The sequence below is a fragment of the Xenopus laevis genome, chromosome 4S (assembly GCF_017654675.1).
Source record: "Xenopus laevis strain J_2021 chromosome 4S, Xenopus_laevis_v10.1, whole genome shotgun sequence".
In the NCBI taxonomy this organism is placed as follows: domain Eukaryota; kingdom Metazoa; phylum Chordata; class Amphibia; order Anura; family Pipidae; genus Xenopus; species Xenopus laevis.
The window spans coordinates 66,067,889-66,311,681 of record NC_054378.1 but is presented as its reverse complement, the minus strand read 5'-3'; the positions used below and the strand labels follow the sequence as shown (position 1 = coordinate 66,311,681).

At 38.0% G+C, this 243,793-nt stretch overlaps 1 protein-coding gene and 1 pseudogene across 3 annotated transcripts; one reads left to right on the top strand and one right to left on the bottom strand.

Moving 5' to 3' along the window:
• Window positions 1–3,546: 3,546 nt before the first annotated feature.
• On the top strand, window positions 3,547–146,627 carry LOC108714983 (annotated as a pseudogene).
• A 10,087-nt stretch (window positions 146,628–156,714) lies between these two features.
• Window positions 156,715–233,441, bottom strand: kank4.S (KN motif and ankyrin repeat domains 4 S homeolog). 3 transcript variants are annotated; one of them, XM_018260769.2, is made up of 10 exons: window positions 233,250–233,441; window positions 197,761–197,847; window positions 192,237–193,877; window positions 186,971–187,091; window positions 175,385–175,588; window positions 173,482–173,569; window positions 171,709–171,928; window positions 170,167–170,309; window positions 163,336–163,536; window positions 156,715–158,582 (listed from the first exon to the last, which is right to left on the bottom strand). In XM_018260769.2, the coding sequence occupies exons 2-10, from the start codon at window positions 197,774–197,776 to the stop codon at window positions 158,454–158,456; spliced, it is 2,763 nt and encodes a 920-aa protein (XP_018116258.1). In that variant the 5' UTR covers window positions 197,777–197,847; window positions 233,250–233,441; the 3' UTR covers window positions 156,715–158,453. The 3 variants fall into 3 exon arrangements, with proteins under 3 accessions (XP_018116258.1, XP_041417317.1, XP_041417316.1); XM_041561383.1 differs by having other exon boundaries at window positions 175,385–175,508; window positions 186,975–187,091; XM_041561382.1 differs by having other exon boundaries at window positions 186,971–187,088.
• Between the last annotated feature and the right edge of the window lie 10,352 nt (window positions 233,442–243,793).

Below are 243,793 nucleotides of genomic sequence, written 5' to 3'. Positions count from 1 at the left end.
AAAACTGCAGGTTATCAGCTGTATGGCAGTCATAACGATACCTTCAGTCAGTTTGCTTAGAAGAGCTTTCTATGGATTCCTCGCTGGTGACCCCAAGTACGCTGTCTATCATTGCATACACTCTATACCACAAGTGTCTAACCTTAGGACAGTTCCACCAAATTTGTCATAGTGCCTTAATCCAGACAGCCCCATTAAGTGGTTTGAATTGCAGAGTTTTTAATATTTAAAAAGTTTAGTCATTTGTTTTTGTCATAGTGATTCAAATTATTGAAAAAAACTTTACTTGAAAAAACCCCAGGCCCTAATTTTTCTGGATAAAAGATTATACTGATCATTATACTGTACAATACAGTTATAAACAATGCTGACATGAAAAGCAGCAAGTTGAATGTTTGAACTTTGTTTAACACATGGTGGTTTCAGTTGTATTTAGCAGAAAGCAATGTTAGACTTTTGTGCTGTGTCTATTTAGGTACTTGACTACAGAATAGTTTTAACCTACATTGAAGATGGTTACACACGCACAAAAGAAGACATACTGTTACAGTAGGCACTCTCATTCCAGTGAAATGCATTTAAAGTGGAAGAAAATGTTTCTGTGTGCAGGGTACCCAGTGCTGAATGACAGCTGTGCAATTCACATTTGCTAAATTTGGGAAATTTCACTTGATAGCCACTTACTGCTTATTTGGTGGATCCAGTTCATTTATATAAACATAAGTTCTCTGCAGTGAGTGGGGATGTTTGTCTCATTTTATGTATCATTTTATTTATAGAAAACTACATGAATACACAGCAGTGTACAGTTACACAGCACTCTTCACTCTCTGCATTCAGTCTACCCTCTTTCCCAGCACACAATCGCAAATCTGCAGCACAGATCCACCCTTCCTGTACAAGCCACACCCCTTTTTCTGAGACAGCCCCCTCTAGTTCACCAAATAAGTCTTTACTGAGCACGCCTTCAAAGTCCTGCTGCTTGGAAAGGTTCCAGTGAGCATATGCCATTTTTTATAATGTTTGAAAGCACAAGCCTGTCAGTAATGCAGAGGCAAATTTGCCTGGTGATGTCACACATTGGGAGAAGAATACAGATGCCCTGCTCTGTCAGGGAATCAGTTGCGGGTGAGATACTCAGGCAGTATATTAAGTAGGTTAAATACACGAAATCTTAGGTATGCATCCTAGAGTGAAGAGCTTTGAATGTTAGCAGAAGGATTTTGTATGCTATCCTTTTCAGGCAGCCATGGTAGGGATGTTACCAGTGGATGTGATTGCCTTTTAGGAGAGAGCAGTAGGTCTGGGAGAATGATTAGTTTGAGAGTGCAGTAGCAGTGGCGTAACTACCAGGTGTGCAGAGGGTGCAATGGCACCTGGGTCCACACCCTCTTGGGGCCCACCAGAGCCACGATAATGGATATCATGGGTGGTTGGGCAGGGGGAGATTTTACAGCACACGTGATTCATAGGGGGGAATGCCCGACAGGGGGCCCCAGGTGCTCATCCTATACCAGGGCCTGCCGGTGAGTAGTTACGCCACTGTGCAGTAGTCTAAACAAGATAGGATAAGGGTTAGGGATAAGTGTTTTAGCAGTTGTGAAAGAAAGGGATCATGGCAATATTACGTAGGAAAAAGCGCCAGGGTTTGGCAATGGCATTAATATGGTTAGAAAAGAAAAGAGACTGGTCCAAGATAACCCTCAGATAATGTAGCCAATTAACAGGTTAATAGTCATGCCATCAATAGTAATGATAAAAGAAGGCGAAGGGCTAGTTTGGATAGGAAGACTTTATGTAAAGTTACGTCCCATCACCTCCCCCCTGCGTTCTGTAACTGGCGAGCTTGCCCTTTTATGTTTGGAGCTCCTTTTGTCATTGCCCAACGTTGGTCTGTTCCACATAGTTCTTGTGTGCGATTCCTGTGTGATTTGCTGTTCCTTGCCTGTCCTTGACCACTGCTGTATTGTTGCCTGAACCAACCTTTGCACTTTTTCTAACTACGCTTCTGGATCCTGATTCTGCACCATGCTGACTGTTGGTTATTAACTATGTTCTCCATTATTCTTGTTATATATTCCAGTTCCCATTGCTTGCCCAGGGCCCTTGCCTAGGTTTTCTCACTTTAAAACCTGGTAGCATTCGAGTAGCAGAAGCATAAGCCGTGATCAGAACCTTGGTGTCTGTTCTGGGGTTTGGGATACAGAATGTGACACATGAGATCTGTTTAGCTCTGTTGAAAGCTATTTTTTAGTGTGGCTGCTGACTGACAAGGCATGAACACCATCCTGGCAGGCTTATTGTGCTCTACAGCTTTTATTGGTAAAAGGAACAATAATACGTTTAATATCATTTCTGATCTGCCTACTCAGCCAGGCCATTTGCTGGAAAAGTTATGTTTTATATTGCAAACCACATACAAGTTTCACCTTAAAGGACAAGGAAAGTCTAAAATAAAGTCTAAAGTCTAAAAGGCTAGAAATGCTGCATTTTGTATACTAAACATAAACATGAATTTACTGCACAAAAAGCCTAATTAAACAAAATTCAAAGCTGGCCACAGGGGGTCACCATCTTGTAACTTTGTTAAACATTGTTGCAAGACAAAGACTTTGCACATGCTCAGTGTGGTCTGGGCTGCTGCTTAGGGATTGTCATAAATGATCAAAACAGCACAAGTCAAATAATATCTGCCAGAAGCCAATACAGCAAGACTGATTAATAATCAGAATAGGCAGACTGCACTGGCTCCTGTGTTGTCATGTAATCTAATGTGTATTTTATAGTTTTTGTATTCTTTAATACAAACTTTCCCCAACTCTGCAGAACCAGTGGCTGCAGCAAAATAATCCTCCAAATAGAATCCCAGTTTATCTGTTTAAATCTGGCTCCATGATCTTTGTACCTGCAGCTCGAGTTGGAAACAGTAAAGGGGATGTAAAGGCAAAAATCAAATCAAATACAAATCTCTACATAGTCGCCGACTGCTCTACAGGGAAATAAAGCAGCAAGTTCTGAAAGGTTGAGAAGTAAGGTGGGGGCTCCCCCTGTTGTTCATAAGTATGATTGTTTCCCTGCAGAGCAGTTAGGGACCTTCTGAGAATTCCTATCCACAGCAGTAAATGAAGGGGAATTCCACTGCATACAGTCAGGTTTCTTATAAAAACGGTACACATTTTTTAATTAAAGTATATTGGAGATAGGTTTCTTTTTCATTAAAGAAAGTAAAAATGGGATTTTATTTTTTTGCCTTTACATGCCCTTTAAGATCTAAACCCCAGCTTCTCTATATCTGTGTTAATGCCACTATGCAAATTTCTCTTTTGGTATGGTGAAAGGTCAAGCTGCATTTTGGTCAACGTCCATTGTACTGTAGTTTATAACTATATTTTAAAAAAATATATATTTTTTCTCTTTTATGTATCATCTAGATTCTGGAATTGTTATGGTGGATATTTCTCCTAGAAATGTTCTGTTCTTGTGTATTTTGGTGAGTTGTGCAAAATGGTTTTTAATTAACTTTGGCAACTTGGATCAATTTTATTTCCTCAACTCAACCGAATACCAGCTGACCGCGCTGCAGAATTTGATTTCACAAAGAAAGGTTTATTGGTATGTGAAGCTGACTCTTCCTCAAACATTGGAAACAAGAACAACTCTTTGTCCTTTGACAATTTTGTTTCAGCTGGATTGCCTCTTGTTAGTCCTTAATCAAAAGCAGGTGAGCTTAACAGTAAACTTCAACAGATGGCAGAGGTAAGGGCAAGAAGTATCCCCACAATCAAGGGAAGATGCATTTTTTAAAATAGGCAATAAAAATGAAATTAAAATCATTAGAAATACTACTCACTTTAGCAGCAATATTGTTAAATATAGCTGTTACACAGTAAACCCTTTCTGTAGATTCGGTGAATGAATGTGTTGGAGGACTTGAACCTTCTTTCCAAACCTAAATTTGTTTTACATTATTGTAACCAACTTCAGGTTAATGTAGCATGTGTAAAGGGACAGTATACTTGTTCAACATAAGGGTAATAAAAATGGCTTGTGTGAACATACTTTTCATCACAATAGTATATGAATTGTTATTTCTTGTGCTAAATAGGCAGATTGAACTACTGTATTACATGTTTGGTCTTGCTATGTAGAGAATTAGTTTACCCGTGCAAAGACCATTCCCCCCAGGCAAAATAATCCCAATGAAGAAGGGAAAAGAATAGATTGTATATTTGAAATCTAACTCTGTATATTGCAAGGACCAGATACAGGGTACCTTCATTCTCCCTATTTGCCCTGTTTAGCTCATGACATAACAAAACAAAATACATCATTTTTGGTTTTCTTGTCTATAAGTGGCTTCCCTATATAGCAAGGGAACTGCAATACTAAATCGATACACAAATGACCATGTAGTTCCACCCTTTTTCAGAAATTGTGAAGCCCAGAACAATAGGCAGAAAGTGTGTATAGCACAAGCCCTACTCATTGAACTCAAGTAGCCTATGTACTGTCCCTTTAAGTGATTTTTAATGGGGAACTATAAACTTCATCAAACTGAAATAAGAAACTTTGTAAATACAATCAATTAAATATTCTGCATTGTTCCTGAAATAATCAAGTTTATGTTCACTGTCCCTCTGTCAGCATCTGTTTCTCTTTATTCTGTCTTCATGCAGCAGTTGGGTGTCAGATATTCATTATCCATGGAAAATTGCAGCACTCCCAGGTAGCGATAAAACCGCCTTTATTTCTGGCACAGCAACGTTTCGGACCACCCGGTCCTTGTTCAAGCTGACGAAGTATACATTCACAGGTTCACAACTTCCTTAAATATCCACTTTTGCAATGCCCTCTAGTGGTAACAATATAGCAAGATACTTTATATTAAAAATACATCAATCTCAGTTCCACAATATACAAAATGTTGCAATACATTTATTTGTAGCATAGAAGCTAACTTAGCTTGTGTTGCTTCACGTGCACATTCTTTGGTGGTCACTAGAAGATAAAACAAAGTAAACACACATTTAAAACAGATCTGTACTAAAATCACAATTTGCTGGTTTTAAGAGGATAGTATCTGAAGGTGACACTTTGTGGCAAATAGGCTGGATGAAATGGAAAATAAACTAGCCAACAGGGGTTACCCGAGGAAAGCTCTGGAGAGGTACAAAGGGGAAGTAATGTCTCAGACAGAAAGAATAAGACCAAAAAAAGTGAAAGATTAGCTTTTGTGAGCAGTTACAATATTTTGTCCAAAGAAGTTGTTACGCCTTGGTACATTATGTGATGTGAAAAATGGCACCTTTCCTTGTCTACCTTGCAGGCATTGCAATAGTTGCAATAATATAATAAAATAATAGGTGACAGGGTAAAACAATTATTGAAATATGAGGCGGGTTGGATCAGAAAGTTGGGAACCCTTATGCTTGGAGATCTGAATAAAGAATACAAATTAAACATTTTTATATACAGTAAGTATGGCAATAGCCAGAACAGGAAGCTTATTAATTAATAAACTTAAATTTTGAATTGAAAAGTTGTTTATAACAGGGACATCTATAACATACAGTACTGAAACTTAAAGGTGAAAAAAGTAGAAACTATGCAACTGACTGGACAAAGTTGTTGAAATCCATTTTCTTGTTGCCTCAAGAGCTTGGGTATGGCCACTTTGATAACCACAAGAAAATGTTGCATATGAATCAATATCCTCTGTAACATTTTGGGTGTGTGGGAAAACACCCACCTTTTACTGTGTGCCAATTTAAGACCTTTTCTTTTTTTTTTTTTTGTAAAAAATAAGATCACTACGATTTTTGTTTAATATTTTTGTGTTTGGCTAATGGAAATAATAAAAGATACAGTTGAACTATTTGAGAATAAAGTGGGCTTTTATATGATATCAAAATGTGTAATGTTACCCTTGGTTAAAATAAAGAATCATCAGATTTGATATAAGAATAATTATAAATATAATATTATAATTCTGAAGAACGGGAGCATGATTATCGGAATTGCACTTTTTGTTTCTCATGTAATAGTTAGACCTCAACTTTTTGGAAACTAAGGTTTACTTAAATGTTTGATTTTTTTCTGTGCATGAAAGAAAATTGTTCTTTGTATCATTTTGGAATATTCAAATTGGAAAAAATGCATTGCTAAACAGCAGTTAATTTAGTCTTCATCCAACCAGGAACCAATCCTACAATTTATTTAGCTGGAGAATGAAGTGTGAAAATAGTTCTTAAATTCCCTGAGGTTTTAATGCACGGAGTTGAGGCATGTGGTGTTTTTCGTTCTAGTGAAAGCAATGAAGTGAAATCCTCCACAGAATTAATTTATTATCAAAGTGCTGAGTTTGTTCTATCTAACACAAAATAAAAAAATTTTGAGTTCACCAGGCTCAGATTAGAGATTAAACATGTTGGCAAAGATGTAAACTCAACAAATTAAATTTCTATTTGTTTTGTTTTTCATTAGGGCAGACAAATTGAGTATATAGATATAGACCTTCTGTAGGAGCCCTTGGATTTAGTGTGGTAGCACTCAAGAATCCCACTGTGGGAGAGGCTGAAGTATTTATCAGCGAAGTTCAACCAGAAAGCATCGCCTACAAGTAGGATTTACATGTTTTTTGCCTTTTAAATTTTTTTTTTAACTTTATCTGTTTCTCTGTGACGATAGTCTTGGTTAAGTAAAAGCAAACTATCACATGTCCGCATTATAAAACATGTATTGGAGGCAAATTGTCTTGAAAATTTACTGTGACCTTGTATTTTAGTGCAATAGATGCTGTTGTAATGAATGGTAATATTTTCCTAGGTCAACAAAGGCTAGATCTTTTCACACTGATCTACCGGATGATATAACATTGATTTCACTGTTCAGCAAAAATTGTGAATAATATGTAGTGTATTTTTGTGCATAATATAAATTAAATACCTCCACTAGAGCTATTGAGCTAGAGTCATTAAAGGGCCAGTATTACAGGAAAGGAGTGGTGTAAATGTGTATATATATATATATATATATATATATATATATATATATATATATATATATATATATATATATATATATATATAAATATATATATATATATATATAAATATATATATATATATATACATAGAGAAGACATCCTCGGCCTTGGCTCATTCTACAGTGGTCTGGCGGAGCATACTTCAGACTGCATCCCTCTTTGTATCTGGGAAACGCTAGTCATGTCCAAATTCAAAGTATAGGGTTAACCACCCTCCATGGCCCCTCTTGGTTCTTTTTCTAATGTTGGCTAGTCACTCCATTATGTTTTTATCGGGTATTACACATTGTCCGTTACCCTGTGTGGGGCCTTTTCACCTTCAGAGCCGAATTCCGCCTCCTGGCAGGTAAAATGCTCCTGAAACGCAGGAAAAGAAAGGAAAAAAAAATACACTTATCTATCTTATTGATAAAAGCAACGATCTCAGCACCTATTTTTAGGCTTCATCATATTTTATATCGGTCAGAAGATTTCACCGACAAACATCAAAGGAAACAAAAGTGTCCACATAGTATAAACTATTTTATAGCATATTAAATTTTGTAACATTTGTTCCAAAAAGTTCAGTCACTTCTTTCAAGGAATATGTATCAATTATATCCTCTGTATTGTAACCTGTAAGCTTGAAGTTGATATAGCCAATCCTATCCTCTATAGTATGAACTCTGAGCATAAAATTGGCACCAACAGAATAACCTCACTAATTGAACTCCACACTGCTATTATTTGGAGCAAGCTATTTTGACCCAATTAAAGATTCAGTTACACAGAATCAGCAGCATGCATGTCATGACTGTTGGGTCTGCTGGTTTTTTTTTTTTACTCTTCTACACCTACTAGTAAATGATTTGGCATGTAGAAAAAAAATCAAAAAAAAAAATATATATAAAAAAAATATCCCTCAGAAGTTTCCGAGGGACGCAGAGGACTACACGAGTGGACGCATATACCGGTGGACCCCGGGACGCCCTCACGCGACGACAACTTACTTCCGGGGACGTAGGACGCAGACGCAAGCACCACGTGGTACACGCCGCGAGGGACGACAGGAGGCCATTAGGAGTAGCTCCGGTGAAACTGCTTCACGGCGACCAACAGATTCATCTGGGTCATCTTTTTTAGGAGAGGACAGCGCTCCTTCCAGCAGCGGGGAGCGCGAGGTCAACGCTCCAGAAGCAGGCGGTGCAGCAGCTATCCAGACAAGACAAGCACGCAAAATCAGCAAAGCGGCGCCCAAGAAGGCACATCGCCTGTGATCAACATCTCTAAAAAGGTACTGTCACCCTTGGAATTAAGTGTTTTACAAAAGGGTTTGTCGTTTTGTCCATCTGCAAAATTAGATACGTTTTCCCTGGATATAGACTTGCAACGATTCTATAGATTGCTGCGCCTTAAAGTGCAGTTTAAAGATAAAGATAAGGATTTGGCAGACATGCGGTCCCAGATGGAGGGGTTAACTCCACAACGGTTTAACCTACACAAAAAGAGTAAATACCTTCCTCCTACTTCCTTTCATCCCGTGGAAACGGTGATAAACTTTATTTCTAGAGACATTAATCAATTTGTAAATGACTCAAAGGGACTAAGGCATATGCGCTATAATAACAATTTGTCTAAGATTGAACGTGAATCACTTAATGCATTGATGAGTGATAAGAGTGTGATTTACAAACCTGCTGACAAAGGGGGAGCCCTAGTAATCCTGGATAAGGATTACTATGTTCAGGAGATCTTGGGTCAATTACACAATTGTAACACATATGTTCCACTTGACAGGGACTCTACCAATGAAATTGCAGGCCTGATATTAGGAGTGTTGACTCAGGGGCAGGGGTGTCATCACGGATGGTTTGAAGGATTATCTCATACAGGAATTTCCGTGTATACCTGTGTTCTACACCCTGCCCAAGGTACATAAAAATCTCCAGTTTCCCCCAGGACGACCAATTGTGGCAGGGGTTAACTCTGTTCTATCTCCTTTATCAATTTTTCTTGATAAGGTACTAGCTCCCTTTGTAACATCAGGAGCCTCATACATTAGGGATACTTCCCATTTCCTACATTCCATTCAAGGTCTAGATGTGGGCCACGACAGGGTACTGTTGGCGGCTTTTGATGTTAACAGCTTGTATACCTCTATACCCCATGATCTGGAAATGGCAGCAGTACGGCTGACCCTGGAGGAATCAAACTATGATTCAGCACAGACTGATTTCTTTATGGAATTGCTATATCTAATTTTGCATAAGAACTATTTCTTATTCCAGGATAGGTATTTCCTCCAGGTGCAGGGGACTGCCATGGGGTCCAACGTCGCCCCCACCTATGCCAACATCTTCATGAATTTTTTCGAGAACATGTATGTATATGGCCATGTACTATACAAACAAAATTGCCTAAAATGGTGGCGGTATATCGATGACTTGTTGGTTTTGTGGAGGGGTGACGTTGGATCCTTGCTGGAATTCAAAGCATACTTGGACTCTTGTGTTCCCACTATTGGGTTTACTCTTACACATAGTGAGGAATCAGTTACATTTCTAGACACCACTGTGTACCGTAGAGATAGATTCCTATATACGGATTTGTTTGTTAAATCTTCTGACCGCAATAACCTGTTGCGGTTTGACAGTGCACACCCAAGGGCTAATATTTCCTCTCTCCCTAGATCACAGATGCTACGTGTTAGACGAATAGTCACGGAGGAGGAACAGCTCTCTACACGTTTGACAGAAATGTCCATTAAATTTATACAAAGAGGGTACCCCCAACAGATGCTTACACAGGAGGTGACACGTGTGAAAGGGCTGGACCGTGAGTCAACTATACAGGAAAGATTGCCTGATAGGACAAAAAGTTCTCGTATACCCTTTGTACATTCTTACCATCCCTGTACTCGGAAAATTCACCATGTAATTTACAAACACTGGCCCTTACTACGTAGAGCATACCCAGACATCCCAGAATTTCAGGAACCGCCATTACTGTCTTACAAACGTCCACGAAACCTTAGGGACAGGCTTGTAAAAGCCCATCTGGGTACCCAACGGGTCAACACACAAAGGGTCTTGGCACCCTTAACAAATGGCATGTTTCCCTGTGGTAGGTGTAATCAATGTTCCAGTGTTATTCGCACTAATGCTTTCACCCATCCACATACAGGGAGGAAATTTGAGCTACGAGGTCACTTTAAATGTGATACGGAATATGTTGTTTATATGCTTAAGTGGCCGTGTGGACTGGCGTATGTTGGGGAAACTGTCCAACCGATACGGGATCGTATCAGTCAGCATAAATCCACAATCAGAAAGGAGGTGTTGAAATTACCTGTACCAGCCCATTTCCATTCAGCACGACATTCCGTAGCAACCCTCAGATTTCTTGTGTTGGAGTCTATTGCCCCCCCCCATGTCGGGGGGGGGCAATAGACTTCTACAACTCCAGAAAAGAGAGAAATTTTGGATACATACATTGCAAACACTGTCCCCAAAAGGGCTTAACAGAGAGTATGATCTATATGCTTTCATGTGATTTGAAAAATTTATGATACCTGTACACTGGGTTGTGGTTGGGACGTTTTAAATATGACATTCTACACATTCCTTATTTTTACTTTTTTTTTCATTTATTATACTGTTAATTTTGACCAATATATTCTGCTTATAATTGTGGAATAGTACTAATATGCTCGGTGGACACAGGTGTGTTATACTGTTTAAGCCTATGTACGTTGGTCTATATATATCGTATGATGAACCACATCCCACTTATGGGTGTGGTTTGAACTTATGGCTTTAAAAGGATGTGATGCATTCAATACTTCATTGCTTGATAAAGAAGCGGGACCTTCGAAACATTGTACTTATTACTTGCTTGATAAAAGTTTTTTCTTGATGAACAAGCAAGTTGTCTGGACTTTTTTGGTTGATATATATATGTGTATATATATATATATATATATATATATATATATATATATATATATATATATATATATTATACTGTGTGTATGTGTGTGTGTGTATAGCAGAAACGTTGAATTAAACACTTTTTGCTTTGCATTCAAAGTCCTATGAGTGCGTTTTTTTGCTGTTATATATATATATATATATATATATATATATATATATATATATATATACGACAAAAAAGCTGAAGCACACCAGGATTTTCTTCAAGAAATATAAAAGTATTTATTCCATCAACGTTTCGGCCCTCAAGTGGAGCCTTTATATACATACATATACATACACACATAAATACATATATATATATATTTTCTGCTACAAACTCCGATCAAATACACTCAGGTTTTTTATGCTTATTTATTTTATTACATTTTCATGAAAATTTGCTTTGCAGGGAAAAATCAGATTTTCACAAATTTTTTGGATTTTTTTAGCCAGTTTTCACGGATTTCACAAATTTTTGGAATTTTTACCCAAAAACCTTGAAAACTTTGGGGTTTTGCACGAAACCCAGCGCACATCAAAAAATCATTGAGTCTTCTCCCATTGACTTAACTGCAACCTCGACAGGTCTGAGATGCCGGATTTTCAGATTTAGACTTTTCCATCCTCAGGGTTTAATAAATTCTGAAAAATGTGTGTTTTTTTTAAAAGTCTGATTTTATAAAAAATAAATCACGATTTTTGCATTCGGAGTTTAGTAAATAACCCCCTAAGAGTAGTCAAGACCTGGGTGCTCATGAAGATAGTTAACAAGGTGTAGATTGATTGCACTAACAGGATTTAAACAACAACAGACAAAAAATGTAAAAAAAAAGAAAAAAAGTCAGACATTTCGGTCCCACACAGGAACCTTTTTCAAATCCTATACACAGCCAACTGATGACTGCAGGTAACCCAATGTTTGATTACTTGCTATTTACTGCATATAATTATTCTACACAATAAAAGATGCTTTAAGATATGTGAGTTGTACTTTGACCATAATGTTACATGCATTTTAGTAGAAACAATATTAAATGTATTGTCTGCACATTCAACTGATAACAAATAAAAATACTGCATCCAGGACTTTAAATAACTTTAAATAAGACATTTCCTGGTACAGTATAAGTCCAACCCACTCAGAAGCCATGTTCCAATATCTTGCACTAATGAGATCTAACAAGATAGAAACAGCTGTCTGAATAGCTCTGAACTATTAGGCTGTATCTGTGCTATGAAACCAGCGGTACTGGATGCATAGTTGGCCAAAGAGTCATAAAGGAGATTTGCATGTTTCCGCCATAATGCCTTATGTGAGCGTTAAATTCTCATTTTGGGTATTGAGGCAGTGCTTAGAGTGCTATGTATATAGCGTGAGGCAAGTAAATACCTTCTGTTTTCAGAAGACTTAACACTGCATGTTTTGCACGTGAAGGGCTTTTTGGGTACTTTTAGCCCATCTCACCCTAACCAGGTTAGGTTCTCTGCTTTGGTATAGGATAGAAATAGCATGTCAAAAGTAATTGATCATTTTGGTGTTAAAGGAATTGTTCAGTGTAAAAATAAAAACTGGGTAAATAGATAGGCTGTGCAAAATAAAAAATGTTTCTAATATAGTTAGTTAGCCAAAAATGTAATGTATAAAGGCTGGAGTGATTTGATGTATAACATGTTAGTCAGAACACTACTTCCTGCTTTTCAGCTCTCTTGGTTTACACTGACTGGTTACCCTGGTTACCAGGCAGTAACCAATCAGAGACTTGAGGGGGGGCCACATGGGTCATATCTGTTGCTTTTCAATCTGAGCTGAATGCTGAGGGTCAATTACAAACTCACTGAACAGAAATGTACCATGTGGCCCCCCTTCAAGTCGCTGACTAACTCAGAGTTATAGAGCTGAAAAGCAGGAAGTTGGATTCTGGCTGTTTTATTAGACATCTGTTCACTCCAGCCTTTATATATTACATTTTTGGCTAACTAACTATAATAGAAACATTTTTTATTTTGCACAGCCTATCTATTTACCCAGTTTTTATTTTCACACTGAACTATTCCTTTAATGGTCCTTTAAAGGCTGTATTGTAGTATTTTTAGAATCTGTATCTGAAAATGCTTTATGTTTGCAGGGGCCTGGTTTCTTTTTTAGGGCTCTTACACATGAGCGTTTTTACCTGCGCTCCCCTGCATTCCGTTTTTCGGTGTTCAGCCGCAGGGGAGCGCAGGAATAGACACATTTCATTATTTCAAATGGGGCTGTACTCACACAGGTGCGTGTAGGCGCCGAACGCAGGAAAAATGCAGCATGTTGCGTCTCAACCTGCGTTCGGCGCCTACATGCGCCTGTGTGAGTACAGCCCCATTTGAAATAATGAAATGTGTCTATTCCTGCGCTCCCCTGCGGCTGAACGCCGAAAAACGGAACGCAGGGGAGCGCAGGTAAAAACGCTCATGTGTAAGAGCCCTAAGTCACAGGATACCCCCAAATGAATAGAATTTGTGCTGAAGATACTTTGAAAAAAAATGTTTTTTATTACTACTTGAGTTACATAAGGCAAACAAGGACAACGAAGCCTCTCAATGCTTGGTTCTTGCTTGCTAGATAATAATATTACCAGTGCAGAAGTATGTTGTGTAGATGGGATTATCTGTACCCTGGTAATCTAATTGCCTGTTTTGCAAGAACCTTACATGGAGTAGTTTTTTTTTTCAAATAAAGCTAATCCACTGGTAATTTACTTGCATTAAAAACCTCTCCACCTACATTTAACTTATCAAGATAATGTAAATTCTCTAAAAAGTAGACATTCATGCAGCACCTAGGCACATGTTGCACAACAAAGTTCTGAGAAGTTTAGGGGGCACATTTACTATTGGTCGAATATCGAGGGTTAATTAACTCTCTAAGTTAAATCCTTCGACTTCGAATCATAGCTCAGGATGTCCTAAATTCAATTATGATGTGGAGAAACCTTCACAGTTCTGGAAACTGTGATTAGAAATTGGCTAGAAAGCCTATGGGGACCTTCCCCATAGGCTAACATTGATGTTTAGTAGGTTTTAGGTGGCGAAGTAGGTGGTCGAAGTTTTTTCTAAAGAGACAGTACTTCGACTATGGAATGGTCGAATAGTCGAACGATTTTTTAGTTTGAATCGTTCGATTCGTAGTCAAAGTCAAAGGTCGAAGTAGCCAAAAAAATACTTCGAAATTCAAAGTATTTTTTATTCTACTCCTTCACTCGTGCTAAGTAAATGTGCCCCCAAGTGTCATCTAATCACTTCCTTTCTTTCAGACACATTGCTTAATGGCAGCAGCAGCCGGCAGACCTAGATATGTTTAATTGCAGCAATAGTTGACTTTACTAGGCATCAACATATTTCAACTAAAAATAATACAGCTGAGACAGAAGTAACATTAAAAATGATTCAGTATATTCGCTGTGCTGTGTGCTCTTCAAGAGCTACTACCGGGGAAAGAAACCAACCCACGTAGCTGTTGGTGCTTTTGACAGCAGCCATTTCTCAACCCACTATAGATTTAATAGACAACAAAACAGACAGCCCCAATCTATTAAATCTTGGTGGTAGTATGACGATGGATTAAAAGTGTGCACTTGTAGCAATTTGTTCTCAATTGAAGAACCAACACTTTAGTGAAGGAATGAATTATCAAAGCTTTAGAGATAAAATGCCTTATTCTAGATAGATAAACCATATCTAGAAGAAGGCATTTTCACAGAATCATAGCTCAGGATGTCCTAAATTCAATTATGATGTGGAGAAACCTTCACAGTTCTGGAAACAATAAGCACCTCCCATTCATCTGAATTAATGTTTGTAACTAGAATATGAATATTATGCTTTGGTAAACCTGTAGATGAAATTTAAACTATAACTATACCTGAATTCAACCAGGGTTCTAAACATTAGTTGCAACGTGTAAGCAAATTAGGATGGCCTTCAAAATGGTTTCTCTTTAACCTTTATTTGTCTTAATAAAACTGATAAGAAATAATTAGATTTACCAACTGTTAAATATACAGGGAATAACCAATGGATAGACTAAACCCTAGTGCAGGACCCTCTGCTGCCTTGTTGAACTGGCATCCACCTTAACCTATTTGATCTCTGGAGGGGGAAAACAGAAGGTATAAAGATTTGTGTTTCTCAGAAAAGTTTCAATTATATCAAAAAGCTGATTTTTCAACTGGTGATGAAATTGGCAAACTACTAGCCTACTAGCCTATATCTAACCTTAGTTTATGTTAGTTGTGTATGTGTGAAGTGTTTATGTGGGCTAAATGCACAGCACAATGGTCACAGTTTAAGAGCATCAATGAAACGTTGGACAACAGGCAAGATGATTAGTAATATGATACTTTTTCAAGTAAAGAGTCACCAGCCAATACTTACAGGTGCCAAGAAAGCTGGGACATGTCAGATTTTTGGGGTTTTTGTTGGTCTTTAAACAAAGAACTTTAATTGATTTGTTTTTCTCTTTAAAGGGACCCTGACACCTGAAATTTATAAATGGACCATTATATATACCATATATATACCATTTAGGAGTATAATAAAAACGACACCTTCAGGTGACTTTGGAAGACAGAATCAATACTTAGGTGTTACCATTGGTTATTGGCAAAATGCATTTTCGGTGAATTTGTTTGCCGTAGTCATGCAATTTTTATCATAGGCGACAAATCTCCTTATCAACCATGGCCCTTAGAGTTTAAAAAATTCCTGTTCAGTGTCATAGAAGCTGTTCCTTGTGTATCAACTTTGTAGTAGTGTTAATTGAGGTAAATCTGACGTCCAAGGCTAAGTTGAATGCTTACATTATACAAATAAAAACAACAAACCACCCAACTTTATTTTGTTAGGTTTTGTAGCATCTCTTAGGATCCTGTATTTTTTCATGACAAGATCTTGTGGATCAAGTAAATCCTATTGTTAAAAAAACAACCAAGTACATGAATATGCATGTGCATATGATACATTCTGTACAGTTTATTGAATAATTTACACATTCTGTATATTATACAGGGATGGAAGGCTTAAAGAGAACGAGCAGATATTAATTATACACCACTAGATATGAGTGTATCCCACCAAGAATCTATAGCAATCCTTCAGCAGTCATCTGGATGCATACAATTAGTTGTTGCAAAAGCACCTGTTCTGAACAACAAACAAGTAGTAATCTTAATAACCAGGTAGGATTTAGTGTACTTCAGTGAACACCTGACAAGTTGCAGACTGTATAACCAAGATCTTTGTCTTTACTGTATATTGCATATCCCTTCAGTCATTTTCCTTTATTCTGACACTGTGCTCCTTTTGTTACTGTTACACGAAGAGATCCATATAACTTATTTTTCCTAGGTCTCTTAATATTTTATCCAGCCCATCTGTTTCATTCTGATGTTTCTACTAATCTTTCCCTTTTTCCTTTAACCAAGTACACATTTTTTTAATTTTCTTTGTCCTTTTTTCACAAGCTCTTTTCATTTGTTTGGTCCTTATTTCCAGTCCCTAATCTCTGTCTATTCTTCCCATCTGTTTCTGCTCCTTTGGGTGTTTTTTGTTCTAGTCTATTATCTTTACTTCCTATTACTCTAATTTTCCCATTTGCAATTATTTTAGTGACAAAACTGGTGCAGCATGCATGCTGGTATAATAACAAAACCGTTGAAATTTCTTCATTGGTTTGTTATTGAAGAAACTGAAGAATAGACCCAGCATGAACACTAAACTCTCTAACCTAGTTATGCATGAGCCATATCAGAACTGGGCTAATCAGATCAGCATGACGGTGATGGGAAACCTCTGTGGCCATTGCACTGTAGATGTGGAGCATATGTAGATTTCAAGAATGAGCAATTAATAAAATACAATACTGTTAATGGTACTCGCTCTAATGCAATCCATATGGAACAACCACAGGCATTGCCTCTGAGCCCTATAAGACAAAACATTCAAATAAAGCCTTTGTTTCTACTTTGCCTAAATCACAATACTGCAGTTAATGTTGTTGTATTTTGTAGGGTTGTCTTGCTTGCTGCATTGTAAGCATGAGGTAGCTGATGAATATTGTAGTTAAAATTCTTGAGAATAATTTTTATTTTTATGACTTTCAGATCCATTGGGGCCATGTGGAAGACACTGAACTAATAAATGATGGCTCAGGATTAGTCTTTGGGATCGTGGGAGGAAAATCAAGTGGTATAATTGTCAGAACAATTGTACCTGGGAGATTGGTTGATCGGGTAATTTTTTTTATTCTATAAAATATAATGTACAATAACTAATTGAGGATATATAAACACTGATTGTTGAAAATGTTCTCATCTTCATGATTTTTTGAGTTAACATAGCAGCAGCCCAACCACAGTTCTTAAATATTGCTTATTTTATAAAAAAAAATACATACAGTAGTTTATTAAAAAACTATATCAATTATATTTATTGGTTTCCATGGGAAGGATATTCTGAAATGTTATTTTCTTTCACTTAGGCTAATGGGAGTTTAATGACTGGACCATTATGGAATAATATCACAAAACTATAGAATCCATTATGAAACACAGTTTGTAGAGGAAAGCCTTGGATTAATTGTCTGGTATACCAATGGTATAGCAGTAAAGACAAAAATATTTAAAATCATATTTACTATAGTTAAAGTCATAGCATAATAATTATTTGCTTTAGCCATGTCAAGTTGGCGCAAGTCGCATTGAGTTGTTTTTGATTCATTGCAAAATGCTAAAAAGTATTTTGATTCTTTTTTAAAATTTGATTTCTAACATGATTTTACAAAAAGATAAAAGGGAAAATTAAGTTGAGTACAGAACTAAAGCAGTTAAACAACTTTGAGACTATGGGACAAATCTACTAAAGGGTGAAGTGACTAAAGCTGGCCATAGACGCAAAGATCCGATCGTACGAATCAACGTACGATCGGACTTTCCCATCTCCCGACCCTCCACTAACCATTCAGATCAAAGTCTTTACCATTCCGATCAAATAAGAACAGATCACCCAAAGTTCTGCCCCTGACAGCAATCGTACGATACTTATGTCTGACAACACTAGTGACAGTCTCCCTCTGAAAATCGTACGATCGCCAATACACGCAGAGATATTCTGGCTGCCAGGGTCCGTGACCCTCATTTGAGAGATGGAAAGAAGTAGAAGAAACAGAAAAAACCCAGTTCTTTTCAAACTTGAATATTTGAATTATCTCAATTGAATAGAAATCAGTTGGAGGTATATTTTCAGCACTATTTATTTATTTATTTTTTCAAATGTATTTTAACAGTCATAATTTGCAAAAATGAATAACAATGGGATTTTTTTGTGACTTAGTTTTTTCTCTTAAAACATTTTTCTTCTTCTTCTTAAAGAAAAATATTCAAAATCCTATTTTATCACATTATTCAAGCAAAATGAACATTAATTACACAAATTAAATTATTTGAATCTTGTTTCCTTCAGTCTGGGAATTCATAATTATAGCAAGCAGGCAAGAGCCATTTTGTGGACACTGTTATTAAGGCAAGCCTTGCATTATTTGCGATACACCAAATAGAAAAAAGAAGCATGAGCGCTCCAACCCCCTGCCGTATGTTTAGTATAATTTATTGGACGCTTTTTCTGTATAGCGGTCGGTATTCTATTCTCAAAAACTCGCTCACCGCAATTCTAAATTGGTTCGGGTGCACTTGCCCCGAACCCTCGCTTATAACACTCCAATGCAGAAAACATGGGTCACTTATCGCTCCTGTTCAGTGGCCCGGGTGCTGCGCCCCGAACCCTCAGCATAGGGGAGACATCAAGAGTTAAAACGGCAGTTTGGCACGCACTCAGCAGGACTCCAGGCAGCGGTAAAATTCACACGAAACGTGTTAGGGCGATTTATGTTTGTGTAATAAAGTAAAGTGAATTTTACGATGAAGAGAAAAGAGGAATGTGGGGAGAGCAGTGACATCTAGGAAGTGCCTAAGGCATAGAGGAGGGGCAGACACTATTTGATTAACAGCTGAGATGTTTAAATGAGCTTACAACAGCTATGAATGCTTTAAAAAAAAATAAAAACCTTTAAAATGCTGAAGATAGTTTATAGATGTAAAACGTGGAACCTCACCATACGCTGCTCCCAGTTATTTGTTATGTTGCTAGCTGAAACAGGGATTTTATTTCTTCTGTCATTGGATTCATTTCCAGGGCCTGTGTCACCTGCAAGCCCATCACCCTCACTCTGACCTTGCTGAATTTCCCCAAAACACAACCCCCTTTACTGCTACCCTTTGATACAGACCCCCTCCCCACTCATAGGGACCCTGCACTCCTCACAGCTATTCTAAACTAATGTTTAAAAAGAATCCTCTCTCTGTCTTCCTCTCTTCTTCAAAATAAGTGGGATATTTGGAATGAAATGCAAAAAAGGACATTTTTTGTAAATGTATCATGAAACAGGTTTGTTTTTAAGGCTGCAATCGCATGCTTGTGTTCATTATTCAACGTACGTTTCTCAAATCAAGCACTTTCTGAAATTTACTGTGAAATTAGGCAATATTTTCCACGTAGCTAAATCTTAAATCTTTGTTGTCAATCTATGGGAAAATTCACTTAATGAAATGCAGACAGAAAAGTCTATTTTAAGCTCAAGTTTTTTTTTATGGATCTTCTAGAAAGGAACCTAAGCATAACAAAATGTCTGTGCTGTCCATTTGCTTTAATTACATAATTACACAAACAATTTGATGTTATACACTTCTGCACAGCCTTGCATCAGGCATGCATAGTAAAAAGGTTCTACAAAATGTTTTGCAAATTTAAATCCGTATAGTTTAATGGCTAATTGCTTGTTAGACAGTGTCAACATGTATTAAGAGATTTGTGTTCATGATTCAGTTCTGAGAGCTTGCACAGATGGGTTGTGTCAACACTAATGAGCATGCTGCCAGTGCCTTGTTCATGTGACAAAAAAACAAATCTTTTCCACAGGTTTCTAAAAGGGCAGGAGAAGTGAAGCTTTTATAAGTTGAATATTACTTAAGTAGGAACACTATACCTGTACTAGGCTTCTGAGTGAGGTCAAATGAAGGACAACCAGTCATTCTATGCCATCTAGCCCCGTCAAATTGTCTTACTTATGCTACTTAGGCAGTATTACAGTCATGTAAGAAAGCTGAAAAGATATAAATGTCAAGATAGCTGAGCTCCATCGGAAGACTGGTTTAGAACTGGAGCTTATATCAGAGCTCAAGTTACTCAATGGCCTAATTAAACCAGACATGCCTTTATATCTGCCAAATGTGTAAATAATGTCTACGATTGCACTGTACTTATATGCTTTCTCAATAACAGTGATGGCTTGTCAGTCGTTTATTTCCCAAAGGGGTTAGTGCAACTGTAAAGTGGTGTTCATTTAAATCACACCAGAACATGTTTTAGGCACTCTAAAATACTGTAACTAATATGGTCTTTTTTTACTAAAGTGCTAATAGCCAAAAAAAACAGACTGTTTGGTTACCTAACAAACACTTTATTAGTTCAATTGTTTTCAGATTGTTCTCCAGAAATAAAGACTTTTTTCCATTGCTTTCCATTTTTTATTTTTTACCGTTTTTTCAAGATCTAAGTTTAAAGTTTAATGTTCCTGTCTCTGGTGTTTATGTCTGGCAGCTCTGGTAATTTAGGTGCAGATTTTGAATTGTTTAATTTTGCAATATTTAGTTGATTCATCTCTCTGGAGTATTAGCAACTATTGTATTAATTCCAACAGCTGCCTGTAATGAAACCCAGGGATTCTGCTCAGCAGGGACAAAGATAACAAATGTATCAACTAATTGTATAGATTTAGAACAGTTTACAGGGTCGGCGACCCCCTCCCCCTCAATAAATATTTATTAAACATCTTTGAATTTACAGATTATTTCTTGAGAAAAGTTACATTGATAACGTCATGATTTAAAGACATTGCTCAGATTAAGCTGTATATGCTTAAGAACTACTTGTATGTCAGGTGTGAAGATATAAGCCATTTGAATAAATTGACTATTGAATTTTTGAAACAAGCAAGGGAAAAACAATCAACCTCAATTGCTAAGTGAGAATAACAGTAAATTATCAAATTAACTAAAAATCTGAAAATAATTAAAAAAAAAAAAAGGGAATCTCGACATTACTCATTTAGGCTATTACAGTAATGTAACAGAAGCTTAAATATAACCGAGGAGTAGATTACTTTTACAATGGTAGCCATAAGGACAATGTCCAATGCTGTGGTACACGATCCCAGAGAGGAGGAAGTTGGGGCAGTTCATGCCATGCCTGTTATAGAGCCATGGTTGGCAGACTTGGAGAAATTTCTTATTAGAATACTTTTTATTTTTTCCAAAGCATAACCCAATCTGTTCTGGTGTTGAAGGGATTCCATGGAGATCTGTTTACTCTTCCATGCCTTAGAAATTGTACATGTAGTGGTTGTCATGATAACTGTGAATAGTTGTGATGGGCGAATTTATTCGACAGGCGTGAATACCTGGCGAATTCCTGTGATTCACCGTCGGCAAATAAATTTGCGAAACTGCCAAAAATTCGCCTATCACTAGTGAATAGTTGAAAATGTGAGTATGTTTGTCAGGCTTTTTGCACAATAGAACAGTAGAGGGTTCTTTTAAATAGAGATACCAAAATACAGTAAATCAGTGTGTAAACCTTGATCCAAAACCTCTGGACATTAGGGCAGGACCACCACACTTGAAACATAGTACTTTTTTGGCAACAACTGTGAAAACATCCCAGGTCAGCCAGAGAGTCAAAACTGCCAATCAGAGAAGGACATCGTTGTAATTCGTTTCCACAAGGGAGACATTTAGTGAGGACTTCTTAACAGTTAACCATATAGATTCCCACTCCTCTAGATCTACCTGACATTGCATGTCTGAGTCCCAACAAGCAACATACGTCCATTTTTCTAGAGATGCGTTATAAAGGCACTAAATAAAAATTATACTATTCTTCGAAGCTTAAGGCTTATTAAACACCAGCTTTCAAATGATGTTTCAGACCTTTCAGGAGTTTAGTTGCCATTGTGATTTAGTGAAATATTAATTGTGACAAGCAAAACTGTTCAGTACAAGGGACTGAGGCATGTTATAATTACTTTTATGTACAGCATAATATCATGATTTGACTCCTTTTGTATGTTCTTTATCATTTCCCTCTGAGAAAATCCTCCATTACTGAGCTGGGTGACTTCTCAATGTCACAATGTCCCCCTGTAGGATTGCTTTGTTAAGCATGTCCATGTGAACACTATGGTGTTTAATGTAACATAGTAACATAGTAACATAGTAAGTAAGGTTGAAAAAAGACACATGTCCATCGAGTTCAACCTTTTTTTTTTTTTTTTTTTATTAACTACCTATTTGCCAGTGTATGTGTATGTGGTGATGTCAACAACTCTTTTAAATTACAATGGCATATTACCTCTATACTATACCTGTGATGTCATTGGGGTCTCATCTTTAGCACCAATTTGACATGTAATAGTCTTCTAGATTGTGGGATTGGGGGTTTGTTTCGGATGTCTTGAGAAAGGTCCTCTTGCTGGGATTGAAATGTTGATAACCACCAATAATTAATTTCAATTCAGTCTCATGAGTGTCAACAGAATCAAATTGTACACCATTCTTTATTTAATGTTACAATTGTTTTTCACATTTTCAACAGCTTCTTCCAATTCATACCATGACCATACCATGGAACTGGACTCATTTGATGGCCATCATTATATATCATCCATTGGCCCAGAATGACCAGTTGCCAAATTGGAATTGTAAAGGCTGAAGATGAACTGTTAGAGGTAAAGCTGAAGAAAATGATCTCTCTATATATATATATAAAAAAAAAAATATATATATATATATATATATATATATATATATATATATATATATATAGTGGTGTGAAAAACTATTTGCCCCCTTCCTGATTTCTTATTCTTTTGCATGTTTGTCACACAAAATGTTTCTGATCATCAAACACATTTAACTATTAGTCAAAGATAACACAAGTAAACACAAAATGCAGTTTTTAAATGAGGGTTTTTATTATTTAGGGAGAAAAGAAATCCAAACCTGTGTGAAAAAGTAATTGCCCCCTGAACCTAATAACTGGTTGGGCCACCCTTAGCAGCAATAACTGCAATCAAGCGTTTGCGATAACTTGCAACGAGTCTTTTACAGTGCTCTGGAGGAATTTTGGCCCACTCATCTTTGCAGAATTGTTGTAATTCAGCTTTATTTGAGGGTTTTCTAGCATTCTAGTGTTCTTTCTCCAATTTGTACTTATGTGCCAATTAAGTATTATTGTTCATTTGCATTAGTATTTTCAATCGTTTCTGCTTATGCTTTATATGTTTATGCTATGTGCTTTCTTGCAAAGGTGTTAGTGTTTATTTTCCTTAAAAGTTTATTTGCTCTTAATTATTGTTTTGCAAAGGAATTATTGCTTTTTGTTGATCCATACTGCAAAAAATGCTATTCTTTATTTTCTGGATGGTTCAACTTTATGGAAAATCCCACTGGGAAGCAGTTTTATTTTTAAAAGAAGTGCCTCCTCCACTCACACTATTTATTTGTTGAAAGTTTGATATAAATTATCTGTTAAGTATTCATTTTGAGAGTATCATTTTCCTTTAACTGACTGAGAGAGATACACACAAATATGAAAGATTTACATAATACAAAGGGGCAGATTTATCAAAGGTCGAATTTGAAAGTTATGTGAATTTTTGTTGTACTCACAACTTGAGTGAGAGGTTATTTATGAAAAAAACTCAAATGTCTAATATTCAATCAAATAGGAATGACTCAAAAACTTGAATCAAATTTGAATTGAGTTTTCCTCAGGAAAAAATAAACTCGACTTTTGTGTGACAAATTTTTTTGATACGCAATATTTTTTCTCTCCCATTGGAGTCTATGGGGCATTATTTTCAAAGAGAAAATTTGACTCATCACTACTATTAACATTTTCAAATTGTTCAAGAGACCTCTGCCATTGACTTCTACATGAACTCAGCAGGTTTTAGGTGGTGAATATTCTAATTAGAACTGTTTCCAGGGTCGAGGTGTGATAAATCTCATTTTCAAATTTAAATTCGAGTTGGTAGTTTGAAATTCGAATATGAAAATGTTTAATGTTTAACGTTAAATGTAAAATTTTAATTCGAATTTACCATTCAAACCTTATTGAAATGTGCCCCTTGGTGTAATTTCTAATAATCATGTGTTTAGTGATGGCTTTTACAGTCAGGATGACATACAGCTGTGCTTCTCGACAACTTTTTAGAATTTATTTTCAGAATGCAATTCCTGTTTCAGAATATGAAGACTGAACTGTCCAGGAGAAAATATTGATTTCTCAGTTCCTTTAATTCTGAAATTGATGACTGATGAATTGATGAAATTGATGTTTAAGTAAGTCCAATTTTAGAGATGGAAACCTATTTGTCATATGCATATGCATATAATTAAGCATTTTAGGTTGATTTGTTTAAAAGGGGCACAAATGCAGAAATGCTGAGCGGATCTACCAAAGAGCAGATCTTAAAGAGGGGCCTACGGGGTCCTGTCGAACAAGGACTCAGTTTCATCACACTGTGTATAGCCAGTTTTAGAATAGCAAATGAACAGAATTTGTACGACTCACAGATGCAACTCCTAATGCAATCTTTCCCTCTTAGATGATGCAGCTTCAACAAGACTTTACCTTTACTTAATAAATGGGAAAATTTGTCTGTTCTAGTGCAGAGAGCGCAATTGCAGTTTCACTCTCTGCACTATCAATGTGCCCCCAAGACCTTCTCCAACACCAAAGAGGTAACCATGGGTGGGAAAGGGGGGGCAGCAACAACCCCTTAAATACTCCTGTTCTCCTGTTGCTCAGAATTAGGGAATATTCACATGCATTTGTACAGATTTTAGAAGATACTGAGATGTACAGAGTTTTTTTGGGTGTTATGTCATACAAAAAAAAAACATATGACAAAAGTAACTGAAATAACAAAATGTTCCTGGGTAAGTAATTTTTAAGTCTAAACACAAATCCTTTTTCCACACTCTTATGCTTTTTGAGAAACATTTGCATTGTATATACAGGTAAGGGACCTGTCATCCAGAATGCTCAGGACCTTGAGTTTTACGGATAACGGAACTTTCCGTTATTTGGGTCTTCAAGCCTTAAGTCTACTAGAAATTCATTTAAACATTAAATAAATCCTATAGGATGGTTTTGCTTCCAATAAGGATTAATTATATCTTAGTTGGGATCAAGTACAAGCTACTGTTTTATTATTACAGAGAAAAAGGAAATCATTTTTAAAAATTTGGATTATTTGGATAAAATGGAGTCTATGGGAGACAGCCATTCCATAATTTGGAGCTTTCTGGATATCAGGTTTCCGGATAAGGGATCCTATACCTGTATTTGCAAAAGAAAGTTGGATGTGCTCAAATCCTTCAACTTCACATTTTTACTTATTCATACAATCGCTCACCCTGTTACTGGGTGGGTGCAGGTGCAAATGCCCCAGACCATTCACATGCATTTTCAGGTTACTCACCGCTCAAAGTCCCTGGCCTATTTATCAAAGATAGAATTTCGATTTCATGTGAATTTTTTTATTTCGAATATTCTCACAATTTGACTGGGAGGTTATTTAAGAAAAAATCAATAAGTAAGGAGTATTGGGGAGCACCTCCCATCAAATAGAAAACAACGGATGGTGTGCAAGGTCAAGTAATTAAACCAATATAGAAAAGAAAAAGAATTGACCTATTGCTTTGCACCTTCCCATCCCTCTTAGTCCAAAAACACAGTCATATGTCTACCCCACAACATGTGTTAAAACATAACTTTTAATAAATATCATTAAGAAAGAGAAAGAAGTCCAGATTAACACCATTAAAAATACGTTAGGTACAGGGAGGCGAGATGCCACAGGATAGTGGGTTTAAAACAAATCTCTGCGTCAATATATATGCCGAACAATCCCACAAAATAATATGGTGGCTTGTTATTGTGTACTGGTATCAGCCTTATATACATAGACAATGGTAAGCCACCATGCATAGCATCTTATACATTTAATTTGATATTACCGCAGCATATAACGTCTAAAAAATTTATATCATAGCAGACTGCTGCGTTTAGACTGAAAGAGGCACTATCTAGGTGCGACTCTTAGATTTATTGCGGCGTTAGCAGAAGTAGGTTCCGTTTCCCAACTATTCCGAACCAACCCCTTCACCCACAGTATAAACCCTCCCAGGTACTGAAAGAGGTAATAAAAGAGTGCAGCTCTAAACTTGCTGCGGCGATGAACTTATGATTCCATTTACCCACTGTTGCCAAGCCAACCCCTTCTCCCGCAGTGAACAAAATACAGTGTTTTTGGACTAAGAGGGATGGGAAGGTGCAAAGCAATAGGTCAATTCTTTTTCTTTTCTTTTTTTATTCAAGAAAAAATATTCGATCGATATCCGATTTCTACGAATCAAGTTTTTCTTCCGAAGAAAAAACTTGAATGTCAGAAAGGCTATTAACATCTCCTAATGGCTCAATGGACCTCTGCCATTGAACTCGACAGGTTTTAGATGGCAAATATTAGAATTAGGACTGTTTTCCATGGTCAAGGTGTGATAAATCTCACATTCGAATTTACATTCAAATAGGGGGATTTAGATTACAAGGTGTGAATTTGTGACACTCAAGATTTTGAACTTGAATTTACTATTCGACCTTTGATAAACCTACCCCGTAGTGTTGACTTTCTAATAATTAACTGTAGTGCCTGATGGGGCATCCAAATAATTGGTTATTGTTTTTTACCCTTCTCTCTATGTATACAAAGTTACTTAGTTAATTTGGGTTGAAAAAAGACCAAAGTCTATCAAGTTCAGCCCCTCAAAATGAAACCCAGTGCATATTCATTAATTTTTGTGTTCCTCTTGGGCTTAGTTGCTGTTGTTTTGACAAACGCCCAGTCTGGGTAGCCACACACTTTCAAAGTTCCTCTGAGATGCTAATGCTCCTTTTCCTTGGACTTTGTATCAGTTGTCACACTTTCTGCCCTATGGTGCAGAGATCTAATGACACCCAGGTTGTGCTTCAGTGTGAATCGAACAACAGATATTGATCTGTATGAGTGGGTTTCCTGTATACTTCCATTTTCAAGGTACCCCCCTTTTGGGTGGATATCAAATAGTACAAAAAGACAAGTTTGTTTTCGTGGACATCTTCCCTTGTGAACTTGATTTTATTTTTCACTGAGTTAATGTGTTCTGTAAAGGCCTCCACTTCGTTGGATCTGATTTTAACCCAAGTTTCATCTACATAAATGAATCAGTGTAGTTCTCTGGAATGTAGTAAGGACCTCCTTTCCATTTCCTCCATGTACTAATTAGCTATAATAATGGGAAGTATAGTTCAACATATACCTGCATACATATTCTTCGGCACACCACTTACTTTTCCTTTTTTCTTTAGGGTGCATTCAACTCCTCCAGCTACTTCCAAGCCTGGTTTTCATACAACAATTCCCATAGGGAGGAAGCACACCAAACATATGATTTTGCCTTTTAGGACATTTATTCAGCAGTGTTGGCACAAGCTTTCGGGGTCAACCCCTTCCTCAGGTGCAATAAAAATCAAGTGAACATCATTGCATTAAATACCTTTAACACCATGTGAGCTATCATGTGATACAATTAACTGTTTAGTGCTCGATCCCATTCCTCTTTATATAATGGTTTATACATATCCCAAAATTCATGAAGGAAAGAAGAATCCTTTTAGGAAAATTCATTGCCTGCAATATAACAATAAATACTATAAATAACTCATTTAAAACATACTTGTATCAAACATTATTTGCAACAATATTAAAACTTTTACAAAAAGCAATTAATACATTATCCTTCACCGAGTAACGTTACTATTGTAGCCTAATAGAGGCTTGTTACATATTATAAAAAACATCTCATATTAAAACTTTCATTTAATCCCATAGGTGTTAGGGAATCCAATCTTTTTATCCACACTGCTTCTCGTTGCAGCAACCGTTTTCTTATATTACCTCCCCTCTCAGTAGTTACCTGTTCCAATATATTCCATCTTAATTGGGCAACCGTATGTTTATTATGGAAAAAATGTTTTGCCACCGACATTTCAGACAAATTTTCTTTCTTATTTTCCTGTTTCTCTGTATCTGGTGTAAAGTTTCGAATACTACTTTTATGTTCATTTAGTCTAGTTTTTATAGATCTACTCGTCTGTCCCACATAGGTAAGTCCGCATGGGCATTTTATCATGTAAATGACTCCTGTACTGTTACAGGTAAAATGCCCATTCAATTTTATTGGATAGCCCTTGGATGGATGTGCTATAGTGTCCCCTTTCAGGATACCATTACAATGTGCACATTCACCACATCTGAATGTGCCATTTTTTAAAGGTGCCAATAATCCCAAATTTTTATCTTTTTTTAGGATTTTTTTAGTCACTGTCTGTCCTATGGATTTTCCTCTTCTATACGAGAATAATGGCGGGTCTTTAAACAGTTTACCCATTTCTCTATCTTTTTGTAGTATCCTCCAATGTTTCAAAATTATTCGCCTAACATATGGTGTCTGGCGACCAAAAGTTGAAACAAATGGTATCTGAGAATTTTTTTGTTTCCCCTTTCTTTCTCTTCTTATTAATAACCTTTTTCGTTCCATTACTTTAAGGTCTTGTTTTACCTCATTAAGTTGGTCCCTGTCATATCCCCTTAATAAACATACGGTTGCCCAATTAAGATGGAATATATTGGAACAGGTAACTACTGAGAGGGGAGGTAATATAAGAAAACGGTTGCTGCAACGAGAAGCAGTGTGGATAAAAAGATTGGATTCCCTAACACCTATGGGATTAAATGAAAGTTTTAATATGAGATGTTTTTTATAATATGTAACAAGCCTCTATTAGGCTACAATAGTAACGTTACTCGGTGAAGGATAATGTATTAATTGCTTTTTGTAAAAGTTTTAATATTGTTGCAAATAATGTTTGATACAAGTATGTTTTAAATGAGTTATTTATAGTATTTATTGTTATATTGCAGGCAATGAATTTTCCTAAAAGGATTCTTCTTTCCTTCATGAATTTTGGGATATGTATAAACCATTATATAAAGAGGAATGGGATCGAGCACTAAACAGTTAATTGTATCACATGATAGCTCACATGGTGTTAAAGGTATTTAATGCAATGATGTTCACTTGATTTTTATTGCACCTGAGGAAGGGGTTGACCCCGAAAGCTTGTGCCAACACTGCTGAATAAATGTCCTAAAAGGCAAAATCATATGTTTGGTGTGCTTCCTCCCTATGGGAATTGTTCTATAATAATGGGAGACAGCCATGTTTCCGTCTGTAAAAATGGTCCTTGTGTTTGAAGTATGTGGTGTTAAGACACATGTTTAGCAACAAATATACTTAGTAAGGACTGAGCTTTGTTCTGCTGTTGAGGGAAGTTCTCTTGCTGCAGTCGATTTGTTACAGTCTCCACTGCCTCTGTCGTAGGTATACATGTGAACAATGAAGTGACATCATATGATACCATTGTTTCTTCTGCATCTAGTGTAACATCATGAATCTTGGTGACAAACTCCTTGGCATTCTGGATATGATACACTGTTAATGGGGCTAAGATGTTAGTCAAGTATTTTGCAATGCTGTAAGTCACTGAATTGATGCTGCTGACAATAAGCCTGAATGGGTTCCTTCTTTGTGTATCTTGGGGAGTCCACATAAACATGGTGTGGCTTATCTGGGGTACAGGCGGTGGTATAAAACTCAATTGATAGCGTCCGCCTTTTCAAGTATCATATATATATATATATATATATATATATATCATTTTTTTCTTGTAATGGCTGGTTGGGTCTTTCTTTAAAGGTTCATATGTATTGCTATCACTGAGTATTGTGGTTATCTTGCAGTGATAGTCAATCGTCATACCATGACCTGAATAAATGAAAATCTTCATAGTTGGATGGATCAGTAGTTGTATTACTAGAATTGGGAGTATTAAGAAGAAAGCCATCATTGGTAGGTTCTTCAGTTCTGTATACAGATGAAAAATAGCAATTTAGAATCTTTACTTTTTCTCTGTTCTCATCAACCAATTGCCCCCCCCCCCGACATTAATGGTCCCACACCTTCATGTTTCATTTTTTATGTATTTAAAAAATAATATTGGATTCTTTTTACTTCTCACTGCAATACCCTAATTTTGATTTTAACTTGTCTGATAGCTTTTTTGCATTTTTTATTGCCCTCCTTGTACCTGGTTAATGTTTCAGCTATCCCAGCTAACGTGAAGCCTTAAAAGAATATCTTTTCTTATCAACCTCAACACCAGCACTCATATCGAACCACATAAGTTTATACTTTGGGACAACGTTCCTTGCTTACATGGGGAAGATACGGATGTGTATTTATTAAGTAGCATTTTAATGACATCCCATTTTTATTCTTTGTTTAACCTTGTGAAATCTTTTCCCAGTTCATATTGCTCAGGACTGTCTGTACACTGGCAAAGTTTGCATGTCAAAAATGTAGTGTTTTAGTTGCTCCCTTATAGCTTCGCCTCTATACCATAATCTCATAGGAGACCATGTTATGATCGCTATTCCTAAATGCTCACCAATTTGTATTACTTTATTTCTTGGAATGCTCTTTAATTTTCATAGATGTCTTTCAGATTTATTTCAGTTATTTTAAAGATTTAATGGTGTCTGTTTTAACAGATTTTTGTCCTTGTTAAGGCAATTATTCTGGCAATTGAAAACTTCTCAAATAACCAAACACAGGTCTTAACTGTTTAAGGTTGTGAACCAAAACAACCATGTTCTCTATTCTTGCCAAATATTATATTTTTGTTCTATAAGCACATTTTATATATGATTAAGTTTGTTGTTCAAATGTACTTTTGATAGCCCTCAATCCCTCTTTATTCTTCCACAGCTCTTCAATATTATATAGTCTTTCTTGTAAAGTAATAGTGTGCAACATCTACAGTATTGAATTGCATTGTATCTGAGAAATAGAGTATCATTTACTTGCTGCACTTTTCTTGTAAATTTGTTTAAACTGTGTTCCAGACACTACCATTAGGGGACTTGGTAACTGAAGAGGATGATGGAGAGTTAGCAAAGTGGTCATCAACAGTAAAAGTTGTAGAACTGTAGAAGGACAGTATGGGGCTAGGATTCAGTATATTGGACTGCCAGGTAAATGTCCACAAAAATACAGCTTGTATAAGTTTTAATTCTTGCCTTGTGGTACACTTGTGCTGAAATATAATTTTTCATAGTAAAATTAACATTTTATAGCGTTTCTATGTAAGGACGATACATGAAAACTTCTAATAAATATATACATTACAAATATTCAGCCTTTGTACTGGCTCATTCCAGATCTTTACAGAATGGTCATGTGGCTTTAACAAGCAAACTGATGATAATTTCACATCCTTCAATAACCCCCCTGTTACTTGCCTGTATATGTGTGTCAGTGATACTGCTGTTCCTAGCACTATGTCAGCAGTGATTTTGGATTTGGAGTTGGGCAAAGACCCGATAAGTTGGAAGACAAATGTAAACAGTTTATATGACTTTTGTCTCTTCAAGATTGGCTGTGTCACTAACTAAAGCTCCCCATAGACGCGACGATTCTTCTTGCCGAACGACCGATTTTAGGGAAGCCTGACCAATCCTTCGAAATTATTGTGAAGTTAGTGGGATTCGAACGATCGTACATCTTACGATTTTTCGGCCGACATCTGTCAGGAAATTGATCAGCCAGGTCAAAAAATCTTTGTCAGTCCCAGTGCAATCTATCTATGTTTGCAGGGCCACGCAGGCAGCTCCCCTTTGTTTTCCTGGCAAATTGGTCTTTTTAGTTGATGGTAAATTCGTACGATCGTATGATCATTCTGAGAAGATCGTGGTCACACGATCAGGATCTGATCTTTTAAAAATCTCAACATCAATGGCCAGCTTAACACAGGCAAGTAACAGGTCTGGAGGAGGCAGAATGAATTAAAAGCTGAAATAAGTGTATGTTATAAAGGGGGTATTCACCAATGCCACATGTCTTCTGGCAAAATATTGTTAAGTAAGAGAATTGAAGGGGTTGTGGAACACAGAGACACCACCACAGTTTAGTGTAGTATGTTGTTGTAACTAAATTTGTTTATATGCATGTAATAAATGCTTTATATGTGAGACTGCTATATATTGTTTGTTTAGATACATATTGCATACAACTTTCACTGATATTAATAAGTTGGTGTGACTGTGTTCTGTTTGCATAGGTATAGGGTGAGTGTTTTGCACACTTTGAAATTGCTAAATAGTGTCAGATCCTGCATTGATCATTCTCAGACTATCCCACATTGTTCCCCTGTTCACATCTTGGACAGATTGTAGGAGCAGCACTGGAATTGTGTCACTGTACATAGAACAGTGGAATGGAGTGGTCCTGTTGACCCCCACCCCGGCTCTACTCTGCCTGTATGTGCCATACTCTGCCTTTGTGTGCCCTACTCTGCCTGTCTTACTCTGCCTCTCCTACTCTGTGTGCTGTGCTCTGACTGTGGGAGGTGAACCTGGTTGGGTTTTTTAAGAATTTGGAAAATCTTATTAGGAGCACCCCAAGGTGTTTAATCATGTGCTGAGGGTTGCTGCACTTCAATACTGTAGGTGTTGCACACTAGTTTTGTATTAATATGACATAAAATTTTCACATATGAGTGATGGGTAATATCCCTACAGTGAGCACCAACCATTTTGGTTTTTGGTGTTCTGCCACCATGTGGCTATCGGCTTAACGATTCTTGTGAAAACATGGGTGTGGTTTAAAGTGGATGTGGTTCTAAAAGGGGAGTGGGCAACACTATTGTTAGCCCTCCACCATGTAGGTCAGAAAAATTCCAGCCCTTGATACCACAGAAGTTGAACAGCACTACTCTAGAATACTTTTCTTACTGCTGGGTAACTAATGTCTTAATTTAGAACATTTTCTGTGGCACCAGATAGATAAAAGCAGATATTTAAAATGTTGTAGAAACAGCCAGTTGTTGTAGTATGAAGCAGCTGTCTGTGACTACCAGGAACTCTCACATTTTCCGGCTGTTAATGTAGATTAAGCCAAAATGGCAACTTGAAGGCATTCCCTTGTTGAGAAAACATTACTTTTATATGAGAGATGCTAAGTGTAACTTCACATCCTTAGCTTTTTTTTGTTGGTAATGTTATCTTTATCAATGATGGCTGTCAGCACTCATATAGATGAAAGTAGATATTCAATTAAGCCTGCACACATTAGTCTTTCCCAAAATGTTGTACCATTATAGAAAGATAAATACCTTGTATGAATAGGTGTCCCCTCTGTAATGAAATACCATTCTAAATAGTCAATAGTCAGTTGATTTGACCTCCGTGGTGGTCTCGGAGTAAACCATGGCAATCAAAACACCCCTTCTTCCTTTTAACCAATTCCCTTGCAAAAGAACATAGAACACTTCATTGCAGGTGGACATGGGGAAAAGCAGGGACCTCATAGGTACTGTGGTGGTCAAAATGCCAGATGTGCAATAGTCACTTTATCGCTACTTACTTTTTGCGATACAGTGAAATGGAAAGAGGTTCATTGTATTTCCATGACAGTTATTACTTCATTAGCATCATAACGTAAAGGTAAGTACTTATGCAATACATTTTTTAGTTATTTTGTTTCTAAATCTCTGTATATTGTTTTATTGGACTTTTTATTTTCAGATAGTTGGTTGTGATCAAGGAAAATATTACTTTATAACTGAAAGTCTCAGAAAGCAAAGCCTGAAGTCACTGTATTTTTTCGCTTTCTTAGAGGGCAGCATTTGCTTTTAAATAGATTTCTCCAGAGATCCTTTTCTGCTATGTGTGTTGTTATGTCTGGTATACATATTAAGGCTTATTGAAATCACACGCATTGTGTCACATCTACTATGGGGGTTGCATTTATGCCCAGGTGCTGCATAGAAATAGTATAGTGAAAGGGTAGGTGTCAGACAGGATGTGTACTTTCTGGGCCATCAAATCCCAGAACACTTTTCTTACTGCTGGGTAAAATCTTTTCTGTGACACCGGATAGATAAAAGCAGATAGATAGAAAAAGACAGTTGTTGTAATATGAAGCAGCTGTCTGTGTCTACCAGGGACTCTCAAATGTTCCTGCTGTTAATATAGATTAAGCTAAAATGGTAATTTGAAGGGTTTTCCTCGTTGAGAAAATGGTAGTTTTATATGAGAGTTTAACTTCACATCTATAGCTTTTTTTGTTGTTGTTGGTGATGTTATCTTTATCAATGATGGCTGTCAGCACTCATATAAATGAAAGTAGATATTCAATTAAGCCTGTACACATTAGTCTTTCCCAAAATGTTGTACCATTATACAAAGATACTTTGTATGAATAGTTGTCCCCACTGTAATGCAATACTAAAGAGTCAATAACAGAAGAAAAAGGACATGAAACAATTTTGAAAAAAAGATAAAACAAGATGTACAATTGTGTTCTAAATAATAGCAGTGTTACATCATTAACCTGATATATATAATTTAGTAGTAGGTATAGTAGAGTAATAGAAAACCAACCAACCAGCATGCTGCTGATTCTATGTAACTGAATCATTAATTGAGGCTTGTTTAAAATAATAGCAGTGTGAAGTTCAATTGGTGAGGTCATTCATTCAGTTAAAATCAGTGTCAATTACAGCCCTTATTTAAGGAAGGAAGGCAGCAAATATTGTGCATGCCGGTTGTAGAGCACTTCTCTCTGAAAATGGCTTGTTCCAGAACAGCGTACTTTGATTAAAAAGTTGATTGAAGAGAGGAAAACATATAATGGAGTGTAGAAAATGATAGACTGCTCAGCTAAAATGATCTCAAATGCTATAAAATGGAAACCAAACCTGAAAGACACGGAAGAAAATGGAAAACGACCATTTGAATGGATAGAAGAAAAGCTAAAAATAAAAAAAAACTTAGCCAATGATTAGCTCCAGAAAGGTCAAAGAAGGTCTAAAGTTACCTGTGAGTACTGTTACAAGTCAAGCTATCAACAAGAAGCCCCTGCAAAGTCCCATTGTTTAAAAAAAGACATGCTGAAGAGGTTCTATTTTGCCAAAGAATGGATTGACTGGCCTAAAGAGAAATGGTGCAACATTTTGTGGACTGTTGAAAGCCAGAGTGTTCTTTTTGGGTCTAGTGGCCACAGACAGTTTGCCAGAAGACCCCCAAACACCCAATTCAAGCCACAGTACACTGTCAAGCATAATGGCACAATCATAATTATATGGGGATATTTCTCATACTATGGTGCTGGGCCTGGTATTGCATACCAGGGATTAGTGTCAATATATCAAAATACTTGAAGAGGTCATGTTGCCATATGCCGAAGAGGCAATGCCCTTGAAATGGGTGTTTGAACAAGACAATGACCCCAAACACACCAGTAAATGAGCAACATCTTGGTTACAGACCAACAAGATTGAGGTTATGGAGTGACCATCCCAATCCCTGGACCTTAATCAAATAGAAAACTTGTTGGATGACAAATGCTGTTTCTGAACATTCAAAACCAAGAAATGCAGAAGAATTGTGTAATGTAACAGGTGCAAGAAGTTGATTGATTCCATGCAACAGAGATGTGCAGCAGTTCTCAGAAACCGTGTTTATACAACTAAATCTTCGTTCAGGAAAGCAAAATCTTGAAAAAAATTTCAGTTATACAGTGAATGTTTGAGTTTGGAAAGAACAGCCTATTATTCCATTTTCTTCACTTTCTGTAAAGGAAAAACACAAATTCGATAAACTTTTCTTCATGTTTTGATATGGAATAGAATGTGCAGTGTTCCCAATGAATTTGCGTGTATGGAAATAAAAACTATTATAAGGATTTTATTCACTTTTTTTTAAACACACTACTATTATTCTGATCATGATCACAACTGTACCTGTAGTATGATCAGGGTGTATCTTCCTTTTATTTCACAAGCTAAAAGTAAAAAGTAAATAGGTCGAATTTTCGACTAAAAACCCTTGAATCAACCACATTGCTTGAACTTTGCCTAGGGAAACTTCCACTGACTTCTACAGAACCTCAACAGCTTTTACATGACGATTTTTGGCATTCAAATTTTCTAGTTTTTTAAAAAATAATTCGAATTTAAAAAGTTTTGTGAAATAAATGTGAATTTCATAAAAAATTTGAATTCAAATGTTGATAAATTTACCCCTTAGTCATACAACCTATACAAATACATTTCTGTAAGCTTTTTGTATCTTGGTGTTATTTTAAAGACTGAGAATAGTCTTATTATTATATGGCTTGTATTTGAAGAAAAAAAGGAATAAAATGCCTTTGTTTTTTGGCTTTTTTTTGGTCATGACTTGAAAAGAAATGTGATATATTTGCTGCCAAACACTTTTTAAAGCATGGCATTCCATTTCAAAGTTATTGGCTATAAACTTGATTGCCATTCATGCAGACTGTAAAGCCTGAGGCGACAAATGGACCCTGCCTGTGATAATTCATCTTGGGGAATTGTCTGATTTGCTGATCAGTCAAATTAGTTTGTGAACTTTGTGAATATATACGTGTAATTATGCTTCACTGCAAACCAATGATAGTGTGTAATAGTAAAAGTTTTCTGCCTTACAATGAATATATTCTAACATCATTTGTTTGATATGTTGCACAGTTGTTTGAAAGAATTTGTATTATGGATGTTTTTGTGTGTGTGTGTGTGTTAAGTATAATTGTACTTCTTTTTTGTAAACGGACATCTTGACAATTTCCTTGGTAGCTGGTAGACAACATGTATCATATATAAAATATTTAAATGTATCATTCTTTCTAGAGATCTTAACTATTTTTCAATGCATAAAAAAAGTGAAAATTGTATGTATATAAATCTAGGGGTTTTCATTTCCTGAGTGGGTGAAATTTAGAGTTCACAATTTGATAAATATGGCTATGAAAATCTAGGAATGAATGGAAAGTAGGTGAATTTGCCACTAGAAATAGATTAAGTAAAAGCATGCTTCGAGCTGTTTCCATGATTTCGCCTAGTTCCTTGGGTGCAATTGAAAGCCAACATAAAGTATACAACATGCAGTGACAATCTTGACAATTCTGTGCTTCCTTCTAAGGGGCAACAACATGGAAACACCTTTGCTTATTTTAGTACAATAATGCCCCCTGCACATATTGAGGTTAGTACAAGGAGTTGGCTGAAATAGGAGTGACTTTACTGTTCAGCACAGACCCAACCTCATCCCAACTGAACGCCTTTAGGATTTGATTGCTGACTGTGAGCCAAGCCTGATCCCCCAGCATCAGTGTCCAACCTCATTTATAGTCATGTGGAAACAAATCACACCAACTATCTAGCAGCTGTTTAAATGGAAAGGAAAGATTAATTTCTTAATAATAACCTTAGGAATGAGTTGTTGGTAGGGGCGGATTACTGCACAAACTACTCTAGGTTATAGCCTAGGGGTCCAGTGTGGTCAGGGGCCCATCTAGCTTTTTTATTTCTATTTTATTTTCTTTAAATATTTATTGTAATTTGCGCTGGGTCCGGTTGGCCGCACCTGCTAGGAGAAGAAGTCATGCAAGGTGTGTCCATGCACCCGGATGTGTTCAGATCCAGTGACTTTAACTGGCATGTGCCAAACCCAACCAAGCATACATGCCTGGATCTGCACACTTCCATACCCAGCAGTAGTTTAGAATGGGGGCCTCTGTGGATGTAGCCTTGGGGCCCCACATGTAATTAATCTGCCACTGGATGTTGGACAAGCAAGTCACTACTTTTGGTTATAAAGTGTATAGCTAATGTGTGAATATTAAGTCCCTTACTATGTCTTGGACTGTTGGTAGAGTATGAGAAAAAAAGTGGACAACACAGTGGTTCAGTTAGCAGCATCTATGTTTTGCAGCAGGGATACTCATCTATCAGCAGAGACCAAGTGGAACTCATTTATCAACACTGCCCGTTTTTGCCCATATGCAGAAACCCACAGCAACCAATTAGTGACTGGCTTTCTTCAGCCAGCTGCAGGTAAAATAATAAATGCAACAATTTGAATGGTTGCCAAGGGTTACTGCCCATGTGCAAATTTGCCCAGTGTTTAGTGCCTTCTTTTTTTTTGCTACATAAATGCATCACTTACATTTCTGGCTGCAGGTCAGTATATACAGTATTCTTTCAAAATATTCCAAACTATACAAATCTTGCACATTCAACTCCTCCACTTTGCCCGCTCTTTGGATCCATCCGCATACCAGGAAAGATTATTGTAGCAATCTGTTTATTTGACTTACAATTTATAACTGCTCTAAATGCTTTGCATTCCATTCATGTTATTAATCTCTGTAAAAAAAAAATGAATTTCTAAAGAGCTTGGCCAGCTGTGCAGCAATGCAGATTTCAGTAGAGAAAGTGTTTCAACAAGTTGAACCTATGTAATTGTTTGTTCAAAAATTATCTAGCAGGATGGCTTGAAATGTTGTTCAACCTCCATAATGAAATTGAATACATCATATTTATCAGGCATACATACATACAGTGGGCTCATGTGTAGGGAATTAAAACAACTCTATTGACTTTATTAAGGTTCCCTGGACATGTCTAGTTATCAGTGTCAATGTAATGTATTCGATGCAACATGTAACATAAAGAGAAGAGGTCCATTCAACTTTAAATTTCCCGCTGTATGCAAATTAGCCTGAGCTCAAGACCTCTAATGAATTTGCGTTAGGCAGAATTGATCGCTTGCACATCTTTGCTTTGATTTGCTAGAAGTAATGCGAAATCGAAAATTCGCCAACCTCCGTCGGCCAGGACGAAACTTTGCATTCCAGTAAATTAGCGTCATCCCAGCAATTTTTCTCCTGGGATAGTTTTGCGATGGGTGCGAAGCCATCGCTGGTGAGTTTTTGCCGCTTAGTAAATTTACCCCCTAGAGTGTGTCCAAACTTTTTACAACGAGGGCCAGATTTGGTGAGGTGAAATGTGTGGGGGCCAACCATTCAGCCTGACATTCTTTGACCCATTAACATCATTTGACTCATTTAAACAAGGAATCGTGTAGCCGTAGCAATAATATTTGGTCACATTAGTGAAATGATCTGGCACTTGGTCTATACGGCTGCCTGTGTGCTGAAGATGTTGGCAATAGACATGTACTGGCATGTAGTGACACAACACTCTCACATACTTCTTTAGTTTACTGTACTGGCACTTTGGTACATCTATTGAAACCTTCAGCCGTAAAGAAGTATGCAAGTGCGGCGCATCACTACATGCCAGTACATGTCTATTGCTAACACCTTCAGCACACAGGCAGCAGTATAGACCAAGTGGCAGATCATTTCACTAATGTGCCCAATATTATTGCTACGGCTACGCGATTCCTGATCGCACTGTGCTGGTGTAAATTTGAAAACGGCCTGCAATTGGCCCCCGGGCCTGACTTTGGACCTTCCCTTCCCTAGATGGTTGTAAATGTTGCTTAGCTATGAGTAGAAATTGCTTTTTGTTTCAGTCTTGGTGGTTATATACTGCTTTGGCATTATTACTATTAGTACAATTTGTTGCAGTCTATTTAATACTTTTAATCAGTTAGGTACAAGCCTTTTATTAAATATATAGTAACATTATTTACCATAGCAATAGTCATAAATGTGTACTAGTGTCTTTGTGTCAACCAGGCAGTGGTATGAATGATTGAGAGGAACGTGGCTAGTAGAAGGTCTAAATTGTGCAGACATGGGGGAATGTAATAAGTTTTGCTAGTGCAAAACACCTACGCAAAGAGGGTTGTGAACGTTAGCGACCATGTTTACATCCTTTTTAAATGATTAAAGACCTCAACAACTTCATCGCAAAGTTTGTGAACACATAGTTTTTGCAAACGGTTGCAGTGGATGTAATGAAATTTCGCAATCGAAAAAACCTTTTTTGTGCCAGAATATTTAATCAAACTTCAGAGCAGGTGTTAATGCTAAACCTTTGCTTAGCGAAAATGCTCAATGTAATATTCACCAGCGACTGATTTTACATTGTGAGCAGTGCTAAAAATTCGTAAAGATGCCATTTTAAATAATGCTTGCGACTTACTTTTCCACCATAATGTTTTATGTTTATGGGCTTAATAGAAGGACATATAATTTACACAGATACATGGTCTTATATAAAGACTAACGTTTAAATTGCTTCCCTTACTCCTATCTACATTGTAGATGAACTTCCCCTTGAATGTGACTGATGAGGGAATACAACTGTAGCAGTACTTTTTTTAGGAGGTACCATATACATGTTGTGTTGTTTTTAAATACCTACAGTACATGGTGCAAATCTATTTTAAATGTTCTTTACTCTTCTTTTACTACCACTGATGTATTCAATTTCCTGTGATGCCACCAAAGTGGCTTAGAAAGTTACTGACATCAGAAAATAACCTTTTTTATTATCCATCTCAACATTGTCTTTGAATGCTATTTATAATTTTGCCATAAAATTATTTGCCTGATGCTTTTGCATTACCTTTATTACTACCCTGTTCCTCTATAAGGGGGCTGCCATATTTGTGCAGTAGGAGTCCGTTAGCATTAGAAACTCTAACTGGTTAAGAAGGGACAGTCAGTTTGGCAAAACAGTCAGGTGTAGAAACTTCAAGTGACAATTACTTACAAAAGCAGAACTATCAGCGGAAAATGATCAACATGACCTATAAGTAACTTTTAATGTAGATTAATATTTTGAAAATAAAATTTTTAGTGTCAGTATCACTTTAATTATCCAGAACAGCTTCGGCGACATGATTACAAGCCTTATGACTGACACAGAAGAGAGCTTTCTTCTACTGTCATTCACCTGTATAATGGCACCCAGAGGTTTTTACTTCAAACAGAAAGATTACCCCCTAGCAGGGTCAAGGCAGAGCACAACAAAAATCAGCCCTAAACGCATTAAAAGGCACATCTTTTACTCTGGAGCAGTAACCCATAACAACCAATACATTACGTTTGGGAATGTGTGCATATAGTGCATAAATGCATGTATGATTGCACGTATACCTGGCAGTTAAGAGTATTTCAGACATCTTAGCTGTACAAGTGGATCAAATGATTGCACACAGACCTATGGCTAGAAGTTCAATACAGGGAGTCCCCTAGTTACAAACATTCGAATTACATACAACTCACAGGCTGTTGCAGTAATAAATTGTGGTTTGCTTGGCCTTTATTATCATGTAGCTTTAATAAACCACATGCCCCAATCCCCTCTGGGGTGTGTTCTCTACTGCAGAACACAAAAAAAAAATTAAAAATATTAATAACCCTGGGCCTGTCTGTAGTTGTTCCTAAACTGATGAATACCAGGCCTTCCATATCTGTCAATCATGTAATTTTATACTAAGGCATACTGGCTAATGATGGGCAAATCTGTGGTTCGCTTTGCCAAATGGGGAAAAATTTGTGAAACGCATTGAAGTCAATGGGCGGCAAAATAATTTTGACGCATCAATTTTTATACGCGTGACTATTTGGTCCAAATGTATTACAGTCAATGACCATCTAAATAATTTTGATGTGCGCCCGTTTTTTTGTAATGAGGTTTCACCAACGAATTTTTGCCGCAGTTTTGCAAATTAATTCGCTTGCGGCGAAACCCAGAAATTCAGCGCAAATTAGTGTCTGATGAATTTATTCGCCCATCTCTAATAATGTATGCAAGAATGTACTCTATTAATAGATCACTTCAACAAGTCTGGCTTTTGTTCATGTATGTAAAAGATATTATTTTATATAAACTGTGCACTGGGTAGCGACAAAAAAGCTTGTGTGGTCTTAAAACAAGTAATGATTTAAAATGGATGGAGTCGGGCTTATGGTATGTCTGGAATAAATGATCAAGCTGGTGGCATTGGCCCATGAACACCCTAAGTACCTGTCAGGTGGGATCAGGGAGGACACAGAAGAGTAACTTAAGAAATACCATATGGTAACTAGACACATAACTGGATGGTGTTATGTAGAATTCCACCCCTGTGTGCATTCTGTGATTCCAGATTTAAGAACATGTTAATCTTACATTAATTATGGAAATTAATTTAGACCATTACATATAAGGTTCTAATGTCTTCTTATGCATGCAGAGATTTGGGGACAAGTTCCATAGCAAATGGTTATACCTCTGTGTAGTACTGTCAACTTACTTTAGCCTCATTTTCCATTTACATTTTGCATTTGTTCCTCCTACTGACAATAGTGAGTGACATTAGTTGCCGTCAGCTAAATACAGAAAATTTGATTCTTATTGGAAATGTGTGTGGTGTGACCTTAGAATGTAGGCTCTATCGAATGCACAAGCTCTGGAAAGCATTGTGTAAATGTGTGAGCCCTTTATCAATAAAGGATGATCAAAAAAATTCCTTACAAAGCAATAAGTATAACGAACCTTACTGTAAAAGTTTACAATATAAATTAAAAAACTCTACGTTGAAGCTGTTAATACTTTACATTGTGCTGTGTTGGAAAAGTTCAGCAGTGTGTGTACTTTAAGAATCGGTGTCCTTCAGCAGATTGTGCTGCGCACATCAAAAAATGACTGCTGCTGTAACTGCATTTGTTTGGAATTATTGATCTTTACTGCCCTCTCTTGGCCAATACACATATATCTTAGCTCTGAGAATATTTTGAAGTTCTCCTGAGTCAGCAAAGTCTCTTAAGTTCTCCATCAACCTAATGGATCAATTCAGTCTACTCCAAGGCACGTCTTTGTAAGTTTCAAAAAGGCACAGCAGCACAGTGTTTTTCAGCATTATATTAACTATTCCACTTCTGGTATCATAGTCACTGAAGAATGTCAATTAAAGGTATGTAATATGCTGCAACACTTGGCTGTGTGGCAGGAAATAAGTATGAGAAAGTAGGAATTAAAAAAAATAAAATAATAAATGGTGTAATTCATTTTGGCATTAACTGAAAATTTTGTAGGATTGCAAGCCAGTACTAAGGTGCTACACTAAGCATATAAGCACAGAGTCACACCATTCAATAAGGCAAATGTTGCACCTTTATTGGTGAGTTTGGAGAGCTACTGGAATGCATTAATGATTGCATTTAAATGAAATGCAGATAGAGTTGCATGTGTTCCCCTTTCTATTCTACACTTTTCCTAACTGAACGTTTAAATGCAGTCTGGTTGTTAGGGTTAATGACCAATGTCTTTTGAAAGCATATTTATTATAAAACTGGTTTTAATATATTTTCCCTAATTAAAGACTTTCTTGTTTTTTTTTTCTAGTGATAGCTAGGCTCCTAAGCAACCAGTTCTAAACCGGAGAACTAAAAAGTCAAACAATCCAACAACCATAAAAACAAAAAAATAGAGTTTACTTGCTGTTGTCTAATGGCTGCATGAGCCTGCTAATAAAGCACTGTTATACGCTACTCATCCTCAGCTACCAAAAGGAGCACTTTGCATATTGGGCAAATGGAACAGGGCACTACAGGCCAATGATGATGTCTGCACCTGCTATGTATTTTTCCATTAAAGAGTTACATTTTTAAAAAAAATCAAAAATGACACTGCACATAACTGACTGAGTTGCATGATAATCATTTGTATTTATTTAGCATTCATATATAAATTGCACATACAGTAGTTAAAGGGGCAATATCCCTAAGCGGCGCAAATTCGCTAGCGACTGCTTTGCCCACTTTGCAACACTTTGGCATAAATTCGCCAGGACAACGATAATTCCCTAAGATGCGAAGTTGCGCTAGCGTCACTTCGGTAAGCAAAGTGAAGTTGTGCTAGCGTTGGCTAATTTGCATATGGCAGGAAGTAAAAGTTGAATGGACGTATATGTTGCAGTAAATACATTACATTACACAAGCCCAGGGAACCTTAATAAAATAAAATAGAGTTGTTATAATACACATGAGCCCAGTGTATAGTTTATGTGCCTTATATTAGGAAATGTAGGGGGGAACCCAGGTACCCAAAAAAATTGTTATGGTCTTTTGCAGGCTATCAATCAGAAAAAAGGAAAAGACGCCAGCGTTTTTTTGGGACTTAGAAAATTTTTCAACAAAAAATTAAGGAAGTCCTATCCACTCCATTGCACTTCGCCTGGTCTGAGGTGGCAAAGGCAAATCTGCAAGAAGAGGTAACGTTCAGTAAAATCTGCATTTTAGTGAATATACGGAGTTACGTCTGTTTGCCAGAGTGCAAAGCAATGTTTGCGTCTATCTCCTTCGCTAGCGAAGTGACGCCTGCACGCACCCATTAGTACATCGGCGAAGTAACAAAATTATGTCACGCTGTCGAAACATCGGCAGCGTTAGTCACTTTGCCCTTTAGTAAATGTGCCCCATAGCTTTACTACATATTTGTATGTTACATAGTTACATAGTTACATAGTTAAATTGGGTTGAAAAAAGACAAAGTCCATCAAGTTCAACCCCTCCAAATGAAAACCCAGCATCCATACACACACCCTTCCCTACTTTTAATTAAATTCTATATACCCATACCTATACTAACTATAGAGCTTAGTATCACAATAGCCTTTGATATTATGTCTGTCCAAAAAATCATCTGAACCATTCTTAAAGGCATTAACTGAATCAGCATCACAACATCACCCAGCAGTGCATTCCACAACCTCACTGTCCTGACTGTGAAGAACCCCCTACGTTGCTTCAAATGAAAGTTCTTTTCTTCTAGTCTAAAGGGGTGGCCTCTGGTACGGTGATCCACTTTATGGGTAAAAAGGTCCCCTGCTATTTGTCTATAATGTCCTCTAATGTACTTGTAAAGTGTAATCATGTCCCCCCGCAAGTGCCTTTTTTCCAAAGAAAACAACCTCAACCTTGACAGTCTACCCTCATAATTTAAGTCTTCCATCCCTCTAACCAATTTAGTTGCACGTCTCTGCACTCTCTCCAGCTCATTTATATCCCTCTTAAGGACTGGAGTCCAAAACTGCACTGCATACTCCAGATGAGGCCTTACCAGGGACCTATAAAGAGGCATAATTATGTTTTCATCTCTTGAGTTAATGCCCTTTTTTATGCAAGACAGAACTTGTATGTGACTGAAATATCATCTTGGCATCTTTTTTTTTAAATAACCACATGACTTATTTTAACTTTCTTTATCCTACTTCTAATATAAAAGCCACTGCTGCTCCCACAGCACTGAGTTTATGCAGGAGATGGAACTAGGAAACTCTGATTCACTGTTTGTGGTTTCTGACTCCATCTACAGGATCCTTTAGATTCAGCAAGGCTCGTCCTTGTGATTCAGTCTCTGGTATGAAATGGGGTGGCAGAAACAGTGAAACAGTTTTACCTGATGACCATTTGGTCTTTGTAAATGATAATTACATGGACAATGCTTCATTGGAAGATGCTGTACAAATATTGACAATGACATCTGTGCCTCCTGGAAAGACACGCCTAGGCATTTGCAAGCTATTTGTGTTTAGCAATGATCTGAATATGAAAATGTGTAGTATAACAATATAAAACAATTGTCTGCCAGTAGGTTTTTTTTTTGTTTTTAAAGAAATAACTGTAGATATTTTTGACCCACGATGCTGTTAAACAAAATAATTTTACAGACATGGTGAAAAAAACGTCCATACAGTTAAGACTAAAAGAAAATAATAATAATATGAAAAAATAGTATGAAAAGCAAAGCAAGGAAATCATTTAATAAAATGAACTGCAAATGCAATGGTTTCTTTCTTCCCATATAAATTAATTTCACATAAGGGTAGGACTACATAGGCGTTTTCTGTACGATCCGACACGCTGCGCAAAAACGCAGGCGTCAAATCAGATGTGACGGTCTGCCTCCAACAGTCATGCCGCTTATTATCAACACTGCAACACTATCCGACAATGCATTCACTTACCTTAGTTCCGTCACATCTGATTTGACGCCTGCATTTTTGCACAGCGTCTCGGATCGCACAGAAAACACCCGTGTAGTCCTACCCTTATGATCACTGGAGGGATGTCAAATGTTAGCCAGCCCTAGTGATTATATATCTCTTACCTAATATCCCAGGCTGGTCATCCAGTTTGCCAAAAACTGCATTGGACTGGGATACGTCTGTAGGAGCACCACAGATATTGTATTTCTTTATCCTATTCTATACTCTGGTTCTGACTCTTGAAATAATGTATCAAAATTCAGTTCTCCTACAGGTCTTTCAATTAGCTGCTTCTGTGTAATAAGTAATTTGGTCAGTGGCACACATAGGGGCAGATTTATCAAGGGTCAAGTCAATTAGAGGGAATTTTCAAAATAAAAAAATTCGAAATTCAAAGTAATTTTTTGGATACTTCGACCATCGAATAGGATACTACGACTTCGAATTTACTTCGAATTCGATTAGAGTAAAAATAGTTTGAATAGTTCGATAATCAAAGTACTGTCTCTTCTAAAAAAACTGCGACTTCAATACTTCACCAAATTAAACCTGCCGAAGTTCTACGTTAGCCAATGGGGACCTTCTACAACCATTTTCTAAGTCTTTACACATCGAAGTAAAATCGATCGAACGATTTTACGTTGATCGTTCGATGGCCCAATTCGGTGACCAAATACTTTGACTTCGATATTCGAATTCAAAGTATTTTAATTCGATGGTCGAATTTCGAAGTATTTTACACTTCAAAATTCGACCCTTGATAAATCTGCCCCTTAGCGTTTTATCCTGTGGTATAAAAACCACAGCAGAGAAAAGGCCAATATGCTTCTATTTGATACACAGATGGCTACTTGTTTCCAAACCTCACAGACCACGTGGGCAAGTCTGTGCCAGGGCACACAGAACACAAGCAGAAAGTTAATCAGTTGTTTGCCTTTAAGCATGAGTGATTCTAATTTCAAAGCAAAGCCCAAAGGAGATGGCATTGGAAGGTGCTATAAACAAATGCACATGGGGAAACAAACAACATCATGATGACGTTCGTTGGGAAAAATGGCCGCTGTGCGGGAGCGAAAGTGTGCTTATTAAAAGATCGTTTGTTTAGTTTAGAAAATTATTTTAAAAGAAGTAGCAGTGCAGCTCAGTAGAAGCTGATGTGGTCTATCTACTGAGCATCTGGTTTTATATTTTTCATGTAATCACCATATTTATATTTTTGTTTTAATAAATCCTATTAAATCATGTTGAATAAAGTTTCACCTCATTAAAGATATTTTCCCTAAGATTCACAAATGATAACATTTCCATACTCTCAAGTATGAGATGTGTGCAAAATATTTTTTGCATGCTAGGGAAATCAGTTGTCCTATTCATCACTTTTTTTTTAATTATTTTAGCCCAGTTAGGTTAATTTTTAAAGTCTCAATAATAAATTACTAAATAGTAATAAATTAATTTCAATGTTGGTATTGTATATTCAAAGTTATATACATACTTTTTTAAGTATGTGTGTGTCTGTGTATATATATATATATATATATATATATATATATATATATATATATATATATATATATATATATATATATATATATATATATATATAATCAAATCAGAAAAGAATCAGACCCACAGTAGTGTGACAGAATTTAAACCCTCTTCGTTTCCACCCCCACAACTTCCTTGCGCCAGTTTGTAGGGGTGTAAACTAATCGACAGAACTTTTGTAAAGAACAGTTGTTGCAGGTGGTGGGGAATGAGCCTAGGGTTAAGTTATCCTTTAACATCAACTGCAGAGAAAAGAGCTGTTTGGTTAGAAAACACTATGAGAAGTGGCACACAAAAGAGAAAGCAAATGTTTAATAACAGAAAGAGCCGAGCAGAGTAGGCCACAACATGCTACCCATAAGGTGCCAATTTGCACATAAATCTTGTATCGTGCTGCATCCAACATTTTGGTTCCCCTTAGGACCTTTATCAAGGATAAAAAGTTAGTTTTTATTCAGATATCATTTTAAGAAATAGGCATACAGACCACATGGTATTCCTACTTACCAAGGTGGAATACCATGTGGTCTGTATGCCATTTTTTTAAAATGATATTAGAATAAAAACTAACTGTTTAGGATATTATAGAGTTATGGGATATTTTCTTGTTTTTTGATATATGTGCTCTTGGAACTGGGGGCTTTATCCCAGGATAAATCCCTTTTTTTTGACAGGTTACACTTTAGCATTCAATTACTATTTTTCTATGGATGACATAAAATAAGTCAAGGTGTAAAATTGATTGAAATGCTTCAGTTGCATATAAACCAATTTAGCATGCACCCGTATATTGAGTTAGACAGAGTGTGGACTATTTAATATTTTATATATAACAGAGTGGGACTATAACCATAGAAACTGTTGGAAAATTACTGCCATGAATGAGAAAGCACCATTATTATTTTATTTGAGAAAGTGTACCGTATTGATCAAGGGATGTAAAATATCCAGGAAGCAACCAAAAGTGATATATTTCCCTTTTGTTAGGGCTGAGCATAAAATGTTATTGTGTTTTTGTTAGCATCATTTTAGAATGCATATATTTTTATTATGATATAACGAGCTTGGTATTGTCTCACTTCATAGTGGAATGATAAATTGTGATAGTGAAGTGAGACGGGAAGTGCCATTAATTCCCCTCTATCAAATTTTTATGATCTCATCTCCTCTGGATACAGTTTAATTTTTTTCCTATAGGTTTTAATCAGTGTGGGTGCTTTAAGTTTGGCTAAGTGACATTAGTCATTTTTGTGCATACAAACGTCTTTGATTTAACTGAATTTCATGGGGATCAAATTGCGCTGCATGTCAACAGTTCTTTGTGCTGGGATTTAATGAAACATTTTTTGATAACACCACTATGCAAGCCATACGTTCTGAGCCTCCTTTTACTTTGCCTTTGTCCCCAAAGATGCTTTTCATGCAGAATTTTTTTTTAGTTACGTTACATAGTTACATAGTTACATAGTTAAATTGGGTTGAAAAAAGACAAAGTCCATCAAGTTCAACCCCTCCAAATGAAAACCCATCATCCATACACACACCCCTCCCTACTTTTAATTAAAATTCTATATACCCATACCTATACTAACTATAGAGTTTAGTATCACAATAGCCTTGGATATTATGTCTGTCCAAAAAATCATCCAAGCCATTCTTAAAGGCATTAACTGAATCAGCCATCACAACATCACCCGGCAGTGCATTCCACAACCTCACTGTCCTGACTGTGAAGAACCCTCTACGTTGCTTCAAATGAAAGTTCTTTTCTTCTAGTCTAAAGGGGTGGCCTCTGGTACGGTGATCCACTTTATGGGTAAAAAGGTCCCCTGCCATTTGTCTATAATGTCCTCTAATGTACTTGTAAAGTGTAATCATGTCCCCTCGCAAGCGCCTTTTTTCCAGAGAAAACAACCCCAACCTTGACAGTCTACCCTCATAATTTAAGTCTTCCGTCCCTCTAACCAATTTAGTTGCACGTCTCTGCACTCTCTCCAGCTCATTTATATCCCTCTTAAGGACTGGAGTCCAAAACTGAACTGCATACTCCAGATGAGGCCTCACCAAGGACCTATAAAGAGGCATAATTATGTTTTCATCCCTTGAGTTAATGCCCTTTTTTATGCAAGACAGAACTTTATTTGCTTTAGTAGTCACAGAATGACACTGCCCAGAATTAGACAACGTGTTATCTACAAAGACCCCTAGATCCTTTTCATTTAAGGAAACTCCCAACACACTGCCATTTAGTGTATAACTTGCATTTATATTATTTTTGCCAAAGTGCATAACCTTGCATTTATCAACGTTGAACCTCATTTTCCAGTTTGCTGCCCAGTTTTCCAGTTTAGACAGATCACTTTGCAAAGTGGCAGCATCCTGCATGGAACCTATAGTTCTGCACAATTTAGTATCATCTGCAAAAATAGAAACAGTACTTTCAATGCCCACCTCCAGGTCATTAATAAACAAGTTGAAAAGCAAGGGACCTAGTACAGAGCCCTGCGGTACTCCACTAACAACACTGGTCCAATTAGAAAATGTTCCATTTACCACCACTCTTTGTAGTCTATCTTTTAGCCAGTTCTCTATCCAGGTACAAATACTATGTTCCAGGCCAACATTCCTTAATTTAACCAGTAACCTTTTGTGTGGCACTGTATCAAATGCTTTAGCAAAGTCTAAGTAAATCACATCCACTGCCATCCCAGAATCGAGGTCTCTACTTACATTCTCGTAAAAAGAAATTAAGTTAGTCTGGCAAGATCTATTACGCATAAAACCATGCTGGCACAAACTCATAGTATTATGATTTGCTATGAAGTCCAGTATCTTATCCTTTATTAACCCTTCGAAAAGCTTTCCTAATACTGACGTCAGACTAACTGGCCTATAGTTTTGAGGCTGAGAACGGGATCCTTTTTTGAATAGAGGCACCACATTAGCAATTCGCCAGTCTCTCGGCACAATGCCAGATCTCAATGAATCCTGAAAAATTAAGTAAAGAGGTTTGGCAATCACAGAGCTAAGCTCGCTAATTACCCTGGGATGAATACCATCTGGCCCTGGACCTTTGTTAATCTTAACATGTTCAAGTCTCTTTTGAATTTCTTCATGTGTGAACCATGCATCATTAGTTGTATTACTAGAATTGGGAGTGTTAAGAAGGAAACCTTCACTTACTGGTTCTTCATTTGTGTACACAGATGAAAAATACGAGTTCAGAATCTGCGCTTTTATTTTGTTTTTATCAACCAGCTGACCCCCCTCTGATAGTAAGGGTCCCACCCCTTCCTGCTTCATTTTTTTACTATTGACATATTTAAAAAATAATTTTGGATTTTTTTTACTGCTTGCTGCAATATCCTTTTCTATAGCAATTTTAGCTTGCCTTATAGCTTCTTTGCATGATTTATTGGCCTCCTTGTACCTTATAAATGTTTCGGCTGTACCAGCTAACTTGAAAGCCTTAAAAGCACGTCTTTTCTTACCCACCTCAACACCAACGCTTCTATTGAACCAAAAAGGTTTTGCTTTGCAACGACGTTCCTTGCTTACAAGTGGAATATACTGACAAGTATATTTATTAAGCAGCATTTTAAAGACTTCCCATTTTTGTTCTGTGTTTAACCCTGTGAAAAGCATTTCCCACTTAATATGTTGCAGAGATGCCCTTATACTGTCAAAGTTTGCACGTCTGAAATTTTGTGTTTTAGTTACTCCCTTATAGAATTGCTTCTGCAACAGAATCTCAAAGGAGACCATGTTATGATCACTATTCCCTAAATGCTCACCCACACAAATGTTAGAGATGAGTTCAGTATTGTTAGTTATTACAAGGTCCAAAAGAGAGTTATTCCTAGTAGGTTCTTGAACAAGCCGGAATAAAAAGTTGTCATTCAGCATATTTACAAACCTACTAGCTTTTTCTGTCTTAGCAACCCCATTACCCCAGTCAATGTCTGGATAATTGAAGTCACCCATAGCAACAACTTGACCCAGCTGTGAAGCCGCTTGTATCTGCAAGAGTAGCTCGGCTTCATACTCGACACTTATACGAGGTGGTTTATAGCATACACCAATGATAATTCTTTTTGATACCTTTTGCCCAGTCGAAATCTCTACCCAGAGTGATTCTACACCCTCACCAGTGCCAGCTATTTTTATTTCTTTAGCGCATGGCTTTAATTCAGGCTTTACATACAAACACACTCCTCCACCCTTTTTAATCCCTCTATCCCTCCTAAAAAGGGTGTAACCATTTAAATTCACAATCCAGTCACATGTTTCATCCCACCAGGTCTCAGTGATACCAATTATATCATAATTTTTAGAGCATGCAATTAATTCTAGGTCTCCCATTTTACCTGACAAACTCCGTGCATTTGCCAGCATACAGCGGAGGTTATTACTTTTACTTTTGAAATGTGCATTACTTGGTAAAGAATTATACGTTAAGTTAGTATTATTCTGTTTTCCTTGTAACAGAGGGACCTCCTTAGCTGGTAAACTGTATGCCCCCCTCACTCCTCCCCCATGACCCCTTACTAACCCTACTGCCCCGTCTACACTAGCTTCCCCATAATCCTTTCTCTCACCCACCCCCCCTTGCCTAGTTTAAACACTCCTCCAACCTCTTAGCCATTCTTTCCCCTAGCACCGCGGACCCCCTTCCATTGAGGTGCAAACCGTCACGGCTGTATAAGTTGTACCCCAACGAAAAGTCAGCCCAGTGCTCTATGAACCCAAACCCTTCCTTCCTGCACCAAGACTTTAGCCACGCATTAAGCTCCCTAAGCTCCCGCTGTTTTCCTAAACTTGCACGTGGCACAGGCAAAATTTCAGAAAAGATTACATTGGAAGACCTTTCCTTGATCTTAGAGCCTAGATCCCTGAAATCATTCTTTAAGGTCTTCCATCTACCATTTATTTTGTCATTAGTACCGATATGCACTAAGACAGCTGGGTCGTGCCCAGCCCCACCCAATAATTTGTCTATCCGATCAACCACATGCCGAACCCTGGCACCAGGTAGACAGCAAACTGTTCGGTTGTAGCGATCCGGACGACAAATTACCCTATCCACTTTCCTAATAATTGAGTCCCCTCCAACCACAATCTGCTTAGGCCTGACTCTACTCTCCCCCCCACCACTACTAGAGAAACTGGTCTCCCGGCTGTTAGAGAGATCAGCCCCATCTAGAATTGCCAATCCAGAGTTCATACTCCCATCATCTTCACACAAATATTAATCCCATAACATAGACTACAATAATATTTGACTAATGGAGTTGCTAAGGGGCTAATAGAAGTTACACCAGATCTAGTATTCCATACCATCCATTCAACTATGAAAATACTGTATACTGGCCTTGTTTGACGGCAACAGAAGTTCAATTATTGCACTAAATTGTATGATGTTTGCCCTTGATATAGTGTATGTAGGTTGTCCAAATCCAATGGTGTTTGTTATTCAGAGTTTATCACCTACACCAAGGGTAAGCATACCCGTTATAAGTATACACAAAAGTTAACTTACACAGAATTAATTAACTGTAATTTTCTTCAGAGCAGACTTCGGAGTAATTATATTATTAGGGCAATAGCATATTACACTCTTTCATCTCCCTAGAGAAAAGTATGGCAACTGAAGGGACAATGAAAAAGAAGCATTTAGTGTGTTCACACTCTCATAGTGCTCTGTGTAATATGTTATTGTCAGCACTCTTAAAATACTCTACATAGGAAGCTGTTGTCAGCAGTAAATGGTATATTAATTGACACAATTTTCTCTGAAAATATTACAGGGTTCAGGATGGTGTGTTTGAAGGGGACCCATTCATCCAGCCTTTCCTGAGCCGGCACACAAATACAGCCACTCTTGCTGCAACACTATACATATTTCCCTGGAGTTCTCTATTCACCAGTCTAATAGTGGGGAAATACTGTATACACATAATCAATATCTTTTCATAGATACCTCTTACAACAGCATAATAAATATGCCCCTTATTGTTGGCCTTGTGCTAGCATTGCAGATGCTCTCTATCTGCAGAGAACAGAAATGCTCTCTTTTGACTTATGGAGTAAGTTTCTCAGCTGACTCTCAGGCGCAGGTATTGGTGGGTCGACAAACTTCTGGTAACTTTTCCATTAAGTATGATTATGGGACATTACGTTACAGCTTATTTTTTTCTTTGCCTTTTTTCAGTTTGTAACTGTTGGAAATACAAAGACATCAAAATATGACAAAGCAAGTACAGACTTAACAGTTAAGGTAAGCTTAAAGGAGAATTCAACCGTAAAGTTAAAAAAAAAACCCACCCCCTACCCTACATAGACCCCCTCCCCCCAGCCTAGCTGCTACCCCGGGCAAATGCCCCTATGTCTTTACTTACCCTTCGGTGCAGTTCACAGCAGCCATCTTCTGGCTCTTCGGTAATCTTCGGAATGAGAGCGGCGCTTCGGCAATTTCCGTGACTTACAGGGGGTCTATGTAGGGTAGGGGGTAGGGTTTTTTTTACTTTACGGTTGAATTCTCCTTTAACATTTCATTATTATTTTATTATTAATATGTATTTATATAGCGCCAACATATTGCGTAGCACTGTAAAGTAAATGTGATTATACAACTACATCACATGAATTACATATATAGAATATATGGAGTACAAACATCACAATCAATACAGGTACAAAAAGGTGAGGAAGGCCCTATGCATAGGCATACAGTCTAAAAGGAAGGGAGTAATACACAAGGTGTGGGAGTGGGCAAGATCGAATTAAGTGGGTGAGAAATGTGGTATTGTATGTGGTGTTGCGTTTGGTAGTTAAGCAGAGTGAGGGTAGGCTTCTCGAAAGAAGTGCGTTTTCAGAGATTTTTTGAAAGCAGAAAGGTTGGGAGAAAGTCTGACAGACCGTGGGAGAGCGTTCCAGAGGAGGGTTGCAGCCCTTGCAAAGTCTTGAATGCGAGCATGTGAGGAGGTAATGAGAGAAGAGTTGAGTAGCAGGTCAGTAGAGGAGCGTAGTAAGCGAGTGGGTGAGTATATAGAGATGAGTTCAGAGATGTAGGGTGGGGAAGAGTTATGAAGTGCTTTGAAAGTCAGTGTCATTAATTTGAATTTGATTCTGAAAGGTAACGGAAGCCAGTGCAGGAATTGACAGAATGGCGAGGCAGACGAGGAGCAGTTGCTGAGGTGTATGAGCCTCGCAGCAGTTTTCATTATGGACTGGAGAGGTGACAGTCTCTGGAGGGGGAGGCCAATTAAAAGAGAGTTACAGTAGTCTAGACGCGATATGATGAGAGAGTGAATAAGAATTTTGGCAGCGTCTTGGGTGATAAATGATCGTATTTTGGATATGTTCCTTATGTGGAAGTGACATGATTTAATAAGTGACTGGATATGAGGAGTGAATGACAGGGCAGAATCTAGGATAACCCCAAGGCACTGGGCCTGGGGAGAGGGGGTGATAGTGGAATTGTTAACTATGATGGATACTTCGGGGATGTTACTGGTGTTAGTTGGAGGAAAGAGAACCATTTCAGTTTTAGAGAGGTTTAATTTAAGGTAGCGTTGCGACATCCAGGTAGAGATAGCGGACAGGCAGAAGGAGACGCGAGTTAGGAGTTCTGGGTTGAGATCAGGAGATGAGAGATAGATCTGAGTATCGTCAGCATAGAGGTGGTAGTGGAAACCATACGAATTTATTAATTTGCCAAGGGAGGAAGTATAGAGGGAGAATAGTAATGGTCCCAGGACAGAGCCTTGAGGAACTCCAACAGAAAGAGGTAGGGGAGAAGATGATACTCCATTGTAGGGGACACTGAAGGAACGATTGGTGATGTAAGAAGAGAACCAGGACAGGACTGTGTCACGAAGGCCAAGCGACTGGAGGGACTGGAGGAGGAGAGGGTGATCTAAAGTGTCAAATGCGGCTGAGAGATCAAGCAGTATTAGTAGTGAGAAATGATTGTTGGCTTTAGCGGTTAAAAGGTCATTAGTTAGTCGAGTCAGGGCAGTTTCCGTGGAGTGTTGTGGCTTAAAACCAGATTGTAGGGGGTCCAGCAGGTTATTGTCAGAGAGGAATGAGGTTAGTCGGTTGTAGACTAGGCGCTCAAGTAGTTTAGAGATGAAAGGTAGCAGAGAGATAGGTCGGAAGTTGTCAAGATTGGAGGGCTCAAGAGAGGGTTTTTTCAGAATGGGGGTGACAAGAGCATGTTTTAGTTGAGAAGGAAACAGTCCAGTTGAGAGCGAAAGATTAAATAGGTGAGTTAAGGCTTTGATTAGACAAGGATTGGTATTGCGGAGAAGTTTTGAGGGAATTGGATCAAGCGGGCAGGTGGTAAGGTGAGAAGAGGCCAGAAGCTTTGAGACTTCCTCATCAGTGACAGGGGTGAAGGAGCACAGGAGAGACTGGGGAGTGTGGAGGGAGGGTGGTGGAAGTCTAGGGGGGTTGAGTAGTGTAATGTCCCTTCTGACCGTGTCAATTTTGTTTTTGAAGTGCTCAGCAATATCTTGAGCAGAGACAGATGTGCATGGAGGGGGTGGAGAAGGGGAAAGGAGATTGTTAAAGGTGGAGAAAAGTTTTGCTGGTTTTTTAGAAAGGGAGTTAATGAGTGAAGTAAAGTATGTTTGTTTGGCTTGGAAGATGCTGGTGTTAAAGGAGCGCAGGGCAGATTTGTAGCTCCAAAAGTCTGATTCTGAACGTGATTTGCGTCAGCGAAGCTCAAGTGCACGTGAGTGTCTTTGGAGCGCTTTTGTATGAGCAGTATGCCAAGGTTGAAGTGGTTTGGGTCTAGAACGTTTAGTTTTTATAGGAGCAAGCTCATTTAGGGCAGTGGTGAGAGTACTATAGTAGTCAGAGGTAGCCACATTAGGACATGAGATGGCTGAGATATTAGAGTGAAGAGAGTCAAAGGAAGAAGAGAGATGTGACACGTCTATTTTCATTCGTTGTCTCTCTTTATTTTGAGTTCACACTAACACACTTCATTACCAGTATTAAACACTGTTTGTATTTCAGCACATATGTACCAGTATTTTTAAGTAACAATTTATATTCATCCAAGACCTAAATAATTCCCCATCCTAAATACAGTATCTGTTATCTTAAATGTATTAAATGATAACATCTTATAACCAAAAACTTGTATCTTGGTGTGGTAAATGTAGATATTCAGTTGATAGGAGGGCTAGATTAAAGGGGGGGTTCACCTTTAAGGTAAATTTTAGTATGTTATAGAATGGCCAATGCTAAGCAACTTTTTTTTCTGACTCTTTGCAACTTTCAAATGGGTGTCGCTGACTCCCTTCTATAAAGCAAATGCTTTGTAAGGCTATAAATGTATTGCTATTGCCACTTGATATTCCTGATCTTTCTATTCAGTCCCTCTCCTATTCATATTCCAGTCTCTTATTCACATCAGTGCATGGTTGCTAGGGGAATTTGCACCCTAGCAACCAGATTGCTTAAAATGCAATAAATATATAGCTGCTGAATAAAAAGCTAAATAACTCAAAAACCACAAATGAGGCTTATTATTTAATTCTGATGCTAGTTGCACTGGTATCTGTACTGCCATGTAGTAATTATCTGTATTAAATACTAATCAGTCTTGTACTGTGACATTTATATTCTATGTGAACTGTATATTTTGAGTCGATCCCTAAGCTCATTAACTGACAGCAGCACAGAGCATGGGCAGTAAATATGCAGAAAAGAAGATGGGAAGCTACTGGGGCATCTTTGGAGGCACATATCTAACCTGCTAGAGGGCTTTGGTTGTTTGGGGTTGGCACAGAAGCCCAAAACATAATGTACAACATTTCTAGCCTACTTCTTTAGTTTAACTTTCTTGTCTTTTAAAGTGGAAATCTAATGAATCATTATACTGTATTCTGAGTAGTGGAGAACCCCTTAATCAAGTGCTGTGAGGAAGGTCAGTGTTGCTGACCAAAATGTTGGGCTAGCTTAATAAAATACACAGGTTTTTTTTTAATAAGACCTGTCACCCAGGCATTTGACTTTTAAAAGGAGTGCTATGAATGAGAGTTCAGCTATTTTTATTTCCCGCTTACTCTTTACTGGTGAACTACTGGCTGTGGTTAGCATTTCACTTAGGGCAGTACTTGTGAACCTCTAGGGAGTCTTGGTGATACATGGGCCTATTGTTATGTTTCAATAATATCATTGTAATTTATTACTTTGGGTGCTTCTATGCTTGAACTTCTGTTTTTACATCTGCATATTATCCATTTAAACAGTCTTTTTAAAGACTTCAACACATTTTACATTTAGACACTCACCATTTATATACTGTGATTCAGGTGCTTTAGCCCCGAACCCGACGCTGGTTTAATGTCATACACAGTTTTTGAATACAGGGTCACTCACCGCTCTCCAGGGATGGCTCGGGTGCTGCGCCTCGAACCTGTAGCAAGGGGAGAAAATAACATCCGACCAAACACAGGTAGTCATAGATAAAATACACATTTAGCTGACATGGTTTAAAAAGCAACTGGAGTTTACATCACTCCCGACGTAGCTCCGTATTTTCACATTAGTGAAATAAAAATCTATATTATACATTATTCCTTATTTTCACATTGATTTGTTCTTTATTTGATTTCTTATCTATACTTCGCTTATTTTATCTACACTTGTATTTTATTTTAGCAACATTTGTTTCTACTTCAATTGTGGTTGTAGGATATGAGTTACATCCTGTTTCCTATGCATCTTAGCTATATTGTTTTGTTTTTTCTCCCACATTTTATTTATTTTAAATTCAGCCTTCTTTCACTTTCTTAACTTTCTATTATGCTGTGATTTTCTATATTTCTCAATTTTGATGTTTTATTTTGTTATATAAAACAATTTGCGTTCCATTTTACATCTGGTCCATCTGGTTCCCTTGTATTTAAATGAAATATCCATTTTACTTCATTTTGTAAAAGCTTCCTAAGTCTGTCGCCTCCCCTGCTTATTCTGGTTATGCTTTCTATACCTTGTATGCGTACAAAGGACAAATTATCTTCATTGATGCAATTTGGTCTATATACTTCCACATTCTATTTTTTAGAGGGTGTGTTGTGCAGCCTACATACTGAACTTCACATTTCGTACATTAGCTAATGTACTACGTATTTTGTGTTACAATTAATAAAGGTAATTAATAAAGGTATTTATTGTGTACTCTTTTTTTTGTTTTTTGTTCTCGTACTTGTGAATGTTTTTGACACACTTACTTGTCGGCATGTAATGCATCTAGAGGACCCGCAGTAATGTATGCCTTTTGTTTTTAACCAATTTGATTGTGTTTCCTTTGATATATATTCACTAGGGTCTAGAATCCCTCCCAAAGTTGGTGCCCTCCTACTTACAAATTGGCACCTATCCTTTAAAATTTCCCTTAGTTTATCATCATTGTACAGCACTGGCAGATTTTGTTTATAGTTTGTTTTATTTTTACAAACTGTTCACTATATGTTGTTATAAAAAATAGTTCTTCTCATTAGTTCTATTTTTGTTTTTCACACTTTTTAGCAAATGGTTTCTGTCTCTCAATAATATCATTGCAGCAAAAAGCTTGCCCAAGGCCAGAGGTAGAAAGGTTATAATGGGGTAGATACACCAGCAGAGAAAAGACAATCTGTTTCCTTCTATTTCTCCCTATCTGTATGGTCGGACAGGTTCCATCTGCCATTGGCATAGCTGCAGCATGTCCCTTGCCTATAACTTTGCCTATCGCTTTTTAGTCTTGTAAAATATCTTTTTACCATGGCTTGAGAATGTAGCCATTGGGTGAGAACATGCCTGGCAGTGAAAATGTATGCGTTCAAGTGATAATAGCTGAGAGATAAGAGAGCCGGACAAATCCATAGCCTCTACTTAGATGAGTTCTATATGACGGGTATTTGCTGTGAACACTGTATTGTTGTAGAACTGGAATAAAAATGTAGCAGACTTGTGGTGTGTAAAATTATTTTAATGTGTTTCCAACTGGCTGTGTGATTGTGATACTGTTTTGGGCATGCAGGTCTTACAAAAGCTCTTGCTCACTGATTGAAAACAATACTTAAAGGAAAACTATACCCCCAAAATGAATACTTAAGCAACAGATAGTTTATATCAAACTGAATCACATATTAAAGAATCTTACCAAACTGGAATATATATTTACATAAATATTGCCCTTTTACATCTCTTGCCTTGAGCCACCATTTCGTGACTCTATCTGTGCTGCCTCAGAGATCACCTGACCAGAAATACTACAACACCAACTGTAACAGGAAGAAGTGAGGAAGCAAAAGGCAGAACTCTGTCTGTTAATTGGCTCATGTGACCTTACATGTGGTTTGTATGTGTGCACAGTGAATCTTACGATCTCAGGGGGCGGCCCTTATTTTTTAAAATGGCAATTTTCTATTTATGATTACCCAATGGCACATACTACTAAAAATGTATATTATTATGATAATGGTTCATTTACATGAAGCAGGGTTTTACACATGAGCTGTTTTACTCAGTATCTTTTAATAGAGACCTACATTGTTTGGGGGGTATAGTTTTCCTTTAAACAGGAACATTCTGTAATTCTCAGCATCAACTCAGCAGCCGCTGTGGACTTATTTTAAAAACCAATGTTCATACTTGAATACATGAGTAATTTGCTTTATATAAGGGCAATTTTGTTATTGCCATTGCATGTTTATCTTCAGATTTCAGCTACAGTATTTTAGTAATAGCCCCAACGATTGAGACAGTTAGCAGACCTTAATTACACAATGAAATCACTCACATCTCTTCATTTTTGCAGCTAAGAATTAGGAAGCATCTCCAGATGGTGTTTACTTTTAAGTAAACAAGGACTTATTCAATTAAGTTATTTCCCAAAGTGTAGCATTGATATTCAAGAAAGGTACACAATATTCAGTAATTATCGTCTGTAATTAGTCATCCTGATTGCATGTGATTCACTAGTTAGCACATTTGTTTATTTATTAAAAATGAGTCGCTCTTCTCTGTGCCGATTCCTTTTGTATTTCTGTTTTCACATTTTGTTTCCAGTCTTCTGCGCTGCATGTCAAAATTAAACCCCTGCTGACACACTATATGAAAGCAGGAAAATAGCCTTTCTTTTAAACCTGATGTTTTCCGCAGCAAAGCATTCAAACTAGAAAAATTGTATTCATTGTAAAATCACTATATGGTATGTTATCAGACAATATGGTCATCGTGGATCGTAAGTAAATACAAAAATATAATGCAGTGTAGTCCTGTACGGGTAAAACTGCTGAGCCTGCTTCAGAAACACGAGTATTGTTTACATAAATAAGCTTCTGTGTAGCACTGGGGACTGCCATTTAAAGGGGGAAAGGTTCAGGTAACATAGTAGATAGGCTCTGTAGTACATAATGGCGTTATCTATTATTCACTATTTAACCTGGCCATTTTCCAATATTCCACCTGCAGTAAATTTATAAAATCTGGTTGCACTGTTGCATTGCTGGTGATTTCATAAATGAAAGAGTCACACTGTCTAAATAATAACAAAAAAATGTACTTAACAAACAAAATGGGCAATGGAGTTGTGACAAGCTGATTGCCTGTACATGCAATCTGAAGGGGACAACGAACCGACTTGAATCCCTCGTCCGGGATTTCTTTTATCTCCCCAGTAAGCTTAAGAATACAGCATTAAGCATATACGGATGGCAAGAAAAATATTCTCTAAAAGACAGATTCTTTCTTACCTTTCCGTGCCGCTTGCTGTAACCGCTTCTGACACCAGACTGAAGGGGACAAACGAACCGACTGCTACTGGAACCTTTGGATTTCGTCTGACCAACAATGCCTAGTATTCCGGATCCGGGGAACTTGCACAAACAAACACCAACGAGTGGATCAGAATAACAAGTTCCTTTTATTGAAGGTCAAACATAGGCTTATATAGGTTATAAGTAAAGACGTCCCAATATAGTGACGTATCAGCATAGTTATTAGCATAGTATATGTGTCTAATAGGTATATCCTTCAGGATGGACAAGATAGAAAAAAGAGACACATGTGCATGTGCATTAGCTAAGATATTTTGTCTGAGGCAAGCTGATAATATTGTTTATGGTACATGATGATACTTATGCAAGGTTGTCTAAGAAGAGACAGTACAGGGTCGTACAGAAAAACAAGTACAAAGGCCTACAAGGGTCGGCACGTAGGCATGTTAACCATTCACAATGTTTGGGGGAAACTTGCTATGGTAGACAGGTTAGCATAGAATCTGGAGCATAAAGACAAGGAACCTTGTCTTCAGACAACACATAGGTTTATTACGGGCAAAATCTTCCCAACATAAAGGTAATAGGAACACAGTTCAACAGCACACATTCAAGAATTTTTCCCTCTCTGGTGCTCTCACCATTCAGTGTGGCTTTCACATTCTGGAACATTCTGGGATACCAGCTCAGCAGCTTCTGGCCTGGCTCCCCTTCAACAAAAGGAGGTATCCAGAGAGCTTTTCCTAAGCCAACCAAAGAACCGAAGCCTAACTTCCTGCAACACCACAAATACTTCATGAGGAACTGCAAAAAACACAAGTAATAATCTTTTCCTGTGCATGTATTACAAATAAAAAGTCGAAGGGGCAGATTTGCTAAAGGGTAAAGTGACTAACGCTAGCATAACTTCGCTAGCGAAGGAGATAGACTCTAGCGGTACTTCGCTCCCCAACGCCTGCCGAATTTGCACTCTGGCGAATGGACTAGTGATGGGCGAATTTTTTCGCCAGGCGCGAATTCGCGCGATTCGCCGCCAGCGAATAAATTAGATTTCGATTTTTTCGAAAAAACGGGTGCCGGCGTCAAAAACGCGCGCCTGCGTCAAAAAAACGGGCGCCGGCGTCAAAAACGAGACGCCGGCGCAGTTTGCAAATTTTCCGCCGTTTTGCGAATTTCGCGAATTTTTTGGCGAATCGAAACAGTGCAAATTCACCCATCACTAGAATGGACGTAACTACGCAAATTCACTAAGATGCAGATTTTACTGAACGTTACCTCTTGCGCCGACGCTGGCGACTTTTCATTTTTCAGGGTGATAGGCTGCAAAAGATCGTAAATTTTTTCTTGTTTACCCGGCTTCCCCCCTACATTTCCTACAATATGGCACATAAACTATACACTGGGCTCATGTGTAGGGCAAAAAAACAACTCTATTTTATTTCATTAAGCTTCCCTGGGCTTGTGTAGTGTATTTGTTGCAACATATACTTTAACTTCCCGCCGTATGCAAATGAGGCAATGCTAGCGCAACTTCACTACGCTAGTGCAACTTCGCCAGTGTTCGGCGCCCTGGACGCAACTTCGGATTTTAGTGAATTAGCGATGTCCTGGTGAATCTACGCCTGCCTAAGTGTTGCGATGTGAACGAAGCCTTTGCTGCCTAATTTTTAGAGGTTAGTAAATTTGCCCCTAAGTTTGCTCACATCTAATAATAGTTTGTAAAGCTGTACACTTCATGAAAGATCTAACAATGTTTAGACTTCATAACAACTATGCAGAAGAGCTTTAGGGCATGGATAATTAGTCTCAGCAATTATCCACTACATTGTCAGTTTCTCTCATTTAGTCTTGTGGGGCCCCAAATTGTCAACTGTTATCTTTGCCCATTGCAAAGTCAATGGTGAACGACTAGACTTTTGTTGAAACACTTCAGGTGAGTCTTGTGGTCATTTTACAGAAGACTGCACTAAAAATGGGGTTTGTATCTCTGTGTATGTATTTATGCACACATTTTTTTGAGTGCATTAATATCACTTATTGTGAATCACAAACACTATACTTTTCAATTTAAATGTAGTCTGTAGCTTTATTTTCAAACCCCAAAAAACAGTTTTTTGCCTGGCAAAATAATGGGAAATTATGTTGGGGCCATCATTCTCCTTAAGTTTATTTGCAAACACAGTGCATTGTAAAAAGTGCAATTTTCAAATAAAAAAAATCATATTTTTTTTACATTTTTTTTAAACTACAATACATAATTTTTCTTAGAATTCCTGCATAGTTGCAGGTTGATACATGTGATGCATGAATATGTACTGACGCATTTGGCAAATCACTTGCAAGTTGTGATGAATGCTGTTTATATTATAATGGCAAAAAATATTGTCGCCCATAGACTTCAATGCATTTCAGGAAATTTTCGATATTTCTCTAACTTTTTAGCGATGTGAAACGGGTCAGATTCGCTCATCAGTAGTCCATTTTAGCACTTTGCACTTGTGCTCTTAAATTTGGCTTTTTGACTCATACTGGTCTCTTTTAATAAAAATATTATTATAATTAATATTAAATAAAAAATAATATTCAGTAGTGAAAAAATGCAGACTTTGCTCAACTATAAAGGGATGACTGTTAAATCAGAAGGTAATCTTAGCATATAGTGGCCAATTAAATGCTTATTTATGAAAAATCAAATTAGTAAGGTTTTTAGAGGTTTTTTTCTGCTTCGAATAAACTCACAATTGAATACAAACTCTATTGTTTATTAATAAAAAAAATCTGAATTTTAAAAACTCAGTTGTATACAATCATGGAAAAAACTCAAATACCTCGAATATGTGAGTTTACAAGCTCAAAAAAAACTCTGAAAAACTTGAAAATCTTGAATTATAAAATCACTTGAATTTTGCCTTGGACAACTCTCATTCACTTCTACTTGATCTCACAAGATTTTAAATGCCAAATTACAAAATGTTATTACTTAAAAATAACAAACATTAAAATTTCTAATAATTAAAATTTGTGCAAATTCTAATTCAAACCTTGACAAATCACCCCCTTAATTTGGCAGCATGACGGTTCTCTGTTTCTTTGTTATACTCTGGATAAACATGGACACTGTTTAGCGAAGATGCACTTGTTAATTCTCTTCTCTCATCCCCACTCTTCAGTCATTGAAATGCAGAAGGCAGTACCCCTTTGACTTATTTTTGTTCCTTCCATGCTTTTAAATCTTATTTGTGGTCTTTGAATTGTAAGTTTTATCCTACGGGGAAAGAACAAGTACTGTGCCGAGCTCAGCAGTTTGTTCCCAAAGTGATATTAATTTTCTGCTTTGAAGTGAATCTGTCTAGTTATATACATGCCAGCACTCTCATAAGCAGCAAAACCAGACTTTTCCAAAGGAAAGAAAAAGTGTTGTTGGGCCAAACAAACAAACAAAGCTTGAAGCAAATATACAATCGAATCTTGATAATGATGCGATTATAATAACCCTACAGTAGAAAGTTTGACTTGCATAGCTACAAGCATACCTTGTGGGAATCTTTTTTTTAAGGTCATTGGGATATTTGTTTTCTGGATATCATATGGTGCCAGATAGATACAGCAACGCTTGCAGTTGTTTGCTAGGCTTAAATCACAGTGCACAAGATAGAATTACAAAATTCTGAAATGGCTGCCGAGTCCAAAATTTCTTGTACAATCTGCAGTCTGAAGGCTTATGAAATGATTCACTGAAGAATTTTGCAACACAGCAACTTTGCTGCCATATCCCAGAGAGACTGATTTAGGGAGAAGTAACAAATAATGATTTAGAGAACTTTGTTTTAGTGTTCTGTGTTGAGAGTTGGTTGTCATCTTAGTTGAAGAATGTACAGGCTATAAGGAGTGGCTATGTTTTTGGACTGACAAACTGTATTATATAGTAGGGACTTGTTTGTACCTTGTGATGGAGGCTCTGTAAACTTATACTACTTTTAATTAGTTATGCTTACAGACACCAGCCTGTTCAATTCAGTTTTTTGAGCTGGAGCACAACTTGCTTTGAATGATTACATTTTACATGCAGCTGTATATATTATACAGGTATGGGACCTTTAATCCAGAATCCAGAATCCTCGGGACCTGGGGTTTTCAGGATAACGGATCTTTCCGTAATTTGGGTCTTCATGCCTTATGTATACTAGAAATTAATTTAAATATTAAATAAACCCAATAGGCTGGTTTTGCTTCCAATAAGGATTAATTATATCTTAGTTGGGATCAAGTACAAGCTACTGCTGTATTATTACAGAGAAAAAGGAAATCATTTTTGAAAAATTGGATTATTTGGATAAAATGGAGTCTATTCTGTAATTCGGAGCTTTCTGGATATCGGTTTTCCAATTAAGGGATCCTATACCTGTACTATATATATGTATATTAGTATATAGTATAAAATCGTATTTTGCAGGTAATTTGACATATAATTAGAGTTAAAAATAGCTACCCTGTTGTAAATAGGGGTTGCAGATCTAATCTCTCTGCAATTAGATACCGCAACAAACCAAGCTGTTCATTGATTTTGACATTATTAAACGGCAAATGTAATTATTATTGAAAGTGGTATCTGTCCTTTGCTTTTCCCTGGGCTGCTGGCATCACTTCATGTAACATTAAAACAATGTAGCAATAGTCAGCTCTCCTCAAGCCAAGACTTTTCTTACAACAATGCAGTGCACATTTCTGTGGTTCTCTTTACAGGTCTGCTTATCACAGAACATGAATTGATTAGTGGTACATCGTTTCAATTGAGCATGTAGGCAGAATCAGTGATGATGAAGAGGAATAGCAACATGTGATATTTAATTTGCTTTAAATTTGTAAAATATTATTTCAGTTTATAATCCAAACCAAAATCCTTATCAAACACTTATTCCTAATAATAATTCCAAATATTATAATTTTATAAACAGAAATTGAGTTTTTTTTTCTTTTACTCACTATATCATAACCAGTTTGAATTGCCTAACATTTGGATGCATATTTATTGACACCTAGAACTAAAGCCTAAAAAGAATGTCATAATGATGTATTGTATACACATACATTTTTCATCCTGTAAACCAGGGGTCCCCAACCTTTCTCATCTGTGAGCAACATTCAGATGTAAAAAGAGTTGGGGAGCAACACAAGCATGAAACAAATTCCTGGGGTGAAAAATAAGGACTGTGATTGGCTATTGATGGCCCCTGTGTTGACTGGCAGCCTACATGAGGCTCTGTTTGGCAGTACATTTGGGTTTTTATACAACCAAAACTTGCCTCCAAGCCTGGAATTTAAAAATAAGCACCTGATTTGAGGCCACTGAGAGAAACATTCAAGGGATTGGGGAGCAACATGTTACTCACGAGCTACTGGTTGGGGATCACTGCTGTAAACACAGAACTATACTTTTATGTGCAAATGTTTTGCTTCTGCTAACATGTGCTTTTGCCTGTTCATTTCCACTTAATTGCATTTTGTTATTAGTTGTTATGAGATCTAGAGCTTAATTAAATAAATTTGTTTTCTTTTGTTCCAAATGTAATTCTTAATCGCGCATTTATGTTCACGTGAACTATAAAACCAAAGGAAATGTTCTAAATGTCGATGTGCATCTGTTGTTCAGTACAGGTCTTTATCTGCTTAATGTAGCAAATCTAGCCCTTGTATTCTGACAGTATTTTTTTATATTTGCCAACAATGTAGCTCACCTGCATTTGTAATAAAGGTTGTTTTCATTCAAATATGTAGTATATTTCAATAACTTGTTCTCATTTTCGTGCAGATCATTATTATTTCAAATGTTTATCATTTGAGTTTGTAGGACTTGAATTTAATTTATTCTTTTAGTAGTCACAGTAGAAATAATGCCATTATGTTATATGATACCAACTCTGTTAATGCTCTGAAAATGCTTATTTTTGTCTTTTCTTTTCAGACTGTGTCTCCTGTTCATTTTGCTGGAGGTCTTTCACCATAAATCCCCCCCCATACAAAGAATCTTCTGATTCTCTTCTATTCGAAATGAAAGCCAAAGAAGACAGTGATGGTAAATTTCTGTTCTTCAGAGCAGTGGAATTATTTTTCCTGATCTATTTCCAGGGTCTAGTTTTGTTAAAGTGTGCATATGTCTGTGTAAACAATTAGTTTTAGATTCAGACCGCACTGGAAAGAGATTGGAATGCAATGCGAAGCATAGCCAAAATGTACCTTATAAAAGGGCCTAATGTACTGCATCAATAGTCGGCCACCCCTGAAAACTGCTGCAATACCACATGCAAACCCTTAGGTTGAGTTCCTTGTTGTTAAAGGAGAAGGAAAGCTCCAAGACGGTTTATTGCCAACAGATTAGCCACAATAGTGCAAGCTAGAATGCTATATTTATTCTGCAGAATGCTTTACCATACCTGAGTAAACAAATCTAGACACTGTCTCTGTTTGTTTAGGATAGAAGCTGCCATATAAGCTTGGTGTGACATCACTTCCTGCCTGAGTCTCTCCCTGCTCACTTACAGCTCTGAGCTCAGATTACAGCAGGGATGGGAGGAGGGAGGGGAAGAAGAGCAAACTGAGCATGCTCAAGCCCTGCCCTGGAGGTTTATGCTGAAAACAGGAAGTCTGATTCAGAAGCCCATGTGTACACAATAAAAGGAAAGAAATGCCGTGTTTCTTTTGACAGAGGACTCAGAGCAGCATTACTTTGAGGGTTTACTGATGTATTTATATAGACCTTTCTGATAAAGCTTACTTCGTTTTAGCCTTTCCTTCTCCTTTAAAACTGTAGTCTAGTGTTACCACTTGCCAATCTAGTTCATATTGGTTAATGGTGGCATTGGTGGCATTGCTGCTGTTGTGCCACATGACGCATGACAGCACAATCAGCATGTGCAGTCTGCAAAGTGAAGGTGAGAACGTGTCCATGTGTAGCAGTGGGCAAATAGTTGGAGAAAGTGCATTTTTTTGCTTTCTACTCTGCCTGTTTCAATCCATGGTTTATTTGGCCAGAGGTGGGTTATTAGAATATTTGGGGTCAGACAAATCATAAGGGTAGTAACCCATACTGCAATATTGCTGTGTGTTGGGGTTCTTGGACTCTGGGTGGACCCCTGCAGAACCATGCTAACAGGCCCGGACTGGCAATCTGTGGGTTCTGGCAAATGCCAGAGGGGCTGCTATAAGGTGCCATAGAAAGTCAGTATTTAGTGGGCTGGTGGGGGCTGTTTGGGCCTCTGTGTGGGCTGATTGGGCCTCTGTGTACCTGAAATGCCAGGGCCTATTTTAATTCTGCATGCTAATGCCATTAACCTGCAAGCTAGTTTGCTACCACTATCTGTTTTGTTTTCTGTATAATCTTTGTGCCATTGTTATGGCGGCAGCACCTTGCATCATGGCTATTTCATGGCCTTAGTGGGCCCTGTTGTTCACAATAGCAGGGTATAGACTCACCCAAACCCCCTCCCAAGGTGCTCTGGAGGGACTGACATGGAACAGGTGTGCCCAAAATCATGCAGGGCTCCTCAACTGCAGCAATTCAGAATTTGAAAAAATGTAATGGCACAGCGCCTCTTGAATTAAAAAATACTATGTTTTAAATCATTTAAAAAGGTAAGTAGCTGGAGTGCATATGACGCGTAATGCATTTCGGAACACCCCTTAATCATAGGCCTATTATTAAGGGGTGTTCCCGAAACGCTTTAGGCGTCCTATGCATTCCAGCTACCAAACTTTTTAAATGATTTAATAAATAGTATTTTTTACTTCAAGAGGCAGTGTGCCTCCAGGGGCAGCAAAAAAGAATTCATAATAAACAGTATACAATCTTATATCACAATTTTTTCTGGTACAATGGGGATTACTACCTTCAAGTCTGTGGGGCCATGATGGGAACAAGGTATGAGCCCAGTTATGCTAATTTATTTATGGGTTTCTGGGAAAAAACTATTTTAGAACCCATACTACTGGACGCGTACCTTTTGCTCTGGAAATGGTGCATAGACAATATTTGAATTGTATGGAAAAAAGGGGAAATAGAACTAAAAGATTTTATACAAAGAATTAATATGAATGATTTTGATTTAGAATTCACACTTAATTACAGTGCAAAAATCTTGAGTTCCTCTACTTACAGATATACATAAAAAACAAAGAAATACAGACACGCACTTTCTTCAAAGAAGTAGATACGAACAATTACATGTTAGCCTTCAGTAATCACAATCCCCAATGAATTAAAAATATCCCAAAGGGACAATTTAGAACGATAAGAAAAAACGGCAGTGGTCGAAGGGATTACGATATGCAATCAAAGATCTTGAAAAGTAGATTCATAGAGAAAGAATATAGGGAGAGTAACATAGAAAAAACATATGAAGAAATAAGAAAACTGGATAGAAATCAAATGCTGGAATATAAAAAGGAAAGTGAAACACAAAACAGAAAGAAAGAAGAGGACAAGATCAATATGTGCTTTGCGACACAATATAATTCAAGGACAACAAAATTCAGTAAAATCATGGAAAGACATTGGAACGTATTAAGCTTGGACAAAGAACAAGACCCAATTCTCCCTAAAAAAACAAAAATTATTTTCCAAAAGGCCCCAAATTTAAAACAAAGGTTAGTACACATGTGTAGTGCGAAGGCTGCTGGGAGGAACAAGGACAAATATCCAGGTTTCTTTCCCTGCAGCCTTTGAAAGGCATGTAGATACGGCACAAAAACTAAAACTTTTACAAGCCAAATAACTGGGGAAACTTTCCAAACAAAAGATCTAATAAAATGCGAAACTTCTAATGTTATATATATATATTGGAGTGTCCTTGTGGCCTCCAATATATAGTAAAAACAAATAGAAAACTACGGGAGAGAATAGGAGAACATTTAAATAACATTTGTAAAGGAAACATAAAACATTTAGAATCAAACCATTTTTTAGAGAAACATAACAAAAACCTGGCAGGCTTAAAATGGATAGGAATAGAGAGGGTTAAGAAAGATTGGAGAGGAGGGGATTTGATTAATAAAACGCTACAGAGAGAGAGCTGGTGTATACACAGGCTAAAATCTCTGGTTCCACTAGGCTTAAACGTTAATTTTAACCTTAGGGAATTTTTAGAATAATGTGACAGTATTAGAAGCCCAATGTAACATTTTATTGTAACAGTATCGTCTTTACCTTTTAAAATGTTATTTTGGAAGTGGAAACAGATGTATGTAACAGATTGATAGGATACCTCAGTGGTAAAGCAAAAATGTACAGGACTAATAAAGTTGTTTAAAAACTTGTTTAATAATCGTTGGGGATAAAGGAGTGACGAGTAGGAGGAGACGTCATCACTCTGAGAAGAAGCCATTAGGCAAAACGCGTCAGCGAAGATAACTACGCTCTGAAGTTGCGGAAGCGCACTATTCATATGCGCACTGGATTCTGAGGGACGCCGAGGAATGGAAAGTACAACACGGAAACGCACACAGCACTTTTAAATGCGGTTTCACAAAGAATGTTTGTGAGTGTGATTTTAAATATTTATTAAAATTGATAAAAGCGCTTCTGCACATGTCTATTTATCTCTCCACATAAGCGATAAAGGAGGAAGCCCAAGAACAGAACAAAACAGTTTCTATATCAACACTTGCCTTGACTCACGTCTTGTGAGTATAACATACCACTGGGAGCATTGGGATTCCAGTGGTCGGTTGCTATACCACTATCTCCTTAAGTTACGTGTTCACATATAGAAATCACTAAGGGTGCAATTTTGAATTGTAAAAATACTACACTGTATAAACTTTCTGTTATTTCCCCCCTCAATAAACTTTTGGTTTTTGAGGAATACAGCAATTCAATTTTGAAGAGTATTTTGCACGGGCAGAGGAGAGACTACTAAATTGCTGGACTTGGGGATACCACAACTCTGGGACTCAAATTTATATTTGGACTAAAAAGTTAGGTAGCTGGAGTGCATAGGACGCCTAACGCGTTTCGGGAACACCCCTTAATCAACAAATGATTTAATAAATAGTATTTTTTACTTCAAGAGGCAGTGTGCCTCCAGGGGCAGCAAAAAGTCTCTCCTGGTAGGAATGAATAGAAAATGAGTGAGTTTTTCTGTGGTGAGTTCTAATCTCACATTTTGATCAATCTTAATGTGTAATGAGCTCCACTTTACCACTAGATGTCACTGTTGTCAGCAGTTAGTAGATTTATCTAATTAAGCATGTAAACGTAATATTTTGTAAAGGAATCATTATTCCTTCAGTACATTTAGGATATTATATATATTTGAGAAGTAATATATATTTTAGTGCCATTATGTGTAGAAATTATGAATAAGCTACTTACTAATAGATTGTAAGCTTTTCTGGACAGGTCCAAGTTATTATTGACTAAGTAATATTGAAATAAAAAGGACAATTGAAAAAGGACAATTTACAGTGTACATTTTAACTAAACATTATATAGCTTCCATTATAGTTACCACCACATAAACTCCATGTTTCTCCTTCATCCAGTTGTTTAAACAAGCATGTATCCAGGGGTGTAAACTTATAGCCCAAATTCATTTTGAAAAATTCCAAAGTCATATGAGTGTTTAAAGGCTACATGGGGCAAATCGTTGATCAAATGGTAGAAAACATGTATGACAACAGTTCTTGCTTGTTGATTTATCAGAAAGGGGATGCTGAAATTGCCTCTCTTCGCAAAGACATAAATTACCTTTCTCATGAAATAGCTTTCATTTACATTTTGTACACTAGTGTTAATGTTTACAGTAAACAAAGAGTTGCCACTTACCAATGAACATTAATATGTGATTTTAAGAAGAACTAAACCCCCCATGGAACACCAGTCCCGCTTAGCTGCCTTCCATCAGCCTCCCGCACCTCTCCCTCCCTGCATAATGTATTAGACAGAAAGTTGCCCCTTTTTAAAAAATCTCAGGAGCATGCGCAGTTGAAGCCGATTTCTGACTGCCCCAATTGTGCATGCTCCTGCAAACTCAGGGGCAGGGCCGGAACTAGGGGTAGGCAGAAGAGGCATCTGCCTAGGGCACAACTGAAAGGGGGTGCTGGGCAAGTACCTGTCTTCTACAAAAGTTCAGTTTAAGGGGTAAAAGGCTTTGGCACTGGCCTAGCCAAACGCCAGCAATTAATCCAAATACAAAAAAATGGGTGGCAACTCTACTTCCTCCCCTCCCCTCTGACGCTCTCCCTCCCCTCTGACGCTCTCCCTCCCCTCCAACGCTCTCAACCCCCACCAGGCTCTCTCCCCCTGCCTCCCTTCCCTCCGGCGCATGCGTGCTCACACTGTGATGAGGAGGGATTGGTGTACGCACAGTATGGACATGATTTTTTTTTTTCTGGTCAGAGTTTCAAAGGGGAAAAACTTACTTTTTTGAGATAATACACACAAATTTTTCTAAATTTATTAAACCTTGATGTTGTTAAAAATCCGAATAAAAAAGTACTCCAACTCAGACGTGCAGAGGTCATGTAGAAGTCAATGGCAGATGTCGCATTGACATTTTGAAAATATCCTGATCTACGCTGGGTTTCATTTTCGTTTCGGTTTCGTTCAATAATCCAACATTTCCATGGTTTTGGCTGTCAAATCCAAAAAAGTTGCAGATTTCTGGCGACAAATCTAAAAAAATCGTACATTTCAGATTTTTTTGCGATTTTATAGAATCTTTACCTGCACAAGAAATTTTCGTAAAAATGTATTGATAAATAGTGGGGTAGGTATTTGCTGATTTGGTTGGTTTTCAGAAAATATTGAGAAAATTCCGGATTTTGATAACCCCTTCAGTGTTGTGAGGAGATCCGAAGAATATGGGTATGGGAAAAAGATAGTGCTAGATATGAGAAGATAGAACTCTGCTGCGCTGTTCTGCATTTTAGGCTCCGGTATTTGAATAGGGGCAACTTTCTGCCTAATATACTGTGCAGTGAGGGAGAGGTGGGCCGATGGAAGGCAGCTATTGTTCCAAGGGGGGGTTAAACTCTCCTATAATCCATCAAAATAACTTTTAAAATGTAAGTTTGCATAAAATGTCATCTGACATGATCTATCTGATAGATAATAACCTTTTTGTATAAATATGAATCTGACTTCTAGTTTCTATTTATTTACTTTTTATTTAAATTATCATTAGTTTACAATGCTAGCTGTAAATTCCAGGTTGTTATGTCGGTGTCAGACTTACCGACCCGGGGGGAACCACTGGCGTTGAGGAAGACAACCCTTACAGCCCCCTTTACAAGTACAACCCCCAATTATCAAGAGAGGTTCTCAGTAAGCACCTTGGCGTCAGCCGTAACAGGTCCTGGCGTGGAAACCGGCAGGAATGAAGGTCTGCTCTGGTGATGAAGATAGGCCACGTAAACCCCACAACACTGAGAGATCAGGCAGGCATCCCAGTAGACAAAAGGAGAACACAAGGCTGGATACCAAGGGGTTAATTCGGAGCGTGGTCGGTCAGGCAAACAAGGTCGGCAACAGTAAATCAAAGTCTATACGAAGGTGCCAGGGGTTAGTGTAACAGAGTAGTCAGATAGCAGGCAGGGTCGGCAACAATGAATCAAGTCCATGCGAAGTATCGGGGGTTAACACAGCAGAATAGTGGAGAGACAGAAGCAGAGTCAAAAACCAAGTTCAATAGAATTAGAGAGTCACTTACTCAAAGTGTAGCCAGGAAACACGATGTCCAAGCACTGGGAAGCCCTCTGTGCTGAACTAAATGGTGTTTTGACTGCGTCATCACGCTGCGCAACCCGGATCCCTGGAACCAGCGCCATGATGCCCTTGTAGTGATGTCACTGACATGCACCACGCTGTTGCTGGAACACACTCGACGTGCCGACCGGACCCAGTAAGTTCCTGACAGTCGGTTACTTCATTGATATATTTGCCATTTCTTACAGTGCAATATTATATAATAAATATTTTATAACTTCATTTAGTATCAGGATACCTTTCTATGAAACAAAACTACAAAGATTGGTAAATCCTTTATTAGATCAGTCTATTAATTCATGTCAGTATATAATATATACCACCCACACTGAAACTAGTGAAGGGGTACAGCAAAAAGAAAAATGATTTCAGAAATACCTGGCTAAAATGATAAAGTGCAAATTAAAGAGCAATTAGATTATAGACAGATGTTTTGCATCTTTGCACCAGATGGGTCTGCAGCACATTATAATAAACACACTGTAAATCCTTGTGGTAATGAACAGAATAATAAACCTCACATCAGCATTACTTGCTGAGAAGCTCTGGAGTAAGTGCTATTGTTTAGTACTGTGTGTTTTGAATAGAGATGTTATTCCAATGCAAGCAATGTTAGGCAGTCCAGGAAACAGCAGCTGTGGAGCATCAGTGGGTCAGATGCTGGGAACCAGCATTTTGATTCTCCATGTACTTTTATAGGCTGCTTTCATCTACTGACAGATGTGATTTTAAGCTTGAGCAGGACTTAAAATTAGTGTAATTGATCACATTTCATTGCATAAATACATCGTTCATTTTCCTGCAAAATCCCAGAACAAAATAGGCCCAAGGTCATCAGAAGAAATACAGGAACAGTGTCTGTCTGAGCAGGGTACTGATTTTTAGAATCTTATAGCCAGCCGTTTCTCAGGAATGCTGAGTCCCTGAAGTGCATCGATTTCAAACAATGGTGCAAGGGGGATTTCCAGGTAAGCTTTAGAATTCATTCTTGAAGATTGTGTTTGCCTGCTTGGGGAACTGGTTAGTTGTTGTAAAATGTATTTTTAGCTGTAATCGGTGGAACAATGTACACTAGTTTATTATCACGTTGCTAAAATGAAGGTACGTGCCTTATTATACCATAAATTTGTGCATATACATTATGTTTATGTTGCATGTTCCGTTAGCAGTGGTAATGAATTGTACATTTAACATGTGCAGTAGCTTTTAATATCAAGCAGACTTCCTCTGGTACGATACTCATTATAAAGATCTTAAATATGCATTTTAATGACTCCAGCTTTTTCAGAAACCTTTAAAAAATGGAGCATACTGCTGTTTAGATTTAAAAATATGTTTATGATCTATGTACAAACTACTTTTTCGCATACTAAGAAATAGCTGCAATGTTTAAATTAAGGAATAGCTCACAGTGATGGAAAAAAAAATCATGCTTGCACCATTTGTGCTGGATGCAAGTGCAAAACCCAGGACCCAAAGATGTGGCACGTTGGAATGCTTTAAATACTGAGAGCTTTGCATAAAAAAACAGTAATATACATATGTTAAAGCAATTTAACATTTTATCGGTGGTCTTAAAATTCATTCCCTTTCCTCATTTGGAATTTGGAGTAATTTTATTAAGTGTAGATACACTACTATCAGACACAGCTAATGCATCACACTACCTTCTGGCAACAATAGATGCAAAGATCCGATCGTACGAATCAACGTACGATTGGACTTTCCCATCTCCCGACCTGCCACTAACCATTCAGATCAAAGTCTTACCATTCCGATCAAATAAAGTAGTAAAAGAACAGATCAGCCAATGTACTACCTCTGACAGCAATCGTACCATAGTTATGTCTGACAAAGCTAGTGACTCAAAATCGTACGATCGCCAATAGACGCAGAGATATTATCGGCAGCCAACAGAAATTTTCTAAGCTGTCCGATCGACCAAAAGACCGATCTCCGCCGGACGAAAAATGACGGGACTCTCCACACATCGTCCGAAAATTGTACGAATCCACGATCCGATCGTTGCGTCTATGGCCAGCTTTAGAGTAGGTGGAGGTTCTTGAGATCAAAATTCCTCCTTGTTTTCTCTGCATTAGATAATAGCCCATTTGCTTTTTCTATTCCATTATTCACTACAGTTACCCAAAGCTCTAAGTTTCTGTAACCTTTAGCTGACACCCATCTGTGCTCCTATTCTTGCTTGACTTTTGAAAGTATGGTACTGATTAAGGGAGTGCAGTGTAAAAAGTATGTCCCCTGCATTCAGAATTGACTGCCTGCTATTTACATTGTGTTGATAGAAAAGAAAAATGCTCACCTAGTCAACTTTCCTCGCTTTATAAATGGAATTGCGTTTCCTGGAACTTATATATATTTGAGAACAGAAGAATTGCAAATTACACACAAAATATTGTGCATATAATAATTTGATCTTGTGGAATGTTTTTTTATCTCTAGTTTTATGTTATATTTACCACAATGGCTTTGTTTCATAACACTGCAGCTGTTAATTAATAAGGTCTTTTTTTCGATTAATCCAGAATTATGCTTAGCAAACACTTCTTGTTTGCATATGAAGGAAAATAATATGTTTGCTCTTTACATTTTTTATTTATCTTCAGAATATTCAGAATATTATTATGAACACAGATGTATATTCTATTTATGTGTTCTGCCAATGTCGGATTGGCGACGCAAGGGCCCACCATGTGACCTGATCTCCAGGGCCTCACTCACCACCACTGCCTACCAGGACACATTTCCACAGACCCCCCCACTAACTATGCAGCCAGTTTTTTGACTGGCTTGTCTGACTTTGACTGTATTCTGCAGATTTAATAAATGCTTTAATACATGCTTTATGGGAGCTCTGCTTCCTACCACTAGTGACCTGAAAGTAAAATGTTAGCATAGAAAACCTGTGGCCTTTTAGCAGATGCATAGACAAGGTGTCATGTTTCCTTGATGTGAAAATGCATGTATTCTTGAACATTCTCAGGACTTGTCTATATTATTGATGTATGATGTAGAAGGGTTGAAGCAGAGATTATGTTCACAATTGACTTTATAGACATTTCCTTTGAGAGGATGTTGTAGAAACCCCATTTTACGTTTTTGGGGGACTAGAAAAAAAATGGTGGGAATCTGGGAAAATGCATTATATATAGTGTTACCACAAGAAACTGGAATATCCAGAAAAGCGTAAAATCAGTATATGTAAAATGTTACTTTTATCTGCGTTATTAGAGTTGCATTGTACAACTTCCACTACTACAGTATGCTTTAACATACACTTTATGGTAAGGTAATCATGTATAATCTGGAATGCTTAAAGGGGCAATACACATCAGAATGATCCAGATATATAGGGCTTATAATAAAAAATGTGTTTTCCTATTCCTTTAATTAAAGATATGTACTTTCTTTTTTTCCCTTCATTATAAAATATCATTAAGTCACTGTTTTGTTTTTATCCCTACTAACTCCTCCTACTTTCCCCCGGAATCAGAGAATGATATCTTAATAATCAAGCCCCTCCCTCCTTTCCTCCAGCTGGCTTTTTTATGTCTCTGTTTTTCAAATAAGAATGCCATTATACAAGGGTTTTATAATGAAAGGGTCATTTAATTCTCCTTTTTGCCACAGTTGCTCTGAAGATCCCAGGTGTACTCAAGTGAAAAACTGTTTTTTAAAATGTCTCTGTTTCCACTAGGAAAGCATGTAATTTCAACAAAATCTTTATTCATTCTGCTTATGTGGAACATAGGTGCAGATTTCCCTACCCTGATATAGTTAGCTCCTGCTGTATTAGGAAGTAGAAGTTATACTGCTGGGAAAATGCTTAAAGGGTATGTAAACTTTAAAAACAAGTTAATATAAATTGGTTAGGGTGTTTTTCATACTCTTTTGCAAATTACAATATATATGTTTTTCATTTCAAAAATATTAAGCTCTTTTTAACTGCTAATATAATGTATTTTGTGAAAACAGTGGAATTAACCAGCACATGGCACTGTTAAAAAAAATTATGATATTGCCAGTTGATAAACATCTTAATTGCTTTGAAATGAAAAAAAAAATGATTAATGCAAATTACTTAGGAAAGCACCCTGAGCAATTTTACATTTTTTTTAAGGTTTACGTAGTTTACTGCAGCATTCACAACCGCCTTACTGGTCACATACAGTTCTTAAAGACAATTTTATGGTCCACATAATATACATATTGCATATTGTCCCATATACAGTGTCAGTATATTATTGGATATATGGGCTATTTGACGTACAATATAGATAAAATTAAGCAGCGTGGCACTATTGAGTATCTTTAGTATTACTGGACATAACCTAAGTGAGCACTCCAAAGCATTTTCTCTATTAACGGCATATGAATAAGGCAAATCTTACCCATGTTTTTTACCTATTCGAGTTAAAGTTCTAGTTAGTTTTTATTGTGTCCATTATGAAAATACATGAGCACATATGAGGAAACTGGGCGTATAACTTAGTAATTTAGAAAACATGCCCCTGCTAATACCCTGAAATGCCAGGGAAAATTGGTACTATGCATTAACTACAGTATAGCCAGCACATTCTACACTCTGAAGAACTAAACCAATCTAATAAGTAGGGAGCACCTGGGAAGTAATTAGTGTGTATGCATGTCTCTCCCTGTTCAGCAAAATGAGACCTTTATAACCTATCTTACCATGCATTCAGTGCTTGGTAATATGTTTGCTGTGTCGACATGATACATGTGCTCCTACCCTGTCATGACTTTATATATTTGTTTTGAACTGTCCTTATTTGTACTCTTCACCCTGCATGGTTAATGACTTTGCTTGTTCACTTAGTGAAAATGGAAAGAGAATCACAAAACACCAAATATGTTGCAGGTGGGGAACTTCCCTTATTCTTTATTGTGACCACCTGTGCTTGTTCACTGCCTGCTTGCAAGCCTGGAATTGTGGAAAGACCACCTAGGCCCGGCCTAGGGCAGCCCAACCACACCCACATTAGTTCAAAAACACTGGGGATGTGCTGGAGACACAATCATTTTTTAAATTTCCTGTGCGACAATCCCCATTGCTCCAGTCCAGATGCACAAATAAGTGGAGGGGACAGGGGCGACAAACTGCAGTGGGCCTTGGGGGGCCCACTATGTAAATATGTTTGATATTGCCATGGATTTTTATTGCCTCAATCTTATGGTACTTTGCCTTGTTTTATCCTCTGGAGCAGCTTTATCTGTAGTAAAAGTCATATTGGGGAATGTAATAAAAGTCGGTAACGGGAAAAATATTCGCAATGTGAAAAGTTATGCCTTTGTGCAAAAAATTTTGCACAATTTTTAGCTAGAGCTAAAGTTAGCTAGAGCTAAAGCACCCTCTGCTCCTGTTGCTGCTACTCATTCCCCTGCTCTCAAAGGAGTTGCTTTCTTGTGCTGTTGTTTTACTGCCTGAAACTAAGATACCAGTGGGCACTGGAAAACGTTTCACTCCTATCTGAACAACTCCCACACACTTTTCACTTCTAGACTCACACCTAGTACATTGAACAAGTGATATTGATTATCTGTGTGATTCAAAGTGAACCAGAGGCTTGGGCTAACCTGCTTCATGAACAAAACAGCCCTTTTCTGGCACATGACACTCTGTTGAATAATGTGGACTTTAAATATATAGTGAATAAAGTACCCCTATTGTAAAATATAAGGATATTATAAGTTACCATATAAAAACCATATAATGGTGACCATATAAAAACACGAGACTGAAGGTTTTTATACAGGTCATGGAACTCCGAGGTAACTTTTAATATCCTCATATTTTGTAACTGGGGGTACTTTTTTTATTATAATACACAAATTATAGTGAGTCATGTGACAGAAATGACATCAGAACCCACCGTTTATAACTGATGACATCAGAACTCTCCATTTAAAAGGATATAACTTACAAGATATTCATGGCTTTTGTGTATTAATGGTATATAATATTTTGTCTGGTTCTCTCTGAACAACTGCAAGATGAATTGGCCAAGTTTAGGTTTCTGAATCTCTGAAGGAACTTTTCCAGTTCTCCGACATAATAATTGATTTAGATTCCTGGTTTGTACTATGGATGGCTGTGCACTTCTCCCTTCGGCAACATGGGACTTTGGGAGTTGAAAACTGTGGAGTGCAAAGAACAAGCCTGATATGCCCTCATTGAGGTTGGAAATATTGGGCTGAACCAGTCTTTTGCCACTTATGCAAGTGGTCGAATTGAGGACTGGATCAGTAAGCAGGTGAGGGCAGCAGACTGGGAAATCAAACCAGTCTAATTGACTGCTGGCAAGGAATAATAAATAATTTTGAAAAACTATAATGTAAACTTCAGCATCTCAAAGATTAGTATTAGGACCTGCAAACCTGGTATTTCCCTGCCATAAAATTTTCCTTTGATTATGTTGCATAAATGAATTTGGTATAAGCTGTGCTTTTTACAATGGAAGTGATCATGTGCGCATGCAAAATGGTAATTTGTGATCCTTACGGCTAATATGCTGTACATTTATTTTTAATGGGGGCCTTATATCTTTTGTAACCACAAAATATTTTCTACGTTATGTGTGTGGAAACACATGATGGGTTTCTATTGAACTGCACAGAGTAAAAAGTATAATTCTAAGGAATGCAGATATGTAACTTTTTTTTTTACCTGAACAGCAGCTGCCAAAATGCAGTTCATGTGAGGACCTTTTTCCTGCTTTGTAGCATAATGTATACTAGTTCCAAGTATGTTGGATTAAAATATGAATGCCAAGATGGAATTCTTGGGAAGCTTATTAGAGCTGCCTTGGTTATACAGTATGTACTGATGTTGTGGATATTGTATTTTTTTTATAGCAAAGTCACGTTGACACAGAGATTGTTCTTCATTTACACCAGTCAGCATTCTGATTCCATTAGTAAATCACCATAGATATCACCATAGATATACTAAGCTGACCCGTGGGAACATGGAAATTGTTTAGCGACAACTTTGACAGTGGAGGAAAGACTGCAAATGTTATAGTTTGCGCAAGTGTACAGAATGTGTAATGAAATTTCTTACTGAAAATGTTATGTTTGCTCCAAAAGATTAAGACACCTTCAAGCAGGGCCAGACCTGCTCCCCGGCTGACCAGCTGTTGCAATGCGTTTTTTTTCCGCGTGCGAATTGAGGGAATTTAGAGGTCAGGAGGGGGCCTCCGGGTTCTGCCAGGAGGGCCCTTTGTTTTGCAGCCTCCGATGGCCCACAAGGCTCCAGTCCAACCCTGCCTTCAAGCACTTATTAAAAGTGCTCAATTAAAATTCACAATGCAATTACAGTCTAAGGAAGAATATTACATTAAGAAATTAACATTTTTATTGGTGCAAATTGTTTTTCTCTTTGCAACTTTTATTACATTTCCCCCTTGTTATATATTTTTTTCATTTATTTGAACTTAAAGTCAATCAGAAAAACGAGCATAATCAGAAAGAAAGACAATAGTTACTGCTAATGTTTGTGAATCAGGTAATTGCTGAAACAAAAACAATACCTAAATGAAGATTTTCAATATTTTCTAGAACATGTTTTTACACTTTCTTTAGTTACTTTCCGTCTCTCCTGAAGCATTTTTTTGTTGTTTTTTTTTACTCTAAAACATAACGTTTTTTTATCAGGTCCCCCAGAGCACTTCATATTGATGATCTGCCTCTCAAAACTATTCTACAATGCTTCTCACTGAAGTTCTTTCCCCTAGAAGCCTTTCATTATTGCTTTTAAAAACTGGGCATAGTGGCTCTGAGCATTGTCCCTGTTTACTTTTGAATTATGGTCCATTCTTCATTAGCACAGTTTCTGCTGCCACACAAAATGTGCAAACTCCTTCTGGATTTAATCATTGTCTTTTCGGGTGCTTCAGTGTATTAAAATGGTCCAGTTGAATGCAAGAATATTGATGTGTTGAACTTGTGATATACAGTCAGTTTGCAAAGCAGCCTAGGCTCTTACTAAAGACGAGCGTGACATTTACCTCTTAAGTGCTACCTGCTTATATTATGTACCATTGAGGTTTGACAGCATGGTCACCACTTTGAAGAATTTCAGGAATATTTAATGCAAAGACGTGTATGCTGAGTGGAGTCTGTGGTCTCCCAATAACTGTCTGAAGTCTGCAGAAAAAGTAATTTTCCTCTATGCTCACAATTGGCCCAGATTTAGAATACTGATTTTCTCTGATGGTCCCCTTTCACATTTGAGTTTTCAACAGTATTTAATATTAATATACTCCTGCTCTACTACTTCTCAGCTACTGTATTGCTATGTTTTCCTCAACCATTATTTGTGCTAAGGACTTTGTAGTTGGTATATAAATTGTTTATGGCACCTCTGATTCCTCTGGTTTTAAAATATTAATGTGTTTTCCATGTTGAAAGAACAGAACATACAAGGCATTTCATCACTGTCATAGTTTAGCAATTTTAACTACTTTTGGGAACAAACCAAAGAACTCGTGGCTAGGAAGCTAGTGCATTACCCTATGGACCATCTAAGCCTGTCATTGCCAGCATGAATGAGGATACTGTACAAGTTTGGGTCTAAATCTATAACTAAGCCTATGTCATTAGGGCATTTTATTTATTAAAGAAACTCCAAGCGTTCTTTAAAGGGGACCCGTCACCCCAAAAAAACTATTCATAATTCTATTTTGTCACATTAGTCAAGCAAAATGAACTTTAATTACACTATATAAATTATTTGAATCTTGTTTCCTTCAATCTGGGAATTCATAATTATAGCAAGCAGGCAGGAACCATTTTGTGGACACTGTTATTAAGACAAGCCTTGTATCATCTCAGAATTAGTGATGGGCGAATTTATTCGCCAGGCGCGAATTCGCGGCGAATTTGCGCGATTCGCGCCGAGCGCATAAATTCGCGAAACGCCCGCGAAAATTCGCGGTAAAAAATTCGCCGGCGTCGGAAAAACGAGACGCCGGCGCCGTTTCGCGAATTTTTCGCCGTTTCGCGAATTTCGCCCGAAATTCGCGAATTTTTCGGCGAAGCGAAACGGCGCAAATTCGCCCATCACTACTCAGAATCTTGTTTGTGCACCAGAATGGGGGACCTGATGTCCATCCCTATGCCCTGGCTACACAATTAAATGGTTAAAAGAACAGGGGAATGTGGGGAGAGCAGTGATTTCTAGCAAGTGCTGAATGGAAAGTGAAACTAATTGTCTGCCCCGCCTCTATGCCCAGGGCATAAAGGAGGGGCAGACAATATTTGATTGACAGCTAAGATGTTTTAATGAGCTTACAACGGCTATGAATGCTTTAATAAAAAGTAGAAATTGGATTTCATGTTTAATTTGAAAAGGACTTTTAATATACAGATTTTTGTGTCTGGGTGACAGGTCCACTTTAAACCCAAAGTAAGACAAAAAGAACATGCATTGGGCTTTATTCTAACAGCAGAAAAGTACTTTATTCTGAATGTTATCTGTAAAATAGGACATTGTTACATTGCATTTTTTTTCATTACAATTTAAATGTGTTAGGCTTAAGTACATTTTTCCATCTCCTGGTACCCCAAATTGCTTCAGACTCCACAGCTCTGTTTGTGCTGTGCTTACGTACATCTGTTTTTTTTTTTATCACCAGTAGTATTTGGCTTTTCCCAGTACATGGCTTTTCTCTTAACTTTAAAAAAATTTCCTCTTGCAAGTTCTTATGTGCTGGATCCCTGGATAGCTTTTCAGTACTGGTGATCAGAATTGTTGACATAATCATCAGATCTAGGATTGTATCAAGCAAGTATCAAATTTTTATCTGAATTGTAAAAGCAGGTGATGGCTGTTTTGTAATTTCCCTTTCTGAAAGCTGCACATGCTTGTGATTTTCAGCAGTGCTTCTCAGGTTCTGAAGAGTCACTATATGACCACATTTCAATAAATATTCATAGAAACACAGTTTTATGGTATATTGTTCCACTATTTTACATTCAATACTTGATCAAACATTTAGACAGGACTGGAGGCAAATGCCAGTAAAGGAGATAATTCTTGGTCTGTGTATTTCAGCAGACCGATTTTTAAGCCCCATCTGGCATTAGCCGTAGAAATTGTAATTATCTAACTGGCATTATTTAATTGGTTTAAGAAAATTAAAGGAATCTTTAAAACAGAATGCATTGATTTTATTACCATGGTGAACAAGCATATGTTCCCACAGAATAAAATTAATTGGCCTTGTTAACAGCTTGTACTAACAAGGTGTTATAAAAATCTCTCAGAGGCATTGTAATTTCCAAAGCAGCTATACTACAGTTAAAGGACAGTGGTCTAATTTTGCTACATCACATGCAGTGGAAGCATATTTGCAATTAATCAAGATCAGTAATGGTAAAAGTTTTGCTTAAACCCCATGCACACGTGTAGCCAGATTTCCAAGTGGTGGGTAATTCTGCTGCAAGCTCATGTCAGTGTCCATAAAAATGTTTTTGGAATGTAATGCATAAATGCATTTATCCTGGAAATATCATTATGTTTCTGTGCTACTTTAATTTGTGTTCAGCCCAATATGTGTTAATATTCAGTTTCATTTTTGTAGGAAAGTGACCTAAGTTACATATTTGCATGTGGCAAAAGTATGCGAAACTCTAGGATTCTCAGTTCATTCAAAGATGAAAATAGAGTTAAAAGTCAGAATGTGGAAAAGGAGTTGTGGAAGGAGCTAAAGCAGGCAGTTCATAATAAAAAGTTCATCAAGTTGAAGCTGTTGTAACTCCTATTGACTTCTTGCCAGCTTTTAGATTCTGATTGTTACGTTCTAGTAAGGTTTTTTTTTGCTTAATTCAAGTTTTTGGAAAAAATTTGCATTTGTGCGTTTTTGTGCAGAAAAAATTTAATTAAAATCTTAATAAATCACCAACTTACTGTACCTGAAATGGTTTGTTGCTGTTGCTGCTTAATGGGGACACAACAGTTACTGAAAGCAAAGGTGTACATATTTTTGCCACACACAAATATGCCTCTTTTAAATATTCACCTCAATAACTAAAAATATTATGTGTCATGCTGAGGCCTACTGCAGCAGTTCCCAAACTTTAGGGCTGCCCCCTTCCTCCTCAAGGAGAGTTTTGCTTTGGGGCAGGGTGAGACAGGCTGAAGACCAATCAGGGAAAGGTTTCAGGAGAATGTTGATTGCCTGTTCTAGATACTCCTGAAGATCCATCCTGGTAATCAATAAGAGTAAGATTCTGATATATGTAATAAATGGATGAACCCTAATGTGGACTTTTTCACATTGGGGTGGCACTGTGTTTTTGTATGAACATCTTTACTCTTCTCTAGAGCCCTGTGAACATACAGTATAACATTCCAAGATGACATTTCATGGGTTTATGCTTTTGAGTTTTTTTGTTTTCCCTGTAATCATTTGTCATCATTTTTATATTTTGTATGCTCTGCTACCCTTCCTCGGTAGACTCTCATATCTTCCTTTCCTCCAACTTCTCCACTTTTTTGTCATATCACACTTTTCTTTCCTTCTCTTTCTCTCCTTATCTTCTCTACCTTTAGTAACCCTAGGGCTTTAATTCAAAAAGTTACTCAAGTATTGTCTGATGGCTCCATGTCAATGTGAAATTCCCTGGTGGCAATATACTGGATTTACATAAACCTTTTTAGACAAACTTTAAGGGGAAATTAAAAAAAATGTTTTGTCTTTTTTATTTTTTAGATAAAATAAGGCAAATATATGCTGACCTCCCTGGAGATTTGCATATTATTGAACTTGAAAAGGATAAGAATGGACTCGGACTCAGCCTAGCTGGTAACAAGGACCGTTCTCACATGAGCATATTTGTTGTAGCAATAAACCCAGATGGACCTGCAGGACGGGATGGAAGAATTCATGTTGGTGATGAGCTCTTGGAGGTACTTTTTTCCCTTAAAATAAAGCTGAAACCCATTATAGTGTAAGTGAAAACTTGATACTAGTTTTTTAAAATTATTGATTAGCTTTTGTTTAGTTTGTCTGCTTCGCAAATTTGGCACCAAATGTGATATGTAGGGATGGGTGAATTTTTTCTTGTATGGCGCCATGCGGAAAAAAAAGGGGGGGGGGAGTGGTGGTTCTTTCTGAAAATACATTTTTCATTCAGACTCTGCTAAATATTTAACATTTTGTCAGTCCTGCACCTGTATCTTACATTTTCCTTTATTTATTTATTTTTTTGCCCCATTTTTCTCATCTCTTACCCCTTATGCAATATTTCTCTCTGTCTTGCTCTTTTATTCTATTTAATCTTCCAAGACATAACTGTTTTTTTTTGAGAAGTGTGTGACCTTTATATGTCAATGGTATATATGTAATGTAACATGCTGTCAAGCAGGCAAGTTAATGTAACAGTCTGTGTTTTTTGTTTTAAAAGTAATACAGTAATATGTATCTGCTTATCAGTTTTATAAAAAGATACATAAATATATATATTACTTCTGTTTTGAGCACAACAATTTTATTTACAGAAGACTGGGACGACAAAGGGGGCCTCAATTGCACCATCGTATGACAATTTATATATGCACCAGTATGAAATGGTTAACAATTCAAAAGTTTGGCAAACAGTTAATTTGCTATAAAAGATTTATTGATGACGTCTTTTTAGTGTGGGATGGTGATCAATTTTAATTTTGTGAGATGATCAATTATCTAAATGCTTTACCGACTCCAATTAAGTTTACAGCTTCTTGTGATTAATGGACTGTTCAGTTTTTGGATGGGGAAGTTTGGCGTGAACATGATAAGTTACACTATTTCCTGTACCGGAAATCCACAGACAGGAATACTTTGCTACATAGATCTAGTTGTCATCCTGTCACACTTAGAAAATCCATTCCTGTTTCACAATTTTGTCTGGTCCTACGAAACAATTTGAATAATGAAAGATGTGAAATTCAGATTAGGGAAATGTGGGAGAGAATTAGAGACAGAGGTTATGAGGCTAAAGCCCTTAGAAAAGCTCTTGATTTGGCCTGTGAATAGTTAAGAAACCTACATGAAAAATCTGGAAGTAGTCAGATGACTTTTGTCACTAGGTACAATACAACCTCAGACCAGGTAAGCCGTTTGGTAAGAGACAATTCGCCAATTATTAAGGCCGATAAGGATTTGGCCAAACTCTGTCCTAATGATGGCATATATAAGGGGACAAAATCAACGTGATTTGTTAGTATTAAAAGACCCTGTGAAATGTTACCAGAGACAACAGTCATCTTGGCTTAAGTCTGGGAAACCAAGGTGTTTTAGATGTCCTAATTGTATTTCATGTAGATATATGTCACCAGGAGCAGTATTTTACCATCCGCAGACAGGACAAAAAAATTAAAACCACACACCATATCACATGTGTGGATGGACATAGAGTTGCCATCAGCACAGCATTCAGGGATTGTAAATCAGTGAAGCCTGTGGCCAAGCACTATCTTGAAAAGGGCTATAGATTACCCCCTTTTAAATACATTGTATTGATCCTGTACCTGAACCTAGAAGAGGAGGGGAAAGGTCCCAAATGTTGTTACTACGTAAGACATATTGGATAAAATGATTGGATACTTTAGTGCCTAAAGGCCTGAATGAACAGTATTACTTTAATTGCTTTTTAAGCTCGAAATCTTGGCTGTGGAAGGTTTTGCTGATTCAGGATGCTGTTAGATTGAGAAATACTACCCGCATATTTATTATAATGATGTTATTGTAATGACATTTTAGATTTGAAAATTAATTGAAACGTTGGTCCCCTAATAAACCTTTGAAAGACCTATTGATTTGTCCAGTTTGGTTGATTATGGAGTGCCGTCACCGTTAGAGATATTTATAAAAAGTTTACAGACTGGCACCCAGCATTTGGATTACACTTTTGGTTGTGCGCTCCTATATATACACACACACACAGATATATATATATCAGCTTCGTAATGGCACTCAAACTGGTATATATTGGGTGCCTGATTAAAAATTTCATGTATATTAGTATGGAATGTATATAATGCACAGTGATTGTGAATAAATCTATCACAATATGGTGTGTGGATCTTCCTACTGATTTAAATAAGTACATATATCCTGTACACAGGTATCTAATATATATATATATATATGTTTTTGTAGGTCAACAATCAGATAATTTTTGGAAAAAGCCACCAGAATGCATCTGCGATTATAAAAGGAGTCCCTTCAACACTCAAGTTGGTGTTTATAAGGTTAGTTTTCCAAAAACATATTCAACCCACAAATGTTGGTTTTAAAAATATATTTATTATTTACTCATATATTTTAATTGTTTCCTGGAAACATTGGTTACTAGTTGATAATGTTGGCTTGTGCCTTAGACTTTCCATGAAGACAGCTACACAACAGTTTCTTCCTGCCTCACATACTTGCTACTGCAAGCCCGTCAGCATGCTCCTCTAGCTTAAATAAAACTGTTTTAGAACTTGCAAAAGAGCTTTTTGCTTTAAAGGATTATGTCCAATCCTCTTAACCTTATCTGGCCAGAGCAGCAGTTTGAATATGATCCTACCATCAAGTTGTTAAAGCTTTGAATTGCTTTAACATACATGTATTATTTATTAATTAATAAGTTAAATGCTGTATATTGTGTAATGCGTGATTTACAAATACCTCACAACTATTTAAACCATACATTTTAGATTAAAATTTTGAAATAGTATTTGTGTAATCTTTATAAGATTTGCAGTTTATATGAAAATGTATTTTCATATATTATCACTTAGAAACAAGTGTTTTGTAGATTTTTACCTGCAAATACTACCTGAATCTGTGTCTATTACCTGCTATTAAAAGAGGCCTAGATGGACTTTGGTACGAAGGGGCATACAAATCTATGAGGAAGTAACTTTGTAGACACTTATTTGGTTTTGATGGGTAATTACAAAAAAGGTGTGAGACTTTACCATCATATTGGCATTTACAGAACCACATCAGTGTCCTGTAACTGAGGTGGCTGACTCAGCATTCACTCCCTGCAGAACTTTTTGAAGGGTGCCATGCATCAGAAAGTCTGAAGGTAAATTACAGTTGCATGGAACTCTGTCTTAAAGTGATACTGACACAAAAAAACTACTTTTCAAAATATGAATGTACATGAAGGGGCAGATTTATTAAGAGTTGAATTGAAAATTCAAATTCGAAATTCAAATTATCAAATTTTTTTATGGTCAAAACTTTCAAATTCGACTAGGGAGCTATTCAAATTCAATTTGAGTCTTTCAAAAAAAAATTTAATTTGATTTTCGAGATTTATCGTACTCTGGCCCTTTAAGAACTCAAATTCGACTATTCGCCACCTAAAACCTGCCCGATTTCTGTTTTCGTCAATGGGAGAAATCCAGGGATCAATTTGGAGTTGTTTGCAGCCTTCCCAACATTTGAGGTTTTTTTCGGAGAAAAAACTCAAACCGAGTTTTTTTAAATTTGAATGAAATTCGATTTGAATTTGAATTGAGTTTTTGGGTCAATTGAATTCACCCGAGTTAGAAAAATTAGATTTTTATTTTAATCCATTTCAATTGGTAGGATTTTGAATTTATGGCAGTTTAGGGGAGTTTTTAAAAGCTCACATGACCTTTCAGAAATGTGCCTCTAAAAGTTATCTATATGTCATGTTGTCAGTTTTTTTGCTGATATCTGCTTTTGTAAATAATTGTTACTTTAACTTCCGAAACCCTATTGTTTTATCAGCCTGACTGTCCCTTCTCAACCTGTCAGTTAGAGTTTCAAACAGACTACGGTGGCACAAATATATCAGGCTTTCATAGAGGAACTTTGGGGATCTGATAGATAATGTAAAAGTATCCAAAAAATGCTTGTATGGTAAAATTGTAAAGAGCATGCTAGACAATGTTATGATAGATGTAAAAATGTTTTAATTTCTGGTGTTGGTATCTCTTTAAAGGGATACTGTCATGGGAAAAAACATTTTTTTCAAAATTAATCAGTTAATAGTGCTGATCCAGCAGAATTCTGCAGTGAAATCCATTTCTCAAAAGAGCAAACAGATTTTTTTATATTCAATTTTGAAATTTGACATGAGGCTAGACATATTGTCAATTTCCCAGCTGCCCCAAGTCATGTGACATGTGCTCTGATAAACTTCAATCATTCTTTACTGCTGTACTGCAAGTTGGAGTGATATTACCCCCCTCCCTTTCCCCCCAGCAGCCAAACAAAAGAACAATGGGAAGGTAATCAGATAGCAGCTCCCTAACACAAGATAATAGCTGCCTGGTAGATCTAAGAACAACACTCAATAGTAAAAACCCATGTCCCACTGGGACTCCTTCAGTTACATTGAGAAGACAAAACAGCAGCCTGCCAGAAAGCATTTTTCTCCTAAAGTGCAGGCACAAGTCATCTGACCAGAGGCAGCTGGGAAATTGACAAAATGTCTAGCCCCATGTCAGATTTCAAAATTGAATATAAAAAAATCTTAATCTGGGAAAGTAATTTGACAAAACAATTCCTGTCGAAACAAAAATCATTTGATCTTTCATGGAAATATTTGTACTGTACTATTTTCTTATAATGTTTTTTTTTTTAAATGACTTTCAACAAAAGAGTGTATTTTCTTATAGTGTCAGTTACTGAATAAGCTATGTACAGTATCAGATTTTCTCTTACAGTAAATCTGTGTTAAGAAAGTAGCATTCTAGTTGTCATAGTGTATTTATGAGTTCTGAATTATAGCATCTGCGCATGAGTAAATTAACCAATAGTGGGTGGTGTAGATCAGATAACACTAATTGTGTAAATCTTCCTGCCAACAATCGTTGTTTGGCCTTCTCATGAGCATACAACAATGTTCAATTATCTTCTCAAGATATTTTCTTACCATGTGTCTATTATTTGATTCATCCAGGTGTTTATATTAAATATTAGTTAGTGTAAAACAATTCTATTTGCTGAGTAATCTTGAAAACATGACATTCTAACAGAACTGATTAGTAGTTCAAGAAGCCTCTCAGATGGGAAATTTTCAAGATTACTCAGCAAGTCCAGTTGTTTTAGCCTTACCAATAGTAAATACTGTACAGTAGCAAAATGAAAGTTGTGTGAGGATGTTAATAAACATCCATGCCTTAAAAATTCTAGCCTAATAAGGAGGCTTGCACAAACAAAAGAGACTAGTTTATTAACCCACCTCATGGCAGCAACGCCCCTGCCTGCCACCTAAAGAATGTGTTGTCTCAATTTATTAGGGATTCAGGCACAGTGTAGTTTCCAGCAACATTCTTGAATACTGGGCTGGGCTAGACTCTGACTGTTGATCTTAAAAGGGACCTATCACCCAGACATAAGCTGTATAATAAAAGTTATTTTCAAATTAAACAAGAAATCCAAATTCTTTTTTATTAAAGTGGACCTGTCACCCAGACACAAAAATCTTTATAATAAAAGTCCTGTTCAAAATAAACTTGTAATCGAATTTCTATTTTTTATTAAAGCATTCATAGCTGTTGTAAGTTAATTTAACAATCTCAGCTGTCAATCAAATATTGTCTGCCCCTCCTCAATGCCTTAGCCATAGAGGCAGGTCAGTCCGTTACTTTCACTTACCATGGAGCACTTACTAGATATCACTGCACTCTCCACATTTCCCCTCTCTCTCTTTATCATTTAATTGTGTAACCAGTGCATGGGGATGGACATCAGGTCCCCCATTCTGGTGCATAAACAAGATTCAGAGGTGACGCAAGGCTTGTCTTAATAAGTGTTCACAACATGGCTCTTGCCTGCTTGCTATAAGTATGAATTCCCAGACAGAAGGAAACAAGATTCAAATAATTTATATAGTGTAATTAAAGTTTATTTTGCTTGACTAGGTTGATCATTTCAGGAGCTTTGAGCAAAAGGTGGTCATTTATTATACTGAATATGGTTTGTGGCAATAACCTCTAAAGGTCAGAAAATACTTGCATCTCTATAGGCTTAAGAATGTTGATGGCTTTAATATGGTTAGTAATTAATGTCTCTTTGAAAGGTGGCATTTATCAGATGAATAGCCTTTTCATGATGGAAAGGTTAAATGCAATTGCACGCAGTGATATGGAGTAATAAAAAGCACCTGGGAACCTTGGCACTGCGTGCAAATGACATTTTTTTCATTGTAGACTATTTAGGAATTAGTTGCCAAAATGTAATGACCATATTTATATTTATGTATGTCTGTGGAACTTTTATAAACCTTTCAGTACTGGCTTGTCTTTGATCATGCTGTGCCACGTTCTGCCAGTATACAGGTATGGGACCTGCTATCCAGCATGCTCGGAACCTTGGGCTTTCCAGATAATGGATCTTTCTGTAATTAGGATCTTCCTACCTTAATTCTACTAGAAAATCATGTAAACTTTAAATAAACCCAATAAGGATTAATTATACAGTATCTTAGTTTGGATCAAGTACAAGCTACTGTTTTATTATTACAGAGAAAAAGATAATCATTTCACAAATTTTTGATTATTTGGATAAAATGTAGTCTTTTCGGAAATTTATGGATAACAGGTTTCTGGATAATGGATCCCATACCTGTATATGCTGCCTGGCATAAATCATACTGACTCCTGGAACAGCAGAAACTAAAGGATCAGCAATATGCTATTTTAATGTTGATGCTATTCTAGCTGCATTATATGTGTTAAAATATGAAATTTTGGGAACAATATAGAACTATTATTTTAGAATATTTTGCCAAATGAGAAAGCTGCTGTAAAGCTAGGATAACTAATAATCCCACACACCTTCTGTAATAGGTGATGCTTTCACTTTTACCATGCGCTTCACTATGATGTTTAAGACCATGGAACACAGCTCCTTTTTCTTTCATTGTTAAACTGAGGATATAGTTCTTAACTAGAATCTTTTGCGGCTAATCTTATGTTATACAGGTATGGGACCTGTTATCCAGAGTGCTTGGGCCCTGGGATTTTCCGGATAACAGATCTTTCCATAATTTGGATATTCATGCCTTATGTCTACTAGAAAATAGGGATGGGCGAAATTTCAACACGCAACAACATTTTTTTGACGCCCATAGACTTTAATGGGTGTCTGCGACATTTCGCCGAAGGCAAATTTTTGGTGAAACGAAATGGGTCAAATTCACCCATCCCTACTAGAAAACCATGTAAACATTAAATAAATCCAATACACTGATTTTGCTTCCAATGAGGATTAATTATATCTTAGTTTGTATCAAGTACAAGGTACTGTTTTATTATTACAGAGATAAAGGAAATAATTTTAAAAAATTTGGATTATCTGATTATAATGGAGTCTATGAGAGGCAGCCTTTCTGTAATTTGGAGCTTTCTGGATAATGGGTTTCCGGATAACGGATCCCATACCTGTATATGAGTGTGGAGACCTTTTTTTGCACTTTCCTCTGCTCTCGCTATGATCTTCTATTCTGCCAGACACAGTTGAGCTGGCTAAATGGTGAAATAATGTTTGCTTCAATAATGTAAGTTTCTAAATGTTTTTTTTTTCTTTTAAGCATTTTATAACAAAGGTGACTTTTTAGGGTTTAGGTAAGGGATTAGGCAAACAAGCAAATATACAGTATATGCACATATGAAACAAATTTGCTGGATCTTCCCAGAGAATATTACAATTTACACCAGGAATTTATAATGACTATTTTACTTGTGTAAAAATCTGCTTTTGCTGAAGCTGATGTTGCTCCTGCAAATTGTTGTGAGCTTTGCTAGGATGTTAGTAGTGCTACTCTGGAAGGTCCATTTTTAGGTATCCCACAACCACCTACTCTCCAAAACAGGTTAATTCTGTACAGTTCTGACTGAGGAGATTTTCATACTGAGGTGAAGATTGGTGGTTATTACTTACCCCTGGATCAACTGGATTCACACATGACAACAACTACTATGTAAAATAAGGTTCAAGGTTTTTGTAATAAATTAGAGAGAAGAAAGTCAATAAACTTTTCAGTACAGTATATGAGAATAATGCAGAGAAGCATACAGATGTTTCATTGATAAAGCAAAACGGTATAAATGGAGGTTGTTAATAATTAGCAACTAAACTTTGTTTGTTTCTTTAGAAATAAAGATGCTTTTCAGCAGATGGCTGTTAATCCAGATCCTTTACCGGAGAGTTCTCATTCATATCAGGTAAGAAAAATTCTGTGGTTTAATTGATTTCAGTAATTTTCTTTAGCTGCCTATGTTACAGTCTTGATTTGTGTTTTGTGCATTGTGTTTCTTGATTAATGTTTGTTCTAGACTCAAATAAAAAAGTAAAGCATTTTAAGCAGTATTAAAGAATGTTTTTATTGCTTTTAAAATGTGACATTACAATGACAAATATATTGCAAATATTGTCAACCATTAGCATAGAAACAGTATCTAGGATAATATATGTGCATCTTGTCTTTGTTGTAGTACTGTATGGGGAAAAATAGACTAATGATATTTGAATTATATTTCTACTTTCATTGTTATTGGAAACAGCTATTTGTCTGTGGATTACATTACATCTGTACTCCTGTCTCTGATTTCTGAAACAACGTTACAAGAGGGGGTTTCACTGACCTGGAAGAGAATAGAATAATGTTACATTGTTTAGAGTTACAGGGCAACCCTTTTGAAATAAAATAAATAACAAAAGTGGTATAAAGGTGATACCTTTATTGGCTAACTAATATAATCATAGCAAGCTTTCAGAACATTTTAGTTCCTATTTCAAGCTGATTACAAATCTTGAAAAAAGGGACTAAAATGTTCTGAAAGCTTGCTATGATTATATTAGTTAGCCAATAAAGGTATCACCTTTATACTACTTTTGTTATTTTTTTTTATTTCAAAATGGTTGCCCTGTAACATTTTTACTGGCTAACACGATACAGCAACTTTACCTGCAATTGTTAAGAGTCAGACCCAGAGAACAAAAAGTTATACGGTATATTTATATTAAAAAAAACTTACTGTGTGTATACTGTGTGTGTATATATATATATATACACACACACACACACACACACACACACACACACACACACACACACACACACACACACACACACACACATTGGTAGGGATAATACATATTTACTTCTTATTAAAAAGTATTACGTTTATTACACTGACTTATTTCTAGGAACAACGTGGACTTACAGCTTCCAGCAAAGGTGAAGAAACTAGTTTTGGAGAAATCATGACCAGTGTAATGGAGCCTGAGGTAAAAGCTCCTGAAAGTATTTATATACCAAATTGTACAGTCATATTGTATGGCACATCTGGTTTAAAGTGTGCAGACAGAAGAAATAAGGGAAGCAGAGCCACAGATTCAGTAGAAAATGTTGTAATGTTAAAACTGCAGTAGTTGAGGCCTTGGTAGCACTCAGCATTGTATAACTAATACTGTGGGAAAGGAAAGCAACAGGCATTAAATGACTCCACAGATTCCAGATTAATTATCTTTCCACTTGCTGTGGATTCTGATCCTTTTGCTATTGATTCCTGGCATTTTGTTTAATTTGCATGCCTCCACTTTCTTTTTGAAAACAAGCAGTCAGCATGACTTTTATCACTTCTTCTTAGGTTGACGCACGTTCTTCAATGGCCACTTTCCACTGATATTACAAGCAGGAACATTAGAACAGCACCATCAATTATTTTCACTTAAAAACCCTTTATTAGTGCTTAGGGCATTACAGCAACGTTTCAGACCATGCAGCCCTTTATCAAGCTTGATAAAAGGCTGCATGGCCTGAAACGTTGCTAAATGCAAGGATAAAGCGCAGCTATGGTAGCACTCATAGACACCTGTATGGAAAAAGCTATAGATATTATTGTTAGTCACAAATTCGCAGCTAATTTCCAAAATTTTTTGCGTCCCAAACTTTTGGATGCTCGTCCCAAAAGTCGCTTTGCGTTAAAATTGCTGCGTCAACACTATTTGGACGCCCATTGACTTTAACGCCAGCATCAAAATTGATGCAAGCGACTTTTCGGACGCAGCCATCAATCTTCGAGTTTCACAACTTTTTCGTGAATTTTTTGCCGAAACGGGAGAAATTCGCCCATCACTAATTATTGGACAAACTGATGATTCTACATTAATAGACCAAAAGCTACCTCGGATATATGTGGAACATTTTCATTTAAAAATTTAGCTAACAGTTTTGATCAGAATTACTCAAGTTTTGTCTTGATAGATGTAGGTTGTTGTCTAACCAGTGCATATTTTTGTTCAGTTTGACATGTTATTCAACTGACTAGCTAGCTTTTACCAAAAATAGATGCAAATAGAATTATATTGTAAACATATGTCATATTAGGGAATTTGTTACTAATGGCCTTGACTTTTACTGATTTTAAAAATGTGCCTTTCATTTTTGAAACAAGAAGCTTTGCTGGCATGTCCTCATTGTAAATATTACAGTTCCATCTTCTAAACCATGATTAGTATCTTAGTAACGTTAGTTATTGTGCTGTGAAATGCTTTTTAATTGCATCCAAATACACACAATTTATATAGCCTGATGAATATTAAAATGTATCTACATATGGTAAAATGTGTTTAACGCTATATGGTCAAAAGCAATAATGTGATGTACATTTCTCTTTCTCTTCACTGGCTTACTTTTCACCTGCCCAATGATATCCATAGAAGGCGCATATGTGACAAAATCTCCCTTTGCTTAAAGGGCATATAAAGGCAAAATAATAAAATCCCATTTTTACTTTCTTTAATGAAAAAGAAACCTATCTCCAATATACTTCAATTAAAAAATGTCTACTGTTTTCATAAGAAACCTGAATGTATGTAGTGAAGTTCATCCTTCATTTACTGCTGTGAATAAGAATTGTTAGACGGTCCCTAACTGCTCTGCAGGGAAACAATCATACTTATGAATAGCAGGGGGAGCCCTACTTCCCAGCCGTGCAGAACTCAATCAGCTTTGTTTGTTTCCCTGTAGAGCAGTCGGCAAATGTGTAGAGATTTGTATTGGATTTTATTTTTCCCTTTATGTCCCCTCTAATGTTTCCAACTCCAGCTGTAGGGACAAAGATCATGCACCCTGATTTAAACAGATAAACTGGGATTCTCTTTGAAGGGTAGGGATGTCGCAGACTGTTCGCCCGCGAACTAATTCGCGCGAACATCGGCCGTTCGCGTCCGCCGAATGTTCGCGAACGTCGCGCGACGTTCGCCAATTTGGGTTCGCCTTAGCTGGCGCTTATTTTTGACCTCTCACCCCAGACCAGCAGATACATGGCAGCCAATCAGGAAGCTCTCCCTCCTGGACCACCCCCACACCCCCTGGACCACTCCCCTTCCATATATAAACTGAAGCCCTGCAGCGTTTTTTTCATTCTGCCTGTGTGTGCTTGGAAGAGCTAGTGTAGGGAGAGAGCTGTTTAGTGATTTGAGGGACAGTCGATAGTAACTTTGCTGGCTAGTAATCTACTTGATACTGCTCTGTATTGTAGGGACAGAACTCTGCAGGGATTTGAGGGACAGTGAGTTTAGTTTAGTTAGCTTTGCTGACTAGTAATCTACCTTCTACTGCAGTGCTCTGTATGTAGCTGCTGTGGGCACTGCTTCTGATCTCATCTGCTGACTGCTGTAATAACCCAATAGTCCTTGTAAGGACTGCTTTTATTTTCTTTTTTGTTTTTTTACTTTGCTACTATAAGAGCCCAGTGCTATTAGTCTAGCTGTGTTGGGGAGTGGGACTGGTGTGCTGCTCCTCCTAGTAGTTCACCACTACCAGCACCAACCAGAGTCAAAATTGTTACAAAGTATCTTATTTGCACCTGTTAGCTGTTCTGAGCTCTCTGCCAAAAGCTAATTAAGTTAGAAACTGTTTTTTTTCTGGCTGTTCAGTGCAGAGAAAAGAGGGACTGGTGTGCTGCTCCTCCTAGTAGTTCACCACCACCAGCACCAACCAGAGTCAAAATTGTTACAAAGTATCTTATTTGCACCTGTTAGCTGTTCTGAGCTCTCTGCCAAAAGCTAATTAAGTTAGAAACTGTTTTTTTTTCTGGCTGTTCAGTGCAGAGAAAATAGGGACTGGTGTGCTGCTCCTCCTAGTAGTTCACCACTACCAGCACCAACCAGAGTCAAAATTGTTACAAAGTATCTTATTTGCACCTGTTAGCTGTTCTGAGCTCTCTGCCAAAAGCTAATTAAGTTAGAAACTGGTTTTTTTTCTGGCTGTTCAGTTCAGAGAAAAGAGGGACTGGTGTGCTGCTCCTCCTAGTAGTTCACCACTACCAGCACCAACCAGAGTCAAAATTGTTACAAAGTATCTTATTTGCACCTGTTAGCTGTTCTGAGCTCTCTGCCAAAAGCCAATTAAGTTAGAAACTGTTTTTTTTCTGGCTGTTCAGTGCAGAGAAAAGAGGGACTTTCCAGTACAAACGAGGGACAGGGGGTTGAGTGGTCAAAAGAGGGACAGTTGGGAGGTATGCAAGTGCCACCTAGCTGTGTGAGCTTTTTCACATTCTGTCTAAATAACAATAATAATTCCGTGTCCGTAAACATCACCTGAGTGATGTTTTTACAGCAGCAATAATATATTCCGTATCCACTACTGTATACGTTGCCCTTGCAGGCATTGTTTGCCCAGTCTTTAACCAAGTGCCACCTAGCTGTGTGAGCTTTTTCACATTCCGTGTCCAGAAACATCACCTGAGTGACGTAGTGTGATTTCTGCCCTTTACAGCACAAAACGCAGCGCTGTGTCCACAATGTATTTTTCAGATACATTTTTGCCCTTGATCCCCCTCTGGCATGCCACTGTCCAGGTCGTTGCACCCTTTAAACAACTTTAAAATAATTTTTCTGGCCAGAAATGTCTTTTCTAGCTTTTAAAATTCGCCTTCCCATTGAAGTCTATGGGGTTCGCGACGTTCGCAAACCGTTCGCATTTTTGGACGCAAGTTCGCGAATATGTTCGCGAACATTTTTTCCACCGTTCGCTACATCCCTATTGAAGGGTTATTTTGCTACAGCCACTGGTTCTGTAGAGTTGGAGAAAGTTTGTATTAAACAATAAAAAACTTAAATCAACATTAGATTACATGACAACACTAGACCCAGTGCAGTCTGCCTATTATGATTATTATGATATCAGTCTTGCTGTATCGGCTTCTATGGCAGATAATATTTGACTTGTGCTTTTTTGAAATTTATGACGATTGATGATTACTATCCCTAAGCAGCCCAGACCACACTGAGCATGTGCATAGTCTTGGTCTTGCAAAGATGTTTAACATAGTTACAAAAATGATGATCCCCCCTGGCCAACTTCGAAAGCATAAATCATTTGTTTGATTAGGCTTGTAGTGAAGTAAATTCATGTTTAGTATACAAAATACAGCATTTCTAGACTTTCCTTGTCCTTTAATATGAATATAAATGAAGCCTGTTCATTGTGCTAATTGTTATAGCAGCCAGGACAAGTGCAGCTCTATGGGAGACAAGTGGATAATGTGGTTAAAATGACATAGCGACAGCACTGGGGCACAGAATAGAAGGGGTGCATGGGGGGGAGAATATTTAGAAATATATATATATGACAAGCTAAAGTGCAAATAGTTTTGCATGAATATTGAAGGTTTTGGCTGGAAATCCATTGCTTACAACTGATCATAGAATCTATGATTCTGACATGAAATGATCAGCATGCCAGCAAACACTTGCTTTTTTTTTTTAATTTCAATTGGTTTATTGCTTTAGAGAAGGGAAAAGTTTATTGCTTTAGAGAAAGGAAAAGAAGCACACCACTATACTTCAGCTCCTGCCATTTAAAACATTTATTACAGCAGCAATGTCCCACAATACATGTAATAAATGTTTTAAAAGGCAGGAGCCCATGTATGGTGGTGTGTTTCTTTTCCAAAGTAATCGTCTTGTTTGGCTTGGAGACAGCCTGGGACTAAATGCACCCTATGAATACAAGTAAGTGGTGTGCTGAAGATGAATAGTTTTGGCTGCATTAGTTGATACATTTGTCAGTGACATCTAAACGTTACCAACTATTCTATTCCATCAGTTATAACAGCTGCCTTAAATGAAACTCAGGGATTCTTCTTAGTCAAACATAAGAAATATATCAACTCTTATATCAAATTACAACAGTTTACTGGATCTATGCCCCCCCCCCCAAGATGCCCCAGGAAGACTTTAAAATGTTAAAAATTAAATTTCAATATTAGAAAAATGGTGAAAAATAAAAATAGAGAGTGACTGAAAAAAGTCTTTGGGGCGGATTTACTAAAGAGCGAAGTGGCTAATCGTGCCAAGTGCTATCCCACCGGCGATTTACATTTTAGCCAGAGGGAAGGCAGGGGAAGAACAAAGCTTATTGGCATATAACAAACAAGATGAAAAGTTGCCAGCTCTGATCTACATGGCTGCATCATCCCTTAAAAGGGCTGCTTTTAAACACTAATTGGAAGCTCTTACAAATGGCTGAGAAATATAATGCTGCGCTGATAATGATTGTAGAGAAAGAAAAGTATGCAAAATATAAATATGATACTTTTATGTCATAAGGCGATTCTTATTGTAGTACTCTGCTTGTGTGGACATTTTGGTTAAGGGCATTCCTGCTGTTTTGCCATTGTCTTTTGATTCATTCCTGTTCCTGTTTCCCTCTTCCTGTCTAAGCTGAGAGCAACAATAGGGCAGGCCACACCTACCTGCCATGTTGTAATAAATGTACCAGAATTTACTGTACTTGTCTGACTGTTTTGCCTGAAATAACACGGCAGAATCATTAAATCCACTACTAGCCAGTTTATCACACTTCTTATCTTGCAGCCTAACCCATCACAAGCCTAATATCCCTTCAATAACATCTGACAAACTCGCAGAATAACTAATAAGCTTTGTATATGATTGTTAGACTCCAGTGTCTCCTTCTAGCTGTAATCTTGCACTCTCTTTATAATGTGCTTAGCTATAATTCAACTACTACATAATAGGTTTAGCCAGAGACGTGGGACTGCCACCTGTCCAGATTTCACCCGGACATCCCGGTTTTTGGAAAGGCTGCCCAGATGAAAAGTCTGGAGTTCCAAATTAGGAAATCCAAACAGGACACTGAAGTAAATGACAATCGCTAATTGCCATATAATCAGTCCCACCCCTGATCCCCTGTACTGCCCCTTACATCACCAGCCTAAAGCTGGCCATAGATGCAAAAATCCGATCGTACGAATCGAGGATTTGTATGATATTCGGACCGTGTGTGGAGAGTCCCGACATTTTTCGTCTGGCGGAGATCGGTCGTTTGGTTGATCGAACAGGTTAGAAAATTTCTGTCGATTTTCAGAGGGAGACTGTCACTAGCTTTGTCAAACATAACTATCCCTGTCAGGGGCAGAACATCGGCTGATCTGTTCTTACTACTTCTGAATGGTAAGACTTTGATCTTTATGGTTAGTGGCAGGTCGGGAGATAGGAAAGTCCTTTGCGTCTGTGGCCAGCTTTACAGAATAAATACATCTGTGTTTTAACTGTGCATTGAAATCATTGCACTATTCCTTTTTATCTATATAGATTGTCAACCAACTAAAACACTCCAAGAGTGGTACCAAGATATCTGCCGGTTCACAGGATGTGTCATTGATATCGGCTCCTTCTTATCTCCCAGCAGAATCAGACATCAGCAGTTATAGTAAGATCACAAACACATTCTGAAATATTTGCATGAAAGGAATAGGTGAGATAAGGTTCCATTTTTTTATAGTTTACGTTAGCTTGGAATAAAAATAAAATAGCCAATGGAAATGGAGCTAGAAACGTTGTGTATCTCACTGCACCCAAAATGATTCCTTATGTTAATTATTTTAGTAATTTGTTGTTACTCAAAATTTACACCTCCAATTACTTTGTACTCAAAACACTTTTGTTAGAGACAAATTTTACTTGTTTCTTTACGGAAAAAGAATATAGAAATTAAATGTAATTGAAAAAAAGGTGTCAGATGCAGTCCTTCAGATCGCATTGCTACAATAATATGATATTGTATGAGGTTTTAAGTTCAGATGAGGTTAGAAAACAAGCTAGTAGAATAAACATTTAATTTTATTTCTAACTGTGCCACAGTTTTACCCAAAAACAACAGTGCTCTATCTTATTTGATCTGATTGTCTTTAGTTAGTTTTTTTTATAACTTGCACATTGCTAATTTTACATTTTAGGAAACATGCCCTCTCCTTTGCCTTCATTTGATCCAGCAACATGCCCAATTATTCCTGGACAGGAAATGACGATTGAAATCTTCAAAGGTCGGTCAGGTCTTGGTCTAAGCATTGTAGGTGGGAAAGATACCCCGCTTGTAAGTATATTTAGAAGTGTTTCTATTTTTCAAATATATAAAATTTATGTATGTGTGCCAAGCAATAAATAAAATAAACACTCCAAAAAACAAATCAAACTCAGAGTGCATTAGTATATAATATTTATCACTTTAAAATATCAAACACATAAAAAAGACAAGTTTTCTATGCAGACATTTACATTATGTAATGAACTGTAATAAAATGTTGCAGGCATCTACATATTGTAACTGACAAATGCAATAATGTTAGCCAAATGTTTTTTTCGTGGTCTAAACCCTAAGAAGTGTGAATTACTGTACAATATTTTTTTATATTTCCTGTTTTATTTGAATGGTGTACTTATAAAATGCAATAGCTAATATACTGCACAAAGTGAATCAACTTGCTTTATATGGCAATGCTATGTCCATCACAAATCCAAAGCATGTATAATTCTCAGTGTTTTGTAACAATTCCCTTTTGAAACATAATCCTAAACACTGGTCACTGACAACCATTTTGAAAATAATTTTCAATGTTCATATTTACAGAATCAATATTCTAGTGCACCACTTTGCAGTATGACAACTTCCTCCCCTAGAATGGTTTTGACAATAGGTTTGCTCTCTGCATTTTTTAATTCTTCGTGCATTTTAAAGTCAACCATAGCAGAACCCATGTCTGTGTCATGCTTAAACTGATTTTGTAATTAAATCTAAATTTACTCCAATAAATTCTCAATATTTCTGTTGAGCTGTTGAATTATTATCTTATGAAAATGTCTTCTTCAATTTCAGAAAGCTATAGTTCTACATGAAGCATATGAAGAAGGGGCAGCAGCCAGAGACGGAAGACTTTGGGCTGGAGATGAGATTTTAGAAGTATGGTTTGATAGTTTGGATTTTATTTCTGTTACATAAATGTATGGTCAGACTGTTGCCTCTGTATGTGCACATAGACTGGACTGGAATCCATCTGTGAATGTGCATGCAGGACAATATTTACAGGAGCCCTGTAAATATTGAACAGCTATTTCCCTGGGTTTCAGCAGAATACCTTCTATACTGGGTTTATGGTTATATATATAAACATGGCTAGCACATTATTACATTTGGCTGCAAGGACTGCAAGCCAAGTGTAATATCTTAGGGTTTGGGATTCAGGATAGACCAGGTTATTGGTTTAGGATTAGGAAAAATGTGAAAGGCTGCTGGTGCCCAAAGGCTGCTTGGTGCCCAAACATGTTTACATACAAGGATAGAAATAAAAAACAAATGTGCACTAACATTCAATTGACTACAAAATGCTGGAAAAATGCTGCCTAGTAAATTGACATAATTAATTACCTCAAAATTTCATTTTAGGAGAGATATTGCCTAAGTTTCAGAGTTTATTGATTTTGGTGCAAATCTTTGGCACGACAGTAATGGTCATGACTAATAGTGGTGGCATAACGAAAGGTCAGTGTCTCCCTCTTCTTGTCATTACGTCACAACCACTAGGTGGGTTTCATTTAGAATTCTCTTTTTTTTCTCTGGTGAAGGATCTCATTCTTTGTACTGTTATTGATCTCTAAATCTGATGACTTGTCAATCTGTATACCACCTGTACCAACATCTCTAAATGTGTGCATGCAACATCTCTTCTAGAATATCACAATTAATCTCTGTACATAAAGTACTTTAATCTTTAGTTACCCTATTTCTATCGTGCAGATACTCAGTGTTTTGTCATTTTTCATTTTTGTCAGTTTGTCATTTATATATTTGTGTTTTTTCCACTCTAACCTAATAAAAACTTTGAAATTGTGATTTAGGTAGATTAAGCAGTCAGGGCAGGAGGGTTTTATTTTCTTGTTTGTTTTCAAACAGCAAGTATATGGCTTTCCTGGTTTTTATACTTTGGATAGCACTACAATACAAAGCAACACTATACTGTGGGGAAACAGGTACTTTAAATTGTAATACTCTTGGTTATATTATCCTGGTTTACTGGAGTATGCCGTAGTGTGGCTCAGGAAAATAAATCTGAGATTACTGTTCATTTTAAATGAACTTCAGGAATTAATATCTATGCTAGCACAGTGGACTTTCATTATCAGCTTAGGAAACCAGCAATATCATTCTGTTCTCTGCACAGCTTTTTGTTTGTGCAATATCTGTATGCTTTTGAGTTTGTAATATTGGTATGCTATTAAGCTTGTAGGCTCATAATAGTTGTAAAAATGTATTGCTATAAATTTCTGAGGCAGAGCATTAAAACCATTTTGTCTTTTTCTCATTAGATTTGAAATACTTGGCACTCTGCAGTAAAACTATGAAATTTGCTGCAGTATAAGTAATAATTAAACACTTAGCATTCACTCTCAGGGGAAAGTGTCTTGAGTGTCTGGAAAGTCTGGTGTTAAGTGAGGCATTAGTATCATTGCCATTGCAGAGTTATAAAATAAATGTTAAAATGCTACTTTTTAAAATTGTTGTAAAGTTGAATATATATATATATATATATATATATATATATATATATATATCCTGTATATTTATATAAATTTGCACTGACACAAATTAAAAATTGAATTTTTTACCCCTCTAGAGTATACCCAGTATACCACCCCCATATACCCTAAAATCATTTTTAATTAAGGGTCATTATAGGCACTGTCTCAGCACAATTAAGACAAAATCACAATTTTTGTGTGATTTTTGAGAGTCAGGTGTTGTTGGACTGTGACCTGTTGCACTAAACAATCTTCTTTTATCTGAAGTGCCGCCTATTTCATTTTTTCTAATACAAAGTTGAATAGTAGTTTGCCACTATTTTAAAGTCCATTCCTTGCAAAAGGAATGTCCTTTATACTGAATAGAGATTTTTTTTTCTTTCCAAACTGCATCAAAATGTAATATAAAGTTATTGTTCCAGGTCAATGGAGTGGATCTGAGGAATGCCTCTCATGAGGATGCAATCACAGCTCTAAGGCAAACACCTCAGAAAGTACAGCTTACTGTATACAGAGATGAAGCACAGCATAAGAATGAGGGAAATCTGGACATTTTCCATTTAGATCTACAAAAGAAAGCTGGTAGAGGACTTGGGCTGAGCATTGTGGGTAAAAGGTACATTTGTCTTTAATTCATTAATTTTGGATGCCCGTTGCAAAGGCAGAATATGTATATTTCTCTAGTTAAATACCTCAGCATACAAGCCATTTATCTCTAACTTTACCAGCTTCTGTATTAACATCTGTTTTATCTCTTTGAAATAGATGTGATTTTTCAGGTTAAAAAATAACATATATTAATAGAGGCATTTACATTTGCAGACATCCAGGGTAAGATGGTCAAACCATTCTATTTGTTTTTTTAATAAGCTGGCTTCCTTTTTGAATACTGTACTTTTTTCTTTTACAAATGAAAAAAAACCTATATGTATATACTTGGTATAGTTGTCCATGACCATTACGTTACAATATGAGCCATTCTTCTTGCACATTGCCTATGTTCCTTAAAGGGATTCTGCGTTAATCTTTATTGTCTAGTAAAGCTTAAAGGGATGGTTCACCTTTAAGTTAACTTTTAGTATGTTATAGAATGTCCAATTCCAAGCAACTTTTGAATAGTTTTTCATTATTTATTTTTTATAGTTTTTTATTTATTTGCCTTCTTATTCTGACTCTTACCAGATTTCAAATAGGGGGTCACTGACCCCATCTAAAAATGAGTGGTCTATAAGGCTACAAATGTATTGTTATTGCTACTTTTTATTACTCATTTTTCTATTCAGATCTTTCCTATTCATATAGTCAACTACAAGAGGTCCTCTGCACTCAACCCATTATCAATATATTTAAGACAGAGACATTTTGTGCATACTGCTACTAAAAAATGCCTTACCCTTTAAACAACACAGGGATTGTTTGTCCATATATTGCAATATATTTAAGCTGGCCAACTACGTCAAAGTCATCCCATATCTGGCCAGTCCTACGCTTAATTTTCATCTGATTCATTAAGAATTCAATTGCTTAATTATACATTTTACAAAGGGACTAAGTTTTACCTGCAACTTACTAGCTGCTTTCAAAGTAAAACTCCCAAACTTGGCTGCCCTTTTATTAGACACCAGTGGGATCACCTGACTATAGTTGGAGAGGGTGGGAGCTACAACATGGAGCTGGTCACTGCTCCTGTATAACTATAACAAACAAGGGAAAGTTGTGCGCAATTGAATTCTTAATGAATCAGATGAAAATTAAGCGTAGGACTGGCCAGATATGGGATGACTTTGACGTAGTTGGCCAGCTTAAATATATTGCAATATATGGACAAACAATCCCTGTGTTGTTTAAAGGGTAAGGCATTTTTCAGTAGCAGTATGCACAAAATGTCTCTGTCTTAAATATATTGATAATGGGTTGAGTGCAGAGGACCTCTTGTAGTTGACTATATGTATTTTGTGGTCACAGCCTCATTGCACCCCCGCCTAATGGTTTTTAAAAAATAGTGGTGAGCACAACTTTCCCTTCTTTCCTATTCATAGTCCAGTTTCTTATTCAAATCAGTGCATGGTTGCTAGGATAATTAGGACCCTAGAAACCAGATCACTGAAATTGCAAACTGGAGAGCTGCTGAATAAAAAGCTAAATAACTCAAATACTACAAATAATAAAAAATTAAAATCAATTGCAAATGGTCTCAAAATATCACTCCCTATTTCATACTAAAAATGAACTAAAGGTGAACAACTCATTTAATGCAAATATACAGTGAAGGCCTCTCATCAGTGCACAGTAATGTACCTTAAAGGGGTTGTTCACCTTTACTTAATTTTTAGTATGATATAGGGAGTGATATTCTGAGACAATTTGCAATTGGTTGCCATAGGATCTTGAGACATTGTTCTTAGAAGTCACTGTACAATTATTTACAAGTGCATTCTGTGTGTGTATAGGCTTTACAGTACCAACTAATTTATAGGGGACCCGTTACCCAAACAAAATTATTCCAAATCCTATTTTATCATGTTAGTCAAGCAAAATGAACTTTAATTACACTGTATAAATTATTTGAATATTGTTTCCATCAGTCTGGGAACTCATAATTATAGCAACCAGGAAGGAGCCATTTTGTGTACACTGTTATTAAGACAAGCCTTGTATCATCTCAGAATCTTGTTTGTGCACCAGGGGACAGGGACCCAATGTCCATCCCCATGCACTGGTTACACTATTAAATCGTTAAGAGAGCTGGGGGAATGTAGGGAGAACTGTGACATCTAGGAAGTGCTGAATGGAAAGTGAAAGTAATTGTTTGCCACGCCTCTATGCCTAGGGATAGAGGAGGGGTAGGCAATATTTGATTGACAGCTGATATTTTTAAATGAGTTTACAACAGCTATGAACGCTTTAATAAAAAAAAAAATTGGATTTCATATTTAATTTAAAAAGGATTTTTATTATACAGATTTTTATGTCTGGGTGACGGGTCCACTTTAAAGAGTTTGAAGGTAATGGCACATCAGGCAGTTTTTTGAACAGTGTATTGTAGCTGGCTGATAAATACCTGCAACCACTTATGCCAATTCCTATTTATATTCAATTAAACTTCCTGACACTGAAAGTACAGTCAATTCTGGTCCCAAAACATGTAATACAGCATTTTAATAACCACCTGCGCCTGCAGTATTAGCTATTAGATCTGAGGCACACAGGGCATTTTGTGTACCAGTAGTGTATAAAATGTTGTTCAAGCATTTAGTAGATCCTCTTTAAAGGGATACTGTCGTGGAAAAACATGTTTTTTACAAAATGTATCAGTTAATAGTGCTACTACAGCAGAATCCTGCATTGAAATCCGTTTTTCAAAACAAGAAATGGATTTTTTTATATCTAATTTTAAAATTTGCTATGGGGCTAGACATTTTGACATTTCCCAGCTGCCCTCGGGTCATGTGACTTGTGCTCTGATAAACTTCAGTCACACTTTACTGCTACACTGCAAGTTGGAGTGATGTCATTACCCTGCCCTCCTACAAGCTGCTGTAATGTAAATAGAGCCTTGTCTGCTGAGCCTGTCAATTGAACATTAGGCAGGAATCAAGATAAGCTCCCACTGACACCACTTCAGAAGGACTGAAATAAGATATTCCTGTGATCACTGCCCCCACTTACGTTTCAAAAAAAAAAAAATGATATATATATTTATATATGCACACACATACACACACAATTCATTTTGGACACTGGAAAAAATATTTTATATAGTTATTTATTATATTTGTTTACACAAAAATGAATGGCAGAAACACAGGAGTACACTCCCAGGACTAATGACAGGGAATAGAAAAAAGGATAAAATAAGGAGGACATACTTGAAAACCAGAGGAAGTCTAGGAAGGGTTAAAATAGCTCATGAAAAGGAGGCAGTAAGTAGTTAATGTAAAAAGAAGTATTGCAGGCAGGAAAGGAGCAAGGTCTGTGTGAGGTGGATAGCAGAGGGAACTCACAGCTCCTTTACCTCATCTAGTAACCAGTAAAACTAACTAGGAAGGCAGCAAGGAGAGAAAGTTCCCCCCTCCAAAGGAAAGCAGAGAACAAACTTACAGAAGGGCAGGAGCTTTGATAGTGTCTGTGGGAGGAGGGGCTGCTAGTGCAGCTGTAGAGCAGGACGTAGGAAAGTGAAAGTAATTGCTTCCCTGCAAACCATGTGACCGCTCTCCTCCAAACATCACACGCATGGGCAGAGAGGGGAGCGGGAGTGTACAGCTAGATTCTCATGTCGTAGTGCGACCTGGCTTTCTCTAGCCGGCCCTTCCTGTCAGTGCAGACGCTATGGGGTTAAGTATCCATCTCCGGAGGCAGGACAGAAGAAAAAGATTCGGCTCCACCCCCCCTTGATATATACTGATGCTCCTCCTGAAACCCTCAGTTTTTTTCTTCTGTCCTGCTGGAGGTTAGGACAGCACATTATTTATTTATTTATTTCTTTATTATTTGTTTATTTAATTATTTTACACTATTCTCTTATGGATTTCTCGTCTCAGACTTCCACTACCCCTATACCTCTCTCAGAGTCGGTTGGGGCACTGAACAACTGGATCAAATTTTGGATCCTGATATTCTCCACAGTAAAGTCTTACACAGACGACTACTGTGCTTGGCTCCCTTACCGCATGTCTCCTCAGCTTCTCAGGTTAGCGGTTCAGCGGGTAGCATCCCAGAAGTGTACGGAGCTGACACAGCTACCGCACTTCCGGTTTTCTTCTTCCTCACTGCAGGTAGCAGTTTCAGACTAACCGCGCGGGTCTGTGGATTGGCGCCAAATCTGACGTACATTGCGTACGCTACTACGCGGCCGCCATTTTGTTTCTTTAGCGTGTCGGCAGCAGGCGCTCCCGCAGAAGACACGGACAGCGGTTTAGCTACAGCGATCATTCAGGACGGCTTACTCAGCTTGTAGATACAGTATCATGGACACTGAAGGTGTACTAGAAGACCTCAGAAAAGATATGTCTAGTGCCATCTCTACACCAAAGGCCAAAAAGGCCACAGGCAAACGAACCCATACCCAATTCAAAAAGTGCAAGAAATGTAAACATACATTACGCAAAGGGGAAGATAGCATATGTCTGGACTGTGCAGATCCACTTGATTCAGCGCCAGTCTTATCACCTCACCCAATTCTGTCCCAGGATATTGAGGAGACTCCTCAAATAAATGCAGCACCACAACAAAATCCTTCAACTTCATCTAAAACACCTCAAATCGAAGAATTGTTTGACTGGATTAAGTCCACTATTCAATCGTCAGTCAATAAAATACCGCCTCACGGTAAGAAAAGGAAACCCCAACTACGGTTAGACACGGAGTCTTCAGATTCCAGTACTAACAGTGATCAGGATAGTGACCCAGAACCAGGGGAACTTTCTGTTAGCGAAGTGTCTTCGGACGAATCAGACAATGAGCATCAATATCGCTCTATTGCAGGCCCTGACATAGCCAAACGCTTATTACGGGAAATGCTAGCCACTTTAGAAATCAAAGATGAGACCACTGCTACTTCCAAAGCTGACAAGGTCTTAGGAGTGCAACCCAAAAAATCTAGAGTTTTTCCTGTGTTTAGATCTGTAGCACAGATTATTGACAATGAGTGGTCAAAACCTGATCACAGACTCACGCTCACACAGCGCTTCCTTAGCACCTACCCTATCCCTGCGGATCACCAAAAGGTCTGGGATAGGGCACCCAAGGTAGATTCAGCAATTGCCAGATTATCCAAAAATACCACACTACCTACTGAAGATGCTGCTTTTAAGGATCCGATGGATAAGAAGATGGAAGCTTCCCTGAGGAAAGGCTACACACACGCCACAGCTATCCTCCGACCAGCGGTAGCTTCAGCTGGTTTAGCACGTACAGCTCGTTTCTGGTGTCAGGAGCTACTACACAAGCCCTTACCACCTGAGGAGTTACAGGAGGAACTACAACGTCTTAGTTCCGCCTTGGCCTTTTTATCTGACGCAGCTATGGATACAGTAAAACTGGCAGCCAAAACTAGTGTCGACACAACAGTTGCCAGAAGAGCACTTTGGTTGCGACAATGGACTGGAGATACAGCGTCCAAAACCAGGTTGATTAATCTCAAGTATACGGGTGATACGCTTTTTGGACCCGATTTAAAGCAAATTATAACAGAAGTTACGGGGGGCAAAAGCACCTTCTTACCGTCAGGTAAACGGCCTAGACAAGAATCTTCCAGTAGGCCATATAATAGACAATGGAACTCCCAAAACCGTTCCTTTCGACCCTTTCGTAACTCCAATTTTCGGTCCTCGCAAACCGGTACGGACTCAAAGAAGGGCAGACCCGCTTGGTCTAACCAACCACGGCAGCATTGGAAACCAGGTCCCCCCAAGACCACTTCCACCTGACTCACACAGTTCAAGTCGGGGAGGAGTTTGTGGCCGCCTGTTCGAATTTCTCCCACATTGGCAGTCACACATTCAAGACGATTGGGTTCTAACTATCATCAGCGAGGGTTACAGGATTCCTTTCGACACCCTACCTCCCCGCACTTTCATACAATCGTCCATACCAAAGGATCCCGTCAAGTTACAAGCTCTCCTCAACATTGTCAGCGAACTGTTGCGCAACAATGTCATTACCAAAGTTCCACTACAAGAGTGTTACAAAGGCTTTTATTCCAATTTGTTTCTGATTACAAAGAAGGAGGGCTTCTTCAGGCCAATACTCAACTTGAAACCCCTGAATCGGTTTGTCTCCAAGCAGAAATTTCACATGGAATCGATTCGATCAGTCCTGATGTCCATGACGGACCACTGTTACATGACAAAGGTAGACTTACAGGATGCGTACTTACACGTCCCCATCAGGGCAATCTCTCAACAGTACTTGCAGTTCACAATCCTCCAGAACCATTATCAGTTCAGGGCTCTTCCTTTCGGCCTATGCACAGCGCCCAGGGTGTTTACGAAAGTCCTCAGTCCTCTCATTGCTTACCTCAGACGCCAAGGGATCACACTCTCCCCATATTTGGACGACCTCCTAATAAGGTCGCCTTCCTACGAGCAGAGTCTTCGAGACACTCAAATTTGTGTCACTGCTCTCAAACAACACGGTTGGCTCATCAACCACAAAAAGAGCCAGCTCCAACCGTCACAGAAAATCCAATTCCTGGGGATGTGGTTCGCTCACAGCTCATCATGTCCGCCTGCTATCCACGGTGTCCGCGGAACTTTGCCTTCGTTTGTTGGGCTACATGGTAGCAGCACTGGAGGCCCTGCCCTTCGGCAGGTTCCAAATGAGAGTGTTTCAAAATCATTTTCTGAGGCATTGGAACAAGGATCACTTCAACCTGTCCCAACAAATTCCAATGACAGAGTCAATAAAGCAGTCATTACAATGGTGGACATTGACGCCCAACCTTGCCTCGGGGAGAACTTGGACCACACACCAATGGACAGTGGTCACAACAGACGCCAGTCTCACGGGTTGGGGGGCCACTTGGCCACCTCGCAATTGCCAAGGCACCTGGTCGCCGGAGGAATCCAGGTTACCAATCAACGTTCTAGAAATCAGAGCGATAAAGAATGCCCTTCTTCATTGGTCACCGGAACTGACGGGAAGACCGCTCAGGATTCAGTCCGACAATGCCACAGCAGTGGCCTACCTAAACAAACAGGGCGGTACTCGCAGCCCCCGAGCAATGAAGGAAGTGGCTCAGATCTTCGACTGGGCGGAATCCCATGTTCCAGTCGTCTCCGCAGTTTTCATACCGGGCGTACTAAATTGGGAGGCGGATTACCTCAGCCGGCAACAGATAGACCAAGGAGAGTGGGAACTGCATCCAGAGGTGTTTCAACAACTCGTTTCCAGATGGGGGGCACCAGACATAGACATGTTGGCCTCAAGACACAACTTCAAAGTTCCTACTTACTGCGCCAGGTCTCAAGACCCGGGGGCAGCGTTTGTGGACGCCTTAGTCATACCATGGACTTTCGGGAAGGTTTATGCTTTTCCACCTCTAGCTCTACTGCCACGAGTCATACGCAAGATCCGACAGGAGGGGACGCAAACCATACTTATCGCCCCAGATTGGCCAAGGAGGGCATGGTACTCCGAGATTATGACCTTACTAGTAGCTCCTCCGTGGCGGTTGCCTCTCAGACAGGATTTGCTAATGCAAGGCCCAGTAAAACACGACAATTTACAAGGTCTCCATTTGACGGCGTGGCTCTTGAATCCGAAATCTGGCTGGCCAAAGGGTTTTCAGAACAGGCCACAGACATTCTGCTGAAAGCCCGAAAACAATCCACATCTAAGGTTTACCATAAAACATGGAAGACTTTTATAGACTGGTGTGAGGCCATGGGGTTTCCATGGCGCCAAGCCTCTATACAAACCATTGTCGAATTTCTCACTCAGGGTTTTCAACTCGGCTTATCCTTGGCTACTCTGAAAGGCCAGGTTTCAGCGCTTTCCTTATTGCTTCAGCATCAGTGGGCTAGGGAACCAGACCTTATACAGTTTCTTCAAGGGGTGGGTAAGGTTAGGCCTCCCTTTAGGGACCCCACTCCCCCTTGGGACCTTACCACAGTGCTCCACGCCTTGCAGGGCCCCCCCTTTGAGCCATTAGCATCTTGTTCCTTGAAGTTCCTTACCTGGAAGATGTCTTTTCTCTTAGCAATTACATCTGCGAAACGGGTTTCAAATATAGCGGCCCTATCCCAAAAAGAACCTTGGCTTATTCTGCACCAAGACAGGGCGGTTTTTCGTACAGTTCCATCATTTACTCCCAAGGTTGTCTCTTCCTTTCACATTAACGAGGAGATTAACTTACCTTCACTATGTCCACGGCCCTCTAATGTGAAAGAAAAAGAATTGCACAAGCTAGATGTGGTCAGAGCAATTCGTTATTATTTGGATAGGTCCAAATCCTATAGGAAGACAGATACCTTTTTGGTGACTTATGGGTACAACCAGGGTTCTCCAGCTTCTAAGAGAACTATTGCTAGGTGGTTGGTGGACACAATTAATTGTGCTTACGATGTCATTGATAGGGATGTAGCGAACTGTTCTGCGGCGAACTTGTTCGCGCGAACATCGGCTGTTCGCGTCCGCCGCAAGTTCGCGAACGACGCGCGACGTTCGCCAATAGGCGTTCGCGTCAAAATCGTTCGACCATTCGACCATTCGATCGCTAAAATCGAACGATTTTCGTTCGATTCGAACGAAAATCGTTCGATCGAACGATTAAAAATCCTACGATCGTTCGAATCGAACGATTTTCGGATGTTCGAAGTTCGCGAACAGTTCGCGAACTGTTCGCATTTTTTGCCGGTGTTCGCGAACGGCGTTCGCGAACACATACTCGGCGGTTCGCTACATCCCTAGTCATTGACAAACCCAGACCGTTTAAAGTCAAAGCTCATTCCACCAGGGCACTGAGCACTTCTTGGGCTCTTTATAATTCAGCAACACCTGAACAAATTTGTAGAGCAGCCACTTGGGCTTCACTCTCAACCTTTTCCAAATTTTACAGACTACACGTCTTTCATTCAGCCCCTGCAGCCTTTGGTAGGAAAGTTTTACAGGCTGCAGTGAGGCGCTAGTAATTATCTCATCCCACCCAGATCGGGGACCAGCTTTTGGACGTCCCCATAGCGTCTGCACTGACAGGAAGGGCCGGCTAGAGAAAGAAGGATTTTTAACTTACCGAAAAATCTTTTTCTAGACGGCCTGGACTGTCAGTGCAGTAAGCCCCACCCTGATAATTCCGTTCTGTTAAGTTGTTATGTTAACATGTTATGATATTGTTATGTTGTACACTGCTTGCATGTTTTTTCTGCTATTCTCCTCCACACTAAGCTGGCAAACTAACTGAGGGGTTCAGGAGGAGCATCAGTATATATCAAGGGGGTGGAGCCGAATCTTTTTATTCTGTCCTGCCTCCGGAGATGGATACTTAACCCCATAGCGTCTGCACTGACAGTCCAGGCCGTCTAGAAAAAGATTTTTCGGTAAGTTAAAAATCCTTCTTTTTATTACAGAGTGGCTGCCTCCAAGCACACAGGTAATGCTTTGCCTGCTGTTAGAGCAGCACAGGATGAATGTGTAATGAGCAGAAATGGAAGCCCCCATGACAAAATACAAACTAAAATAACTCATGCTTCGATTTGTGGATTAACATTTTATTTGCCAGACAGTGTTTATGGATGTGGTTCAGGGGCAGGCAGATAACAGCAAAGTTGAAACCTTACACTTGTGAAGGCAAAGCGAGTGTGGGAGCTGCTTAGCGAGTGTTGCATGTGATCGAAGTGTTGCATGTGAATTAAGTGTTAAGCAGCGTTAAAAACCTTAAGGCGTTGGTGTTTGCTGTGCATGCTGGGAGTGCTGGGTGCAAGGAGGGAGTAAGTGCAAATAACTGACTGCTGTGTGTTATGTGAGTTATCTGACTGAGACAAACAGCTTTTTCTTTTCTCTCTTTGGGGTAAACTAGTTGATACATTAAGTGCATTTACTTTCTTTTTGTGTTTTAGCTTTAGAGGTCTAAGGGGAATATAAAAAAAAAAAAAGTTAATAAGGGTTTTTATTTACTGCTGGTAGCAAATAGCATTTTTTTTTCTCCTTTCCCTCTTTCTTCTAATTAAGGGGGAGGGGTTAATCAGGTAAATTCTGAACAGGCTTTGAGTGCTCTGGTTGAAACCTTACACTTGTGAAGGCAAAGCGAGTGTGGGAGCTGCTTAGCGAGTGTTGCATGTGATCGAAGTGTTGCATGTGAATTAAGTGTTAAGCAGCGTTAAAAACCTTAAGGCGTTGGTGTTTGCTGTGCATGCTGGGAGTGCTGGGTGCAAGGAGGGAGTAAGTGCAAATAACTGACTGCTGTGTGTTATGTGAGTTATCTGACTGAGACAAACAGCTTTTTCTTTTCTCTCTTTGGGGTAAACTAGTTGATACATTAAGTGCATTTACTTTCTTTTTGTGTTTTAGCTTTAGAGGTCTAAGGGGAATATAAAAAAAAAAAAGTTAATAAGGGTTTTTATTTACTGCTGGTAGCAAATAGCATTTTTTTTTCTCCTTTCCCTCTTTCTTCTAATTAAGGGGGAGGGGTTAATCAGGTAAATTCTGAACAGGCTTTGAGTGCTCTGGGTGAAACCTTACACTTGTGAAGGCAAAGCGAGTGTGGGAGCTGCTTAGCGAGTGTTGCATGTGATCGAAGTGTTGCATGTGAATTAAGTGTTAAGCAGCGTTAAAAACCTTAAGGCGTTGGTGTTTGCTGTGCATGCTGGGAGTGCTGGGTGCAAGGAGGGAGTAAGTGCAAATAACTGACTGCTGTGTGTTATGTGAGTTATCTGACTGAGACAAACAGCTTTTTCTTTTCTCTCTTTGGGGTAAACTAGTTGATACATTAAGTGCATTTACTTTCTTTTTGTGTTTTAGCTTTAGAGGTCTAAGGGGAATATAAAAAAAAAAAAGTTAATAAGGGTTTTTATTTACTGCTGGTAGCAAATAGCATTTTTTTTTTCTCCTTTCCCTCTTTCTTCTAATTAAGGGGGAGGGGTTAATCAGGTAAATTCTGAACAGGCTTTGAGTGCTCTGGTTGAAACCTTACACTTGTGAAGGCAAAGCGAGTGTGGGAGCTGCTTAGCGAGTGTTGCATGTGATCGAAGTGTTGCATGTGAATTAAGTGTTAAGCAGCGTTAAAAACCTTAAGGCGTTGGTGTTTGCTGTGCATGCTGGGAGTGCTGGGTGCAAGGAGGGAGTAAGTGCAAATAACTGACTGCTGTGTGTTATGTGAGTTATCTGACTGAGACAAACAGCTTTTTCTTTTCTCTCTTTGGGGGTAAACTAGTTGATACATTAAGTGCATTTACTTTCTTTTTGTGTTTTAGCTTTAGAGGTCTAAGGGGAATATAAAAAAAAAAAAGTTAATAAGGGTTTTTATTTACTGCTGGTAGCAAATAGCATTTTTTTTTTCTCCTTTCCCTCTTTCTTCTAATTAAGGGGGAGGGGTTAATCAGGTAAATTCTGAACAGGCTTTGAGTGCTCTGGTTGAAACCTTACACTTGTGAAGGCAAAGCGAGTGTGGGAGCTGCTTAGCGAGTGTTGCATGTGATCGAAGTGTTGCATGTGAATTAAGTGTTAAGCAGCGTTAAAAACCTTAAGGCGTTGGTGTTTGCTGTGCATGCTGGGAGTGCTGGGTGCAAGGAGGGAGTAAGTGCAAATAACTGACTGCTGTGTGTTATGTGAGTTATCTGACTGAGACAAACAGCTTTTTCTTTTCTCTCTTTGGGGTAAACTAGTTGATACATTAAGTGCATTTACTTTCTTTTTGTGTTTTAGCTTTAGAGGTCTAAGGGGAATATAAAAAAAAAAAAAGTTAATAAGGGTTTTTATTTACTGCTGGTAGCAAATAGCATTTTTTTTTCTCCTTTCCCTCTTTCTTCTAATTAAGGGGGAGGGGTTAATCAGGTAAATTCTGAACAGGCTTTGAGTGCTCTGGTTGAAACCTTACACTTGTGAAGGCAAAGCGAGTGTGGGAGCTGCTTAGCGAGTGTTGCATGTGATCGAAGTGTTGCATGTGAATTAAGTGTTAAGCAGCGTTAAAAACCTTAAGGCGTTGGTGTTTGCTGTGCATGCTGGGAGTGCTGGGTGCAAGGAGGGAGTAAGTGCAAATAACTGACTGCTGTGTGTTATGTGAGTTATCTGACTGAGACAAACAGCTTTTTCTTTTCTCTCTTTGGGGTAAACTAGTTGATACATTAAGTGCATTTACTTTCTTTTTGTGTTTTAGCTTTAGAGGTCTAAGGGGAATATAAAAAAAAAAAAAGTTAATAAGGGTTTTTATTTACTGCTGGTAGCAAATAGCATTTTTTTTTTCTCCTTTCCCTCTTTCTTCTAATTAAGGGGGAGGGGTTAATCAGGTAAATTCTGAACAGGCTTTGAGTGCTCTGGTTGAAACCTTACACTTGTGAAGGCAAAGCGAGTGTGGGAGCTGCTTAGCGAGTGTTGCATGTGATCGAAGTGTTGCATGTGAATTAAGTGTTAAGCAGCGTTAAAAACCTTAAGGCGTTTAAAACTGAAAAGGTGTTGGTGAGGAATTACATTTGGGAGACTGTAAGTACCCAGTGTAAATATGAGTGGGTTTGCTGGTATTACTCAGTGTGTGTCTTGTCACATGTATGTGGTGTTGGAGCAGCAGTTCCATGCAGTATTTACATGTGAGAGATGTCGGTGGGTTTTCATCTTGGAATCTGAGCTGCAGACTCTAAGGGGTGAACTTGCAGCACTGAGAGCATCGGCAAACGAGGGGCAGGAAAGGAGGCTCGCAGAGCAACCACTGGCAGGGGCTAGTGGAGTGGGGGGAGGAGAAGGGGCAGTGGAGGCTAATGAGGGAGGAAGGTTTGTGACAGTCAAGAGGGGGAGTAGGGGACAGAAGAGTAGGGGGGCTGGTCCACAGTTTGTCCAAAACAGCAAATTCGCCGTTTTGGCTGAAGATGCTGGGGAGGAAAACTCCGAACTGGCGTGTATGGAGCAGTCTGACTCTCGGAGCACCCCGGGAGGCAGTGGCTCTAATACGGGTGGTGGGGGGAGTGCAAGGAAGGAAAGGCAGGTTCTAGTTATAGGGGATTCAATTATTAGAAAGGTGGATAGGGTAATCTGTCGCAAGGCCCCTACATGCCGAACAGTCTGCTGCTTGCCTGGTGCTAGGGTTCGGCATGTGGTGGAACGAGTTGACAGATTATTGGGAGGGGCTGGGGAAGACCCAGCGGTCTTGGTACACATAGGTACCAATGACAAAGTTAGAGGAGGTGGTGAAGTCCTCAAAAATGATTTTAAAAAACTAGGTTCAAAGCTGAGGGCGAGGACTTCCAAGGTAATTTTCTCAGAGATATTACCTGAGCCACGAGCAACGCTAAGGAGACAGCGGGAGCGTAGGGAGATTAATGCGTGGCTAAAAGATTGGTGTAGGGAGGAGGGTTTTGGGTTTTTGGAGAACTGGGCTGATTTTTCAGTCGGCTGCAGGCTCTTTGCTAGGGATGGGCTGCACCTCAATGATGATGGGGCAGCTGTTTTGGGAGAGAAGATGGCTAGAGGGTTGGAGGAGATTTTAAACTAGGTGTGGGGGGGGAGGGTTCAGTAAAAGATTCAGTGGTAGACAGGTTAGATGAGATAGTGGGCAAAGAAAGGGAAAATGGGGGAGGAGATTTGGCTAGGGATACTGTTAAGGATAGGGAGGACCACATGTCATATGTTCAATATGGTGCCAGTATTAAATGTATGTTTACAAATGCAAGAAGTCTGACTGGTAAAATGGGAGAGCTGGAGCTGCTGGTGATGGAAGGAAAATATGATGTGATTGGTGTGGCCGAAACATGGCTGAATGAGTCGCATGACTGGGCAGTAAATATCAGTGGCTATACTTTGTTTCGGAGGGACAGAGGCAATAGAAAAGGAGGAGGGGTATGTCTGTATGTTAGGCAGGATTTAAAAGCTCATATAAAGGAGGAGGTTATGTTAGAAAATGAGGGGCCAGAAGTCGTATGGGTGGAGTTCTTCACCAATTGTAAAGAATCCAGCAAATTAATTGTAGGAGTATGCTATAGACCCCCTAATGTAAGTGAGGAGGAAGAGACAAAGCTCCTAATGCAAATAGAAAAGGCTGCTAGTTTAGGTAAAGTAATGATAATGGGGGATTTTAATTACCCAGATATTGACTGGAGCAACGGTACTGCTAGATCAGTTAATGGGAGCAAGTTTATAAACTTATTGCACGACAATTTTTTAGCACAGGTTGTTGAGGAGCCTACCAGAAAAAATGCTATTCTTGATTTAGTGATCTCAAATGACCCAGAACTTATAGCAAATGTGCAAGTCATTGAACCCCTGGGTAATAGTGACCATAATGTTATATCTTTTAATGTCTGGTGCAAAAAACAAAAATATACTGGGGCAACAAAAACCATGAATTTTGCCAAAGCTAATTTTAGTGCCTTGAGGGCTGCCCTACAGAGCATTGATTGGGGCATTAGGTTTTCAGCTAAAAACACAGAACAGAAATGGTTGTCCTTTAAAATGATATTAAATCATTACTGTTCTCAATTTATTCCCTTAAGGACTAAACGTAGAAGCTCTAAGAATCATCCTGTGTGGCTTAATACAGAGGTAAAGATGTTAATGGGAAAGAAGAGAAAGGCATTTAAAAACTACAAATCTGTAGGGACAGAAGCTGCATTTAATGAATATAAACACTGTAATAAATGTTGTAAATCAGCAATCCGGAAGGCTAAGAAAAGAAATGAAGAGTTAATTGCGGTGGAGGTGAAAACTAACCCTAAAAAGTTTTTTAAATATATTAATAGTAAAAAGATGCAGGTTGAGTGTTGCTCCATTAAATAATGGTATCAGTATGGTTGTAACAGATACAGATAAGGCAAATGTGTTAAATCAGTTCTTTTCTTCAGTGTATACAATAGAGGAGTCTGGGTTCACAGGCTCACTTAATAACTGCACGAATGGTTCAGCTCAATCTAGTCAGTGGCTGACTCAGGATATGATTCAAAAAGCTTTAATACAAATTAATGTAAACAAGGCTCCAGGGCCTGATGGCATACACCCCCGGGTTCTAAGAGAGCTTAGTTCAGTTTTAGACCAGCCCTTATTTCTGATTTTCTCAGATTCACTGTCATCTGGTATGGTGCCTATGGATTGGAGAAAAGCTGATGTTATTCCAATATTTAAAAAGGGATTACGATCTCAGCCTGGCAATTATAGGCCAGTAAGCTTGACATCTGTGGTGGGCAAATTATTTGAAGGCTTGTTAAGGGATCACATACAAAATTTTGTCCTAATGAATGGCATTATGAAGGATAGGTCATGTCAGACGAATTTGATTGCATTTTATGATGTGGTAAGTAAGATTCTGGATAGTGGGGGGGCAGTAGATGTGATCTATTTGGATTTTGCCAAAGCGTTTGATACTGTGCCCCACAAACGACTGCTTTCTAAACTAAGGTCTGTTGGGCTTAATGAAGTCGTTTGCACATGGATAGGAAACTGGCTACAGGATCGGGTACAGAGGGTGGTTGTTAATGGGACATTCTCTACTTGGAGTAAGGTTCTTAGTGGGGTCCCCCAGGGCTCAGTATTGGGTCCACTTTTATTTAACTTGTTCATTAATGACTTAGGGGAGGGTGTTGTAAGTAATGTATCAGTGTTTGCAGATGACACAAAATTATCCAGCCCAATTAATTCCATCCAGGATGTGGCATCCTTGCAACAGGATCTTGACAAACTGGCAATCTGGGCAGCTAAGTGGCAAATGAGATTCAATGTTGATAAATGTAAAGTCATGCACCTGGGATGTAAAAATATCCAAGCCACTTATACCCTAAATGGGACTGCACTAGGCAAATCCATTATGGAAAAGGACCTTGGAGTCCTTGTAGATGATAAACTTGGCTGTAGCAAGCAATGCCAGTCAGCAGCATCAAGGGCAAATAAGGTCTTGAGCTGTATTAAAAGGGGCATAGAGTCACGGGAGGAGGGGGTCATTCTTCCACTGTATAGAGCACTTGTAAGGCCCCATCTAGAATATGCTGTACAGTTTTGGTCTCCATCACTCAAACAGGACATTATTGTATTAGAGAGGGTACAGAGAAGAGCAACTAAGCTGGTAAAAGGTATTGAAAATCTTAGCTATGAGGAAAGACTGGCCAAATTGGGGATGTTCACGCTGGAGAAGAGGCGCTTAAGGGGTGATATGATGACTATGTATAAATATATAAAGGGATCATATAACAATCTCTCTAATGCTTTATTTACCAGTAGGTCTTTCCAGCTGACACGAGGTCACCCATTCCGATTAGAAGAAAAGAGGTTCCGCCTAAATATTCGGAAGGGGTTTTTTACAGTGAGAGCTGTGAAGATGTGGAATTCTCTCCCTGAATCAGTTGTACAGGCTGATACATTAGATAGCTTTAAGAAGGGGTTGGATGGCTTTTTAGCAAGTAAGGGAATACAGGGTTATGGGAAATAGCTCATAGTCCAAGTTGATCCAGGGACTAATCCGATTGCCATTTTGGAGTCAGGAAGGAATTTTTCCCCCTCTAAGGCAAATTGGAGAGGCTTCAGATGGGTTTTTTGCCTTCCTCTGGATCAACTGGCAGATAGGTAGTTAATAAACAAAAAAAAAAAAAAGGTTGAACTCGATGGACATGTGTCTTTTTTCAACCTTATTTACTATGTTACTATGTTACTATGTTACTATGTGTGTTTTTTATAATGACGACAGATTCCCTTTAAGGCTGAAATAGACCACCAGCCAGAGCATAATAACAGTACATAATATAATACAAGCTGAAGGGCAGGGCACCATGGGCAACCTGGCCAGCCTTGTCGCCCACCTCGTGCAATTGTATCGCAGGACTCGTTCAGCCTTGGGTATGCAGCAGGGAAGGTATGTGCCTGTGCCCCCCAAACTTTGTAAGTGGAAAAAAAAGCATATTTGTGTCAGGGAGCCGGGAGCTCCCTCCAGGGAGGTAGTCGGGATCAAGGAGGAAGCCTTCTTGAGGGTGCAAGGTCGCGGTGTCCAAGGGGTTAATCCAGAGAGTAGTCAGAATCCAGGCAAGAGTTCAGGGGCAGGCAGATAACAGCAAAGTCCAAAGGCCAGGCAGGGGTCAAGGATAATAATCAGGATCAGGATAAGGAATATTAGCACACAGGGAACCCAGGAAATACTTAGGGCAAGGTTTCCTATACTTGGGCGCCATCCTGGCGTCTAAACAGGCTTTTTATTTGAATTTGGCGCCTTAATGACGTCATTGACGTCCTTGCGCCGACGTCGGCGCACTGACGTCATCGCGCCGGCGCCGCTTACCCACGTGGCGGCCATGGGCGCCGCCATCTTGGGAGCGACGCCGGCAGGAGAGGACGCGCCGCCCGGAGCTCCTGGGCCTGCTCCGGGCGGCGATCGTTACAGTACCCCCCTTCACGGGGGGCCTCCGGACCACCAGGACTTGGCTTCTGGGGAAACTTGGAATGGAACTCCCTCACCAGACGAGGAGCATGGACATCAGAGTATCCTTCCCAGGAGCATTCTTCAGGGCCAAAGCCCTTCCACTTGATGAGGTACTGAAGAGACCCCCTGGAGATTCTGGAGTCAAGGATCTTCTCCACTTCATATTCTTGTTGACCATCCACAGAGATAGTAGGAGGAGGAGGCTGGACAACAGAAAAGCGGTTGGAGGTAGCGGGTTTCACCAAGGAGACATGAAACACGTTGGGAATTCGCATCTCAGGAGGAAGCTGAAGTCTGACAGCCACAGGATTGATCACCTCCAGGATGGAAAAAGGGCCTACGAACCTCGGACCCAACTTAGGAGATGGTACCTTCAACCGAATGTTCCTGGAAGACAACCAGACTTTATCACCAACCTTGTAGGGAGGAGAGGGTCTACGTCTACGATCTGCAAACGTCTTAAGAACCAGAGCACTCTTCTCCAGATTGGACTTGGTTGCGGCCCAAATAGCAGACATGTGGGCTGCATGGTCATCAGCGGCCGGAACATCGGACAACACAAAGTCTTGTGGGAAGGCTTGAGGATGTTGACCATACACCGCCATAAATGGGGACCTTCCAGTGGAAGTGTGGCAGGCATTGTTATGAGCAAATTCCGCCCACGGGAGGAGATCAGACCAATCATCTTGACAAAGGGAAACGTGGTTCCTCAAGAACTGTTCCAGGGCTTGGTTGACACGTTCAGCTGCCCCATTCGTCTGCGGGTGGTATGCAGATTAAAACTGAAGAACAATTCCCAGGTCTTTGCATAGGGAACGCCAGAACTTGGCAGTAAACTGTGTGCCTCTATCGGAGACGGATAAATAAATAGCTGGGACAACTCCACCGCAGAGGGCAACTTCTTCAGAGGGATGAAATGGGCCATTTTGGAGAAACGATCAATGACAACCCAGATCACCGTATTCCCACAGGAGGGAGGAAGTTCGACAATGAAGTCCATGGACAGGTGGGTCCAGGGACGGGAAGGAACTGGCAAGGGCTGTAGTAACCCACTGGGGCGGGAGTGGCTTGACTTAGATGTGGCACAAACATTACAAGCAGCAACAAAGTCTTTCACATCTTTGCGGATATCAGGCCACCAGACCAGGCGTCGTAAGAGTTCAAGAGTTTTAGCTGGGCCAGGGTGTCCGGCTTGCCTGGAGCAATGGGTCTGTTGCAGGATAGGCAGACGCAGCTCAGGAGGAACAAATGCCATCCCAATGGGAGTACCGGAAGGAGCAGAAGACTGACCAGCCAGGATTTGGTCGGCAAACTGTGGATACAGGGAGGCAATAATCTTGACTGGAGGGATGATTGGCTCTTGTCTCTCAGGAGAGCGGTCCACCGGAGTGAAGCTACGAGACAAGGCATCGGCCTTCCGATTCTTGGAGCCTGGGCGATAAGTCAAGATAAAATTAAATCGAGAGAAGAAGAGAGCCCACCTTGCCTGTCTGGGGTTTAGCCTCTTGAGGGACTGGATGAACTCGAGATTCTTATGATCGGTGTAAATCTGAACAGGAATCAGAGAACCCTCCAAGAGGTGACGCCATTCTTCAAGGGCGAGTTTAACAGCCAAGAGTTCTCGGTTCCCGACATCGTAGTTCTGCTCTGCGGACGAGAACTTCTTGGAGAAATAAGCACAGGGGTGCAACTTCCCATCAGCGGGGTGTCTCTGAGACAGGATGGCTCCGGCTCCGACTTCAGAAGCATCAACTTCGATGCAGAAGGGTAGTTCAGGATTGGGGTGTCGGAGGACAGAAGCGGACGTGAAGGCCTCTTTCAAGGACTGAAAAGCATCAATGGCAGATGGAGGCCACAAGCTGGGTTTACCCCCTTTCCGGATGAGGGCCAGGATAGGTGCAATGCGGGAAGAGAACCCCCGGATGAACTGCCGATAGTAATTAGCAAATCCGATAAATCTCTGGATTGCCTTGGTACACAGCGGGAGAGGCCACTCCTGGATGGCAGACACTTTCACGGGATCCATCTCAAATCCCTCAGGAGAGATAATGTATCCTAGGAAGGGGATCTTAGACACCTCGAAGACGCACTTCTCCAACTTGGCGAAGAGAGAGTTCTTCCTCAAACGAGAGAGTACCTCCTTCACCTGGGAGCGATGGCTTTCTAGGTCTTTAGAAAAGATCAGGATGTCGTCCAGGTACACGACTACGAACCTTCCTAGGAGAACCCGGAACACATCGTTAACAAACTCCTGGAAGACGGCAGGGGCATTGCAAAGGCCAAAGGGCATAACGAGATATTCATAGTGCCCGTCACGAGTGTTGAAAGCCGTCTTCCATTCATCACCCTCACGGATGCGAATGAGGTTGTACGCCCCACGGAGATCCAACTTAGTGAAGATTTTAGCCCCCTTCAATTGGTCAAAGAGTTCGGCAATCAAGGGCAAGGGATACCGGTTCTTAACCGTAATCTTATTAAGACCCCGGTAGTCGATGCAAGGACGAAGGCCTCCATCCTTCTTTTCCACGAAGAAGAATCCAGCCCCGGCAGGAGAGGTAGAAGGGCGAATAAACCGTTGCTAAAGATTTTCTTGGATATACTGCTTCATAGCAGTGGTCTCCGCTGGAGAGAGAGGATAAGTACGACCTCTAGGGGGCATGGTTCCAGGCAGGAGATCGACAGGACAATCGTATTGTCGATGTGGAGGAAGGAATTCTGCAGACTTCTTACAGAACACATCAGCGAATTCCTTGTAAAAGGGGGGTAGAGTCTTCAGATCAGACAAAGAGACATTCACCCTCCGGAGGGGTTCAGCAGGAAGGCAGTGCTGCTGGCAAAATGGGCTCCAACGGGAAATCTGTCCTGCGGACCAATCAATGGAAGGATTATGCAGGCGCAGCCAAGGAAGACCCAACACAACTGGAACGGATGGGCAGGAAATAATTAGGAACGAAAGTCTTTCTTTATGCAATGTCCCAACCTGCACAGGCAATTCCCCAGTCGTCATGGAGATAAATTCATCCTCCAGGGGTCTGTCGTCAATGGCTGTGACTCGGAGAGGAGTAGACAATGGGAATAAGGGAACTTCCAAGTGTTTGGCGAACAGAGCGTCCATGAAGTTCCCAGCAGCTCCAGAGTCAATGAAAGCAGAGCCAACAATAGTCTTAGTGGCTAGGCGAATCTGTAAAGGAAGGAGAAACCTGTGAGTGTTCTCTTGAGACTTTGGAGTAGTGCCCCCTACATGTGTTACCCTAGATATACCTCGGGGAACAGAACTCGTGGGCTTCGCTGGACAAGAATTCGCAAAATGAGACTGTCCGCCACAATACAGACATAAGCCAGCCATTCGTCTACGGAGTCTTTCTTGTTCGGAGAGACGAGCCCTTCCAACCTGCATCGGTTCCTCCGGAGGAGAAGGAGGAGCTTGAGCAGCTGGAGTTTGCAAGAGAGGTCTCTGGAAGCGAGGTGCCAACACGGGTTGAAATCGTTTACAATGCTCCCTCTCTACTTGATGCTCTCTGAGACGAGTGTCCACTTTAATGGACAGTGCAATCAGATCTTCCAGCAGATCAGGGAACTCCCTGGAGACAAGATCATCTTTAATGCGAATAGACAGACCTTGATAGAATACGGCCTTATAGGCATCGTCATTCCAGGAAGTTTCAGCCATCAAAGTTCTAAAGTCAATAGCATAGTCACTGACGCTGCGGTTTCCCTGTCGGAGTTGCAGGAGACGAGAAGGAGCATTAGTGACCCGACCCGGGGCATCAAACACAGTACGGAATGTTTGCAGAAAAGCCTTGGCATCAAAAGTCAGTGGAGAATTCTTCTCCCAAAGAGATGTTGCCCACTCAAGCGGTTTGCCCACCAAACGAGACATTACATACCCCACCTTGGAACGTTCATTGGGGAAGTGCGAGGGTTGAAACTCGAACTGGATCTGGCACTGTGTAGCAAAACCTCTGCAGGCCTGTGGGTCCCCACTGAAGCGAGGAGGAGGCGGAATACGAGGCTCACCAGACGAGAAACCTGTGTTAGATGAGACGTCCGCCAAGGGAGGATTTGCAGCCGCTTGTGAAGCAGGAGGCGCTGGAGGCACTCGGGAGAGAAGGGTATCGAGTGCCTGTGCAATGTGGTACTGCTGGGCTTCATATTCCTCCATGCGGGATGCCAGTCCGCGGAGCGCTCGTCCGACATCAGGCGTAGCTTCCTCAGTAGGATCCATGGCCCAAGTATAATGTCAGGGAGCCGGGAGCTCCCTCCAGGGAGGTAGTCGGGATCAAGGAGGAAGCCTTCTTGAGGGTGCAAGGTCGCGGTGTCCAAGGGGTTAATCCAGAGAGTAGTCAGAATCCAGGCAAGAGTTCAGGGGCAGGCAGATAACAGCAAAGTCCAAAGGCCAGGCAGGGGTCAAGGATAATAATCAGGATCAGGATAAGGAATATTAGCACACAGGGAACCCAGGAAATACTTAGGGCAAGGTTTCCTATACTTGGGCGCCATCCTGGCGTCTAAACAGGCTTTTTATTTGAATTTGGCGCCTTAATGACGTCATTGACGTCCTTGCGCCGACGTCGGCGCACTGACGTCATCGCGCCGGCGCCGCTTACCCACGTGGCGGCCATGGGCGCCGCCATCTTGGGAGCGACGCCGGCAGGAGAGGACGCGCCGCCCGGAGCTCCTGGGCCTGCTCCGGGCGGCGATCGTTACAATTTGTTATACATAATCTATACCTCTTAAAAAATGGTTAAAGGACAAGGCAACCCCGGTAAACCATGTGTTACCAATTAGTTGCCCCCCCCCTTAGCTTTCCACAATCGCTAAGTGTGTTCTGCCCTACATGTTTTACTTTATTTAAATGCAAACACACTCACGTGCACACCCGAGCCCTATGGAGTACTTGACCCAGTGCTCGGACCCTAGGAAGTCGGCACTTCCGCAACACAGCAGGAACGAAGAAAACAGGTACTGGCACACAGGTGCAATTCAAGTAGGGGACTAGCCCCTTACGTGTTTATTAAGTCGACACAACGTTTCGGGGGCAATTCCCCCTTCGTCAGGTGATACAGCCACAAATGTGAATTAGGTTTAAATACCCCAAAACAACTCCACCCCCAGGAACCAATTGTCCAATATTCTGTAGGAATCCAAAATTGTCCAATCCTGGGGAACTCCAAATTAAAATGTCCAAAAAATTTGTGAAAAAACATTTTTCCCAAACGAAAAAATTATTAGAAAAGACCTAAAGATAATGAAAAAAACATAAAATCTATACAGTATAAAGAAAAACCAAATCTTTCAGAAAAAAAGGAAAAAGATATATATATATATATATATATATATATATATATATATATATATATATATATATATATATATATATATATATATATATCTAAGACAACTGAATCTAACGAATAAGGAGAAATTCTTTCCCTAATAAATGGAAGAAAGGTATTTTTGCCTCACCCTGGATGTAATTCTCTTTCTTTTCATTCTAATATCTGAAAAAGTAAAAAGAAGGTGGTTTAATATACGGAAAATACAGATAAAAGGCTTACAGAAAAAACATATTTATCCAGGAAAAGCTGTTATAGAAAACACATCAGACTGAATTCACATTTGTGGCTGTATCACCCGACGAAGGGGGAACTGCCCCTGAAACGCTGTGTCGAATTAATAAACACGTAAGGGGCTAGTCCCCTACTTGAATTGCACCTGTGTGCCCGTACCTGTTTTCTTCGTTCTTACTTTATATAAAAATGCGGCAAGTAAAACTGCTGCAGCTTCCTTGATCACGACCAGCATTTTCCCTTTAGATGTTACAAAGATGGCCAACAAATTACTTCAGCAAATGCGCCAATTTTTTCCTATTATTAGCACAGAATCACAGATTTTGGTCTTGATGTTAGACTGCAGCATTATTGCATCGTGCAAGTAATAGGAATTTAAACCGGCGTGACAGTGCTACTGAGAAACCATGCAAGATTAAGAAGAATAAGCACTGCAGACTTCAGTGCAAATAGGATAATACATTGACAGTTTATCTTAATTGGGGTTGCCTTGTCCTTTAACCTGTTGTACGTCTGTTCTTTAAGGAGTGGAAGTGGAGTGTTTATATCCAACATTGTGAAAGGAGGAGCTGCAGATGTTGATGGACGGTTAATGCAAGGTGACCAAATTATGTCAGTTAATGGAGAAGACATGCGGGATGCCTCGCAAGAGATTGTAGCAACTGTGTTAAAGGTAATTGGCATAATTTCAGAAAGCTTTTCGTTTTCAATTAGTTTGAAAAATGCTGGAAGCATCAGTGGCAGAAATGTAGATTCAATATTACATATCTCTACTTAGAAAGAAAGAATTGTTCAGTGTACCTTCCTAAAAAAGCAATACGTTTTCCGAACGAAAGAGGTGTGATTACCAAAATAATGTGTTATAGAAATGAAAAGAAGTAAAACCCCTCTCTATTCAATGGAACACCAATTAGAGAAAATTCAAGTATCTGTGCAGCAGTGTCGAAATTAACAGTTTCAATTGATTGGTTAAAGGTTACTAACCCAGTGTTACTTCAATTATTGGGCAGCCATTGCTGGATTACCCAATAAAGTGCTATGTACTAGGTGCTAATAATTCATCAGCAATTAAAAACCATGTAATAGGATTAATTAATATTGTGCTATAAAGTGCTAGTGCTTCAAATGAAGTTAAGGAGTTGACTTAAATAACCAGGATTAAATTGACCCAGGTGAAATTAAAGTTAATCCATTATTATATATCACACATTAAAATCCATTCATTATAGAAGATTGTAAATAACTGATTAACTGTTAAAAAGTAAACTTTACTAAATTCATTAAAATACAGTCCCCAGTGACCTACTTTCTCCTCCGTGTGGGGTCCCAGACTTAGAAAAAATGTAGGCAGCTAGAACTTGGGACTTCTCCACCTCTAACAATTTTCCTATTCCTCCTTTCTCTTTCAATGCTGGTCTCTTTTGAATAATTTTATGCAAACGTTTCTTAACACCCTATAACCTTAACGGGGGTGTATGGATTAATTACTATTCACGAATTTTTATGCAGTTCTCAAAGATTACCTTAATTGATTTGCAGCAATTTTAATGAATTTAGTAAAGTTTACTTTTTAACAGTTAATCAGTTATTTACAATCTTCTATAATGAATGGATTTTAATGTGTGATATATAATAATGGATTAACTTTAATTTCACCTGGGTCAACTTAATCCTGGTTATTTAAGTCAACTCCTTAACTTCATTTGAAGCACTAGCACTTTATAGCACAATATTAATTAATCCTATTACATGGTTTTTAATTGCTGATGAATTATTAGCACCTAGTACATAGCACTTTATTGGGTAATCCAGCAATGGCTGCCCAATAATTGAAGTAACACTGGGTTAGTAACCTTTAACCAATCAATTGAAACTGTTAATTTCGACACTGCTGCACAGATACTTGAATTTTCTCTAATTGGTGGTCCATTGAATAGAGAGGGGTTTTACTTATTTTCATTTCTATAACATATCTCTACTTAGACTGAATCAGAATTGTTTGATTAACAGATTGGCTTTTTTTTAATAATTAACATTTTTACATTGCTTTCCCTCTGCCCAGTGCTGTGAAATATGTTGGCACTCTATTATGTTGATAATAAAAATCTTCTGCAGCTGAGTCAAACCCCTTTAGTCCTACTCCCCCTGCAGAGAACTCTGAAAATGCACCACTTAGTTCAAATTATTGATTTGGCTTAAAGGCAGTTACCCATTGTACTATCAATTGATGGTGTGTAAGGTAAAAACAAAACCAAATGACCTAATGCACCTGTTAAAACACACTTGGGAATCTGAAAATTGTTTAATTTGTATTGATTATTCTCGTAAAATTCACAAATAACAATTAATCAACCAAATAAATACATAATTACAAAATCTGAATAAATGAATTCAATTAATTAAATTAATGAATGCAGGTTAAAATCAATGAATAAGTTCCCAATGGGAACCTAAACTCTTAAAACCCCTTTGAGTCATTCATGAGGTACATTATGGAGTTGTAAGTTGTCTGCTTTTTGCCTTTTTTATATCTTAGGAGAAACTGAAGAACATCATGTGTGTTTCTCACAGTAGAAAATAGGTCTCAGTTATGCAGCAATTACTCAATCCTCCGAGCAACCTATGTAGAGTAAGGTTACTCGATTCTGAGAGCAAAATTTGAGAACAGGAAAAGAGTTGTGGCCAAAAGTATCGAGACAACACTCCTAAAATTTATATCTCCTCAGTTTTTATACTAACTGCTGCGTTCCAGTCACAAAAACAATAACAAAGCATTAATATATGGAGTGGTGGAAATGTGTTACAAATCGTGCTTCTGTCAGTTTATCAGGCAAGTCTGTGTTTGTTGGATGCCATTAGTTAAACAGTGGACTTTGTAGTTTCATTCTGAAGTGAATGCCTGCTATACAATTAAAGACCACATAAGTTCTCTTCCCAAATCTATGTTAACAATATTCATTCAATTATGTGGGTTATACTGTATGCAGCAAGTTGTACTATTTTGGCCATGAACAATGAACCTTTGTTTTATTACCAAAGTAATAGACCAAGTCAAACTTATCCAGTCCTTCTGTCCTCAGGCCTATATCAAATTATTCAGATCCATCAGTCCCAAATTACATTCATGATCCTTGCCTGACAGAATTTTCCAACCTGGTTTATTACTACCTTAATCATAATCAGATATTGATCAAGGAGTGCATTGTTTTGGGGTCTATATATTGGCCAATAAGATGCAAACTTACCAACTCTTAACAAAGTAGGAAACCCTAAGAACAAAAAGGGTTGGAAGGCGCACACCCAACAAAATGCAAGTCTAAAGGGACTCCCCAACAGAGTCACCAAAATATGGTAGACATTCAGGAGAAATTGAAGATTGCACACTCCAGGGAAAAATTGATCCATTTTATTCCATACAAAAGTCATAAAAAATAAAATATTGGCCAATATATATATGGGCAACTTTATTGCCAGGAAACTGTATGGTTTATAAAACTCCTTTTTAATATATGTATTATAGTTTTTTAAAAAGAACATTGATTATTTAGTAGTTTAGTAGTTAGTAGACTACCCATTCTATTAGTTAAGAAATAATGCTTGTGACTTAAATTATATAGTTAGTTTTTCATACTTGAATAAAGTCTGTACCTTCCTATGAAAACATTACAAATTAAAAAAATAAAAGAATTTCCTGTTTTAACTCAAGTGTGCTCAAGGGCTTGTGCATTTAGAGATTGGAAGACTTCGAGTTGGATCCAGAAAAAACTTTCATGCCAGTCAGGTCAGTTACTGATTCACCTTTGTGTTTTGATGATTAATATACCATGAATTTCTGTCATTATATAAGTTGGAGTCAGATACTGCAGTACTGTGTATCCCTGGAAAGTCCAGCATATTGTCCAGCCGGGAATCTGATTTTGATTGACAGTCAGGTCTATTGCAGCCTTTGGGGGAGGTACTTTTGCCTAGAAGACACATTTTTATCATGTGTTGGAGCAATATTTTTTAACAGCCTTCCCTTTCTAGATTGGAACTCTAAACATTGCAGACCAAAGAAAGTTAAAAGGCAGGTATTCAAAAATTGGCACTTTCAAAGGTTCCTAGACTAACTAAAACATAATATTAGAGAGTATTATGCAGGGGTGACTGTCACCTTGTGTTCTTAAAGCGATTTGTTGGCTTTTCCCTTGTAATGTACCCCGCCAACAGGTACAGGTTCAACTGGAAGCAATATTTGTAGTAGTAACAAGGAATAGCAGGTATGCTGCTCAAAAGTAAATGTACAAATAAATTACTTTTGAGCAGCATACCTGCCTCATAGGCTATTCCTTGTTACTACTACAAATATTGCTTCCATAATATTAGAGAGATATTTGTGTAACTTAATATAATGCTTAGAGAAGTCAGAGGGTATAAGGCTGGCAAGTCTGAAGAATCTGGTGTTCAGGAAGTGTTTAAAACTTTTTACAAGTAATAGTTTTGGAATCCTAGAGACATGGAAGGAATAGAGATGCCCAAGGAATGAAACATTGATGATATGAAGAAATACAACATATAGGTCAGATATGCAACAATATAATAGTCAATTAAAGCAGTAATTGTGTTAACAAAACAAAATAATGTGTGTATTTTTTCTCATTAACCTGGCTAGACTTTTTACTAACTAGCATTGTTCATTGTGTTATAAATACAGATAAGGACATGTCTAACAGCAGGTGTTAGCTTGTACAAATGTAAATGCCAATAGCAACCAAACAGTTGTTTTTTTATTTCAGTTTCTACAGTTATACAGTAACTGTAACTGTACTTTATTAAGTAAATTTTAATAAAGTAAATACGCCGTCTAGTCCACTACAGAGTAGCAGAATTTTCATAGCAAAAATAAATTATGAAATATGTACCCAAAATAAAAAATAGTTAATCATAAAAATGCATATTAGTTGAATGATGAGGATGGTAATATAAATTAAGCTTGAAATATGAGTAATATGCTGTCATTTGGTTAGGGATGGAAAACAAGTTGTTCTTTTCTAAAAGCAATATTTCATTTAAACAGGCAGATTTAGCTTGATGGTATTTATATAGAGAAAATAGCTTAATGAAAATGGAGAAAGTAGCATGGTAAATAGAAGTAAATCCCTTATGATACAAGTAAATGATGAACCCAGGGGCAGTGGAGTCGGTATCTTTAGACTCCTCAGTTTATGGTACCTCCGACTCCCTGTTTTTAAAATAATAGTAAAACCAAAATGTGAAAGTGTGTCAAAGTCATTTAAAATATAATGTAGTATTGCTCTGCTCTGGTATAACTGGTGTGTTGCTTCAGAAAGACTACTATAGTTTATATGACCTAGCTGCTATGTAGCCATGGGGGTAGCCATTCAAGTTGGAAAAAGGATAAAAGGCACAGGTTATATAGCAGATAACAGATAAAACACCATTGTATTGAACAGGGCTCTGACATGGGGTAATGCAGTATACATATGTAGACGGTATTCCTTTTAGACACATTACTACTTGAAGCAATAATGAAAGTTCTCATTCTGATTCAAAAATCCAGAGAAAATAACCACAATCTCTTCTCCATTTAACTGCCTGTGCCCACCTGCTTCTCACTGATTTTATTCAACTTAGATTGAAACCTCTGCTATGTAGACAAACCAACATTTTCTGCTGAAATTTATTTTGGTGGATTTAAAAAAAGTTTTGAAATAGGGGGTCCCATGAAATACAGCATTCCTTGTTGTGACACTGTATTCCTATTGATTGTATATATAAATGTAAGGACCCATAGTGTTAATCCTACAATCCAAGACCACATGGTCTGGGAATTCCCCGGTTTGGCTTGAGAGTAGGGTCTCCTAGAGCTTCAAAACTTCTTGGTATAGGAACAGATACTCCAATGCAGAAACTGTGCTGCAACATTTTAACACTTGAGAAAGAACCCACAGCTCTAAACATGTCGTGTTGATTAAAATGTTGCAGCACAGTTTCTGCTTTCCTATACCAAGAAGTTTTGAGACTATACACTTTAGTAAGGACATAAAGTTGGGGACAAGATACTAAAGTTTCTCTGGCGCAAGCTGAGCCCTCATACTAAGAAAACATTGAAGTCTCCTAGAGCTTCCAGGGGCAGAGCTTTTGGATTGGTGCAGCATGGCTGATCCCAAAAGCAGCCACAAGGTGTCGCTGTGCCCTATAAAAGGAGATTCCCATGTGCTCAGTCAGCCATTACTGCTGGAGGATTTTTGCTGATGTACTTCACTAAGGAGTAGCGAGTTCAGCTGCCACTATGTAGAGGCACAAAGGCCTCTGAGGCTGGGGTGGCGACCCTATGCCTGGGAGCTCGACCAAGAGGGTTGGAAGCTACCGATTTCCCCAACTGAATGTGACATGCTCGCGCTATAGACAGTGCTGGGAGCTACAGTTCAGCTACGGACTCAGCAACAGTGTGCTCGCCCTATAGACAGTGCTGGGAGCTATGTCTGAAGGATAATACAAGCTGCATATGTTTATGGAATGGATTCATCGCTCTGGATGCCTGCTCCAGCTCTAGGTGAGCCTGCCAGCTCTGTGTGTGAGCCCTCCGGTGAGTGATGCCAGGGGAGGGTAGAGAAAAAGAGGATCCAGCATATTTCCATTTGTGACACGGGCTTTATTTATGCCTGCCACGAGGGAGCCAGTACCTAACCGAAAGGAAAGGTATTTTGGGCTGCTAGTGCTACTTGGGACCTATTTTACTTATTTGGATAAGGGACTAAGACTTTAATCTGCAAATGAGTAGTGCGGGACTTTGCCTGGCATGGAGGGCCAGGAAATGGACTGTCACAGGTTTCCATGGGAGTGGGTTATATTTGATTGATGTAAATGTGTTTTTACTTACACTTTAAGTTACACTTTCTTTATATAAAGTTGTTGTTTTTATAAAAACTAAGTGTGTGTTGCATGTTATTCCTAATGGGGCCACCCACAGGTGTATTCCTGGATCCCATTAGTTGGAGGCACTGCCAGAGAGAAGAATTCCCAGTACCCTTTCACCTTGCAAAGGGGACTCAGGACCTGAAAGTGATAAATATTGTGATGTACCACCTTGGCAGGGGGGTGGCCAAAAATGGGTTACATATGTATATATGTATTGATGCATATCTTAGATGCTGATTTACAGCTAAATTCACAATATATATGCATTTATATATAACTATGAAAATGCAGCTCCTTGGGGAAATCTTACCTAAACAAATACAAATAGATGTCCATTGACTTTTAAAAAATGCATGGATGAAAATATTAACAGCACATAAATAAACATGGATAACAGTAATTGAGCATTTACTGTGAGGATATCATTACTTTATTCTGTTAAAAATGTTTGAACTATTTTAACAAGACAATATTACTCAAATGTATTGTAGATTAACCAAAAGAGTTCCCATGGTGGTCTTCCTCCATCATTAACTTCGGTTATTTCCAACATGCAAGACTTTTCTAGCTCCAAGAAATCATCTACAGACTCATCACAAAGACATTCTGGTAAATATTACAACAATTACCTTCACAGTGGCATGGAGTTGTTATTATTATTGTGCCTGAGCCTTGTGTGGCAGTTAGGAAAGATGAGAGAAGTGAATATAGCAGATAAAGAACACTACAAATGGCTAGGTGTATACTTCAGAAAGTACTGGGTATAATTTCTGTGTGAAAAGGTTTTTTACACCCTGTGCTCCCTGAGCCCTAAATTCTGTTCTGGGGGGAATAGAATTCACTGGGAGCCATTTATCAATACTGGGCAAAATTATCCATGGGCAGTAACCCATAGCAACCAAACAAATTGCTGCATTTATTGGTCTACTTGCAGCTGTCTTTAAAAGTGAATCACTGATTGGTTGCTAAAGGTAACTGCCCATGGGCAAATTTGCCAAGTGTTGATTAATGAGCCCCATTTGTGTCTAAAATATGTGTGCACAGTGCAGTGTGTGGTTAGTAACTCTGTAATAGTAATAATAATAATAATACTAATTTAATATAAGATAAGATTAAAAACCTAATTTTAAAGGAACAGTAACACCAAAGATTGAACTTGATGGACGTGTGTCTTTTTTCAACCCAACTTACTATGTTACTATGTTACCAAAAAAGGAAAGTGTTTTAAAGTAATTCAAATATAATATACTGTTGGTCTGCCACTTTTACCAGTGCAGGGCAGCAGTACCTTATATTTTAATTACTTTAAAACAATTTCATTTTTGTTGTTACTGTTCCTTTTATAGCAGATCTTTTTGAAGCAGGTCTCCCAAGTCAATTTACATAGGACATGATCTCCAAAAATATGAAATTATACCTTAGTGATATTTAATGAGGGGGACAAGAAAAAAATGTCAAATCTTGTAAAATGTCAAATCAGGGAAATGTCTTAAAACAACTCATTCTTCAAGTATTCAAAGAATATAAGCACAGAAGTCAATTTTACTTACTTTACTAAAATACAATATTAAAATTAAAAGCACCCATTGAAATGCATTATAATTTAGCGGTAAAAACTGTGGGAAAACATATAATCAGGGTATGTAAAATTGAGTTTCACTGTATTTAATTCTGAGTGCCAGTTTCAGTGAAAAGTGGTACACTCAAGTTTGTTTGGAAATTCATTTGCTTAATCAAGTTGATGTCTTTTAATTGTGTTTATCTCCATTTACTTGCATGACATACATAATGACAGAGTTACAAAAGAAAATGATTTAGTATATAGAGGCATACGTCAGAGCAAATATCTGGAGAGCCAGCCCTTTTTTGTGTCATCTTTTCTACTTGTCTATCTACTGTAGTGCTTTTTACTTTTGTATTTTGCTTTGGTTATCCTTAGCACTCCTCTTTAGTTTTCTCAATTAACAAGTATTTACGATGTCTATTAACCTTTAAATACAGACACGGAAATGGAGCAACGAACTGTGGAAATAAATAGAGTAAGTGAAAAAAAATAGAGGTGCTATAAGAGCTTGGAAGTAAATGTGCAATGACTTGATTCCTTTCTATTTAAACACTGTGTTAGGGTCCTTATGATGCTCTTGGAATCAGTATTGCAGGAGGGAAAGGCAGCTCATTTGGAGATATTCCTGTTTTCATTGCCATGATTCAAGCTAGTGGTATAGCAGCTCGAACACACAAATTAAAAGTAAGTATCTGTCTTCAGATATTTTGTCTTAATTAAAGTACATGTTAATGAAATAATCCTACTTGTTTTACTACTTTAGTAACCATAATGAGGGAAAACCCAGACATGCCCAGTTGTCATCATACTTTTAATAGTAATGACTTCTAGTGCATATATTGTGAGAATTGTGCTGTTTTCATAGACATTATTACTGTAGGGAGCACTGTATGCTTGTAAATTTTGAGCTGCTTTTAGATACGAAGGTTTGTGCCAAGTTGCCTTATTTTAACCATAATGGTGGTTAATTTGTATTTATTCAATCTTGGAATATTTTCTATTCTCTTAATTCAAAGTAAAGAAACTGCTTGTACTGCATTATATTTAATGACCACCTTCTGTAATAAATACTGACATGTATGTTTTTTCATGTGTGGTATAGGTTGGGGATCGGCTTGTCAGCATTAACCAACAATCACTGGATGGGCTGTCACATGCGGAAGTGGTTAATATCCTGAAGCATGCATTTGGAACTATTGTGTTGGAGGTACGGTGACTAATGTAAAGCCTCAGATGTCTCAGCTGTGAGACATAGATAATTGTCTTTCTGTGGAGCAGAGTGCCCATACTTTACTAATGTGAGGTCTACTTTTAGTGATGTTATTCCATGATGATCTGCATCCATAAAAGCATTTTTAGCATTCTGTTCCATGTAAAATATTACTTAGATGTCGATTTATGAGAAAATGTATATTGCTATATTTAAACATAGATCTCTCATGTAACCTCAATGTAATAAATATCTGAATGAAAAGCATGAAACAGTAGGGTGATTTAGTAAAGCTGTTTGTTGACAGTGTTTTGAGATCTACTGCTCACCAGCAAAAGGTCTACTGGTAGATCCCGATCCACCTTTTGGACACCCCTGTTATAGAGACTTGGTCCAACTGGCAATAAAGTTCATTGCATGTAAGTTTGTTCCAAGAGGGCACTTACTCCATGTCACTTAACAACACATACAAAATCACTGTTACAGATGTGATAAGTAAACTTCCACATTTTCTGCCTTGATCTAAATTGCAGGATGCTGGAAATTTTATATGAATTATCATTCCTATAGTCGGCTGCTGGCTGTATTAACGTGATTATATTAGTCGCGTTGAACTGGACTGCCATGGCTTGCAGTGTTAACTTTTTTTGTGGTAACACTAATGGAACAAGGCTCACAAGATCATTTTACATAAGCTTTTCTTACCTTTGCAAATAGTAGTACAGGTATGGGATCCGTTATCTGGAAACCCATTATCCAGAAAGCTCCGAATTACAGAAAGGCCATTTCCCATAGACTCCATTTTATCCAAATAATCAAAATTTCTTAAAATGATTTCCTTTTCCTCTGTAGTAACCAAACAGTACCTTGTACTTGAGCCAAACAAAGATATAATTAAGCAGCCTATTGTTTATGCCCATGTTTACATGACTTTCTAGTAGACTTATGAAGATCCAAATTACAGAAAGATCTGTTATCTAGAAAGCCCCAGGTGCCGAACATTCTGAATAACAGGTCCCTATTTAAATGATTTTACAAAAATGAAAAGCTACTTTTCCTGACCACCATACTACAAATATAAGAGTTAAACAGTACAGCCAATGCAGCAACAATTTTTAAAATGATTCATTCCAGTTACATTGTGTTGACCACCTAGTTAGAATTTCAATTGAGAGCTGTTTAATTACTGACAAAAATGTTTTCTTCCTCACATTCCTGGATCAAAACTGAGAACAAATACTGTTACCAGCTTTATAATTGTGACATGTCATGTCAGTAATTTATTTCCTTATCAAGTTACGTAACTTTAATACAGGCTGCTGTGAATGGCGAGATAATTGTGCGCAGTAGTGTGGAAATGCTTATTTCAGTATGTCCTACACAGAACATTTACGAATTGTACAGATGTTATTAGAAAACAGAGGATTAGGGTCTCAAGGGAGTAATCCTCCTATCCTTCTGGTTCATTGACTCTCTTCAATTTAATCTGCTTTCTGCAGGTGTTGTAATTAGATAAGGGTGTAAAATACTATAAGGTATAGCTTCTAGAAGCAGACCAGTTAATGTCTGTCGATGTTATCCTTGAGCATATCTCAAACCAGAAGGTCATTGGCAACCAGAAAAGCACTGCTGAGCATTTACCTTTTACTAAGAATACCCTTCAGTTCAACTTGACATGTCATATAAGTTTCACAAGAAATATTGCAGTGCATCCTGGAAAAATGTATAAATTTGGGCTCTATATATGTCAATTTACCTACCTTCCACTACACATAATCTGTGTAAAGCAGTTTCACTGAGCTTCCATTTAACCTCTCTGTAATTTAATGGAATTTATGTATACTAACTGCTGTGCTTGTTTTCTCTTTTTGGAACCCAAATTATTTGTTGCACTGTTTGATGCAAATACACTTGCTGAACCTGTTTCAGTAAGAAGAAAACACAATACTTATTTCAGCACATTATAGGAAGGAAAATAGGCCACCAACGTACTTTGGTGTCGTTAGAATGCTTAGGAGGGGTAGTTCACCTTTAACTATGATGTAGACTGCAATATCGGACACAATCTGCAATGATTTATTGTATTTTGTTTTCTGTGGTTTTTTAATTATTCAACTTTTAGTTCAGCAGCTGTTAAGTTTGGAATTTCAGCATTTATGTATTTTACAATTGTAGCCTCACAGATTTTTGACTGCCTCCATCACTAACCCCCTTTTAAAAGCATGGAAGAGTGGAACAAAAATAAATAAATAAATACCTATACTAAATTAACTGTAGATATTAAGATCACTTAATTATTTCAAGAAGTCATCAAAACCACTCTTTAAGGCATAAATAGAATCTGCCTTTACTAAATCTCTTAGTAGGGCATTCCATAACCTCACTGCCTTCACCACGAAGAACCACTTTTGCTGCTTCAAATGAATATTCAGTTCCTAACGGGGCAGCCTCTGATTTTTTTTTTATTTCCTGTCCCCTGCTATCTGTCTGTAATGTTCGTTGATGTACCATCTTATTAATGGCCAAGAACTGGGGCCTAAAGCTGAAATGCATACTCAACTGGGCCTAAAACTGCAATGCATACTCAACTGGGACCTAAAACTGAAATGCATGCTCAACTGGGGCCTAAAACTGCAATGCATACTCAACTGGGCCTAAAACTGCAATGCATACTCAACTGGGACCTAAAACTGAAATGCATGCTCAACTGGGGCCTAAAACCAGGGCCGTCATCATGGGGGAACAGGAGGGTACAGGTGTTCCGGGCCCGGGCCTGAAGGGGGGGCCCGCCAGTGCTGCACTTTCTAAAGAGCCCCTTGACAGCACCAAAGTCCCGAAGCGGCGAAAAGACCCGAAGTCACGGAAACAGCTGAAATTGAAGTCCTGAAGCGCCGAAAAGACCCAAATTTCTCGCATTTCGCTTCACCAAACAATTTGCAAAATTCGCAAAATGCAGAAAAATTTGCGTTTCAAATATTTTTTATGCCGGTGACAATTCTGACCAACATTAAAGTCAATGAGCGTCTAGAATTGTCGCCGGCATCGCAACTGTCACTGTCGTCAAAAATATTTGGACGCTGCCGAATTTTTGCTGGCGAATTTTTGTGCCAATTTCACAAATGTATTCGCTGGCGGCGAAATGCGGAAATTCGCCACGAATTCACGCCTGCCGAATACATTCGCCCATCACTACTTACAGTTCATTTATTTCTACCAAAGTGCATAAACTTGCATTTACCAACATTGAAGATCATTTGTTGGTTTGCTGCCTATTTTCTCCTATTTAGTAAAATGTCTCTGCAAAGTGGCAGTATCCTACATGGAACTTATAGTTTTGCACTATTCTGAATGATCAGCGAAAATACAGGCAGTACTTCAATACCCACTTCAAGGTCATTAATAAACAATAAACAGAAAAGGACCAAGGACAGACCCCTGCAGTACTCCACTAACAACACAGGCCAAATTAGAAAATGTTGGGATATAATGTAATTAAATATAGAAGGGAAGAAGGCAAGAAAGTTAAAGGAAATGTTTAATCTTCCTGTAGCTATTCAAATGGTAGATTTCATTAAAACTCACAATTTAAAACATATAACCATTTCCTTTTCTTTTTTAATTTGCTACTGTAATATTTATAGCTTCTGCTTCATCTTTGAACTGAATCAGTTCAATAAAACCAAGTTTGCAGTTCTGACACGAGTCATTTAGTTAAAATAAATTATTCCCACTGTGACTAATGTTCTGATATTGCATTTTTTAAAATGACTGTGATCACTACCAGTCAAACCTCCAATGCTTATATTTGTCTGAAGATCATGTTGTTATTGCATGAATTAGTGCAAGAATTTTCACGTATATCCAAGGGGCAGTACTGGGGACAATTTTGTCCATTTTGACATTTTTAGTTCAGAAAAAAGTGTCCCTTACCTATATATCATTATCTCTTGATTCTTTTAGTACACCAATGTCTTGAACAGCGGCTAATTGTCCCTTGCCCCCTTTACTGCATTCTTTCTAATTGTCTAGTTCCACTCCCCGCCCCTGTTGTCCTAATTCGTTTAGAAGTCGGTAAACTGCATAATTAAATTAATTGTGGTTAGTCTGTTGTGTTTAATCTCTGTAAAATGTAAAAGCATCAATCTTGAAAGGTAATTCTTTGCTTCAAGAAACAAATGACTACATCCAAAACTCACTTCAAGGAACCAGACCATCCACTAGTTCACCCCCCAGGACTCACCGTACTAATAGGCTTCTGTCATCTTACTTCAGGTAAATAGCCCTAACCTGTCTCTTTAGATCTGGGAATCTGTGTCCAATCTCGGAATCTTGATATATATGTAATACGAAACCGTGAAAATGTAATGTTATGCTAGCTTTGTTTTATGTTTCTGTTTATTTTCTCTTTCTCTAAATGTATCGTATCCTATATGGCATGCATACTTCCTTCACTATGTTGACTGATACTGGGACTTTTCTGGTCCATTGATGTATGACATGCTTACGAAAATCTTTAATAAAAACAACTTATAAAAAAAAAAAATGTAAAAGCATCAGTGGAAAGCCTGTCAAACTTTTTTCCTAGTTTATTGCTCTTCCAGAAAGTTTTTCTTTATATGTTTGCATATGCAGAATGTTTTTTAATTATTCCAGGTTGTAGCAGACACAAATATAAGTGCAATTGCTAGCCAGTTGGAAAGCATGTCTTTGGGCCAGGGATTAAGCAGTGAACATCAAGTGGAAGATGGAGAGTAAGTAATCATATTTCAGCATGCTTTATAACTTTGTGTGGTGTTTATAAGTCTGTGAATAGGATCGCTTTCAATAAGGCTAGGGGAGGCTAAGCCTCCCCAAACCATTCTGACACATAAATCTGAGTTTAAAAAAAACCTGCTTGCAACTATTTCTATATCTCTCATTATGAGATTTCTGTGCAGGGATTGTCTATCATGCATGCAAGCTGTCTCCTTCAAGTTTGAGTCCTGGTACAGCTAGGCATCTGATTGGCTGGAGATGATCTTTGAATCTCCCCCCCAGTCCCAGCCAGTTAATTTCAGCTTTGAAGGCAAAACCAGCAGCATCCTGGAGAAGAGATGTTTGGGGGTTCTAGAGGAGAGGATGAAATTCCTTCAGCAGGGCAGCTGCTGACACAGAATTTCCCCTCCCCAAACTTTTGTGGTGCCAAACTTTATGTCCCCTTGTAATAACAACTGTTATTGTGCTGAATACAATATTCAACCATGATATTGTATATGTTGTGAGGTTAGTGTACATGAAATTTACACTGTAATTAAGCTACCATTTTTCCAGAGAGTATTTGCCCAGATGTGTGTCCTGTATAACTCATGCGGTACAATAATTATCCTGTACAGTGTTTGTGAGTAGTACATGTGAAATTGTTATTTAATTTGTCCTGTCAGAATTTATCCTAAAATGTTTTTTCTCTGGTGGGTTAATGCAGGGTATTGACAATTCCTTAAAGGGGTGGTTTCCCTTTAATTTAACTGTTAGTATGTAACTTTGTATTACTAGTATTTCTATTCAGGCCCTGTCCTATTTATATTCTTACTCAAACCAATGCATGGTTGCTAGGGTGATTAGGCCCTAGCAACCAGATTGCTGCAATTGCAAACGGGAGAATAAATAGCTAAATAATTCAAAAATCACAAATAATAAAAAATGAAAACCAACTGCAAACTGTCTCCGAATATCACTCTTTGCATCATACTAAAAGATAATTTAAAAGTAAACAACCCCTTTACACTTGAATGCATATTCCTGCTTCTCATCGGATGTAATGTCTGCCATATCAGTACCCACTGCTTGCTTGCTGTCTATGTATCCACTGGATCCTTTGGATCAGCTGGAGTTAGGCAGGTTTCATTTAGACCAGAGCTGACCTATCATTTAAGCCAGTCCCTATCCTATCTTTCTTGGCTCGCTTACAATGTTGCGCGCACTCCACGGATCCGCAGACAGCGGTGACTTTTTTAAAAAAACAACTTTATTATCCCGACAATTGTCCTAACGCGTTTTATGTGGTCTCACACGCACTTATGATGCCTATGAGTACGTGTGAGACCACTCAAAGCGTGTTAGAAAATAAAGCTTACAATGTGCGCAACATTGGAAATGTACTAATCGTTAAGTCTCCCTAAGCTGTGGGTTAGAGGCGCTGCACCCGGACCAGGGACTTGAAGCGGTGAGTGAACTGTTAACACTGAATGCCTCTGAACGTACAAATTAAGCAACAGGTCCGGGGCCCACTCAGTGAGAGGGTGAGCACTGCTGTTGTTAAGCATGTTTTAAATTTGCTCATAAAAGAAAAAAAAGGGGGTAGGGTTGGAGCGCTTCCAAATTGTTGTATTCTGCCACTTGTAGTATACATCACACACAGGATGTGAAATATAAGGTTACATGTTGGACAACCTACAAGTAACAAATATCACTACCATTTTCCCTGCCATACTGGCCCAGGGTGCTTAACTGCAGATTGGTGGCATGTTTTGCATGATCCAGGGTATCCTTTGCACCAGCAGGAGTGCACACATGCACAGTGCAGCTTGAATGATGCAAGGGATAGCTGGATTAGGAAGAGAATGGTGACTTGGCAATCCATAAAGAACCTGAGCTAGTCTGTTTTTACAAGTTATATAACCATCTTTTTTGTTTCCATGCAGAATAACAGTATGCAGGCACTTTATTTATCCTTAAATGCCTTTGCTGAGGTTGAAAAACTAAATTATAATAGGGCTGGTGAAGAACGTGGATCTCTCCATAGAAGAATTGTATGTGAATTGGTCTTCCATTCTAATTTTTGTGAGGGCACATAGACTTTAGTATTTTCTGACCAATATTTTTGAGCATGGAAAGACATTATATAATTATAATCTCAAATAAATGCATTTTTCAGATCCCCTATACCAAAAATGATTCGCTTGGAGAAGGGCACAGAAGGCCTTGGGTTCAGCATTGTAGGTGGTTATGGAAGCCCACAAGGAGACCTGCCAATTTATGTCAAAACAATATTTTCAAAGGTGAACTTATGCTTATGTCTTCGTTTTCATACATATACTGTATCTCTTTAACAATGAGGTGTTCCTAAGGGCAAATGCTCATAGGTCATGTGATGGCTTAATTTATCTTGAGGGAAATCATGGTGAACAGAATGTCCAGAATTTCTCCAGCAGCTTCCCATTATGCTGTATGGTAACTAAGGATTCCATGGTATATGGAAGATCATGTAACAAGGAAACCTGGGCATCAATATTTTGTTAATAATAATTCCTTCTGTTTTCTGAAAATTCCAAAGGATAACATTTTTTTCCATTCAGAGCTACCTACCTTGAGTACCAGGGCATTTACAAACTAGAAAAAGTAAATCCGATCATTATAATATATTGATATGTGAAAATTCTAATATGTGACCATGCAGGAATACTTTACTGTAGATTAAAGAAATTCACCTTCTCTCCTTGTAACTTAACAAATCCTATCAGTCCTGAATTTACCTGAAGCCTAGTTGTATGGTGTATACCTGGTATATAGGCAAGTTGTATGGTGCATACCTAATTTCCATGCAAGTGATTTTTTTAATCCCTATGCTTTGTACTTAGAACATAGAATATTAAAATTTTTCATCCACCCCCAGGGAGCAGCTGCAGCTGATGGAAGGCTGAAACGGGGAGACCAGATTTTATCAGTTAATGGTGAGAGCTTGGAGGGTGTCTCTCATGATGAAGCAGTTGCGATTTTGAAGAAGCCAAGGGGAAATGTAACATTAAGTGTTTTGTCATAGTAACATTCTATGAACTGGTTTCCTTAATTACTGACAATTCAGTTACAGTGACTTTAAAAATAATAATAATTTGCCATGTATTGCTGCTCATTTGAGGAAATGTAAAGCACAGAAACATCACTACCTTACTGTCTTAACATGTCTTCCACCTTCAAATAGTATAATATGCTTTGTGCTACCAATGAAAATGTTATTGACAAAGTTTTTATATATGCATAGATATATATATACAGTCTATAATAGGTCGATTTTAAAGATGACAATTAAAGTTTAAATTTTATATTTATTAAATCCCAGTGTGCACCTGCTTCTTGGATGAATGAATAATACAGCAGTTTATTGGTTTATTGGTAGCACCTGGGTAATTGCAACGCAATGGTGTGCAGAGGACTTGTGCACTGTGTGTATGTGTATATATATATATATATATATATATATATATATATATATATATATATATATATATATATATATATATATATATATACACAGTCCAAAGACCTAACGCACACCATCCATCAATTAGTTAGGAAATGGATCATCTACCTGGGTGCTACCTTATAAAAGCTGTATTATCTATTATCCGAGAAGAAAGGTACACACCAGGATATTTAAATTAAAACTTTGTGTTTATTAAATACATTAAAATAGAACCGGCCAACGTTTCGTTCTGTCTCTAAGACCTTTCAGTGTCTTGATAATGGAAGTTTTAATTTAATAATCCTGGTGTGCACCTTTCTTCTGGGATAATATATATATATATATTGCACAATTATTGTACCAGTTTAAAAACTGATATAGAAATTAAAAGATCAGGCAACTAAATAATTTGTGGAATCTGTAATAAAGAGCAATGTTAACAGACTTGCATCATTTGTTTAAATGCATTCTGTCCGACTTACACATAACTATATACTACTGGTTGCAACTAATCACTAATTTTTAATGAAACGATGTCCACTGTTTCTTATATGCAAGGCACTTAAAAAGTAACTTTGGTTATATGAAAAAATATAGCTCGGAGCCCTAAGCTACAGAATAAATACTATCCCTTACAGCCAAAACATACCTCATTTTTCCTCTGGCAAAGCCCTTCTCCAGGTTTTGATTCTTATGTTTGTGTGGGACGCCGCCTTGGGTGCAGGGGTCATATTTTCAGTGTCACTGCCTAACCTGCACCTTTATGGTGAACCAGATGTACTCTGCCTGGAAATATAGGTAGTTGAGCCAGTGGAACATAGAAGGTAAATTAATCTGCACAATTTGCCTTAGCTACTGTGCTAGAGGGTAGTAGCCCTATGCTGTAAAAGTAATTTTAATAACTGAAAGTAATTCCGGTTTTTAGATGCGCCAGTTCCAGGCATTTTGTTTCCCCAGTTGCATTTGTAGGCAATAAGACACATGCAATCTCTTCCCACTGATTTAAAAAGCAATGGCCTAGTGTATTTATATTTAAAAGCTGCTGCTTGAAAGAGCCTTGTGTGATTTACCCTTGAGATTAAAGGAGGACTAAACCCTAAAAATGAATGTGGCTAAAAATGCCATAATTTTTATACTGAATTTATTGCACCAGCCTAAAGTTTCAGCTTCTCAATAGCAGCAATAATCCAGAACTTCAAACTTGTCACAGGGGGTCACCATCTTGGAAAGTGCCTGCGACACTCAAATGCTCAGTGGGCTCTGAGCAGCTGTTGAGAAGCTAAGCTTAGGGGTTGTCAGAAACCCTGATGCTATATGCATTGTTTTTTGTGTTGCCATGTACTAACTGTATCTGTATTTATTACTAATCAGTCTTACATTGAGACATTTCTATTCTATATGTACTGTATATTGTGAGTGGGCCCCTAAGCTCAGTAAGTGACAGTAGCACAGAGCATGTGCAGAGAATCAGCAGAAAAGAAGATGCTACTGGGGCATATTTGGAGGCACAGATCTTCCCTAATAAAGGGCTGTGGTTGCCTTGGGCTGGTACAGAAGCCCAAACCCCAATGAACATCATTTCTAGCCTACTTCTTAAGTTAAGATTTAGTTCTCCTTTAAAAGTGGCATGAGCTTTAGCTGAGTAGTTGAGGCAGAACAAACAACAGAACTTTTAGGCTATTGGCACATGGGACTATTTCAGGTATTTTTAGTAGTCCAAAAGTACAGGACCAAAGCCACTAAAATAGTCCCCCCCCCACACACACACACACATACCCAAATAGAATTGAAGCATTTCAGTGCTTGTCAGGGCATAGTAGCCAGGGAAATCATCATTGTTTTATGTATTTCAGCATAGTTTAACACCCTTAAATATGCCATATGGTAGTTCATGGGGGAATTCTGAAAATAGTAATGATTATTTTTAGTGCTATTGTTATAGACAAATTCACATATTTGTAACAGGCTGGAACTTAAAAGTGGTTTTGTATTTACATGCCGCATGAAGCCAAAGCTGGAAAATCATCACAAAATAACACTTCTTCCTTTAATGTGACAACATTATACTGTTAAAGTGAAGGGACAGTGTCACAAATTGATATATTGGGTACATTGTATTGGGAGCAATTGTTTCCTGGTGATGGAGTTCCATAACAGCACAGTACAACCTGTCATGTTTATATAAAGCACTGCGTATCTTGACAGCGCTATATAAATAAATGATGATGATAATAAATGATGATTTTGCAATTTAAAAATGCACTGTCACTTCACAAAGCAGCAGAGCAACATAAGTGATCATTTACCTGACTCTGCATTGTGAGTCAGTACTCATGGGAAAGGAGGAGACTGATGCTGAACACAGAAAAATAATCTTGGTACAGACACACATGAAAGAATGAAATGAGTAAACCCCTTTGTTGCCATGCAGTGGAACCGATAAAATGCCAGAACGAGGCATGAAACACGTCAGGTGACCATTTATGTCATAGAGTACTGTATGTTTCATAAAGACGTCTGTTCATTGTTTTTATTTTTAGCCTGAAATAAAGCTTTGATTTTTAAACTACTGCTGCCGGGAGACTTTCCTTAAGCTTTTGGCTTGTTGGAACCAATACAACCACAGCAAATTCAAGTTGAAAAGCCTATAGGTATTGTGCCTTGCCTTAGGTCCCTGAATATATTGCAAATTAAATCTACAGTATTAGATTTGCCTCCCACATTCTCATGTACTGTAGGCATGTGTGGATGGAAAGGGACGTTTACTAACCAGTAATTCACTTTTCCTGTATATTCTATGGTCAGTGGAATCCACAGTTTGATACCACTTTCTGAAAAAAGGGTAGACTGAGATGCCTGAGGTTTTTGGTTTCATCTTAAGGTTAAAGGTTTTGTCCATTTCATGTTGCATGTTGTGCATGTTATTTTGTCAGTTGCCCACTAGGTGGAACATTTAACAAAATTATGATTTATATACTGTAACTGTATACAGTATATTGGTTCAGTTGCATACATGTTTTTTATTGCCGTATTTTATGTTGTCAAGCTGCTCAACTAGTTTTGTAGTTAATCTGGCATTCGCAAGTACCCAAAAGAGGAGGAGGATGTGTTGTTTGGGCAATTTACACACTAAAACAGTGAGTGGGTTTTAAATATTTATTTTACAGGATGTGCTCATGGATAGGGCGGAGATAGCTTGTATCGCAAGAGATAGATTGACAGTAGTTTACAGTTGTAATGATAGATATTCAGATTCAGTGGCATACATTTTGGCTTGCTGGGGGCATGACATGGAGCTTGAAGGGTGTTAGTCAGGGTAAGTTTGTCTGATGGGTACTATGTAGAGTTCGGTGTGGGCAGTGTATTAAGTACTGAATTATTATAAAAAAATGACAAAAATATCAGAATGCTTCAGACTCTGGAGTTGCTATAAGAACTTCCTTCATGTGTGGCCAATGTCATGCAGCTTTGCCTTAATCACAATGTCTGCTTTCATTAGTAGACCTGCCATTATCAGTCAAGGGATGACATATGATTCAGTGTCCTTGCTGCAGTTCATTAGAAGGACATCTGTCATTGATGGTGGGGGACACACAGATGGGTGGTTAATTTTGATGGACAATTGTCCCTTTTATTACCCAAATTTAGAATTTTTATAGTATCTCTTCAGTCAGCACAATGTCTTAGATGTGTTACTGTTGAAAGGCTTTATACTTATATTTTACAGGATAGCTGTTGTTTTTTTCTAAGCTGTGTTCCTTTACTTTAAAACAAGGTAACTGATTCAATGGGCTGTTGCTATGAACAGTTTTGTGACCCTAAAGAAGCCCTCTAATGATGCCCAATGCAGTGTGTGTGGAGGGTCCAGGCTGAATAAGAATTATGGTGATTTTGGGTCCTGTGTTTAGCTTACTCATTCAATAATTAACAGTATGACTCTCTAAATTATGTTTTAAATATCTGTATGTGTATAAGAGTGATCCTGTTGAGATTTTGTGCTGCTCTCCTGGTAACAGATGATTGGCAGAGCAAAAAAACGAGTGGTCGAATTTTATCCGTTCTTTTTTATCCTTGCTATACTTCGCTGAATGCTGTCATTAGAGAGAGGGAGATGTTTAGTGGCAGAAAAGCGTATGCATTTGAAAGGTCTTAACTTGCCAAGGTAAGTGGAAAATCACTAGAAATGGATTGTGTTTCTGTGTTATTTCAGAAGTCAGTTTAGCAGGAATAAAATCTAGACGTATATATTTAGAGTAAAATCTATATCAGTTTGGAGTTCTGTATCTTAGCAGCGCAACCACTAATTAGTGTCTCTTTTATGAAACATTAATTTAGACAGCTGTGCCTAGTTAGCTGCTTCACCAATGCAGACTGACCACCCCAGAAAGTGATTCCCCAACTTTAAATAATTAGAAAAGCCTCAAATCTTATGTGCAGGAGCATTCCTTGGCATGCTGGGAAAATAATTAAAGCCACTGGTAGTGCTGAACGTGCCATAGGCAGAATTTGTTTGGTTTCATTACAGGCTGTAAGCATTGCACCCGAAACTGCTACCATTTTTTTCTGATTACGTCACACAAAAGCCAACGATATTGTAATTTACATGTATTTTATTGATGACTTCCTTTGAATAAAAATGTTTAAAAACGAAGTAAAAAGTTATACATTGTTGGATAACCATGGGGAAAGAAAATGGTTGAGGGATACATACATTTGGAATAATCGATGCATTTGAATCTGTTTCAGTGTAGCAATGATTAAAGCAAAACAACATTTCATTAGGAAAAATATAAACAATGCATCTGTACTAGATAAAGTGTTAAGGGGTTAGAATATTGGACTCTTTAAATCGTAATAATCACTGTATACAATTCTCTGCAATGCCAACATTTATATATACAATGCATATCAAACAGAGATAGGATGCAAAGTCACCGACTATATGGCACAATGTTCATAATTAAACTCGTTTTCATGTTGGCTTGGTTGCCCTTTGTTCTAATAATCCTTTGCCAATTATTACATATATAATATGTGTGTGTTCATTTGTGGACTAGTGTTTACACCCTGTGACAGGCTTACAGTAATGGTGGTCATAGACATTAAGGTTTTGTCTCCCCCTAACAACCAATTTTAGTGCGATCCAACAAATCCATCAAATTATCGTGAGGTTAGTGGGCACAGAACGATTGTGCATTAAAGATTTTTGTCCAAATTTGGTTAGAAAATCGATGGGTCAGGTTAGAACATTTTCATCATTCACAGTGAAATTTGTCCAATTGTTTGCAGGGCAAAGCAGGCTGCTAGCCACAGTTTTCCTAGCATAAGCTAGACGATTTACTTGAAATGGTCATTTTAGTTGATGGGCAAATCATACATTTCAAAAATAGTTACAGGATAAGCTTGATTCTATGATAAGATATGAAAAGTTCTTTTAAAAATCTTAACATCTATGGCCACCTTAAGAGCCTGTACCACAAAAAAAGTAAGTGCTTATAACATGTACATGTTAAGTGCTTTGGTTGCTAGAGGGACTAGCAATATACACAATAATGTACACTGCAGTGAGTGAAGTCAAAGTAAAACATTTTTCTGTACAGAGAAGCATTAACATTAAAGTTGTATTTATTCACAGGCAGTCTGTTCTGAACATTTTTGGCAGTCTTCCAACTGCGCAGGTTCACACGCTGTACTGATTAATAAATCCAACAAAGAACTAATCATTTTAATAAAATATTATTAGTAGATCCGCCATATGGCATCAGCAGATCTGACCAACATTCTTCTTTCCAGTAATAATACATTATTAAGTATCTTATATTATATCACAAAGTCTAAGTTTCTTGTTATTATCTTACAATACCCCTGTTATTAGAGTCTTGTCCAGGGCAGATATTGAATATTAACACTTACAAGAACACACCCGCATAGGCCAATGTGATGATGTTACACATAACATATGGTTACTGCAATATTTATAAAGACTTTGGCCAAACACAAGATATTCAGATGCTCAAAGATCCTTCAGAAGTGCCCCATAGGCCCCATTAAATCACAGCAAAACTAATTTGTGAGGAACCTGGCAAATAGCAAATCTACATGACACTCGTAAGGGAATGCCACATTGTTGGTTTATAGCCAGAATGAGATGATAGGAGACAGCAATGCAATACTTGATAGTGTAGCCCATCTCTGCAAGCATTCCCATACTATCATTTGTAATGGGGCTCACAAGCACAACTGCCCTAAACACAGTGTAGAACCAGCTTATTATTCTAAGACAGCTGCTGTTTTTCCAACATTCTTTGCTTGAAGAAAATGCTCAACGTTATCTCCACAAATATCTGCTCATACCTATTGCTGGTTTCCCCCATAGACTTTACTGTGAGAATTCCCAGAGATGAAGTGTTGATTAAAAAATACAATTTATCTTAACTGTGGGCATGTACATTATTATTGTTAGTCCCTTGTGCAAATTTTAATTATAAGTAACTCTGACTTCTCAGCTTTTCCTTAATGGCTTTTCGGGCAGGTTTCTATTCAACACTTTGCCATTTATTAAACATTTGAGTACAAAGAAGGGAATGTATTGCTAAGCATATTTTTCTGACTATTTAAATGCCTGGCAAAATTTGGAACAGATACCAAATAATCTAAAGCATGATTTGTTTTCTAGTCAACAGACACCCATAAGGTGCTAGAAGGAGAAGCTAAAAGCATGGGGCTCTTTGTACAGGGTGAGAGCTCCCTATATAATGTGAAGCCCCACAGTGTGCAATAATGCAAGTTCTACTCTCATTAATTGGAAATCCATTGCATAATATCGGTGTGAAGACAAAAAAAAATGTACATTTGAATTAAATTCATTCTACCCCAGTGTTTCCTGCAGAGATACTATTAGGACCTAAGGCAACTACCAGTGACAGGATCTTCACTTTGTGCAATTGTGTGCTTTAAAGTTGTGTGTCAGACATTCTTTACTACCATTTCATAAGTGAATAATTTTGTGCTTAAAATGATTTTACATCAGCAAGGTTGAGCATTTCAGACCATCAAAGATTTTGACAAATACATGTAAAAATGTATATTGTGATTTGCTATACATACGCTAACTAAAGCCAAGGAGAGTAAAGAACCCAAGGCAACCATAGGTCTTTGGCAAAGAATATCTGTTCCCAGTAGCTCCCCCTATTCTTTCTGCTGATTCACTGCGCATGTTCTGTGCTGTTGTCACTTACTGAGCTTAGGGACTAAGTACAATATACTATATATATATATAGAATCAGAATGTATGCAAGGCTAATTAATTATTATTCAGATACTCATTACATGGCAGCTCCAAAACCAATGCAGTTGGCATCAAAATGACATAATCAACTCTTCTGCTTTTCAACAGCTGCCCAGGGCACACTGACAATGTGTCACTTACGCTCCTAACAAAATCCTAGTATTAGGAGCTCCTGTGAAAAGTTTGAAGGCTTTGATCATTGTTTTAATAGAGATGCTGAACCTTTAGTCGAATGCATTAAGCTTAAGCACAGTATATAAAATATGGAATTTCTAATCATATTTGTTTTTGTCTGGGTTCAGTAGCTCTCATTTAGTTTGTGCAAGCAAAGAATGAAAGCTTAAACATACTTTAAATTTGGCCATGCAAGGGCAGATTAAAGCTGCCGATATTGGTCCTTTAGACAGATTCGGCAGCTTATCTACCAGTGTATGGGGGCTTCCGACTGGTCTTCTTGAGCGATATGTTGCCAAAATATCGATCAGGGAGGTTTGATTTTTCTTGCAATCAAGGACCGCATCGCATAGTTGATAAGGTCCTCGTCCCGTCGGCGCCAGGCTTATGGGGCCCACCAGCTACCTCTTTGCCCAGGGCCCACCAAGGCTTTAAAATGGCCCTGGTCAACAAAGGAGCGTATAAATTGCCACCTTAAGGTAAAATGTTAGTCTATAAAAGAAAGTTAATAAAATATACAGGTCAAAGGGGTTGTTCACCTTCAGACACTTTTTTCCGTTCAGTTAGTTTCAGATTGATCACCATAAACAAAGACTTTTCCTAATTTCTTTCTTTTTTCTATTTGTGACTGTTTCTCTAATATTGGTTTGGAAAGTTTCCTGTTGCATCTTCTAAAGCAGTCTGGGGGGGGGGCAACTCTTTAATACATTTAGTTAATACATTTGTTATCTTTGTCCCTGGTGAGCAGAATCCATGAGCTTCATTAAAAGCAACTGTTAGAATTGATACAATAGTTGCTTTTATTCCCACAGAGGCTGCTGAGAAATGTATCAACTAAATGTATCAAATTATAACAGTCCAGAATGATCCTGGATCACTGAGCTGCCAGACTGAAACACTAGAAACAAGAACATTAAACTTTAAGCTTAAATTTTTGGTAAACGTTAACAAATAAAAGATGGAAAGCAATTGAAAAAAGTCTTTGTTTATGGTGAACAATCTGAAAACAAAAAAGTGTTTGGAAGGTGAACAACCCCTTTGACCTTAATAGAATTCTGCAGTTGTTAAGATGCAGTAAAGAAGTAGTTATTTTGACTACACAAATATATATATATATATATATATAAATATGTGTGTAGTCAACATAACTACTTCTTTACTGCATCTTAACAACTCCCAAACCTAAAAAAAGATCATTTCAGTGCCTGCTAATGTTGTTACAGTGAGAAGGACAAGCTGTGGAAAGAGGCAATGTATCATCTGCAAAAGGAAGCAGTAAATGAGAACATCACACAGAGGATGCTGAGCTTGGATGCTGTAAATAAAATTATGCACATACAGTACCTGTTTTAAAGTACTGTACTGTCTAGCAGTATTTAAGTCTTGCTGAGAATTTAATGAAGACATTCTGTCTGTAAAGGTCTCTGCTCTAAAACATCATAGCAAAAAGTGTGGTCCCCAAAGCACAGAAAACTGCCTAGAAAGGTATTTTTTATTTTTAATAACATAGTATTAAGTCAATGAGAGTGCTCACCTAATGCATTATTAAACATCATACACATTTCTAATATTTCCAGGTAATTACTGTATAGCCAGACCCGAGCAAACCTAGAAATGAACACATTAAGTTTTAGCCAAGACTGTAAAAAACTGGAGCAGCCAAGTGTAGAATATTCTCATTCAAACATTTGAGAATGCAATTAGCGCATAGATTTATTTATGTATTTAAGCAAACTAGTATACAATAGCAGAGGATATATTAAATATGTACAGTGATAGGTACAGTGATAGGTAGCCATGCAATCCCTATGTTTTATTAAAAGTTGCAAGCCTTTGTATGGATTCAACTGTAAGCTTGCTGCACAAGAGCAATAAGACAGCCATGCATATGTATACTAAATGTAATTATGCGCCTTTTGAAATAATAACGCAACTCTCCTTATATATTGTTTGGCACTAGACCCCCATTCTAGGTGGGGATGCATTTGAAATTTTCCTCTTCAAAGCCATAATGCTTAGAAATGGCCCTGTTTGTCACAGTGCTGTAAACAACAGAGTACCTGCATCTTTCAATCAAAGGCTATTGCTGTCTGTAGGATTGTCCATAAACCATGCCTTTTACTCCAGTAGAATTCTGCACTGAAATCCATTTCTCAAAAGAGCAAACAGATTTTTTTATATTCAGATTTGAAATCTGACATGGGGCTGGACATATTGTCAATTTCCCAGCTGCCCCAAGTCATGTGACTTGTGCTCTGATAAACTTCAATCACTCTTTACTGCTGTACTGCAAGTTGGAGTGATATCACCCCCTTTCCCCCCCCCAGCAGCCAAAGAAAAGAACAATGCGAAGGTAACCAGATAACAGCTCCCTAACACAAGATAACAGTTGCCTGGTAGATCTAAGAACAGCACTCAATAGTAAAAACCCATGTCCCACTGAGACACATTCAGTTACATTGAGAAGGAAAAACAGCAGCCTGCCAGAAAGCATTTCTCTCCTAAAGTGCAGGCACAAGTCACATGACTGGGGGCAGCTGGGAAATTGACAAAATGTCTAACCCCATGTCAGCTTTTAAAATTGAATATAAAAAAATCTGTTTGCTCTTTTGAGAAATGGATTGCAGCGCAGAATTCTGCTGGAGCAGCACTATTAACTGATTGATTTTGAAAAAATTTTTTTTTCCCATGGCAGTATCCATTTAACTACTGGAAAAATACAAGATAAAAATTGATAAAATTATGTGGGCTTTAGGATGTCACAAAATATTTACAAAATCTTTCCAGTAAAGCCCCATACCCAAGAAAGTGCATTCCCAAGACAGCCAGAGAAATTGAAGATAATTCACAAACTGTACTTGGGTGTTACAAGTGTAGAGCATGTATTCCACACATAGTACCTATGATGCATTGACACTATTTTATATTCCTTACTTTTACCCATTGCTAGATGGTAGCTTCCAAGCCCTTTGAGTTCCTACATATTTTTGGGCCCCCTTCACTCACTCATGAATATAAAGCATAGAAGTTGTCTCAATAGAATTATAACTCGCCGAGAAGGTCAGATGCTCCACCTACAGAGTAAGTTGGCAAAAAGGCAACAGCAATCCATGCTGCTTTGAGCACACATTCTTTTTATAAAATGTATTGTAAAAAAAAAGGCTGAAATGTATTGTCAAGACTTATGAGTGAGCCTATGACTCAAGTCATAGGCTCACTCATAGCAGGGTTCCAGATATATAAAAACAGGGTTGTAAAAGTCACTCTGGTACAGTTTTAGGGATGTTTATAAAGAAGCATCTACAAATCTTCCATATGTGGCGGAAATATGGGAGGGTGTTTTGAGGGGTCGCACCCGAGCCTGCACTCCCTCGGGGCCTGCCAGCTGCTTTCACAGACAGGAATCCGGCACAAAAATGCACCAGTGGGGGGTGACCACCCTGCCTGCACCTGGGCCCCGGTTGCGCTAGCACATAACTGTTTATTGCAAGTTAGAAAATTATTGCTAGTCTCTGTTTGCTATGGGTTGCTGCTTTGGAGCAAACTGCCCTGTATTTTTAAATGAGCACTAGTGTGTCCACCCTAAAGAAGATCTTTATAGGGCTTAATAGTCATCCCTACAGTTAAACTTCTAATATTCCTGGCATGGCTGCATTGTTACTGAGAGTGGAAGATCTACATCCTTTGCTGTCCGTAAGCTACATTTGTTGGCCAGTTTTGTGCCCCACTGCTGGGCAATAAATCTTAGCAGAAAAGATCTCCAATTTTTATTTAATCTGCACCCAAGATAAATTTAAACAATATGATAAATAAAAAATGTTGTACTAATTGAATTTTTTTAGATGCAATCACTTTACAATCATTGGCACTTTCTGGGTGGATTTTCTAGACGAGACCCAATTCTTCCATGTGTTCCATGTTACCATAATATGATAGCAACCGAGTATGAGTGTTTGTCTGTTGTCTAACATACCTTCCTCATTGTGCTTATAAAGAAAAATAGTTATATTGTCCCTTGCAGTAGATTTGTACATTAATAACACAAATGGAATGTCTTGTTATAATATAACAAAGTCTTGGCGATTAAAGGAGTCATTGCATAAATGTTCTCCGTGTGCTACTGGGGTTTGTATTGCAATAACTTTTCCAAAGAATCCAATATTTTGTGACCTTTGCTGAAAAAATGTATTTGCACATTATAGGATGACAGGTTGAGTAAGCAATAGATATTCTGGTAAATATACACATATTGCAAATAGTTTCTCAAAGTCGAGACAATGCAGGGAAGGATCATATCTACACTCAGAACTTGCAAAGTCCTACTGAACTGATCTGAACTGGTACATAATTGGGCTTTGTTCCCAATGCTTGCTTACAATGGAGCTCCTTTTTCCATTTCAGCTGTGGAACGGGAGCGTCTGTGCTCTGTGTGGGCTTGTAGAAATTCTGCAATCTCGCTGTGGGCAGAATTAAGAACAATAGACAAGGCAGTATTGCCAACCTGTTTAGAAAAAAAAGAAAATTATGTGTTTATCATTGTAGGCAGAATTCAGCTTTCAAATAATGCACATTTGGCTCTTTAAATGTAAGGAACCCATGGCAGCATATACAGTAATACATACCTTATGGTCATAAAACACTATTTTTTGTTTGTCTGGCTTTTAACATACAATCAAGCATGGAAAGCATTTGTTTTAGCCAGCAGCATCCCACTGCCAGTAAAGCTTCCCTTCCTGTCTACAGTCAGGGCAATGGGGGGCGCTTGTGTTGACACTGACATGGAAGGACTGTCAGTTTTTTTACAAAGTTAGAAACATCTTTTGGCTATTAAATTTAAAAAAATAAAATAAAATCAGAATATTACAAAAGGATGTAATTTATTTCTCAGCATCCAGCATTAATAAGTCCCTGTGAAAGGAAATCTATAATACATGCCTTTTCTTCAGGGTTTTGTCATTTCCACAGCACAAAGGTTTATGGGTTATGTAATGTATTCTAAAAACACTAATTGGCATTTTATCAAGGGTCGAATTTCGAATTTGAAAGACTTCGAAATTCGAAATTAAGTCGAAGTTTTTTTTAGCCAAATAGGTCTGTTTTCGATCGAATAGGTCAGTATTTGGCCGAATTTGAATTGTACGAATCTAAATAATAGTGAATTTGATTCAAAATCTTTCCCCCAAAAAAAACTTTGATTTTTCAAAGTCCAATTGACTCCAAATGGGTTCTAGGAGGTCCCCAATAGGCTAAAACAATAATTCGGCAGGTTTTAGATGGCGACTGGTCAAGTCAAATTTTTAAGGAGACAGTTCATTTTGATATTTGAATTTTCGAATTTTTTTCAAATTTGAATTGAATTGGGACTATTCCCTAGACGAGGTACACAAAAATAGATTGAAATTCTAATTTTTTTAATTCGAAATTTCACCTCTAAGGATAACATTCAGTAAAATTCACACTGTACTGTATTTGCAGAGTAACGACCGTTCCCCAGAGCAAAAAGTTGCCTGAGTGCAAACGAATACTAGCGACGGTCCCGTTCACAATTGAATTGTTGCCTACACCTGTTAGTAAATTGGCGAAGTCCCTACGAATGGGATTTCTGGCGAAATGTCGCTAGCGTTAGCCACTTCACCCTTTAGTGAATCTGCCGCAATTGTAAAATGTTTTATTTTTGAAATCATTGACACAGGTGTATTCAACTGCACATTGCTGCATCCATAATAGCCTGGTAAAATACAATTAGCATAAAGCATGATACCAATTAGATTAGCTCTATTGTTGAAATTCTCAACATGCCTGAAAAATAATCTCTTCGATAACAGCATATATTAGCAGAACCACATAAACATAGTGATTACATTATACTATTGGTACACTTTCCAAAGAGAACTCATGCTGTTGATATGAAGTGGTTTAAATTTCCAAATGATTTATGGCATTTATCTGTGACCACACTACTGCATAACATTAGACTGCTTGTGACAGACGTATTGTGCATCCCCATAGCCAATGCCTATAGCTTTAATTAAAATTAAGAACAGCAAACTGCAGGTGAGCAATGAAAAGATTTTTTTGCACGTGCTTAACTGAAAACATGAAAAATAACTCTGTGAATCTTGAGACGTATTCTTTAATAAGTAGCAATTCCATCAAATGAGCATTGGGGCAGATGTACTGCTACTATCTACTCTAGTCATCATCTATTGTAGGTCTAGGACATATCACAAACACTATCCTTAGATGTAAGTAAACCGTGTAAAAATTAAGTTCATATTATTACGTTGTAGTCTCATACCCTGGTCTTAATTTAACTTGACTTCATTTTTCCTGACTGAAATACATTTACAACCTAGGTTTTAGTGTAATTTTTATAGCATTTTTAACATATATTGACAACTACTTGCCCATATACAGTAGGTGGAGACTGCTATGCTTCTTCAGCAATTAACTAAATTAAAGCTTGCTGCCTTGGTTGGTATGGAAAATAATTTTAATCACCTAATGAATTTATTAATTTATTAATTAATACTTTATATACTCTCTTTATTTACTCTGTTTTTACTTACAAAACGATTTTAGAAGTATAAATTGATGATTCAACACTGATCAGTTTCTTACTGGAAACCCCTAACTTTTCTCTAGACTTAAACCCTAAACCCTATATTCCATTTCTATGGCCTTGAATTGATGATATGGGATGTATTTACAGCATAACAATCCTTCACAAAAATTATTCAAGTTCTGCCACAGAGAGCATGTTGTCTAATCTTATCACAAAAGGTCCTCCACCAATGTACCCTTACCCACAGTCACTGAGAGTTCTCAAACTGCTCAGACCACCAATGTAACTTCAGATATCTGCATAAACTCTAGAAAGGGGAGTGCACTGTTCATAATCCACTAGTTACTGTTTTGGAAAAAAATATACAGCAAAAAATTATACAGCTAATATATATATATATATATATATATATATATATATATATATATATATATATATATATATATATATATATATATATATATATATATATATATATATATATATATATATATATATATATATATATATTGGAAGCAAAACCAGTTTATTGGGTTTATTCCTTATCCGGAAAAAAACAAGATTCCGAGCATTCTGGATGACAGGTTACCACCCGCAGCGACATCGCCAATTCACTAACAGGCGCCAATTCGCTAGTGAAAGAGACCATCGCTAGCATTCGTTCGCACTCTATTGCCAGGTGACTTTTCGCTCTGGCGAAAGGTCGTTACTCCGCAAATTCAGTTGACTTCGCCACCTCAGAACAGGCAAAGGGCTAAAATGAAGCGAGATCTTCATCAATCTTCTGTCACTTACATTATATGCTGTCTGCTGAAACGCATTAAGGTTGAAAAAAACGCTGGTGACTTTCCTTTTTTTTCAGCAGGATTGCCTGCAAAAGTCCTAACATTTTTAGGTAACTGGTTTTCTCCAGACATTTCGTAACATATGGAACATTCATTTTACAGTGGGCTCATGTGTAGGGCATTAAATTAACTCTCTTGTCTTTATTAAGGTTTCCTGGACATTTGTAATAAAAAGTGGTAACTTTAAGCATTTGCACCAACGTTTATAATAAAGACCTCCATACAACTTTAAATTACCCGCCTTTTGCAAATTGACTTAAGCGCAAGATCACTAGGGAATTTTCGTTAGGCACAAACAAACACTAGCTCGTCTTTGTTATGAAATGCTCGCACTGCCAAAGTACCACCCAGGGCGCAACTTTGCAAATTTGTGAATTAGCCTAGTGGTAGCGAATTTGCGTCTGGCAAAGTGGTGCGATGTGTGCGAAGCGGTCGCTTTCGACAAGTGTCCTGTAGTTAATCTGTCCCTTAAATGTAAATTGATTTTAAAAATAAATATAGGTTGACATTACATTTGTTAAAAACTTATATGTCAACTATCTTTACCCAACAGCCTTCTGAATCTGTCACCATAATGGTTCTTCTCCTTTCATGTGAACTACTGGACTGTTCTATTACAGGTCTTCTTGCTCTTCTCCTTTGGATTTTGAAGTCAAGTGGTTTGTAATAATTACAACATTTAGAGACTGCCTACATCTGTATAACTGTGATGGGAATTGTTTGAATATGGCATACAAACACTAGAGGTTCTCTCTTGTCAGCAATCTCAGAGCAATTTCAGTCGCATAGCTAAGTCTTAAAGTATCTAAAGTACAAGTCTTGTTTTTCTTTTTCCCTTAGCTGACTAGAATGTATGTAATATCACTGTTTTTATACTTTCCAATTAGTGAATTAGTTTTGTGAGTTCCACCAACAACAACCTATCTTTGAAACAAACAAGCAATGCAGATCATCTTTACTGATCATCTTTCACTCTTCCACCTTCTGTATGTCGCTGATATTACTTCCAGAACACATCTATATTCCTGCTTTATTTATGTTTTCAATGTAAGAGATTAAAATATTTTATTTTTTAAATGCTTTTATAAAACTTCAAAAACACAATTTTGTTATACTGGAAATCACTAGAAGCTCAAAATCAAGTCTGCCTAAAGATAATCTTCCTTTTGACTTCATCTCTCGTTTTCAGGAGTATAGTTGTCCAGACGTGCCTTAATATTTAGTGGTGCCTTTCAGTGTGGGGGTCCTAGGCTTAGTTTATTCCAGGGCACTAGTGATGGGTGAATCGGTGCCGATTCGCTTAAAAATTTACAGCGAAATTCTGATGCTACCAAATTTTTTTTGACATGCCAGATTTTTCGCCTTTGAATTGTCGCCGTAGTTTTGCTAATTCATTAACTTGCAGCAAAATGTGGAAATTCGCTGCAAATTCGAGTCTGCCAAATTTATTCGCCCATCACTACAGGCTACTATTTTATTTTTAGTTTGCATGTTCTTCTTGGGCTTGCATGGGATTCCTCTACATACTGTGGTTTCCGCCCACACACTAAGAACATACAGACCAGTTTATTGGTTCTTTATAAAAGTGACAATATATTGTACCTAGAGTACTGACTACATCTGATACACTGCAAGAAAGTAGCAGGCTTCTACATTGGGAAAGACTAGAAGTTTTCATACTGACTAATTTTAGTAGGAACCACACACTTGAAGAGTTGCCTCCTTTTCCTTGTTTAGGGGATCAAAAAGTGATATCGTGCTTGCAGTTTTTCCTGTAGTTTACTGATGAGCATGCAATATGTGCAGAACTTGGTCATTAAGTATACATTGTTTGCAGTTCTTACCTTGTCACTTAGTTCTGTATCACACTCTGGTTGAACTAACAGGCGTTTCACAATATCCATGTTGCCGAGTTGGCAGGCCATCATCAGAGCAGTTTCCCCATCTTCATCTTGCACATTCACATCTGCTCCACAGTTAAGCAAGACCTTTACCATGTCCAACCTCCCATAGCTTACTGCCAGCATCAGAGAAGTTTGTCCTCCCTAAAAAGAATTGTGAATTATCATTAATTTGTGAACATACTGTATACACTGACTCTAAAATTGCTTTCCTGTCATTTTTCCAAGAATCAGTAAAATAGTCATGTAGCTTCCTGACTGTAAAGGCATCATTCCTCCTCACCCAAATAGCACATTGTTGGCAACGGCTGTTTAGTTTGGACTGTCTGATTTATCAACTAATCAGGGACAAGTTAAAGCAGAACATATAATTTCAGGGAAAAAAAATGGTTTTGGTGAATAATCTAATAATAACAACCACTCGGATAATTAAACAGAAATTAGTAGTAGAAACTTTTTGAACTTTAAGGGCAGAGGCACACGGGAAGATTCGGGGAGATTTAGTCGCCCGGCGACTAATCACCTCTCCTTTGGGCGACTAATCACCTCTCCTTTGGGTGACTAATCACCTCTCCTTTGGGCGACTAATCTAATAAAAAATGTAGGTTTTTTTATAATAAAATCCAAATTTTTAGGGAGAAAAATGTTTTTGAATGAATGAATTTTTCAATATTTATTACACCCTGATAATGGAAAAGGCCAGAATCTGAAATCTTCCATCTCTACTTACCACTACAGCTACTGTTTACTCCACTGAAAGGTCACACAAGCTCTCTGATTTGGAGCATGGAAGCAGCTTGTCAACATCAACTTAACCTATATTAAATCAGTTTATGTCTCTAGGAACTGCCCAAGTACATTTGAAGTGATCTGGGTGAAATGGTTGGCCCTGGATAACTAGAACGAGTAGCTGGCTGAACTTTTCCTTCTACATGATAGGCAAGGTGGTAGGGCAGGTGAATTGTATGTAAAAGAGAATGTGCATGTTTGGGTAATGTACCAATAATTGATGGTTGATATTCCATTACCTGACTACTCTTTCCCCCTTCACCCACCACAGACTGATATTGACTGCTAACCAAAAGATATTGCTGAACAAAAATGGAAGTGGCAAATGGCAATTGGAAATGTTGTTTATTGTTGTTTATGGCAATACAAAAGGCAAAAAAGAAGTTGACAAAAAAAAAAGATGTGGCTATATATTCCAGCCTAAAGAATCACCTACCAAATCAAACTCGTTAACCTTGTTTAAAATCATCCCTCTTACATTGCAGAGAAAAAAGCTACATTAGATTAGGTCCGCCAACCTTCCCCCAAACACCATGACCAAACCACACACATATCACACTTCCTCATTTCATGGTAACACATTTGGCTAATACAAAGCTGGAACCGCCGCTAGCAACGAGGAGGAAGTAGTTTCCAGTTGTCGATACAACCCACGATGCCGGTCCGGTCCGGCATTAAGACAGTCATCACAAACACTTCACATAGGGGGATAGCATCCGAATAAGTGTAATCAGTGGTGGAGCCAAGGAATAAATTAAAAATTCAACTTTTTTCAATCCTTTTAAAATCGTATATACAAGCGGGCAGGGAGAGTGTAGCTTGACGCATTTCGTGACCAATACGTCACTTCATCAGAAGCTTAAGCACCTCCCCTCAGAACAACATCTTTATAGCCACCACCAATAAAAGAATGGATATACCAATTAAAAACATCACGATAATACGTATTGGCTTGATCTTAACATATCTAGCATGCTATCAACGTTGTGTGAAGGGTAAATTGAAGGGAATGGTGGTCCTACGCTTTTAAATGTGGGCGTTGGTTTGGGCAATCCCTCTCTCTTAAAAGCCTTTACTGGCGGGGGAGGATTCAGCCTTCAAATTGAAACCAATGCTCAACATACACTGAACACAGGTAATGCTATTATGCAGAGAAACATTTCTTTTTAATAAGTAAGTTAGGGACCGCCATATGAGGTTTACCTTGACGTGGTATGGTGGCTTTTCAATTTTATGATCATAACTTTGGTAACTAAAAACCCCTGTTTTGTAAACATGCATTTGCATTCATACTGAATTATTTATGAGACAGGGGCCCAGGGAAGGGCATTGTAAGTAGCACTTCCATTATATTTAAATATATTTTGATTTAGCCTTGAGTGCTTCCACAATTTCCCTCTAATGAAGGGTAAATTGAGCAATTGAATTGGTCTAACAGGAGTAATTACATCATGTAATAAAATGCTTACAAAATTGCAAAATATATGGTGAAAAGAAAACTCCTGATAAGACACAATGTATACAGATAATATAGTTACAATCCATTAAACGTTACAAATGTCTAATTTGCTCATTGCAACAAATTGAAGGTCAATTCAGAAAAGCAGGTGTGGGCAAGCAAAATAGATACTATATTGAATACTTATCCTTTAAAAGGATTGAATAAAGTTGAATTTTTAATTTATTCCTTGGCTCCACCACTGATTACACTTATCCGGATGCTATCCCCCTATGTGAAGTGTTTGTGATGACTAACACATTTGGCTATTTGAAGGAACCTGTTATCTAAATGAATACTGGATTTGGGAGAAAAATGGTAACTTTAGTATTAATGTTTAGCTCTGTGATTTACATGATGAGGACTGAAACCAATTAGGCAAAAAAGCATCAGAGCCATTTTGCTCATCTGACTCCAGTACGAATAATTCATATTAATGACCGGATGGAACAAGATTCTAGTGTCTGCATCTGAGCAATTCCCTTGATTATGCACTTTTAGCAACACGAGTTTGCCTATTTGCACTTTATCATTATGTAGAAATATGTTAAAAATAATCAACCTCTTTTATTTGAGAGCCTTGGCTTTAACATACACCCATGGCTTAGACAGATGTCATTACACAAATTAAATATTCCAGCAGCCTGTTTACTGATTTAAAATGTAAATAATATGCACTAGGCAAAGGCTCCTGGGAATCGTAGAACAGCAACAGCTAGACAGAAAATAAGCCCTTTTATCGTCTATTATATTTTGTTTGTTTAAAGGTTCTTTAGGATTTACAGTTGGCACAGCACATTATTTCTCTGAAATCTATATCTATATTTGCATATGGGTGAAGGTATCATATTGCTTGTCTTGGCTGTGGGATTGTTGAAAATATATTGCAGAAATATTGATGAAAATATATTGCATATTTCTTTAATGCCTATGGAGAATTCCTCAAAGGAAAGCAAGCAAAGGAGGAATGTTCTTTCTACAATAAAAGTGTCATGTATCAGGTTAAGGGAAATGTTTTTAATTCACGTCTGACAGCATTAAAACAATAGACGTCATGCATAAACCTTTTTATAGAAAGAAAGCCTTTCCTTTTCTGATACTACAGTTGTAGACCCGTTTTTACTTTGATGGTAAAGAGAGAGAAAGCTCAAATGTACTCATTAGCCTTGAAGTTAAAGGGAAATGGGAAAATAAGTTTTTTTCTCAAAATGCATCAGTTAATAGTGCAGCTCCAGCAGACTTCTGCACTGAAATTCGTTTTTCAAAAGGGCAAACAGATTTTTTTATATTCAATTTTAAATCTGACCAGTGCAATCCTGCATTATATGGAACTATATGAGATATATATGATCTTTTTCTGTGGTTTCTGTACTAATTCCTTGACAAGAACACTGTGTGAGTGATGAGGGAGGGGCTTTACTGCAGTGCACTCAAAATTATGACAATTAATCTTATGTGTTTGTCGTCACACTAATTTAAAGAACTCACTTAGTACTTCAAAGAATTTTGCATTGGGTTAACTGGGAGAAATATTGTTTCCTCTATTGGGAAATTAGAACTGTCACGTACACAGTGTCACTAGGGGAAGCAAATAGTTCAAAATAAAGTTCTTGTAGATATAAATGTTCTAACCAGATTTATGCCATAGATAGATAAAGCATAATTGTGAATCTAGATGGTTAGCATAAGTACAGAGTTGTCCTAAGCACCTTATATGTAAAAGTATCTATACACAGATTCAGTTCTGGATCAAATGAAAATATAAATAGTATAACATATAAAATAGTATAAATACCCCTGATGGAATGCATAGAGTTTCAAGTAATTCAGTTAATTGGTTTTTTTTTGTCCTATGTTTGCACCACTATTAAGATGTATGTTGATGGATCCCTTCAGGTACAATATATACCATAGTATCTGACATGCCAAACCTTGTACAGGTATAGGATCCCTTATCCGGAAACCCGATATCCAGAAAGCTCCGAATTACGGAATGGTTGTCTCCCATAGACACCATTTTATCCAAATAATCCAAAATTTTAAAAATTATTTCCTTTTTCTCTGTTATAATAAAACAGTAACTTGTACTTGATCCCAACTAAGATATAATTAATCCTTATTGGAAGCAAAACCAGCCTATTGGCTTTATTTAATGTTTAAATGAATTTCTAGTAGACTTAAGGCATGAAGACCCAAATTACGGAAAGATCCGTTATCCGGAAAACCCCAGGTCCCGAGCATTCTGGATAACAGGTCCCATACCTGTAATATACTGCACATTGCTTTATATATTATTATTTATATATATTATTTACATTTTGGGAGTGTATAAGGTTTATTTAGAAATACGGAAATTACCAGCATGTGGTAACATTTACAAAGACAAATGCAAAGTGCAAAACTGTGCTTTTTTCACATAATAGCATGAGGTCCCTAGTATAGGGTGCACAAGAAATAGGGATTACTCTTTGAGAAGATGTTACCTCTAGGTTTATTTTTGAATGTCGCGGCTAATGCCATTTGAGCATTCCGCTAATGATGTCACACATCATGTTAATAAACACACATCGACTAAGAAAAAACAGTTTCACAGCTGAGTAATTTACCACAATGGATGTATTACTTATTTGTGTCTGCATTGCTTGTATGTGGTTGGGGTTGAGGTGGCCTAGTTGATGGCACCCACCAAGTTTACTTTTAAGCTCCAAAGCAGGTTAAGGGGGAGTCGAATAGCTAGTGCAGAGACCGGCATAGGGGCGTAGATATAAAAATTTAATTTTTGGCTCTTAAAGCTACAAGGAGCAACTTTTTCCCGTCCCTGTTAACTTTCTGAGCTCTGCAGCCTTAAAGGGATACTGTCATAGGAAAACATGTTTTTTTCAAAACGCATCAGTTAATAGTGCTACTCCAGCAGAATTCTCCACTGAAATCCAATTCTCAAAAGAGCAAACAGATTTTTGTATATTCAATTTTGAAATCTGACATGGGGCTAGATATATTGTCAGTTTCCCAGCTGCCCCAGTCATGTGACTTGTGCCTGCACTTTAGGATGGAACTACTTTCTGGCAGGCTGTTATTTCTCCTACTTAATGTAACTGAATCAGTCTCAGTGGAACTTGGCTTTTACTATTGAGTGCTGTTTTTAGATCTACCAGGGAGCTGTTATCTTGTGTTATGGAGCTGCTATCTGGTTACCTTCCCATTGACTATGAAGATTTTCATTCATCCAGGTCATAGTATATCTAGTATAGGTCAATCTAAAAACAACTGGACTTGCTGAGTAATCAATGAAGACGTTTCACTACTCATCCGAGCAGCTTCTTCAGTTCAACTGACTGGTGTGGGAAATTCTCGGCATATAAACTCTTCCACTAATCTATTTACAATGGCACATTGTAACTCTTCAAAGAGGTGACATCTGAAGAAACTCACAGAGGTGTTGATTCTGTGTAGTTGTGATAGGATTATCCAATCCCGGCGGTTTCAGAACACTTCACACATCCATTCATGCAACTCTCACAAGTAACACCTGTATCTAGGAGTTGCATGACACATTGGATAATCCTATCACAACTACACAGAATCAACACCTCTGTGAGTTTCTTCAGATGTCACCTCTTTGAAGAGTTACAATGTGCCATTGTAAATGGATTAGTGGAAGAGTTTATATGACGAGAATTTCCCACACCAGTCAGTTGAACTGAAGAAGATGCTCGGATGAGTAGTGAAACGTCTTCATTGATTACTCAGCAAGTCCAGTTGTTATTAGATTGACCTATACTAGATTTACCTTCCCATTGTTCTTTTGTTAGGTTGCTGTGGGGGAAGGGAGGGGGAGATATCACTCCAACTTGCAGTGCAGCAGTAAAGAGTGACTGAAGTTTATTAGAGCACAAGTCACATGACTGAGGGCAGCTGGGAAACTGACAATATGTCTAGCCCCATGTCAGATTTTAAAATTGAATATAAAAAAAATCTGTTTTTTTAAAAATGGATTTCAGTGCAGAATTCTGCTGGAGCAACACTATTGAATGATGCATTTTGAAAAAAAACATGTTTTCACATGACAGTATCCCTTTAAGCAAATTTCTCAACATGACTTATAACAGCAGTACCCCTGTATACACTGTTAGGAGTAAAGGCAATTTTTGTGCCTAGCGCTTTGTAATACTGTTCAAAAATGAGACCATTAATTAATAAATAAATAAATACATTTATTTATTAATTAATTAATATAAATTTGAGCCACGACCCCCAAAAATGGAAGTGAGGAAATAATTTTCTGGCATGTTTATGTCATGCGGTAAACTTGCAGTAAACATTGTATAATAAATGTCATCCTTCATCCTGCAAGTTCTGTTATTACTGCTAATACGCATGAAATACATTCAACTGGAATGATGTGTTAATCTTCATATTAGGAGGGGGCCTCTCAGTTAATACTCTGAATAGAATCCATTACTTTGGATTAAAATTAGCAACAGTACCTGAGTTGCACACAGGTTTACATTTCCTTGATTTAAAAGGTTAAGAACCACTTCCATAGCCTCATCTGTTTCTGCAGATGCCAGCGCTGTTAGCATCACTGCGGTGTACCCTGCTTTGTTCTGATAATCCACCTCACACACTCCTAGGAAACAGAAAGGAAGGGAGATTAGGAAAACTAATATATATCCTTAAGTATGAATTATGCCAAAAAATACTAAATGGTTATTCTCCCGGAAGCTGACCTTAACTGGTCTTAAGGCTTTGCCCCCAGCTATGATGTTTCCCAAAAAGGCCAGACCACAGTTCAGGAACCACTGATTTAGATTGTATCCTTCTAAGTAAATTCAGGTTCTAGTATATTCTCAATTATATATATATATATATATATATATATATATATATATATATATATATATATATATATATATATATATATATATATATATATATATATATACATATATTAAGATATATATATATATATATATACATATATTAAGATATATATATATATATATATATATATATATATATATATATATATATATATATATATATTAGTCTGTATATATCATAGCAGAATTTTATATTTTTATCAGTCTATGGATAGATTTTATCAGTATTTGTCACTTAAAGGGCACCTGTTGGGTAAAAATACTATCTTCAACCAAAGGTGTGGGCTAACAGAGCCCGCACTCCAGTTGGGGTAACAGTAGTTTTTTTCAAAAAATTGAAGGCCGCCTACACCAGGAAGAATTTTCCAGTGAGAGCAGCAATGCCTTGTGTTGCATTAACTCATTTTACAGAATACTTAACCTTTTAGCAGTCAAGTGTTGGGGGCAATACATTTAAGATCATCAACACTTTTGAATCTAAAAAGGTTAATTACGGTATAAAATAAAAGGTTAGCACTCAAGTGGGTTTTGATTGATCCTTTTCTACACTGACCTTTCAGAACTTTCATTATTGGTTATTGTGAGAGGCAATACAAGTGAGAGCTCATGTGTGCATGCGTGTACCTTCTCTTTTCAGAGTTCTTCTGACTGCACTCTCGTCAATTGTCATTTACATAGAAATTAATTTGCTTATCTTACATATATATGTATTATTGGGGGAGTGGAAAGTGAAGGATAAGGCTTTTTTTCTCCACGGCATGAGAAGAGTTGTGTCTATTTTTTCCACAGCTACTGTGTTGTTTCTTGCAACTGTGTTGCTCTCCAGTGATTATGTCAGATATACTCAGTTTTCCCTAAAACATCTGTCCTAACATGAAACTGGCAGCTCATGTTTCTAATGTAAGACCAGTTATCCATAGACTGAACGATGCTCTGTAAAACAGTTTACATATGGGAAAGCATTTATTTCTTCTATTTATATCACTTGTTGGAAACGCACTGATACGGCAGCATTTCTCCACTAAGCACACAGAATTATGAATTTGGTACTTTTCTCCCCTTTTTTTGGCCCTGAATGGAAGCAATTCTGAATAAATCACTTTTTCTATTTTGAAATATAATGTTGCAATAGACACTCATTTTTACCTGTCTCGAGTAGGAGTTTAACAATCCTGAAGTTGGAATGTGAAACACTGTAGTGAAGGGCAGTGTTCCCATTCTCATCAGACATATTGACCACCATTTGTAATAGCTGGGGACAGATCGACCTGAATTCTTCCAGATAAACCGCCACAAGATCAGAGCTGGATGTTTTCTGGCTGGAAACTCTGAACCATTCTTGGCAGACTGTGTACAGTGTTTGCCTCTACAACAGCAATGATAGTTTATTATTATCATTATTATTGTTATTATAATGTAACTCTCTTGTTCAGTCCTTCCCATAGAGAATGTAAGTATATGCAACCACAAATACATTCAGCAAAATATTCTGACAGTTTAATATAAATCATTATAGTTTAAATGTAAATGTGTGTATAAAGTGTAATGCAATTCTGTTTTGGATATCAAATCCCCTGGTGGAGCCTGAGCAGATCTATAGAGATGTGGAAGGAACGTTGGATTGTGAGTTAAAGAAGAGCCTAAAAGGATAGGGAGGGAGTTCCAACAATAGGTACCTGTAAGCATACTTTTTATGGATGTTTTACATGTTCCATAAACTTAACAGAGGGGTCGACTCTGTTGCAGTCTCTAGGAAATGTGTTAAATCAGCAGAAACAATAGCCTTTGTTGTAACTGATAACAATAAGGTGCATTGCAATGAGAGTCTTAACCAAGGGGTATTAGCTGTGTAACAGCCAGTGTCATGTCCTAATTAGAATTAGCTCATGTCAGCACTAACTGTCATTTTTGCAAATCATTTTGGAGCACAGCAGGTTTCATTCTTATTAACTTGCCACATTAGGTGGTCAAATGAACAGGTACGACTGCAAAACATATATCTGTTGTTGCTGCGGCTTGATAGGAATAACAAGCAGAATTGTATAACAGTAAATTTGCAAAACATGATTGTAAATGATTGGCTAGGAGACAGGGAAGACCTTATGGGATTTTACCACCATCTTTAGTGACCCAGCTAAATTTAAACATTTACATTCATAGTATAAAAATGACCCAATAAAGTTCAACAGTACTGTTTATATCAGCATGAAAATGAGATTGTCTTAAACATAGTGACAGAATATATATTTTCTCTTTAAATCTGCATTTGTTAGCTTGTCTTTTAATTCCTTTATACAATGAAAAAACAGCAGCTCTTTGGTGTGAACACTATTAATAGTAACATTAACTGCGAGATCTTGCACCGAACTGTGTTACCCACGTCAGCTTCTCACATTTACCCAAATGCTTCTCACATTTGGTTGTTAATTTATAATTGCAAAGGAATATTAATGCCAGAAATAATTGTATTAGTCTGTTATAAAATATTTTTTTCCAAACTTTGCTATTTTTCACTTTAAGCAAGTCTTACTTATAACATAAAAATAATCTGTTTCTGCAGTATATTACCATGGAATCATTGGTAATGCAGATTAATGACTTGAAAGCCCTTTAGAATAAAAATAATAATAAGTCTTGCATTGGTTATTTATGGCCAGATACACTTCTTTGGCAGATCTTGTCCCAATTTGGCATTCATATTCTGGGCTAAATCGGGCTGATCCAATCCTCCATTAGGGCCTACGGAGATCCATTGGAGGAGTACAGGTATGGGACCTCACTGACACTCCTCGTCCAATGGGATTTTGAAATTTAGCTGATATTTGGCTGAAAATGATGAGCACACCAGATCGTGAGCCCCATTTAGACAGGACAAAGAAAGAAAATTCATATGTAGATATGGAAAGAACAATGCTATACCAGTTGGTTGTCTGTTGTTCCCTGAAGCTCTGCAAGATGGTTAGACAGTTTTTGGCATTCAGCACGAAAGGCATCACTCACTGTACATCTGTATAACAAAAATATATAGGTTATCGTTTAATCTTGTCATATATGTAAATGTATAAGTATTGTAGTCATTTATATTTATTTGATGTACAAAGAGTTGGGGAGCAACACAAGCGTGAAAAATGTTCCTGGGTGGTGCCAAATAAGGGTTGTGATTGGCTTTTAGTAGCCCTTATGCTAACTGGCAGCTTACAGGTGGGTCTGTTGGGCAGTGCACATGGTGTTTATGCAACCAAAACTTGCCTCCAAGCCTGGAATTCAAAAATAATCACCTGCAATGAAGCCACTGAGAGCAACATCCGAAGGGTTGGGGATCACTGCCTTAAATGAACAGTTCAGTATAAAAACAAAAAACTGAGTAAATGGATTGGCTGTGCAAAATAAAAAAATGCACAGCTTCCTTATTCAGTTCTAATGGCAACAACAGCTCATAACCAATTATAAAATTGGCAGTTATATGCAAAGCAAAACTTGAGGACAAATATCTGAAATATATGACTGTCCTAACCAAATACCATAGCTGGAAATCTACTATTAAATGTCACATATTTCCATGGTATGGGCACTGTTGTATAAAGGTACCAACTTAAAGGGTGTCGTGTCCTTGAAAAATGTACATTTTCTACTGTTTATGGTTCTGTAAAGTATAAGGGCATAACTGATATAATAATAATAATGCAATTAACATCCCAGGTATCAGGTATCTTGTAGACTGGAACAGATTTTATCCTAGAGTCTGCTGTTTGCTTTCCAGAAATATACTGTACATGTCTATGTCAATCCTTTGAACTAGGAGATTATTACATTCAGGGAAGTGCCCTGTTTTGTTTTTTATCAAGCTCTTTGGAATACTTGCAACAAATGAATTTAGGCAAACTGCTGGTATATTGTTAATACCATGCTAACCGAAATCTCCAGTGTCTGAAATAACAATATTTAGCAATGTTGTTAATGTAGTTAGCATATGCAATCTCTCCTAGCCCTGACAGCATGTTCCAAAAAGAAACACATCTGGAAACAATTATGGAAAACACCATGTGTGTATGAAATATGCAACTTCAGGGACAGAGAGACCAAAGTGAACAGCATCGTAACAGCAAAGCTGACTTTCAGGGAGACATTACAATACCTCAAATTATACATTCAGTTTGTAGAAAAATCCATCAGGGGTATTTGCTGAGTAGAGGAATCAATGTACATGGAACTGTTTAATGACTAATTATATCCTTATACTTTGCGTAAAGATATGTGTAACTATCTACTGTATCATTACAGTAAAATTGAGATGTTAAAGGGGACCTGTCACCCAGACATAAAAAGCTACATAATAAAAGTCCTTTAAAGGATTTGTAAGGGTGGCGTATTAAACATGAAACCCAAATTCCTTTTTCTATTAAAACAACTATGCGTGTTATATTGGAATCTAAAAATCAGCTGTCAGTCATATACTACATGTTTCTTTCACTTTCCATTCTGCATTTATTTAATGTCTCTGCACTCCTCACACAACCCCTCCCTCCTTACCGTCTAATTGAGTAGCCTGTACATTAGGTCCCCCATTCTGGCACATGAACAAGTTTTTAGCACGAGCAAAGCTTTCCTTAATAACAATTTTTTACAATATGGCGCCTGCCTGCTTACTGTGATTGTGAATTACAAGAAGAAATCATTTATATGTTTTGGAAGTATTTCTTAGGGCGACAGGTCCCCTTTAATATTTAGGACTGGGCATCAGGTGAAAGTTTGGAGGGGGGGAAGATACACGCATATCTGTCTGTTTAGACTAGAAAGTCAAAATTTGATTTATAACATGTACCTTTGTGCTTCTTGTTGGGAAGATCCCATTATTGGCTCTGGATCTTCTTGGGCAATTTCCTTCTCCTCTGACACTGGCAGTAATACGTTCACCATTTGTTCATCACTGGAAGCCTGTGCTTGTCCTGAAGCAGAAACACTATTTTTCTCTGTGTCACAGTATTCTTCAGAAGAACTTGAATCCTCACTGGAAGTTGTTTCATAACTATACAGATTAGATAACGTTTAACTGAAATGAATAAGGAGTTACTAGGTATTGTCAACACATTACAATTCAAATATTCCAGCAATAATTTATTCAAGTAGAAATGTCCTTGCAACAGATATATACCCAATTGTAGTGAGTATTTGATAAATCTTTTACAAATTTGTTTTCATTTTTTATTCTTATAGTTCTATGAGATATAAAATGTTTCTGTATGCTACTTTATCCAAACATTTTTTTCCTGCTGCAAATAACTCAACTTTGCTGTCAGAAATTCATAAAACAGCACAGAAATCTCTAGTTCTTCTACAAGCAGCTTCATAGAGGCAATTCTTTCTCCCTTGAATGTTAGTTTAGGGTTCTGTATTCCCCTAAGGGTCTTAATTATGATTAGAGATCTAATTAGATATGCATTCATACTGGAGGCCTAATTATTAGTTAAGTATATACACTTATCTGGTGAAAACATGGATACGTATACATGGAATCAGGACTCTGACCTGCAGCAAAGGTAAATTTTTCCCCAGAAGCACAGTGACCTACAAAAGGGTAAATCTGCCCCTGGTTGTGGTTCACATGTGCATCATGTGTGTACCCAGCACTTGAACAATGTGCACTGATTATTGGTCACAGAGAGAAGTCACACTTGTAGGACCTGGTTAATAAATTAGGCATAATTGGGAGTTCTGTCTTCTGGTCATGGGAAGTAGCAAAACATTCTAATATCATTAGGGTAATTAAAATAAGCAATGATAAATCCAGTAGCTGACATGAGTATCCACAAGAAAGATTTAATATTTATTGAGATCAGGGAAAGAAAATGTATATTTTACCATACACTGTGCTTTGCAAACCAACAAAGCCGTGATGCTAGCCTGTGCATATTATAATATAACAGACATGCTTACTGACGAATTAATTGTTATAAGTAGGGTTGCCACCACATCCCTTTAAAACTGATCACATATGGAATCCACAGGCTGCATGGCTAATTAGCAATTCATTTAGATGCATGCTGCAGAACTGATTTATGTGCAGCCATGTTTTATGCATCTAAATGAATTGCTAATTAGCCATGCAGCCTGTGGATTCTATATGTGTTTGGTTTTAAAGAGGTGAGGTGGCAACCCTAGTTATAAGAGGTATTTTGACTGCTGTGGTTCCATTTTTTAAAAAAGTTTTTCGGACTGTAAGGTATACAGCAAGTTTGCAAGGAGCTCCATTAATTTGCACCTTAACAGACTGTATGAATAGAACTCCAGTGATCCTGCTTACTAACGGGCTGGTGACTGGTGTAAGCTACTGAAGCAAACAAATAATAATAAATAGTTATTTAAATCTTATTTTTTTTTAGTCTTGGAAGTCACAATCACAGCAAGCAGGCAGGTGCCATTTTGTGGTCACTGTTATTAAAGCAAAATTTGCATCATCCCAAAATTATGAGCCAGAATGGGGGACCTTACTGTATATCCATCCCCATGCAATGGCCACACAATTAAATGGTAAAGAGACAGGGGGAATGTGACATCTAGTAATTGCAGAATGGAGAGTGAAAGTAATTGCCTGCCCCGCCTTTATGCCTAAGGCATAGAGGAGGGTCAGACAATATATGATTGACAGCTGAGACTTTCAAAAGTGTTTATGAATGTTTTAATAAAAAAAAATAATTTTGGTTTCATGTTTAATTTGAAAAGGACTTTTATTATACAGCTTTTTATGTCTGGGGGACAGGTCCCCTTTAACTGTTACCTTAAAGAAAGGTTTTATATTTAACTACTCTGGTTTCATTTTTAAAAGTTTTTTTTTATTCTGTCGTAGTTGCTAAATCGCAACATTTGGGTGTGTTGTGCTTACAGCAAGTTTGCCATAAGCCACTTTACTTTGCAGTTTGTTTTCCCTCACTATGAGGTGGGTGGAGTTTGATTAGTGAACCTGAACAGACTGAATAAATAGTTGCTTTTTAGGTGAGTGATCTTCAAGTAAGTCAAATCTTATTTTTCCACTATTGGTTCTTATTGCTTTCATTTCCTTTGCAGTGCTATACAGTGGTGCATGATTTTTCCATCTAACTGTCTATTCATGTATATCAGGAATTCTCAAGAACAACAGACCTTACTCTGAATAGAAATCATTCACTTTGAGAGAGTTGGCGAGCTTGAGTATAGTGCAATACATGGACAGACAATCCCTACTTTGTCAAAAGGAAAGGGTATTTTACATAGCTTTATGCATAAACATCTCAGTGTCCTTAATATATTCATTTGAATAAGTCCAAGGATCAATTGTTCTGTATCCTAACTAATGGCATTGGTCATATATCTTACCAGCTATTCTTTCAGACCGAGGACTAAATTAGAGGCCAGAGCAGAAGTGAGCTAAGCACTAAGGGGCAGATTTACTAAAGGGCGAAGTGACTAACGCTGGTGACGATTCGCCAGCGTTACAATTTTTAGGCACTTCGCCGATTTACTAACGGGCACAGACGTAACTTTGCTAGCGAAAGAGACAGACGCTAGCGCTCATTCACGCTCTATCATCGGGCAAATTTTTGCTCGGATGAATGGAGGTTACTCCTCAAATTCACTGAGATGAGGATTTTACTGAACGTTACCTCTTTCGCCAGACTTGCCTTCGCCACCTCAGACCAGACGAAGTGCACTGGAGTGCATAGATCTTCCTCAATCTTCCGTTACTTACATCATATTTTTAGTGGAAAAAAGCTGGCGTTTTTTCCTTTTTTCAGAGTGATAGCCTGCAAAAGTCCTTGCATTTTTTTGGGTAACTGGGTTCCCCCATACATTTTCTAACATATGGCACATAAACTATACAGTGGGCTCATGTATAGGGCATTATAACAACTCTATTTTCTTTATTAAGGTTCCCTGGACTTGTGTAATGTAATGTATTTGCTGCAACATATACGTCCATTCAACTTTATAATTTCCCGCCGAATGCAAATTAGCGTGAAGACCTCTAATGAAATTTCGCTAGGCATAGTTGAATGCTAGCACATCTTCACTTTGATTGCCGAAGTAACGATATCGAAAATTCGCCAGCATTCCGCGCCCTGGACGCAACTTCGCGTTTTAGTAAATTAGCATTGTCTGAGCGAATTTTCGCCTAGCGAAGTGTAAGGATGGGTGCAAAGCCGTCGCTGGTGAATTTTCGCATGTTAGTAAATTTCCTCCTAAGGAGTTATGGTTGTATTCCATCTGGTTCAGTATCACTGTCTTTAAATGATGCATTGTGTCAGTATTATAAAAGTATTTTTATATATATATATGTTTGTTTTGTTGCATTTGCTATAAAAATTAAATATTTATAAATGATTTGGTAAATTGGTCTTTCTGTATATCATATGATCAATTTATTCTATTTTTTTATTTCATAAAGGAATATAAAATACATTATTGTGCCAGCAGTATAATGTGCCTTTGGAGCCAAATCTCTAATAAATTGCTGGAGCTCATCATTAACCAAGGCTAGATGCCAACGAAGAGCCATGAAGCCATTAGTTAATCACATATGTATTTCAAGGTCTGTTGCCCTCTACTTGTATTTTTGGATTCAGTACTGTTACGAATGTTGTACGAATGCGCATATCCCTTTATTCATTGCCTGGGAATGACTAACATATTAACATGACAATCATGGAGTCTAAATCTAACTGCTAGAATGGGATAGAAAAAACTGTAAGACCATTTGACAGGCTGCAAAATGCATTATTGCATGAACACATGTATTCCCATGAGAAGTATAAAAATTAGTTTCACACAGTTTTTGTTCAACAACCAATTTTCATTAGTGATTCATTTGTACTAGTTTATACTAAGACAGTTATCCCCAACCAGTAGCTCATGAGCAACATGTTGCTCCCCAATCCCTTGGATGTTCCTCTCAGTGGCCTCAAAACAGGTGCTTATTTTTCAATTCCTGGCTTGGAGGCAAGTTTTGGTTGCATAAAAACCAGATGTACTTCCAAGCAAAGCCTCCTGTAGGCTGTCAGCGCACATAGGGGCTATCAATAGCCAATCACATCCCTTATTTGGCACCACCCAGGAATATATTTCATGCTTGTGTTGCTCCTCAACTCTGTTTACATCTGAATGTTGCTCACGGGTGAAAAAGGTTGGGGACCCCTGTACTAAGGCAAGGCTATTTCTCAGCTTGGGGATAAATGCCTGACCACTCACGTCTGCTCTGTGATTTTTCTGCCCTACAGGTATGGCGTATCCTCAGTGCAGACACACCCAGATATATTTATGATTTGAGAAATGGGTGTTTTATCATAGTATCAAGATGTGCACTGAAGCTACATTTTCCATGGTGGTGTAACACACAAGGTGGTGGACTCCATACCACTAAAGTTTTGACACAACTGAGAGACTGGATAGTGGTCCCATTTCATTGAAACAGATGGCAAGAAGGGCTTTATGTAGAGCAACTGGTTTAAAAAGTATTTTCCTCTTTTTATTTCCACTCAATTTCCATCTGAGCAGCACCAGTGCAAAAATTACTGGTAAACAAAATGCCAGTTATGGATGCTTCTATACTTGGACTGACTAGGTGGAAATGTTGGGCATGTTGTGCCCAAAGATATGACCAAGTTGGTTGAGATGAAAGATGACACACTGATGCAGAGGGACTGAGCTTGTGGGAGAGTTAGGCCCAACACCTTGCCATGACTAGCCTGAGGAGCAATTCACCAGCCTAAACCCATGCAAACCATGGGAACCACTAGTTTCAGGCCACAATGCAAACTTGTAGCTAAGGGGCTCACTATAGACAAGGGGAAAAGCAAACCTAGGTGGCACAACCAGCAGGGGCACCCACTAGGAAAAAACTCCCTGGTTTCAAACCAGGGACCTGTTGTGTTCCAGACACTGCTCCTCCTGCCTGAGCCACAGGAGGTGGTGTGGTGTTGACCTGGCTCCAAGATGACTGTGGTTTTGCTGCCTCCTGGTTAGCCTTTCTTAGTGCACACCCTCTATCCAGCTGAGGGCAATTACTCATTGAAACACTACTTAAGCCTGTTCCCCCAACCCCCCTTTGCTGGATTATTAGTTCAAACTGACTCCAAGCCTCGTGTTCCATGAATTCCTGTTTTGTTCCTGAATTCTGTTTTTCTGCTCCTGAAAATACTCTGGTAAAGCTTGTCCTGTCCCTGCCTCATTCCTGTTTCCCAGTTATCCCTCCTTGATCTGTTTTGACTTCCCAGTATTGACCTCAGCTTGATTTTGGACTTTGCATGAACTCTCCCTGTCTTGACCTTTTTTGCCTGAATATCATTCGGTTTTGTCTGCCGCCTGCCTCCGAAATTCAGCTTGTACTCTGACTTGTGTTTTGCTGCCTTTTTTTCCTGGACTTGTGTTTTTTCCTGCAAAGGTCTGTTAATAATTTTTTGTTCAATAAATACTTTTAAGTTACTCAGCACATTGGCTCCTGTCTGGAAACCTAACAGTCATTCCTACAGTATGGAGAAGTGAATGACCAGAAGGGTAGACAAACAGGCAATGACAGGTGGAAAAACTGAGGTATTCAAATGCAAGAATCAGGGAGGTCTATAATAATGTGCTAGTTGTCCAAAATTAAGCTGCACGTCATACATGTGAACCATGTGGCCATGGTATGGATGCCACGAGGCTGGTATTTTGTTGGCCTGGGCAGTAAAAATGAAAATTGACATAATATTCCAATATTCCAATATTATCAGTAGGAAAGAAAGATAACAGGAATTGGAATGTGAGGATTTTTGCCCCACAAAATGTAGAATCCCTACACATAGGATGTAAGATGCAAAGGATGTCATAGCATCATATGTCAAGGAAGCGGAGCAATCATCATAAGAGCCTGTGTGAGTTCCAGAGACACCCAGAGGTATTTATGGACCTTTCTGTCAATGTATGGTAATGGCTCGATATTTAGCTTCAATGTTAGTTTTTTAGAGATGGTCTGATGCCTTCATGCTAGTAAGGAAAATGGATTTTTTGAAAAAAAAAATATTGTACTGTATATGACTATATAATGGGAAGAAATAAAAGAAAAAAGAGAGAATTTAATACTTATTCTAATTGGCTCCAGTCAGCAAAGTACATCATAAACTGCTGTGAACATCTGAACATCAGTCTTCTGCCAAAATTCATTGTGTTTGTTCCGCTAGTTCTTATTTAAGACTCCCACGATATCTTTGGACAAAATAAATGTTCCCTTGGTATCTGAGCATATCAGCTTCAGAAAATGATCTAAGCATCACATTACATCTACAGAACAAGGAGGCTTCTGAATACCAATGATGATGATGTTCTGTGCTAATTGGCATGGACATAGGCTGATAATAATATACAGTACATTATAGTTGTTGTACAGTAGATGCAGAATAGCTGATACTTAATATGAAACTATCGTTGTATTATTGTGAGTATCTCTATTACTTGTAGGACTTAAAATGTACATGAGAGAATCCTAGTCTTTGTGCAGAATTTTTTTTTTTAATAAAAACAATCTTGCCCTTTTTGGAGGGTGCATTTATCTTTTTTCTACCTTGAGGCGAATATGTTCGACAGATGAGGACTTTAAACGAGAGGCCTATTCCCTCTATCAGAGATTCAAATCACGGGGCTATAAAACACGTTGCCTTCGCAGGGCATATCAATATGCTCTGTCCCTTAATAGGGACGACTTACTTTACAAACGTCGGAACCCCAACACCCAAATATCCTCCCCCAAGACACAGGAAGTAACACGATTGGTACTGACTTATAACACCAATGATAATGAAATTCGTTCCTCAATACACAAACATTGGAACATACTAGCAAAGGACCCTGTTGTGGGCAAATTGGTGTCCCCCTATCCTCAGTTTAGTTATAGGAGGAACACGAGTATTGGTGACTCACTTACTCGTAGTCATTTCCAACCACAATCCAGAACGACATGCTGTAAAACATTGGGCAGCTATAAATGTGGGGCCTGCGAACAGTGCCAATATATCAAAGTGTCTACTAGTTTTGGAAACGGGAGAGTAAACTATGATATGTACCATTATACGTGCTGCACGACCACACATGTAATTTATTTGTTCACTTGCCATTGTGGCAGCAAATATGTGGGCAAAACAAAAAGACCCTTTAGGAGACGCATATATGAGCACATGCGTGATATCAGGAATTGTAATTTGCTATCAGCAATTGCCAAACACATTGTTTGCATGCATAATGGACATTATGCAGGCTCCTATTTCCAGGGCATTGACCGTTTACATGGGGATATTAGGGGGGGTGATTTGGATAACAAATTATTACAGTTGGAAACAACATGGATTTTTAGACTTAATGCCTATAAATCCGAATTTGGTCTTAATGGCCACTTAAACTTCCAGGCTTTTGTAAATAAATGATGGAATAGGATACTTTACTTACTATATGGGCAGAGGAGTTGGTTGCCTACATTGGCAAGTTTATTGACCATAAACCATGTAACAATTTTTGTTTATAATTTTGCTTATAATTTTGTTTAGGATTGTAATAATTTGGTGTATGTATCAATATCTTTTTCTTTTCTTTCTTCTCTTTTTCTTTTCATTTGCTTATATGTTATTGAACTAACTAATTTTCTGCGACCCTTTGAGACTTTAACTCAAATATATATATCTATATCTATAATTGGGTGTACTGTATAGGTCCAGGGCCTATGTGTTAATTAATCCTCCAATTGTACTTTATCACCATGCCTTAGGGGTATACAAATATAGTGACTGGCCATATAACTATCGATACAAATAAGGCTGCATTGAATTGTCTATGATTTTTCTATCCACTCATCTTTTGTTGAAAGGATGTCTCTAGACTGCAACTTACTGCAATAATGTCACTATCTGGACATTAGTGACATTGAAAGATTTCACGCAACAGTGTGGCAATCACGAACATTGAAGTCATGTGACGTTACCCTTAAAAGGATGTCATTTCCGGTCTGTCGGTCTCTTGACAAAGCCGCAGGTAGCGGCGAAACAGCTGTCGAGGTACAGCGCTGCTAGGGGAATTGCGTTCTTCTGCTCTCCTTCCCGTTGGGGATGATGCGCACCAAAGGTACAAGTGATATCTGAAGACGGATGTGAGTATGGACTGTTACACAAATCGGTGTGGGAGGTGATCTGCTACGGTCAGTAATTTCTTTACTCGGTGCAGCGATCGCTGCAGAGCGGTGGGACACATACAACTACATAGTGATTGTTATACCACCATAACATCGGAATCCATATGTCCACCGGATATATTTAGGGGATATCCCCTTCTTTAGAGCCCACGTCTTTGATATTCAGAACTGTACTATTTTGGGCACCAACGAGTTAACCCCACACCGGTTCCGCCTCACATGCCGCTCTACACTTGTCATTCAAAATTTGAATTGGACTAATCTCCTTTTCCCCATCGAACCAAGCACTTCATTGGTGTTTCATTTAATTTGCTGTGATGATCTATTGCTCTCCTCAGCTTATGAAAGTTTAACCACGGTCCTCGTATGGATGGGCGCTTTTGACTAGAAGCTGGTTACAATTGATACTCAGTGGAGGCTCGGATTCAAAGCGTGCACGCAGCCTCTTACACTACATTGGACTGTTTATTAATACATACTTAGGAGAAATGGGAACCCCACCCCCCAAGCAGCGCTGCTTATTTTAAATGGTTTTAGTAATTTTGGCATGGTGATAATAAATATTGCTTTTTAATCTAAATTGCATGGTCCTGGTTATCTAATATTGTTTAATCGTATTTGGAGGATAAGTCCCATATTAGTGTGGGTAAATATGTCAATATAAGTCAAATGTGGACACCTCCTTAATGCGGGCCGCTATTTGGCCAATACTAATTGTATGTACCTTGCTTGGGTTATATGGATATTTTTTCTACCTCTGTTACTAATTATGTCACATTAATGCTTTTAGAGACCTGCTATTTCTGAGAGATAATTCAAAGAATGTTCCATTTACTATGATATAGGCACAAATGTATGCCCGGCAGTCAGTTCACTTAGCACTTGAGCTTGTTTACTGCACTTTTAGCATATCTGGAGCAAGGTGATCACACCGAAGGCACAAAAGTTTGCACCTGACAGCAGTGGGTGAACCAAACTTGCAGAAAAGTGACAGATACTGCTTTAAGTAGCAATTCAATCAAATTTGAAATTGATGATTTAAATTTTCTTTCAATAAGAAAAACAAATAAACAGTTCTGGCATGCTACATTATGCAAAGACCCATTATTTGTCACTAATTCATAATAATAGATCCAATACCTGTAAATAGCTGGTGAGTCATTTGAAACAGTGCTTTGGCTATTTAATTCTGCTGTTTACCTATCCCTAACTGCCTAATATTACTAGGAAGGCTCAGCTAATGGACTAAGTCCTTTTCCAGGGCTAGGTCCTCAGCCAGCTTAAACTGGCCATAGATGTAACAATAAAGTCACATGAAAAATAGTTTTGTATGATTTTCATACTGTGTGTGGATTGTCCCGGACAGGTTGGAAGATTTCTGTTGGCTAAAGATAACGTCTGATAATATCAATTGGTGACTGTCACTACTATTTGTGGGACATAACTTTAGTACAATTGCTGTCATGGCCAGAACATTGTCTGATTTTTTTTACTACTTTATTTAATCTGAATGGCTAGTTGCAGGTCGGTAGATAGGGCCGGACAATCATTTATATGATAAGAGGCTAAAATCTGCACGTCTATGGCCAGCTTTAGAGTCTTCGTTTCTGGGACTGATCTACCCTAAACTCTGGGTTAATAGGAAGAATAATAAATAATAATAACCCAAGATACTAATTTCTAACACTCCTCTATATGCTTTCTAGGTGGGGGTCACATTGTTCTATCTGTCACACAATGCAGGTGCTATATCTGTAGTGGTGGATTCCTTAGGCTAGGGCCACACGATTGCGGATCTCGGCCTGCGGAAAACACACACGAGAATCTGCTCCCCTGCTGCTCCTGCTCTGCCTGCACGTGGAACATTTGTCAAAATCCACTGTGCCTGCAGAGGATTCTATAGGATTCTATAGGAGATAGCCAGGGAAGACTAATTGAGCGCCGCATGATAGATTGTCGCCCTGTCGCCGTTTCAGAAGAGGAGCGCATGCAGAAACAATACTGTTACTGGTCCTTTAAACTCTTCATTACTACTCAGAGAAACTCTGCTTCTGAAAGGGATCCTACTGATATCACAAGGCACATAATGATATACCTCTCAAATATGCCATTTTCCAGGAGAAATACATTTTCCATGGCACAGTCCCATATCTAGGACACTTTAAGGATTGTGGTTTTTCAGGGAATGGGTAGAGTTTTGGGTAAATTGGAAGTATGTTGGGGCTTAACTGGTATGGTTGGGAAGACTGAGGAATGCCCTAACCGTCTTTTTTGGAGGCTTAAATTGAGAGGTATGCACAGTGGATACCAATTTACTAGGCTATACATATACAACCTGAGAGATTTATACCAGCAGGGAGCCTTTACTGTTTGAAAGGCTTCATCTGGTTACTATGGGTTGATAGACCTGGTGTAAGCAGAGCAATTATTATGACATTACTCTCACACTCTAAATATACCCCTGCACAGTATATATTGAGCACAATATTTCAGAAACGCTGTGTGGTAGAAAATAAAATTTTAAAGTGGGACAGTATACACCCCTTTCTAAACATGAGGTCAATGAACAGGGCTTGTTCTGCACATATTTTTTGCCTATTGGTTTAATTTAGAAATAGGTATGTTTTGTGTTATTTCTGGCACTAAACAAGAACATGAAATGCATTTCACTTTAGCACTACCTGTTAATAATGGTCCGAATTACTTGTTCACTGAGAAGCCCCTGATAATGAGCTGCTCAAAGGCTGCTGCATAGAGAGCGGAGGGGTTTGTTTATTTCAAAGTAGATAGGGAGCGCTGAACAAATCTCCCTGTTTATAAACAAAAGGGGGGAGGGTGTTAAGTGAAAACCCCAACTTTAAAATAAGCGCTTGAGAAAAAAATAGGAATAGGATTTTTTTAAGTTAAAACAATAGGCTGAATGCATTGTTCTTTTTAATGTTCATATTTTTACTAAACGTGTTTTTAGGGGTATACTGCCTCTTTAATCATAGAGCCAATGAGAAAATGAAAGCAAACTGCATTTAAAACATTAATAAGAAGTAGACAAAAAGAGGAAAACTGGTGGATAGATGAAAAGCTTATTGCCCCCTTTACCTGGAGAGCAGATGATAGGTTCTATCTTAGCACTCCACTGCACATTACAGCTGGTTGAACTACAGCTACAAACACCATACAATGGAAAACTGTTCACAGGGCAGTGTTGTTTGGTTCACATTTGATGCTTACCCACCATTGACCCCAACAAACTGGAGATTCTTTTTAGCTTGAACTTCACTGTCCCCCATGCGGCTGTGAGTGTTTTTCTTCTTCATGATCGACTTCAGGCTGCTCCTGGGCCCTGCCTCTGCTAACACAGCAATTGGGCAAATCAATTAGGGATTTCAAGCTGCTGTAAAGTGTAACATATGTATGATTCATTGCAGGGCTTTGTAACTATTACCGCAAGGAAAAAAGAACCACAATTACACAGTTCTGACAGCTGTAAGGAATGTTCTGTAAAAGCCACTGATGGAAACATGTATAACCAATGATATCACATATACACTACCAGGCAAGTTATGTATATATATGCATAACGTATGACCTGTTTATATTTTTCTTCAATGGGTTTAATTATTATGACTGCAATACATTAAAAAAAACTGAAATTCCATATCGACAATACATTTAAAATAATGAAAAAAAGGGTCATCCACCTAAAAACAATTTTTTTTTTGCATAATCAAGAAAATATCATTCTAAGCAACTTAATAATATATTATATTTTATAATATACTGCAAATGAATTACAGTTATTTGTGAATTTAATTGTTACTGAAAGGAGAAGTTGTCTGGGTGTTAATATTATCTGCACTTGTTATTCTGACACCTGAGACAATGTAGCAGAAGCCTTCCCATTGACAGAATTGAAGAGTCTCCTCTGCTACATCAGAACCAGATTGCAGAAAGGGATAAACTAGTGTACTGTTTTCATTGCAATTACATTTACCAATAACTTTAATATCATTAAAAACTAACACATAATGGAATTGATAATGGATATTAATGGGCCATGAATTGATTTGATAATATGTGATATGATAATAATAATTGCTTTCAAAAATATGATAATTCATATAAACTTAGGGTTGCCTAACTGGTAAAATAAATGTCAAGATTTATCTGCAATGTAGCTGCTGGTAAATTTGTAATCCCTATTTATTTGACCCCTGGCCCGCCTCTGAACAGCCCCATTCCTCTTGCTCCCTTACGTTTGTATGCCCCCAAATTGGCCTACTCACAGAATTTGGACCTCTGTCCAGTCCTGTCTATGCAACATCACTACATTACACTACAATGTCACTACCACCCACCCTCCTATATCATAACTTTAGCTGTTAAACTGTGATTGAGCATATCCAGTGTCGGACTGGCCCTCCGGGAAACCAGGAAAACTCCCGGTGGGCCCAGGTGTCTGTTGGCTCTTGTGTGGCTAAACATTAGGCCTATTTCATGGCCATTCCCTATTTCTATGAGTACAAAGATGCTAAATAGATAGAATAATAAATTATAGTATGTAAAGAATAGAGACTAGGAGAATAGAGGTTGAATGAGGAGAAGAAGAATAATAGTACTGAGAGTGGGCCCCTGGTCTAAGGTTTTTGGGTGGGCCCCTGGTCTAAGGTTTTTGGGTGGGCCCCTGGTGTCCCAGTCCGACACTGAGCATATCACACTTTAGTATACATTAATTAGCGGGAGATGAGTTATAGTCACTTCTAACAAACTTAATAATGGACATCTAGAATATTTAAAAGAAGTGTTTGGGTATCCAATCATGAATACACATTGAACATATCATAAAGTCAATGGTAAGCACAGATACACCGGCCAGTTATAGCACACAATACTCCAGGATAACCTAATGTTATATTTTAAATAAAATATATCAAATACATCATTTTGCAAGTTTTTCAGACAGCACTTTTGCATCTCTGCTTATGAAGAAATTTGGTTTGTCAGCCAAAATATAGTTGCTTGCAGTTTTGCTCTTTTTGTTTTGAACTGAAGATATATTGGATGCCAGTGAAAAAATCTATGTGTGGGTTTGTCTGTGTGAGAGGTGTCACTAGCGGAGCCCTAACAAAGCCCAGGGATTCAGGTAAGGTAGGTACCTGAAGATCCCATCCCTAGCAAAGATGTGGATAATGTTTCTGAAAACAAGCACCATCCCAGCCAGAGGTGTAAAATTGTAAAGTTTGGCAGGTATCTGAAACATGCCCACCTCCTTAATGACAAGTAAGAGATGGAAATTCTTTAGTCTACAGATTTATCAGGTTAAGGGTTGAGGATCTATCAATTTAAGGGTTGAGGATTATATGAACATCAAATACACATTCCTCCAATTTATTATGCAAAGTTTTTGGACTTTTGAGACCTATGTACATATCAATGTCACCCATATGAAGAAATTCCAGGCTTTCAAACCATCAATTAATTATAGATAGTACAAATATTCCTGGAACTCTATCCTTATAGACACATAGATCTCTATACACCCATTTATTTCTGATTGGTTGACTGAGAAATGGCATGGCACAGATTATGCAAATGCTAGGGCTGTCATGCAATAATAATGGCAGAAAAGAGTGGTGCAGGATGCCTGATCAATAAATTAAATGCACCACACTAAATGTGTAACAGTCCATCTAGAAAAAATAGAGATAAGGGAAATCTCCAATTTCACACCAGTGTAAGAGTGTATACTATCCAATGAAACATGGTGATGTGGTGTGAGCCTATGAGTAATTGCCCCAACAGACATTACTTTTAGGAATCTAATATGCAATAAGAATGCCTGAAGCAAAACCTAGACATCTATGCAGGCAGAATAAAGTAAAGAGGGTTGATAAAGGATTCCGTTTATGCAGGCATCTGATATCACATCATTTTAGCACCAGACACATTCAGCTTTCCTATAGAAATACCTGGTTTTATTCTTTGAATTTGACTTTTAAAGGGATCCTGTCATCGGAAACATGTTTTTTTCAAAACACATCAGTTAATAGTGCTACTCCAGCAGAATTCTGCACTGAAATCCATTTCTCAAAAGAGCAAACAGATGTTTTTATATTCAATTTTGAAATCTGACATGGGGCTAGACATTTTGTCAATTTCCCAGCTGCCCCTGGTCATGTGACTTGTGCCTGCACTTTAGGAGAGAAATGCTTTCTGGCCAGGGCTGGAACTAGGGGTAGGCAGAGTAGGCACGTGCCGAGGGCGCAAAGCTGGGGGGGCGCCAGGCATGTACCTGCTCTGACGCCTACCCCATTGTCCGGTCCCGTCTCTCTCCGACTTGCACGTGTATATTTTTGGAATTGAGCCTTTGCGCACGTGCGCACAAATTTTCGCGCAAGAGTGCACTTTCGCGCATGCGCACCAGGGCGCAGTTTCGCGCAGTTTCGCACATGTGCGCCAGAAACTGCGCTCAGCCGGCGCCGTACCCGGCCAGGTTGCCTAGGGCGCCTGGCTGGGTTGGCCCAGCTCTGTTTCTGGCAGGCTGCTGTTTTTCCTTCTCAATGTAACTGAATGTATCTCAGTGAGACATGGGTTTTTACTATTGAGTGTTGTTCTTAGATCTACCAGGGAGCTGTTATCTTGTGTTAGGGAGCTGTTATCTGGTTACCTTCCCATTGTTCTTTTGTTTGGGGGGAAAAGGGAGGGGGGTGATATCACTCCAACTTGCAGTACAGCAGTAAAGAGTGATTGAAGTTTATCAGAGCACAAGTCACATGACTAGGGGCAGCTGGGAAATGGACAATATGTCTAGCCCCATGTCAGATTTCAAAAATTACTATAAAAAAATCTGTTTTTTCTGAATTTAAAACAATTCAGAAGAAGAGAAACTTATTGTTAAAAATGGAAATTGTATAACACAAATTGTAAAGCAAAAGTGCTTAGAACAGCACCCTGACTACTTTTATATCAATTTAAGGGGCAGATTTATCAAGGATCGAATTTCGAAGTAATGGGAGTTTTTTCGAACTCCCATTACTTCGAAATTCGAATAAAAAAAGACTAATTGATATAGGCTGTATTCAAATAGTTCGAAACAACGTTTTAACTCATTCAATCGAATTTGAATCTAAGTATTTGCCCAAAAACCTTTTTTTTCATATAGGTTCTAGGAGGTCCCCCATAGGCTAAAACAGCAATTCAACAGGCTTTAGATGGTGAATGGTCGATTGATAAATCTGCCCCTAAGAGTCCTTGCAAGTCTGGTATTAGGTGTACACAAAACAGGAATAGGGGAGCCAGTAAAAATGACTTTATAATGAGCTCGTATATATTTAGACTAGATAGTTTAGAACGGCAGCATGTTATATTTAATGAGACCAGTTTTACCAAGACTCAGTCCTCCGACTACATATCTGCATCTGCTCTGTGCCATTAGCCTTTCCCAGTCAGAGATGGAAGACATGATTCTGTAACAGCTGCAGGGCCTGTTTTGGATATTTGTTAAGGCAATTTCTGCATAACTTCAGGGCAATGTCTTGTTATATACCTGATTAAATATAATGTGTATAGTATGATTTATAATCATCCTTTTCCTTGAATGATAACATAGTTCTGCTGGTGTTTATACAGAGCAGTCTGAGATAAATTGCACAGTTATTTTACAGCCATTCCACGACTGGACTCACATCCAGGATGACTTGTTTTTCCACAAATGGCTTATTTTACTGTAGCTCAGAGAGCTTGCTTATCTGGGAGGGCTGGATTTGCAATCACACTCCCTCAGATGGATGGCTGCAGTGTGGAGGTTAAACAAACATCTCGTTGCTACACAAATCACTGAACTGTCAGGTACAGTAGGAGGGATGGATTGAGCTGCATGATTTAGCTAGTAATGGAGTTAAAATAAATATAAACTATAAACGGCATAGAGACCTATTTCTAATTTTGGATAAGCATGTTTTTTACCCACACTGCAACACTTTCCCCAAAATCCCAGTATCACTGCAGCAGTGTTGCATTGTGCTGCAATTGCATCCTATGCTTCATAACTAACACAATTGAGTCAGAAGCAATTGCATGCAAAGTTTGTTGCATTATTTTCGGTGGTTGGCATTATTATGTTTTCTGCATGTGATCCGCTGGACGCAAGTTTGTAGTGCCCAGTGACACAGTCCACAGAGAGGGAACCCTGGAATTACCACCAGTACTTGCACTCTAATCAGAAGTGGAAGAGGAATTAACAAACCAGCACTGAGAGCAACTATATGGAAGAGAAAGGAGTGTCTTTGGTTGCAATGAATGGTGTCAATGTGCACAACAATTCACGTTAATTTTTGCCCAACCTCAGTTGTATCTGCCGTCATAAATGTGCCCTAGAGAGTGTTGCTTAAGGGAGAAAGGATAATTATGGTTACATTTCACACTACAACAATCCAGAATCCAATGCCATCTGTGGCTGTCTGTTTTAAAGCAATAACAAAATCTGTGTATACCCTACCTTTGTGATGGTTCTTCATCTTAGAATGACTTCCCTCTGGTGCTGCTTGAACTGAAGAAGCTGACGACAACAGATTGAGAGAATTCACTAGTTGATTCTGGATTGAGCTCAGTTTGGAGGCCGGCTGTTTAATAGCACTAGCTAGATCTGGATATCCATGTTCTAAACATGTCCATTGTTCCTGCAAAAGGTCCTGAATTCTTTTGACATATTGCCCTACAGAAGCATCTATTGGTGTTTGGTCTTCTGTGATGCACACCCCCAATAATGCCTTGTCAAGATTATGACTCTGTGAAATATGTGTATCCAAATGCTCTTTCTCAACAGTAATGAAGCTTGGTGTGGCTTTCTTTATGTCCATGTCCAAATCTGAAGTAATATTAGGCTGCACTTCAGGACCTGCCATTACAGCAGGATGATCTGAGTCTATCATCATGCAGAAATCATGTTTCTCATCTAATGTTTGCTCAAGGACAGTTGCCATGTTGTCACTTTCCAATGACTGAGTAACAAATGAAATATTGTCAGAAAAGCTTTTGCCCTTTTCTTCATCTTTTGGTGGCAGCTCTGTATTTACTGCAATATCTTTGTACTCAACGTCTTCCTTTTGTCTTCTACTGATCATTTCTTCCAAAGTGTCTATTGTGTTTTTCAGTCCAACAATATGTAAATCTTTTGCCTTCATTTCATCCTGTCGTCTCTCCAGGATTTCTCGAAGGTTGTGGCAATCTCTTGTACTGTCATCTAATTGTTCTTTGAACTCTGTAATTTGCTGTTTAATTGCCAAAAATATTGAATGACTTAAACTGGTACAGCCTAAATCACTGCCATTCTCTCCATTTCCAGTTATAGCTTCAGGTTGTGCTTCACTTTCTGAAATATTCAGTTCAACATTCTCATTTTCCTTTCTGTAACTAGTTAGCAGTTCTGATATTGATTTTAATTGTGTATTCAACTTGCTGTTTTCCCCTTCCAGTTCTGAGATGGCCTTTTTGAGTTCAGCAATAGTTTTTAATTGTTCCTCAAGATCTTTTATCCTTTTGAGTGCTGCTGTGATTTGGTCCTCAGAACCTCCATGGCGTGAGCCTTTCAGACACTGTATTGTGCTTTCACTGTAACTGTTTGCTGATTGTGGGAGTTTGAGGTATTGGTTCTCCTCATACTGTGTTGTGCTTTGTGGAAGAGCTGCTGGCATACTAGATGCCCTCACAAACTGTGGCCTATCTGCAAATCTATTGAGATCTTCTGAAACAATATCACCAATATGTTTCTGGGTATCAAATGTATTATCCTTCTTTCTATAGTTTAAATCATGTATATATCTTAACCGCAAAGATGACTCACTTGCAGGTGAAATATTGCCTTGTGCATCAGATTTGTAGCTTGAAGGACTCCAAGTTCTGCTAGAGGAGGAAATATAGGATTGTGACCCATTGTCTGGTACACTAAAATTTCGTGGCAGAGTGCTGAACTTGGATTGTTTTGCTCTTCTGTGTATGTGTATCCTTTTAATGGTGTTTCCTTTCTCAATATCATGCACGTATTTAAGAAAGTCAAGGTCTAAGTGAAAGCCATAAGGTGTCTCCACAGAATATGACATGCGTTTTTCCTTCTTTTCCGCTTTGGATAAAGTGTCTTCTCCTGGAAAATACCAATACTTGCAATAAATGTCTTGAAATATAATTTCTGGGAATGTTTATATACAGTAGACCTGATAAAGAATCTCAGAATTAAACAATACTTTTGATCATATCTATATTGAAGCTGGGCAAATTTAAAAAGGAATGGATAAATAGCTAAACATACTACCTATTCTTTCAACTATGGATGAAAAGACATTTTCATAGGACGGCTACTGGCATACAAAGTGTGTTCTATTATGTTATCAATGTAGTTATTAGTGTTTCACCATTGATCTGATGAAAGTATGGTTTACATAGGCAAACTCCATATGTTAGAAAGATGGACAATTTAATAAATATATATATAGAAATTATAATGGAGCCTTTATTGGATTAAGATGGAGAAGCTACAGGACGAAGTTAAGGTAAGAGGATGCAGCCGCTGCATCTATCCTCTGGAACTATTCATTTTTTTTAATGATAACCATTGAAAACATATTTATTAAGCAGTTTGGTAAAATCATCTGCTTCTCCAGATGCGGTATAGAGAGGACATACTTCCTGAAAAATTTGAATACAACTGAAATATATATATATACATTTTTTAGTTCTTGTGCTTATTACTGTACAGCATAATTAGCTTTTTCAATTACTAACAAAGTTCTTCTGAAATCTTATTACAGAAGGGATCATTAAATAACCGCTGCTTAAACACACACGAGTGCTAAAGTAGCAATTTATCAATTTAGCATAATTGTCCTAAAGCACAAGCATCTGATAGTTTAATAAGTGTGTAATGCAAGCTGCATACATTTTATTTCCTCTGCAGAAGAGAATTAAAGACTTAATTTGGGCCTTTACAAAACTGCAACTGAGCTGCGTAAAAAGGAGTTTTGCATCTCCTGTAGAGTTCCGATATCTTGTACTGATAAGATCCAAAAAGAATGAAATTGTCTGCAAGTTGTCTACAATTATGAAGTTGGATAAAGAGATCTCTATATGGACATAAAGGAGTAATTTGAATGCCTCTGCACATAATTCCTTAAGTGACAGTTAAAGGACCAGTAACGTCAAAACGGGTGACGATTCACCTTGCTGCGATTGATTTCTCCTCCCTGGCTATCTCCTATAGAAGGCAGGGAGGAGAAATCGAGCACTGCACGATGGATCGTCGCCTTGACGCCTTTACTGAAGAGGAGCCCAAGAGGAGAATTGGTAAGTTATTTTTTAATAAAGACTTTGCAATTTTAAAGTTACATATGTCTTGGTGTTTTTTTACGTTCTATACAAACATACAAACAAATTTTTTTTAAAAAAATGTTGACGTTACTGGTCCTTTAAGGCCTCTCATTTCCTTTAAGGTAACTTTTATGATGTTATAGAACGGCAAATTCTAAGCAACTTTTTTTCATTATTTTTTCATTATTCATCAGTGGTTTTCTTTATTTCTTTTTTTATAGTTTTTATAGTTATTTGCCTTTTTCTTCTGACTCAAATGGGCGTCTCTGACTCCCTTCTAAAAAAACAAATGCTCTGTAAGGCTACAAATGTATTGTTATTGTTACTTTTCATCACTGATCCTTCTATTCAGGCCTCTCTCCTATTCATATTCCAGTCTCTTATTCAAATCAATGAATGGTTGTTAGGGTAATTTGGACCCTAGTTACCAGATTGCTTATAATAAAAAATGAAAACAAATTACAAATTGTCTCAGAATATCAAAGGTGAACAACCCCTTTAACATGCAAGGCCATGTAAACAGTTTGCAATGTTTATGGGAATACTACCTCATATTGTATATCAGTACAAACATTCAAAGGCAAATTAAGATCTGCATTTTGGGTATTGCAGGCAAATAATCTGGGTCAAGGTAAAATTTCAAGAAATACTAATGCACCATTGGATATTTTCTACGAGCACAAATTTCTTCTGCATCCCTTAACTCCTAATTTATTGTGTCCACAAATCATTCCTTGGCTACATATTTGCTGTTATACTTGTGGTTATTAATATCAGCATGTTGGTGCTTTTGCTGCCTATAAAGAATGTTTTAGCCATTGAGAAAATGTAGTCTCTTCTCCAGTGTCAAGCAAGAAATGAATTAGGTAATTGCAAAAGTCAAATATACATTTTACATGTTACACTGACTTAATGGGATTACAGTATGCACCTCATCGACAGTACCTCAGAAAACTTGCTCATTTATGTAACACTATTTTGGGCTATACAGGCCAACGGGGTTAATTACCAGCTAGTGCACTAGAGCATGGTTTACACGTGACTCTAACACTTCAGGCTAGGGCCTTCACTACATGGATGATTGAAGGTGTGGTGTAGTGTAACTACAACTCCCACAGGCTACTGTGCAATAAAACAGGAAAATACTGGACGCCAGGAGGTCCTTGCAGTGAAACTTTTAATTGTCAGAGACAAATGATCCACAGGGTACTTACATTGGCAAAGAGGCATTTGCATAATATATGTAAGCACATAACTCACACAGAGCTTCAGAGGCAGATGCAGGTGCATTCCCTGAGGATGTAGTCAAGGCAGTACAGCATACCTCCAGGCAGAAATACCTCACACGTGGTCTGGATCCCACCCAGTGGAGTGGTCAGGGAGGATAACCTAAAGCCTGACATCCTATCTATTGTGGCCCCTTCACTGTAGGCAAATCTTACAGCCTGAGAAGCTACTCCCTGCCACACCTCCTTGTTAGAGCACAAAGCTGCTCTTTCTCTCTTACCTCTCTGCCTTACTCTCCTAGAGAGTCTATAATATTATATTCCTGCCACTCACTAGCATCTTTCACCGGGTCCCTGCTCCCTGGCTTATCTCTCTAGAGGTACTGGTCCCTCTAGAGCACATGGCTTTTCTGGGCCTTGCTGTACCCAGGTTCCCCTGGGCACACCCAGCTGGATCAGCATCCAGAAGTGAAAGAGGAAGAGCCACCCCTTCACATTCACTATAACAGAGTGTGACAGGATGTGGTCACAACGCCTCCTGGCCAATAGCACAACTATGCAAATTGCATCTAGCTACATGGGCCTCTGCTAAGCAACTAGGGAAATCAAGAAGTGCAGGGAATTAAAGCCATAGGGGCACATGAACCATATGAGTCCCTACCTTTATTTACAGCAAAAGTTCCAAAATGGTTGCAATCAGCCTGAAAGAACTACAAACCAGATTAAAATCTCAAAACAGCTTTGGATGTACAGCGTATGAAAGCTTTTCCCTTTATTTCTATGTTGAAATTAATCTACCGCAAAATGTAGCAAGGATCAATAAATCTATTAATGATTAGCTGTTAAAGAGAACAAATGCTGCCTTCTGTTGCCTGGAGTGGAATTCTGCTCAATGGGCCAAGTAAGTGTTATCTCCCTCCTGCTACAACTGAATTGTTTGCCAATATTCCTCAGTTTTTAATGATACATAAAAACTTCTCCTATGAATAATTACTGCCAATTGATAATTTTGTGTTACATGTTACACTACACAAAGTTGTAGACACTAAATGATATTATAACCTTCTAACACTTGATTTATCATATTTTATAGCACAGGACATAAGCAGTAATTAAATACTATATTGTTTACATGCCAAACAGTGTTTTGTATTTCTCTCTATGTCATAGAGAATAATGAAGGTTTAGAGATACTCAGCCTCTCTCTTTTCAAAATGCCATATATAAACATATAGGCATACTTTCTGGAAAAACAACCTACTGGCAGCCTTTATTCTATTATGGGGCCTTTCTTAGCATCTATCTGTCAATATGTCTTCAAAACAGTTGCACGTTCAAGAATGTTCCTCTTTCAGATACAGTTATACACAAACTTTTTAATAGTTTATGTGTTAACCAGCATGTATGTAAAGTTTACTGCAATGACTTGCTACTCACCATTTGCTTTCTCCATATTTAAAAATGTTCTGAAGGATTCATGTGAAAAGACTCATCCAGGGATTCATGAGACATGGAATAGTGAACCTGGAAAAGTACAAAAAACAAAGAGTTAAAATAGCTCCATATAAAACTATAGGGATGCACTGAATACCAGATTTCATTGAGAATTCAGCTGAAGCAAGACTTTTTAGCAGGATGCTGTCTAAATGCTGAGTCCCTGGAAAACCAACTGTTGTGTTTTGGGTAGCCGAGGTTGAGAAGAGTATAACGGTGCTTTATTAGCAGAGTCATGCAGGCATTACACAACAGTAAGCTTTCACTTTTAAGCTACCAGGAAGTATGCACAGTATAAGTATGAGCACAGTAACAGTGACATCTACAGGCCATTTGTATAAACACAACACCAACCTTTACTATGACGTGCCTTTATATGTGCCAATTTTATATGTACTTGAGGGGATTTTGCTCATTTCTACATGCAGGCTAGAGGCTGGATTCAGTTATGGATCTGTCAGTTTCTTTTGTATTGGATTCAGTATGTCGCCTAAAAATATAATTGTGGTTTTGGTGCATTGCTAGTAAAATGATGGTGTCATTGCTAACAAAGACAAGAAGGTAATAGCAGTATAGCCCTTATATACATATATATAAAGTACATTAGGACAGGTATTGACACAAGAGTCAACCAGGCCCTTGGTTGTGAAGAAGCGTCTTTGTGGTGACACTATTCCTTAAATTGGGAATGTGGGGGGAGAGGGCTGGTGAATAGTATTAATACACAGACGCTAAAAGCAGCAGCGCTCTCTTCTGGAAATATATGAACTCTGCTAAAGACCTTGCTGCCTCTCCTTTTCACCTCTTTCCTGTCACTTGGTATGTTGATACAAAGAAAAGTCACTTAACAACTGTAATAACTTGTTGAAATATTCTGTACCCTCTATATATATGAAATTATACTCTCTCTATTAAAAGAGAAGGAAAGGGTCTATTTACTTGGGGGTGCCAAAAGCTAGGAACCCACAATTGATTGTATATGCACCAAATCCACTCTTTTGGATTCGGCCAAGCCCCCAAATCCTTCGTGAAAGATTCAGCCGAATCCCGAACCAAATCCGAATCCTAATTTGCATATGCAATGGAAGGTTGAAAACATTTTTTACTTCATTGTTTTGTGAGAAAAACTCACTGGATTTCCCTCTCCGCCCCTAATTTGCATATGCAAATTAGGATTCAGATTCAGTTCGACCGGGCAGAAGGATTCGATCGAATCCAAGTCCAGGTGAAAAAGGCTGAATCCCGAGCCGAATCCTGAATTCGGCATCCCTAATATACTTACCTCACACCGCGGTCTGGTGCGCCTATCAGCAGAAAACTGCACCGGCCCTGGTATTCTTCCAGCAAGCACCACAAAGAGATATCGGCTTCTGGTTTCTCGCTGGAAGAACCCCCGGAACAGTACAGTTTTCTCCAGCCCAGGGTGTCAGGTAAATATATTTATAAACACTTGGGGGTGCCTAACTTTTGGCATCCCCAATTAAATAGGCCTTTCCTTCTCCTCTCCTTTGATTTATTATATCCATAATATATCTACCTCCTCACTCTATGGACTTTGTGAATGATATCAAAATAATTTTATGCAACGCTAACAGACTTTTTGTTGGTCTTTTTTTTACCAGAATGAATTGTTTGTTGATGTTGTTATTGTTTCACATGAATTTATAGTGTTTTAACAAACTTTTGTTATTAGTTGGCTGGTCAGTCACTTTTCTAGTAAGGACTAATTCATAATTATTGAGAACCCAGTACATACTTATAGATTGTTTGTATACTATGCCCTAGTTGGATATAATTGTTGCTAATTGGTCCATAGCAACGCTGGGTTCTCTTTCTCACTGCATCACCTCTATTTTTATTATTATTATCCAGAATGCTTGGTCCTGGGATTTTCTGGATAAGGGACCTTTCTGTGATTTGAATATCTCATTTCTTAGACACTTGCACAGAGTGTAAAGGTGGCCATAGACATAACAATTACAATCTTTCTTGGAAAAGATATTTCCAAGAAAGATTGTTTGTTTCAATACAGACATGTAGAGCTCAATCGTCAGATATACAGGTTGAAACAATAGAATTCTAGCTGTATCTGACGATTCAATGGCCGTTCAAAATTTTTCCGTCCAGACCGAGCGACAAGCCAACAGATATCCAAGTCTTCTGCCGATATCGGTCAGCTCTTTTCCCACCATACACGCACCGAATATTGTACGAAAATTTGTCAAATTGGAGCTCATTGAAAACGAAGTAAGCAGGTTAAGGAAAGTGGAGACCTGCAGCAGTCACCAGATGGCTATTTTGTTATTCTATTAGTTAGAGAAACTGAGTTTTGTGATATCTATAAAGGTCATTGGAGTAAGAATGAAGAGGAAATAGGGATAATGGCACTGATGACCATAATGAATATAAACAATGAGGTAAAGCAATACAAGAACATGTTGGAATACGATTAGAGTTGATTTAGATGTTCATGTCAAGGGACCCTGATGATAGACTTATGGAGAATATTGAAAGCGAAAAGAAAAAGGAGAACTATACCCCCAAAATTAAGCAACAGTTTATATCATATTAACTGGAATATATATTTACAATTATATACAGTATTTAATTTTGTATTATATAAAAATATATATATTAGCCCTTTTACACCCTTTCCCTTGATCCATCAGTTTATGAAGGTCTGTGTGCTGCCTCCGAGATCACCTGACCAGAAATACTACAACTCTACCTGTAACAGGAAGAAGGGTGGGAAGCAAAAGACAGAACTGTGTCTGTTAATTGGCTCATGTGACCTAACATGTTTGGTTTGTTTGTGTGCACCGTGAATTGTAGAATCCCAGGGGGCAGCCCAAAATTTTTAAAATGGGAATCCATTTAGGATTACCCAATGGCACATATTAATAAAAAATTGATGTTATTATGAAAATGGTTTATTTACATGAAGCAGGGATTTACATATGAGCTGCTATATCTTTTATACAGACCAATTTGTTATTATTTTCCTTTAAATTTTTTTACATTTACAAACCTACAAACCTCATCATCCACATTTTTACAATCATTATTAGAAAATTGAGTTTGCTGTAGCTGTCTAAACTGATGCGATTGAATAAGCGAAGTTTCTATCATTTTATCAGTAAATTGATGTGCCCAGTAAAGCTAAGGTCAATACCCAATCTATACATGTATTCATTCAGTGTAGCAGCTGAATGATCAGCATATCTCCACGCATGTACAAAACTTGCACTTTTTGTGTGTTTCTTAGATAGCAAGCTCTTGGGAAGACATGATTTCTTAGCTTTAGTATGTGTGCGATGCATCTGTCATTATAGTGTATTAGCTACCTTGTTTGTTTTACCCTGCACTTAAATGTCTCTCCATGAGGTGTGATGTAGAAATATGCAGCAGACATAAACATAAATGTGAACATTATCATCAAAAAAGACCCCAAGGGAGAAGCAGAGCTAGGGATTTAGTAAAACAGCAGGCTGCATCCTAAAATGAAATATAACTTATAAAGAGGCAGCACTAATATTGGCTAATCACAAGCTACGTGTTTGCAATGCATTACAGTGCTGAAACACAAAAACACGGCATAGGAAAGAAAATAGTAATCAATATATAATCCAAGCTCAGAGCCAGAGATTATTACCATTTACATACCTTCCGTAACATTCACACATAAAAGACATTTTACAAGGCAGTACTGAAATGAGATGCAATTACTTGCCTGTGCATAAACACAATCCAAGCTAAAAATGATTAATGGATGGGAACATTATAAACTGCTCGTTAACACTGAGAACCTCAGTGTTCTAGAAGCTGTCATTTTCTTCTGCATTGCAGCAAGTGGCTGGTGAAAAGGAAAATCCCCAGTGGGTAAAAAAAGTCTGCAGTCGAGAACACGTTCCCATTTCACATGACAATGTTCATACCTATGTATGTGCCCTGGAAATGCAGATGCTTGGTATATACCTGACATGGAGCTTTGTTTCCATTACTGCTCAGTGGCAGAGTGTGTACAGCAGACAGCAATGTGTAGTTTCCAGCTAATAAAGGGCTTTGTCAGGTGACCAGCAACCTTGACAGTAGAGCAAATAAAAGATTTTTTGGGGGGGGGGGAGTGGAATACAAGAACAAACGTTTAACTTGCTTTATATTTGTAGCATCAGATTTTTTAAACTTAATATTAGTTTTAGAAACTTGAGAAAAAAAAGTGTTACTGTTACTGAGTGTGCTGGTATGTGAGATAAGATATAACTCCAGTAAATAGAAGACATGGTGTATGATTTCACCATGTAAAAGTTGCCTTGTTTAATGGTTAACTGCAAACACACAGAAATCTTTCCTACGACTACAGTATGTTTCAAACTGTAAATTGTTAGGACAAAAAAAAAAACCAGCAGAGACTGCTTGCCTGGCTTCCAGTTACCACTCTGAGCATTAGTATGCAGAAAACATTCTTTATTTTCCTTAACTCCCTCAAAGTAATATACTGCTGGCTCTATGTCGGAGAATGGCCGGGAGCAATATTCTATCTTCAAAAGAGAATGTTCTGAATAGAAAAATATAATATAGGCTTCATCCATCTATTCTAACCTCTGAGAGACTGGGAAAGGATGTGGTACTGTATGACTAACATGGCCTTATACTGTTTTTGTATTCAACTATTCAACTTGTACTTAGGTCCTCCTCTTCAGCTCCTCTGCTGGATTTAGCCACAAGTCCAGCGGCTCCCCTAAAGCTGTTGCCCTAGGCACAGGCCTACCCTGTGTGGTCTGAACACAAACTGACCCTCTGTGGTATGGAACATGTAGTATTATGTTACCATTATGATAATCATTATCTACATGACACTAAAATGTTTATTTAAAGATAAACTGCCTCTTGGTGAGTTGCTGGTTGTGAGAGCAACTTTCCCTTTGGCAAGTAAAAACCACCAAGTGCATGGGATCTATAGTTGGGGATCCAATCAGCTTTCTGTCCTGGCTGTGCTTTAAAACCCAGGGGGAGAGGCTTAGGGGTATATTTATCCAAAAGTGAAGTAAGAGGTCGCCACAGATTTTGAAAGGCGTATTTATCAATGGGTGAAAGTAAAAGTTTGTTAGTTAGTTAGTTCATTTACGTATCAATGTTATTGGCCCAGGAGTTGGTGACCATTTCCTGTTAAACTTAGATATAGTGCTGGGAAAGAGGTGGCACTTCCTTTTTGGCTTCCACCTAAGTACAGGGAGGATGTTGCTGGGAGCCTGGCATGTAGGCCCAGTAAAGGAAAGGACCCAAAAGTAGCCTGGCTCTTGGTGAAGTCGGCAAACAGGGACCCCCATGAAAGAGGTGTAATTAGCCATAGGCTTAGCTTTCTCAAAATACAAGGTCTGGAGATAATTTACCAATTAATTATTCATAATTAGAATTAGTACAACAGAATGTGACCTATTAGAAAAAGCCACATATGTGTAGAAGAGAGATTCTGGGAAACATGAAAAGGGGCCGGATTTACATAGTGGGCACCCCTAGGCCCACTGCCGTTTGTCACCCCTGTCCCCACTCCTTTATTCGTGCAAATTTTCATCATCTGCACTGGAGCAATGGGGACATTTAAAAAATGATTGTATCTCCAGCGCATCCCCAGTGTTTTTGAATCAATGTGGGTGTGTTTGGACAGCATGCCGCCCCCCTAAAATCCTGCCGCCCTAGGCCCGGGCCTAGGTGGCCTTTCCACAAATCCGGGCCTGAAAAGGGGCTGTAGATGGGGAAACATTATTTAGTGTAGAGAATGCATCAATGAACCACCACAGCCTTTGCTATAAACTGACAAAATATTGGGTACATCATTGGTGTTCAGTACATACAAATGAAAGCCCATGTAATGTAGGTATGGTATTTAATTAGATCATATGGTTTAAATACTTTCACTCACATTAAAATACATATAGTAGGATCACCCTAACATAAAATGACACAAGAACACCTTTTACTTCAGTTGAAAAGGCTCTGCCATGGACTATGGAGTGACTACATGCTTCAGCAAAACTGTCATACTTATGTGCTATATGCAGTATATATCTGTATCGCTAAAATATTATTCAGATCACCCTTTGAGATATGTGCTGTGCTTGTTCTTTGACTGAGGGCCACTAAGTCTTTATTTGCTCACAGTGATTTATCTAATTAGTGCCCAAAGCACTGCACAGCTCAACACTCCTCTCATTAGCCTGAGCAACAGGATCATCTATTAAAATGTGCTGGTTGCCGGTGGATTCTACTGTTGCGACACACACTTGACTGTAATATGATACATTTGACTGCTATAGCCTTTCATTTTGTTCCAGGAAATATATATATATATATATATATATATATATATAACAAAATCGTGGATGATACCCGCACTCCTTCACATGTAGTTTTTGCCGGGTGCTTGGTCAAGTTTAAGTATATAAAAAATTGTAGAAAGGACCAGCACTCCGTTTTCCAAAAAAGTTCAATGATTTATTCAAAACTCACAGTGTGACACTGTGAGTTTTGAATAAATCATTGAACTTTTTTGGAAAACGGAGTGCTGGTCCTTTCTACAATTTTATATATATATATATATATATATATATATATATATATATATATATATATATATATATATATATATATATATATATATATATATGCGTACACATAAACTGTAAAAATAGGACCTAAATGAGAAAAAAATAAATTGTATTCATTATTTCTTAATGTTGCTGAGTACCTAATATTAGTGACTGCAGACTTATAAAGTGTACTCCATCTCCGACAGATGAGCCTGTGATTTTGGTGAAAGCATTCCATTCTGCAACTGCCCACACGTATCGTGATACAGTGGCTTATTTAAGTTGTTTTTACTGTTACTGAATTAAGTGTTATACATGAATTTCAAATTTCAGACAGCCATCTAATAACTTGTTGAGCTTACACCTCATACTCTCCTTATACCACTTCATTATAATGTTAACTGATCCATCTTGCAACATCTAGAAAGAGTAATATATCACATAGGCTCAGGTCTCCCTAGTATCCTTTGTTACTGGTTGGGTGCCAGTAGTGATTCAGTTATTATATCATAAATGTATATAATGTAAGGGGGGGGGAATCAACCCTATCAACTCAACCAGCTCAAATGCAAATGGCTTCACATGCCAATGGCATTTTTAAAATGCTTGGATACTGACATGGACAGGGGTGTAACTACAGAGGAAGCAGACCCTGCGGCTGCAGGGGGGCCCAGGAGGTATTGGGGGCCCATGAGCAATTTCAACATACAGTATATTGGTAAAAAAGGACAAACTCAGGATATGTTGCGGGCCCTAAAATAAATTTGCTGTGGGGCCCAGTAACATCTAGTTATGCCACTGGACATGGAGTAATCAAATCTTTTCTTAGCTAAGAAATTTGCATTATAGATAGTACTGATTCATATTAAAAACAATACTGTATTCTGCGGTACATAAAGGGGCACATTTAAACTCGAGTGAAGGATTAGAATGAAAAAAAACGTTGAATTTCGAAGTTTTTTTTGGCTACTTCGACCATCGAATTGGCTACTTCGACTATGACTTCGAATCGAACGATTTGAACTAAAAATCGTTCAACTATTCGACCATTCGATAGCCGAAGTACTTTCTCTTTAAAAAAAACTTTGACTACCTACTTCGCCACCTAAAACCTACCGAGCACCAATGTTAGCCTATGGGGACCTTCCCCATAAGCTTTCTAAGCAATTTCTGATCAAAGGAAAATCGTTCGATCGATGGATTAAAATCCTTTGAATCGTTCGTTTCAAAGGATTTAATCGTTCGACCAAACTATTTTTCCTTCGATCGTTCGATCGAAGTAAATCCTTCGACTTTGATATTCGAAGTCGAAGGATTTTACTTTGATGGTCGAATATCGAGGGTTAATTAACCCTCGATATTTGACCCTTAGTAAATGTGCACCAAACTGTTCATCATTCATTTACCTTTAAATATGTATCCACATACAGTTAGTAGGGGTTATTTACTAAACTCCGACTGCAAAAAAAAAAATCACGAATTTTTCGGGAATTTATTAAACCCCGAGGATGCAAAAGTCAGAATCAGAAAATCCAGCATCTCAGACCTGACCTGTCAAGGTTGCATATAAGTCAGTGGGAGATGTCCCAATGGGTTTTTTTTATGTGCGCTGGGTTTCGTGCAATACCCCAAAGTTTTCGGGCAAAAATCGGGTGAAATATTTGAAAAAATCATGAAAATCTTATGAAAAATTTTAAAAAAATCATGAAAATCTGATTTTTTCTTGCAAAGCGAATTTTCACGAAAATGTAATAATAAATAAGCGCAAAAAAACAGAGCAGATTTGATCTGAGTTTGTAGCAGAATATATTGAGATAAATTCGGACTTTGATAAATAACCAACTTAATGTATCAGTTTGATCATCAGGTGATATAGTAGCAATCACTTAAGATAAATGAGTATAAACATGAATGCATGGATTTTATAGCCAGTGAGAACAATGGATTAAATAAATGTAAATCTAGGAAACCAAAATCCAGTCCCTTGTGCAAACCTAATTAGGAGGGAAGAGAAAGTCAGCAAAGAAAAGCATTTAATGCAGTTCCAGAAATAGCTGCGGCCTCCCTGGGAATATCTGTTAATTAACTTCTTTTGGCTTTACAGGAAGTAAATTAATGGATTTAAAACATGTTGAATGGAAAAAACAGCAAAAACAGAGCAGCAGTCAACTATTCTAAACATGAACAATACAAAAACACATCTGACAGTTTATGGAAGGGATAGGCAAGAACTTGCATACTATTAAATCATCAAAATGATCCACCAAGAAGGTTTAATGAATCTCTAGGCGCATACCAAATGTGTACATTCATAAAATATATGGCATGTATTAATGAATAGTATAAAGGGATTATTTACTAAAATCTGAAAATGTATCACTATTTACTTAAAGCCACTTCGACCAAACTCCCGTGCACATTTTTACTATATTTATCAATAAATTTACCCGAAAAAATCTGGTGCGAGAAAAGACTTGATAAATTTGTTTTAAAAAATCCAAAATGTACAATTTTTTCAGATTTGATGCCCGGAAAAACCTGATTTTTACAGATTATTGTACGAAAACCACAAATTCTTTGGATTATTGTATGAAGCACGGATCATAATATATTCCACTTGTAAACGGGACATCTGCCATTGACTTGTTTGAGATGGAGTAATTTTTATTCAGACTTTCAGCAGCATTGGGGTTTAATAAATCATGAAAAAGTTTTTTTCCTCCAAAAAATGGTGTTTTCCCGTTCACACATTTAGGGGCCCATTCACTAAGTTCGAGTGAAGGAATAGAGGAAAAATAGTTAGATTTTCGGATGGTTTTTTTGGCTACTTCGACCATCGAATTGGCTACTTCAACCTTCGACTACGACCTTCGACTTCGAATCGAACGATTCGAACTAAAAATCGTTTGAATATTCGTCCATTCGATAATCGAAGTACTGTCTCTTTAAAAATTTCTTCGACCCCCTAGTTCGCCACCTAAAACCTACTGAGGCCAATGTTAGCCTATGGGGAAGGTCCCCATAGGTTTTTCAAGTTTTTTATGATCGAAGGATAATCCTTCGATTGATGGATTAAAATCCTTCGAATCGTTCGATTCGAAGGATTTAATCGTTCGATTGAACAATTATTCCTTCGATCGTTCGATCAAACGAATTGTGCAAAATCCTTCGACTTCGATATTCGAAGGATTTTAATTCGGATTAATTAACCCTCGATATTCGACCCTTGATACATCTGCCCCATAGTGCCCGATCAGCAACTACTATATCTTGTGGATTTTACTCATTTAAATATTGGTCAATATTGAACCAGACACATGAACACGTATCAACATTTAGCAATAGTGTGACTTCTGGTGGCATCAGCTATTTCTGAGAGGCTGTCCTATTATCAGCATGATCTGCTTTGATTTAGTAGTAGCATCTTGTCACACTAGAATTGGGGGTCACCAAATGCTTGTGTCTGCATGGAGATGCAAAAGCTGGAGATGAGAACCTAGATGCATTAAATATTTTAACAAAAAAACTTTCTACAAGCAGAAAATTGTACTTTGTTGGCTGCTTCACAGATATGTATATAAGCACACTTCAAGTTAAAGGAAGCAGTGCACATAACAAGAATACACAGTCAAAGGAATATTCTTTGCAAATTGATTTGTATTCATTTATTTGCTACAAAGACAGGAATGAGATCTATAAGTGGAGCTAACTGTTATCTGTTAACTGTTATAAGTATAGACTTCAAATAAACTAGAAAATGGGCAAACTTTTCCTATAAGGAACTAATAAACACTGTAGTACATACCTTTGCCAGAGGCACTCGTTCCCCAGCCTGCTTTTCATTTCAGTAAACAGCAAGTCAGCAGGCTCTCTCTTAGAATTAAAAGAACTGACACATTTCAAAAGAACCATTAATACTCTAAGGCAGGGGTCCCCAACCTTTTTAAACCATGAACCCCATTCAAATATAAAAAGAGTTGGGGAGCAACACAACATGAAAAATTCCCTTGGGGTGCCAAATAATGGATGTGATGGGCTATTTGGTAGCCCCTGTGTGGACTGGCAGCCTACAAGAGGCTCTACTTGCCACTTTACTTTTTTTATGCAATTAAAACTTTCTTTCAAGCTTGGAATTCAAAAATAATCATGTGCTTTGAGGACCCTGAGAGCAACATCCAAGGGGTTGGAGAGCAACATGTTGCTCACAAGCTACTGGTTGGGGATCACTGCTCTAAGGAGAGAAACCCTGTACAGAGACTTTGGTTAGTTGATGTCATACCATGTTCATATAAGACCCATATAAACGAATACTTATGAATGAAAGGATTAGTTCTCTCTAATGTACTTTAAAATTCAGACAAATACCAAATAGCTGTCAAGTTTTTGAACATTTGAGAGTTTGAAGTCTACATTTTATAAAACTAAAAATGGTGAAAAACATTATTATAGGGGTCATTTACGGGAGCAACATTAGTTGACGACATTTGTTATAGGTACTTGCGTACAACGCACCACTTGCTCTTCTGCATAGATGAACTTGGCGCTGGTGCATCAGTAGCGCCTCCTTTTGCAAATTATGCACAAGTGTGTCTACTGACGATGGGGAAACCTTGAAGCTACTAAAGAAGCACAAACAGATGTCAGTTTGACACCAAGTACCTGTGCAGTTTCACAGTTGTGCCCATGTGTTACCAGCAGTGTATGTCATGGCCTGAGAATTTCTAAATATATTCAGTGGAAGAGATGAGAACAATGAAGGTCAATGTGACCACTGTTTGAAGGTCAATGCAGGTCAATATGACCACCCAAAGTTTGTTTGTACCGTAGCTCTAATTATGCTTGTTTCTCATGGTGACATTTTGAAGCTCATGTATTACCAAGTGGCTGACACTAAACCTCCCTTTTCCATTTTTGCTGACCAAAGTGTCACACATTCCAAGTAAAACGTCACACTTCCACATGGAAAACCAATCCAACCAGTCCATCTTCAATTTATAAATGGGTAATTTATCAATAAAATGAACATATATTATACAACAGGAATCCTATTTTTCATCCTATACATCCTATAAATGTGTTGAGTATGATGAATGAAATCTGACCCATTTATCTATTCTATGTAGTTTATCTGCCAAACAAACAATAAATTGCCTAACTGGACCTTGAGTGGAAAGACCTCTTGATGCCTAGTATCGGTAAGGGACCTGTTATGCAGAATGCTCAGGACCTGGGGTTTCTGGATAATGGATCTTTCTGTAATTTGGATCTTCATACCTTAAGTCTACTAGAAAATCATGTAAACATAATAAGGACTAATTATATCTTAGGTGGGATCAAGTACAAGGTACTGTTTTATTATTACAGAGAAAAAGGAAATCATTTTTTAAAATGTGGATTTTTTGGATAAAATGGAGTCCATGGGAGATGGCCTTTCTGTAATTTAGAACTTTCTGGATAATGGGTTTCTGCAAGACGGATCCCATACCTGTACATATAGCTCATATAGCTCATAAAGCACATTTATTCACATGTGAAATGTAACAGTATATTGTATTTAAATAGACAAACACTGTTTTTATATTGGCATTACTAGCCCTTTAAGCTGCTGATTGAGGTTTCCACTGTTTAATTATATGTTAGGTCTGAATTAATATAGAACCCCTTATTTGCTTGGTTTTAAAAAAAAATTTCAACACCACATGTCAACCCTTTTTTCTAAGCCTAAAATTGAGCAACACTACTTAAGATACAAGGCAGCTGATTAGAATAACCAATTGGTTAGTTCTGGCTTGGGTCACATTTTTTTTAGTGTTAATGCCCAAATATTTTCCTGTTGCTTGGCTATTCCTACTGTAATCTCTCTTTGATTGCAATGGGAACTGCTTGCATACTTTTTTTTGTATGTGAAGGTATTATAAATACTTATTTTGCATCCTATACCAGAAAGCTGGTTTTATGTTTAGTTTATCTCTGTTAAAATAAAAAAATTATGTAGATTTCCATCATCTTATATTGTGTGTACATTCTATAAAGTGTTATATATCCAACTATACAAGAGAAAACCACACTTTATTACATAAACATGCTTATTCAGTGTAAGACTGGGATGCCAGGGGCCCACCAGAAATCTTAGACTTTGGGCCCACTTTCCAAACTATTATTCCTACTTTCCTCACTCAACCTCTTTATTCTTCTAGTCTTTTATATCTACTTATTATTTCCTGCCATTAAGCATTTTTCCCCATAAAGAAATAGGGAATGACCATGAAATAGGCTAAATGGTTAGAAGCATGAGGTCCCACTGACACCTGGGCCCACCAGGAGTTTTCCTGGTATTCCGATGGCATACCTCCCAACTGTCCTGTTTTTTTTTGGGACAGTCCCGATTTTGACAGCTGAACCCGCAGTCCAGGATTGTTACTGAAATGTCCCAATTTTCTCTTTGATCTGCACTGAACAGCCAGAAAAAGATACAAAGTTTCTAAAAATTATTTGGCTTTTGGCAGAGAGACCAGAATATGTGGCAAGTGTACTTAGATAACAATTTAAGATAAGCAAAGAAACAATTGTAACAATTTAAGATAAACAGGTCTCTTGGGGAAACTGTGACTTGCAGCTTAAAGGCCAATTCACCTTCATTACTCAAAACTCAAATAACACTTAAAAACGAACATACGAATTAGGGGTGAACATGGTAATTAGGGAGTGGGATTGGCCACAAAAATGGACGTGGTCAAAAAGTGTTGCTGCGCTGCAAATCTTTTTGTGCCTCTTTCTGTTTCCAAAATGTTGGGAGGTATGCTGTGGGCCAGTCTGACACTGGGCTTATTTATACATTACACAGTATTTTGATTTGTGTCCGTTTGTGTCATTGTAACATGACATTCTGAGAGGTTAGTTTATTTGAAATGTAATTCTTCTTTATGATCTTAACATCCAATACAAAATGAATATTTCTTAAAAGAAAGAATTGTCGGTAGGAAAGGGACAAACTTAGCGGATTTCAATATTTCTCCACTGTGTTTGTAGCTATTATAGTTAACAAAAAATATTACGTAACTCTTTAATATGTTTGTTAATTGCTCTTCTTTAACACATTTTATTTACTTCCATTGGGTTGAAAGTCAGTGCGCATCCCCTCCCCACTCACATGCAACATTTTTATGGATTAGAGAGTGACTGTTGAAGAAACATACCCCACTGTCCAAGCCCCCCTGTCCCCTCCACAACTGCAGGCTCTGCTTCTTCTAAAGTGAAAGGAATTTATTTTTTATTTTATTTTTTTTACATTTTCACTTAAAGATTCAGATGCATAGCAAAGTCTTAATTACAGTTACAGAAAATGCTGAAAAAAAATATAAAAAATGAAAAAAAATGATCTTACTATTTAACGCTCCCTCCGCTTGTAACAAAGAGCTTTATTAAAAGTATATATCAAATTATCAATGGAAATTAAATGAATGGTCAACTAATAACAGAATAAAAATAGTAAAGTTTACCCTAAACGCATATATTGTACATAAATTAAATAGACGGAGAATGAATCTCTAGCTTTGTCTGATAATTAAATGTTTCCACATTTTTAGAATCCCATATGTAAGTTGACAGTTGGCAGAGGCGCTGCTGCCATCAAGCAAGTTGGTGACTTTAAGAACTGAAATCTAATGTATCAATTCAATGCAGCTTCTCCTTGTTCCTCCCCCATGCTAAAAAGTTAATCATGGGGGGACAAGGAGGCACTGGAAATGTTGTCTCAGGCAGCACAGAGGACAGAATCACCCCTGTATATGGAATTGCTTCCTGGAGACAAAGAGATCTCAAAAGTGATAAAATATCTTTCAGAACAGAAGATTCTTCTTTATTGTACATGATAGGAACCACAGAAAAGCAGTGGGATATTGTATTGCAAATCTCAACATAATTGCCAGAATCCGCTAACATCAAGCAAACTCTCTACCTGACGGCAGCAGATTTGGTTGTTGTGAATGCTTCTGGCTAGCAATCAGCACTAGGGTTATAAACGACATGGTCAGACAACCCTGCTGTACCTTTGTGATTAGGTAAACGGGATCAGGACTGTCATCTGGAATGTCATTTGTACCGTCATTAATGGAGAGGCTCTCAGGTGCCCAGTAATACAAAAACACTTTAGTTGTCCTGTAATAGGGATGAAAGATTACAGAGAAAGACAGGTAGGAACATAAGTGTATTAATAAAACCGTATGTTGTACTTGATCCTAACTAAGATATAATTAATCCTTATTGGAAGCAAAAACAGCCTATTGGGTTTTATTTTATATTTAAATGATTTTCTAGTAGATTTTCTAGTATACTTAAGGTATGGAGATCCAAATGATGGAAAGATCTGTTTTCTGGAAAACCCCAGGTCCGGAGCATTCTGGATAAAAGTTCATGTACCTGCATTTTTCGCTATTTTAAACTCAATCTCACAAACAATAACTTATGAATGTCAGACTTTATTTCTGTCAATTGCTTTTGGCATGGAGAAACCATATATTTGCAGTGTTCAGATGTATCGTTTATAGTTTCCCTTTAAAGTTGCCTCAAGGGTGCATAATATTTGCACAACTGTGTCTATTATACATTTGAATTTTGTGTCCAGCATCAATGAACTTCTTACAGATCATATCTGGTATTCAGACAAGCCCCACAGCTGCATAAATACTTGCAAGTGTAAAGACAGATTTATAAACAAGGCATGACTCATCAAAACCCAGGAGTTTCCTGTCCAATTCCTTCAACAAATATCAAGAGCCTTGATCAAAATTTACATAACATGGTCAGAACCAAATTTAGATCCAGAGGAAGAAAAGTGGTGATAAGGAATTAATATATATTTTACTGGAGTAAATGTCTTCCACAAAAATATAATACAGTTATGGGACCTGTTATTCAGAATGCTTGGGACCTGGGGTTTTCTGGATAACAGATCTTTACGTAATTTGGATCTTCCTACCTTGAGTCTACCAGAAAATCATGTAAACATTAAATAAACCCATTAGTCTGGTTTTGCTTCCAATCAGGATGAATTATACCTTAGTTGGGATCAAGTACACGGCACTGTTTTATTATTACAGAGAACAAAAGGAAATCACATTTATATATAACCGGATTTCATTATAATGGAGTCTATGGGAGACGGCCATTCCGTAATTCGGAGCTTTTTGGATAACGGGTTACCAGATAACGGATCCCATACCTGTAATTATGTAACATTTAAATACCCAGCAATATTATAAAATAGGATCTCAGCCAAGACGAAACATGGTGTATTTGTATTATCAATATAAATAGTTGCTATTAACAATAGACAAGATTTTGCCCAATGTGAAATGAAAAGAAGCTGTGATAAGGTAAGGATAAGGTAAGGATGAAACCAAGGAAACTGTACTTACAAAATTCACAAGCTGATAGGCACTTGTGTTTAGTGATGGGCGAATTTGCGCCGTTTTGCTTCACTGAAAAATTAGCGAATTTCCGCGAAACGTTGAAAAAATTTGCGAAACGGCGTCCGTTTTTGACGGCGGCAAAAATTTTTTGTGAATCGTGCAAATTCGCCACAAATTTGCGCCTGCCGAATAAATTTGCCCATCACTACTTGTGTTGGTAAGTAAGTACCTTGGCACTGGACCTTAGCCCTTTACCATCATTCCTCAATCGGCACATGAGAGGCCTGCTGTACTAGGCATGCACCCCACCCCTCAGCTTTGCTTCCAAATTTAGTATCTGCCGGTGTACTGGGGAGGATTTTTTTTTCCAAATTACAAAATTTACAAATTTTATTTACCATGCCTATATGGTAAATTCTACTTTGGATAGGTATCCCACAGAAAACTGAGTCCCAGAAATACCCACTTGCTGGCCCAAGAACCTGAAATACAAGAATCATTTAAATAATTCAATATATTTTTAAATTCAATATACTTTGTTAATTGCATGCAAGGTAGAAATAAATAAGCAGGTATGTTTCACATATGTGGTCTTTGGGTTGTAGGAAGAAAACCAGCGCTATGAGCTCAGGGATACACAAAAAGGTAATATATATATTACCTTTTTGTCTATCCCCGACCTCATAGCGCTGGTTTTCTTCCTACAACCCAAAGACCATATTGAGATTCATCTGAAGGAGAACAGATTTTTTAAAACCGGCAAAGGGAGTGAACTGCAGAGTCTCTGGATTTTCTTTACGTGACACCTCTGAAAGGAAAACTATACCCTCGAATAATGTAGGTCTGTATAAAAATATATTGCATAAAACAGCTCATAGGTAGAACTTTGCTTTATGTAAATAAACCATTTTCATAATAATATGCTATTTTAGTAGTATGTGCCATTGGGTCATCATAAATAGAAAATTGCCATTTTAAGAAATAAGGGCCTCCCAATGGGATCCTAAGATTCACGGTGCACACAAACAAACCATACATGTTAGGTCACACGAGCCAATTAACAGACAGAGTTTTGTCTTTTGCTTCCACACTTCTTCCTGTTACAGTTGGAGCTGCAGTATTTCTGGTCAGGTGATCTCTGAGGCAGCACACAGACCATAACAAAGTGGTGGCTCAAGGGGAAAGATGTAAAAGTGCAATACTTACTAAAATACATATTCCAGCTTGGTAAGATTCTTTAATATGCCACTTAATAAAATGTAAACTATCTGCCGCCTAAGAATTTATTTTGGGGGTATAGTTTTCCGTGAAGATTCAGACTTACTATGTAAATATAAATATTGTTTAAATTGGCTTATCAATTATTACAGGCAGATACAGTAAACATCTTGAAGACATTCTCATAATAGTTTTCTTTACTTTGCGGACAAGATCTAGATAAATCCGTCTTTATATTAGATAGTCTTTCCGACAAATGTCCAGGCTCTTCTTTTAAAACGTCTCTCTTCTTTCTCAATCAGAAATTTTAAAGCTAAGGATGCTGAATGCTATTTCCTCAAATATGCTAAAATACAGTATATTTTAAATATAAGAGGTTTGAAAATGTTCTTGAATCATGCAAGATAAAGTGAAATGTAGGGACCCAGTCTTAACATACAGAGCAGTATATTCAGAGCATTTAGACACCCTGTGGTTTCCCTTTGAATTAAATGTATGTATAACAGTTTAGTAAGATCTGTGCTGCATTGTCCTGTATAAGACACAGACTGAGATATTTTGTAGAAGTAGGAGCCATCAACTATCTCACTTAGGTGTCTGTATTTTGTAAGTGAACTCAGCTCCTTCAAATTCTTGTGTAAACTCTGCTCTACTTAATTGCATCACCACTCCAGCCCTTACATTATGTTTATTTAATGGAATGGATATTATCTGAATGACGTAAACTGAGCCTGATGAGAAAATTACATTGGGTGAGGCAACCATATATATGAGCAGTGCCTTTAGAAGGTCAGATTTGTCTAACAAGACTGGGGTGGTTCCATTTTAACTCATACTTTTTCAGTTTGGGATTTCTACGGAGAATACATTCATAGCAAAAAAAAGCTAAGTGCAGAATCACTAACAGAGTATATATTTATAAACACAAGTAAATAGATATTTATAATTCAGGAGGGTTTCTGACACTTTTGAGGAGAAGCTGAAGATGAAGAGGTTTTTTTACTTGTCATTGGTCACAAAATCTTTCTCCACTTTTCCTTATTCTTCTAACACTGCATATATAGAATGATTGTTATGAGAATATCCAGACTTTTTTTTAAGCTATGGAGGAAATTAGAGGCACTGTGCAATTTTCATTTGTATTTGTTGAAAAAAGTGAAGTTCTAGTAGGCGATCACTATTTCCCTATTCCTGTTGGGCATGCCCAACCCAAAACAGCAACCAATGGCTTTCCACTATTATCAACACTATCACAGTAAGAAATGTATTATCATCACCAAAATAGTTATGTCATTGTCAATTTGCAGACAATAACTAAACAGTATAGGTTTCAGATTCAGCTCATTGCAGGTACATTTGTCCTCCAAACCTGAACCGTACATCTGAAATGACTATTCTTCATTAGCAATATTCTTGTCTTCTCCAAATACTGTATGTATTAAACTTTTGCAGAATTGTTCTTATATTATTCACCCAAATGACAATATTTAATGTTAAAAATGGTGATGTACTTTTAAGGTCTTATGCAAAAAATAAATTAACTTGTTTTAGATAATGAGGCGTTTGCTGCTTTATTGCTTTGTGTTGTTGCCAGCTAAGATGTTCCTTCCCTAAATACTTTAAATTCACTCCCTTTGGCTCTATATCCTGCATTTTCTTGTTCCCAAAACAAACCTCTGGATTGGGATTTCTCACAATATTGAGACATACTGTAAAATGAAAGCAGTTACTGTTGTTTTTGTCCCAGAATATATTAGGCAACACAACACGGCCTTTACACACCCTTCTTTGTGCTCTTTGTCTTGGGAAAATAATTCATATCCCAACTTTTGTTTGTACCGTAGCCAGCTGATAGCATGAAGTCACATTAACTATAGGGTGGATGGAGCAGCAGTAACATATTTCAAAGATGCAGATAAAGTGAGATAAAAAAGTGCAGTAAAAACATATGACAATTTACTGTTTTATATGCTACACCCCTTTTAAGACAACAGGAGAACAGAAGCCATTCATTTTAGAAGGTTTTTTTTTTTTTGCTTACCAGACATTCGAGTTTTTGAAAATATAATAAGGGCTCCTCTTAGAAAGAGGGCAGTAAATGTAACATGCGCTGACTGAGAGCATCTGGATTTAGATAATTACAGTCAAAAAAAGTTTAGAAAAGAACAATAATAAGACAAAATATGATCTCAAAAATTATTGCAGTAGATCATACTCACCTTCATGGAATAGGGTTAGTTAGATAAAAAGCCCAGAGCTCCAAAACATTAATGCCACTGACTAATCACATTAACTGATATCTATTATCTGATCTGAGAGCCTGATAAGCACATAGCATTTTCAGTTGCAGGCTTGAAATAGGCACAACATGAGGGCCAACAATTCTTGCCTTTCCACTATCCGTATCTATAGAACAACCAGTCTGAGTGATAACTCACTATAGTGCTTGTCTGATCAGTGAAACACAGTAATCTGACTGGGCCTCGGTTCTGAGCAGATGGGATAAAGTTGGAAGCTGAAAGAAGCTGAATATTAAGCATGCATGTCTTAGCTGTTGTCTTAAAACTGTCTTAGACGAACATTTCAGGACAATGTGACAAGAGGTAAACTGGAAACATTAACAGCATCATGTATTAATGGCACAATATGCACTATATTGTGGGTGTTTTGTACTTCTTCCCAAAAAGACTTATTTATTTCTGAAATCCATAAATTAGAGTTGTATGACTTCTTTTGGGAATTATGAGTCAGCACTAGCAAATCAGCCCTTTATATCCCTTAGCCCAGCAATGCTACAGGTTTAAAGGGCAAGTCAACCCCAAATAACGATTTGCATTATAAAAGAAAACATTATTCTAAGCAACTTTGCAATATACATTAATTACAAATGTCCTATGGTTTTTACGTTATTTGTATATGTATTGCTATTGAAAGCAGTGTTTGTCTGTCCCTTTCTGTTTTCTGCCCTGATGTCTAAGACTGTTGATACAACGTAAGACAAGGCAGCTGATTAAAAGACCTGTCTTTGCCGGGGAACCAAGACTGTTGCAACATTGTATAAAAAGTAACAACTGGGAGTTAAGCCAATGCTGCTTTCAATATCAATTGTTTTTACAAATAACTTTAAAAGCACTGACAATTTGTAATGAATGTATATTGGAAAGTTGCTTAGAATTATGTTTTCTTTTATTAGGCGAATGTTTATTTTGGAGTTGACTTGCCCTTTAACAGCACTGAAAAATGGCAAGCTACTGGAATAGGACTTTTGTGGTGTAGGACTTGGAAAGTCCACATAGAGGAACCAGAGGTTAGAGTATGGCTAAAGGAGCCACAAAGCCACCCTTCTTGTTAAATATGGTAAAGTATTTTAAAACAAGCCAAAAGCAGAGCCTTATAATTTATTGTCCCGTTCACCATATAGCAATACTAGGAGACAATACTGTTTTAGTATTGCTAATTTTCAATGCAACATATTGGAATGTAGCTGCTGAGGGGTATAACTAATACATCCCACCATGAGGCATTGCCCAGCAATCTTGTACCTGTTATAAAGTATTTAGGGCAGCTCAGTAATATGTATTGATGAGCATGAGCCAAACTACAAAATTTGACTTGTGCAGACTTCAATAACACTGGTCCATGTTATCAATGATCAATGATCCTGAAGACAGAAATACTTTAACCCTAACTTCTGCATGAGGCATTTCTCAATTCATGCCTACTCAGAGACATTTCCATATTAAAATTAAAGAAAAATCTGCTGCCGAACTTGAGAATAAGTGTTATTTGTATATTTAAATATGTTCCATAAGAAATTGCATTAACAGAAATGGAAGTCCAAAGATGAACATGTGCACTGAATAAGCTGCTCTGATCAAGCATATTTTCTCTTTACTGGGGCACTGACCAGCAGAGTTTCCCCTCATGGCTTGAATAATATGGTGCTGGTACAATTTACAGGCAAAAAGATTTATATTGTTGCACTATTAAACAAAACAAAAATAATTCTTTGGTTATTTACCATCATGGGGCAAATTTACTAAAGGGTGAAGTGGCTAATGCTGGCGAAAATTCGCCAGCATGATGTAATTTCAGCACTTCACCGATTTACTAACGGGTTGCTGGCGTAATTACGCTAGCGAAGGAGATAGATTTTGGGGCAACGGCACACTCTAATGCCAGGCGAATTTTCTTTCTGGCGAAAGAGAGTTACTACACAAATTCAGTACGTTTTTGATTTTACTGACCGTTACCTCTATTGCCAGACTTTCCTTCACTACCTCAGACCTGGTGAAGTGCAATGGAGTAGATAGGAGTTTTTCAAAAAAAATTTAACAACACTGGCGGCTCTGTTTCTGCTATTTTCTTCTGATGCGTGAGGCTCTGTTATTTTTTTGTGGCCCTAACTGTAAAGAGCAGGCGATTGTTGCAAGCAATTACAGGTCTTCTGTCCCTCCACGACTTTAGGTTCGCCGGGTCTTCGTCTTGTCGGAGCTGGGGTAGGAGTTGCTGCGGACTCTGGGCTCGGGTGCTGGGCCGTGGTGCCGACTTCTAATGTTCCTCAGGTACCACGGGCTTGTCATCACCTGCCTGCTAGCATGGGAAAGAGCACTGGGGCAGCACTCAGTGTTCCACAGTCCTGCCACTACGAGGTAAGCTGGGGGAAAAAAGGGGATCGCTGCCACTTCCCACAAAATCCGGCTTTTAAGCTGTGTAATAGAATGGGCTGCTGTCACAGTTTTAGTGCTTAGCTTCCGGTTTTGGCAGAAGTTAGGGGGAAGATGCAGAGCGCAGAGCTGCAGAGTGAGTCGCCCTATCGCCGTTTTGCAGTACACAGGAAGTAGTGTTTTTAAACAGTATTTTTTTAATAAAGCATTGATTTTAATAAACTTTATGCAGGGTAGACCTATTATTACGTATGCAAATTAGCCAACGCTAGCTTAACTTCGAACAGCTGATCGTATTTTAGCTAGCGCAACGTCGCAAGCGTTCGGTACCCTGTGCGCAACTTCGGATCTTCGTGAATTAGCGTTGTCCAGTCGAATTTATGCCTGGTGAAGTGTTGCGATGTGCGCGAAGTCAGTGTTGGCGAATTTTCGCAGGTAAGTAAATTTGCCCCAATGTATTTATCCTGTATGAACATGGTGTCAGAGCAGAGCAAGCGTTACACTCGGATGGGTGAAGGAAGGATGCTGCAGCTATACCATTTCTCTCAGTTAGAATAAATTATTTGGGGCACCAGTGGTGAACAGGAATTTAATGTAACATCAGGATTAGGATAATAATGGTAAATGATCCTTTAAAGCCTTTATGCATCTCATCATGTAACGCTTCAGTAGCAGAAGAGACAAAAATGCAAAATAACATACTCCAAAGGTGCTCAAATAATGTAGAACACATCAGGGATAGATTCTCATGTATGGGTTAAACCTTGCTAGATGCAGAGACACCCAAAGTAAATGTTATCCAGGAGTAAGGAGGATATCCTGGGTCCCTTTCAATGTGCACTAGGCAAGCATTGCCTGGGGTATTCTAACCCTACTACTTTTCCCAACTTGAGGCTATCAGATGCCCTTGTTTACTAATCCTGCCTTACATCCTGTACTATGACAGGCTCTGACTATATTTTACTAATCCTTTTTCATGGGGTCCTGCTGCCCAGTCTTAATCCACAACTTGAGGACTATTTCAGTCCCTGGACCTTCAGCATTCCCTCTCAGACAGAGCCCCAAGAGCCAAGCACATGATGATTGCACCCCTTTTATCAATTGGAGAACATGGCATCCCATAATATCACAGAATCAATTAAGAACATTTCCCTTCAACAGGCTCCCACAGCCCCATTAACTGTTTAATATCCCTACATATATATGTAATCAGATTACTAATAATTGTGTGTGTGTGACTGGGAGAGAAGATTGTTGGGTCAGCAACTGTTGTGAATTATTGAACATGTTGGTCCTGTACAAATAAAGGCTGATAAGAATAAAAATAATAGGTTACGTATGAATGCACTCCAGTATAATAGTCTCACTATTTGTTGCATGACGAGTAAATAACACAATAAATCTGCAAAGAATCTAATTCTGCCATTAGTTTATGGAAATATCTATTGTATATGCTTTTATCTGGATTCTTTCCATACTAGCTACAATTTGTCACAAGTCCACAAAATTTTACTAACGCATAATTTTCCCTTTTATAAATGCGTTTTAAAAAATGTATTCCATATTAAAACAAGGATTACTAGGAATGTGCAGAGACAAGACTACATTTGAATTCTGTTAATCGAAATTCCTTTTAAAGTATGAAAAAAACCTGTTAGGCCTCTCTGCTACAGTATCACACTGAGCCCTGTTTTGACATCAGTCATTTACAGTTACGCCCACATCCTTTTCCATACAGAAGCCCCTTATGTTTTTCCTGACATTTACTGGAACAGCTTCACATTTTGTGTTGATCTCTTTTGTAAAGAAACATTACATTTATCACTGTGTCATCACTAATAAATATACTGTATGAATGCAGGTATTTGTATTATCAATGAATATTCCATGCACAGTATTTCTTGTGAATGTTGGTGATAGCAGAATAATTGTATTGCTGGTGTGTTACATATATTTTATATTATTATTTTTATGATATTGCAAATGTTCACTCCTTGTCTAACTAATTTGTATTTGCTGGTCCCATGTTTTCTTTGGTTGAAATCACCTAAATGTCAAAGTCATTGTATGCATGCATCCTGGAGAATAGCACTACTTGTAATTATACTATAGGTATGGAACCTGTTATCCAGAATGCTTGGGACCTGGCAGCTTCTGGATAATTGATCTTTCTGTAATTCGGATCTCCATACCTTCAATCCACTAGAAAATCCTGTAAGTAACCCAATAGGTTGGTTTTGCTTCCAATAAGGATTATTTATAGTTAGTGTGGATCAAGTACAAGGTACTGTTTTATTATAACAGAGAAAAAGGAAATTGTTTATAAAATTTGGATTATTTGATTATAATGGAGTCTATGGGAGACGACCTTTCCATAACTGGGATCTTTCTGGATAACGGGTTTTCGGATAACGGACCCCATAGCTGTACTACTTACACTTATAGCTACTTCTCCCATTTTGATCAGTTAGTCTAGTTATGGCTGTCCAGTTGTGGAAACACTGTGTTTTGGACTGGGCAGAAAAAAAAAATAGGTAATTATATTTGCATTGAGGCAGTGGGACAACATACCCAAAAGTATATGACTAATGATCATACACTCTGGGACACAGCATAGGTTCTGTAGTTTGGTGATACAATAGGTTAGTAATGCATTAGTGAAGCAATTTGCTATTGGGATATTATTAGGTATCATAGGAAGCTGTGTACTGATGAGGCACATAGATTTTAGGGGTCATTTACACAAACTATATTTTTGTCCTGCCCTTATCACCCTAAGCACAGGCCTGTGCACTTTAGAATTGTTTACTATATGCGCATAAAAATTATGGGATATGTTCTTTCCTAGCAGGGGCCCCTCTAAACCTTATGGTCCCCTGGGCAGGCATGGCAATATCTGGAGGCTAAGTAGATAAACCAGCGCTAGAAGCTCGGGGAAAGAAGAAAAAATATATGGTGTAGTATTTCTTTGTTAGATATATAACACCCCTGTGACTATTAAAAGTAAGACCGTGTCTCTCCACCTGTGCGGTTTAATCACCCCGCAACCGTTCACCAGAGTGTAAATAATTCACCGCCTGTGTTTGACATACGAATATACTCACAGACGTTTTAAATATTTGTTCGCACTAAGAACGTTCGTTGTTGCTCCGTTCGTTTAGGCATCTAAGGACATATGCTTAACATCGTGTAAAACAATTTATTAAACGAATTTAAAAGTTTAAAATTTCACTCACAAAACTTTCTTGAGGTATGCACATATAAAGAGTCAATTCAAGGTCCTCCCAGCTCCACCACGATTTGTTCCGCTGTATGAAGTTGTTAATTTGCCGGCATAGTCAGCGTGCGGTGTTTGGGCCCCCTTGGATGACGTCACAGCCGACGCGTTTCGTCTTAGACAGACTTTCTCAAGGCTTCAGAATTTTCTGTGCACAAGTGCGCCTTTTGTTCTTTTCGTTGTCGTAGCAACGGCTACGACGTACTTCCTGTTACCGATCGTAGCGGTTGTCCTAGCAACCCGTTTTATTTTGTGCACTGAATTTAAAATATACATTTTACAAAGCATTGTCCATTTCTTACATATACATCTGTTACATTTCAAACTTCCTAAAATTACCAATAGACTTTAAAATCTTTTGTATTATATTGCCCATTTCCTATTAATAATATACACACTTCTCAAATTTCTTTTCTCATTACCCAGTTTTGATTATAGGAAGGCCCTTAAATTAATATCTATATTTAGCCCCTTAGGTATATATGATTCCACCCTATAAATCCATTTACTCTCATTTTGCAATGTTTTTTTTGTTAAATCACCTCCTCTCCATTGGTTTTTTATTACCTCTATACCCCAGTACATTAAACCTGCGGGGTTCATTTTGTGATGTTCTTTGAAGTGTTTGGATACACTGTGGTTTTCTTTCCCTTTTTTAATATTGTTTACATGTTCCCTAACGCGTTCCCTTAATTCTCTATTTGTTTTGCCTATATATTGTAGTCCACATGGACATTGTAGACAATATATAACATTTTTCGTTCTACAGTTAATGTTATGTTCAATTTCAAATTCTCTTTTGTTTACTGTTGAGTTAAAAGTTTTTTTCTTTATACCATACTTACAGGCTTTGCAAAGGGAACAAGGGTAGAAACCTGCCCATGTACATTCTTTTATTTTATTTTTGGTTTTCTCGGTCTCACAGTAATTTTTCACCAATTTTTTTTGTAAGTTATTGGCACGTTTAAATACTACTTTTGGTTGATCTGGGATGGAATTCATCAGATCGGCATCACATTTTAGTATACCCCAATGTTTTTTTATAATCTTTTGGACTTCGCTTGCCAGGGGATTGTAGGTTGTTGAAAATATTATTTCTGGTTCATCTTTCCCTTTCGGTACTTTTTCCTTTAGGAGATCATTTCTCTCTATATTGTTAACTTTTTCTCTTGATTTCTGTATAATATTTTCTTTATATCCCCTTTCTTTAAATCTTTTACTCATAAAGTCTAGTTGTTTATTCATTTCTCCTTTTTCACTACAATTTTTCTTTATCCTACACATCTGACTGTAGGGGATACTACTAATCCATTGTGGATGATGGTTACTACTCGGTAGTACATAATTGTTCGCATCTACACTTTTAAAATATGTTTTAAATTGTATCTGGGAGTTTTTTTGATATATTTCTAAGTCTAAAAATTGTATTTTTTCTGAACTATATGACAAAGTGAGTTCCAAATTCAGGTCGTTTTGGTTTAGGGATTTAACAAAGTCTCTTACTGTTTTTTCTGAACCCCTCCAAACCAGCACAATATCATCGATGTAGCGACGCCATAGGACAAGGTCCGCACCTTTTTGCAATAAGGGGGTTATGGTCCGTTCCTCCCAATATCCTAGATGTAAATTTGCATAACTAGGTGCGAACCTTGTTCCCATGGCAGTCCCACAGGTTTGGAGATAGTATTTATCTTGGAACCAGAAGGAATTGTGTTCTAATATGAATTCAATTCCCTTAAGAATAAACTCTTTCTGAATATTAGGTATTGCTGGGTCTTTTTCCAAAAAATGTGCTGTCGCTTTTATTCCCTGGGTATGTCTTATTGAAGTGTATAAAGATTTAACATCCAATGTGGCCATCAACATTCCAGATTCCCATTGCAGGCTTTGGAGATTTTTTATAACTTCTGTTGAATCTCTTAAGTAAGCTGGAAGGGAGATTACATATTTTGTAACATTCTATCAATGTATTGGGATAGGTTACTTGTAGGTGACCCTATCCCAGATATAATTGGTCTCCCTGGGGGATTTACAGGGTCCAATTATATCTGGGATAGGGTCACCTACAAGTAACCTATCCCAATACATTGATAGAATGTTACAAAATATGTAATCTCCCTTCCTGCAGTGGGCAGCTGTCCTGCTTCTGATCTCATCTGCTGACTGCTGCAATAACAGTAGTCCTTGTAAGGACTGCTTTTATTTATTTTTTTGTTGTTTTACTACTACTACTACTACTACTACTATAAGAGCCCAGTGCTATTAGTCTAGCAGTGTTGGGGAGTGGGACTGGTGTGCTAATCTGCTGCTCCTAGTAGTTCAGCAGCACCAACTTTAATTTTTTTTTTTAATATTCATTTTTTTATTTTACTTTTTTTTATTTTACTACCGCTGTAGTAGTGTATAAGTTGACCTTTTAGGCATTATTTGCCCTGTAGGCATTATTTGCACACTGTTTTCTTCAACCCGCCATCGAGCTGTGTGACCTTGTTCCCATTCTGTCTAAATATCCATAATATTACCGTCTCCAGAAAAACACCGGAGTCACTTTTTTCAAGCAGCATTCATATATTTTACGTAATCCGTATCCACCGCTGTAGTAGTGTATACGTTGGCCTTGTAGGCATTATTTGCACACTGTTTTCTTCAACCCGCCATCGAGCTGTGTGACCTTGTTCCCATTCTGTCTAAATATCCATAATATTACCGTCTCCAGAAAAAACACCGGAGTCACTTTTTTCAAGCAGCATTCATATATTTTACGTAATCCGTATCCACCGCTGTAGTAGTGTATACGTTGGCCTTGTAGGCATTATTTGCACACTGTTTTCTTCAACCCGCCATCGAGCTGTGTGACCTTGTTCCCATTCTGTCTAAATATCCATAATATTACCGTCTCCAGAAAAAACACCGGAGTCACTTTTTTCAAGCAGCCATAATATATTTTACGTAATCCGTATCCACCGCTGTAGTAGTGTATACGTTGGCCTTGTAGGCATTATTTGCACACTGTTTTCTTCAACCCGCCATCGAGCTGTGTGACCTTGTTCCCATTCTGTCTAAATATCCATAATATTACCGTCTCCAGAAAAAACACCGGAGTCACTTTTTTCAAGCAGCCATAATATATTTTACGTAATCCGTATCCACCGCTGTAGTAGTGTATACGTTGGCCTTGTAGGCATTGTTTGCCCAGTTTTTTTGGCCACAGCCACTGAAGCACAGAGGCCAGAAAAAATATGCCATATAAATGCTGAAAATAGTCATTTTTTGCCATACGTTGACTCAACGTATATGGCAAAAAATGACTATTTTCAGCATTTATGTGGCATATTTTTTCTGGCAACTGTGCTTCAGTGGCTGCAACCAAAAAAACTGGGCAAACAATGTCTACAAGGTCAACGTATGGCGAAAAATTACTATTTTCAGCATTTATATGGCATATTTTTTCTGGCAACTGTGCTTCAGTGGCTGCGTCCAAAAAAACTGGGCAAACAATGTCTACAAGGTCAACGTATGGCGAAAAATGACTATTTTCAGCATTTATATGGCATATTTTTTCTGGCAACTGTGCTTCAGTGGCTGCGTCCAAAAAAACTGGGCAAACAATGCCTACAAGGTCAACGTATGGCAGTTGTTTAAAGAGAACAGTAGATTACTAGCCAGCAAAGCTACCTAAGCTAAAATGTCCCTCAAATCCCTGCAGACTTCTGTCCCTCCAATACAGAGCAGTATCAAGCAGATTACTAGCCAGCAAACTTACTATCATCTGTCCCTGAAATCACTAACAGCTCTCCCCCTACACTATCTCTTCCAAGCACACACAGGCAGATTTTTCAGATACATTTTTGCCCTTGATCCCCCTCTGGCATGCCACTGTCCAGGTCGTTGCACCCTTTAAACAACTTTAAAATCATTTTTCTGGCCAGAAATGTCTTTTCTAGATGTTAAAGTTCGCCTTCCCATTGAAGTCTATGGGGTTCGCGAACCGTTCGCGAACCGCTCGCATTTTTGCGCAAGTTCGCGAATATGTTCGCGAACTTTTTTTCCGACGTTCGCTACATCCCTAGGCGTGAACTACAGAACTTGGATAAAAATTTTTTTTCTAATATCTGGAGGCTGACAAAGTGTTGGCTGCTCTGATGACATTTAGTTGTCTGTGGCCCCAGGAATGCTGATGGCATTCCCGAGAAGACAAACCTAGAACAGTAGCTTAATATTTATTTGGTCAGCTTCAGTCATCAAAATAACCTAAATTTGGAAGTGTGTTGCCAGAAGGAGGAAGTTGAGGGGTTTACTTTACAGTCCAGGAATAAATCACAAGTTTATTTGTTATGTGTGTCTATAGATAAGGAAGTGACACGAATAGTATCTTCAAAAGCTCTGAACTAGGGCCTGCAGTATATATTAAACAAAATATGCTTCCTAAACCCTGAGCGGTATCTAAAGAGAAAACAGACAGTTATCTCTAAGCAAAATGTCTCCTCTGCATTAGGTTATAACTGCAGGAATATTTACTATAATTTTCAACTACTGTATGTCTGTCCATGCTGGTAAACTATAATGAGTACTACAATAAGAGATATTTTATGAATTGTGACTGACCCAATATACAAGTAACTCATTTTTATCTGTTATACCCCAATGCAACATAAAATAAACTGTTGATAATAAGAGCCTTCTCCTAAACCAATGAGTTATCATAGCGTGCCAGAAACCTTATGTTGCTTAACCACTGCCATTGTGAAACTGTATTTCTTATCAGCAAGCAGTACTGTCTATTCATTAACACTGAACTGCAGTATGAGCTTGCTAGGAAAGCTGAAAGCTAAATTCATATTAAAGCCTATGGTACTTTGACGGTTGATTGTAGTGAAGAACTGTGGCTCTCTTCTGAAGATGTCTTTCAGTACTTCCCATAATATATGTGTGTGCACAAGCTGTATGCTATGTTCCATGGAAATACACACGTTAAAAAGGCCAAAAAAGTGTTTAGGTAGTGCATTGTGCATGCTGTGGCTCATTGGAAATACAGTAACTGCCTTTTTGTTCACCTTGTTGGCTGAGATATTTGCAATTAAAAACAAAGCATTTAATTTATGGTAGTTATGTAAAAAAAAAGTATTTTTTTCATCTTTCTATCTGCCTACTGAATAAAGGGATCTGGCAATTTCCAATCAGTGGCTCTTGAGCAAAATGTTGCTCACCAACCTATTGGATGTTGCTCCCAGTGGCCTCAAAGCAATTGATTATTTTTGAATTCCTGGCTTGGAGGCAAGTTTTAGTTGCATAACAACCAGGTGTCCCGCCAAAAAGAGTCTCCTGTAGGCTCTCAGTCCACACAGAGGCTACCAATCATGACAGCCAATCATGACCCTTATTTGTAGCCTCTAGAAAAGCTTTTCATACTTATTTTGCTCCCCCAAATCTTTTTACATTAATTGTGGCCCCTAGGTAAAAATAAATTTGAATAATGCCCCCTGCAGTGGTGAGTTAAGAATGCAATAAAAAAGGCATAATAAAAGGTTAGAACTTGGGGTACTGTAGTAATAAACTGGTTAAGGATGAATATTAGCAGGCTTGTTGGTGCCACTCATTTGTGTCTTGTCACATGTATTGTATGCAATATTGGAACAGGAATCATCCTCTTGTGAGATAAGCAGGCAGGGTTTCCTTTGGAATCTGAGATACCTTAAGCAAATACCATGCTGTACATGTGCATAGTATACTAAGTTGTCACAACCAATAACAGTAGAACCAAGACACTGGGTACTATATGTTGTCTAGAATCCATGTCTTCCATGTCTTAACAATGGAAAAGCTGCAACATAAATATCCAGTGCAGTTTTGATCGCCGGTAGTCAGAAGGGACATTACTGAAATTGAAATCTCTACCAAACAGCAGCTGATAAAGGCAATGGAAGGTCTAGTTTAGTACACAAAGGCTGGCAAAGTCAGGATTGTTTACACAACCAATTGACTGGAAATGAGAAGAGTGTGGCTTATCTGCACATGGAGTGTGACATGGCACTGTGGACATGGGCAGTCCTAGCTTCAAACAACAAATAACAGGGACAAGAGCACTTAGTACAATACATACAAAACGTAATCATCATTGAAAACAGTATCAACACTGGCGTAACTACTGTGGGTGCAGAAGGTGAGATTGGACCCATTAGATACAAGTGTCACAAGATTAGAAGCAAGGAGTAGGTTAACAGTTTGAATTATGGCTGTAGGAGTGTGTCTAAAAAAAGTGGGGGCATCTGTCTGGAGGGAGGGGAGTGTATGCAAATCCTTAGCAAGGTTCTGTGTTTCTTCATTAATACCACTGAGTATCAATTCTGGGTTGAGTGGTTTTCAGCCTCCATTTGTTGCCCAGGCTTAACTTGTATGAAAGCCACAATACTAATTGTTCACCAAAAGATATATCCCTTTTCCCTATAGGTAGTTACAGACTGGAAAAGCCTGTCCCCCATTCCTATTCTGTGTGCAAACTAATTTTAACCCAAGGAAAAATATACTGTCAAAATCCCATGATCGTGTATTTAGCTAATATGTAAATAATGATATGCTGCACAATATAGATGTAAGTATCTGAACCAACGATTTGCAAAAATAAAATATTTGCACTTCTCCCCACCACTCAGACCCATTCATAACACTAACTGGGCAAGGGGTTTGTTTTTTGTTTAGATTTTAATCAACTTTATTATTTAACAATATTATAGCACAAAGTATTTTTATGTCCTATAGTACTAAATGTATGGTGATGGATATGATAAAAAGGCTATTTTTACTGATTAAGCCTTTAATTTACTTTGAATTTATCATTTGGTCTGTCTTTAATTTATGACTCCACTAAATGAGAACCTTCCTCAAAGCAAAAACAAACAATGCACAATCTCTTTATTTCATCTACTCGGTTCAAAAGGATAACGCTTTTCTCAGAAATTTTAAAGGAGAAGGAAAGCTACAGAAGCATTGTATTGCCAATAGCTGCATTAGTGCAAGCTGGAATGCTATATTTATTCTGTATGTTTTACCATACCTGAGTAAAACGATCTAGAAGCTCTCTGTTTGTTTAAGATAGCAGCTGCAGTATTAGCTTGGTGTGACATCACTTCCTGCCTGAGTCTCTCCCTGCTCACTTATAGCTCTGGGCTCAGAGAAGATGGGGGGGAAGAGGAGCAAACTGAGCATGCTCACGACCAAGGCCAAGTTGGTTTAAGCTGAAGGCAGGAAGTCTGATATAGAAGCCCATGAGTACACAATAGAAGGAAAGAAATTCTGTGTTTCTTTTGACAGAGGACTCAGAGCAGCATTACTTTAAGGGTTTACTGGTATATTTAGGTGGACCTTTCTGATAAGGCTTATTCAGTTTTAACCTTTCCTTCTCCTTTAAGACAATTTGCAATTTGTTTTTAGTTTTCATTTTTGGTTGTTATATTAATTTTTGCATAAATTGTGTATGTTCTGCCTTTCCTAAGCTTGGTGTTTTAGCTGGTTTCCAGTGCTTAATAAGAAACTAGAAACCAGGCAGAATAGAAGATCAATAGGAGAGGGAGTGAAAAGCAATAAAAATTAAAACTGAGCCCTCACAGTCAATCTGTTTTGTGGTCAGTGAAACTAACATTTTTAGTTGCAAACTAGAAATAGGCAGAATAGGAACACTAAATTCAAAATCCTTTAAAAATAAATAATAAAGGCTATTTGGATTATAACAGTGTTAGAAACATTTTAAGGAACATATGGCAGTATGGGGCAAGATAAAGCCAGTTCCATTTTGTTAGTGAGGGATGTCAATAAACGTTCCCATGTGAAAAACACCTTGCCAGTGAATTTACAGTATTTATTTGCCTTGAAGATTGCTGGCCTTAGCTAAGATATTCTTCATAGTCAGCTACAGAGAAGTACCTATAATGATCATAAATAAATGGCAGTCTTACGATAACATAACAGGGAAATACAGTATAATGTAAATCAAGTTTAAGATTTTCATGTTACCCATAGCAACCAATTAGCAGAGTGAATTTAATCATCTTCTAATTGAAAGCAAATATCCAATTGGCTACTAAACCTGGTGCAAATCGGCAGACTTTCATTACATTACTTTATGCATTTAGGAATTACTGTATTGTAATGAAAAAATAATTAGAGATTTATTCAAACTTCAGTGTTTATTTATAGGGCCCCCCAGTTCCGTAGCACTCGTGGGATATCTGCATTTGCAAGCTCCTAGTTTTCCTGCACATGTCAATGAACACTGGAGTATTTGTGGCTCAGTGGCTCCAGGCAAAAGCCTGTTTTGTCATGCAACTGTCAGTATCAGTAGTGTTTCCGGACCCAGAAAACATTTCTGATGGGAGTAACATTTATTTAGAGAGGTAGAGGTACGTTAAACATGATGTATAGGTTCCCCCTTTACTATACATGCATCCATCATTTGGACAAACAAGTGCATTGTTATAAATGCAATAGAAACTTCTCTGGGTCCATTCTCTTGCCCATAAGGAAGTCAACTACTTTTGTGTCCAAATACTTTTAGTCTCTCTGTACAGTGGTCCTGTATATCTCAGGCCCCGCAGTATTATTTCATGTTATCAACTATCCTTCATTATGACACAAAAGTGACAAACTATTTCAGGGGCCACCCTCCCAACTTGGAGGAGGTCACAACTACTTACTTATGTTAACAAAATATCTGCCTGCAACAGTCCAAAAATATATCTTACCAATCAGATTTTTGGTATAATCAAATGCAAAAAGCATGAACCTAGATGTTTTTAGGTTTATGTTCACTATGTGCCATCGGCTGCTTGTGTGCCGATGTACCCCCCCCCCACACACAATTTCGCCATGGGATTTGTCTTAAGTCTCTGGTGAAAAGATGGCACCTTAAAAAAAATTATAGTCTCCCATAGGTCACTCTCTAAAACTGCTGCACTAGGCCTAGGACTGGGTCCTGAGCTTGGTCCTGTAGTCCAATTACCGATGTCCCCATGTTGTTTCATATGTAATGCTACCTACAGCCTTGAATACCTATCTGACCAATTATGATGTTTCTTTCTATACTAAGCACAAAAGTTTTGCAAGGCTGAGTGCTTCTCCTGGCCTATTTTTGTGAAACATCACATGGATCACAACAGTTACAAATAAGACAAAACAAATATATATAAATATATATATATATATATTTTTATAAAATACATAATAATACATGTGTACCCAGATAATTTATACTTAAGCTCCAGTTCCCCAACTTCAAAGAAAAAAAGAGTACAACAACAACTGGTTGTGTGTCATTGGCTGTTGCTTTGAATGACACTAATTGCATTAGTCGGTCTCATTATATATAATGGAGCTCTTTCCATTAGTGCTTCATTGCAGTAAGTGGAAGAATAGGAATATGTGTATTTTGATTCTGTCTCAAAATATCTGACTAATTCAGATTTGAAAACAAAGTGTGCATTAAAAAAACTATTTTGCATAATATCACCAACAAGGAAGAAAGGAAAAAAACTGAGCACAAAGTGAGAGAAAAGAGCTGGCGCAAGACAAGGGAAATGTAAGACAATCCCCACAGCCCACAATATAAATCCATTTCCTCTTTGTTTAGAAAGCCAGTTCAGCACACTTCATACCCCCTTCTTGCAGCACTGCTTTCCGCTATTCCTGCCTGTTACATTTGGAATTGTTCATTTAGCCCATTCTGTGACAGGGTATGCCTTCTGGAGAGATAAATACAAATATATCACAGCAGAAAATACTCTCCCTTTTATATGTTAGGCGTTATTTAAACAGAAAACCCCTCTGCTTCCCTAAAATGATTGGAAAAGACCCCTCACAATCAGATGTTTCTTATTAGGGGGCCCTGAAAGGGGTCTTTATATTTTAAACATTTCTGATCAAGCCACTAAAGGCAGACCAATAGCCACAGACACCGGGCAAAATGGGAAATTGGCATTGTTTTTCTTCTTAAACATGCAATAAAAAAACAGAAAGAATTTTCTGCATGTACATTTTATGCTCCATCCCCCTTTTCAAGCCTCTGTTTTAATGTTTCTGGTGAGTGAGAAAGAAAATAAGAGTGATAACATGTAGCCTAAGCACAGGGTGACCGGATAAAGAAGGTAATCTCTCCTGAAGCAGTGGAGAAGGGCATCTACCAATGAAGGATACAGGCAATGAATGAACAATAACACAATCTTATTGCTGCCTCTGTAAAGGAAAAGCGTATGCAGAAATCTGCAAATGAATCTGTTCATCTTACCTTTGAGCTGTGTGTGGCTCCCTGGCTGTTGGAAGCTTGCAGAATGTACATGGAGCTGTGTGCCTGAATGCCTGGGAGTGGGATGGTCCTACATTCTTACTTGATCAGCCAGATGCTGACACTGACTTTCTTAAGGAGTATGAGAGGCTTTTGTCTTTTGCAGAACTTGTGTTTGTGCGCTGCCTCTATTCTCCTTCCTTTAAAAAAAAAAATCCCAGTTTTAGGTTGAACAGTACTTGGAGTATATAATCACAAGTATAATAAAAAATAAAGGTCTTCCTCTCCTTTGACCTTCTGAAATATTAATCTTCATTTTATTCTCTTTGATGTGAGCAAGTAAGATTTAATAACATCTTGGATCAGTTACATCATAGCTTCTCTAAACACCAGGAGACAGAGTATTCTTGGAAAATACAGTGTAACCATGTCAGCGGTTGTACTTCTTATTTTTATCTGTACCGCACATTCCTACATACGAGACACACATGTCACTTTAGATCTTTAAATCTCACTTTATTTTGCTGCTCGCATCCTTAAAAACTTGATCTTTATTATAGATAAAAGGAAAATTACCCTATTGTAAAGTTCAAGGAAAAAAAGTATATAAAAACATAGTTTTGAATTATTGTATTCCTACTTAGCATTTAACACATATGGGATTAGCTGCTATATGCAGCCATGGAACACTACCATTAGACACTACGGGGCAGATTTGTAGTGTAAGATTAGAGCTCACCACAAAATAAGGTCACCCACTTTCCACTGTCCACAGTCCACAGTGATCTCTAACTTTCACCATTGATAAATACTCTTATAAAAATATTATAAAAATACTCTCATAGGAATGAATATAAATTTGCGAAATCTGCCCATACCAGTCTCAAAGATTATTTTTAATGCCTCAAGGGAGAAGTAACAGTAATATCACTTGGAATACCACTTAGTTAGTCACTCCCCTAAATTATACTAATCTGAAAGTTGCAACCTTGTGCCTGGTCTCCTCTTCTTTAATAAAAGGCACTGGGATACTTTCTTTTGAGTTCCATTTCACCATTTTTATCCACTTCCACAGCTTCAATAGGCACAGCGGATACCAGGGAGATTGAAAAAAATGAACAACCCCTTTAAAACAAGTGTTATATTTTGAATTTCCTAAACCTTAACACTATAACTTTCCACTGGAATGAAATTCAGTTTAGTATTTTTAAATTGTCTTTACAAAGCATTTTGAGTACACTATACCTAGTATTCCAACTACTCGGAGTCTGCATTACCTAACTATTAGATTAAATGTTACATATTTACTATACTTTCTGCTGCTCTCCTTCCACAAGTACATCGGTACTTGAGATATTCCTTAGTCTTAATGAGTTTTTATAGGTTCATAGTTAAGAGAAAAACACTAGTCTAAAAAGTTTAACTTGACCAATCATCATAACATCATCCTTCAGGGCATTCCATACCCTCACTGTCCTCACTGTGAAGAACCACCTACACTGCTTCAAATGAAAGTTCTTTTCTTCTAGTTTAAAGGGATGACCTCTTTTCTGTGACAAAGGTGCCTTTTCTCCAGAGAAATCAACCCCAACCTCGTGTCACGTTCGCCTCGGCACCCTATATCCAGAACCCAAGCTGGGCTCCCTGGTCTCGGCTCTCACTTCTGCCTTTAACCACAGCCTTTCACCTTGGGAGGAGCCCTCAGCTAATCGGATGCCGCCAGGTCTTATTTGAGAGAGGAGCGAAGCAAACGGTTCTGGACGAGCAAAGGGGCGCGATCGTCTCACCAGGATACTGGAAGGAAAAACACCACCAGGAACAGGCAGGCCGGGTCAGCACAAGCAGAGAATCGTCAGATAGGCCGGAATCAGAATTGGAGAATGTAGAATAGTCAGTGGACAGGCAAAGGATCAGGATTGGAGAGGCCAGAATAGTTACAGACAGGCAGGATCAGGATTGGAGAGGTCAGAAGAGTCAAACAGGCAGGCAAGGGTCAAAACACAGTAGATCAATCAGGATACAAGTTATAAAGCACCCAGGAACAAGGCAAATTGAACCTAACAACGGCAAATGTGAAATTTGCAAAAGCCCCTTTAAATACTATTTGAATTTTGCGCCATTGCGCGTGACATCAACATGCCGGCGCATAAACCCGCGCCATAGAGGAGCCGGCACTTGACCTAGAAGGAGCTGCGCAGTGGGCATCCACGCCCGAGGAGCGGCGGTGGACCCCGCTGCCCACTAGACCACCAGGGTAAGTCCTGACACCTTGACAATCTACTCTCATATGTTAAATCTCCCATGATCCATCCCTCTAACAAGTTTAATTGTATATCTCTGCACTCTCTCCAGCTCATTTATATCCCTGGAGCACAAAACTGCACTGCATACTCAAAGTGAGGCCTTACCAGTGACCTATAAAGAGGCATCACTCAAATTAATCTTCTTTTTTAACAAGTGCAGGTATAGGATCCCTTATCCAGAAACCCGATATCCAGAAAGCTCCGAATTATGGAATGTCTCCCATAGACTCCATTTTATCAAAATAATCCAAATTTTTAAAAATGATTTAATTTTTCTCTAATTAATCCTTATTGGAAGCAGAACCAGCCAAATGGGTTTATTTAATGTTTAAATGAATTTCTAAAAGACTTAAGGCATGAAGACTAAAATTACGGAAAGATCTGTTATCCGGAAAACCCCAGGTCCTGAGCATTCTGAATAACAGGTCCCACACCTGTACTTTAATTGAATTAGAGGCCACTAAATGGCAATGCTCCTGTTTCCTCTCACAATGCAAAACACACATGACTATAGCATGCGAATTTGATAGGGACCTTGGAATGTAAGCACCTATAGGATTGGCAGAACATGTTGCCACTATTTATTTATTAATTATTAATATTTATTTCGATGCTATGCTAGTGCTCCACAAGGTAAGATCTGAGCTTAGCTGTGAGGGGATTGAGGGACATATCCAGACAGAAGAGTTCAGGGATGGAATTTCAGAGGTTATATAGCATGTGTTTTAGCTCATGTATGTAGCACACCCTTGAGTGAGACTAATATATATATATATGGGTAACTCCAGCACACTCAGTGACACCCCATTGAACGGACCACAATAATGATAAACAGTGATATCCCTTTTCTTTATTAAGCGTAACAAATAATCAGCAGGGATCCGACTATGATTTAAAATATTAAAGCAAGATATATATGTATAACAATACACCAACCAACAATGACACCATTTAAATTGCTAATACAAAGTTTGCAGAAAATATATATGCTAAATGTTGTAACTTCATTTCCCTGTCACAGTCCCAGATGATTTGTGCACGTTGGGGCCCTTATTGAGTTTAGCTTATTGGCCAATAGCACTGATCCTTTCCTCTGTCGGTTAGCAGTATAACTTTATAAACTTAGTGAAGAAACACTTTCCTCCCAGGTGAGAAATGACTTGGCAGAGTGTATAGTTCAGCAACAGATGGATTAGCTCCTATGGTTTGATAATACACAGTTCCCCAATAGTGTGTGGTGTTGCAGGTTACTCACAGTCTGTGCTCCAAACTCTGTATCACCTTTAGTAACAGACCTCAGATGGGATGCAGGCAGCTCTGTTCTCTAGCAGCTGAAATCACCTGGGCCTCTTTGCAGCATGTCAGCCTAGGACTCTCCCACTGTTTCCCCCTGCTCCCTTTCTGGCTAGCACTGATAGCTCTTTTACAGATGCTAGTCTAGGACTGGGATAGCAGGGTCAGCTTCTCCCAGTAGCAGCTTCCCCTGGGGCAGGATCCCTGCAGATGTCTCTCCCCTCTGGCAGCTCTCACGCAGAGCAGGTACAGCAGTAGGCAGCAGTCAGCAGTTTTTCTGCCTGCAGGCACACACTTCTCTCCCTTTTTTATAGTCCAGCAGTGTGGTCCTCAAAACATTTTGCGCCCTTTCTTATCATTGGTGGATTAAAGCCCCAGCCAGGTCCTCAGCTCTGAGGCATGCTGGGATATGTAGTCCTGTAGACTGTCTATACAGCACTTGTTCATGTTTCTTGCTTTAGATAGGGGTGTTACATGTACAAAGTATTAATCTTCCCAGTCATTCTCCATTCTAGAACATATGCTATCTTAATCCTACACATTGTCATCATTCTATCCCACTCACCATAAACTTTTTTTTTTGTTCACAGGTGTGCCTTTATCAACCTCAAAAACGATGTAACATTCCCAGCGTTCTTGCCTTTCAAATAATTCTTTACAATGCACACTAGCCACTTTTTGCATATTGTTTTTAACTTGTTGTGCAATACTCCATACTGTAAGATTTTATTGAATACATTTTAACATAAGTTCTAAAAGGTCTGTGCAGTAATGTAAGTAAAGCCTGTGGGGCCCGGGTCCAGGTCACACAGCCAGGCTCCCCCACCCCCCTCCTAAAACTAGGGGACCTGGGTCCTGCGTCGCACCCCCCATACTTCCGCCACTGGTTCTGTGCATATTCTCACCATTAATAATTCCTTACTATTCATTATAATTATTGTAATGTTTACATTCTAACTGTTCTAACTTAAATATTTTACAATGTTGAATTCTCATATCATAAACATTCTGCATCACACAGTCTCAGTGTGCTCTCTTACACGGACTTATCATTCTCTAAGTGCTAGAGCCATTCTACTGCCACCATTGCCTAACTGTCACCTACTGTTTTAATGCCTCAGGCATAGAGGCGGCCAGGTAATATTTGTTTGAGGTATTGATGTTTAAAGTATTTTGGAGTATATTATGAACATGATTTCCGCACTGTTTGGGAGTGATTTTGGCCCATTATTTAGGTCTTTGATTGGGTCATTGTAGAACATCGAACTTTTTCTTCCTGGCCAAATCCAATATCACTTTGACCTTGTATTTGGGACCATTGTGTTGTTGAAATGTGAACTTGTGCCCTATTTTTAATATAGGAGACTGAAATAGATTCTCTAGTAGTATTTCCCGGTGTAATTCTTACCAAGATGCCCTGCTGATTAGAAGCAGCCGTGCCGTGCAAATCTGTCTCTGCCAACACAGTGATGGTGGTAGCATTATGCTTTGGAGCTGATTTTTATCAGCAGAGGCTGGACTTGCTTTTGATAAAACAGAAGGAAGAATGCATGGTACAAATACTGGGAAGTACAGTACAGGTATGGCATCCATCATGCGAAAACCCATTATCCAGAAAGCTCAGAATTACTGAACGACTATCTCCCATAGACTCCATTTAAACCAAATTTTTAAAAATGATTTCCCTTTTCTCTGTAGTAATAAAACAGTACCTTGTACCTTGATCTCAACTAAAATATAATTAATCCTTATTGGAAGCAGAACCAGCCTATTGGGCTTATTTAATGTTTACATGATTTTCTAGTGGACTTAATGTATGAAGATTCAAATTATGGAAAGATCAGTTATCTGGAAAGCCCCAGGTCCCGAGCATTCTGAATAACAGATCCCATACCTGTTCTACTACAAAACAAGTTTTGTCAGTCTGCCAAAAAATTCAAGGTCGAATTCTCTAAAGTAGTGTGTCACCCATTTGTCTATAAATTGAAAATCTGGCCAAATATTTTTATTACACCATTTAGGACCATTGCGCTTTTTTACTTTTAGGTAAACAGGATACTTGATGCCAGTGCTATTAAAAAGTAAACAAGGTCTGGTCCTGTCCCCCCATTCTAGATTTCTGGTCTAAAGTAATGGAGACCTTAGCAAACTAATTGGGCACAACACAGATAGTGGACCCAACAGCATGCATGCTAGGGGTGTTTTATGCTAAGAAAACAGTGGTTATGCACTGGATGGGGAGAACCCTCCCCACCCTGGACTTCTGGAGAAGGTTCATAGACAATGCTCTTCCCCCTCATAAAATTAACCTATGAGACAAGAGGGACATATGATAAATTTGGCAAGATTTGGGAGGACTGGTGCGACCAGGACCCCATGGATACTTAAATATGAGGCGGTCTGACTTAGGCCACCAGCCCCATAAATATCTATACCAACAATTGCAACTCTAAGGGGGCTATTTATCAAAGTCTGAATTTATCTCAATATTTTCTGCTACAAACTCCGATCAAATCCGCTCGGGTTTTTTTATTCTTATTTATTCTTATATTTTCCCAAAAATTTGCTTTGCGGTAACATATAAGATTTTTTTTTAACTAAAAACTTTGGGGTATTGCACGAAACCCGGCGCACATCAAAAAATCATTGGGACTTCTTCCGTTGACTTATATACAACCTCAACAGATCTGAGATGCCGGATTTTCATCAGATTCGGACTTTTCCATCCTCGGGGGTTTAATAAATTACAAAAAATTTGTGATTTTTTAAAAGTCCGATTTTATAAAGTAAATCACGAATTTTGCTTGATTTTTGCATTCGGAGTTCAGTAAATAACCCCCTAAGTGACTGTATTCTCCTGTCTATAAACGATTACCATTGACCTGACACCAGTCCAATGTCACCCTACCAGATATTGTATTGTACCTGTTTGTTTATGTTGTTAAAAAACAATAAAAAAATTACCTTTAAAAAAAAAAGTAAACAAGGTTACAGATCAGAAGAAGAGTATTTTTTCCAGTAAAAATAACAACCCTAATTGTTTAGGGACACCGGCCTATAGGCTAAATTTAAGTAGCGCCCTCTTTTAACGATCGACAACTCCTGGCTGCTTATACCAGCACTAACATCACTGAAATGCCGACTCGAATCCAAGGGGCTTCTCTGTAAGAATGTGCAGGTCAGGATATAAGTGCTTGTAGGCCCGGATTTACATAGCAGGTACCCCTACGCCCACTGCCGTTCGTCACCCCTGTCCCCTCCCCTTTATTTTGTGCAAATTTTCATCACCAGGACCTGAGCAATGGTGAATGGCACACAGAACATTTTAAAAATGATTGTATCTCTTGAACATCCGCACTGTTTCTGAACCAATGTGGGTGTGGTTGGGTTACATGCCACCCCCTAAAATCCTGCCACCCTAGGCCCAGGCCTTGGTGGCCTTTCCACAAATCAGGGCCTGAGTTCTTGTGATTATAACATTTCACTTTAAGGGACACAAAAAGCAGGGGGCTTTTAACATATGGCCATCAAATGCGGATATATTATTACTCCTTTTTTAACAAAATTGATTGACTTTTTTGGGGGGATCTGTGTGTTAAATTAGCATATATAGTTACTTATATATTTCATATTTAAATAATAGGTAGATGAGACATAACTCTGGCCTTACATTATTACTCATGTTTAATAAGAAGAATAGCCTTTCTTAGGAAAGGGGATGTGAAAGCAAATGCGAGTGGTATTTCGGCATATGACCAAACAGGGGTGTAACTACAGAGGAAGCAGACCCTGCGGCTGCAGGGGGGCCCAAGAGGTATAGGGGCCCCATGAGGCCCTAATTAATGAGCAATTTCAATATATATTGGTAAAAAAGGGCAACTTGTGGTTATGTTGGGGGCCATAAAATGAATCTGCTGTGGGGCCCAGTAACATCTAGTTACGCCACTGTGACCAAATATCATTTTACAATTCATTTATAAAATAAGGAAGATCTCAAAATAGCAATTATTGAACAGCTTATCTAGGAGTTACAGATAAACAAATGAAAATATGAACACAGCCAAAACTAGTGCAGGAGCAGATACAGATAACAACACACTCACACAATTTGCTAATTGTATGGTGCATTGAAAGTGAAAGTTGAAAGTTCTTAACATACTATGACCATAGGGTAGAATAGAACTTCAATGATTAATGGAGGAGGAGACAAGGAATCCTTCTACACACATACAACTGTAGCATTTATTGGTATAGAAATGTAATGAAAAGAAATGGAATGTTGGTTGTCATCAGGTATGTTAACAAGATTAATAAAAAAATTTGAGTACGCTATTCAAATAAATAAACATTATACTGAAGCAGTTTAAGTTGCTACTTGGTAAATTGAACTTTGCCAATAGATTATTTGCCATGGGCAGGACAACATAAGGTTGGTTTAACAATATGGAGCAAATTCCTTCCTTATGGGAATCATATGGAAATGCAAAGTGCAGGTGGTTTACTCAGGAAAGATGGAGTGGTATAGGGAGTGTATATGGAAAGGTAGGATATCCTGTTAGGGCATATAGCCATTTTGGGAGCATTACATGTTTTAAAATCTCATATAGAAAATTGTCACAAACTGCTCCCTAAATTCAAATGTGGAGGGGTGGGGTTTTGTGTATTTGTACTGTGTATAACGCAGACTTTGCTCACACTTGATAAAGAGCTGTTAAGCTCGAAACATGTAGTTGAATAAAGGCACCTTGCAGCAGAATTCCTGCGCCTATTGGTATCATTTCCGACCAGGTCCGGACTGAGAATTAAAATAGGCCCTGGCATTTCAGGTACACAGAGGCCCAATCAGCCCACATAGAGGCCCAAACAGCCCCCACCAGCCCACTAAATACTGACTTTCTATGAGACCTTATAGCAGCCCCTCTGGCATTTGCCAGAACCCACAGATTGCCAGTCCGGGCCTGTTTCCGATTCACTGGATTTATTGAGTTCAAAGAATAGTCAGGCAGGGCGGGGTTAGTACAGGTGGAGTTCAGTCAAGGTCAGACTGGCTGGGTCAGTACAGGCAGAGTTCAAAGAATAGTCATGCAGGCAAAGGTCGGGATTTGGTGGAGTTCAGCAGTGTCAGACAGGCAGGGATCAAAAGCCAGAGCAGAATCAGACAAAAAGTGCACCCAGGAATTATTAGAATAGACCTAAAATGATTTCTAGACCAAAGCCCCTTTAAACATTCAAACTTGAATGACATGTAAAACCTGTAAGTGGGTGCCACATGCGCCATAGGAGAACCAGGCACCAAGGGGAAAGAATCGCCGCAGCGCTAGTCCCTGCCGGCCCACTAGACTACCAGGGTGAGTTCTAACAAAAATATTTTGCTGGATTTATCTTCAAGATTATGGTTGGCCAAGAGATTTGTGATACAAAAAGCAGGGAAAGGCATACATTAAGGGGAAATTAGCATACATGGTAGAGTAATATTCTGGAGAGATTACTATTGCATCTGAAACAGGTTTGTATAACTCTACATATAAACTATTGCTCTTTAGATTTGATTTGATTTTCCTTGGTTTTATATTTTACTGGCCTGGCTGGTAGAAATTATACTTGATATCAATATTATTAATAGGACCAACTGCAACATACAGTATATAGGAAGGCTGGTAGTTTTTCCATGAAAAGGTGGCAACCTTAGATATAAAACATGAGTACCAATGACCAATGATAAAACAGAGATCAAAGCAATTAGAACTTTGTCTTATGTAATGGTGGAATAATTGTTAGGCACAGAATGAGGGATGATAATAGAAGCAATTTTTGACCACGCCCATTTTTGTGCCCACACCCCTAATTACCATGTTCATTTTACAAAATTTGGCAGGTTATGAAAGTTTGAACATATTTTTTTTCCAGTTATTACAGTTTTGCTAATGAAGGTGCATTGCCTTTAAACTGTGAGTCTTAACTTTTCCCATGGGACCTCCTTATCTAAATTGTTACAATTACTTATTTGCTTATCTCAAAATTCTTACAAAGTAGTTTTTAGTTGCACCTGATAGCTGTTCAGGGCTCTCTGCCAAAAGCCAATTAAGTTAGAAACGTTGTTTCTTTTTCTGGCTGTTCAGTGCAGAGAAAGTCGAGACTTTTCAGTACAAACCCGGGACTGCAGGTTGAACTGTCAAAAGCAGGACTGTCCCGCTGAAAACGGGACCATTGGGAGGTATGCTCTATACCAGCTGAGCTCCATGGTTTCTGCAATTTTTGTGTAGATTATTGAATACCAACCAAGCTGGGGGCTATGATAAGGTCAGATACGTTTTTTGGCAGGGATAAAATAGAATTAAGTTCCATAGTATTCTATAAATTGCTGCACAGTATGACAATCCTATGTACTTGATTTCAACTTGAAGTTGATTAAATGTTATATGCTATTATTGTAATACAGTTTTTGTCCAGTTTTTTTTGTACTTTCTGAAGAAGACAACATTCTGACCCCCATATACTGTATAATAAAAGGCATGAAGTTTGCCCAGGAGCAATAACCCATAGCAATCAGTGAGGTGTTTGCTTTTAATCCGGTGACCAGTAAATACTACCTGCTGATTGGTTGCTATGGGTTATTGCTCTTGGGCAAACATAGTGTCTTTTATTACATAACCCCGCTAATGCCTTCGTCATTCTGGTCTAAGTGTACTGAACATGGCAGTTTTTATCATATGGGATAATCTAAAAAAGTCCTTTCTCAAAAAATGCTTTATTTCTGGTACAGTGTTTTACATATGGGCTGTTTTATGTGATATATTTTTAAAGAGACCTGTAATGTTCAAGGGTATAATCTCCCTTTAACGTCTGCCTAAGCTTCAGCCAGACTGAAACAGGCTCTCTTGCAACAACCCCATTTTTTTTTTTTTTTTGAAAATCAAAACATATATTATTTTCCATTACAACCAGGAGCTG

Excerpts from the sequence above, each read along its gene's own strand:
- kank4.S (XM_018260769.2), bottom strand. Across the intron at positions 171,929-173,481 it reads GAACAACAGACAACCAACTG|AGGCAAACACTGTACACAGT; the intron begins GTATAGCATTGT and ends TTGCTGTTGTAG. Across the intron at positions 163,537-170,166 it reads TAAACCTGTGTGCAACTCAG|GGAGGACAAACTTCTCTGAT; the intron begins GTACTGTTGCTA and ends AATTCTTTTTAG.